General features: G+C 40.5%; 20 protein-coding genes and 1 long non-coding RNA gene across 35 annotated transcripts in view; 5 read left to right on the top strand and 16 right to left on the bottom strand.

Moving 5' to 3' along the window:
• Positions 1-4845: 4845 nt before the first annotated feature.
• LOC141758104 (sulfotransferase 1C1-like) lies at positions 4846-17557 on the bottom strand. The gene is made up of 7 exons (XM_074619204.1): positions 17006-17557; positions 12048-12176; positions 7605-7702; positions 7349-7475; positions 5932-6026; positions 5673-5853; positions 4846-5100 (listed from the first exon to the last, which is right to left on the bottom strand). The coding sequence occupies exons 1-7, from the start codon at positions 17190-17192 to the stop codon at positions 4988-4990; spliced, it is 930 nt and encodes a 309-aa protein (XP_074475305.1). The 5' UTR covers positions 17193-17557; the 3' UTR covers positions 4846-4987.
• Positions 17558-17698: 141 nt separating this feature from the next.
• Positions 17699-26436, bottom strand: LOC141758090 (sulfotransferase 1C1-like). The gene is made up of 7 exons (XM_074619191.1): positions 25679-26436; positions 25020-25148; positions 22204-22301; positions 20953-21079; positions 20455-20549; positions 20196-20376; positions 17699-18695 (listed from the first exon to the last, which is right to left on the bottom strand). The coding sequence occupies exons 1-7, from the start codon at positions 25863-25865 to the stop codon at positions 18583-18585; spliced, it is 930 nt and encodes a 309-aa protein (XP_074475292.1). The 5' UTR covers positions 25866-26436; the 3' UTR covers positions 17699-18582.
• A 5671-nt stretch (positions 26437-32107) lies between these two features.
• On the bottom strand, positions 32108-33666 carry LOC141758102 (sulfotransferase 1C1-like). The gene is made up of 3 exons (XM_074619203.1): positions 33194-33666; positions 32935-33115; positions 32108-32362 (listed from the first exon to the last, which is right to left on the bottom strand). The coding sequence occupies exons 1-3, from the start codon at positions 33305-33307 to the stop codon at positions 32250-32252; spliced, it is 408 nt and encodes a 135-aa protein (XP_074475304.1). The 5' UTR covers positions 33308-33666; the 3' UTR covers positions 32108-32249.
• A 91-nt stretch (positions 33667-33757) lies between these two features.
• On the bottom strand, positions 33758-44820 carry LOC141758100 (sulfotransferase 1C1-like). The gene is made up of 5 exons (XM_074619201.1): positions 44268-44820; positions 39310-39438; positions 34867-34964; positions 34706-34737; positions 33758-34662 (listed from the first exon to the last, which is right to left on the bottom strand). The coding sequence occupies exons 1-5, from the start codon at positions 44452-44454 to the stop codon at positions 34422-34424; spliced, it is 687 nt and encodes a 228-aa protein (XP_074475302.1). The 5' UTR covers positions 44455-44820; the 3' UTR covers positions 33758-34421.
• A 140-nt stretch (positions 44821-44960) lies between these two features.
• Positions 44961-53698, bottom strand: LOC141758089 (sulfotransferase 1C1-like). The gene is made up of 7 exons (XM_074619190.1): positions 52941-53698; positions 52282-52410; positions 49466-49563; positions 48215-48341; positions 47717-47811; positions 47458-47638; positions 44961-45957 (listed from the first exon to the last, which is right to left on the bottom strand). Exons 1-7 carry the CDS (start codon positions 53125-53127, stop codon positions 45845-45847), a joined length of 930 nt encoding a protein of 309 aa, XP_074475291.1. The 5' UTR covers positions 53128-53698; the 3' UTR covers positions 44961-45844.
• A 5665-nt stretch (positions 53699-59363) lies between these two features.
• LOC141758101 (sulfotransferase 1C1-like) lies at positions 59364-60922 on the bottom strand. Its single transcript, XM_074619202.1, has 3 exons — positions 60450-60922; positions 60191-60371; positions 59364-59618 (listed from the first exon to the last, which is right to left on the bottom strand). Exons 1-3 carry the CDS (start codon positions 60561-60563, stop codon positions 59506-59508), a joined length of 408 nt encoding a protein of 135 aa, XP_074475303.1. The 5' UTR covers positions 60564-60922; the 3' UTR covers positions 59364-59505.
• Positions 60923-61013: 91 nt separating this feature from the next.
• Positions 61014-95145, bottom strand: LOC141758099 (sulfotransferase 1C1-like). Its single transcript, XM_074619200.1, has 6 exons — positions 94912-95145; positions 71524-71953; positions 66566-66694; positions 62123-62220; positions 61962-61993; positions 61014-61918 (listed from the first exon to the last, which is right to left on the bottom strand). Exons 2-6 carry the CDS (start codon positions 71708-71710, stop codon positions 61678-61680), a joined length of 687 nt encoding a protein of 228 aa, XP_074475301.1. The 5' UTR covers positions 71711-71953; positions 94912-95145; the 3' UTR covers positions 61014-61677.
• LOC141758093 (sulfotransferase 1C1-like) lies at positions 72217-80956 on the bottom strand. Its single transcript, XM_074619193.1, has 7 exons — positions 80198-80956; positions 79539-79667; positions 76722-76819; positions 75471-75597; positions 74973-75067; positions 74714-74894; positions 72217-73213 (listed from the first exon to the last, which is right to left on the bottom strand). Exons 1-7 carry the CDS (start codon positions 80382-80384, stop codon positions 73101-73103), a joined length of 930 nt encoding a protein of 309 aa, XP_074475294.1. The 5' UTR covers positions 80385-80956; the 3' UTR covers positions 72217-73100.
• LOC141758094 (sulfotransferase 1C1-like) lies at positions 86627-95275 on the bottom strand. The gene is made up of 8 exons (XM_074619194.1): positions 95145-95275; positions 93548-94768; positions 91189-91317; positions 90456-90553; positions 89308-89434; positions 88173-88267; positions 87914-88094; positions 86627-86881 (listed from the first exon to the last, which is right to left on the bottom strand). Exons 2-8 carry the CDS (start codon positions 93732-93734, stop codon positions 86769-86771), a joined length of 930 nt encoding a protein of 309 aa, XP_074475295.1. The 5' UTR covers positions 93735-94768; positions 95145-95275; the 3' UTR covers positions 86627-86768.
• Positions 95276-97235: 1960 nt separating this feature from the next.
• LOC141758084 (tectonic-3-like) lies at positions 97236-105879 on the top strand. Its single transcript, XM_074619181.1, has 14 exons — positions 97236-97956; positions 100255-100369; positions 100455-100552; positions 100711-100823; positions 100972-101080; positions 102228-102340; positions 102450-102488; positions 103113-103187; positions 103275-103394; positions 103481-103579; positions 103673-103776; positions 103961-104108; positions 105188-105322; positions 105422-105879. The coding sequence occupies exons 1-14, from the start codon at positions 97536-97538 to the stop codon at positions 105665-105667; spliced, it is 1935 nt and encodes a 644-aa protein (XP_074475282.1). The 5' UTR covers positions 97236-97535; the 3' UTR covers positions 105668-105879.
• mto1 (mitochondrial tRNA translation optimization 1) lies at positions 105810-113071 on the bottom strand. The gene is made up of 13 exons (XM_074619180.1): positions 112852-113071; positions 111340-111542; positions 111022-111221; positions 110798-110915; positions 109503-109801; positions 109213-109325; positions 108872-109062; positions 107415-107545; positions 107035-107239; positions 106742-106913; positions 106500-106609; positions 106190-106347; positions 105810-106070 (listed from the first exon to the last, which is right to left on the bottom strand). The coding sequence occupies exons 2-13, from the start codon at positions 111527-111529 to the stop codon at positions 105900-105902; spliced, it is 2058 nt and encodes a 685-aa protein (XP_074475281.1). The 5' UTR covers positions 111530-111542; positions 112852-113071; the 3' UTR covers positions 105810-105899.
• Positions 113072-114464: 1393 nt separating this feature from the next.
• On the top strand, positions 114465-128188 carry LOC141758080 (ataxin-2-like protein). 2 transcript variants are annotated; one of them, XM_074619176.1, is made up of 23 exons: positions 114465-115228; positions 117112-117151; positions 118546-118602; positions 119365-119436; positions 119633-119795; positions 120253-120374; positions 120569-120660; positions 121269-121517; positions 121719-122170; positions 122266-122346; positions 122445-122558; positions 122755-122835; positions 123042-123103; positions 123645-123994; positions 124094-124163; positions 124297-124431; positions 125392-125455; positions 125718-125899; positions 126103-126244; positions 126462-126571; positions 126963-127142; positions 127230-127398; positions 127581-128188. In XM_074619176.1, the coding sequence occupies exons 1-23, from the start codon at positions 115095-115097 to the stop codon at positions 127616-127618; spliced, it is 3159 nt and encodes a 1052-aa protein (XP_074475277.1). In that variant the 5' UTR covers positions 114465-115094; the 3' UTR covers positions 127619-128188. The 2 variants fall into 2 exon arrangements, with proteins under 2 accessions (XP_074475277.1, XP_074475276.1); XM_074619175.1 differs by having other exon boundaries at positions 114466-115228; positions 127498-128188.
• Positions 128172-136834, bottom strand: adprh (ADP-ribosylarginine hydrolase). 2 transcript variants are annotated; one of them, XM_074619188.1, is made up of 8 exons: positions 136522-136834; positions 135570-135687; positions 135152-135260; positions 134681-134779; positions 134493-134598; positions 130636-130902; positions 129971-130185; positions 128172-128905 (listed from the first exon to the last, which is right to left on the bottom strand). In XM_074619188.1, the coding sequence occupies exons 1-8, from the start codon at positions 136527-136529 to the stop codon at positions 128757-128759; spliced, it is 1071 nt and encodes a 356-aa protein (XP_074475289.1). In that variant the 5' UTR covers positions 136530-136834; the 3' UTR covers positions 128172-128756. The 2 variants fall into 2 exon arrangements, with proteins under 2 accessions (XP_074475289.1, XP_074475290.1); XM_074619189.1 differs by having other exon boundaries at positions 135570-135678; positions 136516-136658.
• A 2712-nt stretch (positions 136835-139546) lies between these two features.
• On the top strand, positions 139547-141511 carry LOC141758105 (uncharacterized). The gene is made up of 3 exons (XR_012591818.1): positions 139547-139726; positions 140681-140728; positions 141386-141511. It is a non-coding gene; the product is annotated as an uncharacterized LOC141758105 (long non-coding RNA).
• Positions 141512-159150: 17639 nt separating this feature from the next.
• On the top strand, positions 159151-188741 carry LOC141758087 (double C2-like domain-containing protein alpha). The gene is made up of 11 exons (XM_074619187.1): positions 159151-159453; positions 164421-164773; positions 166022-166101; positions 167825-167899; positions 168137-168246; positions 172066-172192; positions 174736-174795; positions 180368-180567; positions 185806-185887; positions 186159-186255; positions 187472-188741. The coding sequence occupies exons 1-11, from the start codon at positions 159422-159424 to the stop codon at positions 187606-187608; spliced, it is 1353 nt and encodes a 450-aa protein (XP_074475288.1). The 5' UTR covers positions 159151-159421; the 3' UTR covers positions 187609-188741.
• An 8262-nt stretch (positions 188742-197003) lies between these two features.
• prrt2 (proline-rich transmembrane protein 2) lies at positions 197004-201252 on the bottom strand. Its single transcript, XM_074619199.1, has 4 exons — positions 201021-201252; positions 200522-200820; positions 200315-200444; positions 197004-198918 (listed from the first exon to the last, which is right to left on the bottom strand). Exons 1-4 carry the CDS (start codon positions 201250-201252, stop codon positions 198902-198904), a joined length of 678 nt encoding a protein of 225 aa, XP_074475300.1. The 3' UTR covers positions 197004-198901.
• A 2781-nt stretch (positions 201253-204033) lies between these two features.
• On the bottom strand, positions 204034-214268 carry kif22 (kinesin family member 22). The gene is made up of 13 exons (XM_074619182.1): positions 214115-214268; positions 213607-213822; positions 212639-212766; positions 211451-211602; positions 210411-210620; positions 209568-209964; positions 209033-209153; positions 208505-208625; positions 207505-207685; positions 206778-206872; positions 206313-206513; positions 206124-206183; positions 204034-204226 (listed from the first exon to the last, which is right to left on the bottom strand). Exons 2-13 carry the CDS (start codon positions 213792-213794, stop codon positions 204197-204199), a joined length of 1884 nt encoding a protein of 627 aa, XP_074475283.1. The 5' UTR covers positions 213795-213822; positions 214115-214268; the 3' UTR covers positions 204034-204196.
• A 1571-nt stretch (positions 214269-215839) lies between these two features.
• Positions 215840-218141, top strand: pagr1 (PAXIP1 associated glutamate-rich protein 1). Of its 2 annotated transcripts, none has more exons than XM_074619291.1 (5): positions 215840-215993; positions 216224-216424; positions 217150-217483; positions 217576-217658; positions 217750-218141. In XM_074619291.1, exons 2-5 carry the CDS (start codon positions 216256-216258, stop codon positions 217983-217985), a joined length of 822 nt encoding a protein of 273 aa, XP_074475392.1. In that variant the 5' UTR covers positions 215840-215993; positions 216224-216255; the 3' UTR covers positions 217986-218141. The 2 variants fall into 2 exon arrangements, with proteins under 2 accessions (XP_074475392.1, XP_074475393.1); XM_074619292.1 differs by having other exon boundaries at positions 215852-215993; positions 216227-216424.
• A 1257-nt stretch (positions 218142-219398) lies between these two features.
• Positions 219399-226840, bottom strand: tlcd3bb (TLC domain containing 3Bb). Its single transcript, XM_074619290.1, has 7 exons — positions 226466-226840; positions 224497-224699; positions 223695-223778; positions 223123-223348; positions 222659-222751; positions 221597-221706; positions 219399-221453 (listed from the first exon to the last, which is right to left on the bottom strand). Exons 2-7 carry the CDS (start codon positions 224619-224621, stop codon positions 221186-221188), a joined length of 906 nt encoding a protein of 301 aa, XP_074475391.1. The 5' UTR covers positions 224622-224699; positions 226466-226840; the 3' UTR covers positions 219399-221185.
• Positions 226841-230521: 3681 nt separating this feature from the next.
• Positions 230522-238103, bottom strand: mazb (MYC-associated zinc finger protein b (purine-binding transcription factor)). 3 transcript variants are annotated; one of them, XM_074619183.1, is made up of 7 exons: positions 237139-238103; positions 236769-236964; positions 235023-235447; positions 234270-234517; positions 234023-234086; positions 233370-233541; positions 230522-232832 (listed from the first exon to the last, which is right to left on the bottom strand). In XM_074619183.1, exons 1-7 carry the CDS (start codon positions 237169-237171, stop codon positions 232492-232494), a joined length of 1479 nt encoding a protein of 492 aa, XP_074475284.1. In that variant the 5' UTR covers positions 237172-238103; the 3' UTR covers positions 230522-232491. The 3 variants fall into 3 exon arrangements, with proteins under 3 accessions (XP_074475284.1, XP_074475285.1, XP_074475287.1); XM_074619184.1 differs by having other exon boundaries at positions 234056-234086; XM_074619186.1 differs by having other exon boundaries at positions 236814-236964.
• A 4208-nt stretch (positions 238104-242311) lies between these two features.
• taok2b (TAO kinase 2b) overlaps positions 242312-263852 on the bottom strand; it is a 26851-nt gene continuing 5310 nt past the window's right edge. For 2 of the 10 annotated variants that reach the window (XM_074619582.1, XM_074619583.1), the window contains 13 exons: positions 262500-262545; positions 262287-262383; positions 261764-261877; positions 260124-260215; positions 259853-259946; positions 259396-259477; positions 258676-258843; positions 256744-256950; positions 255493-255776; positions 255093-255285; positions 254789-254917; positions 254201-254419; positions 250665-253579 (listed from right to left, as the gene is read on the bottom strand). In XM_074619582.1, the coding sequence (XP_074475683.1) occupies positions 251774-253579; positions 254201-254419; positions 254789-254917; positions 255093-255285; positions 255493-255776; positions 256744-256950; positions 258676-258843; positions 259396-259477; positions 259853-259946; positions 260124-260215; positions 261764-261877; positions 262287-262383; positions 262500-262545 (3531 nt within the window). In that variant the 3' untranslated portion in view covers positions 250665-251773. Of the gene's footprint in view, positions 245319-246028; positions 246212-247838; positions 248052-250664; positions 253580-254200; positions 254420-254788; positions 254918-255092; positions 255286-255492; positions 255777-256743; positions 256951-258675; positions 258844-259395; positions 259478-259852; positions 259947-260123; positions 260216-261763; positions 261878-262286; positions 262384-262499; positions 262546-263852 lie in introns of those variants that run through there. The other 8 variants (XM_074619585.1, XM_074619586.1, XM_074619587.1 and 5 more) reach the window with 6 other exon arrangements.

Genomic DNA, 263852 nt, shown 5'->3' with positions numbered 1-263852 from the left:
CTGAAAACATTTTTTGAAAGAAATAGGCATTAAAGTAACAGAATATTGATTCATATTTGATCAGCGCTGCCTAGTGTGACCGTTTGATCGGAGTTCATGAGTGACTGACAGCTGCTCAGAGACGGCAGGCTCCAGCTCGGCTCTGATTGGTTGTTTTCCTCCAGTCTGTGTAATCTTACAGATGCCATTAGGAGCACCGGAGGACACAGAAGGACACATGATTTTTTTTCAGATGACCTGTCTCATGCACTACTGTCAGGATATAGTGACTGTTTTATAAAAATAAATTTGCTCCATTTCTACCCACTGCTGCTTTAAGTAGAAATCCTGACAATGCACACATCAAACAGCAATACAAATAAAGAAGACATATATTATAAATAGAAAATATGTATTTGCTTGACCTACAAAAACACTAAGATATTACACTTCAGATATTGCACGTTTACTGAGTTGTATTGGCTCTATATACAAGTGATAAATAAATAGTGGAATAAATATGCACAAAGGAATAAACTGCAGTTGAAATGTAAACATCTGTAGCATATATACATACAAAAGGTGCAGTTGAAATGAAAAACCCCAAAGAATACACATGAAATTCTTTTGTTTTCTGGTGAACATTTTGTTCACCTCTGGTTGGCATTTACTGCAGTCTGCAGCCTTGCAGGGTGCTGCTGAACTCCTCATGGCCACTGGAGCATGGTAAGTATCACTAAGTAAAACAGTGAGGTGAAGAAATAAAAAAAATTCTACTATCTTTTTTAAAAGCTTTGTACAAATAGTAATAACCTGTTTGATAGAAGGTAACTCAGGAATGTGATTTAATCTATTTACACTCTGCTCGCTTGAACTTGGGCATGTAGCCCAAGGCTCAGGCTGGGCCAGATTCATACAGTCTAAGTAACTCACCAGATTGTCTTTGGCATTGCGTGCCAAGTATCTTTACACACAATCAGGTGAGAGAGATGAAGACAGGATTTACACAAACAATAGAGAGAACTGGTAACCTGATGCTGGCATTGTACTGTGAAACTTGATAACTCTGCATATGGGCTGAGAAGCACAAAATACACAGAGTTTTAGCAACAGCTAGTGGACATACATTGCATTTGAAGTTGATATTCTGGAGACAAGTCGCTGGGGGAAATAAATAGGAGTGAGGTGGAAACAGCTCAACTCAGCCTTTACCTCAGATATAAATTTAAAATCCATATATTTTGGAATATTGTACAAAGTCAAATGTCAGTAAATGCAATGGCATATATGTAAGTATAATCCCATACTTCTGGGAAGACCATTGCTGAATGATTACATGAATTTAAAGGAAGACACTACAGGTGAATAGAGTAAAACATTTAATCAATAGATATCACCATGAAACTACCCCTCTTGATTACTTACATTAAGCCAATTATTTTTTGCATTAAAAGTGAGACATGATCTTATTAAATATGTGCTAATTTGCATACATTTCCAGAATAAAAATCTGAACACTTATCCAGTGTTCAGATTTTTGAAATGAGGAAGGCACTTGCAAATGGCAAGGTAGTACGCAATGTAAACCATACTTTGGTGTTTCATTTTTTTACCTCTTTGCTCAAGTTTTCATTAAATTTCTTTTTACAAAATTAACCAAAATACTGACAACGAGGAAGATCTTGGGTAGATAATAATGAGAATAAATAGCCTATGAAACCAAATTTAAATTATACCCTCTAAAACTAAAAAGAAATCAGGTTTGAATTGAAATCAAACACTATTACTAAGCCAGGTTCAAAATTCTTGTTTCATTTTGTTGACATATAAGAGTCAAAGGTTTTGCAGAAGGAATTTGTTATTTATTATCTTTCCATAAATCAGAAAATACTGTCAACAGCCATAAAAATGAAATGACAAAAAAAATTATAAATAAATAAATTTAAAAAATCAGGCCATGAATGATATATGAAAAAAACCTATGTGAAAACCATAGACTGTATGGTAAAAAACCTTCAGAATATAGATAGGAATGAAACTGGAAAGATTGGTGTATGTAAGTGCTGCTGAAGTGGAGATTTATGGCTCAGAGCAAATCATTTTGAGAAAATGTCCATTAAAGGTATTGTAAAAGTCCATACATGAGGTAAAACATTTTAACTACTAGATATCACCATCAGAATCAGAATCAGAATCAGAATCGTGTTTATTGCCAGGTGTAAGAGGTATACAATAGGAATTTGCTTTGGTTTAGTTGGTGCAAATAAGCAGTATAATAATAACAAAAGAATAGATAAAAACGTTAGAATAAAATAAGAATTAAACAATTTAATCTCTACCAATATACAATATAAGCTATAAACAAAAATAAACATGATATAAACAGATAGTGCAAATATTGCCGGGTGTGCAAACAATCAGGTACCATGAAACTTCCCCAGTTGATTACTTACTTTTTTTTTGTATAACAGGTTTTCCTACATTTTATGTTTGAATATGTAAATGAGTCATAATCTAATGTTGACTTTATGTTAATTAGGATAAATCTACAAAGTGTAGTAAAATAAACACCTGAATGTGTATTTTGGATGTTTTCTTTCCACTAGTCTGAAAGAAGACATTTTATGGAAAGCAAAATAGCCAAAAATCTAAAAATTGATCAGTGCATGAAAACAAGGTTTTTGTCTGGGGTGTCTCTGAAGAAGTTGGTAAAAATATCTTTCTTCTCTTTTACAGGTTTTACGGTAGTATTATGTTAGAAACGGAGACAACCACTCTGGACTCCACTCAGGACTCAATGGCTACCACGACGCTGACTGTGTCTGAAGCCCACACTGCAACCACCGTCCAACCTCTGGTGATATCAGAGGTTAACTTTCAGTAAGATAAGATAAGAGATAAGATAAGATAAGATATTCCTTTATTAGTCCCGCAGTGGGGAAATTTGCAGTGTACAGCAGCAAAGGGGATAGTGCAAAAAACAAGATGCATCAGCCAACACAGTAAAAAAAAAAGAGCTAAACAAAGTGTAACAAAATATGAACCATTTAAATAGAAGGAAGTATAAAAATAGGAGCAGTATATACAGTATTGACAATAAACAGACTATTTTTTAATAATATGTTTATTGGGTTTTCTTATTTTCACAAACACAATAATAAGAATAATAATAAAAAAAAAAAAAACTGGTACAGCTCAGATAAAAAAAAAAATATATATATATATAGGAGGTCATAGGAAATGGTCCATAGTGCAGTGAAGTCACAGGATATATGAGTTCATGTTCAGGAGACTCCTTGTGAGATAATGGAGGAGAGATCAGGTCCAATATAATTCAGATAGGGTGACCAAATATTGTAGAGCTGATCTACTTTGGCATATAGAATATTTGTGAGATATTCCAAAGGGACCATCTCAAATATCACTTTTCGCCAGCCTTGGACAGAGGGGTTCTTATCACTAATCCACTGTAGTGATAGATTTTTTCTTGCAGCAAATGTAAGAATGTTATATAACCTTTTGTTGGCTGCAGTAGTTTTGTGTGTATTGGATTCCTAAAATCAAGGACATTGGATTAATTTCTAAATCCTTATCAAATATCTTTTCCATTTCACATAGTATTTCAGACCAGTACTTCTGTAATTTATGACACAATAAACAGACTATTAATAAAATTACACAAGTGGAAAATGATATTGCACAGTGAGAATTAAATGAATTTCCACCTGAAAAAATCAGGTTATTGTCAGTTTTTGGTGTGTAAGTGGTCTACTGGGAGCAGTGCTGGTTGTGGAGTCTGACAGCTGCAGGAGGTGGAGGACCTGTGATAGCGCTCCTTCACACACTTTGGGCGGAGCAGCCTGTCGCTGAAGGAGCTCTCCAGTGCTGAGATGGTGTCCTGCATGAGGTGGGAGTCATTCTCCATCATGGATGACAGTTTAGCCATCATCCTCCTCTCTCCCACCACCTCAAGAGCTGGCCTTCCTGATCACTCTGTCTAGTCTCTTCCTGTCCGCAGCCGAGATGCTGCTGCCCCAGCAGACCACTCCATAAAAAACGGCTGATGCCACCACAGTGTCATACAAGTACACCTGCTTCTTGGGATTTTTCATGTTATGTTCCCACCCTGCAGCAGTCTTTTGTTTTTTAGGCCAAGTAAGCCTCTCACCCTTGTTTTGATGGTTTGATTAACAAAGGTGCTACAAACATGATCATCAAACTGCCTCTGACTCCACCACCTTAGTTTGCTTGCCGCTTTCATTACATTTAAGCAATTACTCTGAAGTTAGAGGTTATGTTATAGATTACATCATGCTTTCTTAGTGAGATTAGTTGAATTTTTGGGGAACTTTCTCACACTTTGACGTAGTAATGATCATGTGTTTGTCTGCAAACTTAGTTTAAGTGACCAAATTACGCGTCCTTTCCCACTCTGATTTATCCATTTTCTCTTTATCAGGTACAGAGAAATAGAGATGTAGAAAAAAAAGGATCTTATGGGTTGGAGAGAACGAGGTGGAGAAGAGAGAGATAGGAAGCTATAAACCAAAGAGGGGAAGCCATAGTGAGCCAACCAATAGAAGAGAGAGGAGAAAACAGGAAAATGTACAAAAAAACAATAAAAGTTGTCAAAAAAATCTACATAAATATAGCCTCTATATAAGAAAGGAGATTTAATCCAAATGAAGGGAAGTATCCCTGTCTATAAAGTATTAAAATATCCTCTACAGGCTCCATGATGTCAGCAGACTCTGTTGGAGGTCTCATGACAGAAACTGGGCGCGTCCACTCAGTCACAACACTTTTGGTCTTATATATTGTTTACGTGATAAGCTGCAATAAAGTGATGATTACAAACTCATGTACTTGTATTGTGGAGCCCATTTTTATTGATCCTTTAAACGTACATTTGGATGGTTTTCCTCCGTATCTACAAATCAAGAGGCAAAGTGATTACAGTGTTTAACATCAAGGCTCAAAAAATATTTTTGTTTTGGCATTTAGCTCGTCAAATGTTGGTCCTGAATGGTATGTTGACATCCTTCATTTGCTTTTTGTAGTCTTCATCAAACGTCTTTGTTTGCTCGGGTGTGAAATGGTTTCTCCAGTCACCTACTATACCTGTAAAGAGAGAAGATACAGGAGAGAATACAACAGTGTTAGATATATAAATCAATTACTTTATATGTTGTGATTGGCAAATAACTGAGAAGCAAGTTCTTTCCCTAAAAGCATCTATTGTTGAACAGTAGGGCAACTAATGAATATTTTCCTTATCGATTAATCTGCCAATTATTTTCCCGATTAATTGATTAATTGGTTTATGAAATGTCCCAAGCTGATGTCTACAAATAATCCAAAATTAAAGAAAATCAAATTACTCCACTACAAGATAAAGAAAAACCATAAATAGAAAATTGTTTCAGAATAATTTTCTGCCTAATCGACTAATCATTTCAGCTATATTGAGCATAAAGTTCTCATAAACTTAAAAAAAAAACAAGAGCAAATTTAGCAAATCCAGGAACCTCTAGGGGGCGCCACCACACTGTATAATGTGAAGTACAGGGAGAAGACAAAATATGACACAATACAATAACAGAGTAGTGTGTAATGTCTTTGTGAAGCTTATAATGTTGATTTAAAGGAACAGTGTGTAGCATTTCGGGGGATCTTTTAGCAGACTGATGCACCTTTTCTCATGAAGGGGGAGATGGTCTGATCAAACATAGGTACTGGCATGAAGGAGTAGTTGGTCATCGGGTTCTCCTTCATGATCTTGAAGGACGTGAGCTCCACAATCTGGCTGATGACCTCATCAGAGATCGACAAGTCCAGGTACCTCATGATGCGCTCCACTTCACGCCGAGGATTCTGGGGAAGTAAATATGAGGTAAGAGTATGTATGTACAACATGCTTTTGGTAATACTAGGTGCATACGTTCTCTGTACCTCTTTCATGTCCTCATAGAAGAGGTAAAGGATATTCTTCTTCTCTCTCTCCAGCCAGTAACCTTTCACATGATCGTACCAGGAGCCCCATGCCACTGTAGAAACAGAATTCATATATATATATTCATATTACTCCCAGTACTGTAGAAGGTTTTAAGTTGTTACAAATGTTTTAATAATATTAATAAATATATTTATCTTTATATATCAATTATAAGTCATTGGCTTTTGGGTTGCCAGGTTGTGTCATTAATAAATCTTTTTTTTTTTTTTTTTTTTTTTACAAATTTGCAACAAGGTCTGCAGCATAGGTCTACAGTTGCACATGTTAGTAAGTTGCTAATAAATAGATTTTGTTCCATGAATTAAAGATGCTAAATACAGGATTGGGAGCATTTCTATTGCCTCTCAACGGCTCTCAACATGGCGACGGCTAAGCCGGGCAGCTCGCGGCTAACGGTGCTAACAGCGCTGACAGTGCTGACAGAGATAACGGTGTTAACCTGGGGGGAACCAGAGGGTGGGAGCTACGCCTCTGCGACGATGCAGTCGGTATGGACGGCGTTATCAGCTGTAACCGCCGTATGAGAGCAGTGCAGAGCGGCGGCCGTGAGTTACGCAGTGGGGCACACCCATATGCACTAAAAGCATGTCTGGCGGGCCCGGCGATGTCAACAAAGCACGGAGAAGCTCTGATTACAACACACACAGAGGGAAGGTGACTTCATTCTCTGCTCAGGTAGGCATTACTCATCTATATCTTTACATAGCAAATAGTTGTTTGCAGCTATATTAATGCTCTGGACATCGTATTTAGCACCTTTAAAGAACTACAAAAATCAAAACAAGTGTGATGCTGCAGCAGGTTAAATACCAGTTGAAGGGATTTTTCACAATCTGGCAACCCAAAAGATGTTATTAATCTCTTTCTGATCTGCAAAGCAATAGCTAATGATTAGCCTTTAGTAAAATTGCCTCAATAGAGAGTGGATATGGTTGATATCAACCATTTGATATACTATACCTGAGCATTTGCAACAGGATTGAAATGTAAGTATAAAAGTACACCAGTTGAAATTCTTTTGTAGATCTGAAGGAACATTTTCTTCTGATTGGCATCACCTTCTCTCTGCAGCCTCGCAGGGTGCTGCTAATCCTGTCATGATCATTGAGGCATACTAAGTTTCTCACAGGGAAAAACAGTGAGGTAAGGAAACCTTCTAAGGTGTCATGGTTTGTCATCCACCTCTTTTACATGTTTAAATTTGTTAAAATACATGAGAGCTTCTGGCTGGTGGAGTGGGTGAATGTACCAGTGTGGTGGTAGTTCAGTTCTGTTAGAAGCTTTGTGCAAACAGAAATAACCAGTTTGAATGAAGGTAAGATGACACTCAGGAATGTGATTTAATCCACTTACACTCTCCCCGCATGAACTTGGGCATGTAGCCCTCCCAGGGTCCTGGCTCAGGCGCGGTCAGATTCATACGGTCAAAGTAGTAGTAGCTCACCATGTTGTCTTTGGCGTTGCGTGCCACGTAGATAGTCTGTACACACGATCAGGAGGGACATATAAAAATGATTTACAACAATGCAGACAATGGGTAACTTAATGTGGCAGTAGCAATAAAATTCACTGCAGGATTTTGCTCTCAGTTGACTCAGTTAAGTCTTACCTTGCACTTGTTTTCCCAAAATGCAGGAGGCACCAAGTGGAAAGCAAGATGTGTCTTGATAATTCTTGGAGGATCCATGGTCTTCAGAAGATCAAGACCTGAAAGAAGTTCAGGAGAGAGGATATATGAAAGAGTTGAAACACACTTTTACATACTATTTCAGATTCCATGTAATGCTTATGTGTAAGTCCCACTAATGCACAGAGATGGACTACAGCTGCTTTATGACCGTCAACTGATTAACAAGATATTAATTAACAAACATATTTCTGAAAATGTCATATTAGCTTTTTCTTAAAGTCTAAGTTGCTACCATCAACCCTCGTAGGCCGCCATTTCCAGAAAAATAACTTCCTAGCACCAGACAAAAAGACAAAGTTAGCCAACTAGCATAGTCAAGCATCTAGCAAGGTAGCCAACTCAGGAGGTGGTTTTCTTTTTGTCTTTGATAGTTTTTATTTGTTTATTGCATGTTTTAAGAATGGATGATTTTTAAACCAGGTATATATTTTAGAGCTCACTCTGCCCTTTGACTCGTGCAATCAGAAACTCCCTGCAGCTGCAGAAAGGCACGCTCACCCGTGCAAAATTAACATTCGCCTCCCGTTCACTTCCATTCTATGCGATCTAAGGGGTGAAAAAAATGTGCTTCCTGTATCGAAGCAAATTCACATCTTCGCATTCGGGTGGACTTTTTCAGTTCAAATATTGCCTCGCCTGCATTTTGCACATGGTCGTGTCTAGAAGGTAACCCTGAAATTGCAAAAAACTCTTGCAAGACTCGCTGCCCGACGCCCTATCCTAACTTTAACTATTCGATGTCAATGCCGAACCTTAACCATCTTGCGAGAGTTTCACAATTACAGAACACCTGTTACCTTCTAGACACAACCCTGGCAAGGAGTCCGGCCACAACACGGGTGGACGGCCAGTGGTTGAACATTAATTCCCCTCTTTTTAATTGGACTTTTAGATTCCCTGCTTATTGTTATTGCTGGACTTTGATTCATTTTATCATCCTGTTTTAACTGTTTGTACAGACTTGTCCTATGGTATGTTTTGGTACAGGAGGTTGCACTTCACCAATGGGACCAAAAATCCAATAAGCATCCATCAAGGAGGACAAAATACTAGCATTTCACTTGTTTAATTGGCTCACATCACAATAGACATACGCTTATGCGTTTCAGCAAGGAGCCTTCTTCAGAGCGTTGGAGTATACAGATTCAGTTCATTAGATCTTGCTCCCTAGAGGGCGCTGTTAAAAAATGTTGGTACTGAAATTTTCAGAATTGGGGTCAGAGGTCACCTACAGGGTCATTTCAAGAGTAAAGACACTTGACATTAGGTGAGAGGACTTTTAATGTTTTACATGCCAAAATGTAAATATCCAGCTCTTCTGTTTCTCTTTTAGGCTTTAACACCATGTGTTTAGCTAGAGTTTAGATTTTTTCTAGGCTACATGTGGTTGTTAGCTTAGTCGCTAGCAAAAAATCCCAGTTGGGGATGCTTGTCACGTTCTCTTTGGGGTTGGTTGTCACATGTGACTGATAGTGAGTGACTGACATAAGGATGAGTTGAGTATTATTATATAAGAATAAAAAATGCACTTAAGGGAATGATTTTTCTCTTGATGCAGGAGATTTAGGTTGTTGTATTTCAATGAAATTTCACTTTTTAAATTCATTCTTAAGATTGCCTCCATGTTTTATTTTCCCCATTAAAATAACATAGGACCAACCCTCAATGTTGTCACAAGAGCACAAGACATATTTGACAGACCATATCTTTAGAATAAGCTTAAGGAGAGTAAGGTCACTCCATTTCTGCCTGACATGTTATGCTTTTATTACACATTTAAACGGAGTCTATTAAGGATACAGTTTTTGAGGGATTCAAATGAAAGTAAAAAGGGTGACGACCAACTCTGTTCTCCCCAAATATACACAAGGGCAGAGTTCACACACAGCTGGGAGTGGGATCCAATTATTTGGAAACCAATCACTTTTCTTTCGTTTACGGTATATTTTAGAGTATAATACATTTTTACTTCAACTATTTTTCTTGTATACTTGTGTCTTGGCAGCCAACTAGACTGTTGGCAGGCTATTAAAAATCCTCCATCTAGGTCTGACTGTCAGATCTCAAATCCAATTCCTGGAGGAATGTTTTCATTACAGCTTTTTTCTATAAACTAGTAAACCATAAACATTTCACTCAGTGCCAAAATGCCTAACCTGACCAACGGACAGGCTATGTAAATGTCAAGGGGATGTAGGATTTAATAATTTACAGTAAAAGTAAGGAGTTAAAGAGTCTTGGGCTCCAGTTTGTTCAGGTTCTTTAAAATCTGGGGAAGAGCAGCACGGGTCTCCAAGACCACTGGATTCCACTGTTATCAGGCCATTAAATAGGCGTTATCAGTTGCTATAAGCCCCATAGATGTGGGTCAGCAGGGGCCTGGAGCCCAAGATTCTTTAACTTACTCCCTATTTTTACTGGGTAAATTATTAAATCCTACGTGACATTTACACAGCCTGTCCGTCGGTCAGGTTAGGCATTTTGGCACTGCGTGAAATGTTTATGGGTTACTAGTTTATTGACCCTGTTTAAGATGGTAGAAACAAACTGTAATGAAAACATGCCTCCAGGAATTGGATTTGAGTTCTGACAGTCAGACCTAGATGGATGATGTATTTGGAAAAGATAGCTTAAGTTTTAGAAAAAACTAGTGGACACAAAGTGCACTTGACGATGCACTTACAGACGTAGGCAAAGTTGTTGGTACCCTTCCGTTAAAGAGAGAAAAACCCACAATGGTCACTGAAATAACTTGAAACTGACAAAAGTAATAATAAATAAAAATTTACTGAAAATGAACTAATGAAAATCAGACATTGTTTTTGAATTGTGGTTCAACAGAATCATTTTAAAAAACAAACTAATGAAACTGACCTGGACAAAAAATGATGGTACCCCTAGAAAAGATGTAAAATAATGTGACCATAGGGACATGTTAAACTAAGGTGTGTCCTGTAAATAGCATCACAGGTATCTTCAAACTTGTAATCAGTCAGTCTGCCTATTTAAAGGGTGAAAAGTAGTCACTGTGCTGTTTGGTATCATGGTGTGTACCACACTGAACATGGACCACAGAAAGCTAAGGAGAGAGTTGTCTCAGGAGATCAGAAAGAACATTATAGACCTTCATGTTAAAGGTAAAGGCTATAAGACCATCTCCAAGCAGCTTGATGTTCCTGTGACTACAGCTGCACATATTATTCAGAAGTTTAAGGTCCATGGGACTGTAGCCAACCTCCCTGGACGTGGCCGCAAGAGGAAAATTTATGACAAATCGAAGAGACGGATAATACGAATGGTAACCAAAGAGCCCAGAACAACTTCCAAAGAGATTAGAGGTGAACTCCAAGGTCAAGGTACATCAGTGTCAGATCGCACCATCCGTCACTGTTTGAGCCAAAGTGGACTTAATGGAAGACAACCGAGGAGGACGCCAAATCATAAAAAAGCGAGACTGGAATTTGCCAAAATGCATATTGACAAGCCACAAAGCTTCTGGGAGAATGTCCTTTGGATAGATGAGACAAAACTGGAGCTTTTTGGCAAGTCACATCAGCTCTATGTTCACAGACGAAGAGATGAAGCATCCAAAGAAAAGAACACTGTACCTAATGTGAAACATGGAGGAGGCTCGGTTATGTTCTGGGGCTGCTTTGCTGCATCTGGCACAGGGTGTCTTGAATCTGTGCAGGGTACAATGAAATCTGAAGACTATCAAGGCATTCTGGAGCGAAATGTGCTGCCCAGTGTCAGAAAGCTTGGTCTCAGTTGCAGGTCATGGGTCCTCCAACAGGATAATGACCCAAAACACAGCTAAAAACACCCAAGAATGGCTAAGAACAAAACATTGGACTATTCTGAAGTGGCCTTCTATGAGCCCTGATCTAAATCCTATTGAACATCTGTGGAAGGAGCTGAAACATGCAGTCTGGAGAAGGCACCCTTCAAACCTGAGACAGCTGGAGCAGTTTGCTCACGAGGAGTGGGCCAAAATACCTGTCGACAGGTGCAGAAGTCTCATTGAGAGTTACAGAAATCACTTGATTGCAGTGATTGCCTCAAACGGTTGTGCAACAAAATATTAAGTTACGGGTACTATCATTTTTGTCCAGGCCAGTTTCATTAGTTTGTTTTTTAAAATGATTCTGCTGAACCATAATTCAAAAACAATGTCTGATTTTCATTAGTTCATTTTCAGTAAATTTTTATTTATTATTACTTTTGTCAGTTTCAAGTTATTTCAGTGACCTTTGTGGGTTTTTCTCTCTTTAACGGAAGGGTACCAACAACTTTGCCTACGTCTGTAATTAAAGATGGTCAATACAATCACACACATACAAACATAACCACCTAAATACACACCTGAGGGGATGGGTGGTGGATAGAAATTCTCCAGGAAAGGAAAGCGGATGGGCATTGGGGCTCGTCTGCAGGCCTCAGCATCTCCGTTGTGAAGGAGCAGGTCGACTATCTCCTGGGTCCATGTGGTCCCTTATGTCCCAAAAACACAAATTAACACTGAGTGGAAGGAATAGGATACTTTCCATGTATTGAATCTCACCAGTTTGAGGAGAAACCCCCCCTTACATCCTCACCAAAATAACCAACACATTAACTCCTAGAAGTGAGTTCTTTTGTGTCTTTTCCGCTTTCTGACAATTTTACTGAAATCACCACCTTGAAAGGACAAACTTGAGGATTTTGGGGAAATTCTATCCAGCTAAACACTGTGTATAAAAAAAAAGATTTAAGGGAGACATTGATGTGAATTGTAGTTTCTGTTATGGATGTCCAAAAACTGTTTTTATTTTGGAATTGCTCAATTGTGAAGATTTTCTGGCAAAAGTTGTACTTTTATAACTGAGAGTTTTGTCTTACTTTTTGTTTTGTTTGGTCTCCTGGAAAATGATACACAGAAAAACACTTGTGTACATGTTTAATCTTATTATTTTTATTATAATGGCTAAATTCCATATCCACAAATGTAAATTCCCTTGATAATATAAAATGTTGCTATCATAAGATATAAAGGAGAAAAAAAAATGTTTTCAAAGCCCGGCACTCTTCCTGGGGGCTTGTGGGCTGTCAAAGTTTACACGATAATAATGCGTTAACGCAAATTCGTTTTAACATCAATAATTAGAATACAATAATATACATTGTTCTGCATAATGAGTACTTTTATGTTTGGTACTTTAAGTATTCAGATGCTAATATTTTTGCACTTTTACTTTTGAATGCAGGACTCTTACTTGTAACAGAGTATTTCTACATGCTCTGAGGTGTAGACATAGTAATACTGGTGTTATACTGCTGTTAAGTCCTTAAGCTATTCAGACACCTGAATGTACACAAGCATGGGACTAAAGTGCTCTGAGGTGTAGAGATAGTAAACTCCAGCAAAACGCCTGCTTCAAAACTCTCTCACATTACTCAAAAGGTACAGCCACAACACATCCATTTGGGGGAAATTCTATCCAGCTAAAAATTGTGTTTAAAAAAAAAGATTTAAGGTAGACATTGATGTGAATTATAGTTTCTGTTATGGATGTCCAAAAACTGTTTTTATTTTGGAATTGCTCAATTGTGAAGATTTTCTGGCAAAAGTTATGTGCTTTTATAACTGAGAGTTTTGTCTTGCTTTGGAGGAATGTGTTGTTTGGTCTCCTGGAAAAATTATACACAGAAAAACATGTACATGATTAATCTTATTAGGGCCCGAGCACTTCGTGCCAGGACACCGTGGACCCAACGGTGTCCTGGCACGAAGTGCAAGGAACCTATTGTTTTTCTGGGGATTTTAGGGCCCGAGCACTTCGTGCCAGGACACCGTGGACCCAACGGTGTCCTGGCACGAAGTGCAAGGAACCTATTGTTTTTCTGGGGATTTTAGGGCCCGAGCACTTCGTGCCAGGACACCGTGGACCCAACGGTGTCCTGGCACGAAGTGCAAGGAACCTATTGTTTTTCTGGGGATTATTATTTTTCCACTGGGAGATCGCGTTTTTGGGACCTTAGCCATCCCCAAAAACTCACCAAAAGTGGAGTATGCGTCAGAACTGGTGGGAAATTCAATGTTCTGGAGTGACTGGACTCGGGTGTCTCCAGGGGGCTCCATAACGCCCCCTAACGTACGCAGTTTTTCAGAGAAAGTTTCTTCGATCTTCACGAAATTCAAGTATGTCATTGCTCACGCCCTCATATCTGGATTAAATGATTTTGAGATTTTTTCGGCAAACAGGAAGTCAGCGATCCTGGACTTCCTGCGTTTTTTTAAAATTTACGAACACATGTTTGAGGACTTTAGGATGCACAAAAACTCATGAAACTTTACACGCACATCCAAACTCGTAATTCCTTTGATTTAGTGGTGAAATTTTGCTTGGGCGTGGCATGTTGGCACTCTAGCGCCCCCTTATGTCTTTTAGCCTTTGAACATGCCTTTGACACCCTTGGGATACTCGAAAACTCATGAAACTTGGCAAAACGATGGACACCCGTAAACTTTACGTGAATGTAAAGCGATTGGGCTTTGCGTGTTTAGCCGGCTCCATAGCGCCCCCTAACGCGTTGAAATTGTAACTTTGTCAAAGTTGATCCGATATTCATGAAATTTGGTATGCATATCCCACTCATCATTTGAAACATATTCCTCATTGGGTTTCATTAGCTCCGCCCACCCAGAAGTCGGCCATATTGGATTTCATGTAATTTTTAGCATTTTATAGGACGCGTACTTTAACGAACTCCTCCTACAGATTTAATCAGATCGAGTTGAAATTTGGTCAGGACCATCTTAAGACCTTGAGGATGAAAAGTTATTAAAATGGTGAGTTTTCACTTAACGACCTGACCGTGGCGTGGCGGCCATTTTGAGCCATTCGCCATGAAATGGAAAAATTGATATCCGCGCTCCGGTTTCACCTACAAGTACAAAATTTGGTAGACAGATGTAAGATGTGGAGAGAAACAAAAAAGCCTCTTGGAGGTATGCCCAAAACTCAACAGGAAGTCAGCCATATTGAATTTTATGTGCGATTTTGCCCATTTTTCGCCCATTTCTGGGGGGTTTTGTAGGCCGCGTACTTTAACGAACTCCTCCTACAGATTTGATCAGATCGAGTTGAAATTTGGTCAGGACCATCTTAAGACCTTGAGGATGAAAAGTTATCAAAATGGTGAGTGTTCACTTAACGACCTGATCGTGGCGTGGCGGCCATTTTGAGCCATTCGCCATGAAACAGGCAGTTATTGTAACTCAACTGTACATAGTCCGATCTGCCCCAAATCTCTCAGGTATGATGGTGGACCACCATGATGACATGTATATGAAAAAATATACTCATAGCCCCGCCCCAAGACGTTAGCCCTGCCCCCTTTCATATCTCATGAACCGTTTATAGTAGAGTCTTGTGGGATGTGTCATATCACTCAGCAGAGAGTGGGTTAACCCTAACTCAACTGTACATAGTTCGATCTGCCCCAAATTTCTCAGGTATGATAAGGGTCCAGTCCTGATTATATGTAAATGCAAAAATATAGTCATAGCCACGCCCCCTACACATTAGCCCCGCCCCCTTTCATAACTCATGAACCGTTTGTCGTAGAGCAGGGGTCTCAAACTCGCGGCCCGCGGGCCAATTGCGGCCCGCAAGACGATATTTTGTGGCCCCCACCTTGATATGAAAGTTTAATGTTAGTGCGGCCCGCAAATTTTTTTTTTTTTTATAAAGTTTTTTATAAAGTTTTTTTTGGGGGCATTTTTTCATTTTTATTGACAGGACAGTGGATAGAGTCTTGGAAAGGGGGGAGAGAGAGAGTGGATGCGGAAAGGGCCACAGGCCGGATTCGAACCCGGGCCGCCGCGGTCAGGACCAAGTCTTGTTACATGGGCGCCCGCTCTACCAACTGAGCTAACCAGGCGCCCTCGACCCGCGAGTTTTATGTGAATGGCAGTTTGCCGTTGAAGGTCCCTTTGTTGCGCGAGCCCGAGCTGAACGAACCTACCAATCACAGTGGGGTATATGGCTCCCGGGGACGGGCAATCGGCCGGGCTTGATGCAAGCAGAGAAACATTTCACAACAACTGTGGCGGCGCCCGTGTAACATCGCATAAGCTTGATTAAAGCTTGATTTATACTTCTGCGTTGAATCGACGCCGTAGCCTGACGTGCACCTCTCCAGAAATGTAACTACACGTCGCGGCGACGCAGACCGCAACAGCTGTGATTGGTCCAGTCTCTCAGCGATGCTGAGCGGCCAGGACCCCGGACAACCACAGAAAGTTCTACTTCTCTCTGCCTCCATCTTTTCAATGTTTGTTCACACAAATCCACTCAGATATATTTTCTCTTTTCGGCGTTGCAGTAATGTCAGTAAAAGTTCTGTGGTTCAACAGTTATTAGCTCCAACTCCGCTCAGTTTCTGTTTGTAGTACAAGAAGAAGAAGGAAACTCATAGAGACGCCGCCGCCAACTAGCGGTTTGGTGGTGTAATTGCAGAGCAACACAAACACAGCAGGCACAACTTTATTGCGGAGTGACACCAAGTGGAATGAATATATATCTTGTCACACAGCCCCAATCATGTCTTTTTCAAAGCCTGCAGTGAAGAGAAAGGTTGGTGACGAGCACAGACAATTTCAGGAAAAGTGGGAGACGCGATAGAGGCCATGTTCAGAAGAACCGTTCATGTTCTTCAATGTTCCATTAATGTTCAGGACAGTTCATGTTCAGAAGAACCCATTCAAGTTAAAGAACTGTTAATAATGACGTTTGAGAAGATTGTTTTTTTTTTTAACAAAGCTTTTTTTGTGGAATACCTGATGCGACCCAGCCTCACCCAGACTCTGCCTCCAGCGGCCCCCAGGTAAATTGAGTTTGAGACCACTGTCGTAGAGTCTTGTGGGAGGTGTCATATCACTCAGTAGAGAGTGCCTGTTTCATTGGTGAAGGTTATGCCCGCCCCCTACACATTAGCCCCGCCCCCTTTCATAACTCATGATCCGTTTGTCGTAGAGTCTTGTGGGAGGTGTTATATCACTCAGCAGAGAGTGCCTGTTAAGTTGGTGTTGTTATCCCCGCCCCCTACACATTAGCCACGCCCCCCTTCATAACTCGTGAACCGCTTGTCGTAGAGCCTTGCGGCAGGCGTCATGGCGCTCGTCAGAGTTTCGGTTTCACGGTGCCCGGCCGCGTCGGTCGGCGTCCCGCCAGCAACCCCGACCCGCGAGGAGGGGCGAGGGCCCGTTCATCGCTGCTCGCAGCTTTAATTAGGGCCCGTCCAAAACTGATTACTCACGTAGACCTGAACTGAAGTACCTGCTTTGGGGTAGGTGGCGATGAGGACGTCTGAGGGGTCAGGACTGAAAGCCCAGATGTCGTCCCAGTTGTCGGCGATGTAGCTCTTTAGAGGAACCCCTTTGATGGAGATGAGAGGGAAGCGGGTGAGGGATGGGCTCGCCTTCAGAATGGCTTCGGTGAAGGACAACTGTTCTTCCTCCGACATGACTGACAAAAGTTGCGTTAGTCGAGAAAAATCAGTCAAGAATCAGGAGCCAAAATTTGATTGTAAAAGGGCTCAAGAGAAGCCGGTATGTTGGTTCTTCCTGATGTCCTGTCTTCCGCAGCTCCTCTCTCAGCTAGCTTTTGGTCCTCCTTTGTCAAATATTTACTTTTTGAGTTGCTTTTGTAGGTTACACCATTTGTTCCTCAGGGCACCAAACAGCTAGCATCGGCCCTGAGGCTCCTCCTTGATCAGTGTTTAAACATCCTTGTCACCCTTTTTCTATCTTTGTAGAATAGAGTGCAGAACCTCATTAGAATTTAAAGCAACCTGAAGCTTGAATTTTGAGCAAAGTTAGATGAAAAGTCTAAACTGTAGTTTGTTTACGTGTGAATTTACAAAAGTGAACAGAGAAATAATTATTAAAAAAACACATTATTTGCAATCAGGCCGGACAGAGCTGTAGCTTAACAGTAATGACTCGGTCTGAAAGGAATTAAACATGCAGACAGGATGTTTTTGAGAGAGTTTTGCGAGGAGATTTAAAGAGATAACATGAGGAAATAAGCAAAAGGAAATTACAAAACATACACAGATGCAGTGTGTTAAAGTTTACAGTACAAAATGCAGGTTTACAGCATGAACAGTTTACCAGCATGTACAGCCTCTGGTTGGTTGATTCAAAGTTACATTGGCAGCCAAGTAAGCAGTAAAATCAGACCTGGCACTGGACCCACTGTTGTGACTAAAGGGCATGCTGACCTCTGTTATTATTTTACAGTGTCAGTGTGACGATTGAGAGGTTACTCATTTTACAGCTAAACAGTACACTACAAGATGTTTCTGAAAACATTATATGAAAGAAATAGGCATTACAGTAACAGAATATTGATTCATATTTGATCAGCGCTGCCTAGTTTGACTGCTTGATCAGAGTTTGTGACCGACTGACAGCTGCTCAGAGATGGCAGGCTCCAGCTCGGCTCTGATTGGTTGTTTTCCTCCAGTCTGTGAAATCTTACATATACCATTAGGAGCACAGGAGGACACCGGAGGACACCGTAGGACACAGGAGGACACAGGAGGACACATGATTTTTTTCAGATTACCTGTCTCATGCACTACTGTCAGGATATGGTGACCGTTTTATAAAAATATTTTTTTTAATCGTATTTGCTCCATTTATATATATATAGTTTACGTGATAAGCTGCAATAAAGTGATGATTACAAACTCATGTACTTGTATTGTAGAGCCCATTTTTATTGATCCTTTAAACGTACATTTGGATGGTTTTCCTCCGTATCTACAAATCAAGAGGCACAGTGATTAGTGCTTAACATCAAGGCTCAAAAAATATTAGTATTATTTTTTTGTTTTGGTATTTAGCTCGTCAGATGTGGGTCCTGAATGGTATGTTGACATCCTTCATTTGCTTTTCGTAGTCTTCATCAAACGTCTTTAATTGCTCGGGTGTGAAATGGTTTCTCCAGTCACCTACTATACCTGTAAAGAGAGAAGATACAGGAGAGAATACAGCAGTGTTAGATATATAAATCAACCAATTATTTTCTCTATTAATTGATTAATTGGTGTATGAAATGTCCCAGGCTTATGTTTACAAATGGTCCAAAAATAAAAAAAAGTCAAATTACCACACTACAAAATAAAGAAACGATGAGGCAATTACCAAAATAGAGTCAGATTAATTTTCTGCCTATAAACTAATCAATTAATCGACTAATCATTTCAGCTATATTGAGCATAAAGTTCTCATAATCTATAAAAAATAACATAAGCAAGGGCAATAAATCCAGGAACCTCTAGGGGGCGCCACTACACTGTATAATGTGAAGTACAGGGAGAAGACAAAGTATGACACAATACAATAACAGTTGTGTGTAATGTCTTTGTGAAGATATAATGTTGATTTAAAGGAACAGTGTGTAACATTTCGGGGGATGTATTAGCAGAAATGGGTTGTGTCACTCATTCACTACTCCCTACTCACTAACCGGGTCATTTTCTCAGCGACATCATTGCTGTCGCACAATTAAAACGTGACAGATTAGCGTCTGCTGCTGCTGGTAGTCCATCCATAATAAATACTGATATGTATTTTTGTGTGTGATGCGCTGCTCTGCTCACATTAAATAAAAAAATTTTGCACCACAACTCATGGATTCGTCTTAATAACGCTGCTCTCTTTCCTCTCGTCCGTCTGCTATTTTCCTTCAGCGCAATGCATGATGGTATATAGTGCTCAGTTAATAACATCATTGTCTACTACTTTTCACGGTGCATTGTGGGATACATTCAGTCCACTATGTAGGATATAATAATTGTCATATATACATTCGGACAGCACTAAAAAATGGAAAACTCACTGTATAGTAATCACTTGAAACTAAGAATAATTTCAGTTTTCGTTAGCTTTGAATGAGCCCTTCATATCTACATAGGGAGCGGGTCCTCTACACAGAGTCCGCCATGTTGCTCCACCATGTTTCTAGAACGGACAAACCAAACTCTGGCTCTAGAGAGAGCCTTTCACATTTTTACGTTACCTGAAGGCCACCGTAGTTCTCCAACACGCTTGTGAAACTGCGGTAACGTGAGCAGCAGAGTGCAAAACCGTGGTACCGCCAACAGCCGTCTGACTTCCATTGGTCCTAAAGTAGTGTTATTATGGTACGGACGGCCGGCAAACAACGTTACCACGGTTTTGCACTTGGCGGCTCACGTTACCACAGTCTTAGAAAGGTAGGAGAGAGCGTAGGAATACTCAGCTGGTTGCAATCTGCAACCACACCACTAGATGTTGCCAAATCCTACACACTGTACCTTTAATAGGAGTGGGACGAGGTGTTCATGATATTGTATTCACCCACTGCAGATCAATCAACCTATTTGAAACATTGGTACATGTCTTGCCCTGCTCATTTTTTTTGTATTATTTTGATCAATATCTTGTTTCTGTATCAGACTAGGGGCAGACTGATGCACCTTTTCTCATGAAGGGGGAGATGGTCTGATCAAAAATAGGTACTGGGATGCAGGAGTAGTTGGTCATCGGGTTCTCCTTCATGTTCTTGAAGGACGTGAGCTCCACAATCCGGCTGATGACCTCATCAGAGACCGACAAGTCCAGGTACCTCATGATGCGCTCCACTTCACGCCGAGGATTCTGGGGGAGTCAATCTGAGGTAAGAGTATGTATGTACAACATGCTTTTGGTAATACTGGGTCCATACGTTCTCTGTACCTCTTTCATGTCCTCATAGAAGAGGTAAAGGATATTCTTCTTCTCTCTCTCCAGCCAGTAACCTTTCACATGATCGTACCAGGAGCCCCATGACACTGTAGAAACAATGAACAGTTAATCCACTTACTTTCTGGGACAGGGCTGCAGGGAATCTGGATAAAATGTCCATTTATTAACAACCTGCTGATATTTACAACTGCTGGCTTGATGTATTACTGCAATAGTCCTTATAAACAACATTTCTAATTGCAGACGTCCTGGGTGCAATTAGTACCAGTGAGGTAAGGAAACCTTCTTCTAAGGTGTCATGGTTTATCATCCACCTCTTTTACATGTTTAAATTTGTTAAAATACATGAGAGCTTCTGGCTGGTGGAGTGGGTGAATGTACCAGTGTGGTGGTAGTTTCTCGGTTCAGTTAGAAGCTTTGTGCAAACAGAAATAACCAGTTTTGAATGAAGGTAAGATGACACTCAGGAATGTGATTTAATCCACTTACACTCTCCCCGCATGAACTTGGGCATGTAGCCCTCCCAGGGTCCTGGCTCAGGCTGGGTCAGATTCATCTTCTCAAAGTGGTAGTAGCTCACCATGTTGTCTTTGGCGTTGCGTGCCACGTAGATAGTCTGTACACATGATCAGAGGGACATATAAAAGGGATTTACAACAATGCAGACAATGGGTAACTTAATGCGGCAGTTGTGTTTTTTTCCCATGTGACGAAGTGACAAATGGGGACAACATTGGTCCTGTGATCCAGGCGGGAAGAAATTCTTTGTAACAAAGGTCAACATGTCACAGGACTCTGTTGGCTGTGGGTACTCATGGCCGCACTTCACCCTTAAATGTTAAACTATCCACACACTCGCTGTAGAATCAAAACGGCCGCTAATCTGGTGTGTTTTCAGTGTAATGATGCCGCTAAACGGGCTTTAATGTAATCGCTCGAGTAATTACATTACAGCCCGTTTAACAGCTGCCGGCTGCAGCGTTCTCGTTCAAAACTGGACCAATTGTCCCCATTAGTTACTTATGGCACATTTCCACCAAGCAGTCCAGTTCAGTTTATTACAGATTAGAACGGTTATTTTTGCGTTTCCATTAGCAGAAGTTGTGGATGGTCTCAATAGAACTATACTCCATTCTTGATCCCAGTTCAGTCGAGGTTGCAAGCAAGCTGCGCCGATAGATGGTGGAGCTAAAACACTGCAGACCACTGATTGGTCACTAGCGTGACATGTGACATCTTGCACAAACCCAACATTTAGCCCAACTTCCGCCAATAGCGACTGCAATTTTTAATTCACTCAACACAGATTTTAAAACATGGCAGCTCGCAAAACTACACCGCTACACTTGACACATTACGTTCACTACGCCGTACAATTGACGAAGTGCAGATCCACTGTTTGTTTGCTGTTGAAATGATTCAGTGTTGAATCACTGCAGTTGAAGATGATGTCGTTGTCGCTACGGCGATCAGCTGAGAATCCCGCCTACACTGAGGGAGTACTATCTTCTGTTGAAATATAGAGAAAAGGACCTGGCACCAAAAGTGAGTCGAGTCGAGCAGAACCGTACCATGCAGGGGCTTTTTAGACACAAAAACAATAGGGTAGAAAAATACCGAAGTTACCCTTTAACCTCTCACCCCATTTACGTGCATTGTATCACGAACCTTATCCCCTATTGTTCAGTGTGAAGCAATAAAATTCACTGCAGGATTTTGCTCTCAGTTGCTCTCAGTTACCTTACACTTGTTTTCCCAAAATGCAGGAGGCACCAATTGGAAAGGGAGATGTGTCTTGATAATTCTTGGAGGATCCATGGTCTTCAGAAGATCAAGACCTGAAAGAAGTTCAGGGGAGAGGATATATGAAAGAGTTGAAACACACTTTTACATACTATCTCAGATTCCATGTTATGTTTTGTGTAAGTCCCACTAATGCACAGAGATGGACTACGGCTGCTTTATGACCGTCAACTGATTAACAAGTTATCTTTATGCTAGCTGTAGCTCCATCACTGTACAGACATAGAGTGGTATCTTCTCATCTAACTCTCAACAAGAAAGCAAATAGCCTAAACATATTTCTGAAAATGTTTTTACCTTTTTCTTAAAGTCTAAGTTGCTACCATCAACCCTCGTAGCCCGCCATTTCTAGCAAAATAACTCCACCTGCTCGCTGCCTAGCACCAGACAAAAAGACAAAGTTAGCCAACTAGCATAGTCAAGCATCTAGCAAGGTAGCCAACTCAGGAGGTGGTTTTCTTTTTGTCTTTGATAGTTTTTATTTGTTTATTGCATGTTTTAAGAATGGATGATTTTTAAACCAGGTATATATTTTAGAGCTCACTCTGCCCTTTGACTCGTGCAATCAGAAACTCCCTGCAGCTGCAGAAAGGCACGCTCGCCCGTGCAAAATTAACATTCGCCTCCCGTTCACTTCCATTCTATGCGATCTAAGGGGTGAAAAAAATGTGCTTCCTGTATCGAAGCAAATTCACATCTTCGCATTCGGGTGGACTTTTTCCGTTCAAATATTGCCTCGCCTGCATTTTGCACATGGTCGTGTCTAGAAGGTAACCCTGAAATTGCAAAAAACTCTTGCAAGACTCGCTGCCCAAACCCTATCCTAACTTTAACTATTCGATGTCAATGCCGAACCTTAACCATCTTGCGAGAGTTTCACAATTACAGAACACCTGTTACCTTCTAGACACAACCCTGGCAAGGAGTCCGGCCACAACACGGGTGGACGGCCAGTGGTTGAACATTAATTCCCCTCTTTTTAATTGGACTTTTAGATTCCCTGCTTATTGTTATTGCTGGACTTTGATTCATTTTATCATCCTGTTTTAACTGTTTGTACAGACTTGTCCTATGGTATGTTTTGGTACAGGAGGTTGCACTTCACCAATGGGACCAAAAATCCAATAAGCATACATCAAGGAGGACAAAATACTAGCATTTCACTTGTTTAATTGGCTCACATCACAATAGACATACGCTTATGCATTTCAGCAAGGAGCCTTCTTCAGAGCGTTGGAGTATACAGATTCAGTTCATTAGATCTTGCTCCCTAGAGGGCGCCGTTAAAAAATGTTGGTACTGAAATTTTTCGAATTGGGGTCAGAGGTCACCTACAGGGTCATTTCAAGAGTAAAGACACTTGATATGAGGTGAGAGGACTTTTGATGTTTTACATGCCAAAATGTAAATATCCAGCTCTTCTGTTTCTCTTTTAGGCTTTAACACCATGTGTTTAGCTAGAGTTTAGATTTTTTCTAGGCTACATGTGGTTGTTAGCTTAGTCGCTAGCAAAAAATCCCAGTTGGGCATGCTTGTCATGTTCTCTTTGGGGTTGGTTGTCACATGTGACTGATAGTGAGTGACTGACATAAGGATGAGTTGAGTATTATTATATAAGAATAAAAAATGCACCTAAGGGAATGATTTTTCTCTTGATGCAGGAGATTTAGGTTGTTGTATTTCAATGAAATTTCACTTTTTAAATTCATTCTTAAGATTGCCTGCATGTTTTATTTTCCCCATTAAAATAACATAGGACCAACCCTCGATGTTGTCACAAGAGCACAAGACATATTTGACAGACCATATCTTTAGAATAAGCTTAAGGAGAGTAAGGTCGAGGTCATTTCTGCCTGACATGTTATGCTTTTATTACACATTGAAACGGAGTCTATTAAGGATACAGTTTTTGAGGGATTCAAATGAAAGTAAAAAGGGTGATGACCAACTCTGTTCTCCCCAAATATACACAAGGGCAGAGTTCACACACAGCTGGGAGTGGGATCCAATTATTTGGAAACCAATCACTTTTCTTTCGTTTACGGTATATTTTAGAGTATAAATACATTTTTACGTCAACTGTTTTTCTTGTATATCTATGTCTTGGCAGCCGATTAGACTGTTGTCAGGCTATTAAATAGGCGTTATCAGTCGCTATAAGCCCCATAGATGTGGGTCAGTAGGGGCCTACTACACCCACTAGTAGGTTTTATCATGGCAGGCTTTTCACATGGTAGATCATCGAAAGAAGGTGTAAAAGAACACAACAGCTACCTCGGCTGTAGTAATTATGACAGGAGTGGAAGTGAGGTGCCGTAGACAGTGTGAGACTCCATTAGTGGTGGAGGTTGGAGATGGATGGAACACAAAACACAGGGTTTTCACTCAGGAGTGTTTGCATCCCATGTGAAACCTACATGTGTAGTTGTCTTTGTGTTTGTCGTTATTTTAACCCAAAATACAATGTTTTTCCCTAAACTTAACTAACTGGTTTGTTCTTGCCTAAACCTAAAGAAATATTTTTGTTTGTGTTCAAAATGTGACATTTCAGTCAGTTTTACAACATGTTAGAACATGTTGCTTTTAAGTTTCACTTTTGGATTTGAGTTCTGACAGTCAGACCTAGATGGAGGACGTATTTGGAAAAGATAACTAAAGTTTTAGGAAAAACTAGTGGACACAAAGTGCACTTGAAGATGGACTTAATTAAAGCTGGTCAATACAATCACACACATAACCACCTAAATACACACCTGAGCGAATGGGTGGTGGGGAGAATATCTCCAGGAAAGGACTGCGGACAGGTGTTGGGGCTCGTCTGCAGGCATCAGCATCTCCGTTGTGAAGGAGCAGGTCGACTATCTCCTGGGTCCATGTGGTCCCTTATGTCCCAAAAACACAAATGAACACTGAGTTGACGGAATAGGATACTTTCCATGTATTGGATCTCACCAGTTTGAGGAGAAATCCCCCCCTTACATCTTCACCAAAATAACCAACACATTAACTGCTAGAAATGAGTCCTTTTGTGTCTTTTCAGCTTTGTGAGAATTCCACTGAAATCACCACCTTGAAAGGACAACCTTGAGGATTTGGGGGGAATTCGGTTCCCCTTTATTGCTTTTCTGGAAGAAATTCATATCAATTTGAATGTTAGCCCTCACTCTTCAAGAGGATAGGTCTGAAATGGTTACTGGTTTGCTTGATCTAGTTAATTTACTTTTTCAATGTTTTTTTGTTTGTTTTTGTCAGCTTCAGGTGCTCATCATGTTCTGCAAACACATTCTCACTCCCAATTCGGCAAATACAGCAGCTTCTACACAAATACGTCATCTCTGCACCACTCTATAAAGTTAAGGAAATGTATTCATAAATTCTATCCAGCTAAAAACTTTGTTGTGAACTGAAGTACCTGCTTTTGGGTAGGTGGCGATGAGGAGGTCTGAGGGGTCAGGACGGAAAGCCCAGATGTCGTCCCAGTTGTTGGCGATGTGGTTCATGAGAGGAACCCCTTTGATGGGGATGAGAGGGAAGCGAGTGAGGGAGGGGCTCGCCTTCAGAATGGCTTCGCTGTAGGACAACTGTTCTTCCTCCGACATGACTGACAAAAGTTGAGTTAGTCGAGAAAACCACGAATCAGGAGCCAAAATTTGATTGTAAAAGGGCTCAAGAGAAGCCGGTACGGTGGTTCTTTCTGATGTCCTGTCTTCAGCAGCTCCTCTCTCAGCTGGCTTTTGGTCCTCCTTTGTCAAATATTCCCGGTTTGAGTTGCTTTTGTAGGCTACACCATAGATCCCATCAATCTGCAAATATCCTCCTCCTAGATCAGTTTTTAAACATCCTGTCACTCATTCATTATCTCTTCTATGCGACTACCAGCCAGGAATTGATTAGTTTGGTCTCCTCTTGATGTTGTCTTCTGGTTTTTCAGCCTCAATCCTCTCCAACATCTGACAAAACAATCCCCCCTTAACTCCCCGCTGAAGCCTAAGTGCTTCAGAAAATGTGTTTCTCTTCACCCTCTTTCTATCTTTGTAACCTGGCCGTCTGAGTGCTCCTTGTACCAGGTTCTTCTGTTTCTGCGATCACTGGAATTTGCACAGGCAGACCTACACTAAAGTGCCCTTATGTAACATTCCCAGTTACGTATGACTTCCACTTTTGCTCACAATACTATCTAAACTGTAATTTGAGGAAGGAACAAGGGCGGGTCTTACAACACCACAGGGAGGCAAACTACAATCACACACCAACAGTACAAAAGATTGATTGAACATTGCTCAACAAATGAGGCTTGAATCTGTGTCAATGTTTCTTATTAATAAGATCTTTTTTTGTGAGAGACAGAAAACATGTTGACACTCTCCAGCTGAAACATTTAGACCCAAACTTTTACAGTAAAAATGTCAGTAAAAGATAACTTAAAGATAGCTTTTATAAGCTTGCAAAGTATAGGAACGTTTTACATTATGTAGACGTGCAGCTAGACATGAAAGTTGAGCCAGAAGCAGTTTGTTTAAAAAATACATTCCAGGAATTCCCTCTCAATTTCCTGCTGAAGACAGAGACAATATTTTCACTGAAAATAAGCTCAGCGTGACAGTTACCTCATTAAGCTTTCTATGATTTTGAATTGGACATGCAGACAGGATGTTTTTAAGAGTTTTGCAAGGAGATTTAAAGAGATAACATGAGGAAATAAGCAAAAGGAAACAAGTTTTGAAATTACAAAACATACACAGATGCAGTGTGTTAAAGTTTACAGTACAAAAGGCAGGTTTACAGCATGAACAGTTTACCAGCATGTACAGCCTCTGGTTGGTTGATTCAAATTTACATTGGCAGCCAAGTAAGCAGTAAAAGCAGACCTGGCACTGGACCCACTGCTGTGACTAAAGGGCATGCTGACCTCTGTTAATATTTTACAGTGTCAGTGTGACGATTGAGAGGTTACTCATTTTACAGCTAAACAGTACACTACAAGATGTTTCTGAAAACATTTTTTGAAAGAAATAGGCATTAAAGTAACAGAATATTGATTCATATTTGATCAGCGCTGCCTAGTGTGACCGTTTGATCGGAGTTCATGAGTGACTGACAGCTGCTCAGAGACGGCAGGCTCCAGCTCGGCTCTGATTGGTTGTTTTCCTCCAGTCTGTGTAATCTTACAGATGCCATTAGGAGCACCGGAGGACACAGAAGGACACATGATTTTTTTTCAGATGACCTGTCTCATGCACTACTGTCAGGATATAGTGACTGTTTTATAAAAATAAATTTGCTCCATTTCTACCCACTGCTGCTTTAAGTAGAAATCCTGACAATGCACACATCAAACAGCAATACAAATAAAGAAGACATATATTATAAATAGAAAATATGTATTTGCTTGACCTACAAAAACACTAAGATATTACACTTCAGATATTGCACGTTTACTGAGTTGTATTGGCTCTATATACAAGTGATAAATAAATAGTGGAATAAATATGCACAAAGGAATAAACTGCAGTTGAAATGTAAACATCTGTAGCATATATACATACAAAAGGTGCAGTTGAAATGAAAAACCCCAAAGAATACACATGAAATTCTTTTGTTTTCTGGTGAACATTTTGTTCACCTCTGGTTGGCATTTACTGCAGTCTGCAGCCTTGCAGGGTGCTGCTGAACTCCTCATGGCCACTGGAGCATGGTAAGTATCACTAAGTAAAACAGTGAGGTGAAGAAATAAAAAAAATTCTACTATCTTTTTTAAAAGCTTTGTACAAATAGTAATAACCTGTTTGATAGAAGGTAACTCAGGAATGTGATTTAATCTATTTACACTCTGCTCGCTTGAACTTGGGCATGTAGCCCAAGGCTCAGGCTGGGCCAGATTCATACAGTCTAAGTAACTCACCAGATTGTCTTTGGCATTGCGTGCCAAGTATCTTTACACACAATCAGGTGAGAGAGATGAAGACAGGATTTACACAAACAATAGAGAGAACTGGTAACCTGATGCTGGCATTGTACTGTGAAACTTGATAACTCTGCATATGGGCTGAGAAGCACAAAATACACAGAGTTTTAGCAACAGCTAGTGGACATACATTGCATTTGAAGTTGATATTCTGGAGACAAGTCGCTGGGGGAAATAAATAGGAGTGAGGTGGAAACAGCTCAACTCAGCCTTTACCTCAGATATAAATTTAAAATCCATATATTTTGGAATATTGTACAAAGTCAAATGTCAGTAAATGCAATGGCATATATGTAAGTATAATCCCATACTTCTGGGAAGACCATTGCTGAATGATTACATGAATTTAAAGGAAGACACTACAGGTGAATAGAGTAAAACATTTAATCAATAGATATCACCATGAAACTACCCCTCTTGATTACTTACATTAAGCCAATTATTTTTTGCATTAAAAGTGAGACATGATCTTATTAAATATGTGCTAATTTGCATACATTTCCAGAATAAAAATCTGAACACTTATCCAGTGTTCAGATTTTTGAAATGAGGAAGGCACTTGCAAATGGCAAGGTAGTACGCAATGTAAACCATACTTTGGTGTTTCATTTTTTTACCTCTTTGCTCAAGTTTTCATTAAATTTCTTTTTACAAAATTAACCAAAATACTGACAACGAGGAAGATCTTGGGTAGATAATAATGAGAATAAATAGCCTATGAAACCAAATTTAAATTATACCCTCTAAAACTAAAAAGAAATCAGGTTTGAATTGAAATCAAACACTATTACTAAGCCAGGTTCAAAATTCTTGTTTCATTTTGTTGACATATAAGAGTCAAAGGTTTTGCAGAAGGAATTTGTTATTTATTATCTTTCCATAAATCAGAAAATACTGTCAACAGCCATAAAAATGAAATGACAAAAAAAATTATAAATAAATAAATTTAAAAAATCAGGCCATGAATGATATATGAAAAAAACCTATGTGAAAACCATAGACTGTATGGTAAAAAACCTTCAGAATATAGATAGGAATGAAACTGGAAAGATTGGTGTATGTAAGTGCTGCTGAAGTGGAGATTTATGGCTCAGAGCAAATCATTTTGAGAAAATGTCCATTAAAGGTATTGTAAAAGTCCATACATGAGGTAAAACATTTTAACTACTAGATATCACCATCAGAATCAGAATCAGAATCAGAATCAGAATCGTGTTTATTGCCAGGTGTAAGAGGTATACAATAGGAATTTGCTTTGGTTTAGTTGGTGCAAATAAGCAGTATAATAATAACAAAAGAATAGATAAAAACGTTAGAATAAAATAAGAATTAAACAATTTAATCTCTACCAATATACAATATAAGCTATAAACAAAAATAAACATGATATAAACAGATAGTGCAAATATTGCCGGGTGTGCAAACAATCAGGTACCATGAAACTTCCCCAGTTGATTACTTACTTTTTTTTTGTATAACAGGTTTTCCTACATTTTATGTTTGAATATGTAAATGAGTCATAATCTAATGTTGACTTTATGTTAATTAGGATAAATCTACAAAGTGTAGTAAAATAAACACCTGAATGTGTATTTTGGATGTTTTCTTTCCACTAGTCTGAAAGAAGACATTTTATGGAAAGCAAAATAGCCAAAAATCTAAAAATTGATCAGTGCATGAAAACAAGGTTTTTGTCTGGGGTGTCTCTGAAGAAGTTGGTAAAAATATCTTTCTTCTCTTTTACAGGTTTTACGGTAGTATTATGTTAGAAACGGAGACAACCACTCTGGACTCCACTCAGGACTCAATGGCTACCACGACGCTGACTGTGTCTGAAGCCCACACTGCAACCACCGTCCAACCTCTGGTGATATCAGAGGTTAACTTTCAGTAAGATAAGATAAGAGATAAGATAAGATAAGATATTCCTTTATTAGTCCCGCAGTGGGGAAATTTGCAGTGTACAGCAGCAAAGGGGATAGTGCAAAAAACAAGATGCATCAGCCAACACAGTAAAAAAAAAAGAGCTAAACAAAGTGTAACAAAATATGAACCATTTAAATAGAAGGAAGTATAAAAATAGGAGCAGTATATACAGTATTGACAATAAACAGACTATTTTTTAATAATATGTTTATTGGGTTTTCTTATTTTCACAAACACAATAATAAGAATAAGAATAAAAAAAAAAAAAACTGGTACAGCTCAGATAAAAAAAAAAATATATATATATATAGGAGGTCATAGGAAATGGTCCATAGTGCAGTGAAGTCACAGGATATATGAGTTCATGTTCAGGAGACTCCTTGTGAGATAATGGAGGAGAGATCAGGTCCAATATAATTCAGATAGGGTGACCAAATATTGTAGAGCTGATCTACTTTGGCATATAGAATATTTGTGAGATATTCCAAAGGGACCATCTCAAATATCACTTTTCGCCAGCCTTGGACAGAGGGGTTCTTATCACTAATCCACTGTAGTGATAGATTTTTTCTTGCAGCAAATGTAAGAATGTTATATAACCTTTTGTTGGCTGCAGTAGTTTTGTGTGTATTGGATTCCTAAAATCAAGGACATTGGATTCATTTCTAAATCCTTATCAAATATCTTTTCCATTTCACATAGTATTTCAGACCAGTACTTCTGTAATTTATGACACAATAAACAGACTATTAATAAAATTACACAAGTGGAAAATGATATTGCACAGTGAGAATTAAATGAATTTCCACCTGAAAAAATCAGGTTATTGTCAGTTTTTGGTGTGTAAGTGGTCTACTGGGAGCAGTGCTGGTTGTGGAGTCTGACAGCTGCAGGAGGTGGAGGACCTGTGATAGCGCTCCTTCACACACTTTGGGCGGAGCAGCCTGTCGCTGAAGGAGCTCTCCAGTGCTGAGATGGTGTCCTGCATGAGGTGGGAGTCATTCTCCATCATGGATGACAGTTTAGCCATCATCCTCCTCTCTCCCACCACCTCAAGAGCTGGCCTTCCTGATCACTCTGTCTAGTCTCTTCCTGTCCGCAGCCGAGATGCTGCTGCCCCAGCAGACCACTCCATAAAAAACGGCTGATGCCACCACAGTGTCATACAAGTACACCTGCTTCTTGGGATTTTTCATGTTATGTTCCCACCCTGCAGCAGTCTTTTGTTTTTTAGGCCAAGTAAGCCTCTCACCCTTGTTTTGATGGTTTGATTAACAAAGGTGCTACAAACATGATCATCAAACTGCCTCTGACTCCACCACCTTAGTTTGCTTGCCGCTTTCATTACATTTAAGCAATTACTCTGAAGTTAGAGGTTATGTTATAGATTACATCATGCTTTCTTAGTGAGATTAGTTGAATTTTTGGGGAACTTTCTCACACTTTGACGTAGTAATGATCATGTGTTTGTCTGCAAACTTAGTTTAAGTGACCAAATTACGCGTCCTTTCCCACTCTGATTTATCCATTTTCTCTTTATCAGGTACAGAGAAATAGAGATGTAGAAAAAAAAGGATCTTATGGGTTGGAGAGAACGAGGTGGAGAAGAGAGAGATAGGAAGCTATAAACCAAAGAGGGGAAGCCATAGTGAGCCAACCAATAGAAGAGAGAGGAGAAAACAGGAAAATGTACAAAAAAACAATAAAAGTTGTCAAAAAAATCTACATAAACATAGCCTCTATATAAGAAAGGAGATTTAATCCAAATGAAGGGAAGTATCCCTGTCTATAAAGTATTAAAATATCCTCTACAGGCTCCATGATGTCAGCAGACTCTGTTGGAGGTCTCATGACAGAAACTGGGCGCGTCCACTCAGTCACAACACTTTTGGTCTTATATATTGTTTACGTGATAAGCTGCAATAAAGTGATGATTACAAACTCATGTACTTGTATTGTGGAGCCCATTTTTATTGATCCTTTAAACGTACATTTGGATGGTTTTCCTCCGTATCTACAAATCAAGAGGCAAAGTGATTACAGTGTTTAACATCAAGGCTCAAAAAATATTTTTGTTTTGGCATTTAGCTCGTCAAATGTTGGTCCTGAATGGTATGTTGACATCCTTCATTTGCTTTTTGTAGTCTTCATCAAACGTCTTTGTTTGCTCGGGTGTGAAATGGTTTCTCCAGTCACCTACTATACCTGTAAAGGGAGAAGATACAGGAGAGAATACAACAGTGTTAGATATATAAATCAATTACTTTATATGTTGTGATTGGCAAATAACTGAGAAGCAAGTTCTTTCCCTAAAAGCATCTATTGTTGAACAGTAGGGCAACTAATGAATATTTTCCTTATCGATTAATCTGCCAATTATTTTCCCGATTAATTGATTAATTGGTTTATGAAATGTCCCAAGCTGATGTCTACAAATAATCCAAAATTAAAGAAAATCAAATTACTCCACTACAAGATAAAGAAAAACCATAAATAGAAAATTGTTTCAGAATAATTTTCTGCCTAATCGACTAATCATTTCAGCTATATTGAGCATAAAGTTCTCATAAACTTAAAAAAAAAACAAGAGCAAATTTAGCAAATCCAGGAACCTCTAGGGGGCGCCACCACACTGTATAATGTGAAGTACAGGGAGAAGACAAAATATGACACAATACAATAACAGAGTAGTGTGTAATGTCTTTGTGAAGCTTATAATGTTGATTTAAAGGAACAGTGTGTAGCATTTCGGGGGATCTTTTAGCAGACTGATGCACCTTTTCTCATGAAGGGGGAGATGGTCTGATCAAACATAGGTACTGGCATGAAGGAGTAGTTGGTCATCGGGTTCTCCTTCATGATCTTGAAGGACGTGAGCTCCACAATCTGGCTGATGACCTCATCAGAGATCGACAAGTCCAGGTACCTCATGATGCGCTCCACTTCACGCCGAGGATTCTGGGGAAGTAAATATGAGGTAAGAGTATGTATGTACAACATGCTTTTGGTAATACTAGGTGCATACGTTCTCTGTACCTCTTTCATGTCCTCATAGAAGAGGTAAAGGATATTCTTCTTCTCTCTCTCCAGCCAGTAACCTTTCACATGATCGTACCAGGAGCCCCATGCCACTGTAGAAACAGAATTCATATATATATATTCATATTACTCCCAGTACTGTAGAAGGTTTTAAGTTGTTACAAATGTTTTAATAATATTAATAAATATATTTATCTTTATATATCAATTATAAGTCATTGGCTTTTGGGTTGCCAGGTTGTGTCATTAATAAATCTTTTTTTTTTTTTTTTTTTTTTTACAAATTTGCAACAAGGTCTGCAGCATAGGTCTACAGTTGCACATGTTAGTAAGTTGCTAATAAATAGATTTTGTTCCATGAATTAAAGATGCTAAATACAGGATTGGGAGCATTTCTATTGCCTCTCAACGGCTCTCAACATGGCGACGGCTAAGCCGGGCAGCTCGCGGCTAACGGTGCTAACAGCGCTGACAGTGCTGACAGAGATAACGGTGTTAACCTGGGGGGAACCAGAGGGTGGGAGCTACGCCTCTGCGACGATGCAGTCGGTATGGACGGCGTTATCAGCTGTAACCGCCGTATGAGAGCAGTGCAGAGCGGCGGCCGTGAGTTACGCAGTGGGGCACACCCATATGCACTAAAAGCATGTCTGGCGGGCCCGGCGATGTCAACAAAGCACGGAGAAGCTCTGATTACAACACACACAGAGGGAAGGTGACTTCATTCTCTGCTCAGGTAGGCATTACTCATCTATATCTTTACATAGCAAATAGTTGTTTGCAGCTATATTAATGCTCTGGACATCGTATTTAGCACCTTTAAAGAACTACAAAAATCAAAACAAGTGTGATGCTGCAGCAGGTTAAATACCAGTTGAAGGGATTTTTCACAATCTGGCAACCCAAAAGATGTTATTAATCTCTTTCTGATCTGCAAAGCAATAGCTAATGATTAGCCTTTAGTAAAATTGCCTCAATAGAGAGTGGATATGGTTGATATCAACCATTTGATATACTATACCTGAGCATTTGCAACAGGATTGAAATGTAAGTATAAAAGTACACCAGTTGAAATTCTTTTGTAGATCTGAAGGAACATTTTCTTCTGATTGGCATCACCTTCTCTCTGCAGCCTCGCAGGGTGCTGCTAATCCTGTCATGATCATTGAGGCATACTAAGTTTCTCACAGGGAAAAACAGTGAGGTAAGGAAACCTTCTAAGGTGTCATGGTTTGTCATCCACCTCTTTTACATGTTTAAATTTGTTAAAATACATGAGAGCTTCTGGCTGGTGGAGTGGGTGAATGTACCAGTGTGGTGGTAGTTCAGTTCTGTTAGAAGCTTTGTGCAAACAGAAATAACCAGTTTGAATGAAGGTAAGATGACACTCAGGAATGTGATTTAATCCACTTACACTCTCCCCGCATGAACTTGGGCATGTAGCCCTCCCAGGGTCCTGGCTCAGGCGCGGTCAGATTCATACGGTCAAAGTAGTAGTAGCTCACCATGTTGTCTTTGGCGTTGCGTGCCACGTAGATAGTCTGTACACACGATCAGGAGGGACATATAAAAATGATTTACAACAATGCAGACAATGGGTAACTTAATGTGGCAGTAGCAATAAAATTCACTGCAGGATTTTGCTCTCAGTTGACTCAGTTAAGTCTTACCTTGCACTTGTTTTCCCAAAATGCAGGAGGCACCAAGTGGAAAGCAAGATGTGTCTTGATAATTCTTGGAGGATCCATGGTCTTCAGAAGATCAAGACCTGAAAGAAGTTCAGGAGAGAGGATATATGAAAGAGTTGAAACACACTTTTACATACTATTTCAGATTCCATGTAATGCTTATGTGTAAGTCCCACTAATGCACAGAGATGGACTACAGCTGCTTTATGACCGTCAACTGATTAACAAGATATTAATTAACAAACATATTTCTGAAAATGTCATATTAGCTTTTTCTTAAAGTCTAAGTTGCTACCATCAACCCTCGTAGGCCGCCATTTCCAGAAAAATAACTTCCTAGCACCAGACAAAAAGACAAAGTTAGCCAACTAGCATAGTCAAGCATCTAGCAAGGTAGCCAACTCAGGAGGTGGTTTTCTTTTTGTCTTTGATAGTTTTTATTTGTTTATTGCATGTTTTAAGAATGGATGATTTTTAAACCAGGTATATATTTTAGAGCTCACTCTGCCCTTTGACTCGTGCAATCAGAAACTCCCTGCAGCTGCAGAAAGGCACGCTCACCCGTGCAAAATTAACATTCGCCTCCCGTTCACTTCCATTCTATGCGATCTAAGGGGTGAAAAAAATGTGCTTCCTGTATCGAAGCAAATTCACATCTTCGCATTCGGGTGGACTTTTTCAGTTCAAATATTGCCTCGCCTGCATTTTGCACATGGTCGTGTCTAGAAGGTAACCCTGAAATTGCAAAAAACTCTTGCAAGACTCGCTGCCCGACGCCCTATCCTAACTTTAACTATTCGATGTCAATGCCGAACCTTAACCATCTTGCGAGAGTTTCACAATTACAGAACACCTGTTACCTTCTAGACACAACCCTGGCAAGGAGTCCGGCCACAACACGGGTGGACGGCCAGTGGTTGAACATTAATTCCCCTCTTTTTAATTGGACTTTTAGATTCCCTGCTTATTGTTATTGCTGGACTTTGATTCATTTTATCATCCTGTTTTAACTGTTTGTACAGACTTGTCCTATGGTATGTTTTGGTACAGGAGGTTGCACTTCACCAATGGGACCAAAAATCCAATAAGCATCCATCAAGGAGGACAAAATACTAGCATTTCACTTGTTTAATTGGCTCACATCACAATAGACATACGCTTATGCGTTTCAGCAAGGAGCCTTCTTCAGAGCGTTGGAGTATACAGATTCAGTTCATTAGATCTTGCTCCCTAGAGGGCGCTGTTAAAAAATGTTGGTACTGAAATTTTCAGAATTGGGGTCAGAGGTCACCTACAGGGTCATTTCAAGAGTAAAGACACTTGACATTAGGTGAGAGGACTTTTAATGTTTTACATGCCAAAATGTAAATATCCAGCTCTTCTGTTTCTCTTTTAGGCTTTAACACCATGTGTTTAGCTAGAGTTTAGATTTTTTCTAGGCTACATGTGGTTGTTAGCTTAGTCGCTAGCAAAAAATCCCAGTTGGGGATGCTTGTCACGTTCTCTTTGGGGTTGGTTGTCACATGTGACTGATAGTGAGTGACTGACATAAGGATGAGTTGAGTATTATTATATAAGAATAAAAAATGCACTTAAGGGAATGATTTTTCTCTTGATGCAGGAGATTTAGGTTGTTGTATTTCAATGAAATTTCACTTTTTAAATTCATTCTTAAGATTGCCTCCATGTTTTATTTTCCCCATTAAAATAACATAGGACCAACCCTCAATGTTGTCACAAGAGCACAAGACATATTTGACAGACCATATCTTTAGAATAAGCTTAAGGAGAGTAAGGTCACTCCATTTCTGCCTGACATGTTATGCTTTTATTACACATTTAAACGGAGTCTATTAAGGATACAGTTTTTGAGGGATTCAAATGAAAGTAAAAAGGGTGACGACCAACTCTGTTCTCCCCAAATATACACAAGGGCAGAGTTCACACACAGCTGGGAGTGGGATCCAATTATTTGGAAACCAATCACTTTTCTTTCGTTTACGGTATATTTTAGAGTATAATACATTTTTACTTCAACTATTTTTCTTGTATACTTGTGTCTTGGCAGCCAACTAGACTGTTGGCAGGCTATTAAAAATCCTCCATCTAGGTCTGACTGTCAGATCTCAAATCCAATTCCTGGAGGAATGTTTTCATTACAGCTTTTTTCTATAAACTAGTAAACCATAAACATTTCACTCAGTGCCAAAATGCCTAACCTGACCAACGGACAGGCTATGTAAATGTCAAGGGGATGTAGGATTTAATAATTTACAGTAAAAGTAAGGAGTTAAAGAGTCTTGGGCTCCAGTTTGTTCAGGTTCTTTAAAATCTGGGGAAGAGCAGCACGGGTCTCCAAGACCACTGGATTCCACTGTTATCAGGCCATTAAATAGGCGTTATCAGTTGCTATAAGCCCCATAGATGTGGGTCAGCAGGGGCCTGGAGCCCAAGATTCTTTAACTTACTCCCTATTTTTACTGGGTAAATTATTAAATCCTACGTGACATTTACACAGCCTGTCCGTCGGTCAGGTTAGGCATTTTGGCACTGCGTGAAATGTTTATGGGTTACTAGTTTATTGACCCTGTTTAAGATGGTAGAAACAAACTGTAATGAAAACATGCCTCCAGGAATTGGATTTGAGTTCTGACAGTCAGACCTAGATGGATGATGTATTTGGAAAAGATAGCTTAAGTTTTAGAAAAAACTAGTGGACACAAAGTGCACTTGACGATGCACTTACAGACGTAGGCAAAGTTGTTGGTACCCTTCCGTTAAAGAGAGAAAAACCCACAATGGTCACTGAAATAACTTGAAACTGACAAAAGTAATAATAAATAAAAATTTACTGAAAATGAACTAATGAAAATCAGACATTGTTTTTGAATTGTGGTTCAACAGAATCATTTTAAAAAACAAACTAATGAAACTGACCTGGACAAAAAATGATGGTACCCCTAGAAAAGATGTAAAATAATGTGACCATAGGGACATGTTAAACTAAGGTGTGTCCTGTAAATAGCATCACAGGTATCTTCAAACTTGTAATCAGTCAGTCTGCCTATTTAAAGGGTGAAAAGTAGTCACTGTGCTGTTTGGTATCATGGTGTGTACCACACTGAACATGGACCACAGAAAGCTAAGGAGAGAGTTGTCTCAGGAGATCAGAAAGAACATTATAGACCTTCATGTTAAAGGTAAAGGCTATAAGACCATCTCCAAGCAGCTTGATGTTCCTGTGACTACAGCTGCACATATTATTCAGAAGTTTAAGGTCCATGGGACTGTAGCCAACCTCCCTGGACGTGGCCGCAAGAGGAAAATTTATGACAAATCGAAGAGACGGATAATACGAATGGTAACCAAAGAGCCCAGAACAACTTCCAAAGAGATTAGAGGTGAACTCCAAGGTCAAGGTACATCAGTGTCAGATCGCACCATCCGTCACTGTTTGAGCCAAAGTGGACTTAATGGAAGACAACCGAGGAGGACGCCAAATCATAAAAAAGCGAGACTGGAATTTGCCAAAATGCATATTGACAAGCCACAAAGCTTCTGGGAGAATGTCCTTTGGATAGATGAGACAAAACTGGAGCTTTTTGGCAAGTCACATCAGCTCTATGTTCACAGACGAAGAGATGAAGCATCCAAAGAAAAGAACACTGTACCTAATGTGAAACATGGAGGAGGCTCGGTTATGTTCTGGGGCTGCTTTGCTGCATCTGGCACAGGGTGTCTTGAATCTGTGCAGGGTACAATGAAATCTGAAGACTATCAAGGCATTCTGGAGCGAAATGTGCTGCCCAGTGTCAGAAAGCTTGGTCTCAGTTGCAGGTCATGGGTCCTCCAACAGGATAATGACCCAAAACACAGCTAAAAACACCCAAGAATGGCTAAGAACAAAACATTGGACTATTCTGAAGTGGCCTTCTATGAGCCCTGATCTAAATCCTATTGAACATCTGTGGAAGGAGCTGAAACATGCAGTCTGGAGAAGGCACCCTTCAAACCTGAGACAGCTGGAGCAGTTTGCTCACGAGGAGTGGGCCAAAATACCTGTCGACAGGTGCAGAAGTCTCATTGAGAGTTACAGAAATCACTTGATTGCAGTGATTGCCTCAAACGGTTGTGCAACAAAATATTAAGTTACGGGTACTATCATTTTTGTCCAGGCCAGTTTCATTAGTTTGTTTTTTAAAATGATTCTGCTGAACCATAATTCAAAAACAATGTCTGATTTTCATTAGTTCATTTTCAGTAAATTTTTATTTATTATTACTTTTGTCAGTTTCAAGTTATTTCAGTGACCTTTGTGGGTTTTTCTCTCTTTAACGGAAGGGTACCAACAACTTTGCCTACGTCTGTAATTAAAGATGGTCAATACAATCACACACATACAAACATAACCACCTAAATACACACCTGAGGGGATGGGTGGTGGATAGAAATTCTCCAGGAAAGGAAAGCGGATGGGCATTGGGGCTCGCCTGCAGGCCTCAGCATCTCCGTTGTGAAGGAGCAGGTCGACTATCTCCTGGGTCCATGTGGTCCCTTATGTCCCAAAAACACAAATTAACACTGAGTGGAAGGAATAGGATACTTTCCATGTATTGAATCTCACCAGTTTGAGGAGAAACCCCCCCTTACATCCTCACCAAAATAACCAACACATTAACTCCTAGAAGTGAGTTCTTTTGTGTCTTTTCCGCTTTCTGACAATTTTACTGAAATCACCACCTTGAAAGGACAAACTTGAGGATTTTGGGGAAATTCTATCCAGCTAAACACTGTGTATAAAAAAAAAGATTTAAGGGAGACATTGATGTGAATTGTAGTTTCTGTTATGGATGTCCAAAAACTGTTTTTATTTTGGAATTGCTCAATTGTGAAGATTTTCTGGCAAAAGTTGTACTTTTATAACTGAGAGTTTTGTCTTACTTTTTGTTTTGTTTGGTCTCCTGGAAAATGATACACAGAAAAACACTTGTGTACATGTTTAATCTTATTATTTTTATTATAATGGCTAAATTCCATATCCACAAATGTAAATTCCCTTGATAATATAAAATGTTGCTATCATAAGATATAAAGGAGAAAAAAAAATGTTTTCAAAGCCCGGCACTCTTCCTGGGGGCTTGTGGGCTGTCAAAGTTTACACGATAATAATGCGTTAACGCAAATTCGTTTTAACATCAATAATTAGAATACAATAATATACATTGTTCTGCATAATGAGTACTTTTATGTTTGGTACTTTAAGTATTCAGATGCTAATATTTTTGCACTTTTACTTTTGAATGCAGGACTCTTACTTGTAACAGAGTATTTCTACATGCTCTGAGGTGTAGACATAGTAATACTGGTGTTATACTGCTGTTAAGTCCTTAAGCTATTCAGACACCTGAATGTACACAAGCATGGGACTAAAGTGCTCTGAGGTGTAGAGATAGTAAACTCCAGCAAAACGCCTGCTTCAAAACTCTCTCACATTACTCAAAAGGTACAGCCACAACACATCCATTTGGGGGAAATTCTATCCAGCTAAAAATTGTGTTTAAAAAAAAAGATTTAAGGTAGACATTGATGTGAATTATAGTTTCTGTTATGGATGTCCAAAAACTGTTTTTATTTTGGAATTGCTCAATTGTGAAGATTTTCTGGCAAAAGTTATGTGCTTTTATAACTGAGAGTTTTGTCTTGCTTTGGAGGAATGTGTTGTTTGGTCTCCTGGAAAAATTATACACAGAAAAACATGTACATGATTAATCTTATTAGGGCCCGAGCACTTCGTGCCAGGACACCGTGGACCCAACGGTGTCCTGGCACGAAGTGCAAGGAACCTATTGTTTTTCTGGGGATTTTAGGGCCCGAGCACTTCGTGCCAGGACACCGTGGACCCAACGGTGTCCTGGCACGAAGTGCAAGGAACCTATTGTTTTTCTGGGGATTTTAGGGCCCGAGCACTTCGTGCCAGGACACCGTGGACCCAACGGTGTCCTGGCACGAAGTGCAAGGAACCTATTGTTTTTCTGGGGATTATTATTTTTCCACTGGGAGATCGCGTTTTTGGGACCTTAGCCATCCCCAAAAACTCACCAAAAGTGGAGTATGCGTCAGAACTGGTGGGAAATTCAATGTTCTGGAGTGACTGGACTCGGGTGTCTCCAGGGGGCTCCATAACGCCCCCTAACGTACGCAGTTTTTCAGAGAAAGTTTCTTCGATCTTCACGAAATTCAAGTATGTCATTGCTCACGCCCTCATATCTGGATTAAATGATTTTGAGATTTTTTCGGCAAACAGGAAGTCAGCGATCCTGGACTTCCTGCGTTTTTTTAAAATTTACGAACACATGTTTGAGGACTTTAGGATGCACAAAAACTCATGAAACTTTACACGCACATCCAAACTCGTAATTCCTTTGATTTAGTGGTGAAATTTTGCTTGGGCGTGGCATGTTGGCACTCTAGCGCCCCCTTATGTCTTTTAGCCTTTGAACATGCCTTTGACACCCTTGGGATACTCGAAAACTCATGAAACTTGGCAAAACGATGGACACCCGTAAACTTTACGTGAATGTAAAGCGATTGGGCTTTGCGTGTTTAGCCGGCTCCATAGCGCCCCCTAACGCGTTGAAATTGTAACTTTGTCAAAGTTGATCCGATATTCATGAAATTTGGTATGCATATCCCACTCATCATTTGAAACATATTCCTCATTGGGTTTCATTAGCTCCGCCCACCCAGAAGTCGGCCATATTGGATTTCATGTCATTTTTAGCATTTTATAGGACGCGTACTTTAACGAACTCCTCCTACAGATTTAATCAGATCGAGTTGAAATTTGGTCAGGACCATCTTAAGACCTTGAGGATGAAAAGTTATTAAAATGGTGAGTTTTCACTTAACGACCTGACCGTGGCGTGGCGGCCATTTTGAGCCATTCGCCATGAAATGGAAAAATTGATATCCGCGCTCCGGTTTCACCTACAAGTACAAAATTTGGTAGACAGATGTAAGATGTGGAGAGAAACAAAAAAGCCTCTTGGAGGTATGCCCAAAACTCAACAGGAAGTCAGCCATATTGAATTTTATGTGCGATTTTGCCCATTTTTCGCCCATTTCTGGGGGGTTTTGTAGGCCGCGTACTTTAACGAACTCCTCCTACAGATTTGATCAGATCGAGTTGAAATTTGGTCAGGACCATCTTAAGACCTTGAGGATGAAAAGTTATCAAAATGGTGAGTGTTCACTTAACGACCTGATCGTGGCGTGGCGGCCATTTTGAGCCATTCGCCATGAAACAGGCAGTTATTGTAACTCAACTGTACATAGTCCGATCTGCCCCAAATCTCTCAGGTATGATGGTGGACCACCATGATGACATGTATATGAAAAAATATACTCATAGCCCCGCCCCAAGACGTTAGCCCTGCCCCCTTTCATATCTCATGAACCGTTTATAGTAGAGTCTTGTGGGATGTGTCATATCACTCAGCAGAGAGTGGGTTAACCCTAACTCAACTGTACATAGTTCGATCTGCCCCAAATTTCTCAGGTATGATAAGGGTCCAGTCCTGATTATATGTAAATGCAAAAATATAGTCATAGCCACGCCCCCTACACATTAGCCCCGCCCCCTTTCATAACTCATGAACCGTTTGTCGTAGAGCAGGGGTCTCAAACTCGCGGCCCGCGGGCCAATTGCGGCCCGCAAGACGATATTTTGTGGCCCCCACCTTGATATGAAAGTTTAATGTTAGTGCGGCCCGCAAATTTTTTTTTTTTTTATAAAGTTTTTTATAAAGTTTTTTTTGGGGGCATTTTTTCATTTTTATTGACAGGACAGTGGATAGAGTCTTGGAAAGGGGGGAGAGAGAGAGTGGATGCGGAAAGGGCCACAGGCCGGATTCGAACCCGGGCCGCCGCGGTCAGGACCAAGTCTTGTTACATGGGCGCCCGCTCTACCAACTGAGCTAACCAGGCGCCCTCGACCCGCGAGTTTTATGTGAATGGCAGTTTGCCGTTGAAGGTCCCTTTGTTGCGCGAGCCCGAGCTGAACGAACCTACCAATCACAGTGGGGTATATGGCTCCCGGGGACGGGCAATCGGCCGGGCTTGATGCAAGCAGAGAAACATTTCACAACAACTGTGGCGGCGCCCGTGTAACATCGCATAAGCTTGATTAAAGCTTGATTTATACTTCTGCGTTGAATCGACGCCGTAGCCTGACGTGCACCTCTCCAGAAATGTAACTACACGTCGCGGCGACGCAGACCGCAACAGCTGTGATTGGTCCAGTCTCTCAGCGATGCTGAGCGGCCAGGACCCCGGACAACCACAGAAAGTTCTACTTCTCTCTGCCTCCATCTTTTCAATGTTTGTTCACACAAATCCACTCAGATATATTTTCTCTTTTCGGCGTTGCAGTAATGTCAGTAAAAGTTCTGTGGTTCAACAGTTATTAGCTCCAACTCCGCTCAGTTTCTGTTTGTAGTACAAGAAGAAGAAGGAAACTCATAGAGACGCCGCCGCCAACTAGCGGTTTGGTGGTGTAATTGCAGAGCAACACAAACACAGCAGGCACAACTTTATTGCGGAGTGACACCAAGTGGAATGAATATATATCTTGTCACACAGCCCCAATCATGTCTTTTTCAAAGCCTGCAGTGAAGAGAAAGGTTGGTGACGAGCACAGACAATTTCAGGAAAAGTGGGAGACGCGATAGAGGCCATGTTCAGAAGAACCGTTCATGTTCTTCAATGTTCCATTAATGTTCAGGACAGTTCATGTTCAGAAGAACCCATTCAAGTTAAAGAACTGTTAATAATGACGTTTGAGAAGATTGTTTTTTTTTTTAACAAAGCTTTTTTTGTGGAATACCTGATGCGACCCAGCCTCACCCAGACTCTGCCTCCAGCGGCCCCCAGGTAAATTGAGTTTGAGACCACTGTCGTAGAGTCTTGTGGGAGGTGTCATATCACTCAGTAGAGAGTGCCTGTTTCATTGGTGAAGGTTATGCCCGCCCCCTACACATTAGCCCCGCCCCCTTTCATAACTCATGATCCGTTTGTCGTAGAGTCTTGTGGGAGGTGTTATATCACTCAGCAGAGAGTGCCTGTTAAGTTGGTGTTGTTATCCCCGCCCCCTACACATTAGCCACGCCCCCCTTCATAACTCGTGAACCGCTTGTCGTAGAGCCTTGCGGCAGGCGTCATGGCGCTCGTCAGAGTTTCGGTTTCACGGTGCCCGGCCGCGTCGGTCGGCGTCCCGCCAGCAACCCCGACCCGCGAGGAGGGGCGAGGGCCCGTTCATCGCTGCTCGCAGCTTTAATTAGGGCCCGTCCAAAACTGATTACTCACGTAGACCTGAACTGAAGTACCTGCTTTGGGGTAGGTGGCGATGAGGACGTCTGAGGGGTCAGGACTGAAAGCCCAGATGTCGTCCCAGTTGTCGGCGATGTAGCTCTTTAGAGGAACCCCTTTGATGGAGATGAGAGGGAAGCGGGTGAGGGATGGGCTCGCCTTCAGAATGGCTTCGGTGAAGGACAACTGTTCTTCCTCCGACATGACTGACAAAAGTTGCGTTAGTCGAGAAAAATCAGTCAAGAATCAGGAGCCAAAATTTGATTGTAAAAGGGCTCAAGAGAAGCCGGTATGTTGGTTCTTCCTGATGTCCTGTCTTCCGCAGCTCCTCTCTCAGCTAGCTTTTGGTCCTCCTTTGTCAAATATTTACTTTTTGAGTTGCTTTTGTAGGTTACACCATTTGTTCCTCAGGGCACCAAACAGCTAGCATCGGCCCTGAGGCTCCTCCTTGATCAGTGTTTAAACATCCTTGTCACCCTTTTTCTATCTTTGTAGAATAGAGTGCAGAACCTCATTAGAATTTAAAGCAACCTGAAGCTTGAATTTTGAGCAAAGTTAGATGAAAAGTCTAAACTGTAGTTTGTTTACGTGTGAATTTACAAAAGTGAACAGAGAAATAATTATTAAAAAAACACATTATTTGCAATCAGGCCGGACAGAGCTGTAGCTTAACAGTAATGACTCGGTCTGAAAGGAATTAAACATGCAGACAGGATGTTTTTGAGAGAGTTTTGCGAGGAGATTTAAAGAGATAACATGAGGAAATAAGCAAAAGGAAATTACAAAACATACACAGATGCAGTGTGTTAAAGTTTACAGTACAAAATGCAGGTTTACAGCATGAACAGTTTACCAGCATGTACAGCCTCTGGTTGGTTGATTCAAAGTTACATTGGCAGCCAAGTAAGCAGTAAAATCAGACCTGGCACTGGACCCACTGTTGTGACTAAAGGGCATGCTGACCTCTGTTATTATTTTACAGTGTCAGTGTGACGATTGAGAGGTTACTCATTTTACAGCTAAACAGTACACTACAAGATGTTTCTGAAAACATTATATGAAAGAAATAGGCATTACAGTAACAGAATATTGATTCATATTTGATCAGCGCTGCCTAGTTTGACTGCTTGATCAGAGTTTGTGACCGACTGACAGCTGCTCAGAGATGGCAGGCTCCAGCTCGGCTCTGATTGGTTGTTTTCCTCCAGTCTGTGAAATCTTACATATACCATTAGGAGCACAGGAGGACACCGGAGGACACCGTAGGACACAGGAGGACACAGGAGGACACATGATTTTTTTCAGATTACCTGTCTCATGCACTACTGTCAGGATATGGTGACCGTTTTATAAAAATATTTTTTTTAATCGTATTTGCTCCATTTATATATATATAGTTTACGTGATAAGCTGCAATAAAGTGATGATTACAAACTCATGTACTTGTATTGTAGAGCCCATTTTTATTGATCCTTTAAACGTACATTTGGATGGTTTTCCTCCGTATCTACAAATCAAGAGGCACAGTGATTAGTGCTTAACATCAAGGCTCAAAAAATATTAGTATTATTTTTTTGTTTTGGTATTTAGCTCGTCAGATGTGGGTCCTGAATGGTATGTTGACATCCTTCATTTGCTTTTCGTAGTCTTCATCAAACGTCTTTAATTGCTCGGGTGTGAAATGGTTTCTCCAGTCACCTACTATACCTGTAAAGAGAGAAGATACAGGAGAGAATACAGCAGTGTTAGATATATAAATCAACCAATTATTTTCTCTATTAATTGATTAATTGGTGTATGAAATGTCCCAGGCTTATGTTTACAAATGGTCCAAAAATAAAAAAAAGTCAAATTACCACACTACAAAATAAAGAAACGATGAGGCAATTACCAAAATAGAGTCAGATTAATTTTCTGCCTATAAACTAATCAATTAATCGACTAATCATTTCAGCTATATTGAGCATAAAGTTCTCATAATCTATAAAAAATAACATAAGCAAGGGCAATAAATCCAGGAACCTCTAGGGGGCGCCACTACACTGTATAATGTGAAGTACAGGGAGAAGACAAAGTATGACACAATACAATAACAGTTGTGTGTAATGTCTTTGTGAAGATATAATGTTGATTTAAAGGAACAGTGTGTAACATTTCGGGGGATGTATTAGCAGAAATGGGTTGTGTCACTCATTCACTACTCCCTACTCACTAACCGGGTCATTTTCTCAGCGACATCATTGCTGTCGCACAATTAAAACGTGACAGATTAGCGTCTGCTGCTGCTGGTAGTCCATCCATAATAAATACTGATATGTATTTTTGTGTGTGATGCGCTGCTCTGCTCACATTAAATAAAAAAATTTTGCACCACAACTCATGGATTCGTCTTAATAACGCTGCTCTCTTTCCTCTCGTCCGTCTGCTATTTTCCTTCAGCGCAATGCATGATGGTATATAGTGCTCAGTTAATAACATCATTGTCTACTACTTTTCACGGTGCATTGTGGGATACATTCAGTCCACTATGTAGGATATAATAATTGTCATATATACATTCGGACAGCACTAAAAAATGGAAAACTCACTGTATAGTAATCACTTGAAACTAAGAATAATTTCAGTTTTCGTTAGCTTTGAATGAGCCCTTCATATCTACATAGGGAGCGGGTCCTCTACACAGAGTCCGCCATGTTGCTCCACCATGTTTCTAGAACGGACAAACCAAACTCTGGCTCTAGAGAGAGCCTTTCACATTTTTACGTTACCTGAAGGCCACCGTAGTTCTCCAACACGCTTGTGAAACTGCGGTAACGTGAGCAGCAGAGTGCAAAACCGTGGTACCGCCAACAGCCGTCTGACTTCCATTGGTCCTAAAGTAGTGTTATTATGGTACGGACGGCCGGCAAACAACGTTACCACGGTTTTGCACTTGGCGGCTCACGTTACCACAGTCTTAGAAAGGTAGGAGAGAGCGTAGGAATACTCAGCTGGTTGCAATCTGCAACCACACCACTAGATGTTGCCAAATCCTACACACTGTACCTTTAATAGGAGTGGGACGAGGTGTTCATGATATTGTATTCACCCACTGCAGATCAATCAACCTATTTGAAACATTGGTACATGTCTTGCCCTGCTCATTTTTTTTGTATTATTTTGATCAATATCTTGTTTCTGTATCAGACTAGGGGCAGACTGATGCACCTTTTCTCATGAAGGGGGAGATGGTCTGATCAAAAATAGGTACTGGGATGCAGGAGTAGTTGGTCATCGGGTTCTCCTTCATGTTCTTGAAGGACGTGAGCTCCACAATCCGGCTGATGACCTCATCAGAGACCGACAAGTCCAGGTACCTCATGATGCGCTCCACTTCACGCCGAGGATTCTGGGGGAGTCAATCTGAGGTAAGAGTATGTATGTACAACATGCTTTTGGTAATACTGGGTCCATACGTTCTCTGTACCTCTTTCATGTCCTCATAGAAGAGGTAAAGGATATTCTTCTTCTCTCTCTCCAGCCAGTAACCTTTCACATGATCGTACCAGGAGCCCCATGACACTGTAGAAACAATGAACAGTTAATCCACTTACTTTCTGGGACAGGGCTGCAGGGAATCTGGATAAAATGTCCATTTATTAACAACCTGCTGATATTTACAACTGCTGGCTTGATGTATTACTGCAATAGTCCTTATAAACAACATTTCTAATTGCAGACGTCCTGGGTGCAATTAGTACCAGTGAGGTAAGGAAACCTTCTTCTAAGGTGTCATGGTTTATCATCCACCTCTTTTACATGTTTAAATTTGTTAAAATACATGAGAGCTTCTGGCTGGTGGAGTGGGTGAATGTACCAGTGTGGTGGTAGTTTCTCGGTTCAGTTAGAAGCTTTGTGCAAACAGAAATAACCAGTTTTGAATGAAGGTAAGATGACACTCAGGAATGTGATTTAATCCACTTACACTCTCCCCGCATGAACTTGGGCATGTAGCCCTCCCAGGGTCCTGGCTCAGGCTGGGTCAGATTCATCTTCTCAAAGTGGTAGTAGCTCACCATGTTGTCTTTGGCGTTGCGTGCCACGTAGATAGTCTGTACACATGATCAGAGGGACATATAAAAGGGATTTACAACAATGCAGACAATGGGTAACTTAATGCGGCAGTTGTGTTTTTTTCCCATGTGACGAAGTGACAAATGGGGACAACATTGGTCCTGTGATCCAGGCGGGAAGAAATTCTTTGTAACAAAGGTCAACATGTCACAGGACTCTGTTGGCTGTGGGTACTCATGGCCGCACTTCACCCTTAAATGTTAAACTATCCACACACTCGCTGTAGAATCAAAACGGCCGCTAATCTGGTGTGTTTTCAGTGTAATGATGCCGCTAAACGGGCTTTAATGTAATCGCTCGAGTAATTACATTACAGCCCGTTTAACAGCTGCCGGCTGCAGCGTTCTCGTTCAAAACTGGACCAATTGTCCCCATTAGTTACTTATGGCACATTTCCACCAAGCAGTCCAGTTCAGTTTATTACAGATTAGAACGGTTATTTTTGCGTTTCCATTAGCAGAAGTTGTGGATGGTCTCAATAGAACTATACTCCATTCTTGATCCCAGTTCAGTCGAGGTTGCAAGCAAGCTGCGCCGATAGATGGTGGAGCTAAAACACTGCAGACCACTGATTGGTCACTAGCGTGACATGTGACATCTTGCACAAACCCAACATTTAGCCCAACTTCCGCCAATAGCGACTGCAATTTTTAATTCACTCAACACAGATTTTAAAACATGGCAGCTCGCAAAACTACACCGCTACACTTGACACATTACGTTCACTACGCCGTACAATTGACGAAGTGCAGATCCACTGTTTGTTTGCTGTTGAAATGATTCAGTGTTGAATCACTGCAGTTGAAGATGATGTCGTTGTCGCTACGGCGATCAGCTGAGAATCCCGCCTACACTGAGGGAGTACTATCTTCTGTTGAAATATAGAGAAAAGGACCTGGCACCAAAAGTGAGTCGAGTCGAGCAGAACCGTACCATGCAGGGGCTTTTTAGACACAAAAACAATAGGGTAGAAAAATACCGAAGTTACCCTTTAACCTCTCACCCCATTTACGTGCATTGTATCACGAACCTTATCCCCTATTGTTCAGTGTGAAGCAATAAAATTCACTGCAGGATTTTGCTCTCAGTTGCTCTCAGTTACCTTACACTTGTTTTCCCAAAATGCAGGAGGCACCAATTGGAAAGGGAGATGTGTCTTGATAATTCTTGGAGGATCCATGGTCTTCAGAAGATCAAGACCTGAAAGAAGTTCAGGGGAGAGGATATAAGAAAGAGTTGAAACACACTTTTACATACTATCTCAGATTCCATGTTATGTTTTGTGTAAGTCCCACTAATGCACAGAGATGGACTACGGCTGCTTTATGACCGTCAACTGATTAACAAGTTATCTTTATGCTAGCTGTAGCTCCATCACTGTACAGACATAGAGTGGTATCTTCTCATCTAACTCTCAACAAGAAAGCAAATAGCCTAAACATATTTCTGAAAATGTTTTTACCTTTTTCTTAAAGTCTAAGTTGCTACCATCAACCCTCGTAGCCCGCCATTTCTAGCAAAATAACTCCACCTGCTCGCTGCCTAGCACCAGACAAAAAGACAAAGTTAGCCAACTAGCATAGTCAAGCATCTAGCAAGGTAGCCAACTCAGGAGGTGGTTTTCTTTTTGTCTTTGATAGTTTTTATTTGTTTATTGCATGTTTTAAGAATGGATGATTTTTAAACCAGGTATATATTTTAGAGCTCACTCTGCCCTTTGACTCGTGCAATCAGAAACTCCCTGCAGCTGCAGAAAGGCACGCTCGCCCGTGCAAAATTAACATTCGCCTCCCGTTCACTTCCATTCTATGCGATCTAAGGGGTGAAAAAAATGTGCTTCCTGTATCGAAGCAAATTCACATCTTCGCATTCGGGTGGACTTTTTCCGTTCAAATATTGCCTCGCCTGCATTTTGCACATGGTCGTGTCTAGAAGGTAACCCTGAAATTGCAAAAAACTCTTGCAAGACTCGCTGCCCAAACCCTATCCTAACTTTAACTATTCGATGTCAATGCCGAACCTTAACCATCTTGCGAGAGTTTCACAATTACAGAACACCTGTTACCTTCTAGACACAACCCTGGCAAGGAGTCCGGCCACAACACGGGTGGACGGCCAGTGGTTGAACATTAATTCCCCTCTTTTTAATTGGACTTTTAGATTCCCTGCTTATTGTTATTGCTGGACTTTGATTCATTTTATCATCCTGTTTTAACTGTTTGTACAGACTTGTCCTATGGTATGTTTTGGTACAGGAGGTTGCACTTCACCAATGGGACCAAAAATCCAATAAGCATACATCAAGGAGGACAAAATACTAGCATTTCACTTGTTTAATTGGCTCACATCACAATAGACATACGCTTATGCATTTCAGCAAGGAGCCTTCTTCAGAGCGTTGGAGTATACAGATTCAGTTCATTAGATCTTGCTCCCTAGAGGGCGCCGTTAAAAAATGTTGGTACTGAAATTTTTCGAATTGGGGTCAGAGGTCACCTACAGGGTCATTTCAAGAGTAAAGACACTTGATATGAGGTGAGAGGACTTTTGATGTTTTACATGCCAAAATGTAAATATCCAGCTCTTCTGTTTCTCTTTTAGGCTTTAACACCATGTGTTTAGCTAGAGTTTAGATTTTTTCTAGGCTACATGTGGTTGTTAGCTTAGTCGCTAGCAAAAAATCCCAGTTGGGCATGCTTGTCATGTTCTCTTTGGGGTTGGTTGTCACATGTGACTGATAGTGAGTGACTGACATAAGGATGAGTTGAGTATTATTATATAAGAATAAAAAATGCACCTAAGGGAATGATTTTTCTCTTGATGCAGGAGATTTAGGTTGTTGTATTTCAATGAAATTTCACTTTTTAAATTCATTCTTAAGATTGCCTGCATGTTTTATTTTCCCCATTAAAATAACATAGGACCAACCCTCGATGTTGTCACAAGAGCACAAGACATATTTGACAGACCATATCTTTAGAATAAGCTTAAGGAGAGTAAGGTCGAGGTCATTTCTGCCTGACATGTTATGCTTTTATTACACATTGAAACGGAGTCTATTAAGGATACAGTTTTTGAGGGATTCAAATGAAAGTAAAAAGGGTGATGACCAACTCTGTTCTCCCCAAATATACACAAGGGCAGAGTTCACACACAGCTGGGAGTGGGATCCAATTATTTGGAAACCAATCACTTTTCTTTCGTTTACGGTATATTTTAGAGTATAAATACATTTTTACGTCAACTGTTTTTCTTGTATATCTATGTCTTGGCAGCCGATTAGACTGTTGTCAGGCTATTAAATAGGCGTTATCAGTCGCTATAAGCCCCATAGATGTGGGTCAGTAGGGGCCTACTACACCCACTAGTAGGTTTTATCATGGCAGGCTTTTCACATGGTAGATCATCGAAAGAAGGTGTAAAAGAACACAACAGCTACCTCGGCTGTAGTAATTATGACAGGAGTGGAAGTGAGGTGCCGTAGACAGTGTGAGACTCCATTAGTGGTGGAGGTTGGAGATGGATGGAACACAAAACACAGGGTTTTCACTCAGGAGTGTTTGCATCCCATGTGAAACCTACATGTGTAGTTGTCTTTGTGTTTGTCGTTATTTTAACCCAAAATACAATGTTTTTCCCTAAACTTAACTAACTGGTTTGTTCTTGCCTAAACCTAAAGAAATATTTTTGTTTGTGTTCAAAATGTGACATTTCAGTCAGTTTTACAACATGTTAGAACATGTTGCTTTTAAGTTTCACTTTTGGATTTGAGTTCTGACAGTCAGACCTAGATGGAGGACGTATTTGGAAAAGATAACTAAAGTTTTAGGAAAAACTAGTGGACACAAAGTGCACTTGAAGATGGACTTAATTAAAGCTGGTCAATACAATCACACACATAACCACCTAAATACACACCTGAGCGAATGGGTGGTGGGGAGAATATCTCCAGGAAAGGACTGCGGACAGGTGTTGGGGCTCGTCTGCAGGCATCAGCATCTCCGTTGTGAAGGAGCAGGTCGACTATCTCCTGGGTCCATGTGGTCCCTTATGTCCCAAAAACACAAATGAACACTGAGTTGACGGAATAGGATACTTTCCATGTATTGGATCTCACCAGTTTGAGGAGAAATCCCCCCCTTACATCTTCACCAAAATAACCAACACATTAACTGCTAGAAATGAGTCCTTTTGTGTCTTTTCAGCTTTGTGAGAATTCCACTGAAATCACCACCTTGAAAGGACAACCTTGAGGATTTGGGGGGAATTCGGTTCCCCTTTATTGCTTTTCTGGAAGAAATTCATATCAATTTGAATGTTAGCCCTCACTCTTCAAGAGGATAGGTCTGAAATGGTTACTGGTTTGCTTGATCTAGTTAATTTACTTTTTCAATGTTTTTTTGTTTGTTTTTGTCAGCTTCAGGTGCTCATCATGTTCTGCAAACACATTCTCACTCCCAATTCGGCAAATACAGCAGCTTCTACACAAATACGTCATCTCTGCACCACTCTATAAAGTTAAGGAAATGTATTCATAAATTCTATCCAGCTAAAAACTTTGTTGTGAACTGAAGTACCTGCTTTTGGGTAGGTGGCGATGAGGAGGTCTGAGGGGTCAGGACGGAAAGCCCAGATGTCGTCCCAGTTGTTGGCGATGTGGTTCATGAGAGGAACCCCTTTGATGGGGATGAGAGGGAAGCGAGTGAGGGAGGGGCTCGCCTTCAGAATGGCTTCGCTGTAGGACAACTGTTCTTCCTCCGACATGACTGACAAAAGTTGAGTTAGTCGAGAAAACCACGAATCAGGAGCCAAAATTTGATTGTAAAAGGGCTCAAGAGAAGCCGGTACGGTGGTTCTTTCTGATGTCCTGTCTTCAGCAGCTCCTCTCTCAGCTGGCTTTTGGTCCTCCTTTGTCAAATATTCCCGGTTTGAGTTGCTTTTGTAGGCTACACCATAGATCCCATCAATCTGCAAATATCCTCCTCCTAGATCAGTTTTTAAACATCCTGTCACTCATTCATTATCTCTTCTATGCGACTACCAGCCAGGAATTGATTAGTTTGGTCTCCTCTTGATGTTGTCTTCTGGTTTTTCAGCCTCAATCCTCTCCAACATCTGACAAAACAATCCCCCCTTAACTCCCCGCTGAAGCCTAAGTGCTTCAGAAAATGTGTTTCTCTTCACCCTCTTTCTATCTTTGTAACCTGGCCGTCTGAGTGCTCCTTGTACCAGGTTCTTCTGTTTCTGCGATCACTGGAATTTGCACAGGCAGACCTACACTAAAGTGCCCTTATGTAACATTCCCAGTTACGTATGACTTCCACTTTTGCTCACAATACTATCTAAACTGTAATTTGAGGAAGGAACAAGGGCGGGTCTTACAACACCACAGGGAGGCAAACTACAATCACACACCAACAGTACAAAAGATTGATTGAACATTGCTCAACAAATGAGGCTTGAATCTGTGTCAATGTTTCTTATTAATAAGATCTTTTTTTGTGAGAGACAGAAAACATGTTGACACTCTCCAGCTGAAACATTTAGACCCAAACTTTTACAGTAAAAATGTCAGTAAAAGATAACTTAAAGATAGCTTTTATAAGCTTGCAAAGTATAGGAACGTTTTACATTATGTAGACGTGCAGCTAGACATGAAAGTTGAGCCAGAAGCAGTTTGTTTAAAAAATACATTCCAGGAATTCCCTCTCAATTTCCTGCTTTTACTGCTTACTTGGCTGCCAATGTAAATTTGAATCAACCAACCAGAGGCTGTACATGCTGGTAAACTGTTCATGCTGTAAACCTGCCTTTTGTACTGTAAACTTTAACACAAGGAGATTTAAAGAGATAACATGAGGAAATAAGCAAAAGGAAACAAGTTTTGAAATTACAAAACATACACAGATGCAGTGTGTTAAAGTTTACAGTACAAAAGGCAGGTTTACAGCATGAACAGTTTACCAGCATGTACAGCCTCTGGTTGGTTGATTCAAATTTACATTGGCAGCCAAGTAAGCAGTAAAAGCAGACCTGGCACTGGACCCACTGCTGTGACTAAAGGGCATGCTGACCTCTGTTAATATTTTACAGTGTCAGTGTGACGATTGAGAGGTTACTCATTTTACAGCTAAACAGTACACTACAAGATGTTTCTGAAAACATTTTTTGAAAGAAATAGGCATTAAAGTAACAGAATATTGATTCATATTTGATCAGCGCTGCCTAGTGTGACCGTTTGATCGGAGTTCATGAGTGACTGACAGCTGCTCAGAGACGGCAGGCTCCAGCTCGGCTCTGATTGGTTGTTTTCCTCCAGTCTGTGTAATCTTACAGATGCCATTAGGAGCACCGGAGGACACAGAAGGACACATGATTTTTTTTCAGATGACCTGTCTCATGCACTACTGTCAGGATATAGTGACTGTTTTATAAAAATAAATTTGCTCCATTTCTACCCACTGCTGCTTTAAGTAGAAATCCTGACAATGCACACATCAAACAGCAATACAAATAAAGAAGACATATATTATAAATAGAAAATATGTATTTGCTTGACCTACAAAAACACTAAGATATTACACTTCAGATATTGCACGTTTACTGAGTTGTATTGGCTCTATATACAAGTGATAAATAAATAGTGGAATAAATATGCACAAAGGAATAAACTGCAGTTGAAATGTAAACATCTGTAGCATATATACATACAAAAGGTGCAGTTGAAATGAAAAACCCCAAAGAATACACATGAAATTCTTTTGTTTTCTGGTGAACATTTTGTTCACCTCTGGTTGGCATTTACTGCAGTCTGCAGCCTTGCAGGGTGCTGCTGAACTCCTCATGGCCACTGGAGCATGGTAAGTATCACTAAGTAAAACAGTGAGGTGAAGAAATAAAAAAAATTCTACTATCTTTTTTAAAAGCTTTGTACAAATAGTAATAACCTGTTTGATAGAAGGTAACTCAGGAATGTGATTTAATCTATTTACACTCTGCTCGCTTGAACTTGGGCATGTAGCCCAAGGCTCAGGCTGGGCCAGATTCATACAGTCTAAGTAACTCACCAGATTGTCTTTGGCATTGCGTGCCAAGTATCTTTACACACAATCAGGTGAGAGAGATGAAGACAGGATTTACACAAACAATAGAGAGAACTGGTAACCTGATGCTGGCATTGTACTGTGAAACTTGATAACTCTGCATATGGGCTGAGAAGCACAAAATACACAGAGTTTTAGCAACAGCTAGTGGACATACATTGCATTTGAAGTTGATATTCTGGAGACAAGTCGCTGGGGGAAATAAATAGGAGTGAGGTGGAAACAGCTCAACTCAGCCTTTACCTCAGATATAAATTTAAAATCCATATATTTTGGAATATTGTACAAAGTCAAATGTCAGTAAATGCAATGGCATATATGTAAGTATAATCCCATACTTCTGGGAAGACCATTGCTGAATGATTACATGAATTTAAAGGAAGACACTACAGGTGAATAGAGTAAAACATTTAATCAATAGATATCACCATGAAACTACCCCTCTTGATTACTTACATTAAGCCAATTATTTTTTGCATTAAAAGTGAGACATGATCTTATTAAATATGTGCTAATTTGCATACATTTCCAGAATAAAAATCTGAACACTTATCCAGTGTTCAGATTTTTGAAATGAGGAAGGCACTTGCAAATGGCAAGGTAGTACGCAATGTAAACCATACTTTGGTGTTTCATTTTTTTACCTCTTTGCTCAAGTTTTCATTAAATTTCTTTTTACAAAATTAACCAAAATACTGACAACGAGGAAGATCTTGGGTAGATAATAATGAGAATAAATAGCCTATGAAACCAAATTTAAATTATACCCTCTAAAACTAAAAAGAAATCAGGTTTGAATTGAAATCAAACACTATTACTAAGCCAGGTTCAAAATTCTTGTTTCATTTTGTTGACATATAAGAGTCAAAGGTTTTGCAGAAGGAATTTGTTATTTATTATCTTTCCATAAATCAGAAAATACTGTCAACAGCCATAAAAATGAAATGACAAAAAAAATTATAAATAAATAAATTTAAAAAATCAGGCCATGAATGATATATGAAAAAAACCTATGTGAAAACCATAGACTGTATGGTAAAAAACCTTCAGAATATAGATAGGAATGAAACTGGAAAGATTGGTGTATGTAAGTGCTGCTGAAGTGGAGATTTATGGCTCAGAGCAAATCATTTTGAGAAAATGTCCATTAAAGGTATTGTAAAAGTCCATACATGAGGTAAAACATTTTAACTACTAGATATCACCATCAGAATCAGAATCAGAATCAGAATCGTGTTTATTGCCAGGTGTAAGAGGTATACAATAGGAATTTGCTTTGGTTTAGTTGGTGCAAATAAGCAGTATAATAATAACAAAAGAATAGATAAAAACGTTAGAATAAAATAAGAATTAAACAATTTAATCTCTACCAATATACAATATAAGCTATAAACAAAAATAAACATGATATAAACAGATAGTGCAAATATTGCCGGGTGTGCAAACAATCAGGTACCATGAAACTTCCCCAGTTGATTACTTACTTTTTTTTTGTATAACAGGTTTTCCTACATTTTATGTTTGAATATGTAAATGAGTCATAATCTAATGTTGACTTTATGTTAATTAGGATAAATCTACAAAGTGTAGTAAAATAAACACCTGAATGTGTATTTTGGATGTTTTCTTTCCACTAGTCTGAAAGAAGACATTTTATGGAAAGCAAAATAGCCAAAAATCTAAAAATTGATCAGTGCATGAAAACAAGGTTTTTGTCTGGGGTGTCTCTGAAGAAGTTGGTAAAAATATCTTTCTTCTCTTTTACAGGTTTTACGGTAGTATTATGTTAGAAACGGAGACAACCACTCTGGACTCCACTCAGGACTCAATGGCTACCACGACGCTGACTGTGTCTGAAGCCCACACTGCAACCACCGTCCAACCTCTGGTGATATCAGAGGTTAACTTTCAGTAAGATAAGATAAGAGATAAGATAAGATAAGATATTCCTTTATTAGTCCCGCAGTGGGGAAATTTGCAGTGTACAGCAGCAAAGGGGATAGTGCAAAAAACAAGATGCATCAGCCAACACAGTAAAAAAAAAAGAGCTAAACAAAGTGTAACAAAATATGAACCATTTAAATAGAAGGAAGTATAAAAATAGGAGCAGTATATACAGTATTGACAATAAACAGACTATTTTTTAATAATATGTTTATTGGGTTTTCTTATTTTCACAAACACAATAATAAGAATAATAATAAAAAAAAAAAAAACTGGTACAGCTCAGATAAAAAAAAAAATATATATATATATAGGAGGTCATAGGAAATGGTCCATAGTGCAGTGAAGTCACAGGATATATGAGTTCATGTTCAGGAGACTCCTTGTGAGATAATGGAGGAGAGATCAGGTCCAATATAATTCAGATAGGGTGACCAAATATTGTAGAGCTGATCTACTTTGGCATATAGAATATTTGTGAGATATTCCAAAGGGACCATCTCAAATATCACTTTTCGCCAGCCTTGGACAGAGGGGTTCTTATCACTAATCCACTGTAGTGATAGATTTTTTCTTGCAGCAAATGTAAGAATGTTATATAACCTTTTGTTGGCTGCAGTAGTTTTGTGTGTATTGGATTCCTAAAATCAAGGACATTGGATTAATTTCTAAATCCTTATCAAATATCTTTTCCATTTCACATAGTATTTCAGACCAGTACTTCTGTAATTTATGACACAATAAACAGACTATTAATAAAATTACACAAGTGGAAAATGATATTGCACAGTGAGAATTAAATGAATTTCCACCTGAAAAAATCAGGTTATTGTCAGTTTTTGGTGTGTAAGTGGTCTACTGGGAGCAGTGCTGGTTGTGGAGTCTGACAGCTGCAGGAGGTGGAGGACCTGTGATAGCGCTCCTTCACACACTTTGGGCGGAGCAGCCTGTCGCTGAAGGAGCTCTCCAGTGCTGAGATGGTGTCCTGCATGAGGTGGGAGTCATTCTCCATCATGGATGACAGTTTAGCCATCATCCTCCTCTCTCCCACCACCTCAAGAGCTGGCCTTCCTGATCACTCTGTCTAGTCTCTTCCTGTCCGCAGCCGAGATGCTGCTGCCCCAGCAGACCACTCCATAAAAAACGGCTGATGCCACCACAGTGTCATACAAGTACACCTGCTTCTTGGGATTTTTCATGTTATGTTCCCACCCTGCAGCAGTCTTTTGTTTTTTAGGCCAAGTAAGCCTCTCACCCTTGTTTTGATGGTTTGATTAACAAAGGTGCTACAAACATGATCATCAAACTGCCTCTGACTCCACCACCTTAGTTTGCTTGCCGCTTTCATTACATTTAAGCAATTACTCTGAAGTTAGAGGTTATGTTATAGATTACATCATGCTTTCTTAGTGAGATTAGTTGAATTTTTGGGGAACTTTCTCACACTTTGACGTAGTAATGATCATGTGTTTGTCTGCAAACTTAGTTTAAGTGACCAAATTACGCGTCCTTTCCCACTCTGATTTATCCATTTTCTCTTTATCAGGTACAGAGAAATAGAGATGTAGAAAAAAAAGGATCTTATGGGTTGGAGAGAACGAGGTGGAGAAGAGAGAGATAGGAAGCTATAAACCAAAGAGGGGAAGCCATAGTGAGCCAACCAATAGAAGAGAGAGGAGAAAACAGGAAAATGTACAAAAAAACAATAAAAGTTGTCAAAAAAATCTACATAAACATAGCCTCTATATAAGAAAGGAGATTTAATCCAAATGAAGGGAAGTATCCCTGTCTATAAAGTATTAAAATATCCTCTACAGGCTCCATGATGTCAGCAGACTCTGTTGGAGGTCTCATGACAGAAACTGGGCGCGTCCACTCAGTCACAACACTTTTGGTCTTATATATTGTTTACGTGATAAGCTGCAATAAAGTGATGATTACAAACTCATGTACTTGTATTGTGGAGCCCATTTTTATTGATCCTTTAAACGTACATTTGGATGGTTTTCCTCCGTATCTACAAATCAAGAGGCAAAGTGATTACAGTGTTTAACATCAAGGCTCAAAAAATATTTTTGTTTTGGCATTTAGCTCGTCAAATGTTGGTCCTGAATGGTATGTTGACATCCTTCATTTGCTTTTTGTAGTCTTCATCAAACGTCTTTGTTTGCTCGGGTGTGAAATGGTTTCTCCAGTCACCTACTATACCTGTAAAGAGAGAAGATACAGGAGAGAATACAACAGTGTTAGATATATAAATCAATTACTTTATATGTTGTGATTGGCAAATAACTGAGAAGCAAGTTCTTTCCCTAAAAGCATCTATTGTTGAACAGTAGGGCAACTAATGAATATTTTCCTTATCGATTAATCTGCCAATTATTTTCCCGATTAATTGATTAATTGGTTTATGAAATGTCCCAAGCTGATGTCTACAAATAATCCAAAATTAAAGAAAATCAAATTACTCCACTACAAGATAAAGAAAAACCATAAATAGAAAATTGTTTCAGAATAATTTTCTGCCTAATCGACTAATCATTTCAGCTATATTGAGCATAAAGTTCTCATAAACTTAAAAAAAAAACAAGAGCAAATTTAGCAAATCCAGGAACCTCTAGGGGGCGCCACCACACTGTATAATGTGAAGTACAGGGAGAAGACAAAATATGACACAATACAATAACAGAGTAGTGTGTAATGTCTTTGTGAAGCTTATAATGTTGATTTAAAGGAACAGTGTGTAGCATTTCGGGGGATCTTTTAGCAGACTGATGCACCTTTTCTCATGAAGGGGGAGATGGTCTGATCAAACATAGGTACTGGCATGAAGGAGTAGTTGGTCATCGGGTTCTCCTTCATGATCTTGAAGGACGTGAGCTCCACAATCTGGCTGATGACCTCATCAGAGATCGACAAGTCCAGGTACCTCATGATGCGCTCCACTTCACGCCGAGGATTCTGGGGAAGTAAATATGAGGTAAGAGTATGTATGTACAACATGCTTTTGGTAATACTAGGTGCATACGTTCTCTGTACCTCTTTCATGTCCTCATAGAAGAGGTAAAGGATATTCTTCTTCTCTCTCTCCAGCCAGTAACCTTTCACATGATCGTACCAGGAGCCCCATGCCACTGTAGAAACAGAATTCATATATATATATTCATATTACTCCCAGTACTGTAGAAGGTTTTAAGTTGTTACAAATGTTTTAATAATATTAATAAATATATTTATCTTTATATATCAATTATAAGTCATTGGCTTTTGGGTTGCCAGGTTGTGTCATTAATAAATCTTTTTTTTTTTTTTTTTTTTTTTACAAATTTGCAACAAGGTCTGCAGCATAGGTCTACAGTTGCACATGTTAGTAAGTTGCTAATAAATAGATTTTGTTCCATGAATTAAAGATGCTAAATACAGGATTGGGAGCATTTCTATTGCCTCTCAACGGCTCTCAACATGGCGACGGCTAAGCCGGGCAGCTCGCGGCTAACGGTGCTAACAGCGCTGACAGTGCTGACAGAGATAACGGTGTTAACCTGGGGGGAACCAGAGGGTGGGAGCTACGCCTCTGCGACGATGCAGTCGGTATGGACGGCGTTATCAGCTGTAACCGCCGTATGAGAGCAGTGCAGAGCGGCGGCCGTGAGTTACGCAGTGGGGCACACCCATATGCACTAAAAGCATGTCTGGCGGGCCCGGCGATGTCAACAAAGCACGGAGAAGCTCTGATTACAACACACACAGAGGGAAGGTGACTTCATTCTCTGCTCAGGTAGGCATTACTCATCTATATCTTTACATAGCAAATAGTTGTTTGCAGCTATATTAATGCTCTGGACATCGTATTTAGCACCTTTAAAGAACTACAAAAATCAAAACAAGTGTGATGCTGCAGCAGGTTAAATACCAGTTGAAGGGATTTTTCACAATCTGGCAACCCAAAAGATGTTATTAATCTCTTTCTGATCTGCAAAGCAATAGCTAATGATTAGCCTTTAGTAAAATTGCCTCAATAGAGAGTGGATATGGTTGATATCAACCATTTGATATACTATACCTGAGCATTTGCAACAGGATTGAAATGTAAGTATAAAAGTACACCAGTTGAAATTCTTTTGTAGATCTGAAGGAACATTTTCTTCTGATTGGCATCACCTTCTCTCTGCAGCCTCGCAGGGTGCTGCTAATCCTGTCATGATCATTGAGGCATACTAAGTTTCTCACAGGGAAAAACAGTGAGGTAAGGAAACCTTCTAAGGTGTCATGGTTTGTCATCCACCTCTTTTACATGTTTAAATTTGTTAAAATACATGAGAGCTTCTGGCTGGTGGAGTGGGTGAATGTACCAGTGTGGTGGTAGTTCAGTTCTGTTAGAAGCTTTGTGCAAACAGAAATAACCAGTTTGAATGAAGGTAAGATGACACTCAGGAATGTGATTTAATCCACTTACACTCTCCCCGCATGAACTTGGGCATGTAGCCCTCCCAGGGTCCTGGCTCAGGCGCGGTCAGATTCATACGGTCAAAGTAGTAGTAGCTCACCATGTTGTCTTTGGCGTTGCGTGCCACGTAGATAGTCTGTACACACGATCAGGAGGGACATATAAAAATGATTTACAACAATGCAGACAATGGGTAACTTAATGTGGCAGTAGCAATAAAATTCACTGCAGGATTTTGCTCTCAGTTGACTCAGTTAAGTCTTACCTTGCACTTGTTTTCCCAAAATGCAGGAGGCACCAAGTGGAAAGCAAGATGTGTCTTGATAATTCTTGGAGGATCCATGGTCTTCAGAAGATCAAGACCTGAAAGAAGTTCAGGAGAGAGGATATATGAAAGAGTTGAAACACACTTTTACATACTATTTCAGATTCCATGTAATGCTTATGTGTAAGTCCCACTAATGCACAGAGATGGACTACAGCTGCTTTATGACCGTCAACTGATTAACAAGATATTAATTAACAAACATATTTCTGAAAATGTCATATTAGCTTTTTCTTAAAGTCTAAGTTGCTACCATCAACCCTCGTAGGCCGCCATTTCCAGAAAAATAACTTCCTAGCACCAGACAAAAAGACAAAGTTAGCCAACTAGCATAGTCAAGCATCTAGCAAGGTAGCCAACTCAGGAGGTGGTTTTCTTTTTGTCTTTGATAGTTTTTATTTGTTTATTGCATGTTTTAAGAATGGATGATTTTTAAACCAGGTATATATTTTAGAGCTCACTCTGCCCTTTGACTCGTGCAATCAGAAACTCCCTGCAGCTGCAGAAAGGCACGCTCACCCGTGCAAAATTAACATTCGCCTCCCGTTCACTTCCATTCTATGCGATCTAAGGGGTGAAAAAAATGTGCTTCCTGTATCGAAGCAAATTCACATCTTCGCATTCGGGTGGACTTTTTCAGTTCAAATATTGCCTCGCCTGCATTTTGCACATGGTCGTGTCTAGAAGGTAACCCTGAAATTGCAAAAAACTCTTGCAAGACTCGCTGCCCGACGCCCTATCCTAACTTTAACTATTCGATGTCAATGCCGAACCTTAACCATCTTGCGAGAGTTTCACAATTACAGAACACCTGTTACCTTCTAGACACAACCCTGGCAAGGAGTCCGGCCACAACACGGGTGGACGGCCAGTGGTTGAACATTAATTCCCCTCTTTTTAATTGGACTTTTAGATTCCCTGCTTATTGTTATTGCTGGACTTTGATTCATTTTATCATCCTGTTTTAACTGTTTGTACAGACTTGTCCTATGGTATGTTTTGGTACAGGAGGTTGCACTTCACCAATGGGACCAAAAATCCAATAAGCATCCATCAAGGAGGACAAAATACTAGCATTTCACTTGTTTAATTGGCTCACATCACAATAGACATACGCTTATGCGTTTCAGCAAGGAGCCTTCTTCAGAGCGTTGGAGTATACAGATTCAGTTCATTAGATCTTGCTCCCTAGAGGGCGCTGTTAAAAAATGTTGGTACTGAAATTTTCAGAATTGGGGTCAGAGGTCACCTACAGGGTCATTTCAAGAGTAAAGACACTTGACATTAGGTGAGAGGACTTTTAATGTTTTACATGCCAAAATGTAAATATCCAGCTCTTCTGTTTCTCTTTTAGGCTTTAACACCATGTGTTTAGCTAGAGTTTAGATTTTTTCTAGGCTACATGTGGTTGTTAGCTTAGTCGCTAGCAAAAAATCCCAGTTGGGGATGCTTGTCACGTTCTCTTTGGGGTTGGTTGTCACATGTGACTGATAGTGAGTGACTGACATAAGGATGAGTTGAGTATTATTATATAAGAATAAAAAATGCACTTAAGGGAATGATTTTTCTCTTGATGCAGGAGATTTAGGTTGTTGTATTTCAATGAAATTTCACTTTTTAAATTCATTCTTAAGATTGCCTCCATGTTTTATTTTCCCCATTAAAATAACATAGGACCAACCCTCAATGTTGTCACAAGAGCACAAGACATATTTGACAGACCATATCTTTAGAATAAGCTTAAGGAGAGTAAGGTCACTCCATTTCTGCCTGACATGTTATGCTTTTATTACACATTTAAACGGAGTCTATTAAGGATACAGTTTTTGAGGGATTCAAATGAAAGTAAAAAGGGTGACGACCAACTCTGTTCTCCCCAAATATACACAAGGGCAGAGTTCACACACAGCTGGGAGTGGGATCCAATTATTTGGAAACCAATCACTTTTCTTTCGTTTACGGTATATTTTAGAGTATAATACATTTTTACTTCAACTATTTTTCTTGTATACTTGTGTCTTGGCAGCCAACTAGACTGTTGGCAGGCTATTAAAAATCCTCCATCTAGGTCTGACTGTCAGATCTCAAATCCAATTCCTGGAGGAATGTTTTCATTACAGCTTTTTTCTATAAACTAGTAAACCATAAACATTTCACTCAGTGCCAAAATGCCTAACCTGACCAACGGACAGGCTATGTAAATGTCAAGGGGATGTAGGATTTAATAATTTACAGTAAAAGTAAGGAGTTAAAGAGTCTTGGGCTCCAGTTTGTTCAGGTTCTTTAAAATCTGGGGAAGAGCAGCACGGGTCTCCAAGACCACTGGATTCCACTGTTATCAGGCCATTAAATAGGCGTTATCAGTTGCTATAAGCCCCATTGATGTGGGTCAGCAGGGGCCTGGAGCCCAAGATTCTTTAACTTACTCCCTATTTTTACTGGGTAAATTATTAAATCCTACGTGACATTTACACAGCCTGTCCGTCGGTCAGGTTAGGCATTTTGGCACTGCGTGAAATGTTTATGGGTTACTAGTTTATTGACCCTGTTTAAGATGGTAGAAACAAACTGTAATGAAAACATGCCTCCAGGAATTGGATTTGAGTTCTGACAGTCAGACCTAGATGGATGATGTATTTGGAAAAGATAGCTTAAGTTTTAGAAAAAACTAGTGGACACAAAGTGCACTTGACGATGCACTTACAGACGTAGGCAAAGTTGTTGGTACCCTTCCGTTAAAGAGAGAAAAACCCACAATGGTCACTGAAATAACTTGAAACTGACAAAAGTAATAATAAATAAAAATTTACTGAAAATGAACTAATGAAAATCAGACATTGTTTTTGAATTGTGGTTCAACAGAATCATTTTAAAAAACAAACTAATGAAACTGACCTGGACAAAAAATGATGGTACCCCTAGAAAAGATGTAAAATAATGTGACCATAGGGACATGTTAAACTAAGGTGTGTCCTGTAAATAGCATCACAGGTATCTTCAAACTTGTAATCAGTCAGTCTGCCTATTTAAAGGGTGAAAAGTAGTCACTGTGCTGTTTGGTATCATGGTGTGTACCACACTGAACATGGACCACAGAAAGCTAAGGAGAGAGTTGTCTCAGGAGATCAGAAAGAACATTATAGACCTTCATGTTAAAGGTAAAGGCTATAAGACCATCTCCAAGCAGCTTGATGTTCCTGTGACTACAGCTGCACATATTATTCAGAAGTTTAAGGTCCATGGGACTGTAGCCAACCTCCCTGGACGTGGCCGCAAGAGGAAAATTTATGACAAATCGAAGAGACGGATAATACGAATGGTAACCAAAGAGCCCAGAACAACTTCCAAAGAGATTAGAGGTGAACTCCAAGGTCAAGGTACATCAGTGTCAGATCGCACCATCCGTCACTGTTTGAGCCAAAGTGGACTTAATGGAAGACAACCGAGGAGGACGCCAAATCATAAAAAAGCGAGACTGGAATTTGCCAAAATGCATATTGACAAGCCACAAAGCTTCTGGGAGAATGTCCTTTGGATAGATGAGACAAAACTGGAGCTTTTTGGCAAGTCACATCAGCTCTATGTTCACAGACGAAGAGATGAAGCATCCAAAGAAAAGAACACTGTACCTAATGTGAAACATGGAGGAGGCTCGGTTATGTTCTGGGGCTGCTTTGCTGCATCTGGCACAGGGTGTCTTGAATCTGTGCAGGGTACAATGAAATCTGAAGACTATCAAGGCATTCTGGAGCGAAATGTGCTGCCCAGTGTCAGAAAGCTTGGTCTCAGTTGCAGGTCATGGGTCCTCCAACAGGATAATGACCCAAAACACAGCTAAAAACACCCAAGAATGGCTAAGAACAAAACATTGGACTATTCTGAAGTGGCCTTCTATGAGTCCTGATCTAAATCCTATTGAACATCTGTGGAAGGAGCTGAAACATGCAGTCTGGAGAAGGCACCCTTCAAACCTGAGACAGCTGGAGCAGTTTGCTCACGAGGAGTGGGCCAAAATACCTGTCGACAGGTGCAGAAGTCTCATTGAGAGTTACAGAAATCACTTGATTGCAGTGATTGCCTCAAACGGTTGTGCAACAAAATATTAAGTTACGGGTACTATCATTTTTGTCCAGGCCAGTTTCATTAGTTTGTTTTTTAAAATGATTCTGCTGAACCATAATTCAAAAACAATGTCTGATTTTCATTAGTTCATTTTCAGTAAATTTTTATTTATTATTACTTTTGTCAGTTTCAAGTTATTTCAGTGACCTTTGTGGGTTTTTCTCTCTTTAACGGAAGGGTACCAACAACTTTGCCTACGTCTGTAATTAAAGATGGTCAATACAATCACACACATACAAACATAACCACCTAAATACACACCTGAGGGGATGGGTGGTGGATAGAAATTCTCCAGGAAAGGAAAGCGGATGGGCATTGGGGCTCGCCTGCAGGCCTCAGCATCTCCGTTGTGAAGGAGCAGGTCGACTATCTCCTGGGTCCATGTGGTCCCTTATGTCCCAAAAACACAAATTAACACTGAGTGGAAGGAATAGGATACTTTCCATGTATTGAATCTCACCAGTTTGAGGAGAAACCCCCCCTTACATCCTCACCAAAATAACCAACACATTAACTCCTAGAAGTGAGTTCTTTTGTGTCTTTTCCGCTTTCTGACAATTTTACTGAAATCACCACCTTGAAAGGACAAACTTGAGGATTTTGGGGAAATTCTATCCAGCTAAACACTGTGTATAAAAAAAAAGATTTAAGGGAGACATTGATGTGAATTGTAGTTTCTGTTATGGATGTCCAAAAACTGTTTTTATTTTGGAATTGCTCAATTGTGAAGATTTTCTGGCAAAAGTTGTACTTTTATAACTGAGAGTTTTGTCTTACTTTTTGTTTTGTTTGGTCTCCTGGAAAATGATACACAGAAAAACACTTGTGTACATGTTTAATCTTATTATTTTTATTATAATGGCTAAATTCCATATCCACAAATGTAAATTCCCTTGATAATATAAAATGTTGCTATCATAAGATATAAAGGAGAAAAAAAAATGTTTTCAAAGCCCGGCACTCTTCCTGGGGGCTTGTGGGCTGTCAAAGTTTACACGATAATAATGCGTTAACGCAAATTCGTTTTAACATCAATAATTAGAATACAATAATATACATTGTTCTGCATAATGAGTACTTTTATGTTTGGTACTTTAAGTATTCAGATGCTAATATTTTTGCACTTTTACTTTTGAATGCAGGACTCTTACTTGTAACAGAGTATTTCTACATGCTCTGAGGTGTAGACATAGTAATACTGGTGTTATACTGCTGTTAAGTCCTTAAGCTATTCAGACACCTGAATGTACACAAGCATGGGACTAAAGTGCTCTGAGGTGTAGAGATAGTAAACTCCAGCAAAACGCCTGCTTCAAAACTCTCTCACATTACTCAAAAGGTACAGCCACAACACATCCATTTGGGGGAAATTCTATCCAGCTAAAAATTGTGTTTAAAAAAAAAGATTTAAGGTAGACATTGATGTGAATTATAGTTTCTGTTATGGATGTCCAAAAACTGTTTTTATTTTGGAATTGCTCAATTGTGAAGATTTTCTGGCAAAAGTTATGTGCTTTTATAACTGAGAGTTTTGTCTTGCTTTGGAGGAATGTGTTGTTTGGTCTCCTGGAAAAATTATACACAGAAAAACATGTACATGATTAATCTTATTAGGGCCCGAGCACTTCGTGCCAGGACACCGTGGACCCAACGGTGTCCTGGCACGAAGTGCAAGGAACCTATTGTTTTTCTGGGGATTTTAGGGCCCGAGCACTTCGTGCCAGGACACCGTGGACCCAACGGTGTCCTGGCACGAAGTGCAAGGAACCTATTGTTTTTCTGGGGATTTTAGGGCCCGAGCACTTCGTGCCAGGACACCGTGGACCCAACGGTGTCCTGGCACGAAGTGCAAGGAACCTATTGTTTTTCTGGGGATTATTATTTTTCCACTGGGAGATCGCGTTTTTGGGACCTTAGCCATCCCCAAAAACTCACCAAAAGTGGAGTATGCGTCAGAACTGGTGGGAAATTCAATGTTCTGGAGTGACTGGACTCGGGTGTCTCCAGGGGGCTCCATAACGCCCCCTAACGTACGCAGTTTTTCAGAGAAAGTTTCTTCGATCTTCACGAAATTCAAGTATGTCATTGCTCACGCCCTCATATCTGGATTAAATGATTTTGAGATTTTTTCGGCAAACAGGAAGTCAGCGATCCTGGACTTCCTGCGTTTTTTTAAAATTTACGAACACATGTTTGAGGACTTTAGGATGCACAAAAACTCATGAAACTTTACACGCACATCCAAACTCGTAATTCCTTTGATTTAGTGGTGAAATTTTGCTTGGGCGTGGCATGTTGGCACTCTAGCGCCCCCTTATGTCTTTTAGCCTTTGAACATGCCTTTGACACCCTTGGGATACTCGAAAACTCATGAAACTTGGCAAAACGATGGACACCCGTAAACTTTACGTGAATGTAAAGCGATTGGGCTTTGCGTGTTTAGCCGGCTCCATAGCGCCCCCTAACGCGTTGAAATTGTAACTTTGTCAAAGTTGATCCGATATTCATGAAATTTGGTATGCATATCCCACTCATCATTTGAAACATATTCCTCATTGGGTTTCATTAGCTCCGCCCACCCAGAAGTCGGCCATATTGGATTTCATGTCATTTTTAGCATTTTATAGGACGCGTACTTTAACGAACTCCTCCTACAGATTTAATCAGATCGAGTTGAAATTTGGTCAGGACCATCTTAAGACCTTGAGGATGAAAAGTTATTAAAATGGTGAGTTTTCACTTAACGACCTGACCGTGGCGTGGCGGCCATTTTGAGCCATTCGCCATGAAATGGAAAAATTGATATCCGCGCTCCGGTTTCACCTACAAGTACAAAATTTGGTAGACAGATGTAAGATGTGGAGAGAAACAAAAAAGCCTCTTGGAGGTATGCCCAAAACTCAACAGGAAGTCAGCCATATTGAATTTTATGTGCGATTTTGCCCATTTTTCGCCCATTTCTGGGGGGTTTTGTAGGCCGCGTACTTTAACGAACTCCTCCTACAGATTTGATCAGATCGAGTTGAAATTTGGTCAGGACCATCTTAAGACCTTGAGGATGAAAAGTTATCAAAATGGTGAGTGTTCACTTAACGACCTGATCGTGGCGTGGCGGCCATTTTGAGCCATTCGCCATGAAACAGGCAGTTATTGTAACTCAACTGTACATAGTCCGATCTGCCCCAAATCTCTCAGGTATGATGGTGGACCACCATGATGACATGTATATGAAAAAATATACTCATAGCCCCGCCCCAAGACGTTAGCCCTGCCCCCTTTCATATCTCATGAACCGTTTATAGTAGAGTCTTGTGGGATGTGTCATATCACTCAGCAGAGAGTGGGTTAACCCTAACTCAACTGTACATAGTTCGATCTGCCCCAAATTTCTCAGGTATGATAAGGGTCCAGTCCTGATTATATGTAAATGCAAAAATATAGTCATAGCCACGCCCCCTACACATTAGCCCCGCCCCCTTTCATAACTCATGAACCGTTTGTCGTAGAGCAGGGGTCTCAAACTCGCGGCCCGCGGGCCAATTGCGGCCCGCAAGACGATATTTTGTGGCCCCCACCTTGATATGAAAGTTTAATGTTAGTGCGGCCCGCAAATTTTTTTTTTTTTTATAAAGTTTTTTATAAAGTTTTTTTTGGGGGCATTTTTTCATTTTTATTGACAGGACAGTGGATAGAGTCTTGGAAAGGGGGGAGAGAGAGAGTGGATGCGGAAAGGGCCACAGGCCGGATTCGAACCCGGGCCGCCGCGGTCAGGACCAAGTCTTGTTACATGGGCGCCCGCTCTACCAACTGAGCTAACCAGGCGCCCTCGACCCGCGAGTTTTATGTGAATGGCAGTTTGCCGTTGAAGGTCCCTTTGTTGCGCGAGCCCGAGCTGAACGAACCTACCAATCACAGTGGGGTATATGGCTCCCGGGGACGGGCAATCGGCCGGGCTTGATGCAAGCAGAGAAACATTTCACAACAACTGTGGCGGCGCCCGTGTAACATCGCATAAGCTTGATTAAAGCTTGATTTATACTTCTGCGTTGAATCGACGCCGTAGCCTGACGTGCACCTCTCCAGAAATGTAACTACACGTCGCGGCGACGCAGACCGCAACAGCTGTGATTGGTCCAGTCTCTCAGCGATGCTGAGCGGCCAGGACCCCGGACAACCACAGAAAGTTCTACTTCTCTCTGCCTCCATCTTTTCAATGTTTGTTCACACAAATCCACTCAGATATATTTTCTCTTTTCGGCGTTGCAGTAATGTCAGTAAAAGTTCTGTGGTTCAACAGTTATTAGCTCCAACTCCGCTCAGTTTCTGTTTGTAGTACAAGAAGAAGAAGGAAACTCATAGAGACGCCGCCGCCAACTAGCGGTTTGGTGGTGTAATTGCAGAGCAACACAAACACAGCAGGCACAACTTTATTGCGGAGTGACACCAAGTGGAATGAATATATATCTTGTCACACAGCCCCAATCATGTCTTTTTCAAAGCCTGCAGTGAAGAGAAAGGTTGGTGACGAGCACAGACAATTTCAGGAAAAGTGGGAGACGCGATAGAGGCCATGTTCAGAAGAACCGTTCATGTTCTTCAATGTTCCATTAATGTTCAGGACAGTTCATGTTCAGAAGAACCCATTCAAGTTAAAGAACTGTTAATAATGACGTTTGAGAAGATTGTTTTTTTTTTTAACAAAGCTTTTTTTGTGGAATACCTGATGCGACCCAGCCTCACCCAGACTCTGCCTCCAGCGGCCCCCAGGTAAATTGAGTTTGAGACCACTGTCGTAGAGTCTTGTGGGAGGTGTCATATCACTCAGTAGAGAGTGCCTGTTTCATTGGTGAAGGTTATGCCCGCCCCCTACACATTAGCCCCGCCCCCTTTCATAACTCATGATCCGTTTGTCGTAGAGTCTTGTGGGAGGTGTTATATCACTCAGCAGAGAGTGCCTGTTAAGTTGGTGTTGTTATCCCCGCCCCCTACACATTAGCCACGCCCCCCTTCATAACTCGTGAACCGCTTGTCGTAGAGCCTTGCGGCAGGCGTCATGGCGCTCGTCAGAGTTTCGGTTTCACGGTGCCCGGCCGCGTCGGTCGGCGTCCCGCCAGCAACCCCGACCCGCGAGGAGGGGCGAGGGCCCGTTCATCGCTGCTCGCAGCTTTAATTAGGGCCCGTCCAAAACTGATTACTCACGTAGACCTGAACTGAAGTACCTGCTTTGGGGTAGGTGGCGATGAGGACGTCTGAGGGGTCAGGACTGAAAGCCCAGATGTCGTCCCAGTTGTCGGCGATGTAGCTCTTTAGAGGAACCCCTTTGATGGAGATGAGAGGGAAGCGGGTGAGGGATGGGCTCGCCTTCAGAATGGCTTCGGTGAAGGACAACTGTTCTTCCTCCGACATGACTGACAAAAGTTGCGTTAGTCGAGAAAAATCAGTCAAGAATCAGGAGCCAAAATTTGATTGTAAAAGGGCTCAAGAGAAGCCGGTATGTTGGTTCTTCCTGATGTCCTGTCTTCCGCAGCTCCTCTCTCAGCTAGCTTTTGGTCCTCCTTTGTCAAATATTTACTTTTTGAGTTGCTTTTGTAGGTTACACCATTTGTTCCTCAGGGCACCAAACAGCTAGCATCGGCCCTGAGGCTCCTCCTTGATCAGTGTTTAAACATCCTTGTCACCCTTTTTCTATCTTTGTAGAATAGAGTGCAGAACCTCATTAGAATTTAAAGCAACCTGAAGCTTGAATTTTGAGCAAAGTTAGATGAAAAGTCTAAACTGTAGTTTGTTTACGTGTGAATTTACAAAAGTGAACAGAGAAATAATTATTAAAAAAACACATTATTTGCAATCAGGCCGGACAGAGCTGTAGCTTAACAGTAATGACTCGGTCTGAAAGGAATTAAACATGCAGACAGGATGTTTTTGAGAGAGTTTTGCGAGGAGATTTAAAGAGATAACATGAGGAAATAAGCAAAAGGAAATTACAAAACATACACAGATGCAGTGTGTTAAAGTTTACAGTACAAAATGCAGGTTTACAGCATGAACAGTTTACCAGCATGTACAGCCTCTGGTTGGTTGATTCAAAGTTACATTGGCAGCCAAGTAAGCAGTAAAATCAGACCTGGCACTGGACCCACTGTTGTGACTAAAGGGCATGCTGACCTCTGTTATTATTTTACAGTGTCAGTGTGACGATTGAGAGGTTACTCATTTTACAGCTAAACAGTACACTACAAGATGTTTCTGAAAACATTATATGAAAGAAATAGGCATTACAGTAACAGAATATTGATTCATATTTGATCAGCGCTGCCTAGTTTGACTGCTTGATCAGAGTTTGTGACCGACTGACAGCTGCTCAGAGATGGCAGGCTCCAGCTCGGCTCTGATTGGTTGTTTTCCTCCAGTCTGTGAAATCTTACATATACCATTAGGAGCACAGGAGGACACCGGAGGACACCGTAGGACACAGGAGGACACAGGAGGACACATGATTTTTTTCAGATTACCTGTCTCATGCACTACTGTCAGGATATGGTGACCGTTTTATAAAAATATTTTTTTTAATCGTATTTGCTCCATTTATATATATATAGTTTACGTGATAAGCTGCAATAAAGTGATGATTACAAACTCATGTACTTGTATTGTAGAGCCCATTTTTATTGATCCTTTAAACGTACATTTGGATGGTTTTCCTCCGTATCTACAAATCAAGAGGCACAGTGATTAGTGCTTAACATCAAGGCTCAAAAAATATTAGTATTATTTTTTTGTTTTGGTATTTAGCTCGTCAGATGTGGGTCCTGAATGGTATGTTGACATCCTTCATTTGCTTTTCGTAGTCTTCATCAAACGTCTTTAATTGCTCGGGTGTGAAATGGTTTCTCCAGTCACCTACTATACCTGTAAAGAGAGAAGATACAGGAGAGAATACAGCAGTGTTAGATATATAAATCAACCAATTATTTTCTCTATTAATTGATTAATTGGTGTATGAAATGTCCCAGGCTTATGTTTACAAATGGTCCAAAAATAAAAAAAAGTCAAATTACCACACTACAAAATAAAGAAACGATGAGGCAATTACCAAAATAGAGTCAGATTAATTTTCTGCCTATAAACTAATCAATTAATCGACTAATCATTTCAGCTATATTGAGCATAAAGTTCTCATAATCTATAAAAAATAACATAAGCAAGGGCAATAAATCCAGGAACCTCTAGGGGGCGCCACTACACTGTATAATGTGAAGTACAGGGAGAAGACAAAGTATGACACAATACAATAACAGTTGTGTGTAATGTCTTTGTGAAGATATAATGTTGATTTAAAGGAACAGTGTGTAACATTTCGGGGGATGTATTAGCAGAAATGGGTTGTGTCACTCATTCACTACTCCCTACTCACTAACCGGGTCATTTTCTCAGCGACATCATTGCTGTCGCACAATTAAAACGTGACAGATTAGCGTCTGCTGCTGCTGGTAGTCCATCCATAATAAATACTGATATGTATTTTTGTGTGTGATGCGCTGCTCTGCTCACATTAAATAAAAAAATTTTGCACCACAACTCATGGATTCGTCTTAATAACGCTGCTCTCTTTCCTCTCGTCCGTCTGCTATTTTCCTTCAGCGCAATGCATGATGGTATATAGTGCTCAGTTAATAACATCATTGTCTACTACTTTTCACGGTGCATTGTGGGATACATTCAGTCCACTATGTAGGATATAATAATTGTCATATATACATTCGGACAGCACTAAAAAATGGAAAACTCACTGTATAGTAATCACTTGAAACTAAGAATAATTTCAGTTTTCGTTAGCTTTGAATGAGCCCTTCATATCTACATAGGGAGCGGGTCCTCTACACAGAGTCCGCCATGTTGCTCCACCATGTTTCTAGAACGGACAAACCAAACTCTGGCTCTAGAGAGAGCCTTTCACATTTTTACGTTACCTGAAGGCCACCGTAGTTCTCCAACACGCTTGTGAAACTGCGGTAACGTGAGCAGCAGAGTGCAAAACCGTGGTACCGCCAACAGCCGTCTGACTTCCATTGGTCCTAAAGTAGTGTTATTATGGTACGGACGGCCGGCAAACAACGTTACCACGGTTTTGCACTTGGCGGCTCACGTTACCACAGTCTTAGAAAGGTAGGAGAGAGCGTAGGAATACTCAGCTGGTTGCAATCTGCAACCACACCACTAGATGTTGCCAAATCCTACACACTGTACCTTTAATAGGAGTGGGACGAGGTGTTCATGATATTGTATTCACCCACTGCAGATCAATCAACCTATTTGAAACATTGGTACATGTCTTGCCCTGCTCATTTTTTTTGTATTATTTTGATCAATATCTTGTTTCTGTATCAGACTAGGGGCAGACTGATGCACCTTTTCTCATGAAGGGGGAGATGGTCTGATCAAAAATAGGTACTGGGATGCAGGAGTAGTTGGTCATCGGGTTCTCCTTCATGTTCTTGAAGGACGTGAGCTCCACAATCCGGCTGATGACCTCATCAGAGACCGACAAGTCCAGGTACCTCATGATGCGCTCCACTTCACGCCGAGGATTCTGGGGGAGTCAATCTGAGGTAAGAGTATGTATGTACAACATGCTTTTGGTAATACTGGGTCCATACGTTCTCTGTACCTCTTTCATGTCCTCATAGAAGAGGTAAAGGATATTCTTCTTCTCTCTCTCCAGCCAGTAACCTTTCACATGATCGTACCAGGAGCCCCATGACACTGTAGAAACAATGAACAGTTAATCCACTTACTTTCTGGGACAGGACTGCAGGGAATCTGGATAAAATGTCCATTTATTAACAACCTGCTGATATTTACAACTGCTGGCTTGATGTATTACTGCAATAGTCCTTATAAACAACATTTCTAATTGCAGACGTCCTGGGTGCAATTAGTACCAGTGAGGTAAGGAAACCTTCTTCTAAGGTGTCATGGTTTATCATCCACCTCTTTTACATGTTTAAATTTGTTAAAATACATGAGAGCTTCTGGCTGGTGGAGTGGGTGAATGTACCAGTGTGGTGGTAGTTTCTCGGTTCAGTTAGAAGCTTTGTGCAAACAGAAATAACCAGTTTTGAATGAAGGTAAGATGACACTCAGGAATGTGATTTAATCCACTTACACTCTCCCCGCATGAACTTGGGCATGTAGCCCTCCCAGGGTCCTGGCTCAGGCTGGGTCAGATTCATCTTCTCAAAGTGGTAGTAGCTCACCATGTTGTCTTTGGCGTTGCGTGCCACGTAGATAGTCTGTACACATGATCAGAGGGACATATAAAAGGGATTTACAACAATGCAGACAATGGGTAACTTAATGCGGCAGTTGTGTTTTTTTCCCATGTGACGAAGTGACAAATGGGGACAACATTGGTCCTGTGATCCAGGCGGGAAGAAATTCTTTGTAACAAAGGTCAACATGTCACAGGACTCTGTTGGCTGTGGGTACTCATGGCCGCACTTCACCCTTAAATGTTAAACTATCCACACACTCGCTGTAGAATCAAAACGGCCGCTAATCTGGTGTGTTTTCAGTGTAATGATGCCGCTAAACGGGCTTTAATGTAATCGCTCGAGTAATTACATTACAGCCCGTTTAACAGCTGCCGGCTGCAGCGTTCTCGTTCAAAACTGGACCAATTGTCCCCATTAGTTACTTATGGCACATTTCCACCAAGCAGTCCAGTTCAGTTTATTACAGATTAGAACGGTTATTTTTGCGTTTCCATTAGCAGAAGTTGTGGATGGTCTCAATAGAACTATACTCCATTCTTGATCCCAGTTCAGTCGAGGTTGCAAGCAAGCTGCGCCGATAGATGGTGGAGCTAAAACACTGCAGACCACTGATTGGTCACTAGCGTGACATGTGACATCTTGCACAAACCCAACATTTAGCCCAACTTCCGCCAATAGCGACTGCAATTTTTAATTCACTCAACACAGATTTTAAAACATGGCAGCTCGCAAAACTACACCGCTACACTTGACACATTACGTTCACTACGCCGTACAATTGACGAAGTGCAGATCCACTGTTTGTTTGCTGTTGAAATGATTCAGTGTTGAATCACTGCAGTTGAAGATGATGTCGTTGTCGCTACGGCGATCAGCTGAGAATCCCGCCTACACTGAGGGAGTACTATCTTCTGTTGAAATATAGAGAAAAGGACCTGGCACCAAAAGTGAGTCGAGTCGAGCAGAACCGTACCATGCAGGGGCTTTTTAGACACAAAAACAATAGGGTAGAAAAATACCGAAGTTACCCTTTAACCTCTCACCCCATTTACGTGCATTGTATCACGAACCTTATCCCCTATTGTTCAGTGTGAAGCAATAAAATTCACTGCAGGATTTTGCTCTCAGTTGCTCTCAGTTACCTTACACTTGTTTTCCCAAAATGCAGGAGGCACCAATTGGAAAGGGAGATGTGTCTTGATAATTCTTGGAGGATCCATGGTCTTCAGAAGATCAAGACCTGAAAGAAGTTCAGGGGAGAGGATATAAGAAAGAGTTGAAACACACTTTTACATACTATCTCAGATTCCATGTTATGTTTTGTGTAAGTCCCACTAATGCACAGAGATGGACTACGGCTGCTTTATGACCGTCAACTGATTAACAAGTTATCTTTATGCTAGCTGTAGCTCCATCACTGTACAGACATAGAGTGGTATCTTCTCATCTAACTCTCAACAAGAAAGCAAATAGCCTAAACATATTTCTGAAAATGTTTTTACCTTTTTCTTAAAGTCTAAGTTGCTACCATCAACCCTCGTAGCCCGCCATTTCTAGCAAAATAACTCCACCTGCTCGCTGCCTAGCACCAGACAAAAAGACAAAGTTAGCCAACTAGCATAGTCAAGCATCTAGCAAGGTAGCCAACTCAGGAGGTGGTTTTCTTTTTGTCTTTGATAGTTTTTATTTGTTTATTGCATGTTTTAAGAATGGATGATTTTTAAACCAGGTATATATTTTAGAGCTCACTCTGCCCTTTGACTCGTGCAATCAGAAACTCCCTGCAGCTGCAGAAAGGCACGCTCGCCCGTGCAAAATTAACATTCGCCTCCCGTTCACTTCCATTCTATGCGATCTAAGGGGTGAAAAAAATGTGCTTCCTGTATCGAAGCAAATTCACATCTTCGCATTCGGGTGGACTTTTTCCGTTCAAATATTGCCTCGCCTGCATTTTGCACATGGTCGTGTCTAGAAGGTAACCCTGAAATTGCAAAAAACTCTTGCAAGACTCGCTGCCCAACGCCCTATCCTAACTTTAACTATTCGATGTCAATGCCGAACCTTAACCATCTTGCGAGAGTTTCACAATTACAGAACACCTGTTACCTTCTAGACACAACCCTGGCAAGGAGTCCGGCCACAACACGGGTGGACGGCCAGTGGTTGAACATTAATTCCCCTCTTTTTAATTGGACTTTTAGATTCCCTGCTTATTGTTATTGCTGGACTTTGATTCATTTTATCATCCTGTTTTAACTGTTTGTACAGACTTGTCCTATGGTATGTTTTGGTACAGGAGGTTGCACTTCACCAATGGGACCAAAAATCCAATAAGCATACATCAAGGAGGACAAAATACTAGCATTTCACTTGTTTAATTGGCTCACATCACAATAGACATACGCTTATGCATTTCAGCAAGGAGCCTTCTTCAGAGCGTTGGAGTATACAGATTCAGTTCATTAGATCTTGCTCCCTAGAGGGCGCCGTTAAAAAATGTTGGTACTGAAATTTTTCGAATTGGGGTCAGAGGTCACCTACAGGGTCATTTCAAGAGTAAAGACACTTGATATGAGGTGAGAGGACTTTTGATGTTTTACATGCCAAAATGTAAATATCCAGCTCTTCTGTTTCTCTTTTAGGCTTTAACACCATGTGTTTAGCTAGAGTTTAGATTTTTTCTAGGCTACATGTGGTTGTTAGCTTAGTCGCTAGCAAAAAATCCCAGTTGGGCATGCTTGTCATGTTCTCTTTGGGGTTGGTTGTCACATGTGACTGATAGTGAGTGACTGACATAAGGATGAGTTGAGTATTATTATATAAGAATAAAAAATGCACCTAAGGGAATGATTTTTCTCTTGATGCAGGAGATTTAGGTTGTTGTATTTCAATGAAATTTCACTTTTTAAATTCATTCTTAAGATTGCCTGCATGTTTTATTTTCCCCATTAAAATAACATAGGACCAACCCTCGATGTTGTCACAAGAGCACAAGACATATTTGACAGACCATATCTTTAGAATAAGCTTAAGGAGAGTAAGGTCGAGGTCATTTCTGCCTGACATGTTATGCTTTTATTACACATTGAAACGGAGTCTATTAAGGATACAGTTTTTGAGGGATTCAAATGAAAGTAAAAAGGGTGATGACCAACTCTGTTCTCCCCAAATATACACAAGGGCAGAGTTCACACACAGCTGGGAGTGGGATCCAATTATTTGGAAACCAATCACTTTTCTTTCGTTTACGGTATATTTTAGAGTATAAATACATTTTTACGTCAACTGTTTTTCTTGTATATCTATGTCTTGGCAGCCGATTAGACTGTTGTCAGGCTATTAAATAGGCGTTATCAGTCGCTATAAGCCCCATAGATGTGGGTCAGTAGGGGCCTACTACACCCACTAGTAGGTTTTATCATGGCAGGCTTTTCACATGGTAGATCATCGAAAGAAGGTGTAAAAGAACACAACAGCTACCTCGGCTGTAGTAATTATGACAGGAGTGGAAGTGAGGTGCCGTAGACAGTGTGAGACTCCATTAGTGGTGGAGGTTGGAGATGGATGGAACACAAAACACAGGGTTTTCACTCAGGAGTGTTTGCATCCCATGTGAAACCTACATGTGTAGTTGTCTTTGTGTTTGTCGTTATTTTAACCCAAAATACAATGTTTTTCCCTAAACTTAACTAACTGGTTTGTTCTTGCCTAAACCTAAAGAAATATTTTTGTTTGTGTTCAAAATGTGACATTTCAGTCAGTTTTACAACATGTTAGAACATGTTGCTTTTAAGTTTCACTTTTGGATTTGAGTTCTGACAGTCAGACCTAGATGGAGGACGTATTTGGAAAAGATAACTAAAGTTTTAGGAAAAACTAGTGGACACAAAGTGCACTTGAAGATGGACTTAATTAAAGCTGGTCAATACAATCACACACATAACCACCTAAATACACACCTGAGCGAATGGGTGGTGGGGAGAATATCTCCAGGAAAGGACTGCGGACAGGTGTTGGGGCTCGTCTGCAGGCATCAGCATCTCCGTTGTGAAGGAGCAGGTCGACTATCTCCTGGGTCCATGTGGTCCCTTATGTCCCAAAAACACAAATGAACACTGAGTTGACGGAATAGGATACTTTCCATGTATTGGATCTCACCAGTTTGAGGAGAAATCCCCCCCTTACATCTTCACCAAAATAACCAACACATTAACTGCTAGAAATGAGTCCTTTTGTGTCTTTTCAGCTTTGTGAGAATTCCACTGAAATCACCACCTTGAAAGGACAACCTTGAGGATTTGGGGGGAATTCGGTTCCCCTTTATTGCTTTTCTGGAAGAAATTCATATCAATTTGAATGTTAGCCCTCACTCTTCAAGAGGATAGGTCTGAAATGGTTACTGGTTTGCTTGATCTAGTTAATTTACTTTTTCAATGTTTTTTTGTTTGTTTTTGTCAGCTTCAGGTGCTCATCATGTTCTGCAAACACATTCTCACTCCCAATTCGGCAAATACAGCAGCTTCTACACAAATACGTCATCTCTGCACCACTCTATAAAGTTAAGGAAATGTATTCATAAATTCTATCCAGCTAAAAACTTTGTTGTGAACTGAAGTACCTGCTTTTGGGTAGGTGGCGATGAGGAGGTCTGAGGGGTCAGGACGGAAAGCCCAGATGTCGTCCCAGTTGTTGGCGATGTGGTTCATGAGAGGAACCCCTTTGATGGGGATGAGAGGGAAGCGAGTGAGGGAGGGGCTCGCCTTCAGAATGGCTTCGCTGTAGGACAACTGTTCTTCCTCCGACATGACTGACAAAAGTTGAGTTAGTCGAGAAAACCACGAATCAGGAGCCAAAATTTGATTGTAAAAGGGCTCAAGAGAAGCCGGTACGGTGGTTCTTTCTGATGTCCTGTCTTCAGCAGCTCCTCTCTCAGCTGGCTTTTGGTCCTCCTTTGTCAAATATTCCCGGTTTGAGTTGCTTTTGTAGGCTACACCATAGATCCCATCAATCTGCAAATATCCTCCTCCTAGATCAGTTTTTAAACATCCTGTCACTCATTCATTATCTCTTCTATGCGACTACCAGCCAGGAATTGATTAGTTTGGTCTCCTCTTGATGTTGTCTTCTGGTTTTTCAGCCTCAATCCTCTCCAACATCTGACAAAACAATCCCCCCTTAACTCCCCGCTGAAGCCTAAGTGCTTCAGAAAATGTGTTTCTCTTCACCCTCTTTCTATCTTTGTAACCTGGCCGTCTGAGTGCTCCTTGTACCAGGTTCTTCTGTTTCTGCGATCACTGGAATTTGCACAGGCAGACCTACACTAAAGTGCCCTTATGTAACATTCCCAGTTACGTATGACTTCCACTTTTGCTCACAATACTATCTAAACTGTAATTTGAGGAAGGAACAAGGGCGGGTCTTACAACACCACAGGGAGGCAAACTACAATCACACACCAACAGTACAAAAGATTGATTGAACATTGCTCAACAAATGAGGCTTGAATCTGTGTCAATGTTTCTTATTAATAAGATCTTTTTTTGTGAGAGACAGAAAACATGTTGACACTCTCCAGCTGAAACATTTAGACCCAAACTTTTACAGTAAAAATGTCAGTAAAAGATAACTTAAAGATAGCTTTTATAAGCTTGCAAAGTATAGGAACGTTTTACATTATGTAGACGTGCAGCTAGACATGAAAGTTGAGCCAGAAGCAGTTTGTTTAAAAAATACATTCCAGGAATTCCCTCTCAATTTCCTGCTGAAGACAGAGACAATATTTTCACTGAAAATAAGCTCAGCGTGACAGTTACCTCATTAAGCTTTCCATGATTTTGAATTGGACATGCAGACAGGATGTTTTTAAGAGTTTTGCAAGGAGATTTAAAGAGATAACATGAGGAAATAAGCAAAAGGAAACAAGTTTTGAAATTACAAAACATACACAGATGCAGTGTGTTAAAGTTTACAGTACAAAAGGCAGGTTTACAGCATGAACAGTTTACCAGCATGTACAGCCTCTGGTTGGTTGATTCAAATTTACATTGGCAGCCAAGTAAGCAGTAAAAGCAGACCTGGCACTGGACCCACTGCTGTGACTAAAGGGCATGCTGACCTCTGTTAATATTTTACAGTGTCAGTGTGACGATTGAGAGGTTACTCATTTTACAGCTAAACAGTACACTACAAGATGTTTCTGAAAACATTTTTTGAAAGAAATAGGCATTAAAGTAACAGAATATTGATTCATATTTGATCAGCGCTGCCTAGTGTGACCGTTTGATCGGAGTTCATGAGTGACTGACAGCTGCTCAGAGACGGCAGGCTCCAGCTCGGCTCTGATTGGTTGTTTTCCTCCAGTCTGTGTAATCTTACAGATGCCATTAGGAGCACCGGAGGACACAGAAGGACACATGATTTTTTTTCAGATGACCTGTCTCATGCACTACTGTCAGGATATAGTGACTGTTTTATAAAAATAAATTTGCTCCATTTCTACCCACTGCTGCTTTAAGTAGAAATCCTGACAATGCACACATCAAACAGCAATACAAATAAAGAAGACATATATTATAAATAGAAAATATGTATTTGCTTGACCTACAAAAACACTAAGATATTACACTTCAGATATTGCACGTTTACTGAGTTGTATTGGCTCTATATACAAGTGATAAATAAATAGTGGAATAAATATGCACAAAGGAATAAACTGCAGTTGAAATGTAAACATCTGTAGCATATATACATACAAAAGGTGCAGTTGAAATGAAAAACCCCAAAGAATACACATGAAATTCTTTTGTTTTCTGGTGAACATTTTGTTCACCTCTGGTTGGCATTTACTGCAGTCTGCAGCCTTGCAGGGTGCTGCTGAACTCCTCATGGCCACTGGAGCATGGTAAGTATCACTAAGTAAAACAGTGAGGTGAAGAAATAAAAAAAATTCTACTATCTTTTTTAAAAGCTTTGTACAAATAGTAATAACCTGTTTGATAGAAGGTAACTCAGGAATGTGATTTAATCTATTTACACTCTGCTCGCTTGAACTTGGGCATGTAGCCCAAGGCTCAGGCTGGGCCAGATTCATACAGTCTAAGTAACTCACCAGATTGTCTTTGGCATTGCGTGCCAAGTATCTTTACACACAATCAGGTGAGAGAGATGAAGACAGGATTTACACAAACAATAGAGAGAACTGGTAACCTGATGCTGGCATTGTACTGTGAAACTTGATAACTCTGCATATGGGCTGAGAAGCACAAAATACACAGAGTTTTAGCAACAGCTAGTGGACATACATTGCATTTGAAGTTGATATTCTGGAGACAAGTCGCTGGGGGAAATAAATAGGAGTGAGGTGGAAACAGCTCAACTCAGCCTTTACCTCAGATATAAATTTAAAATCCATATATTTTGGAATATTGTACAAAGTCAAATGTCAGTAAATGCAATGGCATATATGTAAGTATAATCCCATACTTCTGGGAAGACCATTGCTGAATGATTACATGAATTTAAAGGAAGACACTACAGGTGAATAGAGTAAAACATTTAATCAATAGATATCACCATGAAACTACCCCTCTTGATTACTTACATTAAGCCAATTATTTTTTGCATTAAAAGTGAGACATGATCTTATTAAATATGTGCTAATTTGCATACATTTCCAGAATAAAAATCTGAACACTTATCCAGTGTTCAGATTTTTGAAATGAGGAAGGCACTTGCAAATGGCAAGGTAGTACGCAATGTAAACCATACTTTGGTGTTTCATTTTTTTACCTCTTTGCTCAAGTTTTCATTAAATTTCTTTTTACAAAATTAACCAAAATACTGACAACGAGGAAGATCTTGGGTAGATAATAATGAGAATAAATAGCCTATGAAACCAAATTTAAATTATACCCTCTAAAACTAAAAAGAAATCAGGTTTGAATTGAAATCAAACACTATTACTAAGCCAGGTTCAAAATTCTTGTTTCATTTTGTTGACATATAAGAGTCAAAGGTTTTGCAGAAGGAATTTGTTATTTATTATCTTTCCATAAATCAGAAAATACTGTCAACAGCCATAAAAATGAAATGACAAAAAAAATTATAAATAAATAAATTTAAAAAATCAGGCCATGAATGATATATGAAAAAAACCTATGTGAAAACCATAGACTGTATGGTAAAAAACCTTCAGAATATAGATAGGAATGAAACTGGAAAGATTGGTGTATGTAAGTGCTGCTGAAGTGGAGATTTATGGCTCAGAGCAAATCATTTTGAGAAAATGTCCATTAAAGGTATTGTAAAAGTCCATACATGAGGTAAAACATTTTAACTACTAGATATCACCATCAGAATCAGAATCAGAATCAGAATCAGAATCGTGTTTATTGCCAGGTGTAAGAGGTATACAATAGGAATTTGCTTTGGTTTAGTTGGTGCAAATAAGCAGTATAATAATAACAAAAGAATAGATAAAAACGTTAGAATAAAATAAGAATTAAACAATTTAATCTCTACCAATATACAATATAAGCTATAAACAAAAATAAACATGATATAAACAGATAGTGCAAATATTGCCGGGTGTGCAAACAATCAGGTACCATGAAACTTCCCCAGTTGATTACTTACTTTTTTTTTGTATAACAGGTTTTCCTACATTTTATGTTTGAATATGTAAATGAGTCATAATCTAATGTTGACTTTATGTTAATTAGGATAAATCTACAAAGTGTAGTAAAATAAACACCTGAATGTGTATTTTGGATGTTTTCTTTCCACTAGTCTGAAAGAAGACATTTTATGGAAAGCAAAATAGCCAAAAATCTAAAAATTGATCAGTGCATGAAAACAAGGTTTTTGTCTGGGGTGTCTCTGAAGAAGTTGGTAAAAATATCTTTCTTCTCTTTTACAGGTTTTACGGTAGTATTATGTTAGAAACGGAGACAACCACTCTGGACTCCACTCAGGACTCAATGGCTACCACGACGCTGACTGTGTCTGAAGCCCACACTGCAACCACCGTCCAACCTCTGGTGATATCAGAGGTTAACTTTCAGTAAGATAAGATAAGAGATAAGATAAGATAAGATATTCCTTTATTAGTCCCGCAGTGGGGAAATTTGCAGTGTACAGCAGCAAAGGGGATAGTGCAAAAAACAAGATGCATCAGCCAACACAGTAAAAAAAAAAGAGCTAAACAAAGTGTAACAAAATATGAACCATTTAAATAGAAGGAAGTATAAAAATAGGAGCAGTATATACAGTATTGACAATAAACAGACTATTTTTTAATAATATGTTTATTGGGTTTTCTTATTTTCACAAACACAATAATAAGAATAAGAATAAAAAAAAAAAAAACTGGTACAGCTCAGATAAAAAAAAAAATATATATATATATAGGAGGTCATAGGAAATGGTCCATAGTGCAGTGAAGTCACAGGATATATGAGTTCATGTTCAGGAGACTCCTTGTGAGATAATGGAGGAGAGATCAGGTCCAATATAATTCAGATAGGGTGACCAAATATTGTAGAGCTGATCTACTTTGGCATATAGAATATTTGTGAGATATTCCAAAGGGACCATCTCAAATATCACTTTTCGCCAGCCTTGGACAGAGGGGTTCTTATCACTAATCCACTGTAGTGATAGATTTTTTCTTGCAGCAAATGTAAGAATGTTATATAACCTTTTGTTGGCTGCAGTAGTTTTGTGTGTATTGGATTCCTAAAATCAAGGACATTGGATTCATTTCTAAATCCTTATCAAATATCTTTTCCATTTCACATAGTATTTCAGACCAGTACTTCTGTAATTTATGACACAATAAACAGACTATTAATAAAATTACACAAGTGGAAAATGATATTGCACAGTGAGAATTAAATGAATTTCCACCTGAAAAAATCAGGTTATTGTCAGTTTTTGGTGTGTAAGTGGTCTACTGGGAGCAGTGCTGGTTGTGGAGTCTGACAGCTGCAGGAGGTGGAGGACCTGTGATAGCGCTCCTTCACACACTTTGGGCGGAGCAGCCTGTCGCTGAAGGAGCTCTCCAGTGCTGAGATGGTGTCCTGCATGAGGTGGGAGTCATTCTCCATCATGGATGACAGTTTAGCCATCATCCTCCTCTCTCCCACCACCTCAAGAGCTGGCCTTCCTGATCACTCTGTCTAGTCTCTTCCTGTCCGCAGCCGAGATGCTGCTGCCCCAGCAGACCACTCCATAAAAAACGGCTGATGCCACCACAGTGTCATACAAGTACACCTGCTTCTTGGGATTTTTCATGTTATGTTCCCACCCTGCAGCAGTCTTTTGTTTTTTAGGCCAAGTAAGCCTCTCACCCTTGTTTTGATGGTTTGATTAACAAAGGTGCTACAAACATGATCATCAAACTGCCTCTGACTCCACCACCTTAGTTTGCTTGCCGCTTTCATTACATTTAAGCAATTACTCTGAAGTTAGAGGTTATGTTATAGATTACATCATGCTTTCTTAGTGAGATTAGTTGAATTTTTGGGGAACTTTCTCACACTTTGACGTAGTAATGATTATGTGTTTGTCTGCAAACTTAGTTTAAGTGACCAAATTACGCGTCCTTTCCCACTCTGATTTATCCATTTTCTCTTTATCAGGTACAGAGAAATAGAGATGTAGAAAAAAAAGGATCTTATGGGTTGGAGAGAACGAGGTGGAGAAGAGAGAGATAGGAAGCTATAAACCAAAGAGGGGAAGCCATAGTGAGCCAACCAATAGAAGAGAGAGGAGAAAACAGGAAAATGTACAAAAAAACAATAAAAGTTGTCAAAAAAATCTACATAAATATAGCCTCTATATAAGAAAGGAGATTTAATCCAAATGAAGGGAAGTATCCCTGTCTATAAAGTATTAAAATATCCTCTACAGGCTCCATGATGTCAGCAGACTCTGTTGGAGGTCTCATGACAGAAACTGGGCGCGTCCACTCAGTCACAACACTTTTGGTCTTATATATTGTTTACGTGATAAGCTGCAATAAAGTGATGATTACAAACTCATGTACTTGTATTGTGGAGCCCATTTTTATTGATCCTTTAAACGTACATTTGGATGGTTTTCCTCCGTATCTACAAATCAAGAGGCAAAGTGATTACAGTGTTTAACATCAAGGCTCAAAAAATATTTTTGTTTTGGCATTTAGCTCGTCAAATGTTGGTCCTGAATGGTATGTTGACATCCTTCATTTGCTTTTTGTAGTCTTCATCAAACGTCTTTAATTGCTCGGGTGTGAAATGGTTTCTCCAGTCACCTACTATACCTGTAAAAAGAGAAGATACAGGAGAGAATACAGCAGTGTTAGATATATAAATCAATCACTATATATTGTTGTGATTGGCAAATAACTGAGAAGCAAGTTCTTAAATTATTTTCCCTAAAAGCATCTATTGTTGAACAGTAGGGCAACTAATGAATATTTTCCCAAGCTGATGTCTATAAATAATCCAAAAATTAAAGAAAATCAAATCACTGCACTACAAGATAAAGAAAAACTAGAAATAGAAAATAGTTTCAGATTAATTTTTTCAGCTATATTGAGCATAAATTTCTCATAATCTTTAAAAAAAAAAAACATAAGCAAAGGCAATAAATCCAGGAACCTCTAGGGGGCGCCACTACACTGTATAATGTGAAGTACAGGGAGAAGACAAAATATGACACAATACAATAACAGTAGTGTGTAATGTCTTTGTGAAGCTTATAATGTTGATTTAAAGGAACAGTGTGTAGCATTTCAGGGGGATCCATTAGCAGAAATGGGTTGTGTCACTCATTCACTACTCCCTACTCACTATCCAGGGAGGACTATATAGTGAGCTCATCGGCATAATGAAAAAACACTTTCGGACACTACTCGGGTCATTTTCTGATCACCTGAAGGCCACCGTAGTTCTCCGACACGCTTGTGAAACTGCGGTAACGTGAGCAGCAGAGTGCAAAACCGTGGTACCGCCAGCCGCCGTTGCTCCTAAAGTAGTGTTATTATGGTAAGGATGGCCGGCAAACAGCGTTACCACGCTTTTGCACATGGCTCACGTTACCGCAGTCTTAGAAAGGGAGGAGAGAGCGTAGGGATACTCAGCTGGTTGCAATCTGCAACCACACCACTAAATGCTGCCAAATCCTACACACTGTACCTTTAATAGGAGTGGGACGAGGTGTTCATGATATTGTATTCACTCACTGCAGATCAGATTGGAATTGGTACATGTCCTGCCCTGCTCATTTTGTTTTTTGTATTATTTTGATCAATATCTTGTTTCTGTATCAGACTAGGGGCAGACTGATGCACCTTTTCTCATGAAGGGGGAGATGGTCTGATCAAAAATAGGTACTGGCATGAAGGAGTAGTTGGTCATCGGGTTCTCCTTCATGTTCTTGAAGGACGTGAGCTCCACAATACGGCTGATGACCTCATCAGAGATCGACAAGTCCAGGTACCTCATGATGCGCTCCACTTCACGCCGAGGATTCTGGGGGAGTCAATCTGAGGTAAGAGTATGTATGTACAACATGCTTTTGGGAATACTGGGTCCATACGTTCTCTGTACCTCTTTCATGTCCTCATAGAAGAGGTAAAGGATATTCTTCTTCTCTCTCTCCAGCCAGTAACCTTTCACATGATCGTACCAGGAGCCCCATGACACTGTAGAAACAGAATCCATATATTACCACAATTCATATTACTCCCTGTCCTGTAAAAGGTTTTAAGTTTTTACAAATGTTTTAATAATGTTAATAAATACATATGTATATCATTATATATATATTCATTCATCATTATATCAATTATAAGTAATAATTATAAGTATTATAAGTTCGCTGTGGGGGAGTAAAAAGGGTGTATGGGGAGGGCACTGTGGCATTTCTGCGACCTGAACTGCCTTAAGGTCTGTGGAAGTAGGTAGATTTGCTGGTTGCAGTGTATCGTGTGCATTATGGTGTTTTGCAGTATAACCTGCCCTGTTTGCTGTCACATTTAAACTCGTAGCCTAGTTATTGGGTTTGCAGTGTAACTTGCCTTGAGTATTTAAATTCCCAACGAGTGGTATCTGCAGTCAGGTGGCGAAAGGTCATAGTTTGCACCCGGCCGCCCGGTACTACCCAGTCATAGCAGTGATTCCCTATACATATTTTAAATATTTGACTGTAGTTCATGAAATAAAGATTAGTAATATTTTGTACTGAGACACTTCATTTTCAGCCTCTCACACGACTAAAACGGGTTAGCCACAGCCCGCTATTTCCAAACAAACTTAATTACAATATTAACCGTTTGATATACTATATCTGACCATTTGCAACAGGATTAAAATGTAATTTTAAAATTACACCAGTTGAAATTCTTTTGTAGATCTGAAGGAACATTTTCTTCTGATTGGCATCACCTTCTCTCTGCAGCCTCGCAGGGTGCTGCTAATCCTGTCACGATCATTGAGGCATACTAAGTTTCTCGCGGGGAAAAACAGTGAGGTAAGGAAACCTTCTAAGGTGTCATGGTTTGTCATCCACCTCTTTTACATGTTTAAATTTGTTAAAATACATGAGAGCTTCTGGCTGGTGGAGTGGGTGAATGTACTAGTGTGGTGGTAGTTTCTCGGTTCAGTTAGAAGCTTTGTGCAAACAGAAATAACCAGTTTGAATGAAGGTAAGATGACACTCAGGAATGTGATTTAATCCACTTACACTCTCCTCGCATGAACTTGGGCATGTAGCCCTCCCAGGGTCCTGGCTCAGGCTGGGCCAGATTCATCTTCTCAAAGTGGTAGTAGCTCACCATGTTGTCTTTGGCGTTGCGTGCCACGTAGATAGCCTGTACACACACGATCAGAGGGACATATAAAAGTGATTTACAACAATGCAGACAATGGGTAACTTAATGCGGCAGTTGTGTGGCATTGTATTATTAAAGGGTAACTAAGGTATATTTCAACCTGGACTTTTTTCCCATGTGTCGAAGTGACAAAATGGGCACAACATCGGTCCTGTGTTACAGGCGGGAAGAAATTCTTTGTAGCCTGTCAGTGGCAACAACAAGCACTTTTAGTGAACGTACATTGACGGTGAGGAGTTGCCCCGAGACATTACAGCCCGTTTAACAGCTGCTGGCTGAAGCGTTCTCGTTCAACACTGGATCAATTGTCCCCATTAGTTACTTATGGCACGTTTCCACCAAGCAGTCCAGTTCAGTTTGTTACACATTAGAACGGTTATTTTTGTGGATGGTCTCAATAGAACTACACTCCATTCTCGGTCCCAGTTCAGTCGAGGTTGCAAGCGAGCTGCGCTGAAAGAAGGTGGAGTTAAAACACTTCAGACCACCGATTGGTCACTAGCGTGACATGGGACATCTTGCACAAACCCAACATTTAGCCAAGCTACCGCCAATAGTGACAATAGCAATTATAATTCACTCAACACAGATTTAAAAAAAATGGCAGCTCGCAAAACTTACACATTACGTACACTACGCCGTACAATTGACAATTTGTTTGCTGTTGAAATGATTCAGTGTTGAATCACTGACGTTGAAGATGATGTCGTTGTCGCTACGGCGATCAGCTGAGAATCCCGCCTACACTGTAGCCTGCTATCTTCAGTGGAAACATAGAGAAAAGGACCTGGCACCAAAAGTGAGTCGAGTCGAGCAGAACCGTACCATGCAGGGGCTTTTTAGACACATAAACATGGGGAAATAGGGTACAAAATACCACGGTTACCCTTTAACCTCTCACCCCATTTACGTGCATTGTATCACGAACCTTATCCCCTATTGTTCAGTGTGAAGCAATAAAATTCACTGCAGGATTTTGCTCTCAGTTGCTCTCAGTTACCTTACACTTGTTTTCCCAAAATGCAGGAGGCACCAAGTGGAAAGGAAGATGTGTCTTGATAATTCTTGGAGGATCCAAGGTCTTCAGAAGATCAAGACCTGAAAGAAGTTCAGGGGAGAGGATATATGAAAGAGTTGAAACACACTTTTACATACTATCTCAGATTCCATGTTATGTTATGTGTAAGTCCCGCTAATGCACAGAGATGGACTACAGCTGCTTTATGACCGTCAACTGATTAACAAGTTATCTTTATGCTAAGCTAAGCTAGCTGTAGCTTCATTACTGTATAGAAATAGAGTGGTATCTTCTCATTTAACTCTCAACTAGAAAGCAAATAGCCTAAACATATTTATGAAAATTTCATATTAGCTTTTTCTTAAAGTCTAATTAACTTACTCCTTATTTTACTGGGAAATTATTAAATCCTACATCCCCCCGTGCCTGTCTTGTCAGTCAGGTTGGGCATTTTGGCACTGAGTGAAAGGTTTATGGGTTAATAGTTCATTGACCCTGTTTAAGGTGGTAGAAACAAGATGTAATGAAAACGTTCCTCCAGGAATTGGAATTGGATTTGAGTTCTGACAGTCAGACCTAGATGGAGGATGTATTTGGAAAAGATATTTTAAGTTTTAGGAAAAACTAGTGGACACAAAGTGCACTTGAAGATGGACTTAATTAAAGCTGGTCAGTACAATCACACATGTACAAACATAACCACCTAAATACACACCTGAGGGGATGGGGGGTGGGAAGCTTCTCTCCAGGAAAGGACTGCGGACAGGTGTTGGGGCTCGTCTGCAGGCATCAGCATCTCTGTTGTGAAGGAGCAGGTCGACTATCTCCTGGGTCCATGTGGTCCCTTATGTCCCAAAAACACAAATGAACACTGAGTTGAAGGAATAGGATACTTTCCATGTATTGAATCTCACCAGTTTGAGGAGAAATCCCCCCCCCCCCCCTTACATCTTCACCAAAATAACCAACACATTAACTCCTAGAAGTGAGTTCTTTTGTGTCTTTTCCGCTTTGTGACAATTTTACTGAAATCACCACCTTGAAAAGACAAACTTGAGGATCTGGGGGAAATTTGGTTCCCCTTTATTGCTTTTCTGGAAGAAATTCATATAAATTTGAATGTTAGCCCTCACTCTTCAAGAGCTTGCTTGAATTCATCTAGTTCATGTACATTTTTATTGATTTTCTGTTTGTTTTTGTCAGCTTCAGGTGCTCATCATGTTCTGCAAACACATTCTCACTCCCAACTCGTCAAATACAGCAGCTTCTACAAAAATATGTCATCTCTGCACCACAAAAAAATAGATTTAAGAGAGACATTGATGTGAATTGTAGTTTCTTATATGGATGTCCCAAAACTTTTTTTATTTTGGAATAACTCAATTGTGCAGATTTTCTGGCAAAAGTTATGTGCTTTTATAACCGAGTGTTTTGTCTTGCTTTGGAGGAATGTGTTGTTTGGTTTGGAAAATTATACAAAGAAAAACATGTACATGATCATTCTTATTATTAATATTATAATGGACAAATTCCATATCCACAAATGTAAATTCCCTTGATAATATAAAATGTTGCTATCATAAGATATAAAGGAGAAAAAAAAATGTTTTCAAAGCCCGGCACTCTTCCTGGGGGCTTGTGGGCTGTCAAAGTTTACACGATAATAATGCGTTAACGCAAATTTGTTTTAACATCAATAATTAGAATACAATAATATACATTGTTCTGCATAATGAGTACTTTTATGTTTGGTACTTTAAGTATTCAGATGCTAATATTTTTGCACTTTTACTTTTGAATTCAGGACTCTTACTTGTAACAGAGTATTTCTACATGGTAGTATTGCTACTTTTACTGAAGTACAAGATCTGAGTACTTCTTCCACCACTGCATGTACTATAATACAATAAACCTGTAATACAATAATAATAGAATAAAACAATATAACATGTAATAGAAAATGTTTAATTAATGTGATGCCCCTATTGACCTTGCTTTGTTTGGTAAACCAATAGTGAGGTAAAGGTCAGGGGAAGTAAACATGAATTGCAATTAGGAATACTGCTGTTAAGTCCTGAAGCTATTCAGACACCTGAATGTACATAAACATGGACTCAAGTGCTCTGAGGTGTAGACATAGTAATACTGGTGTTATACTGCTGTTATGTCCTGAAGCTATTCAGACACCTGAATGTACATAAGCATGGGACTAAAGTGCTCTGAGGTTTAGAGATAGTAAACTCCAGCAAAACGTCTGCTTCAAAACTCTCTCACATTACTTAAAAGGCACAGCCACAACACATCCACAGATATTAATACTACATAAAATAGAGTTAACAAGAACAAAACAACTAATTTACCAGTCTCAATTAAATTGTGATGCCTCCATGACCAATTTAAGAAAATGAGACTGAGGACAACTATGTACAAGAAAAGTCAATGTGGTGAGAAAGCCTGCATGTTTTTGACAGCTTATTTTTAGAGGAATGTTGCTCTTCTCTCCTTCTGAGTGGCAAACCTCTCAATGACCTTCTTATTAAAGTCAGGAATGTCTTTGACAAGTTTCTTCTACATGGAGAGCATGGCCAGAGCATTAAGAAGACAGGGTCGATGTTCCTCTTCTGCAGCTGGTTGAAAAGCATGTCCACGTGTGGCATGTAGGGATGTCACGGTACCAGAAATCTAGTAGTCGATACCAATACCAGTGAATTTCCACGATTGTCGATACCAAATTCGATACCACGGTAAAAAAAAAAAACAACAACAATAAAGTTCCGGCAGTAGGAGGAGCTCAGGGAATGATGGTGGATTGCTTTTTTTGTATTCTAACTCCCGACATGGGGGGTTGTTTCTCCTGTTTTTCCCGCTTAGGGGTGTCTATCAAAATTCCCTGGTGATGCATTCATGAAACGTCCGTAAAACGGTAAACTCTGTAAACTAATGAAAATAACCTGGGTTACAGTTACATTTCACCACTGGTGCCACACTAACAGAACTTCAACAAAAATGCAACACATGACATAAAAAATGTCCCGTCCAAAACCGATTACTCGCGTAGACCTGAACTGAAGTACCTGCTTTGGGGTAGGTGGCGATGAGGAGGTCTGAGGGGTCAGGACGGAAAGCCCAGATGTCGTCCCAGTTGTTGGCGATGAGGTTCGTGAGAGGAACTCCTTTGATGGGGATGAGAGGGAAGCGGGTGATAGAGGGGCTCGCCTTCAGAATGGCTTCGCTGTAGGACAACTGTTCTTCCTCCGACATGACTGACAAAAGTTGAGTTATTTAAGAAAACCAAGAATCAAGAGCCAAAATTTGATTGTAAAAGGGCTCAAGTGAAGCCGTTATGGTGGATCTTTCTGATGTCCTGTCTTCAGCAGCTCCTCTCTCAGCTGACTTTTGGTCCTCCTTTGACAAAAATTCATGGTTTGAGTTGCTTTTGTAGGCTACACGGGGCCGCCACTCCCATTATTTGCATCACGTACGCTGAGCGTAGGGACCAAGTGCTGGAGGGGGCACTACAATTATGATCATCATTATAATAATCCTAATGATGAATTATTTAAATTTAAGATGAAGCACAAGTGCACAACTACAATTGGCATAATTACACCATTATAGGCAATACAAAGATATACATATTTGGTCCATAATAATAAAAGGAATTATCCTCCATCATCCTGTAGTTTGTTCCATTGCACCTGACAAACTCGATCCTGACTTGTCCAGACAGCGCGTGAGCAGCGTGTGGCGGCTTCGTTATCTGTTGTTTTTTATTTCGGCGTCCATGTTAGCAGGTTAGAGCAGCCACATACTGCATGCTCAGCTGCATCTCTTCTAGAGATTCGAGGTCTCGCCTATTTTTAACGCGAGCCGCGTGGTTCACAGCAACAACAGACAGTGAAAGTGATCGTTTGACAGTCATCTTTCCAGCAAGATTATCAACACTTCCTGCTTTCATTTAAAAATAAAACCCCTCAAACGTTTTTTCTGTGGACAGAATTCCTTCATTTGTTAACACAAGGCTTTTATTCTGAAATATTTGCAGGACAGTGTTGTAGAACATGTAGTGACTTGCAGAGCTCAATGAATGAATATAGGCTCGTTCGAGATGAACTGCGCCTCGCCTGGAAAGTAGACAAGATCAGGTGGCAGCAGGAGGGGGTGGTGACAAAAAGCTGCGGTCAAGCTTTAATACATCCATGCGGTCAAGTCGGACAGTTTTCAGCCGTTTCGAGCAGCCTTCACAGCCTTCAGCGAGGCAGCTGTTCAGCGAGGTCACGCACTCCTGACGTTCCCTGTGGACAAAGCGTTATGTGTGTGACTAATTGAACAGTTCTTTTTCCTTACAAATACAAATATTTGTTTGTTTGTTTTTTTGGAGGGGGGGGCGGCACCACACAGCAATTACGCCTAGGGCACCCAAATGGCTAGCATCCACCATAGATCCCAGCTATCTGCAAATGTCCTCCTCCTTGATCAGTGTTTAAACATCCTTGTCACTCATTCATTATCTCTTCTGTGTGACTACCAGCCAGGAATTGATTAGTTTGGTCTCCTCTTGATGTTGTCTTCTGTTTTTTCAGCCTCAATCCTCTCCAACATCTGACAAAACAATCCCTCCTGAACTCCCAGCTGAAGCCTAAGTGCTTCAGAAAATGTGTTTCTCTTCACCCTCTTTCTATCTTTGTAACCTGGCCGTCTGAGTGCTCCTTGTACCAGGTTCTTCTGTTTCTGCGATCACTGGAATTTGCACAGGCAGACCTACACTAAAGTGCCCTTATGTAACATTCCCAGTTACGTATGAATTCCACTTTTGCTCACAATACTATCTAAACTGTAATTTGAGGAAGTGACAAGGGCGGGTCTTACAACACCACTACAATCACACACCAACAGTGCAAAAGATTATAACCTATATATATATGTATATATATATATATATACATATATATATACAGTATATATATATATATTATTTTTTTTTTTTTTTTTAATTTTTTTTAACCATTGTTATTATTACTATTATTAAAATGAATCAATCGGATGGTTGGATGGTGGATGGATGGGTTAATTAATTGATTTATTTACTTATTTACTGGATAATTGATTTATTTTACTTATCATTGTTATTATAATAATCACATATAAATACAGCATTGCTTGCAAAAAATAAATTGCACCAACAACACTTCACTATATCCTTCTGACATAACACCCTCCCTTCCCCCATCGCATCTTTACCCCATCAAGTATCACCACTCCGCTTCCCCCCCTTTCTTTTTCCTGGCTGGGACGGCCTGACGTGCGGTTTAAAATAAATAAAAAAATTAAAGAAATTAATTGGGAAGGAGAAAGTTTAAAGATAGGGGGGGGGGAAAATCCCTCTCCCAACACAGAACAGGCTCTCTCCTGACGTGTCTGGGGGCTGTTCAGAATGGGCAAAAGGGCGACAGTAGACACCTCTGACAGCCAGCCCCCAAGGCAGCTTAAGGAGGGTAACCTGTCTCAGGAAACAAAAAAATACAAATGCAAATACAAATAAAGACCAATATATATTAATATTATAACATAACATTGTTGGCCCATTAGATATTATAAGCCACCCCTGCCACGAAAAAAACTCATCCCCCCACCCCCTCTCTCTCTTTCCCGCCCTTTTTTATCTCCTGTTTAAATACAAACAAACAAACACCCTACAACCCCCCACACTGCATACATACAAACACTTACAACGGTACACACACACTAGAACCTTACACAACAGACTGCCCTGCACTGTCAATAACAACCCCCGCCTCCACCAACATCCGTTATTTATTTGTTTTGTTTTGTTAGAATTGCCCTGTCCCGTTAATTCTATCATGTCACCAGATGTATTTTATTTATTTATTTTTCCTCTTTTGTCTTGTCAAATTTCACCAGTTTTGTCTTGCTTCACTAAATAAATAAAACAAAGATTGATTGAACATTGCTCAACAAATGAGGCTCGCATCTGTGTCAATATTTCTTATTAATAAAATATTTTTTTGTGATAGACAGAAAACATGTTGACACTCTCCAGCTAAAACATTTAGACCCAAACTTTTAAGGTAAAAATGGCAGTAAAAGATAACTTAAAGATAGCTTTTATAAGCTTGCAAAGTATAGGAACGTTTTAAAGTGTAAAAGTGTAGTACAAAGTGTAGTAAAATCAGAATCGTGTTTATTGCCAGGTGTAAGAGGTATACAATAGGAATTTGCTTCGGTTAGTTGGTGCAAATAAGCAGTATAATAATAACAAAAGAATAGATAAAAACGTTAGAATAAAATAAGAATAAAACAATTTAAACTCTACCAATATACAATATAAGCTATAAACAAAAATAAACATGATATAAACAGATAGTGCAAATTTTGCCGGGTGTGCAAACAATCAGGTACCATGAAACTTCCCCAGTTGATTACTTACTTTTTTTTTGTATAACAGGTTTTCCTACATTTTATGTTTGAATATGTAAATGAGTCATAATCTAATGTTAACTTTATGTTAATTAGGATAAATCTACAAAGTGTAGTAAAATAAATGTTTTGGATGTTTCCTTTCCACTAGTCTGAAAGAAGACATGTTATGGAAGCAAAATAGCCAAAAATCTCAAAATTGATCAGTGCATGAAAACAATGTTTTTGTCTGGGGGGTGTCTCTGAAGAAGTTGGTAAAAATACCTTTCTTCTCTTTTACATGTTTTACGGTAGTATTATCTTAGAAACGGAAGTCGTCTGTGACAACTTCCTTGACGACAACTTCCTTAGCGACAACTTCCTTGGCAACAACAAGAAGCTTCAGTGTATTCATGTAATAGCATGTTTAACTAGCTAAATGTATCCACGGAGAACGTTTTCTGACTTGCTTCTTCAATTTAAACGTCGTTTTATTTTATTGTAATGTGTGTTAAGTTGTAACGAGCTCGTAGAATACATAATTCCAGCTAATGCTAACTGTAAAGTTATCTTGCTATCCTATAAGCTAACCTAGCTAGGACTGCTAACACATGGATTGACCAAACCACATGTCTATTTGACGAAATGAATCCCCGCCAGTGGTGTCGTTCAGTCCAGATATTTATCGTCTTGTGTGGACGTTTGGCTCACGCAGCCACAGAACCAGGCGTCACTCCCAGCCCTGTAAATGGTGAGCCTTTCAGCTCAACAACCCCTGCTGCAGGCGGTGCGGTGGCTGTGGACTCCGCCAGTGTAGGCACCACTGAGGCGGTCACCCTGGTCTCCACTCTGGTGCCCACTCAGGACTCCACTCTGAACTCCACTCTGAACTCCACTTTGAACTCCACTCTGAACTCCACTCTGAACTCCACCCTGGACTCCACCCTGAACTCCACTCTGAACTCCACTCTGAACTCCACTCTGAACTCCACCCTGTCTGAAGCTCCCTCTATGGTCACTGAAGCGCCCCCTGCAACCACCGTCCAACCTCTGGTGATATCAGAGGGTAACTTTCAGTACACCTGTCTCTTGGGGTTTTTCATGTTATGTATTCGCTCTGCAGCAGTCTTTTGTTACAGAGGTGCTACATGATCCACATCAAAGTGTCTCCCACTTTTTATGCAAGCCAGACCCAATTTAGTTTTGTAGATCTATACATAGAGACTTTATTGTCATTGTCATTGAAAACAACGAAAAACAGTTTAGCAGCTCTTGGCAGTAAGAGCAAACATTAAAAGCAAACATAAAAACATTCAAATCAAAAAGTAAACAAATAAAGGGGTCATAAAGTGCAGGTGCCTTGATCATGGTTCAGCAGCTAGTGTCCTCAGCCTTGGGGGGGGGGGGGTTTCTACACACTTGACTGCCTGTGGGTAAAAGCTATTTCGTAGTCTGTTTGTTTGTGTTTTAATTGTCCTGTATCCCCAAGGGGAGTAAACAGTCCATGTCCAGGGTGGGTGGGGTCTTTAGAAATACAGCTGGCTTTCTTGCAGAGCCGGCCAGCGTATAGGTCACTGAGGGGTGGTAATGTGGTCCCAATCACTTTTTCTGCCATCCTCACCAGCCGCTGCAGGTCCCTCCTGTCCTCTTCTGTGCAGCTAGCAAACAACACAGTGCAGCAGTAGGTCAGGAGGCTCTCAATAGAAATTAATCAGCAGGTGTTGATGATCTATGGCTGCCTACTAACTATTTTAGGTGCCCCTTCGTAGCTGCAAGCCACGGGACCCAAACTTTTTTTGTTATCAAGGGTGATAGTTTACAATATTCATTTGTGTCCTTTTTAAAAACAATTTTTAGATAGCTTTCAAGAAACATAATCAGTAAATATCTCTCTTTTTTTACAGAAAACAATCTGTAAAAAAACATTCTGTTGTCTTCCTCTGAGTTAAGCTATAATTGTGCCAAATTTACCGAAACGGATTCAATGGAAAGGCATCTATATTAGAAAGTCTTCCTCGGCATGCAGTTCAATTCCACTGAAATCAGGAGAGATCACGTGAAGCATCTGTTCACAGCGAGTCGCTTCCTGAGTTGACTGGAATTGAAGTGACCTTCACCTTAATGTTTACACTCACACATCTCTCACACACGTCTCCAGCCACCGGGACTTAGGGATGCACTGATTCGACTTTTTCGGTCCTGATCAGGGTCTGAAATTAAGTCTTTTTCCTCACCTACTACTGTGGCAGGTCACTGAACATTTCTACCGGCCACTAAATGTTTTTGTCTGCCACTTCTGAAATCTATGTTGAGTGCTTTAGAATTGTAAACACTGAATCAGTACCAGACAGTATAAATATGGAATATATCATGTAACTTTAATCCCTGACTATTTTAAACTTAGGGATTTCCTTTTAAAATGATATTTCGTAATATAAGGAAACATTTCTGCCATGGTGGCAGGTGACCTGAAATTTCTACCTGCTACAGCCAACATTTCCCCTGCATTTTCCGGGTGGCAGGTGCTAATTTCATTCCCATGTCCTGATACCGATAGCGATACCTGGGCTTTGGGTATCAGCCGATACCGAGTACTGATCCGATACCAGTGTTTAATTTATAAGCCGAATGCCGCACTGTGTGGAGGCAACTGGGATCATTCTTTTATGTGTGAGGCAACATCAGACGTGACTTAAACTGCTTTCCTAACTTTGGAAAACAAAATGTAACAATAAATACATAGATATGAATTTAGTGAATTGTTATTTATTATTAAAATAATAAATAGTACTCCAGCAACTTGGTAAAAAATCTTCAAAATTAACAGGAATTACAATTCAGGTGTTAACCTTTTTAATGCAGCAACAAATTGGTCAAAATATAAACAGGAATTATAATTCCAGTATATAATGTATATAGTATACAAACATACAATTGAATTTAATAGATTGGCTCCAATGTCACCGATATCCGATCCAGCTATTTGAGTCAGTATCGATCCGATGCGGTATCGGTATCGGTGTATCCCTACTGACAGTTGCATTCTGTAAAAGCTGCTGAACTAGAAAACTATTAATTAACGATATCTCAGATCCTAATGGGAGACTCTTAGTTAGAGCTTGTTTAATAAATATTAGTATTAATTAAAGTTTCAACTCAACATCTTGGCAGTTAGATCTAAGTCCTTTCCTTTTTTCTTTTATGTTTAAACCTTTTTTTATTGTGTTTTGCAGGATTATACAACATTTGTATCAAATAAAAAATCATCTTTTATTATGTGCCATCAAGGAACAAAGACTGGAATTTTACACAAACCTGAAGTTGTCCTGACTAACTAACACAAGTCTTTTCTGTCGTTATCCAGGTTGTCTCTGTGATTTAACCCCTGATTTCTGTGACATTGGCTGCTGTTGTGACACATTTGATTGTGGTATTGCGAACTTGAGCACTGTCTTCACCGGATGTCCACAGAAAGCCATGTAAGTCTTCTGCACATACTCTAAAGTTACAGCACATAAAGCACACATTTTTAGTATTTAAACAAGTGTATTTTTTATATTACAGATCAGGAGTTTGCATTGAGAAATGGCTGATGTTCAGAGCTAACGTGGATTTGTCTCTCGTCACTGTGACTGACTCCTTGTTTTGTGTCCGGCCTGAAGGTGAGTAGCTGTAATAAGAATACATTCATTCAAAATTAATCGGTGCTGTCACCAGAGAAATCCCTGGTTATGTTACAGCTAATGTCGTAAGAGTCTATCAGTGAGCAACATATAAGCATCCCTCACTAATACTGTTAAAAATCTGCATCTCCCAACAGATAATTCACCCCAGTTCCTCCCAGCTCTACCTCAGTATCCAGCTTTAGGGGACTCGTACCACTTCTCACCACCAGCACCTACAAGCAGCCGCCACAGCAGAGATTTCTACAGGGTAAACAGATAATGATGTTTTCCTGTTCACAATATTGTATCTAAAGTATCAAAAGTAATACACTTTTAGACAGTTCTAAAACTGAATCGGAGAGTATATCTTTAATAAACGAAATGCATAAAAGACTAAGAGTCTTTTATTTTTGTAGGTCGATGATGTCATCCAGACGTATTACTCCAACTCGGCCGTGCAGGGTCTCCTCCGTCAGCCGTCTCCAGGGGCTGCTGCTGCGTTCTGTATCGACCGCAACCCTGCAAGTAAGTTCACACCAAGTGAGAAGTATGTTAAACTGTTGTTTGTCGCAGTGTAGCATAGTTTCCCCAAAAGGTTTTCAAGTCCAGACCTGCCATCTGGGTTAAAGCAGCAATAGGTAGAAATGGAGCAAATATGATTAAAATAAGTTATTTTTATAAAACAGTCACTATATCCTGACAGTAGTGCATGAGACAAGTATTCTGAAAAAAATCATGTGCCTCTGTGTCCTCCAGTGCTCCTAACAGCATCTGCAAGATTTCACAGACCGGAGGAAAACAACCAATCAGAGCCAATCCGGAGCCTGCCGTCTCTGAGCAGCTGTCAATCACTCGCAAACTCTGATCAAACGGTCAAACTAGGCAGCGCTGAAATATGAATCAATATTCTGTTACTGTAATGCCTATTTCTTGACTCAAGTGTTTTCAGAAACAACTTGTAGTGTACTGTTTAGCTGTAAAATGAGAAAGTTTGTGACCCGGCAGCCATGTTGAGATCAATTGAGGAAATACCAAGCATCACCCACCAGCCGGCGCACACTTTCTCATTTTACAGCTAAACAGTACAGTACAAGATGTTTCTGACAACATTTGAGGGGAGAAATAGGCATTACAGTAACAGAATATTGATTCATATTTGATCAACGCTGCCTAGTTTGACCATTCGATCGGAGTACGCAAGTGATTTACAGCTGCTCCCATTGAATGAACAGCCTCTCTCTTTGAAATGACCTGTGATTGGCCAAAGTCTCCTGTCACTGGCTAGATTTTTTAAAGCCTGAAAACCATGAGGAGGTGCAGAAGTCTAGTTTTCTCTCAGAACACTTAAATTACATTATGCTGGAAGGTTATTATGGATTTTTTGCCCAATGATGCCAAAGTTTTGTGTGAAGGACTTCCTCTTTTCAGGATGAGCAGTCTTTCTCGTGTCACTCTCTCTGAGCACCAGTAACAGCAAAATTACATAAAATCATATTTTCCCAGAAGACCCCTTTATCTCCCATAAGGATTTCCAACAGTCCCTGAAGTACTCTCACTACAGTTGATAGTAATTGCCTCCCAAATGACCAAGCTCGGACTGAATCTGCAGGCATTTTCTTTTGTATATTTAACTATTTTTTTCTAAATAACTTTTGTTTTCCTCTGCTTGCAGAGTTCTTGAGGTCTTCGTCTCTATCTTGTACCCGCATGTTGACTCCTCAGTCGTGCACCACGGATCCACATTTCAACGCCCGCTCCTACTTCTCTGATCTGAGCCTGATCAAGGTCAGCAAGTCCGCATGCACTAAATGCTTTTACTGTATGTAAACAGTTACTGGTGAGAATGTCACAGGAGAATGAGCAGATAGGCTAACATCAATATTTTTTATTACAGATTCCAATAGTGGAGATGGCACACGTGTCAGACTTTCTGGTAAGTTGCTGATTGTACATACAGTTCAAAGCCATACATGGTGTCAGCAGAGACACTTTAATTTTGCACTTCACATGCTTCTGCACAAGTTTATCTACAGTCAGTCTATGAAATCAGCTGCCAACGCTAGCATTTGGGGTTTTCTTTTCTTTTATTTCAAGTCTTGGAGTGAAAAAACATCCCTTAAACTGTGTCTACAAAAAACCTGAATCTGTAGCATAAATAATTAACTTGTTAGGTGTTGTCAACTAACAAGTATGGCCTATTGAGTGTGGATTTTTTTTAAAGTAAGTTATCAGACTGTAAAGGTACAGTTTGTGCAATACAAATGATTATTTTTACACTAAGAATTAATGCAATTTAAAGGGGAATACCACAAAAATCTGAGTGTCATCTACAGTATATCATCTCTCAACATTCATTGTCTATGGAGCAGTTCCACACTTTATAGCCTATGATATCACTAGTTTGAGTTTTAGCACTCTAGTTTTTGGATTTGGTAGGGAGTTGTTCATGTTTAATAATATTTTTTGGATTGTCTTAGACCATAGGAATAACATGTATGAATTTTGAAAAGACGTGTTTTACTTCCAAAGTAAGGCACTGCACTAACTCTTGTTTCAGATCCCAGTTACTCCACTGTCTAACTGGCCTGCACCAAGTGAACAAAACAACGTCTGCGTCAATGTGGTGAAAAATGTGAGTAGATGAAAATTTGTGATTTTTTCTTTTTCCTAAATCACAAATTCGTCAAACTTAATTCTCCTTTTCCTGATTCTCCCGTAGGTGGAGTTTGTCATAGGATACACGGGCAGAGGGGAACTCGTGTATGCAACAGTGAACGTAGTCTTAGCTGATGTGGATCCAAATCAGCTGCTGTTGCAGACATACTCCGTACAGTTTCAGGTAGCCTGTTAAAGCCACAGATTTCATCACTAAATGAACTGGATTTAAACTCTAAGATTAATTGACGGTCCATTTCTCTCTTCCAGCTGGCAACACCCAGTCCCACTCCAGGAGGATCGATCCCTGCTGTCGGACTTGGAGTGGGATCTCCCGTCATTGGTCGCTTTGATGGAGAAGTGATGCCTGTATCCTCACAAACATCATAAACAAGTTATTGTTTCATTTATCCAGCTAGCTTTGGGTCAATCATGCATTATTGTTCCTTGACGCTGGGTTAGCTGACCGCACTGGGGGTGTCACAGGGTGGGGAGTGTTCCTCTGACCCCCGCAGACGAGCACCCATCCTCTTCACACACAACACCGTCACCGGCTGCACATTCAGGTGAGTACACTATTTTTGCTTCGCCTCTATCATCTAGTTTTAACTGATGTTTCTTACATGAATAATAGTGGTGGAGTTGCTGAATATGAGTCCCAGTATTATTATTATTATTATAATGATGCAATAGTGAGTTTTTTTAATTCAATATTCACGTGTCATTTCACTCTCTCTTTGTGCTGTTTAGTTCCCCATCTAGTAACTGTTCAGAGCTGAATTCCCAGATTTACGGGATCTTGCAGGGACTTGCTGCTCCTGATGTGATCGCCATGAACTCTGGCTCCCAACCGAACTGGACGAGAGTCCTCACCCAGGAGTGTCCTGTCAGCCTGGAGGTACAGCTGAATCAGGAATTCAAAGTATTTAAAACCCTCCGGCGAGCCTGACAGACTTCACTGTCTTTCAGAGGCTGTAGCAGGCTCAGTTTAAGAGCTACAGAGAAGGTTTCATATGAAACTAGAAAACCTATAAATCCACTGTTACCAACCATGTCATGTTAGCATGTCGAGAGGAGGCTAAATGACGCTCCAAAGTTGGGCTAAATTTTGGCGATGATTTTAGTCCCCATAGTAGCCATTTCATTGTAGTGAGACTATTTTTTTAAACTTGACCTCACTGTATAAAATTACCTGTGGTGACCTCTAGGATAATCACAGCCTCATGAAACTTTACAGCCACAAATTAGAGACCTAGGGCATTCAGAGGATGGATGGTTTTTCTAGGTAAACAGACAATAAAGGGGTTTCTGAGCAGTTTCCAGAACAGAAGTGCTCACCATTCAATTGCCAAAAAATGAAATTCTTGCAAAAATCTCCAAATGTCAAGAGTTTTTGATACAAAATCAGAACATGGCTTTTTCTATGATGTTCCTCAAGGTCTTGGTGTTTTAATGTGGTATTTTGGAGGATTACTGATCATTTTAATCAATTCTGGGTTTGGTAAAAAAAGGTCAAATTTAGCACCAAATCTGTGTAACAAATGGTATCAACCCATGCTGCTTAACTTATGAGACATAATAGAGCATGGGCATGACCATCATATACTTCTATCATAATGTTCTAAACCGTTATACACTTTTACAATTTATTTTAATTAATTAATGTTTATTTCTGATTTACGACAAGAACAACTTGACACACAGTGCTGAGCTGCATCTCAAATTAATCTTCAGGTTCCTAGCTTTCAGATGATGTACACCACTTCTATGTGACATCTGTTGACCTGCTATCTCCCCCTAAAGACCCACTGTACCCCCCTAAAAAAGACAAAAACGGGTCTATGTGGGTCTTTAAGCGCTAGGAAAGTGTAATAAATTTGATTGTTTTTAGATTATCTGAAACTTCACATTGTGTGCCTGTGGTTTTAGTATATAACCTTGTGTATTTACAGTCATTTGTATTTTTCTCTCTCACAGGAAACATGTGAATTAGGCTGTGTCCTTCCCTACTCTCTCTCTATCCGAGTACTGTGGGCCCGACAGGGTCTCTTAGACCTTCCCCAGAACTACATCCTGGGGGCCAAATACCTTTTCCAGTGTCAACTTTTCAAGGTAGGCACATAAACTCTCACACTGGGAGGCCAGCATCAAACAACACACAGAATCTCAATATTACAAAGTCCAAAATACTCTCCTCTCGTCTTTTTTCAGTGTCCTACGTCGTCCCCTATCGCTCTGACCACTGAGGTGACGTTTGTTGACACTACAGTTTACCCAGAACCCCCGAGGGGCTCGCCTCAGCCTAACTGGAAGTTTCCATTTGGCTTCTTCACTAGAGGCGCTGCTGAGCTGGACGGGCACATTGTCATTAACGGCGGTGTCACTGAGAAGGTCACGTGGAGTTTAATGCCGTTCACAGTAATGTTACTAACAGGATTAGAATTCTTCACTCGGTAGTCGGATAGCTAACGGCATGGCAGTTAGGAGGAAGCTTTGAGGGCTTCTTAACTTGAGTAAATAGTTGTATATGAAAGAATGTTTACTATGTAAATTTATTTTGTTATGCTTTTGTACAATGAGAAGAGATATCCATCCCAAGTGAAACATAAACAAATACCGTAATTTATTCTTTTGTACATTTTCAGGAATACATACATTTTTACAAGACATTTATTTACGAGTCATCATTTCACTGAGGTAAAGAGGCTTTCCTTGCACACAGCTCCTCGTCTCTCTCCTCCTTTTGGTCTGGTTGGTTTCTGTGCGTTCTTCTCTCCTTTCGTGCCGCTTGGCGTACGTAATTGAGGAGATGGACGATTGCAGCTGGAGTTATACCTTGCAAACGTGTAGCAGCACCCAGCTGGAGGATAAAGCATGGTATTAGTTGCATATTAATTTGTTTTTTATGTAACAGCACAAAAGTTAATTTCATTTAGATTAGAGTCGACCATTTTCTGGTCTTAAATACATTATACTCACAGTGCTGGGTCGAACTCTGTCCAAAATCTCTCTGACTTCCTGAGACAGAGACACCGGCAGAGAGAAATAGTCTATGTCCTGTGGGAGAGACATGTTCTCCTCCTTCTGAATTCTCTCAATCTCTTTCTTCTGTAGGTTACAGTGAGGCCTGTACACCGCTAAATAACAGGAGAGATGTCTTATTGAGAAGGAATGAACTATGTTATGGTTGCTTAAAAGAACACATTTGAGGCAGAGGAGAAGGATAACTGAGCCACAAAGACAAGACTCCCCTTCCCTATTGCCTCAAAATGCCAAAATCAGCGTTTACCCTCTATCTTGAGTCTTTGTGCGAATTCCATGTGAGGTGAAAGGCACTCTGGGAAGGCAGATGCCAACATTTCAAAGGACACATTGTTGTACTGCAGCACGTCATTACCGCTGAAAAAGAAGCCACAAAGTAACAGTCAGGAACAGAAGTCGACCCCTTTGACTGTATCTTGAGATGAAATGTCAGACGTATTTGGCAGATTTGGCTCATTGCACTGGTGATTCCACATATTTGTCACTCACGTCAGTACGGCGTTCTTGCCCTCACTCATTTGCATGTCGGGCAGCTTTTTTCTCCAGGTGTGGGTGGACAGAGCGAGAGCCTGAAGCGCTGCCAGTGCATCCTGCAGACTGTCCCTCACTCTCACAGCCTCCTGGTAGCGCAAAGTGGACACACATCCCACCTCCTCGAACCCTAGCAGAGGAAAATGTTTATGAGAGGAGAAAAAAAAACTAAAAGACACAAAGTAGAACAACTTGTGGGACCCCTCAGATTGTCTCACATCCTGATAATGTGTCCCAGACACTCTGCATACCTTTCAGAGTGAGGCGGAGGTCAGCGTTGTCCGGCCTTAGAGAGGTTCGATACTCGGCCCGGCTGGTGAACATCCGGTACGGCTCTGTAACGCCTCGACTCACCAGATCATCAATGAGAACTCCGATATAACTCTCTGTCCGAGACAACGCCACTGCCGGCATGGAGAGCGCCCAGCGGCCAGCGTTCACCCCCGCCCACAGGCCCTTCACAGACGACAACAAGAGTACTTGTGTGAGTATAAAGCACTGTGCATTCCTAATTAGAACACAAACTAGATCCTCTGTGCCGCCAAGCATTGTGTGACATCGCTACATGTTTTACTACCCACAATAATTGTATGGAGCCTTAATTGCTGAATATAGTGAACAGACAAACTACCTGTGCAGCAGCCTCCTCGTACCCGGTTGTTCCGTTAATCTGACCGGCCAGAAAAAGACCCTGGGTGCTTTTCACCTGCAGGGCAGGGCTCAGCTGAGTGGGACACACAAAGTCATACTGCACACCATAACCTGGAAAATATAAGGAACATTCAGGCAACACAGTAGACATGCTGTATCATAGAGTGCTCCAGGGATGACGTATTTTTATAGGCTAAGCAGGAAGTTGGCATTACACTAGTTCCCTTGACAAAAAGACAATGGGATTTTTCCATTGGGTTTTGGATTATTGCTGAAAATAAACTCTGGCTCGAACAAACGTTTATGATACTTACACATTTTGTTCAGCAAGATAATCTTCACAGATGAACACCATTTATGATTTTTGAAGTGTGAATGCAATCAGCAGAATAGTTCATGAGCCCGACCCCCAAAATTTGTCCGTCATGCAAATTTGGAGGGACCTAGTCTCATGGTGATTTTTTTTTTAAGGTCTATGTCCCTAGTGTTGGAAAACGCATGATAGCATTGCAGCAATGGTAGCTTTCTATGTGCTATCACTCCTTTTTTTTATCCCTCCATCATTCAAATATTCCATCTTTTTGTGCCATTTTACAAATACATGTACGTACATACAGTATAAAGGAGGGTAACCTACACACAATATCATGAAGTCATATATCATTGTAAAGCTTAAACTATAATCTACCTATCAGTCACATTTTCTCGACACTTAGGACAACAGAATTTGACCTTTGACCTCAAATGTTGCAATAGGGCAAATTCTGAATGCCTCTGCAAATGCCCTTATAACTAACTTCATATTGATCTGATGTGCCCATGGATAGTACAATAAAGAGCACAAAAAGAGCTTTAACATGATATATTATATGAATAACAACAATAACAACATTTCTTATCAGAACAAACTTAACTTTGTGCAGTTTGTATCTGATAGAATGTTAAGAACTTTACATTGGATTATGTTATTGGGGCAGTAAGAAATAAAAGAAGTAAAAAAGAAGAAGTAAAACGCTAACGTTAGGCTATAAACAAATTACACCACGGGTGCATGACTTCACGTCGCCACCACTAAACTAAAGGAGGACGAGTTGGCTTGATGTTTTGTAGTCTCATTCAGCCACTTGTTAGCAACTGCCTTTTACATAAAAGCTTCAACATTCACGAGTGGGATATTTACTGACATATTTTATATCGTAGAACAAAACGTTCAAATCTCTTAAGCTTGTGTTAACCACAGAACTTATTTCAGGCATCTAACTAAAAACCCATTCAAAAAACCCATAGACTTCCAGATGAGGGAACTTAAACCTAAAAAGTGCTTAAATGCGACCTCATTTCCAGGTTTTAGGACTCATTCCTGCAGCGCTCTATTGTAACTGACTTTTAGATGTACCGTAAATCAAATGTTACTGTGCAGATCAAACGGCAGCATACCAGGCGTGTGGATCTCAGCTCTGTGCAGGGGAGGGATTTCTCTGATGAGGCGGAGCTGCACGTCAGGGGGCATGGTCATGGACAGACCCTGAGGGTACAAAAGGTCAGAGGTCAGGCCCTCAGGCTCCAGCCACACCTGGTGCCGTCGGCCTGGGAAGCGAAGCACTCGCGATTCAATGGAAGGGCAGTATCTGTGAGAGAGACGAAGACGAGAGTTATCACACGCTCATTTTACACACTGTGTACAATGAGTGTGTGTGTGTGTGTGTGTGTGTGTGTGTGTGTGTGTGTGTGTGTGTGTGTGTGTGTGTGTGTGTGTGTGTGTGTGTGTGTGTGTGTACCTGGGACCCTTGGCATCTTCCTGTATGTGACAGTTGAGATGAAGACTCTCCCTCACCACTCTCTCTACACCAGGAGTAGTATGGGTCAGGTAGCAAGGCAGCTGCTCTTCAGGCTGAACAAGGGTAAGTAAAAATTAAAAAAAATACTTTTGTTGACTAAACAATATTTTATAGACAGCATTTTTTTTTTTTTAGATCTTCTACACTACTGAAATTATGAAGCCTTTCCTTTAATACCAGTGCTGAAAAAACTGTTCAATCAATTAGTTCAAACCAAATTTAAACTTTACCTTGCAGCGTGTGTTTGTATTAAGGAAGCTGAACGGAGTTGGCTGACTGTCAGGGGGGTGAATGTTGGCCAGGGAAAGGTCTACCGAATCCTTCACAATCCTGGGAGGGGTACCAGTCCTCAGTCTGCCGATCCTCAGCCCCAACCTCTCCCTTAGTGTGTGGGACAGCCCGGCACTCGATGGAGCGTCTCCAATCCGACCCCCGGGGGACGTGCTTTGGCCCAAGAAGAGGGAGCCAGACAAGAAGGTACCAGTAGTCAGAACCACTGAGCTGGCTGAGATAGGGCCGCTTCCATTCGCTGAGACGATATCAAAGAAAGTGCAAAAATCATAAACTCATAACAGACTACTTTTTTTAATGTAACTTAAAGTGGCAATCTCAAAGATTTTAATTTAAATAAATGTCTGTTAAGTCACTATCTGTAGCCAAATGAGGTAACACAATGGTGATTGAGCCTATATGGCCCACTGATGAAAGTATTGCAACATTTATATATTTGCAGTATTATGAACTGGGTGTCTGTGGTGACATTCCTGGAAAAAATGCTGTTGTATACACACAAAAAATAGAGGTATGCATATAATTCTGAAAACTTGTAGCTCATGTACATAGAAATTGAATTTTTCTATTCTATTTCTATGCTCATAGATCAACAAAAAGACTCCAGACTGCTAAATTCTAAGCACAATTTTCACTCAGATAGAAATTCTACATCAACCAGGACTGAAACCTTAAGGATTGCCACTTCAAATTAGAACATTTTGAAAGTGCATTTTACTGGTTGGTGCATTTTTTTCGAGATCAGATGTCGAAGGAACTCCAGCTTATCTCTACTAATCTACTCATGAAGAAAATTGCCCAGAAAAAAATGCAGAGTAAATAATAATAAAAAAAGAATAAATAAAAGATTATCTGGATTTGATGATACAATTTAACGAGGACAAAAATAAATGAAATATGTTGATGACACTTCAAAAAATATTACAAAAACATAATGTAGAAATTTAAATCAAAGTAAAAGTGGTTGCCAGTGTCTATTAATCACTGTTGCTTTATATTTTTGATAACCTTCTGACCACAGTGATAGTACATTCAATGTACAGTATGTGCCATCAGCTGTTTAAGTTTCCCAAGAGACCAAATAAAGTTTTTACTACTACTTATAGAGTGGTATAATTTACTACAGGTTGGTTTCCTACTAAACTGATTAATAAGTAAAGACAAACTTGCCATCATTTTTTAAGAACTGATCGTAATAGGATAAAAGTAGCTATGGTAAACATTTGCTCCTTACCCAGACGTATCCCAGTGACTCTGTGGTGTCCAGGCTCCTCTGGGTTTGGTTCTGACACCAGCAGCTCCTCCACTGAGCCCTCCACCACCGTCAGCCTGGGAGTGGACAGCAGCTCAGACTGGATGAGAAACAGCCACATAGTTAATTCATTCATTCACAGCCAAAAAAATCTGTTAGACTAAACACAGGAAATGAAACCTGTCAGAAATCTGTGTATAAGACACCTGAATAAATTCGCGGTAGCGCTGCCGGTCCAGCTGGGCCCTCGGGCCCCACACGGCGGGGCCTTTTCTACGATTCAGGATGGAGAAATGGATCCCAGCCCAGTCTCCTGCTCGACCACACAGCCCATCCAGAGCATCTACCTCCTTCACAAGGTGGCCCTTCCCTACTCCTCCCAGAGACGGGTTACAGGACAGGGCACCTGGGGAGGATGTGATGGGAGAAGGGAGTGCGTCTTAGTGAAAAATACTCAATCAAATAAAAAAATTGATAGAGGGAAATCAGCTTTTTGTAAAGAAGGAACTGGCTGTTTCTCTCACCAATGGTTTGTATTTTCTGTGTGACCAGTAGTGTCTCCGCTCCCACTCTGGCTGCTGCCGCCGCAGCCTCGGTCCCTGCGTGACCTCCACCCACAACAATGACATCATACTGCTGTCGGGCAAGGTGACTGGCACGTCTGGAAACCAGTGAGAGGAAACTCTGCAGGGGGGGAAGCTTCTTTGTCAACATGTGGGATGCAAACCTGTAGAGTGAAGGTTAGATGGTCAGAAAATGTGGACACGATTACCTTTTTTTAGTGGTACAGAGTGAGGACGAAAGGGCTTTAATCTTTAGTTACTTGATACTTAAAAAGAATATTGCTCCATATAAAATTATTTTGATATTTAAGCTGATCTAACTACTTAATATACTACTGCTAAATTTCCTTGCTAAAACTTGTCGCTATTGAAATCCCCTGTAATTGGCATGCATTTTAACCATGGTTCTCTAAGAATGACAATACTTACACCTTTCAAGCTTTTAGGGGTGACCTTTTGACATTAAAACTAAGGATGCACCAATCCAACTTTTTCAGTCCCGATACCGATACCTGGGCGTTGGGTATCGGCCGATACCGAGTACAGATCTATTACCAGTGTTTAATCAACAAGCTGTATGCCTCACTGTGCGGAAGTCACTGGGATCATCCTTTTATGTGTAAGGCAACATCAGGCTTTACTTAAATATTGCTTTCCTAACTTTGTGAAACAAAATGTGACTAATAAATACATAGATATAAATGTATTATTTAATTATTTATTATTATTATTATTATTTTTAATTATACATACATTACACACACATAACATGACGATACCAAGAAGGAAAGGAAAAATAATAATATTTTTGTGCGACTTCTGTCAGTCGATAATATAAGTTAAAATGTTTGTTGTAACCCGTGATTGCTCTGCACTCCCTGCCCCTGTTTTTCTTTTCTTTTTATTTAGTTAATTGTTTATTATTAAAATAAGAAATCGTGCACCAGCAACTTGGTAGAAAAATCTTCAAAATGAACAGGAAATAGTGTAAGTGTAAACCTTTGTAATGGAGCAACAAATTGGTCAAAACTTAAACAGGAATTAAAAATGCCAGTATATAATACTGTAGTATATAAACATAGAATTGAACTGAATAGATCGGCCCCATTGTCACTGATAAACCAGTCCAGTTATTTGAGTCAGTATCGGCCCGATATCCAATCCAGCATTGTAGTAGTAGTAGTAGTATCAGTGCATCCCTAATTAAAAACACAGATTTTCACATAAAATAAATGCTATAATAATTTACAATCCACCCAAAAGCTTTGGGCCAACCTGTAAAGTGTTGATCTATCAGATATATAAATAGCACAGCATGTACATACCCCTTAGAGACATAATTTACATTTATCTTTGACAAATAAGTTCATTATGTATGCCTACAAACACCTAACTTCTGTATTTGATTTGTAGCCTGCCTATGTATAGGTCCTATGCAACTACCAAATAACCTCGAGTATTAAAGGCACTTACAGATTCTTTGGCAGAAGATGAAGGACGTCTTTTGTTTAATATCCAAAATGATGTCGGAAGACACTAAGATTCAAGGAGAGATGAAGATCCTTGGAGAAAAGCTATGTTACACAAACGCTCTGTATGGAGGCTGCCATGCTGTCTGCAGCTTACAGTCGTAATGACTGGTGTATAGGCGCACTGACAAAGTTGTTCCACTAGTTCAAGTGGGTTTGCCCAGGCATTGGGCTGTCCTTATAAGTCATTGATTAATGCAATTAAAACACGAAGCAAGATATATAAGATCTATATGTGTGTGTATATATTTGATATATGTGTGTGTATATATTTGACCAGGAATATTTCAAACCCCTGATTTGTCTTTGTGTTCAACTCTTCGGCTTAACTCCTGTGCTTGTTTTATGCATGTAAGTGCCCTAGATGATAGGGTGTACTGTCCTAGACGCTAACAATTTATCATTATTTATGTTTATTTATTTATTTTTATTGATCTAATTTTTTATTTTATTTTTACTATGACTATTTTATTTTATTTGTATATTTGTGTGTATTTATTTATATTTATTTTTGTGAGTGCCCTCTGGGTATTGTCATGGTTGGGGCTGCGGGGTGGGATATCTATCAGTCCAAACATGTTTGTGCAGTGGATTGTCAGAGTTGTATTACACAAAATACAGAAATAAACTCTGTTTAAAAAAGGAAGAAACAGCAACATGCTCCACTGTTCAGGAAACTGAACATTCTTTCAGTTTATGACATAAATATTCATCAGATATGTGTGTTTATATATAAATATATGTTCTTGCCTTCTTCTCTACCATCATCGTTTAGCAACTTCTTTAAATCTAATTCTCAAATGTATTCACATAATACTAGACAGGTTAATCATCTTCACCTGACTTTTTACAAAACAAAACATGCTCCCACATACTCCCTCAGATATCTTGGTGTACCAATATGGAACACCAAAATACATGTAATCAAGAGCTCGTTATCCTTAGAACATTTTAAAAGGAAATTATCATCACATTTAATTCATGATGTCTATTTATCTTTTGATATGTTTAGATATATTTTCTGTATGTATTTCATTGTTTTTATTGGATTGTTTTCCACTGTTTGGTTAGGTTTCTTTGCACATTTTGTGTACTTCTTGTTGTTGTTAAAGTTAAAGTTTAGATCCTTCTTCCTTTTTTGTTATTGTTATTGGTTTTTTTTCTCCTGGGGTTGGTGGGGGGAGGTCCTTTGCATAAGCCTGTAAGGCTTCTTGACCTCTCCTGACACATTTCTTGTTTGTTTTCATTGTCTGGATTTTGTGCAGTTTTATATATATGCAAATGAATAAAGAAAGAAAGAAAGAAAAAAAGAAAAAAGAAAAGGTGGCATTAATAAATATCAAGGTGAAGCTGTGTAGATAAAAACAACATTGGTGTTTTGTTTGGTGACTGCCACGTGTACAGTAGTAAACCATCCCATTCTTGATTACATCACAGATAAAATCAGGATTAATCAAAAGTATCGATTCAATGCAAACACCCATCACTCCACGTACGCGCGCTCACTAGTAGGTCAAAGGTGCACGCGCGCGTCAACGCCCCCTCCCCCCCCTTCCTCCCCCCAGCCGGTCTCCAGTCATCAGCCGAGCGGCGCGGAGCGGATTGAGTCAAGAGAAGCTACCGAGAGGTGGTTGTTGACCGACCGCAGCAGGTTCTCACCAGGAAACCTGAACATACAGCAACTTGACAGCAACGCCAAGACCTTCTAGACATTTTTAACAGAAGGGTTAAGCGGTGCCGGAGCTTAAAGGCGACGCGACGGAGAAGAAGAAGAGAGTAAATCCTCGAAGTGAGCTGCTGGAGCATCAAAGCTAATGCTAAGCTAATAATGCTAAGCTAAATAATTACACGGAAACACGTGTCATTTCATTAGTCGCTTTGCTTTGACTTTCTGTAACTGTAACTGGGGTTACAAAGTAGATAGTCGAGGGTGTGAATTTGTTAAGTTATATGTCACATTTTAATTTAAATAGCGAGGTTTGTTTTTGCCTTTTACATTTTAGGCCACAAGCGACTTAGCTTAGCTTAGCTACAACAGCCGGGTCTCAGAGAGGTTACACCGGCTCTACTGCTGCTCTCAGGTTGCTATAGTTACTACGTTAGTTACTACGTTTAAAGCAACTTCACACATCGAGAGGTGTTGTTTATAAGTTACACTTAGAAGTATCTGAGCCTGGTGCTTTCACAATGCTGAAACAACAGCAGCAAGCCGGCTCCGGCGGGAGGAAAGCGGCTAACGGGACCTCGGGCCCCGCCGGGATGTCTTCTGCTCCGGTCAGCGGCATCAACAGCGGAAGCAACAACAGAGCGCCGGCCGGGAGGTAAGAGGGGGTGTTGGGGGAGTTCTGTTAGGACAGTCCGGGGATTGTCCTGTGACTTAGAGGCCTACCGGTTAAAGGTTGCTGTGTGTGTGTGTGCTCAGTGGGTGTGTCTCTCTGGGAAATAGAGCTTCTTCTTCTCCTGGCCAATGAGATTAAGATTGTGTTAGATTGACAAGGGATGTGGGCCAATTAGAAAGCACACATTGAATAGAAGACAAAATGTGAGGTTGATAGATAGATAGGTAAATAGGTAGATAGGTAGGTAGATATTTAGATGGATAGATGGATAGGTAGATAGATAGATAGGTAGGTAGATAGTGACTTTATTGATCCTGATGGAAATTAAAGTTTCCAGCATCACAGTTCAATAGTGCAAACCATGTTAGTAAAAAGGCAGTAGAAGTGGAAGTTGTCCTACCATATGCATCATACTGTATATACAGTGCATGGCTTTACTAAACATTAATTTTTACATAGTACCACTTCCAGTCAGGTTTTCTGCTTTTTTGAGTACAACTCTTCCCAACCTTGCCTCATCATAAAACACTGACAATAAATAAGACAATGGCTTAAGTGGCTTAAAAGGTCTGTCTAATTGAAATGTAGATTGATAGATAAGAGACTGAGGGAAAGGTGGCAGAAGCAATGGGGGGAGGAGAGGAAAGGACGGTGGTTTTACAGAGTTCAAAGGAAAGTGGGAGAAATGAGGTGTAGGAAGGAACAGGAGAGATGAGACAATCATATCAAGACTAAGCAGCACACTATTTAAACATGACACATGTTGATGTAATTACTGTGGACAAGAGGAAACGGGTATGAGGAAGAAAGACAGCATTTGAGTCAAGGCCCTTAAAGAGATTAATGTACACTTTGATTTAATAGATATTTTACAAAAGAACTCACTAAATGAGTGTTATAGAACATTATTTCAGTATCTTAAACAAATTAATATGATTGGAAAAATATGAGGTTGTTTTCTTTTTCTTTTATTTATTTTTTGGGATATAGTAATTATTAGCCAGAATGATCCACACTCCATACCAGCTGGTGGCAGTAATGCACCAAATCATTGTTTGCCAACTGCCAATAAACCTTAAAGAAGAAGAAGATAGATAGATAGATAGATAGTAACTTACAACAACATGTCTCTGCAGCTAAGAAAAGCCTGTTATAGAAGTACTATAATTAACATCGATTTTATTTTATGGCCATGCACCAGGTCAATATGTGGTCTAAATCACTGAGATGTGTGTTTACTGAGCTCTTGCCAGCTTTGTCAGTCTTTGTTTTGTGACTAGCAGTGATACCTTCCCATGTGTGCATTCTTTATTTTATCCTTTTCGAACTAATCCCTTTATTGACTGTATGAAAATGAAAAAATATTGCACTAAACCACTTTACATTTTAAAAAATGTTGATGTGATTTAAACAATGTAGGTGTTCCTTTCTTTCTTGAAAAGAGATTCTAGGTGTAATCCATTTTAATGGGATCAGTAAAAGTGCAGCATGTTTTTGAGACGTTAACCAATATTGAAGTTTTCTTTAAGATTGAAAATAATACTACACATTACCTCCTTGGAAAAAAGGCCTCTGTTCTGATGGCAGTGTTTTTGCCACAAAGGTGGGAGGTAGCACGTGGACGCCTAACACTAACACAATAAACGTTGACAGTTTCTGTAAAGTATACATTCACTGTAGATTTTCAGTGTTGATTTGGGAATTTGTCAGGCCTGTAAGTAAACTCGTCAACTTCTCCTAACCTAACTATATTTGCATATATATGTGAAATGTGGAATGTGACACTGCCCTGACAGGTTTTGAAAACAAGTTATACTCCTTTCATTACTAAGCGGACAAACGTGTTAACTGTGCTGTTTTCACAGGAATCGAACTTCTGCAAAGCCAACATTCCAGTCATCTCCGGTGAGTATCCTGAAATAATGGGCAGCAAACAAACACACAACATATTGTGTGTAATATTAAAAACTAAGGGGCGGTAGTGAAAAAGTTAAAGGTAAACTCTGGGTTTTCAGTTCCAGAAAGAGAGGTATGGTGCCTTCAAAAGGGGCGTGTTCACTAGAAAAATCCATATGAACGCCCCCCTCTTGTGGTATCCACGACCTCATAAGTGGAAAGTTTCTGAAAGCTCGGAGTTCACGACTTGTGACGTGCTAGTTGACATAAGAAATGGCGAAGGCCATGAAAGTTAATTTTTCGGGTGCATAAGTGAATATATTGTAATTTTAGTTGTCAATTGTAATTCGTAATTATACCCCCGCGACAACGTATTCGCGGGTATTTAGCGCTCTGCGTGTCCGTTCCTGTGACACACTTTTGTTTCCGGAGCAGAACTCGGAAACTATTTAACTTAGGAACTTAAAATTTGGTATGATGGCTGACAGTGTTGTCTAGTCGTGCCTTTTGAGGGTAAGAAGTCCAAAGTGCACAAAATTAAAAAAATGTTGGCCAAAATCTGATTATTATTTTTTTCGACTTCAATTTACTTTTCGGAGCAGAACTCGGAAACTATTTAACTTAGGAAGGTGAGTTAATACCAAGCTAGATTGTGCTCAATAGACTACTTCCATTTGTTCCAAAAGGGCAAAACCTTTGGCCCTACTTTAGTAGGCAGTACTTTTGCCTTGTTTTATAATAGGTCTGAGGAAAATGTTGATCGGCCTCATCTTTTTCCTCTGTCATTATGCCTTTGCATTTACTGCATTAGGTCACCCTCTCGCTAAATTGTTAGCCTCTGTGGCTTCTAGACTCCCGACAGTAACATTAATATTGCCGTTGCTTAGCAGCGTTGTACTCACCACTTAACCACTTGAACGCCAAGCATATGGTATACACGACTTCCCATGTTGTAAACACGAGCTCACGAGTTTCATTTGAAGGCACCAGTAACTTAAGCTCCGGGTCAGTTACCATGGTAACCCAGCCTGCTCGCTGGCAGGTTTTCTTCAACAAACCCCGAATTTCTCTCGGTCTCCTCCCTTTTACAGAGCCAGACACGCTGCTCTATTTTCTCATTCATTCAGTCTATATCAAAGCACGTATCGGAGGTTTACTGTATGTCATAATTCAAATCCTGGTTGGATATTAGTTTGTTACTCTAACTATTTAAAGTTACCGCTTTTATATGTTGTCAGTCATTTCTTTTAACATTCAAATAATACAGGATCAAGTCACCCACAGCTCAGAATAAAACCTCTGCATGTCCTTTTTTGGACACTGTGGCTCTGTGCACACAAGATATCTGTCAGTCTTTTTGAAACTTGGCTTGATGGATACTTTATACCTTTTCCCATCTGTAGGTGTTCGAGGGTGTGTACAACAATGCCAGAATGCTTCATTTCCTCACAGCTGTTGTGGTAAGTCATTAGGCTCGTTATCAATGTTCTTCTCAGGCCAGGATGATCATTCTAGAAAATAAATGCCTTGCATGGTTAAAGTCTTTTTTCCATATAACTGGCATATATTACTTTTTTTTGTGAAGAGGCAGGCTGTATATCCTCCAAGCTACCCCTGAAAATATGCACAGTATACAGAATACAGTGAATAAAATATGTATAATTTATTAGGGCTGTTCGATTAAGGCAAAAATAATAATCAAGATTATTTTGGTCAATATTGAGATTGTGATTATTTAATATGATTCCTCATTGACTTTTAGAAACATGCATTTAGAATGAAATTTTGTAGCCTACATTTTAAAGTAATATCCACCAATCTGGTGCACTTTGAGAGCAAAATTAAGAGGCTAGATATATCAAGTTTGTGATTTAGTAAAGAATTTAATCATAAACAAATTAGTTGTATAGATGTGAATGGTGATGACACCAAAAAAGTCACACCCAGAAAGTGTGGTTAAAGAGATGGAGTCCGTGTTTCAAGACGGGTTGGGTGGCCTAGGACGATCCGCACAATAATCGTTTTTATGTCGATTATCTTGTTTTCATAATCATTGGAAGCCCAAATCGTAATTGAAATTGAATTTTGATTAATTGCTCAGCCCTATAATTAATCCACAATTGCTGTTCCAGTTTTGGAAGTGTCTCTTATCTAAATAACAATTTGTTTTTGACTAACTTTTCTGGTTAAATAAGATTTTAAACAACATCTTTCTCTCTCAGGGTTCCACCTGTGACATTAGAGTGAAGAATGGCAGTGTATTTGAAGGCGTATTCAAGACTCTCAGTTCTCGGGTAAGAAGCTCATGTTGAGTACACGGTCATTCACTTCCCTCTGCCAATTTAGTGAAGCACTGCAAGTAATTCTGTCACCACAAAGGTAAATTTGTGTCAAGGAAAAATGTGGCCTTTTCTTTAGTTGTCTTAGTTCTCTCTGCAAGCTCACACAGTCCTCAAATTTCCTTTTTCCTTCCTAATGTTTCGTCCGTAGTGTGAGTTGGCTGTGGACGCTGTACACAAACGCAGTGAGGAGGAGGCGGCTCCAACATCACTTCTGCCACGGAGGGAGGACATCACTGACACTATGATCTTCAGCCCCTCAGACCTGGTGACTATGATCTGCAAAGACGTTGACCTCAACTTTGCCACCAGAGGTACAAACACACACACACACACACACACACACACACGCACACACATACTGGTGACCAGGGTATCGGGGGATGGGGGGGGGAGAAAGTAACAAATACAAGTTCTTCACAGACCTGCAATACATTTGAAACAAAGACATATAGTTCCTCCTGAAAAAGAGAAGAGGGCTTTGTGTGAAAGTAAACATTAGATTGTTTTCATGCTAAGAGTATCCTTTATTTATTGTAGATGGTTTTGTGAGGCTTGACTGGTTTGAATCTTATAGGGGGGAAAGGGGATAGAAAATAATTGATATTCTGCAGTGTGGTTAAAAGTAAGCAAATGATACATACAACATAATAAACAAACATATTGATACATAATTTAACATTCTTCAGACCCAAATGCAGGCTGTAGACCAATCTTGCCAAATGAAACACATTTTTATAATGTTTCGTCTTTTTCTGTCTTGGATTTTAGACACCTTCACAGACACAGCCATCAGCGCCACTCGCGTCAATGGAGAACACAAGGAGAAGGTTTTGCAGCGATGGGAGGGAGGAGACAGCAATGGAGAAAGTTACGATCTAGAAAATGATGCAGTGAGTCGCTTTGTCTCTTTAACACACACAGAAACACCAACTAATAAGGATTTCCTGATCTGAGCTTATTTGCTCCAGATCCCGGTCAGAATTTAATATTGAGTATCTGCCGATACGAGTCCTGATCTAAAAACATGTGACACACTTATTTTATTACCCCATTAATTTCCCTGTTTTTACATTTGTGTTTTCAGTCCAACGGATGGGATGCCAATGAGATGTTCCGTTTCAATGAAGTGAAATATGGAGTCACGTCAACATATGATTCCAGCCTTTCCATGTATACGTAAGTTAACATACAGATGTCATGACATTTTGGTGTAAAGAATTTACACCACGTTATTTTAAGTATTTTAACTTACTTCTAAAAAAAAAATAAAAAAAAATAATCAAATCTATTTTTGGTAAGGAGAAAAATAAGAGTTAGTGCGTCTTTTTTGTGGTAAACAAGTTAATCAAACAGGAAATCATCCGCTGTCAGAATGTGATGTGAGCAATGAGACTTGGCATGTATATCTTTCATATCCCACCTATTCACGACATGTTGTATTTAAAATTGTATAATTCCTCTTGGTGGCATCTCTAGTATAATTATAAAAACATGAGAATTTGTTCACGGTAATATGGTCTTTAAATGACCGTTATGTCATTGTTGACTAGGAGTTTTCAGGTTTCCACCCAAACCAAATACTGTACCACTACTGCTGATTTCACTAGTCAGTACAACTTAAACCAGAGAGGAATGAAATATTTGCTTTAGTCACATGATGTAATACTTGGAGGAAGTGAAAACCCGGGTTAATAAAATCATCATTATTACCTCTAAGTCTCGGTGATTATGACAATATTGTCAACAGTTTTTTTGTTTTGTCCCACCTTTCTCCATCTGTCCAGTGTGCCACTGGAAAAGGGCAACACTGAGAATTTTCGGCAGAGGGAGGCACGCGCCGCCCGCCTGGCCAATGAGATTGAGGCTAGCCCCCAGTATCGCCACCGTGTCGGCCTGGAAAATGATGAGGGCAAAAGTGAGGAGGACAAATACAGTGCTGTGGTGCGGGAGGGCAACGATCGGGAGAGGGGCCGTGAAAGCCCCCGTGACAGAGAGCGCGAACGGGGCAGAGACAGCCCTGGAGCCAGCACCAGGTGAGAGGAGCCACTCGTTTGTTGGGCATGTAGATAAGTAGCGTTTGTCATAATGTAGATTATAAATTACAATCCAACCAATTGAACTGTTGAATGAATTAGTTTTCATCATGTTTTTATGCACCAGTCAGTTTTGACAGTATTTCTTGTATCACCTGTGTTGCCCCAGTATGTGTGTGACGTATTATCTTTCTCTTACAGGGAGGGCAAGTACATTCCATTACCTCAACGTCAGAGAGAGATGAACCGGGAGCGGGAGCGAGGTGAGAGAGGTCCTGGTGGGCCTCCACCACACAACCGTCTAAGCGGAGGTTATCGCTCCAACCCTCCATCCTCCTCCTCCCCCAGACCTCCACTGCCCTCTGCTACTGGTCCCCAGTCAGGCGTCTCCCCTTCAGAGAGAAACAGCCCTCTGTCAGGCCGAGGCGGGACCTATGCTCCTCACCACCCCCAGGGAAGCCCAAGCCCAGGCCCGAACTCTGGCCCTGCGAGCTCGTATACATCTGCCTCTGCAGGAGGACCAACACCCACGCCAGCCTCTGCTTCCGCTGCCCCGTCTCCCGCCAGCCCCCCTGCTCCACATGGACACACGGTCCCTCATTCCCACTCGCTCCCACACTCCCTGTCTGAAGCTGGCAGGCCTGTTAATGGAGGTATGTGCTTGAACATGTTTCGGAAAGTGTTTTAACAGCATCTATGTGTCTTTCTAAGGCAGTATGAATTGTGAAATTTTTTTTTTGTCTTTCAGTCTCTACCAGAACATCTCCTAAAGCCCAAAGACCTCCACAGTCGAGCAGAACAGTCCGTACTTCACACTCTCAGTCCACAGGTACATTCAATCAACTGCTGTTACAAAATCCTCTTTTATGTTATTGATTGCTTTTGCCTAAAACTTAACCTTTATTCTTCACTCTCCTGTCCTTGCAGCTACTCGCTCTCCTAAATCAGGTTCTTCCCAGGACACGCCTTATTTGGACACATCGTCTGTCTCCATGCCTCCCCAGAAGACGTCTGGCCCCGCCCCTCTCTTCCCTGTCGATGGTACTGTCTGACTTCTAGCCTCCTGTTTTATAGTTTAGAGTTTGAAATCAAAGTCAAAACCATTTTTCTATAATGACGCGAGTTCTCATCTGCCTCAATGAGACCACCAACTTGTAGCAGTTAGTGACAGGTACTGAAGGTGGAATCTAATGAAGCACTGCAACTAATTTGTTTAGCGTTTGTCTCGTCTTTACAGTGAATGAGATCCTTGGCGCAGCTGCAAAAGAACGCGCCGCAGAAAGCGCCAGCAGCACAGAGGACGGCAAGAGTAGTAAAGGTATGTGTGTATAAGACTTAAGATGATTCTTGAGAAATTAGTGTTTTAATTTAACACATAAATCAGAAGATATACATCTACCTGTGTATAGATGCATTCCCTGTTTTGTTGTTTTGACATGTATGTTTTTGACAACATAGCCCTGCGATCGCCTTTTCCAAATTTTACCATTTTCACAAATGTTTATTTCCTCTCTCGTCCACCAGTTCCCTCTGTTCAGCAAAGGTCGCAGATTGAGGAGCTGCGGAAATTTGGCAAGGAATTCAGGGTAAGAGTTCAGTCGTCTTTTCCGTGAGGCATGAAATTAGAAAATCTGTGACCTATCAAGAGGCTGTGACCTGAGACCATGTATCCATCACTGATGTTGGACACGTTCTTTTTAAAAAATCACTCATGTTTTATTCACTTGGTTGACCATTAACATGTTTTACATGACATTGAAGGTATACTCACTTTTTATGCAACACGTCTTAGTGTAAAAATTAGTTTTACATTAGGGACTCTGGTTTCTATAATGACGTTATTTAATTGCAATGTGTGCCACCATTTTCTCATGTCTTGACATTTTGACTGAGATTCTGTAATAATCTGTTTAATTGGACACATGCTCTCTCATGCTATTGACTACTCACTAGACTTGGTAGCTTAAAATTGTTATTCACCAGATCAAAAGCTAAAAAAGGTCTAATTACGACTTGAATTACATTTAACTGTTTGGTAAATCTTCATTTCTCTTTTTGCCATCGCCTCCATCCCTCTTTACCTCTCTCCCATCGACTCAATCCTTATCTTCTACTCTTTTTTTCCAGCTCCAGCCGAGTGGAGGCAGCTCTAGCTCTCCCAGCTCCCCAGCAGCAGCAACCCCACCTGCCATCGGTGAGGTCACCCAACCCAGCGCATCCAAACTCTCGCCATCAGACGCTCACCCTGCTTCAGAGCCCAAAGCTCAGGCTCCAGCTTCCACTCCTTCCCAGCCCCAACCTCAGGCTTCACCAGCCCCTGCTGAGAACGCCGCCAAGGACGCCGCAACTACACCCGGTGCCACAACAAGCGCCACCACAGCACCCGTTTCAGACAGGCATTCACCAGCCACCCCGCAGCCAGCCAGGACCCCGGGAAGCGAGGACGGCAGGCCTGAATCAACGGAGGGCGTGGCAGAGTGAGTTTCAAAAAGAGATTTCTCATTTTAAACTATTTGATTTTGCTTACTTATGTCACTGTGATTGTCATTTGTCAACATATTTTTCACATCTTCTAGCCAAGTAAAGAAATCAACCTTAAACCCCAACGCTAAAGAGTTCAACCCTATCAAACCTCAAATGACTATGGTAAGCCAATTTATTCCTGCTAAATCCTTGAAACGTGAAAGAAATATTTGTCTGAAGCTACAGTAATATATAGAGAGCACTTAAGTAATGTATAAAACCGCTGTGGTTTACCTCTGGTTCTGTTGTCGTACAGGCAAAGCCCACCCCTTCGCCCACTCCACCTCGGCCAACTCCTCCAAGCCCAGTGGTCCTTCAGCACCCAGGCGGACAGGGACCACTGTACAACACCCCCTACCTCTCCTATGTATCGCAGATCCACTCTGTGCAGGTATGTGAGCTAATCAACTTTTATATATTTACTACCACAGTCAGTTTAAGACTTGGAAACTAAACATCACAACACAACAGCTGGTCTGACCAGCCACATTAGAGTATAATTCAAATTCCTGATGAGAAAGCATCCAGTTTTTTATTGAATTTATTTAGGGCTACAGCTAACAATTATTTCCATTATCGATTATTCTGATTACTTCCTCAATTAAGCATTTAGTCTATAAAAAGGTTGAGGTTTCCTCAGGGGGCAAGAGAGGGACTGTAGTGCAATGATACTTGCGGACCTGGAGATAGTGGAAAAAGTTACTTCGAGGCAGGTTATAAATGCTGGTCAGACATTAAAGGTCGGTAAATATGCCATCCAAAAACAGGTCTCTGAATGATATACCTCTGTTATTCCAAAGCGCGTAGGCAGAGTCGAGTTTAGATGGTAGAAATAGATGGTTATTGCATAACGGGTCAAAGACACTGAAGTTGAACAGCTTGAAGTGTTTGCGGAATTGGTTCCATATCTTCAGAGTTGGCAAAACAACCGTCTAAGATGTGTGAAGGAGAGCATGTCAAAGCTGCAAGTGAGGATGCGCGACAGGAGAGGGATGCCATTTTACACCAGTCCAACTCATCCTCATATGGCTAACTGACAACATTAAATTAGGCCACCCTCCCATCTTGCGGCTTGCAGAGCGTTTTTCTTAATCTTGTCAGTGGGGCGGGTGCAGTATTGCATGTCGCGGTGCTAAGGAAGGAACTGGTCTTGAAAATCCGACCCCTGCAGGACTCTGGCCCATGGTGACATATTCAAATGTCTCGTTTAAAAACCAAAGATATTCCTTTTACTATCAGAGAATACCGAAAGAAACCGGTTAATATTAACATTTGAGAAGCTGAAATCAGATTCTCACAATGCAGCAACAGTTTTTCTTGAGTTGACCTCTTGATCATTTCTGTCTTTCAGCCCCCACCAATGTACCAGTACACCATGTCTGCAATCAGCCAGGGAAAATACCCCAGGACCAAAGGTAAAAGCAGCGTTCTTATCTCCAGAGCTGCCTGTCTGTGGTTTTAATTTGTAGTTTCCATTTTAAAATTGACAAATGAATGTCCTGTCAGCTCTTGCAAAGCCAGATAGCTATGACCTGCCGCACAACAGCGCAGTGACCTCTGCTTGATAACATAACAGTTTAATAACAGCCTCTTGCTGTAAGTGTATCTGTATGTTTAAGCTTTCATTTTTTTTCCCTCCATGTTTCTGTCGTCTTGATAATTCTTTGCCTCCACCAGGCTCAGTAGTGGCTCAGCGCTCTGACCATGGTTCTGCAGCACCACCGATGCTGCAAGCTGCACAGTCAGCAGCTGGGGCCCCGCTGGTAGCGTCGCCCTACCCTCAGTCCTACCTTCAGTACAACCCACAGCAGTACAGCCAGCAGCAGGTCATCCAGGCCATGTCACCCTACCCTGGACAGGTAGGACGTCTATCCTCTAACCCCTTTTTTAATTCAGGGTTTAAATGGTTGGCAGATTGATTGCAGGATGATTAAAATAAACAAGTGGTTCTGAGAGCTTGTTATTCAACAGAGGTTAATAACAGCCACATAAAGCTCCCAGGTATATCTTGCCTCTAACATAATATATTAAAAATTGCTTATTTGTTCCTCTCCCTCTTCAGCCGATGTACTCCATGCTGCAAGGTGGAGCCAGGATGATAGGTCAAGGTGGGGGTCCCCACCCACAAGCCTTGGGACCCCCAGGAGGCCCTCAGTTCTCTACACAGGGAGACGGACCTCAGGGACCACAGCAGAACATCTACGGTGAGTGGACCCAAACCTGCAGTGATTGATGTGAAACAGAATATTTCTATGCAAGGAGTATGCGCTCCAACGTTGATAACGTTCCAATATTATTAATTGTAGGTGGTACTGCTCCCATACTTTTTGATGGCCTGATGAAGACCTGCAATGTCTTGACAGTAAAACAACAATATAAAGCATCATCTTGACACTGATCTTTTTTTTTTCTTCTGTGTAGCTCAACAGTCCTTCGCTCACCACACGGGTGCAGTTCATCAGCCCCAGCCCTCCAGCACCCCGACAGGCAACCAGCCCCCTCCCCAGCATGCTGCACCTAGCCCTGGACAGGTGAGATACAGGACTGCATGTGTTTCGGTATATTTTGGGAAATCCATTTGCTGTGTCCCGATTCAGAGGCGGGATCCTCCAAAGTCTGGATTTCGAGATGAATTACATTGTAACTGGTAGACAAGCCTGGCCCATTTCAAAAAGCCACCCCCATAATGATGATAGACTATTGAGATGTGTGGAAATGTAGACTTTATAAAGGTCAAGAGGAGTGCAAAAGCACACCACTATTTTCTCTCATTTGGGGAGGAGGTGCCTGATTAGCCCAGCCCTTCAGGTCCTCTGAAGGACTCACTTTTGTGGGCCACATCCTTCAGAGCATCCTGCCTCTGGGACACGGTTATTGTGATTACTTTATAATCTCTTTTGATGTTGTGATCTCTCCTTTCAGAACGCCCAGCCAGGCCAACAGCCCCAGTCCTTGTACCACTCAGGTCCCCTGTCAGCACCCACCCCACCCAACATGCCCCCGGGCCATACGTCTCCACAAGGCTCGTACCCCATTCAGGGCTACAGCATCCACAGCCACCAGGGCATCCCTCAAACGTATCCCCTGGGACAGTTAACACAGGTATGGGAGTATTTGTCAAATAAAACGCAAAATTTTGCATTTAGAAAGTTTGATCTTTCATGTAAACTTGGTTTGTCAATCCCTCAGGCCCACGTACAGGGAGCCATGTCGGGTCACCACGCGGGGGGCCACGGTCAGCCCCAGTTAGTGATGTTGCAGCCGCCTCCTCAGCAGGGCCCCGGCTCAGTGCCCCAGCACCCCCAGCATGGACCACAGCAAGGAGCACACCAACACTTTTACATAGGACATCCACAAGGTGCGAGACGTAACGCCTAGTAAAAACCCATCCCTTGATTCTCTGTGGTTCGAAATGTAGCATTTACAGTTTTTTTGCTGTTCTGTTTACCTCTTACAGCAATGCAGGTACAAACGCACCCTGCTCCCTTCCATCAGCCTGGAAACTAAACCCCATCCACCCTCCTCCCAACCTGTTCTTAGGAATGAGCCCCAACATCCCCACTGCCTGCTGGATGTGAGGCCCAGACTGAACGTGACTCGTAATAAACAGACAGGACCGTACAGAGGAGAGAAGAGGACAGAAAGTCTCACAGCACCTTATTCTTCTGCTGTAACGTTCTTCATCAGTACAAAACCTCGGTGTCAGCCCCAGATGCGGAGGACCTTTTTAATGGTAATGATGGTGTGTCCGACCCCTGCTGCCATCCCGCTCCTCTCTCCAACTTCTACCCATTTCAGAGACATGAGGCACCTTGCTGGGCGGACCAGTCGGAGAGGAAATAACACGGATGTAAAACAGCAGCAGACACTTTATCTTCCAGCAGTGTGTTTTCAGCTTTGTGGAGTTTTGTAAGTACCATAACACAAATGGGAAACACAGACTGCCGTGGGATTCTCATGAAAGGACGGATTTGAAGAGGAGAGGGGATTTTTAGCAAATAATTTTCCTTTTTTTAAAAACTCTATCTAGTAGTTGAAACCACCCCTTTGCTTCTTCTCTCCTGTAGGAAAATATAATTAATAAAAAATGGACAAGACAAAAAAAATATAAAAAAAACAATGACCAAAAAATAAAGTTTTCAACTCAACTTCAAAGCTTTATTTGTCTAATTGAATCCATCATTAATTGTGCTTAATTTGGACTATTGCAGTTACAGTTTTGCTCTTCACTGCATGAAGTAACAGTTAACTAAAATGAGACGCAAATGTATTTTTCATTAGACAATAACAAGAGCACATTTAATTTGAAGCTTGATAAGCATTTGCTATTATGTCAAGCTGACAAAATGAAGTAATTACCTCCTAGGGGACTTGTTTTGTTCTGTTCACATTCTCATTAGCTTGGATTTGTTCCACTCAGTGGTGCAATTCGGCATGTTAATTTAAAATGGTCACTAGGGGGAAACCTCTTTATACACCAGCCCTGTGAGGCCTTGTTGTGGCAGAAATGACTCTTTGGGTTAGTGGGGCACTCTGCTTCCCCTTCAGGCAAGTATGACACCACACTTTGTGGCTCAGTGACAGCCCTCTAGAATCGATGTACTACCGAGTGCGGCAACTAGCTTTACGTCAATATGTCAGTGTGTGGCCTAGTTCCCCCCTCAGTGCAAGATGTTGGGACACACTCGGTCAATGCAGCAGGCTGTGGTGGCCTTCTCAGTGTGACAGGGCGTAGAGTTGCTCGGCACTGTGCTCCAGTCGGTCCCGGTACTCAAGGTTCGAGTAGTTGCCTTCAGGGACCCCCTGGGTGCCGTAGAGGAGACCCCAGCAGCAGCAGGCAATCACTGCTGTGCTGTCACTGTCGCCTGGGAAGGAAGAAAAAGAGATTCACATGTTTGAGTGATTCTGTAGCTTCACAGTGCTGTTCCTTCAAATTTGAATGTTCACGTTTTGGTCAATGTTCATATGTTTTAGTGTCAAAATGCTATTTTCCCAAGCCCTTCTAAAAACCTTTCCCCACGTGACCTGACTTAGGAATCTTCTGCATGATGACGCCGCTACGTGATATAGACAGCCTTATGGTGTAGTAACACTACATACAGTGACTTAGATGGTGGTTGGCACGCTCCCAGTTTGGGGGAGCAGACAGGAGTACTGGCACGGAAGCTAAGCAATGTACCGCTGTGTGGACGCCACAAACCACGTTGGTTAGAAAGTCGCACAATAACACAAACAAACCAATACTATGACTTTTTTCTGGCGATACTATGCTATGACTTTTTAAACATACTATACTATTATGTTTTTAAATTTCGACATACTATACTATGACTTTTTTTTTTAAATTCAACATACTATGAGGTTTTATTCGACATAATATACTTTGACTTTTCTTAATTTTTCGACATATTATATGACTTATCGATATACTATGACTTTTTTTTCAACATACTATACTATTGTTTTTAATTTTCGACATAATATATGACTTTTTTCAACATGTACAATGACTTTTTTTTTTAAATACTATACTATGACTTTTTTTTCTGGCGATACTATACTATGAATTTTTTTCAACATACTATTATGTTTTTAATTTTCGACATACTATATGACTTTTTCGAAAAAGTCATTGTATAGAATGTCGAAAAATAAAAAAGTCATAGTATGTCGATAAAAGTCATAGTATAGTATGTCGAAAAAAAATAACGTCATTGTATAGAATGTCAGAAAAATAAAAAGTTACAGTATAGTATGTTGAAAAAACAAGAAGTCATAGTATATGTAAACAAAATTTAATTCTTAGTATAATATTCTGTAAAAGTCATACTATAGTATGTTGAAAAATAAAATTCTTAGTATAGTATGTCACAAAAAAGTCACGGTATAGTATCAATAAGAGCACCAAAAAAAAGACATTAATCTCTGACCTCCATGGAAGCCTGCTCTGCTCATCAGCTCCTCCCAGTCTGAACCCGCCCCCAGAAGGGCGTCCAGCGCAATCATCGGAGCATCGTGTCCGCTGCGTCCTGCCCAGCCTGACAGGCTGAGGCTCTTGTAGGCTTCGTCTCTCTCAGCTGGGCCATAGGGGGATGGCCAAATCACTGGCCCCACCCCACAAGAGATGCCCCTCGTATCCAGGTACCTGTGGACAGAGGTAAGAGGTTTTCCAGACATCCGCACTATCCTCCAATGTAATATGACTGCAGAAGTGAAATAAATAACTCAATCCAAGGTCCATAGACATCCTGACATATCATTTTTACTGCATGTATGTGTGTGTGTGTGAGATGCAAACAGCTGTTTATGTCAGTGGTAATCATATACTATAAATATATCAACACACTTACTATTTAAAACAGAAAAGTAATATATTTATGTATGGATTTTATATTGTCATCAGGAGCATTACTTTATAATAAAACTGAGCTCCTGCTGCTGAAGTGAACCCCACCAGTGACATTTTAGTACAAATCTCATGCAATCATCTATTAACCTTGAGACTGTATTAGGTAACAGAAAGTTGCTTATGTTGGAAACCTGAATGTGAATACAGCACGACAGCCTAACAAAGGCTGATTTCAGCAGCTCATACCACAGCCACTTGTCACAGAAGTAGTCCCAGTCTCTCTCCGTCTCCTCCACGGCGAAGCCTCGGCCCTTAACAAAGTTCTTTGCTATTGGACAGGCCTCGTTGATCAGGCCTAGACCCCAAGTTGTGATTGGCCTGCGCTGGACGGCGTATGCAGTAAAAAGGGCCGACGCTACGGCTCCCAGGAAACCGGTGGGGTGAGGATGGGTCATCCTGCCTGTCTCCACGGCAACCGCCACCAATGACAACAGCTGGTCAGGCTTCGGATACCTGGTGGGGACAAAGTATTAAAGCCCTTATCAGCATTTATTATGGAGGTTATTTTGCTGGTCCATCACACAGCTGAGAAATATGTTTTCTGTGTTAGTATTCTGTTTGGATGCAAATTATGTTTACAGTAATTACTTCCTTGCACGCTTTAATTGCCTCCACATTGTGTCGTTCTGGCTAAAGTTTTCACCCTGTAACTCTGTTTTTGTTATTTCCTGCTTATACACTTATTCCACCGTTGCATTTATTATAAATTACTTTGGATAAGAGCAGCAGCTACGTGCCTCAACTGTAAATGTGAGATGTCAAGTTTTCTGCGTGTCCTTGAGTGACTAAACAAAGTAGCACTGTGCATTTTTTAATAATGCTACTTCACTGACATTTTTTTAAAATGTATTATTTAAATGTATTATGCCTCATCATCCTGAGAGAAAATGACAAGAACCTGCCTTAACTTTTTTTTTTCTACAATTAAAAACTGATTATTCCCATCCAATCAATTCCTGATTAATTCCTCCCTACAACCAAATGAAATTAGAGCTGAAACGATTAGTGGATTCATCGCAATTTTGTTGACTGATTAATCATTTATAAATCACGTTTTGAGCAACAATGTTGAACACTTTCAGATTCTCCAACCTAAAGATTAAGTTGTTTTGGGGATCTGGGAAACTGATTTCCCTACGCACGGACTAACCAATGAATTGAGAAAATAATCAGAAGATCAATCGATCGAAAACAATCATCAGTTCCCTCATTGTTTCCTGAGATAAGGTTGAGCTATTTCTTGTAGAGCCCAAAAACCAGTGTGAGGAAATGCATTCTGTATTTCAGAGACAGTAATTCAGGAACCTAAGGAGTTATTTTGGACTCTGACCTTAACTTTCAAAAGTCACGTCAGTAACATAAGAAGGACAAGACATTCACACTTTAAATACACATAAAGAGTTAGAGGATTTATACATCAAGCGGATTCATTTAAGAAACTTGTTCATGTTACCAAGTGGGACGACTGTAATGCTCCCTAACCTTCCTAACCCTAACCTCAAACTGAAAACTGTAGTTACTGTCTGTATGTGTCTGAATGTCGGAGGGGTGAGTCTGGGATCCTCGCTGTCCTGTGTACATTTTATTGTAAAGCACATTGAGTTAACTTTTAAATAAATGTGATACATAAATAAAATGTCTTAGCAGATTACTGCAAACATCAGAGGCCCGTACTATGAAGCAGGATTTGGAGTTGACTTCAGGGTTAACCCTTTAAGGTTTTCCGTCCTACGTCGGTGGTTCACTTCTTACTGAGGCAGATCGCCATGGTAACTAATGCTGTACATGATGTTCCAGATAAGAGATCAACTTGTATGAAAGGACCGCCTACTGACCAATCAAAGCTCGAAAATCAAAATTATAATATTACACAAATACAAAGAAGTACAAGTCATAATCCAGATTAAAAGCAACACAGTTTAAACGGACAAATGCAGGAAGGACAGGGTGCTTACCACTTTGAATTATGTTTTTAGATTTATTTTTTTTACTTGCTCTCAAGTCAGTTTCACACCACCGGAGTTGGGGACGCAGACAGTGGACTTGTCCATGTTTGTGATTGGTCATATGCTGCAATCACCGCCCCTTTATGTGAACGTGCTCATATACAGATTGAGAAGCCCTGCGTTGATTTACCGAGTTGACAACCACCGTCGTAGGACCGCTTAGCGGGATCACGTTTGTTAGGGTTAGTTAAGCCAGATAACGAGAAGATATGCCACTCAAATCTAAATCACTTTGTAACATATTTCCTTTTCCCTCAGTTACTCATTAAGTTGCCCTCTACCTGCTCAGGAAAGCAAAGCTGCAACGTAACTGACTAAAAAATAATAAGCAAGCCCATGGAGGACTCAGGCAGAAGACAGCACATGGAAACTGCATGAGGCTTAGACTGTTATGTTTTTATTCTCAGGAGTTTTAATTATTTGGTTGAATTACTTAATAGCACATTAAAAAGACCATTAACAAAACAATATAAATATCAAAAGGATATGCAAGGGAGACCAAAAGCCTAAAAGGCTTATCACGGGTCTCCCCCGGTTTTAATTAAAACAATCAAATAATATAAACTCAACTGATTACAATTTTAAATAGAAATAATTAAAAACATAAAGTCATTATTCTGTAAAAAAAAACACAGATAAGATAAGAAAAGTAATATGAAACCAAATAGTTATAATAGAAAAAAAATAAAATAAAAAAATAACTAAGACTAAACCTTAAACTAAAAAGTGTATTTTAGATGTTTTTTAAACACTGACAGGGACTGACCTGGGAGCTGATTAACATTGGTCTACATAGGGGTGTCGCGATATACCGTGATATTACCGTTAAATATTGATATGGTGTTAATAATACACATAGGATAATATTGTGTAAATGATTCAGCGACTCTTAAATCATTTTATATATACAGTTATGGTCACAGACCCTCTCTACACCTCCCTACACTCGTATTTTGAGTGTAACTAATTTGCCAAAAAAGAGACAAAACGCACAATAAACAAAGTTAAAGATGAATTTGACTCAAAGCATTATTAATATTGTATTTTTAAAAATGTTCTCTCTCTCTTATATATATATATATATATAGATATATATATATATATATATATATATAGATACATATAGATGAAGAGATGAAGATGAAAAATGAGAAGAGCCCACTGTGTGTGCCCTCTTGACTTGGGTCACTTTCCTCATGTCCGTTTATCTTCTCATGCAATGATTTGTTTAAGCTGAACAGCCAATCAGAGTGATTTCTCTCATCGATGGGCACCGCCGCCAATTCAACATGCTCTAATCGGCCGAAAAATCTCCAACACGAGCTGACTTGAGCCGACGGCCCCAAACTGTCCGACGGCTTGATGTGTCAGGGCCTTTAAACTCACAGTCAGAGGTGCGAGCCACCTTCACCTCGGGCCTTTCTGAGCCGACTGCGCGGACCCCACCCGTTGAGAAGTGGAAAAATATTTTCGGGTCGTTATGAAACTGTAGGCTAACGGGCAGGACGTCAGAGCACTTTCATTTCATTTGAATATGTTTGGATAAAGCTCCAACATGTCAGACACCATATAGACATTATCGCCAACGTTCTACTTATTAACATAAAACCTGAAAGTGGGGGGACAAAAAGTCTTGTTGTCCCCCCTATTCCGGCGCCTATGCTGTCTGGTCTGTTAAGACTAAAGATTTGAGTTGAACTGAAAATATTTCCAGAAAAAATTAGGCAAGAATCTTCTATTGAAGCCAAAATTCACTCTAACATACCGTTTCTGAAGAAGAAAGAAAGAGTGGCTTGATGGCCATGACAGACAGCTTTTTGGCCCATAGAATATTATAATAATAAAGATTAGGCTATGATAAAGCATATGGAAACGTTTAGGGTTAATCATGGCACCCACTTTACGAATAATTACTTTTTCTTTTTATAGATATAGTCAATATTGTTGCCTCCAACTAAGCTTTTCGTCTACAAGAACACCTAAACAAAGGGTGCTAGAGACTTGAGTGATGGCTACACGATGGGACAAGCATCTTACCTGAGGCCAATGCACATGGACCTCATGGCCGCTCCACAGCCCGTCCCCTCTGGATTATAGGGCACTCTGAAGCCCCCTTCCTCTCCAGGCTTCAGCTGGGAGACTCCTAAAAGAGCAAATGAGAGTAAGTCAGATCTCTGCCATCACTACAATGTGATATGATTTTAAAAAAGAAGAGTTTATCTCACCCAGAATGCTTGAAGGCCCCGGTTTCCTCCCGTCCATGTCTTTCATACCCTCCACATATCGAGTAGCCACATCATGCAAGAGTTCCTCCCCCCCCTTCCCTACAGGGGAGACAACGCAGAGTCAACTTGTTCAAACAGCAGATGTCGTCCTTATTAACTTTTTAAAGATGTAAGGGACCTGTTAACAAGGCTGCTTGTTTGCCTCATCACAGTAAAGGTTAAGTTGAATTTCTACCATTTTCCTTCCACTTGTGCAGAGCCGTAATAGAGCAGCAAATCAAGGCAAGACTGGAAATTAGATTTGACCTTTTAGTTATGAGGAGGAGGGTGTGGTGCGTGTCCTGATGAGGCCTCATCAGCACGACACTGACTATCAGATCAATCCAATAAACTTCTCGTTTGGAAGAAATTGAGCAAAGGAGGGAGGGAAACCGGAGGGAGCGGATGGGTTCAATGTCATTTGGACCTCACCAGTTGCCAGCCCTTCAGCCGTCGCCAGATGCAGAACTGTGTCGTCGCTCACCGGCCAGTCAGGGAGCTCGACCTTGATGTTCTTCAGACCACCAAGCTCCTTCAGCTCCTGCAAGGGACAGAAAGGACGAGGGTAGACATTTAAGGTTGCATGCACCTTCGTCGCTTGTGGCCAGTTAGTTTATTCCAATTGAAAACAATGCAATCAAACTGATTTTGTCAACGACACTTACTCGCTTTGCATTCTGTTTGGAGGATGTTATATACTGTATAAGCTTCACACATCCCATTACACTAGACCTCTCTGCGTTGTACACAATACATTTGTGAACCCCTAACCTTAAAGTTCAAACTGTGCCTATATGGTTTAGCTTTATCACAAACTCAGCCCCTCCTTTCATGTTGTCCCTGCACTGACCTGATGAATAGCTGGTCCCGACTCATTGTACTCCCACAGCTGGTTCCTGTATCCCAGAGCATCACCGACACCACTCAGCAACATGGCTGCCTTATAGTGGTCCACTGTAGTAGATTTGCTGGGACGAAAAAGGGACCATTACCACTCTGTTAACTAATGTATGCCACTCTGAAGCACCTGTCTGAGCCATTAGAAAACTAAGCAACTCAAAGGGAACTCTAAAACCAGAAAAGTCCTTGTTTATGATCATTTTAGCTGTGTAATGTGTCTTTGAGTTTCTTGAAAAGCTCTAATAAAATGTATTATTATTATTATTATTAAAAGTACAAATGTAGATGCTCTTTTTACACAGTCCTATTTTCAATGTCCATAAAAAGGAAACCACACTGAGAAGCTGTTTTACCAAGATCATTTACCTTCTGTCTTAGTAATTTGTGCAATTAAAATGTTTTTTTATTATAAATATTTGATTTGGTATGAAAAAAAAAACACTAGTAGCATGACTAGTGTCATCTTTCACTAATAATGAACTTAAAAAAAACAAAAGCCTGGGTTTGAGCTTAGCACTTTCATGTGGGAACTGCAGTGAAGAAAAGTATGACATGTAATAATTTTTGGACTAAAAAAATAATTAGAATTTCACCAATATTATAAATTAAGATAATTCCAAAATATTTTGAGTAAAATAACATATTTTTGCTTTTCAGTCAATCAAAGTGGAAAGAAAAGTAATAATTTACAGAGTATGCAAACTGAGCTTAATATTCTTTAATTAAGATAATAACATTAGGCTATATTCTCAACTTGCTCTGACAGGTCATATTCAACCATAAATTCATAGATTCTATTCAAAAACATCGACATATGTAAACAAGTCGTCTTAAACATTAAGTTACTGGCTTGATTTGAGAATAATTGAGGGGAAATATCCTCCATGCAGTCGCAGCCTCACCGGGCCATTGCAGCGCGTCCTTCCCCGAAATCAGGCGTCACTAGGCGGCCACACAGAGAACTCGACACCGAGGCTGCAAGCTGAAGCGCTGGTTCACCCGCTGCTCACTGTATTCACAAGTATGAGCTCAGGCAGTCCCAGCTCAGAGGAGAAGCTCGCAAAGGCCTGCAGCAAACACCAGCGCTCATTCACTGAAGTTATTACACGCTATACTTCCACAACCCGAGCCGGCAGGAGAAACGTGGAGGCTAAAAAAAGACGCAGCTGCAGAGCAATTTAAAGAGGCTCCATTGCAGCTGGCAACATGGACACTAGACAAAACAAATGGCAAATCTTCACTGTAACACATTGACTCGTTCCTACTCAGTCACCATTTACACAGCTGCACCACTGAGGTTAAGTCACAGTGCATGCATGTAAACGACTCCCCTGACAAATTATATGTTGAAAAACTAAATTATTAAACCCTACATTAATTGATTTTTACATTAAACGACATGTATTCAGTAATGCTTGTTTCAAATTCTCAATTATTTCGAGGCATTGACAAAACAATGTAATGCCAAGCAGGTGTAATGTTCACCATGTAAGTTTAGTATGTTGCATTAAAAACACAAAGTATGGCTGAGGCTGATGGGAATGTTTAGTTGGGTTTTTTGTATTTGGTCTTAAATCATGTTTGGCATCCTTTTTGATACACTTTATTAACCCTCTGAGACCCACAATAGACCCACATAGAAGTGGTGTACATCATCTGATAGCTGGGAAACCTGAGGATTCATTTGAGATGTTGCTCAGCACTGTGTCAAGTTTGTTCTAGTCATAAATCAGAAATAAACATGAATGAATTAATTAATTATTGAATGAATGAATTCAAATAAATTGTAAAAGTGTATGAGGGTTTAGAACATTATGATTTAAGTATATGATGGTCATTCCCAGAATCAAAAAACACAGGACGTGGTGTTAAAATCTGTCCCTTGTGCCAATATGTGGTGAGCACTTCCACAAACTCTGAGAACCCCCACCCGTCAATTGTCAACCACTCTAAACAACAAGGTGAATTTCGTGGGAGGGTTGCCTGGGTTGTGACATTTCAGGACAATTGGGCACAGGACACGTCATCAGTAGTGTACCGTTGTATCATCAGATGTTTCGGCCATTTAACACTATACACCCTCCACAAAGGCGGCCAGCTTAAGGGTGATCAATACTCAGCTTGTGTACTGTGCCCGAGTGTCCCGCAATTCCTATGCTCTATTATGTCTCATAAGTTGTTGCAGCAATTTTTGGTTTGATACCATTTGTTAAACAGATTTAGTGTTAAATGTAACCATTTTGTACCTCTCGAGAATTGATAAAAAATGATCAATGATCCCTCCAGAATACCACATTAAGACACCAAGACCTTGAGGAACATCATAGAAAAAGCAATGCTGTGATTTGGTATAAAAAAAATTTGACATTTGGAGATTTCTGCAAGAATTGCATTTTTCGGCGATTGAATAGCGAGCAATTCGGTTCTGGAAACTGCTCAGAAACCCCCTTATTGTCAGTTTACCCAGGAAAGCCATCCATCCTCTGAATGCCCTAAGTCTCTAGTTTGTGGCTGTAAAGTTTCATGAGGCTGTGATTATCCTAGAGGTCACCACAGGTCATTTTATACAGTGAGGTAAAATTAACAAAAAATAGTCTCACTACAATGAAATGGCTACTATGGGGACTAACATCATCACACATGAATACAATTGGGCTCATTGGATCCACAAGAGTCTCAGCTTTACAGTGATACTCACATTTATGTAATTCCAAGACTGTTTCTAGGAGCGTTATTTAGCCTCCTTCCCGACGAGCTAGTATGACATGGTTGGTACCAATGGATTCCTTAGGTCTTTAGTTTCATATGATATCTGTATCTTCACTCTAGCTACAGCCTCTGAAAGACAGTAAAGTCGGTCAGGATCGCAGGAGAGTTGAATAAATAAATCTGTTCCTCTCCGTTTCTCTCTGTCTCTCATGCTGTCAAGGGTGAGCAACTATCTCTGTTGTCTCTCTGACCAGATGTTGAACTCTGTGTAACCCGTGGATGAATAATCACAGCCTGAGTCCCTCCTCCGCTCTCAGCACTGTCAACCTCTACACCCAGTGAGGTCAATTCACTCTTTAATCTAAACACTTCTAAATAAACTTCAACATAAAACGTTCATCCAACAGAGGATGTTCAATTTTCAAAATGTCATATTATGCACTTGTCAGCTTGAAAGGATTAACCCTGTTAAAGGAATATTATGGATTATAGGCTTATATTCACTTTCCTGTCAAGAGGAAGATGAAAAGATCGATACCACTCTCAATGTTTGTATGTTAAATTTGTAGCTGGAGATGGTTAGCTTAACATAAAAACTGAATACAAGGGAGACATAGCTAGCCTGGCACAGTCCAAAGCTGTCATGGTCATATTCAAAGGGGTTCTATGGGTTCTATGGGTACCCACGAGTCTCCCCTTTACAGACATGCCCACTTTATGATAATCACATGCAGTTTGGGGCAAGTCATAGTCAAGTCAGCACACTGACACACTGACAGCTGTTGTTGCCTGTTGGGCTGCAGTTTGCCATGTTATGATTTGAGCATATGTTTAATACTAAATGCAGTACCTGTGAGGGTCTCTGGACAATATTTGACATTGTTTTGTGTTATTAATTGATTTTCAATAATATATATATACATACATTTGCATAAAGCAATCATATTTGCCCACTCCCATGTTGATAAGAGTATTAAATACTTGACCAATCTCCCTTTAAGGTACATTTTGAACAGATAAAACAAATGTGATTAATCGCAATTAATCATGATTAAATATTTTAATTGAATGACAGTCCTAATATATATATATATATATATATATATACACATTATATATATATATATAGTCTAGTTCTTAGATTTCTTAGATAAAGAAAATAGAACCATAGAATCAATCTTAGAACTCTGATGACAAAACAATAGAATGTTGATGACAGTGAGACTCTCACTTAGTTCTGATTAACACAGATTAACACTCAAAGTCTCAAAGCACATTGTAGCAGCTGTAGTTTTTCCTTGGAGACAAACATTTTTCAGAAATACGTATTTCTGTGACATACAGCCTCGAGCTTTCAATTTTGCAACCAAAATTGCAGACCAGTTCTCTGGAAGTAAGGTAAGTCTGTAACCCTGTGCATAGGCTCATTCCTCAATAACCTAGTCTATAATTTAGGTATTACAGTTTTTCCTCAATCGCTTTGGCTCATTTTTCAAAACAGTCTTAACACTCTCTAAATTGTAAGTGCAATTGTCACAACTGTTTGCTGGGACATCACAACACTATTGTATGTTTGCAAAAGGTAGTAACTCACCCAAAACATTTCATTCATGCTTCAAAACCTAGTTATTGTGTCAGTGAATTGGCAAATGCCACCAAAATGAGAAGTTGTTTTGTCCTGGAAGTTGTGAAGAGGACCACAACTTCACTGAGAATCAACTCATCAGATTTGATCAGCAAGCCATGTGCAAGCGGTTATTGTACCGACTCTTTTGCACATGTGCCAAAACACATGCAGTTTGCTTGCATGAATGAGAAATTCAAATCTGTTGTGAACAGCAAACCAATTGTTTAGAGATTTGAACTTATTGTTTTGAAAAAAAGCAATTCTCATTCAAGAATTGAGCCAAAGCAAATGAGAAAAACTGTAACATGACTCTTCTGGTGTCTACTTAATTAGTCAGTCATAGTGTTAAATTCACAATTTTGTTTTGCAAACTTGTTCACTATTTAAGAGTTGCATTAATCTGCTGTTAGGGACTTTTGAAAATCATATTCTTGTTCACAAGAAATGACAGACTGAAAGAAAACAAGCTTATTATATTAAGTTTTATTGAATTTCAACTAAATGTTTGCACCAACGTATCAGGCTTGTACATGTACTAGACATTGTGGGGATAAATATCTGTTCACACCATCACATCATAGGGGAACACCTACTAGATGAGCTGTCAGTGTCACACGAGCTGAATGTAAAATTTGAGGGTTTCAGAATTGTAAATATTTGAGGTAGGATGGACAACATTGTAATATTGTAAGATCATTTTTGATTTCTATGTCTGATCTATTTAGTTCAAATGGATGGAAGAGGAGACGGACCCCACAACGATGAAAACGACCGTAAGTACTTGGTTCATCAGTTTACACAGACCACTCTGATGTACAGTCTTTCCAAAAGCTATGTAAAGGTGGAGTCTGTGACTCTAATCCAATACACTTTTTATCAAATTCAGTGAATATCTCCTTACGGTCCGCTAGCTGTCCGTTCTGTGTGTGCATTGAAAAAAAATCTGGTGTTCATACACAGCCCTGGCTCTGTAAATAGGAAACAAGCAAAATGGATCGGACCGAGCCACTAGGGCTGTATCGAATGTTATTTTTTTCCCATTCAAAGCTTCTATTGAGTTTTTCGAATGAAGCTTCGAATGTCTGTTAGTACAGTTGCGAGCCTCCCTTTGTGTGCCGCAAGCGGGAAAACAAACTTTGTTTTTGCCAATAAATATGGATTGAAGTAGAATATTTTGTTTGATAAAAACATGTTGTGATTTTTGGAAATGATTACATCCGTCTTTTGGAGTCACACATCACTATTCCAGCAGGGGAAAGAACATGGATGTATAAAGAGAAAGGCAGTGGGAGTGAGAGGGTTGGTGTTTATTTGGGTGTTGACTTCAAATATCAACTATCTTTCTCCAGAATAGCAAACTCCACCTTTAAGGGAGACTGATTTACAGTTCAATTCAATGGTATAACATAATTCTCTACCTGATCTTGCAGGCCCTGTGTTCCTCCACTATTTATTTCCAAGAGGAGATCAGCCAATGGGCAATCAACTTCATGGTGGATTCATTGCCTGGTTAGTATTAAACCTGAATGGTGAACCAGATGAGCCCGGCATCGCTGCGTTAGTGGAGGTGTTTCTAGGACCTGTGCACCAAGACCTTGACAACAATGGAAACAACCATGAAGTCCAGGGCAACCATGAAAACCAGGATGAGGAAAACCATGGAAACATTGTCAACAATGACATCCATGACAACCTTGACGGCATCCAACGTTGAGGTTAGAGTCCACCAGGGTGTAGAGGAAGACGACCCCCTGCCTGGAGGATTCGGGAAAAGGTCAAGAGAGGAGGATGGAGAGGTCATTGAAGAGGGAAGCAGCAAAAGATACAGATGGTGGGATGAGTTTGCTGAAACCAGCTCTGACAGTAACACTGACAGTGACACTGACAGCACAAACAGTGACGATTTCAACAGAAAAACTGAAATTAGTCCAGACAAGCAGGATGAAGCTGCTGAAGAAGACCCTCTGCCTGGTGTATCCCGGAAAACATCAAGAAAGAACGATGAAGAGGAGAGAAGCAGCAAGAAATCAAGACAGTTAAGAGTTTGCAGACAGCAACTCTGACATAGTCACCATCACAACTGGCCACGATCTTGCTCACAGTAGTGCAAATATATTGATGTGGCCAAAGTAAATCTAAGTCGTTTTGTTGCCTAAACCTAACCAAGGCAATCTTTTCCTAAACCTCATTAAGCAGTTTTGTTGCAGAAACCAAACCAAGTTGTTTCCTGTAAAGACGGAAGTTTATTTAGAAAAGACCGCAGCGGATATTGACACGTGCGTCACATGTTGCTGGACATTCATAGGAAAATGCACGAAAAATGAGGAATAACTATTTGTAAGAAATCATACAAACCGTTGTATGAGAAAACATTGAACTATGTCAATATACCCGGTTAATAAAAGTAGAATTTAAAACACTTTCCCGAGGGATTAAACAGTTTGTCCAAACATCATGTAATAATTGACCCACCAACAGGTCAGCAAGGTTGAAGAGGTTATCAAATAGCATTTATCAGAGTCCAATAGGCTTGTCACTGTGCCAGTCATTACACAGATTAGATCAGAGCCACAAGTATACTGTAGAAATAGAGTGCAGAAGGAATGTGGCCTAGTTAACTGGTCCCTATTGCAAAACAGAGGACCTGACACGTGGATGTTGTGGAGGATGGAAAAAATCCATGGTGTAAATTATAGTATCTCACTAATGTACTGTATATGTTGCTTTAGAAAATAAGCCCTTTCAAATGAGAAAATAATAAGACATTCATGAAACTTAATTCATGAAGACAACAAAACTTAAGCTCTGGATGCAGTTTGTGCAGCAGGGTGGCAATGTGAGTATGAAGACCCTTCTTCCACCAGAGAACTCTGCTCCAAGCTCCAGTGTCAGCAAGCATCCGTCCTACCAACATGTCCTTGAGCGAGACACGGCTGTTTTGTATCTGACCCAGTGCTCTGACCTAAAGGTGGAGGGAGAAAAGAGAATTCTCCTCTAGGGATCAATAAAGCATTACATCGCATTAAAATCAAGCTTTGGATCCTAGATCCAGTTAGATGTCGACTTGCAAAACCAGTGATTTGCTCATCAATCTGATGTGCTCTGAAGCTCTTCCCTCCACAGGGTGGCATGGTTTCACTACAACGCACACCAACAGGGGCTTTGAAACAGACTTGGTGATTGACGCTGGCAGCTGGTGGATCCCGATGCCAGACAGTGATTCCCCATGGCTCATGCACACGGTCAGTCTTCGCTACCAGAGGGTTATCATCAAAGAGGAAGTGCAGATTGTTGGGGTGGAGCTGAGGTATCAGGAGAGAGGCAGCCTGGAGGCTATTTGTCACATGAGTTGTCAGGGGCCATAAAGGCCGATGGCGAGCAGAGCCGCAGAGAGGCACAATGAAGAACAAATGGTCCATGTGCAGATATGCCTGGGCGATCTGTGGTGGTGCCTACAGTGTAAGACTTTGTCATTATATCACTATTGTTGTAGCTGAGGGACCTTGCTGCTCTGAGCATGTGTGCTTGAGTATGAGTGCTCCAGAGAGGGTGAGAAAACATATGACTGTATCAGTAATGGCTGTTGGCTACTGACTGAAACTCTCAGTCAAGGTTTCAAACAGCCAAATAGCTGCACATAACACTCTAATTAAAGGAATAATTTAACATTTTCAGGAAAAAAAGCTTACCTTCTTTCTTACCAAGAGTTAGATGAGAAGATCGATACTAACTAGGGATGTCACGAGAACAGATAATTCGATACCAAGGTGATGCCACAATTCTGAAAACGTGACGGGTACTTGTTTTTCTACATACCGCAGGTACTGTAGGTACCGTCAGGGCTCAAGACTAACGGCGTCCCGCCAACCCGAGGGCGATATAAAATGTGTTTGGGACGCAGTAAACTCACTGATGCATGCAGGGGACGCACCCTATATTTCCCCTGATACTGCTACATTGTGAAAAACAAATCTGTGTTGAAATCAGCAGAACAAGAGCTAGTTAATGTTAGCTGTTAGTTCCGTGCAGGACTGTGCTGCTTACGATTTATTGTTTAACTTTTGTATTTTACTGTGGGATCTAATTTTCACTGGTATTGATATCGACTAATACATTTCTAGTATTTTCTGGTAGCATAAAGACTGGATTTTCCCAAAATATCAAACTATTCTTTCAACTATTGTGTCATTTATATCACACATTGGATAATTTCTTTTGCTGCACTTGAAAGCAGCAGTGCTTTTATGGACAGTTAAGAATGAAAATCGACAAAAGACAATTTCCCTGAAACCTGCATGAATTATGAATGTATGTTTTTCCAACCTCCTGAAAGTGCTTCGGAGACAGCTGGAAACGGGATAATGAAGAAGCCCATTATTGCTGTTGCTCTGCAGCCAAACCAAACAGCATCAAAGATATCCCCCACTCGCCACTGCTAATTATCAAGCCAGAGACATTTCTCCTCATGTGATTATAATGTTTTTTAAATTGCCCCCTTTGGCATGGTTGAGCTCCAGTAAGCAGCGCTGCTTCTCCACTGGGGTGGTGAGTTTAGTTCTGCTTGGCGACAGGCGGAAGGTACAGTAAGCCTGACAAACTTGCTCCCAGGTTGCCTCTCAGGGATGAGGGATGGAGTGGTATCATGTAGTAGCACATGTGTGTTGGGGGGGGATGTGTTGGCAGCCATGTCTGCCTGAAGGGATGATGACCGATGCAGCTTTGCAACCAATTCCAACTCTCTTCTTCCAATTGGATAAGGCACTCTGTCCGTTTCCTTACACATTGACCAATTCCTAAAACATCAATTTATCAATGTGGAGGTGTTTAATTAGAAATATTGAGATCTTTTTTTTTTTTTTTTTTTTTTTTTTAGTAACATCTAACCTTTCTCCCAAGAGGTAGCAGACTGCTCAAGATAGGAATCAGTTTCTTATTATTCACCAGAGCTAAATCGATCAATCAATTTTGCTGACAATTTTGAGCCATTTTTTGATGCAAACATCCAGCTTCCAATGTGAGGATTTGATGGTTTTCTTTGTCACATAATAGGAAACTAAACTAAAGTAAAACACATTTTGGACTGTTGGTCAGATAAAACAGGAAATTTGAAGACATCACCATAAATCTGGGAAATTATATTGGGCATTTGTCTTATTTTCTGGCATTCGTAGAAAAAATTATCAATTAATTAATCAAGAAAATAATCACCAGAGAGTATTTACATTTGAGTGCTGGAGCCATCCTGCTTTTAAAGATGACTAGAATGACTAATAGGCATTAACAGGCGTACTGTAGGCACTGTGCTGCCATTACCTTTTGTTTTGATATTGATGCGGTCTTGTCTTGCTATGTTTCTGTTTATATCTGAAAAATAATAAAATATGATATAACATATATGGTTAAAAATATATAATCTTTTCAGTATCACCGATCCTTCCTCCTACCCTTACTTCTGTCAGAACATATTGGAAAAATAAATGTCCCTGCTGCTCTGCCCCTCACATCCAACATCGTGACCCCTCTTGTAGAACGGCTCTTGTCAGAAAGGGCATTAGTGTTGACTGCTGGGTCCCATGGTGGTTAAATAGATGGTTGGGTGGTCAAAAGGAGGAGCCAACAAGTCTCCATTAGTTGATCGACCGTCGTCATTCTCCCCCCAGAGGCCACCTCTTAAAAAAAAAACTCCTCACCCGGCACCCCCATCCACACCCTCACCCCCACCCGCAGCGGGCCATGATACCCGAGTGCTATTACAAGTCCCAGTGTTGCCTAGCAACTGGCTGGCGGATTACAATTGGGGCTGTACATGGTGAAGATTTAACACTGTTTATGGGGGTGTCAGCGTGTGTATACGTGTGTGTGCGTGAGTGTGCATGCATTTGTGCCTGTTTGGGGCAGAGGGAGCTAGTGTCTGAGTGTCTGAGTGAGTGAGTGAGTAGTGTGTGTGTGTGTGTGTGTGCACACATACGTAAATCTGTAATGGCTGAAATGTTGTGAGATATTCAATTACACTGCTGCTGGGGTTGCCATTTTGGGAAATTTTGGTTTCTTCCCAAGAATTAGAGGAGAAGAATAATACCATTCTCATACGTATCTGTTAAATATGAAGTTACAGCCAGGAGACAGTGAGATTAGTTTAGCATAAAAGACTGGAATCAGAGGGAAACAGCTAGCCTGGCTCTGCTCTCGCTCTTTTATCTCACGTTTTAGTCCTCTCTGTTATTACAAACATGTCTGAGCTCAGTGCGGACCATGAACTCACACCGTCGAGCAGTGACATTTATGTCATGATGGTCTTGGGCTTATTGGAAATGCTGTTTATTAAAGGCCGCTAAAAAAAACTGAAATATTGACAAACGGACCCCGGAAGTTCTGGTTTCCTTCGCTCTCTCTGTGGGGTGTTACGTGCCGGACTATTTCCTGGCTCAGAGAAGTTACTGGGTCCCCCCTGTAAATAAATGAGTTGTCGTTTTTACACTGTGTTGTTTTGTGCGAGTTAGACAAACAAGATACAATTAGTTAATTAGTGAGCTTCAGAGGTGCTGGTAGGTGGATTTTGGAAAGAGCCAGGCTAGCTGTGTCCCAGTCTCCAGTCTTTGTGCTAAGCGAAGCTAACCGAGTTCTGCTGAAGCTTTACAGGACAGATGTGAGAGTGGTATCAATGTTCTTCCTAGGGCTGTCAAAGTTAATGCGATAATAACGCGTTAATGCAAATTAGTTTTAACGCCACTAATTTCTTTAACGCATTAACGCAACTTGCGATTTTTAGGTTGTGGCGGGATCAGTTTTAAAGCTAGAGTGAAGATACTGGTATCATATGAAACTAAAAAACCTCAGGAATCCATTGGTACCAACCATGTCATACTAGCTTGAGAAAGAGGTTAAATAACGGGCAAGGAGGCAGGCCGAATTAAATGATTGGACGGGTTTATTACAGTCCTGCGACAGCCACAGATACTGGATTTTCTTATTGTTTTGTCAGAGCATTTGATTTATTGATTGATGTCGGGATGTAAAGACAATATCAACAAATATAACAAAAAAAAAGTTTTTGAAGAAGATTGCCAACTCTAGCTTTAAAAGTCTCCGGCAGCACGCAAATAAGCATATTTCCCAATATGTTGAACAATTCCCAGTCCACAAGCCCTTTTCTGTCACCAAACCAGCAAAGAACTCATTCTGACATAAATCTTAATTTATTAGAGCGCAGCTCTTTAAGTCTGCGCTCAGACATTTGTCCTATGAGCTTTGCTATGAAAGCATAAGTGCACTACTGGATAATGAAAGGTCACTCTTGAAGTTAATGTTCCCGGCATCACTTGACTTGGTTGTCATCTGACAGACGTAATTCAGTTGTTCTTGAAGAGCCATTACGCCGCAGACTGGAACATTCAGATGGGAAAGCTCTGCCGGACTAGATAATGTTTTTCTTTATGTTATTATCTTCTCATTTGTCTTTTTTCCCCACCTTTAAATTGGACACTTAAATTGTTGTTTTGCATTTGGTTAATAATAGATGAGGGTGAGGTGTAAATGGAGAGGAACGGTGATTGTGTAATGTGTAAGGTAATGGGCGGATGGAGGGTTTGCAAATGCTGTTTGTAAAGAATATATTTTTTAAATGGCTGTTTGGAATATTCATGTTATTGTCTTCAGGAAACAAAATGCTTCACAGTGGGCTACACTAAAGACGTGTCTCTCCTCAACAAAAGGCACAGCACTCTGATATTTTTTCCAATAAATCCTGAAACCCTGAGGAATTTCAAAAGCGTTATGAGAGTGAAGGAGGTGTCTCTGATATGCAAAATCAATATCTCAACAGAGCCGGAATAACTTCGGTCTCCTCTCTGATGCACTTTCTAGATGATTCGATTATTTGACTGTATTCTGATGAAGGCCTCTCTTATTCTTTTATCCAGTCTTTCAGAGATTTCACGAGATAAAAAAACAACAATTTAAACTCTAAGAAATGATCACAATGACTCTCGACTTCTGAAACGTTTATCTGACAGCTCATCTCTTCTTCCAATCCCTCCGTGTTCGTCCTTCCTCCCCACTCAGATTCTCTTTCTCTCCTTCTAGTCTCTGTTTCTGTCTCCTGCTCAAATTCATAATTAATTAACGCTGCACATTCAGACACTTCAACAGGCTTGCTGATTACAGCCGTGAGCTTACATCATGTAATAAGGCAGCAAAATGATTAAAAAAAACAACACATTTCCTGTCAAAATAACATTTTGTTAATGTTTATTAAAACAGGTTTTACATAATTAGGGCCTTGTTTCATGCGTGTTACTCTGCAGCCTGTCTGTCACCAATTAAAATTAGCATGTGTCTGATTTCTCCATATGAAATCCATCTCATCAGATGTCACCCTCTGATTAGAGCTTCAGACAGAAATCTGTTCCTCTGAGTCCTTTTGTTATCTCAATTCAGGAACTCAGGCATACGTATTTTTTAATCTGAAGATATAAACAAGTTGGCCAGATAATATACAATCACCATAGTTGCTTAAAGTTCAAACTACAGCCTCGAAACCTGCCATGTAAAAGCAATTTGAGATGTCATACTGTCAGTAGCATACATCAGGGTCAGCTAGTGTTTTTCACAGGCTTCACTTATGCTTCCTCGCATCCTATCTCCTCGCTTGACCCGGAAATTGTTCCCCCCTCCGACATCACGGAGGCTCTTTCAATCCCTTAAATGCACCTCGAGGAGACGAGGAGTGAGGATGTGATCTGATACATCTGAAAAAGTTTCATACCGGAGTGAAGACAGATAACAGATTCAAAGTTGTACGTTTATTTAGCCTATAATTTCCAGTGTTCAAAAGACACAATAATCATATTCTGGGTTATTAAATGACTAATTCACAATCAGTATATCAATAAATACACACGCTAATAATTAATAAATAATATAAAGGCATTGTGTCAGTAGAAATGGTTCGTGAGCCTCTAAGCAGGACGCAGTATGAATACAGACTGCAGGCTGTTATTCATGTGCAGGTGTTTGTTAAACAGGTAACAGACTACAAAGGGAAAACACTGCTGCTCTGCCACTGATAACTGTGTGTCTGCATTTGTAGTATTAGTGCAGTTCAGACACAAACTCCATCAAACGGACGTTGCTTCACGTGACGCTTTAGAGGAAAGGACGTCTCATTTCTCTAAAAACATGTTTCCCTGTTTCGTCTCTCCTCGCCTCCTAAGCTCGCATCTCAGGTGGGAGGGACGCGAGGAGAGGAGGCGAGGAAAGGAAACGAGGAGCACAATGAAAAGGACCCTTTGTGTTCGGTCAGGGACACGAGTTTAAGGCTTGAATCAACTTTCACTTTTCAGTTTCCTGTGAAATGGTACAGCTTGTAGTGCTGCCTCAGTTTGAGAGGCTTTTTTGAGACACCTTCTGTACAAAATATTCAATAAAAGCAATTTTTCTTATTAAGCTAAGCACTAAGCACACACAATGACTCTATGAAGACTGCAAACCAACATCAGACAAAAAAAAATCTTCATTTTCAAATGCCCTTTCAAGCTTTTTTGCATATCAATGTACTTTTAACATAATTCAGTTTTGAATGTGGCTGGCTGCACACCACCTGAGGCTGTATGTATGCACTTTTGAGAGAGAAAAAAAGAAAGTGAGTCGATGCTACGCTCCCATTTTAAGAGAACATTTCAGCACTTTACACTTTAGCTCAGATGTAGACATTGCTGACATAACAGCATGTCAGCTCGCATTTTGTAAGCGAATGTATGCAAAGCTGTGTGAGATTTAAACGAAGATGTAGATGGAAGATGAATATTTTGTGCAAAGCACCGTATAATATAACTGTAAATATTCATGTCGTAGTGTTTATAACCACCGAGACTAAATTAGATTTAAACAGAGAATGGCACAGAGACCTCCACAGCTACAGCCTGAGGCCATTCATGATTAAAACAAATAAAATCTATGCTTTGGATGACATCAGCGTCCAACATAAATGTATATTCTTTAAAATGTGTATTAACGGTTGAAGAGATGCATCATATTCTTATGTTTGCTTTTTGTCACATATTTTCTTTAAACAAGTTCAGAATGGTTTTTTTAATGAACTGCTTTTTTGCTCTCCATCACTAGAGTAAAGTTCAAAAGTGCATTTTAAACAAACTTTTAAATCACTGGTTCTCAGTCTTTTTTGGCCTGTGTTCACTCAGATTAAACTACTTCTCCGTATGACCCCTTCTCACAGGTTTAACATATCTATGAGTTGTGAGCAGTTCAACCAAAGTGATTTTCCCTCCGCAAATTGTTTTAATTAGATATTTTTTTAAGTCTTGAAAGGCAAAAACTCTCCAGTAATTCACAAGAAAAAGAACTGTAAGAGAAACACAGAAAACATTTGAGCACAAAATTAACACCGCATGGGGATCAGCGCTAACGTTAGCAAGCTAGGCTAACTAACTTCACTCTCCGAATGGGTCCTTCCAAATGTTGCCTGTTGTAATGGGATAGGCAGCTTAAATCACTAACGGGCTCAGCGAGCCGTGGCCGTTTTAATTATGTTTGGCCAAACCATTGACTGTTTATAACAAATGGACGAAGTCACCGTGACGTCACCCATTGGTTTGAGGACTGCCGTTTTGAAGCCTCAAGTTCGGCATTTTGGCCGTCACCATCTTGTTTTTTTGCAACCAGAAGTGACACGAGACGGTGGAGCTAAATACAACCAAACACTGAACACGAAATTTTTAGGCAACTAAAATGTTACAATTAACTTTCATGAACTGAAAACACACTGTGAAAGGGTTAAAGTTGTAAGACGAAAACGCAGACAACTCCCAGACCGGACAACGCCGTGGTAGCGACCTGTCAATCACAACGTAGCCCCGCCCTAAAGCATCCCCTGCTTTATGGTCTATTTGACTCTAAATGGGACCATAATTTACTAAATGAACATCATGCTGTATTGAAGAAGACTTGAAACTAGTGATTGAGACCATAAACTCATATTCACAATGTTTACTGAGGTAATAAATCAAGTGAGAAGTAGGCTCATTTTCTCATAGACTTCTATACAATCAGACTTCTTTTTGCAACCAGAGGAGTCGCCCCCTGCTGGCTGTTAGAAAGAATGCAAGTTTAAGGCACTTCCACATTGGCTTCACTTTCCAGAACCAGAGGTTGCCCGCTAGGCCAAACTAAAAGGTTGGGATAGTTTAGCAGCGAAATGTGGCCACAGTCAATAAGTCAACATATCCTGTGACTCCTGTGACATGTTGACCTATGTTACAAAACATTTCTTCATGCCTTCCGGCCGCACTTTGCTGCCGCCTGGTGTTTTCGGCGCAACGGTTGATAGCCATAGCTATGTGGAAAAAAACACCTTGTATTAACGTTCATAGGCTCCAGAGATACAGCATGATGTGCTCCGGTTGGTAGTGCAATAGAGAAGTTGACAGCGCCTCTCCTTACAATGTCAGTCAACCTTTACCATGGGAAATATGGAAGACACAAATATGTCCAAAACATGTTTTCTTCTCCTATAAAAAATGGAAAATTAAATGATTATACTTTATATTTCCTGACACAAAAGGTGTAAGAATCATCCTATATCAGTAGAAAGAAAAAACTGATTCCATATAAGCACCGGTGAAACATCCAAAATCTGGTTTCCAAGTAGTGTTTTTACACCACAGCTACAGTGATAGATAACAATTTAAATCTAAGAGTCCAACTAAGAAAAAGGTTGGAGTCACTTGTGGAGGGTGAGAAGCCATTACTGAGCGCTAAGTCTGGGAAATAATGTTGAATAGGTGCCTCTTCTCACTAATTTCCTCCTTTAGTTCAATAAGAAAATTAGAGGGCTAAAACAACCTGTCAAGTTACGTCCATTCCTGCTTTTTCCACAGTTTTCTGATGTGTCATAGCCCGCGGGTTCGTGTATATTACACATCTCCATGATATTGATTTTTGCAATACAGCACTTTATCTAATAAGTCCTTGTCTTGCACACAATATACTACTGTACATGATTGTATTAACTGTCAGCTCTAGTCCTTCACAGTTTTAGGTACAGGATTATGCAGAGGAAGCTGTTTACATACTGCACACACACACACACACACACACTATTTACATTCACATCACTTTATCACGAGCAAGTACACAGACACACAAACACGCCTGGATGTGCACATTGGGCTTCAGGGTTCATAAGCTGCTGCACACTCATCCGCGCACGTCACAGTCGGTCATGCACTCATGTAAACTTGTCTACTTGCCCTTCGTGACTGTTCCAACGGCTCGCCTCCATATGGCAACCAAGGCCGCTCGCTGAATGACTGCGCCGTCAAACATCCTTTTCAGTGTCTGTCTGCTTATCATCACACAACATGTTCCTGCTCCTTCGAAAAACAACTTTAAATGAAAAGGCTCCAAGATGGGTTTTTTTTATGTTTCCTTCCATCAGACCAATTTGCACCTGCTTGAGTGGACTAATAATATCCGCCTTGGTCGGAGGCTCTCTCGTCTCTCGATGTATAGCTCCATAGGGGATGAGTATGAAAAATAGAAAAGGTAACTGGGACAGCACCCAGGATGATATGCAGTGAGTAAAGACACATCCTATATGCAGTAATACTATATGAAGCTCGCTTAGATGTTCAGGTCAGATAGGCACACGCTTCAGGCTAAAACTTTGTGCTGTTTCCAGTTATTGTTTCACACTCTCTTGACCGGACTTATGAAGTAATATAATAAAAGCATACATATTGTTTGCCTGAAGCGTGTGCTTCCTCAGTCATTAGGAAGGAACAAAGGAACAAACCCTACAAAGACAGTTCCTTACAGTAGATAGTCAGGATTCTATTGTGAATTCTCTGCTGTCTATCCTTCATTTTCTTTCATATTGATTGTCTCAAGTGATAGAAATTGTGAGGCTTATTAATTACTTCTGCAGTTAAAGGCTCTGCAAAGAAATAAAACAAATACTGTATACCCTCACCTCCGTCTTCAGACACTCTTCTACAACTTTAATCTTTGTTATTCAGATGCAGTTTCCTCTCCTATCTGTTCCTCCCCCGGCATCACACACCGGCTCCTGTATTGCTTTACACAATGCTGCTATCAGGCTTTTCATTCCTAATATAAAGGAGCGGTGCTCGCATTTCCATTTCACACGTTTATGGGCCAGTGACTCATGCGATACATCAGGGTAGCTCATCTCAATGAGTGACAATACTGAAGGATCCGTGTTGTAGAGGGTTGTGAGAAGCTCGAGTCCTTTTCGTGCCGATCGGGTACACGGCGACCTTGCAGTCACATGGCTGAGTGTCACAGAAAAGAGGACCTTGGAGTTCTCGGATTGTTTCTTTTATTCTGCTCGCCTATGTTTTCCATTATTTCGTTATTAGAGGAGCTGCGGCTGCCAGCTTATTCCCTGTGCAAATCTATAGGAAACACATACTGAGAAAAGTTGCTCTGTATAAGAACATGTCTTTTTTTTTATTTTGTCTCACATGAATATTTGTACATGTCTATTCATTATTATGCTTGTATTATGTATTCACAAAATATCTATCAATTATTAATTTGCTAACTTGCTGTCAACTTGTCTCATGTCCTATGCCTGTTGCCAGATGGTCTGCTTTGCGTGGCGTATTTATTAGTATAATATAATAATGTGATGTTAATATTTTTACAATTGTGTCTTTTGTCTTTGTGCTGCACAGCTTATGTTTTAGTGTGTGTGCGTGATATGACCATTTTACTGACTTTCAACCTATTTCTTCTAACATTGTATCATTATTACTATTTTTTTTTTTACATTTGTCTTATTGTTGCTCTGTATGCTTTGAGCAGTAGCCTTTATTTTAATGCATTTTTTTGCTGGCTATTAATAAATGTCACGGACAAAACCTGAAAAACAACATTCACATACTGCACTCTATTTTTTGGACAATTTAAAAGGCTCATGGAAAATGCAAAACAGAAAATATGTTCTTGTTTCTTCCTCAGCTTTCTGGTCCATTTGAACTGATGAGCTAGATTGATAAATTAATCTTTAATTAAATACACTTAAATGTGTGATTTAAAAGTAGGGAGGGTTAAGAGACGAGTAGTTTCTGCGACTCTGCTAAACCAGGCTAATTATCTGGTGTTACTTTATTCTCCATTATGATTAGATTAAGCTACTACCTTGTTAATGTGGTAAGATTATTAAGATGTTGGAGCATTTAAATTGATTTTTCAATTCCAGGAAAAAGTAGCAAAGGGTAAATTAGCTTCAGCTAAAGCTATCTCACCAGATAGCAGTCACCGCGGGTTGGTTTTTATCTCTGTTTTCTTAGTTTTCATGCCGTTTCTCCACCTAAAAAAATTCCACATTCTATTGTATAAAACTGTTTATAGTAAGGTAGAACTGGATTGTCCCGGTTTCAAGCTAGGTGTCCCGAGTCCCGACAAATATCTGTAAAACACTAAAATGTCCCGATTTTCAACATTCATTACCAAATTGTGCCGGTTTTCCCCACAACTGAAATCATAATATTATAATACTTGTTTTCAGCACTTACATAGACTATTTATTATTAACTTAACCAATATAAAAATAAACAAACAAACAACGCACCATGCGTCTGAATTCAACATTTATTTGCTGGCCCCATTAGGGGTCGCCAAAGCCAAAGCTTCATGTCGCAAAAAAATTCACAAACGGTCTTTTCTAAAGAGCTCCAGGAGACGATCCTTCCTTCGTAACTTAAGCTACCAAGTATCCGGCAACGAAAATGCTGCACTTGCACACACTGCAAAAGCACACATCGGTCGCGCACGGTGGAAACGCCGATATAAAAGATCATATGAAGATGGTCAGATAGCAATATACAACAGCTGGCAGAGGATGTGTCACAGTGGGCCATTTAGCCAGCAGCCTGCACACTGATCAATACCTTGCGTTTAGTTTTAAAAAAGGTATCTGACAATCAATAATGTAAGTTATATTACACCAATGCAATCCTGGTGTTTTGTGTTTATTAGTGTTATGATACAGTTTTCAAATAGGCCTAAACTATGATCTGGTGGATTTTGTGAGACATTTTTCATCTGCTGAGGCGTTGTCCATGGTGTTGAAACGGGCGCATGCATGTGTGCATGCCTGAGCGTGCAGTATGCTTAAGGGTCCTGGTTTGGGGGTGTGAAAATATGGTCATCCTATAGGTAAGATGTCAAAACGTCTGATGTCTTAACTCAATTTTGGCCAAACATGTAGTTCCTATGTTTTGGCTTTGTATAGCAGTTTGGTTCATTTGTGCAAAACTTGGTTATAAACAGTACATGCTCATTTGTGTTCTGTTGTTTCACACACAGCTTTTCATGGCCAAATAGTGGATGTTATTGTTATATTATTGCATCAATATTTTGCTGCCTCCTGTTGTTGTTCTGTGTTGCTATTGTTGTCTTTAGTGGCTTAGCCTACTGTACGTTTGTGAAATGTTGATTAATGTGCGTTATCTTTATGAATACAGAAACGAAATACCAAATACATGTAGGGTCCTAAACCAACATATATAAAATAAATAGTGCAATAAAATGAATGTATGAATTCTGTATGCAATTGGCGATAATCATGTAAGAACAATATATAACATTGTATTGTTTAAGCAGAATGCATACGTTATCTAGTTGTGCCTCCCATTTCCTAACTGGTTAGAGAAACCAGTCCTGTCTGTGTTTGTCATCTGTGTGTAACGAGGGCCGACTGGTTCGCTGATGTCATTTGTTCTTGTCAGAGCCATTGTGGACTCTGTTGTGGTCAGCTGTTTTTCACTGAAGCACTAGCACCCGTCCCCGACATAATTGGTGTGGCGAGAGCACGTAACGACTATGCATTCGTAATGAGGGGATTTCAGTTCTCATAAACAGGAGAGGCAGGAGAGTAGAGATATGACGAGGAGGAGCGGGGGGGGAGGGAGGGAAGTGGAAGAAAGCCCAAAAAGGTGATATAAGGGTTATATATATCATATATAAATATATATATATTGAAGGGTCTTTTGACAGAATTGGCAGAGTGGTGGCTCTATATTGCAGTGTGTGGGGGATTGTGTAAACGTGTGTGGCATGAGCAGTTTGCATGAAGGAGTAGGAGTCATGCTTCTCTGGAGGCTTATGCGTTATATTGCCATGTTAATGCATTCATGCATGTCTCTGCTATGGCATCAATTTAATGGGACCAGGACATACATAAGTGTGTGTGTGTGCGTGCGTGCGTGTGTGTGTGTGTGTGTGAGAGAGACAGAAAAAGAGAGAGAGGGAACTGAAGAGGGGGCATGAGATAAGAAAGGAGAGAGACACGAAGAACACCACGGAACAAAGACATCAAGCAATTTTTGAAGATAACACAAAAAAAGCAGCAGTAAGTCTATTCAGCAGCCTGCGTTGTGTGACAGCTTCTTGGCTCCCCTTTTTGATAGACGGAGACTTTCAGAGAGTGTGGACTCTCCAAACTGAAAGAAAGGACAAGTCAGATAAAAAAAGAGAGACAGAGACCCGCAGAGAACACCAATTTTGTCCCTTCAATAGACGCACGGGGGAAATAGCATGTTTCCCCTTGTCTATCACTGACTCGAGACCCATTAGCTTAATTACACGGAGGAACTGAGACTGAAGAGACTCTGTGTGTGTTTGGGAGAGAAAGACACAGTGTATTAGTTTGGAATTAACATGGACAGAAAGATGGAGAGATCTAATTAGAGGTCTTTTTTTCCCCCTTAAAATTAATACAAAGCCTGCATTTAATAAGAGATGCTGCCTGTGTGTGTACTTGTATCACTCACATTATGGGGACTCAGGAGGTGATTAGCTTAGTTTAACATAAAAAGACTGGAAGCAGGGTTGAGACAGCTAGTCTGGCTCTGTCCAAATTTGGAAAAACAAACACTGACGCATTGCACCTTGTTTGCTTAATCCGTACATTAAGACAAATGTAAAAACGGCTGTTTTGAGGTCTCAGGGTAGCTGCCCATCTGCTAGACAAGAACATCATTATTTAATAGTAGCTGGATTATATTCAATGCCAACATTATTATATAATATTACATTATTACTTTCTACAAAATCTGCGCATGGCAACTACTGTGTGGATAAGGTTAAGGAAAGATCACGGTTATGTCAAATAAGCTATGGTTAAAGTGGCAGTAGGCAGTATATTTTTGGCATCATTGTGCAGAAATTCCATAATAACCTTTCAGTATATTGTAATTTAAGTGCTCTGAGAGAAAACTAGACTTCTGCACCTCCTCATGGCTCTGTTTTCAGGCTTTAAAAACATCTAGTCTTTGGTGGAAGACTTTGACCAATCACAGGTTATTTCAGAGAGCGTTCCTATTGAGCGTTCCTATTGAGCGTTCCTATTGAGTGTTCCTATTGAGCGTTCCTATTGAGCGTTCCTATTGAGCGTTCCTATTGGCTGTGCTCCGGCTGGTGGGCGGTGATTGGTATTTCCTAAAATGATCTCAACATGGCTGCCGGGTCACAAACTTTCTCATTTTACAGCTAAACAGTACACTACAAGATGTTTCTAAAAACATTTGAGGTGAGAAATAGGCATTACAGTAACAGAATATTGATTCATATTTGATCAGCGCTGCCTAGTCTGACCATTTCATCGGAGTTTGCGAGTGATTGACAGCTGCTCAGAGATGGCAAGGCTCCGGATCAGCTCTGATTGGTTGTTTTCCTCCGGTCTGTGAAATCTTGCAGATGCCATTAGAAGCACCGGAGGATACAGAGGAACATGATTTTTTTCAGATTACCTGTCTCATGCACTACTGCCAGGATATAGTGACCGATAAATAACTTTATTTAATCATATTTGTGCCAATTCTACCCACTGCAGCTTTAAGGTAAGATTAACGTTATAACACTTGGTCAAGGTTGGAGAAAGATTGTGGTTAATAAATAAAGGTAAAAAGCTTTATAAATAATAAAAAGGTTAAAATGAATTGCAATTCTGTGGTGGGAACGCTAACTCCAGAAATCTGACATGCTACAACCACCTACCTTTATGTTCTGCCTCGCAACCTATAGGGAGAACACTACTTCCTGCAGTGGCACTGACTAAATGTCGTCATTGGACGTAAATTGTGCGGCGTGGGTTGGTCCACTATGGACACAATTCCTAGGAACACTGGACTGAACTGGGCTCGAACTATTTCTTGACGAACAACAGTTTATTCATCCGCTCAGCACCTTTTTTTTTGCAGCTTCTCCAGCCGGTGAGCGCAGGTTTTGGTCTCTTTACAAACTGGCAGCTTTGTTGTGACAACAAGACTTCAAGTAGCTGGGCACATTCACTCGTAGCTCATAACTCCCCCTAAAAATTGGAAGAAATGGCTAATTTATGTTTTCTGAATATTCTTTTTGACAAATATCGAGGTTTAATTCTGCATCTATGCACCCCTGGCAGGATGATAGGAATAGGAAAACCTCCCTGACTTGGGAGAGTTCCAACATGTTCTCATCCCAACTCCCAACACATGCTGCCAATTTGTCAAACCCCTTGGCGCAACTTTAGGTTTTGGTCACAAAACCACTTTGTTAAAAAAACAACATTGTTGGGCTTAAAACTGCTGTGCTATGTTTGTAAAGGGAAAATGAAACTGAACATTGTGGCGCACGGGACACAAACAGCGGTCTTCTGAATGAAAGCCTTGTGTTTGTTGGACCGATCCGCCCACCCACCCGCCGGCGCCCTGTGTGTGTCTTTTCGCTCATTAAACTACGTCATCACACTTTCTCTGACTGTTGCTACGGATGGGTTAACATTGTAGTTAATGGACTGCCTGATGCGTCAGCCTTGTGTGGCGGTATCTAACGCAGACGGGCGTGACAAAGCCTCGGTATTTGACGCCCCTGGGAACGTGACCGGGCTGCGTGTTCACGTATTATCCCAACATGGTTACACCCACTGCTAGCCTCATAGTTACACCATTTAAATACCCTAATTAGGAACTGCTGTTGTTGTAAATATTGGATTTTATTTACAGAAATTAAGAGAAATGTAGAACATCATCAGCCTTATCCTTAAAGGTTAGTTTAAGCCTTCAGGAATGAAGCAATGTCCTCCTAGAGACAAAAACAAGTGTGTGTGTGTTTGTGTGTAGGGGGATGGTGGGGGGATGAAACAGTCACATGCACAACAGACTGTCAAGTAATAACTCCCCGCTGCCTCTCTCTCTCCATCTCCATCTCCATCCTCCTCCAGCATGTCGCTCTCCTCTCCCTCCTCTGCTCCTCGTTTTATATCAACTTGAACTATTCATGCATTTAATTTCTAATGATACACGTAGAGCTCTCTCTCTCTCTCTCCCTCTCTCTGTCTCTCTTCGTCTCCCCCCTCCTCTTTCTCTCTCTAGTTTCTGCTCCTCTCTTCGCCACCTGTTAGTTAGTCTCCTCCGCTCCGCACTGGAATCCCCTCTTTTTTTATGAGGAGTTTCACACTTGCGCTATCAGTGAGGTAAGTCAACATTTCTATAATTTTATTCTGAAATGCAGACAGGTTGAATCTGCTGCCAAGGTTGCAAACGTTTTTTCTGATATATATATATATGTTTTTCCCTCTTTATTTCTCTGCATGAAATACACCTTTATGTAAATTGTTCCTTCTTTCTCACCATCTACCGCTATCATTATATTTTCACTTTATTAGTCTATTTGGTTCATGCAGGTTTCTGCAAGCAAATGCAGTAAAAAACCAGACCGAGAGATTCTGCATCATTCTCACACAGCAGACAGGTGCAACATGTGGCGGTCTGTTTTTCTATCTTTTTTTACCTGCTCCTTCACTTTTCTTTCACACCTTCCAACACACGTCGGAGTTTACTCATGCCTGGCAGCCTGAAAATAACTTGGCTCTAATTGACAAGTGCTCAGTGTCACTGTGGTTAGCTGCAACTGATGTGCTTGACTGTCTGTGCTCTAATGAGTAGCTACAGCGTGCCGCACTGTACTATACCATCTGCCTGTCAGCCGCCAGCTTGTTATTTAAAGGTGAACGGAGCCCGCTGCAGGGGCCCATTGTATGTAGGACACAAGAGAAGAAGAAAAAAACAGCCAAGAGACAGAGAGAGGGAGGAGAGAGAGAGATCCTCGCATACCTACAGGTGGAATAATGGTGTCTGAGAAAGTCGGACGGTGAGATAATGACAGAGATAAAAAGGGGAGAAGAGGTGGATTATGAAAAGGTGGAGGATGGGGGTTGAGGGAGGGAGCGTACATGCCTGTGATATGACTCTAATTTAAAGTGAAGGAGCTAAAAGAGGAGGTGGGGGGGGGGGAGGTCGCATGTTGCACAAAGATATTCCTGACTGCCAGCTTCATTCCTCCCATTCCTCAAAGCTGGAAACCTATGTAACGTTAGGATTGATGTGCAAAGGGGCCATGCATCAAATACTGTATATGGTTGCATAACTAGCTGCCACAGGGTTACTGTGTGTAGCTGACAAGTTGGGCCATTCTTATATTGTAGCTTATAGGAATTATGTAAAGTAGTAAGAGTGTGTCAAACGAGCTTTAGCACATGAAAAACCTGTCAAGTGTGAGGTTCACCTTATTATTTGGAGTGTTCTCAGTAACAAGATGATGATGAAAAGAGAAGATGAGAGAGAGATTCCAGCTGGCAGCTTGAGAGCGATCAATCACGAGCTCCACGTGAGCTTCCGCTTCCCCGCGGGCTGCGAGCCACCAGGCCTCCCGGCTCTGTGTGTGCTGGTGGTGCTGCTGGTGCTCGGGCAGCTCCAGCTTACGGCCACATCTGCCAGGACTGGGAGGCGACTGACTGCGCGCATTATATCAACAGACACTCGCTCACAAGCCTGCAACAGCTGCATAGAGCGCGCGCTTGTGTGTGTGTGTGTGTGTGTAGAGAGAGAGATGAATTAATGATCTGACGGAAGTGTATCTGCGTATGTTTGATGGCATGCCTTTTTGAAAGTGTGTGTGTGCTTTGAGGGATTATACAGTTTATTACTCATAAGAACAATCATTATCTACCGATCCAAGTTAATTCATCTTTTAATCAATTCTGGCTATAATCATAATCATCACGGGGAGTTTCATTAGCTTGTTTTCACCTTCTCCGTCTTATTAATGCCGCTTAATTTGAGATTATTTTGCTATTGTGTTATTGTTGTGCCAGGCGGAAATGATTTATTGTCGCTGGTTTTATCTTCAGATTTGAAAAACTGTGCTTGTAACGAGAATCACGTCCTGAAGTGCAGGCGTCTGACGTTATCTCTGCGGCACTTAATTGAGCAGCGATGAACTCTGACCGGTTTGTTCAGCGCTCTAGAAGTCATCAATTTTTCCTATTGTGGTTCTTAATGGCACTAAAATGGCTGCAACAGGCTAAACGTCCATCATCACGTTCCACTCCGGAGCTAGAGGTCTGTTAAAGTCCTCTCGGTCAGTTGAGTGGAGGAAGTTTGCATGCTGGCACGCTGCAGCGTGTTTCAAAAGTCTGTTTCATCTCCAGCCAAGAGAGAGCTGGATGAGCTGTGGCGCGTAACGCCCACTGTTGTGCTCACAGCAGAGAGACTGGACCATACATGACAAATGACCCTCGCTGCCTGTAATTCTGCTGAAGGTCAACAGTCAGAGGCAATAATTTCAGGGCCACTTTACGCCAATGGTCATATTGACTTTATCCCGGCGACTGAAGGGTCGGAAATTAATCTGTTTACTGGTTTTGACCCCACAAACAGAAGGAAGGGGACAATGAGGAATAATTATAGTTCTGACGAGCCTTATACAGCCATTTGAGATTAACTAAAACCTGCATTCATAATAAAGTCAGCTTGGTTGCACTAAATAGAAGCGTATGATGGTGAGTCACAAGTCATTTCACATGCAATGAGAACACCGTTCTTGCTTTTGGGGTCATTTGTACGCCATGTAGTCTGTATTGATCGCAATTTAAACGCATCTGTGTAGATATGCTACGCTCAGAGCTAGTGACGTAGAATAGAAAGTGAGAAACACCGCTTATGGTGGGTGGTCCAACAAACACTGGACTTTCAACCAGGACACCGGTGTTCCAGACCGGTGTTTGTGTCCCAAAGTGGTGAGTTATTTTGAAGTTACGTTAGTGGCGTTAGTGGCGTTAGTGGCGTTAGTGGCATTTAGGGATGCACCAATACCGATGCCAGTATCGGGTATCGTGTCCGATACTGTGCTCATGTACTCGTACTCGCAAAACGGCTCCGATACAACAACAACGATACCACTTTACAGCAGCGGGTTAACCTCTCGTTACCATCTTTCGGGGCCTCACGCTCCACCTCCCCAACGGTGCGGCGAGGTCCGGGCGGGGAGCGCTGTAAAGCTGCGGCCGCGAGCCACCTTCGCCCTGAGCCTTTCCAAGCCGACCTACAGCCAGTTGCGGCGCACCACCTCGTATGCGGGACTCCCCAGCCTGCCGTGTGTCGCTCACACCCTCCAGCTGGCTGTTAACGAGGGTCTTTTGGCACAGAGAAGTACTCGTATCAGTACTCGGTATCGGCGAGTACCCAAATGTAAAAAAGTCGGTATGAAAAAAGTGGTATCGGTGCATCCCTACTTGCGTTAGTAGCATTAGTGGCGTGTGTTCCATACTTGTGTTACGTTGTCTCTGAACGTATTTTACTTATTTTACAGACTTCTTTTAAGCCCAACCATTATGTTGTTCCTAAACCTAACTAAGTGGTTTTGTTGCCTAAACCTAACTGCGATTGTTACCGTAGTTTTGTTGCGTGGCGTAGAAAATGACACGCAAAAAAGCTAAAATGCATTCTCATGACATGCGTAATGTCCTTGTAATATCGTGCTATTGAAACGCCTTCCCGTGAGATTGGGTTGATAAAGTAGTAGCTCGACATTGTGTGTGCGGTAAATATGAAGCTACAGCCAGCAGTCGGTTAGCTTAGCTTAGCATAAAGACTGGAAACAGCTAGCTTTGCTGTGTCCAAAGGTTAGAAAATCCATCTACCAACACTTTTAAATCACACTAATCAACATGGAGGTAATAACCTCTCTGTTTGTAGTTGTATCAATCTACTCATCTAACTCTCTGCAAGAAAGCAAAGTGTATGTTGAACTATTCCCTTAATATGGATGCATGGCTATGAGAATATAGTTTCTATCAGAATAAATTTGCAAACACACAAAGCACAAACATGTCCTTGTCGAACCACAACACGAGCAGACAGCTACCTGCGCTCATTGCAACATTATTTATTTACTTCCAACTCTCTGTAGAACAGACAATCCTTGATCCCCCCGTCTCCTTTGCAATGCTATCCTCCATATTATTTTCTTTTTCTCCCTCCATTTTTCACTGCAAATCATCAATTGGATCAGTAGCTACTGGTCAGAGGCCCCGGGGTAGACCCAGAACACCCTGCAGAGACAACCCTGCAGACAGACTTATCGGGAAAACCACAACAACTTCAAGATTCCCCCTTATAAGACAGCCGTGTAATGTGATCAGCACAGCAATCTGACGACTCTGAAAGTCGTGTAGTGTGTAGGTGCCGTTACAGACATCACAGAGGAAGTGCAAATACTCACAGTGCAAATATTCACTTCTCAGTTTGAATCGATTAATGCAGAGAGAGCAGAAGGTAGTCCAGGGGGGGTTTGTTCAGTATTGAGGACACAACGCCCCCTCAAGGCCTGCTGTCTTTAGAAAACTAAAGCTGTGAGATATGTTTGTAATCCACCCCCCTCTTTTTTTATTTCGGGAAGAGAGCAGACACATCAGCCTCGTGGTCAACTCCACTCCCTGCTGCCACAACTTTATATAATCACCAGGACGCTTCCCTCCATCCGAGCACACTGAAGAGCGTTCCAGCCTGCGAAGACTTCATCCTGTAATTACCTGCCTGTCTGCGGAGGGTTGTTAAGCACTTTAGATAACATGTGTGCCTCCGCGGCTCACGCATGCACACGCAAACTGCCATTTCATCGAAGATGATTAGGATTCGGGGGAGACCCCTATTGTCCGTTATCCATTATCCTCCCTGATAGGCTGGAGATTATTCAGATGTATTCAATTGAAATGCAAATTTGTGCACATCCTCTGCTCTATTTTGTCATCTTATGAGTAATGTCTTTCTTTTTAAGAGTTCTAATTATGTTGAAGGAGGTTTTAGTGCAAGAGCAGTTTGAGATAAACGCTTCCTATCTTAAGTTCTTCTTCTTGACTATATGGCAAATGTAAAATGCCAATTAAGTGTGATTATATCTCAGTGATGGCCAGACGCAGGATCTTATTTATCACCAACCATCTCACCGAGCTCACCTTGTTTCGCTTGGATTAGCAACTGAGAACAGCAGCTCATATCTGTGGATAAATGTCTTTCTTCGGCTGAATACGTAACGAAATTTCAATTATTGCATTGCTGAAAAGATTTAACTTTTCCTCCGTCTATCTCTGTGTCTCTGTAGCCCTATGACGGTGCGAAAAGGAAAACGTTTAGGCATCTCCATCCAGGAGCACATGGCCATCGACGTATGCCCGGGCCCCATCAGGCCCATCCGCCAAATCTCTGCCTACTTCCCTCGCCTGTCGCCCACTTCCTCCTTCTCCGAGCCGCTCTCGCCCAATCAGGTGGCAGCTCCCACATCGCTCAACCCCAGCAGCGCGGGCCAAGGTGGAGGGGCTGCAGGAGGAGGAGGAGGGAGCAGCAGCCTGTTGTCACCGCTGTTACCAGGGGCGGCGGGCGGAGGGGGCTCATTGTCAGCCATGAGCAGCATGGACACCTCCATCGAGATCGACAGCTGTGACAGCGACGATAACAGTGAGTCACCTGAAAGTAACGACCTGGCTTCACTGAAGCTGCTTGAGCCCGAGAATAGAAATTAACTCAACACAGAGGTGGATCTGGGACAATAAGGCCTAGAACGATTCAAAGAAATCAAAATTGACCCTTCGCTCAAGTGCTGTTTGTAACGGCCGTCGAGCTTTCTGTTCTGAGACAGCTGTTTGCAGTAACGATGGTGGCACATTCACCATTGAAATTCTTTTTGAAACAAGTCATTGATTTAACACAGAAGCAGAGACGACAGTTGACTTTGTCGATTAGCAGATTATACTTAAAGGGATAGTTCAAGTCTCTTGCATGAGGTACTTATGCATAGTCAGTGTATTAACTACAGTAGATGACGGTCGGTACGCCCCCAGCATCAAGAAACAGACAGGAGCATCGGAGCAAAGCAATGTATTGCGCCGAACTAAACGCATCTATACTGTTTTTGTCATCTGAGCCTGCTGGCTTTGAGAGAGAGCATAGATAAGTTTCACAGTTCGGTTCAGTTCCCTGTCGGAAAGGAGAAGGAAAAGGTTCCGTTACGGGCTAGATTTGTTTAAAGCCTGAAAACAGAGCCATGAGGAGGTGCAGAAGTCTAGTTATCTCTCAGAACACTTGAATTACAATATGCTGAAAGGTAATTATGGAATATTTGCCAAGAGATAGTACTGCCTACTGCCACTTTAAACGAATATTATTCTTTTTAGGTGAGCCTGTCTTTTAGGTGGATAAAAATAGGTTTTCTGCCGTCCCCGTCCACAACACTGTACTGCTTTGCTCCGGTGTCGGTGCGCTTGTCTGTTTCTCCAAACTGGGGGCGTGCCGACCTTCATCTACTGTAGGTAATACACTGACTATGGAGAAGTACCTCATACAACCCCAATTCAAAACACCCAAACTGTCCCTTTAACGAGCTGATTCAAAACACTGTGTTCAGCAGATTTGAAAGGGTTCTATTTTATTCGTTTTAAAAGGAGAACCCTGTAAAAGTGGTCTTTAAAGAACAGTTTGACATTTTGGTAATTACACTTATTCGTTTTTCTTCGAGAGTCGAGAGTTAGATGAGAAGATTGATACCACTCCCAGGTGATAATCTTCTCATCTAACTCTCAGCAAGAGATGTTTAAATGTGATTTAACGAGTGTCTACATTTCTTCCTGCCATCACGCTCTATATAAAGTAATAGAGTCATCAGCTGAAAAGCAATTACCAAAGTAACTGAAACATTTCTTCTTCCAGCCGCCTTGGGGACGTTAGAGTTTGACCTACTGTATGAGAGAGCCACCAGCTCCTTACACTGCACAGTCCTGAAAGCAAAGGTAAATAATGTTTTATGAGAGCCAACACAGGTAGTTTGTCTTGTAGCAATAGAAAGTAAATATTTAATTTAGCTTTGTATCACTCATATATGTGTGTTGTTCAACCAGTGACAAAAAAGCTGTTCAGTCATTTTTCTAGGGCTGTAGTCAACCATCGATTGGTCGATGGATTATATTAAATTGGTTTTAACCTAATTATTTTATACTTAAATGATAACAACAGAATCAAGGCCGACCAGCGCGCAGATTTCTGAACTGACTCTGCAGGGGGTCTTGTATGGGAATTCAAGGCCGAGTTTTCAAATACCATCTTCGTTGGCGCTGCCTGTGTTTTGCCCACCAGCAACTATGTGTCACTACGTGATATATAACAGTGATATTTAAAAAAATGTAGTTTTGATATCATGTTAATAAGACACATATGATAATATTGGGTAAATAATCAAGGCCTCTTAAAGCAACAGTAGGCAAGATTGAAGCAAATATGATTAAACATTTTTTTTATGAAACGGTCACTATATCCTGACAGTATAGTGCATGAGACAGGTAATCTGAAAAAAATTAATGTGCCTCAGTGTCCTCCAGTGCTCCTAATGGCATCCGCAAGATTTCACAGACCGGAGGAAAACAACCAATCAGAGCCGAGCTGGAGCCTGCCGTCTTTGAGCAGCTGTCAATCACTCGCAAACTCTGATCAAACGGTCAAACAGTGCTGATCAAATATGAATCAATATTCTGTTACTTTTTTACTGTTTAGCTGTAAAATGAGAAAGTTTGTGACCCGGCAGCCATCATCAGATCAGTTGAGGAAATACCAAGCGCCGCCCACCAGCCGGAGCACACTTTCTAATTTTACAGCTAAACAGTACACGACAAGATGTTTCTGAAAACATTTGAGGAGAGAAATAGGCATTACAGTAACAGAATATTGATTAATATTTGATCAACGCTGCTTAGTTTGACTGTTTGATCGGAGTTTGCGAGTGATTGACAGCTGCCTCCGTTGAATGAACAGCCAATAGGAACACTCTCTCTCTCTCTGAAATGACCTGTGATTGGCCAAATTCTTCTGTCACGGGCTAGATTTTCTAAAGCCTGAAAACAGAGCCATGAGGTGCAGAGGTCTAGTTTTCTCTCAGAACATCTGAATTACAATATGCTGAAAGGATATTATGGAATTTTTGCCCAATGACGCCAAAAATATTCTACCTATTGCAGGTTTAAATCATTTTATATATACAGTTATGGTTACAGACTCTCCACCTCCCTACACTCGTATTTTGAGTGTAATTAATTTTCCAAAAAAAAGAGAAAATAAAACACAATAAACAAAGTTAAAGATGAATTTGACAAATAGCATTATTTACTTTTTTTGAATTTTCCATATACAATATCGTGAATTCTTTTGGCCACGATAATCATGTAGTGAAAATCTGATATCAGGACAGCCTTATCTTCTTATTAGTGTGTAGCAGAGGATTTCAGTTTTCATCCTTAATTCTTACACAATTTAATAAAAGGGTGATAGTCTTTACGCTATGTGACTCACTGGTGAACTGAAACTATCTGTCAAATTAAAACCTGCTCTCTACCACTGCGCTTCAGATTCAGTTTGTAAATGAACTCCTCACCTCTCAGTCTGGTAATCGTTTAACATTTCATTACGTTGTCAGTTTGCACACCAATTATTTTACATCCCTTCATTATATCTTCTCTCTATTAGGGTCTGAAGCCGATGGATTTCAACGGTTTGGCTGATCCTTATGTCAAGCTGCACCTGCTGCCGGGAGCCTGCAAGGTCTGCTTTTATTATCAGGACGTGGTTTTGTCCCTTTCTACACCTGAAAAAGACCTCCAGTGACCTGCTTGAGTGCACACTTAGTCTACCTATAATTTAGAGCTACATTACGAAAGTGCATGTGCAGACCAGTAAATCTGCTCTGAAACAAAATGACCATGTAGCCGGTAAGAACTTGTTTTCCTGTTGCAGCTCTGAGATTATTGTTTTTTCTCTCCTCTCCACTGTGATGCACAGGCCAATAAGCTGAAAACCAAGACGGTTCGCAACACGCTGCACCCTGTGTGGAATGAGACGCTCACCTACTGTGGAATCACAGAAGAAGACATGTACCGCAAAACACTCCGGTAAATGTTTGCTTTATGTCTGGCTATTTCTGTCGCCTCAAATCACGTCCTGCCTCGCCGCTCTGTCTTGCCCGTCAGGAAAAAGACTCTTGCTTACAAAGGATTTCTTATCGTCTATCTGGATCCAGTCTCGTTTTTTTTAGACCTTTCTCTTCTCTTCTCCTATCTCCGCTGATCCTTTGATCCCCCCCCCGTCACCTCACCTTCGTTCCTCCCCATCCTCGCATCTCTCCTGTCCACTAGGATCAGAGAAGATCTCCCCCCACTCCTTCTAAACCATCCCTCCTTCTTTGTCTCTCTTTCCGTCTGTCTCCCTGCCTTTCTCTCTTTCCAACTTGCAGTGACAGATTGAGGTCAGACTAAGCACCACGGGGTGTTTTAATTTCATTGACCCCCTCCAGAGGTGACGAAAGCTGCGAATTGTCTCTGCCTGTGACTAAAACTTTGCCACGGCGCACATGGCAAAGTGGGACTTAAATAGGATCGACGGTTGATCTCTCGGGGGAAATTAGAGAAACTGGCCCTACAACCGGCATCCGACACTCTTAATTCTGCAGAGGCCTTTAAAGATCAGCAGACAGGAAGTTTAACCTACTGAAACACGTAAACATGTTGACGTCACCCACTGCAAGGCACTGACATTTGAAATCTTCTATGTCTACATTTTTTTTTTTACATCCACATAAATCTGGATTATGTAACAGGTGGAATTATACTGCTGTTTGCGGTTTTCCAATTACTCCACCGACAGCAGTTTCATTCGACCAGAACTCAATGTAACCACAAGATATGCCAACGTTTGAAAAAGGGGGCAGAGTTTTTTTTCTACTACTTTTTCTAAACTGTAAAAAAACTGGAGCTCCATTATTGTTCCTGCATCCAACTTTGAACCGACAGCTGCAGCAAACTGCAGCGTTTCCTCAGACAAATCTTAGAAGTACAGTAGTACTGTCTCAGAAAATACAATTCAAAAGTTGCAACTGTGTATTTATATTGTCTTATCGTGACAGGAAGTCATGCTTAAAGATTTAATTCACAGCCGTCTGTATAGCTTTTTTACAATAACGACCAGATTGTATGGAAGTTTATTCCTGCCGAGAAAAATAGAAAAAGGAAAAGTTGAGGATGATACAAATTTAAAAATACTCAGTTATGCAAAATCAAAAGTGGTTTTTTTTTTTACTTTTCTGTTAAGTTCTGAAGTTAGCTATGATAAAAAAAAAAAAATAATAAGAATCTATAGTCATATATAATCATGGTAAGTCAATATTTTGTCTTAGTAGCTCAAAATGATTTGAATTAATCATTAATCCTGACTTCCTGTCATCATAAGGCAATATTAATAAAACATTTTGACTTTTTATCTCTATTACTATATATATATATATATATATTACTACTATCTGTAGGCTGTTGGCCATTTAGCTCTATTGCACAATAACGACCAGATTTTGTGGAAATTTATTCCTGCCAAACAAAGAGGAAAACAATTATAAAAAGTTAGGAATGATACAAAAGTTTTGTTTTTTTACTTTTCTGCTAGGAATAATTGTCACGGTAGTCGGGCATACACCGATTAAATTACTTGTCCACCGCTCCCACCGTTGTTTTGCCTTTTTTTATAGAAATAAAACCCATTTAATTCATTTTTGTGTATCAGCGCCGTGTTATCAATACATAGTCGGACGACGGATGCTACAAACTGAAAGTGAAAGTGAGAGTTGATAGACAAGACGATGGCGGAGGAGTTTGTGTCACAGCAAAAAGCAAAAGCGCTTATTAGGAAATAACTTTGATATAAACCCAATGCTATAAGGGAACCATAACGTTAATGAGGTAATCGCTTTGCGGAGGACGGAGCCTGCAGAAACCTGCGGCCCCCCCGCAGCGAAAGCTGGACCGGAGAGGCCAGACACACAGCCATCCGACGTTGAAGATCAAAGTAAGCGCACTACACATATTGAGCATCATCTGTTCTTGTAATATGTCCGGTGTTTTCAAAGGTTTATAAACCAGTGGGAAATTTTCCTCACCATAACATCCCTATTAGCTATGATAAAAAATAAGAATGTACTGTCATATATAATCACTGTAAGTCAATATTTTTGTCTTACTAGCTCAAAACGATGAGATGAAAAGTCAAATATTTGACTTAGTGAGTCAAAACTACAAGATAGTAGGTCTAAATCATGAGATTCTCAGTTAACATTTTGATTTATTATCACATAATTTTGAGTCAGCAAGACTAAAGTTTGACTCACTTCATATTTTATCATCTCAAACTTTTCATCTATTTTTTGCCTGGCAGAAATGAGCTTCCATAAGAGCCAGGCTAAAAGGCGTCATTATTAATTCATAATGACTGTTCTAATATCCATCCACTGTGACACTTTATAAAGCCTTTAAATTATACGGTGTCAAACAGTATCAGTGGACATCTTCAGTTACATGCCTGACATGTAAGTTGTCGACATGTGTTGATTAGATTTATCGCCCTACTCTAACGACATTATGAAATCGTTTTGATGTAGTAATAAATGTGAGCTGTCATAGCGACAGTAAAATGTGGATGTTACTGCCGCTGAAGAAACTGCAGCCTTAAATAAGTCTCACATTATTATGACTGCGCTTCACACTTGACTTTTTGACCTATCGGACTCTCACTCGTCACTCACCATCGTCAAGCCCTTTTCATGACAGCCGTCTTTTACTCGGACATCTAACACACCACATTTCACCTCTGACTTCAACTCTCTTTATTCTTTTTTTCGCCTTCCACCCCAGACCTCCGTCTTTTTCTTTCCTCCATTTTCATTCTTCCCTATTTTTTTTGCTGCTATTTGATGCTGAAGGGCTCACGAGCTACTAGAAACACATATCTGTTGTCCCCAGGCAAGTGGCCTCTTGCACCTTCCTCATTTCTGCGATACCGTGTTTTATCACCAGGGACCTGAAGGCAGCGGGTGACTGCGATGTTTCATTCCTGTGGTCATGAATTTAGTTACACGCTGAATAAAACCGAGAGCGAAGAGGCGGCACGTTCGTATTGTATCAGACCTTCTCTGACATATTGCATTCTTAGTTTTTCTTCTTCTTGTTGCGTGTCTTTCATTCACATTTACATAAAGCACCGAAAAAGGCAATCACTCTTGAAGTCAGTGGCATACTGATTTTCCACTTCTGCCTACAGTATAGACACGCACGTATTCAGGCATAAATGAGTCCTCTCCTCACGTATACACACATACACACACAGATTTAAATAAATTCTTCTGTTGTTATCTCTCCCTCTCACCCACATCACTTCATCCCTCGCTCGGCGGCTTTTGATTTCACATACGCTCACAGCCTCCCTCCATCTCCTTCTTCACTCCTCTCAGACGCTCCCACCCAGTTATGGATTTCAGGTGACATTATGGCAGGTGTAAACGTTTGCCAGCTCCATAAATATGGATAGACTTAATGCACCCTCTCACACTTTCTAAATTCCCACGCAAGGGAAAATGGTAATTGCTTTTATTCGTACAACGTGTGTATATACAGTGTCTGGATTTAAACGTAGTTTTTTTCTTTAATTCAGGTCAGGTATATGTCAACAATTTCCCTCCCTCATTATAATGTTGCCACAGCATTAGGAATAATTAGATGAGTCATAATATGCAATGTTTAACTCCACCGCCCTCCCTCACACACTCGCACATCTGTCTTACTCTGTCTCAGTAATCCGCTTCTCTTATTCTTCTTCATGTTTCTTTTGTCTCTCGCCATTTCTCATCATCTTTACCTTCCCCTTCCCCCTCTTGTGTCTCTCACTCCCAGGGTGTCCGTGTGCGACGAGGACAAGCTGACACATAATGAGTTCATCGGGGAGTCGCGGGTGGCCCTGCGTCGCGTGAAGCCTGACCAGACTAAACACTTTAACATCTGCCTGGAGCATCCACCTCCTGTGAGAAGAAGAGTGTGGGGGGGAGGGGGATAACAGAAAGAATAACAGGAGAGATAGGAAAGAAAGACTAAAAGGAAGGAAAGAAGGAAATGAGAGTGTATGAGGGAGATAAATGACTTGAGGGTACAGTAATATTCAATATATTAAGGCTTCCTCTCTGACTCACAACCTCATCTTTCAAAGTAGAAAAAAGACAGAGGACGATGGAAATGAGGTGAAGAGAGAAGGCAGGAAATTGTTTATTTGCCAACAGAGAGGCGTTCAAATGTCGATATTTAGTAGACCGATGAAGACAGCACACCTGGGTCTCATAATAGACTGGAATTACCGCCTTGCGCCCTGTATGCCTCCGCCTCCGCAGTTTGCATCCATGTCTGTCCAAAATGTCATCACTTCATCATTTTGTGCTATTAGACGTTCGAGTAAAATTGTCAGAGTTCACATATGAATTCTTGAGTTATGGCCAAAACATGTCTTGTGAGGTCACAGTGACCTTGACCACCAAAATCTAATCAGTTCATCTTGGAGTCCAAGCGGATGTTTTTGTGTCAAATTTGAAGAAATTCACTCGAGGCGTTCCCGAGATATTGATGTACAGACGAACAGACGTATGGACGGACAGACAGACAACCTGAAAAACATAATGCCTCTGGCCACGGCGGTCACTGTCGGCATAATAAAACACCAAAACGTGTCCGTGCAATCTCTGTAGAAGAGTCGAACAAATGCTTCCCAAAAGCTGCTGGACACAAACGTCTCCAAATACCAAGTCCCCCACCTGTATTTGAGATTTAAAGAATGATTAATGCTATATTGGTATTTGAGAGTAAACAGCAAATAAATAGGTGAATAGATTTTCCTGCTACATAAACAGTCATAAATATTTAAAAGACGACGATGACACTAAAGATAGTCAGCTACAGAAAACTTCAAAGGAAGTGTAATCATTATGAATAATAGTAAATAAAAACAAAGACAAACAAATGAATAGTTCAACCTTTTTGGAAATACGCTTACGGGTCTATGCAGTTACATTACATGGCCATAAATATGTGGACACTTGAATAAAGTATGCAGACACTACAGCATGAGGTGTGGTGGTTGGATATTCTACTACTATAATAAACGTGTTCAACAGTCAGTCCACAACCCCAAAACCATTAATCTGCTGCTCTAACAGTCTCCACTCTTGTAGAAAGACTTTGCATCAGATCTTAAAACCTGGATCATGTTGAGGTCGGGGGTTGGTGCCGGCCAGCCAAGATCTTCCAAACCAAACTGGGAAAAACATTTCTTCACGTAACTGGATTTGTGCATGAGGGCATCCAGCCCGTTCTCCTTCCCATGGTGTCAAACACCGAGGCTTTGTCACGGCCATCGGCGTTCGGTATCGTCGCACAAGGCACCACTTGGCGTCGGTATGCAACGCAGCGGGCGTTCCATTAACTACAATGTAAACTCATCCGCAGCAACAGTAAATGCTCCGTGAAAGTGCGCTAGGAGGGTGGTGACGTAGTTTAAAAAAGACACACACCGGGCGGGCAGGAGGTCGAGGTGGATGGGTCCAACGAACACAAGGCTTCCATCCAGGAGACCACTGTTCATGTGTTACAATCAGCTGTTCGTTCGTGTCCCGTGTTCAGTGTCATTTTCACTGTACAAACGTACTAGTTTTAAGCCCAAACATGTATTTCTTTCCTAAACATAACTATAGTGGTTTTGTTGCTTAATCCTAAAGTCACGCCAAGGGGAACTGTAGTGGTTTTGATGCAGAAAATAAAGTGACGTGTGACAAAGCAGCGGTATTTGACGAATTGGGAATAGAGCGTGTTGAGGCATTATCATGTAGAAACAGGACTTCCACAAACTGTATGTGTAGCATAAAGATTTCCCTTCATTGGAACTAAATAGCCACAAACCAAGAAAGGACAGAGCTGTCCACATACCTTTGGCCACATTTTGCATTAAGCCGATATCAGCTGGTAACGCTGGACTTACAAATATTACGTAAACAGAGGCCAGAGTATCATATCTATTCTTATAGCTCACAAAAAGCTTTTCGTGCAGGCTAAATGTCAGCTGGGTCACGCGTGGGAAAAGGGTACATAGAGATTGGGAGAATAAAGGGAGAGGAGAAAGAGCGAGAGGAGATGGTGGGGGTGGTTGGGGGTAGGGGGAGGCGAGCGAGTGAGAGATGAGAAACAAATGGATTAAAAAATAAAAGTGGTGCAGAGCGGGGGGCATGTGTGTGAAAAGGGGCGGGAGGGTGCTGGGTTTTTGTTCTTCATGAGTTGGAAAGGGCTGTTGGTATTAGATTGGCCCTCTGGGGCCGGTGGCCACTCTACGATCAAACGCTAAGGCCCCTCTGTCATCCTGCGAACCAGACGCTGTGTCGCGGCCGTAATTTTCAAAGTGGCTTCACTCGCCTCGACTCGATACGCCTATCCCTTTCTGTTCATCTTGTGCCCCTCTAACCTGCTTGTGCAGCTTTTCTGTCAGTCATATCCCCTCATTATTTATCTCTCTCTTCTTTTTGCCTCCAGCTGCCTTCACCGACCGCGATGAGCACGGCCCTGAGAGGAATCTCCTGCTACCTGAGAGAGGTGACCACATCACTCCCCTTATTTTGCTCAACATGACCCTCCTCCTGTCTGTCCTAATGGTCCGTCTTTCCACCTGTCTTTAAGGATTACACTGAGGGGCATATTGGTCATGTCTAGAAGGTTAAGGAGTCATAAGAGTGCCATAAAAAAAAAAAATAATCTGTAAAAGAATAAGAAAAGAAATATGAAAATATAAAGAGGAATAAACAAAAGAATAAATACATGTGGAAATAACAAATTATAAAAGAATAATTATAAGCATTTTCATTTATTTCCACATGTATTTCTGTATATTTTTTGAAAAATATATATTTATTATTTTGCTTATAAAATACTATTTTTTTACTAAATATTTTTTAATTTATTAATCTTATATAATGTCACTTTTTATCAACGTTCTTTATTCTTTTCCCCATTGCTTTTACTATTCCTTTAAGGGCCAAGCTGTCAATCAACTGGCTTTGGGCGGGTCTTCCTATTTCCATTTATTTTCTTATTATTATACAGATTTATTCTTACTTATGGCACTCCCATATCTCCATAGAAGGTAACCCCCAATTTGCGAAAACGTGCAAGTTTCGCAACTTGGTTACCTTCTAGACACGACCGGGCAAATTCACAAAGAATGGATTGCGACCGCTGATAGCACCATGAATTTGCAAATGCTCTCTGCCCCGTCTCAAGGTCTGATTCAAAAAAGATATTGGGCTAATGATAAAACACGCCCATAAAGTTTTGCAGCTCAGTGCAATTTGACTTTTGGAAGAAATAATTTGTTTATTCATTTATATACTAACCTTTTCTTCATTCATTGTATTTACTCATTTTCAAAAAAGACATGTAGGGGAGCTTTATTCATTTACTTATCATGATGCAACTGTCATTACATCCCCAAAATAAATGAGTTTGCGCGTAGCATGACGATGCCTTCGCTTGGCTACAACCACTGATCACTGGAAGGTCTGGGCGTGACCCAACACGCCTCAGTTACCACCAACTCTCTGAAGACGCTAATAATTTTACCGACTCATTTAAATACGTGAAAATAGCACAGATACACCGAGACACTATTTGCTTTGCAAGAAAGTTAGAGGTGTATTTCACCCTTTGTGGGTGCTTTGAGAACAGTTTATTTTTCGCAGATTTAACGGCCACAAAAGTCGCACAATCCTTTTGTGAATTCGCCCCAGTGTTTTGTCAATAATTCAGTCAATTAATTAGCAGAGTTAATCTGTTTTAGCTCGAAGTTTTGCTGCTTTGCTCCTTTTTGTTGATGACACCTTGGGACTCTAGAAAACAAGCAGATTTTTCACTATTTTCTGACATTTTATAAGCTCAACAGTAAATTTAATTTAATGTTTAATTTGACCAATAATTGCAGGTTAAGATGCGTGCTATTAAAGTTACAGCATTTACCACAAATTAAGTATGCTTAACATCCCATTATATTCATTTCTCAGACATGAAAATCCATTAGCAGACTAACGAGAGTCATGTAATTAATTTATTGTTGTGAGGTAATCAATATGTGGTTAAACTGGATAATTAAGTTTGATTTTTGTATCATGTGGAAATGAATGAAAACGAATGGCTGCCTGTTACGAAAAAGGGAAAACGTATGCAAATATCTAAAACTGTACAGTTTACAATAAAAGTGTAGCTTCTGCTGGCAAGAAGTGACAATTACAGGATTAAAAAGTAGTCCCACAAGTACAGATGAGTCATGATAGAAAATGATCATTTCCTTTGAAAAACAGCTAACCACTTATATGCCACTTGTCAGACCGAATAAGGCGATAAGAGCAAAACCCCAGAGTATACTGAATTGAGCATGGCTGCCTATGAATTCAACCTTGAATTTGTAAGAGGAAAACTGGTGTATTTTTCTTTCACAAGTGACAAAAAATGTAAATTATACATGATTCAATTCAATTCAAATCACTGTATTTGTCCCCGAGGGGCAATTGTAGAGGCTCGTAGAGTAGTACAATTAACAACACAATACAGGAAAATTGTAAAGGAAGAAAACTCGCAGACACACTGGTCTTGTCTAATCTCAGAGCTGTTAACAAATTCTTAATGTCTCAGGTTTTTTTTTGACACAGTTTACTTTAGAGCCTCTCATCACATATCAGGTAAATTAACAAAGAGGCCAAACCAAAGGACCAGTGTAGTCTTGTAATTTAACTGGAGTAAAAAAGGTGCTTCTGTGTTTCTCTCCACATTCAAGGCTGTTTCTTGTCGTCTCTTGCCAGTTCTCTCGCCTTGCAAACCCGCCCACAAGTGTATCTGCTTCCCATTCGTCTGTCACTGTGTGTGTCGCTGGCTCCGCATTGACGCCTGTTTATTTTCACCTCCCTAATGAGTTGCTCTCTATCGATCTGTGAAGGTCTGAGCTGTTCTATTACCAGATACCTGGTGCAAATTATCCCCACTAATTGCGAGGTTTTAAAGTCTCTTGCTCAGTCACGGCAGATGGCGAGCTGGCTGTTGGCAGTGATGATGATTCCCAAAGAAGAATAAAGACAAGGAGAGGGAGAAAAAATAGGAAAGAATGATGTAGGGAAAAAAGAGAGAGGGGCAAGCTGTTGAGACAATTAAAGAAAGGGAGGGAGGAGCGTTGGGCATGTGGCATATTGATCGCCCTGGCTGTGTCCATCACTCGCCCCAAGATAAGACTTAATGAGAGATGAGGAGAGATAAAGGAGAGGAGAGATATTCAGTGATGGAACCCCGTTTCACATTAAAATTACATTATAAGCAATAAAACGGAGCCTCTTTTTTTCCATTTTCTGTGGTGAAACAGAAACTTGAAAAACATGCACCTGCAGTGATGAAGAACAGCGCGTCTTTCCTATAAATAACATACACATATTGGTGCTGTTGGCAATGAGGGGTGAGTCACGGTCCTGTGAGAACATCATCTTCACCCTCTGTTGCTGCCTCCTCGCTTTCTTTCATCTGTCACTTTGAATCTACTCTGTTGCTGCGCTTGTTGTCAATTGCTTTGGTAACAGTTTGATGTTGTCCGCGGAAAATACTCGAGCCGGGAGCGACAAAGTGCACAAATACGTCTTTAAGGGTGGCGCGTCAGTCTGTGTGAGACAGGTGATGGTTGAGGTTGTCTTTGAGCTGCGGCAGATGAAACTCTCAAATGTTAGATGAAAGTCACTGAGCTCTTTAGGTGCGTTTGCTTATGAGAGAAAGAAGAGAGATGAGCTACACCACAGGGAAAGACACAAAGTACATTTGAAAGACCGTGTGACGTTTGAAAGAAGAAATGAAGCATTTTTTCTTCTCACAAATGAAAGGTTTAACTCATAAGCAATAAAAGTCACCCTGCTCAGTTCAGTGCACTCAGGGGTTTCGCAGCTACAGCCTTACTTGATAAGTAATGGACGAAATAAAGCAAAAATGTAACCTTGAGTCGATTTGTTTTGGACCTCAAATTTGGCAGTAACAGTTGGGTTCAGTCTGGTTGAGACTTAAAGGAATAGTGCGAGTGTTTTGCAGTGGGGTTGTATGAGGTACTTCTCCATAGTGTATTACCTACAATAGATAACGGTCACGCCCCCCAGTTTGGAGAAGCAGACATGAGTTACCGCATGGAAGCAAAGCAATGAACTGCTGTGGACAGGGCTGGCAGCAAAACGTATTTTAGACACCTAAAAGAGAGGCCCACCATCAGTTTAAGTATAGCCTATGTTTAGAATATTTTATATTATATTATATACGTTTCTGACGGCGAACTGAAGCTGTTATCTATGCTCTCGCCAAAGCAACCAGACTCCATTGAAAAAAAACAGTAATTTTACCTCATAGACGACGGGGGTTGCTGGTCTGCCGCTGCCTCGATCGGTTAGTTTGTTTGTGCTATTGTGTGATGTTGGTTAGTTCGTATTCACCAGAGACACACAACAGCAGTAACAACCTCACAGATCTAGGCAGCGGTAGACCAGCAACTCCCTTGCTCTGTGAGGTAAAATTACAGTTTTTTTCAATGGAGTCTGGTGCCTTTGGTGAGAGCATAGATGGATACAACGGCTTCAGTTCCTCATCTGAAAGGGCTTTCTACCAGCGAGGTAAAGAGGGGAAAATATTCCAAATATAGCGTATACTTAAACTGATATTGAATTTTTTTAGGTGAGCCTTTCTTTTAGGTGGTTAGAATATATTTTGGTGCCGGCCCCGTCCACAGCAGTGCATTGCTTTGCCTCTGTGCGGTAACTCCTGTCTGCTTCTCTAAACTGCAGGTGGCTGACCGTCATCTACTGTAGGTAATACACCTTCTTTGGATAAGTAAGTACCTTGTATTACCCCACTTCAAAACACCCAAACGATCCCTTTAAAGACATGGTGGGTATCGGCTGGAATCGTGGTTTTTACGCAAAGGTTACATAAGCTTGCTTTGATTACAGCTCTGCTGATGCAGGAAGATCTGCACTGTACTGCCACGGTTTGTGGATTTGACTTTTGGCCTCAGTAAACACAACGCTGACATATTAATAACCTTATTACGTTGATATCTCGAGCGTGTTTGCAAAACAGCTGTGGCTTATTTATACATCTAACAGACCGAGAGAGCAACATTAGCATTCATTTGAAGTCGTGTTTGAGTCCACAAGTCCCAATAGTCACTCTCTTTTAAGCTATGATTTGCTCTTGAACACCTCCTGAGGTAAATAAATAACTCTTTAGCTGCTAAATGCTCCACTATGTCCACCAGCAAGTCGATAACTTCTGTCTGTCTGCTGTTTGGTGCTGAGCAGGTAGTATATAGTGGGTTCATCAGAGTCTTTTCACTGTAAACAGCTGCAAAACGACACTGATGAGAGCAGCGAGGGTGAACTGAAATTGCAAAGTTGTGGGCTGTGAAACAAAAACAGTAAGCTGGAAGTTACTAAAAAAGCTCCGTAGAGGTCAGGTGATAATTCTCTGAGGGTTTATCACACCAACCAGCGACCCCTTTTACATTACACATAAGTCATTTCATCCTCTGGTAATTAGCGTTGTTCCCATACCAATACCAGTATCGGAAATGCCTCCGATACTGCCCAACATTCGGTATCGGGTATCGGCGAGTATACCAGTCTATGCACCGATCAGATACCATAATTTATTAACCCAGAAAAAAATCAACATGTTTAATTAACTGGAAATCAATTCTTCTTTGACGCTCCAAAAGAGTATCCTTCACTGTACTGGATGTATCATGGCTGCCTCTGGCAACTACTGTTTTAGAGCAGCGAAGAAGAACTGACTGCAGGTATTTGTCATGTGACGATAGCAAACAACAACAGTGCTGTGCTCGCAGAGAGTGTAACGGTAGTCAGTGCAAGGAAAATGTAGTAGTGGAGTAAACAGCTGCTAAATAATAATAATTATATCTATATATTTGTTTTTAATCGTGCTGGTATCGGATTGGTACTCGGTATCGGCCAATACCACAAGTTCAGGTATCGGAATCGGTATCGGAATATCTCTAGCCTCATTTTTAACTCTGAACCTTCAGTCACTAACGGAGCAGTAAACATTTGTGTTTTCTATTTCTATCCCCTCTGTCTCTCTTCAGTGGGAGACTGAGCAGCAGAGAAGTCTAGAGGAGAGAGGCCGCTTGCTGCTCTGCCTGCAGTACTTCCCCCCGGCTAGCGATGGCGATGTGAAGGGCGAGGCCAAGGAGAGGGCTCGCGGCGGGCTGTGCGTGGGCGTCAAACGCTGCGCCCACCTGGCAGCCATGGACGTCAACGGCTACTCAGACCCCTACGTTAAAACGTAAGGATGACCACTAACTGACGGCCGTGGTGTTTTTCTGATTACATAAAATGGAGCAACGTCGATTAAATAACAAATACACAACTTAGACTGACGGATTGACATTTCACAATTCCTCATTTCAGAACAATTTCCTCATGACCTATCCGGCGCCAATCTCCCTCTCCACCTTATTACCTGCGTTTGGTCTTAACTGGCCGTTGGCTCATATTGACCCCATGAATCACCTTTTTTTCGCGGCTCATGAGTGATAGATGGCTCGAGTTAACCCCGCGCGAGGTAATAGTGACAAATGGGGGCAGCTTTCACACAAGTGGAAGCCATTGTGAAACATATCACTCACTCGCCAAGATAATGGTAACAGTTTGTGTGTGTATTGACAGCCTTCAAAATGGATTGAAAGGCGGTGACATGATCTAGTGTTATGGGCGTACAGTATCGCGGTAGGAGAGTGCTATTGTTGGTGTCATCGAGGTCCTTCGGAGTTTCATTACTCACTTGTGAAAGAAAAGCAATAGTGTGTGTGTCACTGTGTGTGTGTGTGTGTGTCTGTGCCAGAGAGGGCAGGAAGGTCCCTGGGTTGAATGATGCACCCTGACAGAAACTGGACAAATGAGCTTTAAAATCCCCCTGGTCTTCACTGGGTGTTCTCCTGAGTGTTGGTTCTGGCTTTGAGGTTGTTTCTGGAAAGAGTAAAACACTAAACAGCCTGCCATCACACACTTACACACACACACATGCCTCCACGCTCCTCGCTTCACTTCAGCACACACCGATCTCTCCTTCTCCTTTCCCATCATGCCTTACTTACACTCTCCCTCCTCCTTTACATCCAGCGAGCCTACGCATACATCCCTCACACATCCACCGTAACACGTCGTGCACCTTCTTTCATTTCGGATGCGTGCTCGCATCTTTGCCCTTTGGCGGGAGCTTTTTCCCCAGATGCTTTGTTGTGTCTGAGAGCGTGTGGGAACATACGCTCTCCGAGCTGTGGGTGGTGGGTGGAAAGCAAATGTGAATAGAGATTTCGCCACGCTCCTTCCAGCTGGCTTAAAAATATCCAGAGAATTTAATGACACCTCGCGAAGGGATGCTGAGCTTTTTTCAATCTGCGCTGCGTTTGGTGATGCAGTCCTCACACTCACATATGGTTAGTTTCACATATAATATATTAGACCTTTAAGGGAATAGTTTTGGGGAGCACACTTGTCACCGTCAGATCTGTACGGTAAATATGAAGCTACAGTTAGATTAGTTTAGCATAAAGACTGGATTCAGGGGGAAACAGCTAGACTCGCTCTGTCCAAAGGTCACAAAATCCACCTACCAACACTTGCAGTAAATATCACTAATGAAGATGTCACACCAGTGTGTTTAATACGTACAAAAACAGAGTGTAAAAATGACAAGTTGCCGAGCCAGGCTAGCTATTCTCCCTGTTTCCAGTCTTTCTGATAAACTAAGGCTGCCGGCTGTAGCTTCATATTTACTGTGCAGCCGTGGTGGAGGAAGTAAAGTGAAACTACCCCACTACAAGTAAAAGTACTGCATAATTCCTGTCAGTGTTGTACTATCATATATGATGTTTTTGGATAAATATTACTATTGCATTGATGTTTTGTTTTACTGTTGTAGATCTTGCACTAATTTTACCTCCTTTATATACAGTTTCGTAGTTTAATCTACAGCAATGCATCATATTCTATAACATCATCATATGTTTGTAGCGTCGCTGTCCTGCGAGAACCATGTATCTCAGGAAAGTCAACTTTTCATGAGCTCAGAAAAACAACAGCCCTGTTTTCAGCTTTGTGACGATGCATTTTCCAGCTCATCCAAGAGGCTTTTTAAATAGTTTATTTGGTTTAAGAAGTAGGACAATTTTTTTCAACCCGCAAAGGAATACTTAATACAAAATCACTTAGACAGATACAGGGTTTTCACTAAAAGTAGGTCAGTTAAAATGTAGCCTACTCTGAGTAAATATACTGTATGTTGTTGTTGATACATTTTTAAAAAGGGAAAACTGGGGTGGAGAGAGGGTAGAATAAAGAAAAATAGATGGAGATGTTATAAGATAGGCCTGTTAAAGTACAGACTGCATTAACCTATCAATGTATAGATCACCCCACAGAGCCCCTTTGTCCAAACCAACGATATATTCATTTTCAATAGCCTGCTTTGCAGCCTGTGCAACACAATTGATTATCAGTTATACAACAACCGCCTTCTTCAGTGTAGCCTCATGAGAATTAACCATAAAAGAGACAAAACTCAGACAATGAAACAAAATAACCAACAATAAGTCAAAAAAAAAAAGAGCTTTGGACACCACAGCGGGTGCAACAATCAATGGCGCCTTAATGCACGGGCTTAAATAAATCAATAACACAACAGTAGTAGCTACGCCATGTTTTTAACACCCCTGATGCATCTGATACAACTCAGCAGCTCTTACTGCTGGATCAGGGCTGAGCATCAGCTGGTTCAGGTGTGTGAGAAGTGGAAAATGGGCAGGTAGGGTGTTTGGAGGTCTGGAGCTGGGAACCCAGGGTCTAGTAGACTAGAACTGTAGACTACCTCTCAGCCTTGGTAACGTGTCCCACATTGTCCCACACAAACATACTCTCTGTCCCACATTGCTATACATGGTATATTATGAAGGGAGGGGAGGGCCTCCAAAATGCCAGTAGCCCCGGTGCCCGGAGTAATATTAAGGCGCCCCTGGCAACAAAAATTAAAGGTCCCATATTGTAAAAAGTTAGATTTTCATGTCTTTTATATTATAAAGCAGGTTTAAGTTCTATATAAATACCGTTAAACTATCAAAATGCTCAATATACGGAGAAACACATGAAGCCCGTATTTAGAAATTGTGCGTTTGAAACAAGCCGTTATAGGATTTCTGTCCATTTGTGATGTCACAAATATATAATATTTAGACCATGACACGGTTTTAAACGTAAACATTCTAAATGTGTCCCTGTTTATTTCCTGTTGCAGTGGATGTGAATGACATCAGCTGACAGGAAGTAAACATGGACCCAAGCTGTTGCCTAGCAACGCAATTCCGTTGCAAATTCCGTTGAAATGCACTAAAACGGAGCGTTTCAGACAGAGGGTAAATACTGGTATATTCAGGCAGACAGTATGAGGAAAATAAAGGTGTTTTTTTTTTACATTACAGCATTTAAACATGTTCTAGTAGAAACACAAAATACAAGTAAGAACCTGAAAATGAGCACGATATGGGACCTTTAAGGCGCCCCTGGCAACAATAATTAAATCATTAACCATCATTAATCAGCAACACATGAATGCAATAGCCTGACAATTCAACAGCTGAATAAAACATCACCAAGCAGACAACACAGAGATGTATTAAACAATATAAACACAGCAGCTGCAGCCACAAACACACAGCATGTCAAGGCAAAAAGAGAGATGAAGTTTTTATGTAATGTTAAGTTGCTTAGCAACGTTGATGTTCTGCTCTGTAATATAAGTGTGTTGTTGTACTTACTAGTCTGAAGTGAAGGTGATTCTGAGTCTTGAGCACCTCCATGTCCTCCAAAGTCTGCTCCAGGTTCAACTGGGAGCAGAGCTCAGTTCATTTTCAAAGCACCAGTCCTTCTCAGCTGAAGGTAAAAGTTCCTCAGGTAATAGCAGACCGCCGACAAAAAAACGAGTTAAAGTTGATATTTCTCTCTGATATCATCGAAAGACGCCATCACCGCCGGAGGAGGAGCACCATGAGCATGTTAGCCTCCAGCATGTTTAGCCAAACAGACCTGGTGGCATGTAGGCTACCTGTTGAGGTGTGTTTGATTTGTGTCACGTAGTTGCCCGCTGGGTGGTGATTAATTAAGGGTCATTAGGAGGCCTTTGACTGTCTAGTGTTGTACATTTGTGTTTTAACAGCTGTTTGTTGACTGTTTTTATTGTTTTTAATTGTTTTATGGTTTTATTGATTTTAATTTAGTTTTAATCTTGTAAAGCACTTTGTGAATTGTGTTCTATGAAAGGTACTAAATAAACTTAAATATTATTATTATTATTATTATTATTATTATTATTATTACAACAACCTTTTTTTACCTAAAAGGAGTACAAGTAGTTACAGTTATGTCCACCCATGCCTTTAAAGGTCCCATATCGTGCTAATTTTAAGGTTCATACTTGTATTTTGTGTTTCTACTAGAACATGTTTACATGCTTTAATGTTAAAAAAAAAACTTTATATTCCTCATTCTGTCTGTCTGAATATACCTATATTTACCCTCTTCCTGAAACGCTCCGTTTTTAGTGCATTTCAACGGAATTGCGTTGCTAGGCAACAGCTTGGTCCATGTTTACTTCCTGTCAGCTGATGTTATTCACATACACTGCAACAGGAAATAAACTGGGACACATTTAGAATGTTTATGTTTAAAACCGTGTAATGATCTAAATATTGTATATTTGTGACATCACAAATGGACAGAAATCCTAACGGCTTGTTATTATTAATATGAACGGCCCCAGTTGTGACTGCAAAATATCTAAATATAAAAAATTTTAAAGTAAAATTACATATTTTAAAAAATATTTCAAAACAATACACATACACAAAAACGACCGGCCTTTAAGTAAATACTTTTTTTTATTTATCATTCATCAGTGAAGAAGTAACTCTTAATGAGGTAGAAGAGTGACATGGCAGTCAAACCACTGAATCTGATCATTGATTATAATATTATTATTATTATTATTATTATTATTTTATTATTATTATTATTCATACAACTGTTTTTGACCTGCATTGTTGTACAGTGCACAAATTGATAAGCCCAGGCCCGGTTACGACTGCAAAAATATCTAAATATTTTTAAAAACACTCAAAAAAGTACAAGTACACCAAATACGACATTGTTACAGTCACAAACAGTTACACCCCTGCCTTTAAGTAAATATTTTTTTTATGAATCATTCATCAGTGAATAAGTCACTGTGAATGAGGTAGTGAGTAAGAGTGACATGACATGAAAAACCACTGACTCTGTCCATCATTGAGTCATTCCTGAGTGAACATAATGATTTTCTCTACGCATGAACTTACTCTGACCTTTACATAGTTATTACAGGTAATTTGCTGTCACCATTTTTAGCTTATTAGTCCTTTCAGCAGTACTATGATGACCTGTGAATGGTAATGACCAGACTCATATATGATGGTGTTGCATTCCTCTGTCTCAGGTACCTCAAGCCAGACGTTCAGAAGAAGTCCAAGCACAAAACAGCGGTCATAAAAAAGACTCTCAACCCAGAGTTTAATGAGGTAGACATCCATGTTTGTGTATGTGCATAACTGTGGGAGCGAGGAGCACATCTGCAGCCACTGAATGTAAAGAGACAGCTCATTTATATGTATACACTCCTCAGAGACACTACACCGCATGCAAGGTCCCTGCAGCCTTTTTTTTTTTTAAGACAGCCAATTACAGTTTGCACATTATTATCTGTTGCCTCATTAGCAAGTGTTTCAGAGGTTTATATGTGTAACCTTTGACCTCGTCCACTCACCCCCTGCCCTCTTTGTTTCCACCCAGGAGTTCTTCTATGAAATCACCTTCTCAGAGTTAGCCACCAAGACGCTGGAGGTCACGGTGTGGGACTACGACCTGGGGAAATCCAATGACTTCATAGGTGACTTCATAGGCAGCCAATAATTTCCTGCTAGTGGTTTCTGGATCATTAGCAGTCCAATAATGTACCCATGGCAGATGTTACCAAAGATATTTTAAGCTGTACTCTCTATTATTTGCTGCCGAGTGCAGCGCTGTGTGTAATTTGCAGCTTTTAGCTGCCAAAAGGGTGTTAGTGACATTTGGGCTGAAAATGAGCTTTATACTATACTTACTCTGAGTGGGACTAGATTACATTTACACCTGTTTCTCTATTTGAATACTTTTCTCTATTTCTGGGATCTTTTAAACTCAAGATTTGTGTTTCTTACAGAAGTTAAGGTCTGGTGTTTTTCTCCGTTTCTTATTTTTAACAAATCCTGTGAAAAGACCAATAACCAACGTTTATTTCTCAATACTTTCTGACTTTTTTTTCTCTTAATGTTTAGTCGACTAACACTACAATTTTGTCGACTAATCGATTAGCTGATTTAATCGACAGATCTGTAAAACTGAGTTTCTCCACAGAGAATCACACAAAAGCACAACTTTAAATCTTTTGTTTACCAGAGATGTGCTCATATGTTTCTTAAGAATAAGTTTGCAATTCAGCAGGAACTAAGCGTAAAAAAAATTACTAATCGACTAAAAAAATAGTCGACTAAAACCAAAATGACTGATTAGTTGATTAATCTACTAAGAGGGGGCAGCTCTAAAAGGAATTTATACTCCTTGGTTCTCGATTTCTTTTGAAATTGAAATGTATATCTGTCTGTAAATCATTACACAAACAATTAGGGAAAAAAATACAACAAAGTATGCAATTACTGCTGATAAAACAGTAGAAAACAAAAAACAACACAATGCAGAAGATACACATATACTATATTTTATACACATATGGTCTGAACACACCATAATAGGGTAGCCTGAGCCGTAAGAAGCTAGTAGGTGTATCTTAACCTTAAAATCTGTTTCTTGGCCATTAGCTTGCTGGTCATATAGCTAGCTGCTATTTAAAATATAACTTTGTTTTTGGATAGAAAGCCGGGCTGATAGCATCAACTTTTACTGTGTCTTTCGAAATCTACCTTATTTGACATTTAGGCCTTGCAAAAACCCAGAAATTCTTTATAGAGTCAAACATATTTAACATAATTTATCACTGTTTTGTTTATCAAATATGCCCTTTCCTCTTGAGTCACATTGACTTTCTTTTTTGTCTCTGCACCGGTTAGGCGGTGTGTCCTTGGGGTGCCACTCACAGGGAGAAACTCTGCAGCACTGGATAGACTGTCTGAAGAACAAGGGCACGAAGGTGGAGCGCTGGCACACGCTGACCAACGAGCTGCCAGGATCCACGCTGCAGGAATGAACTGATCCTCTTCCACAGACACTGGAGAGGCTGCTCAGCTGCCTGAGAGACGTTTCATCGCATGCTCTGGGGATTTTCTGCATGACTATGAGGGATTCATATCCTACTTACTTTGTGTCATAAATGAGATCATAATTCATAACAACACACTGAAAGGGGGGTCACACTCAGAGATCAATACTCTAATCTTGGATCTAAATAGACTTGATGCAAATCTGGGAAAACCGCAAAAGCATGATGAATTCTCATAATAATATTCATAGGGATCCATGTCCCTTTTGGGGATTTAATGTCAATCTGAATACTCCTCTGCGCTGCTCCAAATTGAATTTGTGCAAGAAAATATAATGAGGGAGAAAGCTGAATTATTCTCTCCTGTCAGGTTTACTTGCTCTTATTCGGCCTGACATTTTCATTAACTTCTGACCACCCGTCTCACAGCGCACATACCTCTCCCTTGCAATAATGTTTTGCCTAATGCTTCCGATGACCTCCAAGTGGTCTTAACACTGTCAGACCTTTTGTATCTATTGATCAGATCACCACTGGATCGCCTGCAGAAAACAAGAGAGACAATTGGTTCTTCCATGTCGATGGTTCGTGTCAGTTATTTGCATGTTTGGTGTTGATGGAGCAAACTAAAAGACAAGGCTCTGCTGCAGGATGTTCATCATTGTGTGGCTCCCAATTCTCCTGAGGTGCATTGATCTGATTAACTGGAGAGATATTTTTATTTAATTCAAGGTTTTTTTATGTTGTTTAATGTGCCAGCTCTAATATCACAGTTTCTTGTTGGTGACACGTTGATGTTTGCTTCACAATCCCTAGTTTGTACACAGGTGGAGAGTGATGTACAGAAAAGTTTCAGAGCAGATTAGTGTAAGGAGAGCTGTGCATGGTCATAAAATCTTCAGCCTTTGTTTAATATCTAAATCACTAATACGAACGGTGTATAGAGCACAGTGTTGTCTGATAGCTCTCCATGGCTGCTGGTTAGAGAGGCATGCTGAAAATTACCAGTGGTGTTCATATGTAAATATATATTGTGTTTCACTTGCTTTGGATGTTTGTCTTTTGGAAGTTAAAGTGTGCATGATTGTTTCTTTTTTTTTCCATAAAACATTCATATTGATTTATTGCGTGCATCCCTGAATTATTTATGACATTTGCTTCCAAAGTGGCCTCTTTGGATCTCTTAGTGTTTACATGCAGCTCAGTAAAGCCAATACTGCCACCTAGCCTTCAGGATCAGCAGCTGCAGACTCTTCTCTGACAGGAATGTGAGATGCACCACAGGTACAACAAAATCAACAGAAGCATCAGTGTTGGTTTAACACTTTACACTGCTGTGTAAAGAATGCTTATGATTGGTTAGATTAAAATAAACTCTCAGTTAAGGCTTCAAACTCTCATACGGATGCCAATAATAGCCATGAGTAATAGTTAGAATAAACTTTGAAAACCATCTATCGGAATCAACGTGGTCCCCCAATTAAACCCCCAAGTATTGCAATTTAAAAAACTGGATTAGTATGTAAGTCAGATATAAAATGTCCAAAAATATACAAAAAACGACATTAATGAATTTATATTAAATCAATTAATCAAATGCTGATCTAGTTAGAAATCAGGTTAACCCACACCCAGATTGGAATTATTTAATTCAGACATCGAAATTCAAAATAAGAAATTAAAACCTTTGGAAGGCTGAGGATTGTGGAGGATGGAACCTGACAAAATAAAAAAATGAATGAATAAATAAATAAATAAATGACTCAATATATAAATAAAAAAATATGCCATTAAATGTACCAAACATAATATTAAAAATAAATGTAGGCATTAATTAATTGATAAAAAGTGACATAAATTGGTATTTCTGTTTTAATTAGCTTCGGTATTTATTTACCTTTATATTAATTCCCCTATCTATCTACTCTTCTATCTCATTTTTCATTTTATTTATTTAATTTTTAAAATAACCTTTAAATGTATTTCTTTATTTTTTGCATTTATTTAAAATTTATTTAAAATGTATTTTTAAATGTATTTATTGCATTTTCTGATAGAACATAACATGACTGGACAGAAGTCTTGTTGAAAAACATAGAATTTTCCATTTAATATTTCACATAAAAGGAATTCTATCTCTGTCTGTCTGTCTGTCTGTCTGTCTGTCTGGCCATCCATCTATCTATATATCTATCTATCTATCTATATATCTGTCTGTCTGTCTGTCTACAGTATCTATCTATCTATCTATTTACTGCTATATTTATTCATTTGAAGGAACAAAAAAGAAACAGAATTCACTGAATATGAGTTGGATTTCTTCTTCTTCTGTTTATTCCTTTTTTCACACCATCCTGTGACATGCTATCGATCTCAGCACCATTTATTGAACTTTCTACTTGATCTACTAGTCAGGGAGGTCAGAGGTCAGCATCAGGACATTCGGATGTTTTCGATTAACACTCTTCCGCTCGGTGTCCCAGAGTATGGATTGAGCGTCATGCACCGTGAGATGAGTGTCTGAGTCAGAAGCAGAGTCATGGACGTCGGAACAGAGGCTCGGTCTACGTTTTAAATAGAAGAAGAAAACCAACGGTGCAGTTTCTGATTATTGTGCATTTTCTCATGTATCCTGAGTGGGAAAGGAGCTCTTTGTGAAATAAGAGAAGGCTGCTTCTGTTTCATCTTAGTCACTGTTTGTTCCTCCCTGCACTGCTCTCCTCGTGACTGACAAACACCACAGATGACCGTCCTCTGCAGATCCTGTCACACTGTCACAAATACAAATATAACTAATAACAAACTTTTATAGAAGTGCTTTCCAAAAAAATATTGAATCAGAAAATTCACTGAAAAATCCTCCAGCAGGTCGTTACAGAGTCAAGGTTTTACATTTTTACTAAGAAAAACCATATGGAGATATTCAGACACCAACCCTATGCAAGCCTTAAAATAAAAAGTGAAGATTTAAATCTTAACATCTATACTCTAAAATCTACAAATGTAGAAATGCTAAAACTGGGGTTCCGCGCACACTGTCTTGCTGAAACTTGTGAGAAGTCTGTTGTGTTATGAAGCAATTTTGAAAGAATTTGAGTAAACACAGATACAGAACATCGCAACAGTCCAGATGTAATAAAAACAAGAGTGAGTCTCTGTAGATAAAAAAGATGAAATCTTACATATTTTAGGAAGCTGCAGGAAAGAGGAGGACTGGAATGCTGATTTTATTCAATGATCTAAACTGAGATTACTGTAAAAAAAATAAAAATAAAAAAAAAATAAGAGCGGACAATTGAGGACAGTAAACATTCAATTTTCAAATTTCATCTGAGACAATACCCGAGATGGCTACCTAGTGATAAAGATGTTTAATTAAATTCCAAATGATTAACAGAAGCTGCATCTAAAAGAAGAATTCACTTTACAAACTATACACAAAACAACTCACTTTCTAGTGGTGCATTCAGACTCTAATATAACTTCTACTTTTTATTTATTGACTCAGCTAAACAACACCTGTCCTTTGTTCTCCAAGATACAAAATAAATCCATCACATAATACCAGTGAACAAGACGAAGCGCATGCCACAACACATCATAAATCCAAAAGCAATATTTTTATGTGAGGGGAAGGAAAAGAGAAAAAAAAGAATAAAAAGAAAAATAAATAAATAAAAAGAAAAGAGAAGAAAAAAATAAGTAAATAAATAAAATAAAATAAAAGCAAGAAGAAACAATCAACAAACAGACAAAAATATTAGTAATAATAATAAAAATAATAATAATAATAATAAATATGGTAAGTAATATAACTGTCTATTATAACTGTTAAATAATAAGAGTTTTTTTTGCTCAGGGAGGATTAATCTAATATCCAGTGGTTTAGCAGATGTCTGTGAAACCACAAACATTTATTTGAAACAAAGCCGTGTCCTCTCTGCAGGGTCATGCGCCGGCATTACTGCTGATTGGGAAAACACATAATGGATATGATGACGAGAGCAACTAGCAGCATGTTATGAAACAGAAAAGTGTATTTCAAGTCAACACAAAACATCTGGCTGTCTGACGCTCTGAAATGGATTTGATTTTAAATCAGCATTCACATTATTCTTTGGTTTGTGACGAATAGAAAATTAGAGCTATTTCAGCCCATGTTATTGACTAACAATTACTGTAAAACAGCAAATATTCACTCCAGCTGAAGTCGTCTTTGCGATAAAACTGGCAGCATAATAAACAAGTCAGTGTAAGACGAGCCACTGCTAAAGATAAAAGATAAAAAAACGAGGAATGAAGACAAACCAAGAGCCTTGATAGAAATATTATGGTGATATTTCACCACAGAGCTCTGAATTCACTCTGTGATGATAAGTGGTTTTCATTAAACGGACAATAATAAGCACATTAGTGCCTTCTAGCCAGGATTGTGATGAAAAGCTAATGGTTGAAGCGAGCAGACAAGGAGTGGTAGGAGAGCTGTACAGTAATAATGGGCCCAACATGAGCCTGAAGCTCTCACCACATTTCAATTAAGCTTCATGTAGATATCATACACAATGATAACACGGTTCACGAGTAGATTTACATGAATTACCTACTGACACCCCTTCTTCACATGCTTATAGTGTGAAATTTCTGTCACAATTACCTGCTCAGAAGGGACAATTACCTCTTTCTGAAATTGGAAAAACTGCATTTCTGTACTACACACCCTGGGCTTGAAGTTATCCCTTATCAAAAATAAGTTTATTCAAGTGTGCTAGTAGTATACTTATTTTAAACTTAAAATAAGAGAGTATACTTCCAGTTTATGGAGTTATATGTACTAGAGATATACTTAAAAGTATACATAAGTATACTTGGCTCATACTGACAAGTATACAGAAAAGTCTAAGTATATTGTCAGCATAAGCCAAGTATACTTAGACTTTTCTGTATACTTGTCAGTATGAGCCAAATATACTTAGACTTTTCTGTACTTGTCAGCATAAGCCAAGTATACTTAGACTTTTCTGTACTTGTCAGCATAAGCCAAGTATACTTAGACTTTTCTGTATACTTGTCAGTATAAGCCAAGTATACTTAGACTTTTCTGTATTCTTGTCAGCATAAGCCAAGTATACTTAAACTTTTCTGTATACTTGTCAGTATGAGCCAAGTATACTTAGACTTTTCTGTATACTTGTCAGTATGAGCCAAGTATACTTAGACTTTTCTGTATTCTTGTCAGCATAAGCCAAGTATACTTAGACTTTTCTGTACTTGTCAGCATAAGCCAAGTATACTTAGACTTTTCTGTATTCTTGTCAGCATAAGCCAAGTATACTTAAACTTTTCTGTATACTTGTCAGTATGAGCCAAGTATACTTAGACTTTTCTGTATACTTGTCAGTATGAGCCAAGTATACTTAGACTTTTCTGTATTCTTGTCAGCATAAGCCAAGTATACTTAGACTTTTCTGTATACTTGTCAGTATAAGCCAAGTATACTTAAGGATACTTTTGTTAAGTATATCTCTGATAAGTACATAAAAAGTAAACTGAAAGTATACTCTCTTATTTTAAGTTCAAAAGAAGTGTACTAATAGCACACTTGAATAAACTTAATTTTGGTAAGGGTGACCTTGAATAGTTAAGGTTAGAATAGGTCGTTTTCGCAATTTGAGGGTTACCTTCTAGACACGACCAGTTTAATCAACAGTTGACCTTTTTACTTGTCACAGTAGGAAAGACACAGATGCAACAAATACTATTGATTATGGCTCTATTCCATTTAGGTTTATTAGAAAGCTCTGCCAGTGAGCCAGCATTCAATATAGCAGGCTCCTGCAACTAAATCAGCTAAATGGAGTGTGGTTGCAATTAAAGTTATTAGTGTGCTTTTCCTGCTTTGATATGTTGAAATACATGTTCATTTATCACATTAGCTACACAGTTTTGGCAGCTTTTTGACAACAAAAACATAAAAATTATTGTGACTGAAAGATTAAAAGAAACTGGAGTTGATAATTCAGTGTGCTGACAGTAACTGACAGCCGTTACTGGATAAAGTGGAGTACAGTGGCGACTCTGTCAAAGAGAGCCTTTGATAATACAGACTCACTCTTTGATGTGGAAGCTGTGGAAACTTTCATTAGTGTGTCATTGTATTTTAAAACAGTCCGTCGAAGCATTAATTCACACTCATAATGGTTTTTGTTCAGCTCCAGTTCTCTTTGCAAATTAAGCAGGCACTAATAGAGGAGTATCGCCACCGGTCAGTATATCTCATTATGGCCTAGGCTGACTGACAGTGCGATCATGATGCATCCAAACGCTGCCAAGCTGACTCACAGCCTCAGTGTTTATGTGACCCAGCTGGATAATCCCTGACCCACTTACTGCATCTGGATGTGACTCTGTCTGCTATGCTGATCCTCTTCCGAGCCACTCTGTACTGTATATACCTACTGTCAAATTAGCTGAGTACGGAGAAAAATACCTTTTGCTGTCAAAATGTTAACATTGGCGTGAGGGAATTTGCTGTTGTCAGTGCTGTCATATTTCTGCAAATGCGGTTGATTTTTATCTCTGTGAGCAAAAGAAGAAAAATGTGACATGAATTAATTTATATACTGAATATAGTCATGTTTATTTTGTATGCACAGTATTTTTTTTATGTTCTTTATTACAACAGAGCACTCACGTCACTGGGAGCTATCTTTATCCTTTATCAAGCCCATGACTTTTATTGTCATTTCCATGTAACATATTTAAACAGTCGTAGTTTACGTCCTGATTCTCTCTCTCTCTTGATTTATCGATTAATCATTTGGTCTATAAAAACATCAGAAAACAGTAAAAGGTACCCATCACAATGTACTCCAAATATCTTCTTTTGTCCGACCAACAGTACAAAGCCCAAAGATAATACATTTTCTATAATTTAAGAGCAGGAAAAGCAGCAAATTGTCACATTTGAGAAGCTAGAACAAGGAAATGTTTGGCATCTTTTTTTTTTTTTTTTTTTAAAACATCTTCACATCAGATAGATTGCCATGAAATTTGGTGCAAGCATTCATGTCCCCGTCAGGATGAATTGTATAATGCCTGATTTTTCATGTAGTGCCATGATCGGGTCAGAGTTTGAATTCATCCAACACTTTGGTTTATGACCAAATACCTGCAAAACTAATGACATTCCCATCAGCCTTAGCTGTAGGGGAGAACGGGGTTGATTGTCACATTTTTTATACTTTTATTTGAATCCCTCAAAAACTGTTTCCTTAATAGATCCCTTTTTAATGCGTAATGGAAGCCTTAAGTGTCTGGTAGAGTTGGAGTGACCTTACACGGAGTGGGGTTGTATGAGGTACTTATCCATTGTAGCTGTATTACTTACAATAGATGACAGTTGGCTCACTCCCAGCATTGAGAAACAGACAGGAGAACCGGCACCGGAGCAAAGCAATACAGTGTTGTGGACGGGGACGGCACAAAGACGTATCTTTGCCACCTAAAAGAAAGAAAGTCAATGGGGTTGGTTGTCCCTATGTTATTTTAATAAGGAAAACTAAAACATGGAGGCAATCTTAAAATTTTATTTAACATATCTCCTGCATCGAGAGAACACACACAGGATAAATTATTCATATAACTGCATTTCTTACAATAACAGGATACTCAACTCATCCTTATGTCAGTCATTCACTATCAGTCCCATGTGACAAACAACCCCAAAGAGACTGTGACAAGCATCCCTAACTGGGATAGCTAAACTCTAGCTCTCCCTTCATACTTTTTAATGGTGATAATTGTTTTATTATAAACCCATTGTGTAAAGGACCAGAAGAGAAACACAGAAGAGCTGGATATTTACATTAAAAGTCCTCTCACCTCATGTCAAGTGTCTTTACTCCTGAAATGACCCTGTGGTGACCTTTGACCCCAATTCTGAACATTTCAGTACCAACATTTTTAACAGCGCCCTCTAGGGAGCGAGATCTAATTAATGTGACAACCAACCACTTTCTCTGCTACTTTCTGTTGCTAATTAGCACATGTTAGCATGCTAACTCCAAACTAAGATGGTGAATATGGTAAACATCAGCATTTTAACATTGTGAGCATGTTAGCATGCTGTTGTTATCATTTAGCTCCAAGCACTGCCGTGTTTAAGGTTACAGCCTCACTGAGTGGCTAGCATGGCTGTAGACTCTCAGGCTTGTTCCTTTAAAGAGGACCCATTATGCTTATTTACAGGTTCATACTTGTATTTCGGGTTTCTTCTAGAACATGTTTACATGTTTTAATGTTCAAAAAACGCTTTACTTTTCTCATACCTCTTTTCACCCTGTGTCTCTGTCCCGAAAAGCCCAGTCTGCTCTGATTGGTCAGCTGGCCCACTCTGTTGTGATTGGTCAACTGAACCAAACTCTTCAGACTCCATTCCAGCTCCGCTCTAACTAGATTTGCTTGAGGGCGTGCCAAACTAGCCGCTAGGCAGGTATTATGTAAATGTGTTACTTGCTGACATCACCCCGTTACGGAAGAAAAGGCAGGACTTCAAGCAGGGCGTTTCAGACAGTTCAGGAGAAGTGTTTCTATGGGAGAGTAACTCCCTTTGGTTTGGACTTTTTGTAACTTTGCAGACCTTTTACATGCACAAAAAACAATATAACACACTAAAGGAAAGGGGAAAAGCACAAAAGCATAATAGGAACCCTTTAAAAATTACTTTTTAAATGATTAATCGATTATCAAAATTCTTTTCCTGACTACTTGACTGACCGTTGCGACGCTAGTTTAAATAAATGTATGTGAATGATACTGTTAATGTATCAGTTGGCCATTGTGATGCAGAACATGTCACACTGTTAAATGTTCATCACTGTCAGATTGGGTCCAAAAATCTAAAACTAAATCTAAAAACAGTACTTGTTCTTTATGATTTGCCATTCACTGTTGTTATGAATGCTCATAAGTGATATAGGTCAGCGTACGCAGCCAATAGTAATAGCTCCTTTAAAGGGTTTAAAAAACCTCGAAGAAAATAAGGAGGGATGTTTTGCTTTGATTTTGTTGAAGTCATCTGAGGCTTTAGCTCTCATTACAGCCGATCACACGGTGTATTTCCTCGGCTCAGGACCTCTCCCTTCAGCATTTTTGCTCTTCCTGCTGCCTGACAACAGCATTCACTTTCAATCCCTGCAGCTTACACACTATCACAGTACGGACAACTACATTAATACTTCCTCTTTTTTTGATCTCATCTGCTCAAATGCAAAAACCCAATCTCTCCTCAGTGGCTAAGCTCTCTGGATATCGCTCACTTTTGACTCATTCTCTTTAATCTCCACCGCTGCTCTTTGTCTCGGCAAAACAACAATGAAAACAAGTCGCATGCATTGTGTCTTTATTATGAATGTGCTGCAGAAGTATAATATTCCAAGTGTCAGTTTATCTTTAGTAATTTTCAACTTTTATCATCATTATACATTAATTAAAAATCCACAACATGCCAATAACCACAAAGATTATAGAAGCCCGGTGGAAACACAATGACCTGTCAGATTCTGTGCCTATACGTTAGATCATAACTACTTAATGCTAACTCATATATCAACTAGAGAATTATCACAATATTGAGATTTAGAGCTGCAGAATACATCAACTGTTGATTACAATTAAATTTACATATTAAGTGCTAACAGAGGGAAAAAAACTGCCATATTTAATCAGCACAGAAAATTGTCTGCAGGTGTGAACCCATGACATGATTAAAACTCCAGGATGTAGTAAATAAGGAGAGTTTTAAACCCAGTTGTTTCAGATCACAGTGAGAATTGCAGGTAGATTAAGATTAGAGGTTAGTTAAGGATACACAGGAGATATAATAATAATAATAATAATGATAATAATAATAAATCAGATTTTAAAAGTAGTACTCCACAGTACTGCTATTTCTCACACCCATAAAACCATGTTTGAACCAGTGTTTTACAAATTCAAAAGACAGCATCCTACTGTGTGTGACAACAAATAATAAAGGTGTTAATTGCTGTTTTAAGGGTTTTTCAAAGGGACAAAAAAAGCCACAATCTGTTTGGTTTGAAAGTACAGGCTACCTGTGGATGCAGACTGAGGCTACAGCCACCAACTTTGACTGAGCGATTTCATTTGTTAAGCAAATAGTGATGCCCATATACACAATATCATCTGTCAACTGCGGCACAGCACTCCAAGAGCATCACACTATGAAATTCAGTTTCAAAATCTTTTACAAACATTATCAAAAGATTTAGATGATGTAGCATAATTAGCTTCACTGTAAAAGGAATGTCTTGCTACAGTGTTTTTGTTTTTGTGAACATTGTACTGTACCCCTCCCCCGGCTCACAGTGGTCAGTGGTGTCAAGTGGATAAAACAGGAAAGTTGCAGCAGAGTAAAAACATTTTTCTACAACAATTCTGTGATCAGAGTTGGGTTTTTACAAAGCAAGAAACTTTTTTTTTTTGGCACATATTTTTCCTTGCAGTGATGACTGTGCCTTCTGTGTGAGACTTTCCATAATCCCTTCCAGTTTAGCACCCGTAGCTAGTCCTTGGTAAGCCTCTTTTTCATCCTCTTTTGCCACCCGTACGCTCAAACACAAGATGTATGGGCGGGAGTCATGAGATCCACGGAGGAGAGTCGGAAACACAGAGGAGACACTGAGATTCAAAGTGTTTCTTCTCTGCAAGGGTGAATTTCTGCTCTGCGATTCCAATGCAAAAAAAAAAATCCCAGAGTCTCTCCACGTATGCGAGGGGATTTAAGGGCAAAGCTGAAACTCGGATGCGTCCTGTTGTTGGGCGGTGCTGTGATAGGATGGACTTTGGGTGGACATTTTGTTGCGCTGAAGCTGGGAGGTCAGACCTTCTCTGTTTCAAGTTCTGTGACCACCTCCACTTATAGTCCACCTCGTCTGAATCACTTCTGCGGTTGATTGATGGGATTTCTCGAGAATCGTTCTGAATGTGTTGACCGGAATACGAAGAGGCTGATTAGACTGTCTACTCCAGTCTCCATCTAACAAACAACAACACCCCCCCCCCCTCCTGACTCAGAGCAGTTTGCATATTTCCTTCCATTAGCAAAAAGGGATTTATATAGATTACAGAAATACAAGTAAGCACTGTATATCGGGTGCATTATTTGTCACACATCCAGGTAATGACTAGGCGGTAAAGACGGTGGTGCAGGTGCGGGGCCAGACGGTCAGTTGCCTTATCCAGTTTCATCCTGGGATGAAACTCAGGTTTTCACATTTACTAAAAAAAGGAGAAGGAAGCGTATTAGTTGAAGAGCTATATATTCTGCAACTTGATATGGGTGTATAAACTTTCACAGACCACAGAGAGGACAAGTTATGTAATGAAAAAAAACACGGGTTGTTGAGTCCCAGAGCCCTGAAAGCTGTGTGTACAATTGCTCTTCCAGTCATTAAGTTAATTAGGACATCTCTTGGCTTAATGAGACCCAACAGGCTGCACTCAAAAACACAAGTACAGATAAATATGTGCTTGAACTGAAGTGAAAAGGCAAAGAATCATTTAACTGACTGACCCTTCATTTATATATTTAAACAGTACTAGTCCCTTTCTTTACAAGTCTCTAATAATCACTGATCTGTTATCAGCAGTGGTGGAAGAAGTATTAAGACCAAAACAGCAATACTACAGTGAAGTCCTGTGTTCAAAGTCTTAAGTAATAGTACAAAAGTATTAGCATCAGTATCAGAAGTAAAAGTACTCATTACGCAGAATATTATTATTATTATTATTGAATTATAAATGGTGATGCATGACTTCATCACTTTAATGTCGCAGCTGGTAAATGTGGAGTGCATTTTAAGTACTTTATATACTGCTGTCTTACCTGTGATAAGACATCATAACGTATTAGTTGATTTATTTTTTTGATTTTATATCAATAATCTGAATATGCAAAGCTGTCAAATAAATGTAGTGGAGTAAAAAGTACATTATTTGCTTTTAAAAATGGAGTGGAGTAAAAGTAAAAGGTAAAATAAAATGTAAATACTTTTAGTAAAGTACAAGTACCTCATAATTGTACTTACGTACAGTACTTGAGTAAATGTACTTAGTTACATTCCACCACTGGTTATCAGAATCCCTTTATTTGGTACAATAAATGTACATTTATTTGTCTTGTGAGCATGTCAACAACTCACACACTGACATACATTATATATATATTTATGTATACATATGATACAGGGACAATAAGACTTCACATTTTGTACAAGCAAGGCATACAAGAGACTACACATATCACTCTACAGATAAACACACACACAGCAATCTGAGGCATGCAGCCGGTTACAGCTGGAGGCTGGAGGACCGTGCAAATAAAGAAAGATGTCAGAAAATGTGGATTTGAGTCTGATGTGATTAACATGCTCTGATCTTTGTGTAGTGTTGACACAGTTCCTAAAGTGCCGCAGTGTATAAAGCCTCGTTCAGGCATTGTAACTAGTGTACAAAAAACATGGGTAATAATATCAGTGATTGCAGTTAGATTGTGCTAACGGAGCTAAATATTATATTGTGGTGGGATAAACAGTGACAGTAGCAGGTGTTTGGGCCAGGAGGATCAGTGAGTGGGTAAAAAGGTGAGGTTAAAGGTCAGATTTGGGACACTCACTGGCCAGGTTGACAATGCAGGCGATGATAATGATCGTCCCTCCTACTAGTGACACCACGGAGAGCATCTTGGCCACACGTCCCAGACGCACGGCGCCGTCCAAGTTCCCCTGCTCGAGGCTGTTCTTGGACTGAATAGGAGAAACCATCTGTTAGCTCTGTGCATATTTAAAACTCAAAACATGACAAAAGATGTTGTTTTTCTCACCATGATGGAGTAGACAAATCCCACGATGTTTATGGGCCACACGGGGCAGAAGCAGGCCAGCACGGACAGGAAGAGGTAGTCTTTGACCTTGGTGCGGTCCAAGGGCGGGTTGGTGGCGATGCTGGAGTGGCGAGAGATCGACGGCCTGGGCGAGAAGGCGGTGTAGCCGATGGAGCTCGCCCGGCTCCCCTTCCTGGTCTTGGTGTGGTGGGGGTAAGAGATGGAGTGTTGTCTTCTGGGAGGAGAGCAGATGACTGAAGAGGTGCTGTCTGCGTCGGACACCGGATGGATCCCGTTACCTACACATGAAGGGCGGAAAAGGACGGGAGAACGTTTGAAACACTGGAGGAGGTTAATGTGCTCTACTAGGGAGCTCTTTCATGCACTGGATCTTTCCCCGAGTGAGCTGACTAAGCAGCTGTGTGACCCCCCCCACTCTCCCACCACCCCTCCTCCAACCACCCGCTGCCTTAACAGGAGGTCAAACTCAGTCACTTACTGTTCTGCAGCTTCTCGTTGATGACTATGACTAGCTCGTCTTTGGATTTGCTGCGGGGCGGCCGTGTGTCGACCGGGCTGCTGCTGCTGCTGTGGATGAGTGGTTCACCTATGACTGGCAGGCATGGCACAGAGACGGGGGCTTGGCTCAACAGAGAGTCCTCCTGGTCCAGCAGCGACGGTTGTTCCTCCCCTGGCCAAATGGCGGGAGCTGGCATCATGTTCACAGCCATGCTGACAGCCGAAACGAAAGCCTCTGTTTGTGGTCCAGTCCTGTGTGTGCGGCCTGTAGTTCACCTGGGGGTCAGAAAATGGTTTTAAGCATCTTTGTAAATACAGGATGTTCCCTCCCATATGCTTAGGGACTGTACAAAAATGAGTGTGGTGGGAAAGAGGGTTTGGAAAGAGAAGAAGGGAAAGGATGCTTTCAAATTTTTATCACCCAAGAGTTAGATTTTATTTCACTCTAAACAATTTATCAAATATTTACATCAAAAAGATTAAATTTGTGTGCGACAGAATATTTCAGGTGCATTTTCCATACAAGGACAACAATCATGTCTGTATCACGGTATTTTTCCTCATCAACTAGAAGTTAATAAGATCAATATGTCAGTTTTGACATTCAAAATAGATGTGAATCTTTGTCATTATTAATGATTCAACTTTATATATTTCTACACAGCGTGTTATTATTTCTAGCCTAGATCTACAGTAAAGTTAAATATATCTAATAAATAATGTTAAATGTGTTGTCGATAGCTACCGTCACAGCTCTTGGTTCACAAATAAAGAATGGTTTGAATATTCAGTAAAAAGTGCATATCATTTTGGCAATTGCTAATGTGTAAATTAAGATTCCATTAAAGGGAAACTCCACCGATTTTACACATCAAAGTCTGTTTACAGGTCTTGGGGGAATAATGCCGCATGTGTCAAAACATCTGTATGTGGTTTCAGAGGGAGCTGCGCATAATCTACATTAGCTGCTACCAGAATCTCAGACTAAACTGTTCAATGGCATTGTGGGTAATGTAGTCGCCAGGGTAAAATTAAAAAAAGATGTCATAGTTTCTGCTGGTCTCATCTATTTCGACCAGTGTTATAGAAGTGCAACGCTAAATCGGTGTAGTAGTCTACTCTTTTAAAAGGCACAATATGTAGAATTTGGCAGCATCTAGTGGTGTGGTTGCAGATTGCAACCACATGAACCACCGAGTACAAGACCGTGGTAACGCCGTTCTCTTCGCTCAGAGGCCATCCTTACCATAATAACAATGGTTTTGCGCTCTGCGGCTCACATTATCGCAGTTTCACAAGCGTGTCTGAGAACTACGGTGGCCTTCAGGTAACGTAAAAATGCGAAAGGCTCTCTCTAGAGTCAGTGTTTGGTTTGTCCGTTTTGTGCTACCGTAGAAACATGGTGGACCCTTTGAAGAGGACTCACTCCTTATGTAGATATATTCTAAGCTAACGAAAACATGATTCTTAGTTTCAGGTGATTATGCACTAATGAAAACAGTTATTATATTCCTTTTCTGCTAATAGATCCCCCTAAATGTTACACTGTTCCTTTAAGGTTTAAATTAGAATAGGTCTACAATATCTGACATCTTTTGTTATTGATGGCAAATCAATAGTTGTACCAAATGATAGTATTTAGAGATGAGTTTCAAAAATATCAATAATGCTAGGGAGTAAAATATCCCTCACAATCTAATAACTTTCATACAGTCCCTAAATACATTCTGCTTTAGCCGATTTAGAGTTTGGATCCAGGCTCAATATCAACATAAGCCTCTTTATAATCCACTTCAGATCGCATTTATCCTAATTTTCTGATCACTCCTTATGTCATGTTGAATTGTAAATAAAAGGTAAAACAGATAAAAACACACTGCATGTCCCAGTGTGTAAAAATCAGGCCTCATTAAAATAGCAGCCCATCTATCTCAGGTAACAATGAAAGCAGGTCACAGTGACACAGGGAGTACAAAGGCATGGCAGATGGAGGCAGGTTCCTTTGAAACGATAGGAGCAGCCATGGTCTTTCCGTGCAGGTGTGTACATACCATTATTATTCCATCATGTGTACACAGGCACTAAGGCATATGGTTGTTGGGCATAGAACAAAAGGTAAAAAAAGGGTAGAGCAGTAAAAAGGAAGAGGACAAAGGAGAACTAGTCGGATAAGGAGGGGGCATTAATTAGCCTGCTGCTCCATTTCAATTCAGTGGATGAGAGCTGCTGCTGCTGCTGCTAAAATTGCAATGATAGCACAACATGCATTTGGATTATTGCATTTAAAGCACATTTTATACACCAATACACGGGGAAATAATAAAAGGTGGAGATAAATCAAACTGACCTTTTTTTAATCCAGCGCCTGTCTCAACACAGCCGGAGCGTGCCTGCTTTTGTCATCCTTATTCTCAAGTGTAAAAATCATCAGACACGACCAAACATCTCCTCGGTGTATTTTGCAAAACCTATTTGTGTAAACAAAAAAACAAAAAATCCGACAATATCCTATGTGCAAGCTGGAGACGCGGTGGTGTTTACAACGCCGTGTTGCAGCGCAGTGTGCTGGGATGGATGGACGGATGGATGGGGAGTCTCCTGGATGGCTGGCAGGCAGGGTGGATCAAGCAGAGAGGAGGGGTGTGTGTGTGAAATGAAAAGTGAAATCAACCAGACTACGTGCTGTGGGAGAAGGAGGAGGAGGAGGACGAGGAAGAGGGGGAGGCTGGATTATAGCATCCTCCTCTGCTCACCCAAGAAAACAAGCTTCTCACACTGAATATTTATCCAGATGCTGCATCACATCAGTCTGAGATAAAAAAAAAAAACCTGTCTTAAAAACATGAACCCAATTAGGTTTTAAAACCAGAAATAGGAGATAACTACCCCCAGAGAGAGAGAGAGGGGTGACTGATCCGAGAGGTGATTCATTGGGTCCTATGTGAAACCATCACATCTCTTTATGTTAATTAAATAAACACTCAAACATTCAGTGACACGTGAGCCATTTATTAAAAAGCTTGAGTGCTGCCACCAGCTGGGACACAGTAGTAACTACAAAAACATCAGAAAAAAAGCATACATGATCAATAAAAGATTCTGATATACATTAAACAAGGATATAATAAAAACATTTTCAAAAAAAGAAAAAAAAAATCACTTTCCCATGGCACTCAGGATGTTTGCCTGGGAAAAAAAGATAAATAAATATTAGCACTGAGAAACAAGCAAGATCACTAAAAGCTGCATAATGTGCAAATACTGGCTATGATCTACAATTTATTAGTATGAAGTCTACAGTAACAACATAACAATAACAAGTTATTTTTATAAAACGGTCACTATATCCTGACAGTAGTGCATGTGACAGGTAATCTGAAAAAAAAATTCATGTTCCTCTGTGTCCTTCGATGCTCCTAATGGCATCTGCAAGATGTCACAGACCGGAGGAAAACAACCAATCAGAGCCGAGCTGGAGTCCGCCATCCCTGAGCTGTCAATCACTCGCAAACTCCGATCAAACTAGGCAGCGCTGATGAAATATGAATCAATATTCTGTTACTGTAATGCCTATTTCTCACCTCAAATGTTTTCAGAAACATCTTGTAGTGTACCGTTTAGCTGTAAAATGAGAAAGTTTGTGACCTTGCAGCCATGTTGAGGAAATACCAAGCACCGCCCACCAGCTGGAGCACACTTTCTCATTTTACAGCTAAACAGTACACTACAAGATGTTTCTGAAAACATTTGAGGCGAGAAATAGGCATTACAGTAACAGAATATTGATTCATTTTTGATCTGCGCTACCTAGTTTGACCAGTTGTTCAGAGTTCACCAGTGATTGACAGCTGCCTCCGTTGAATGAACAGCCAATAGGAATGCTCTCTCTGAAATCACCTGTGATTGGCCAAAGTCTCCCGTCACAGGCTAGATTTTTTTAAAGCTTGAAAACAGAGCCATGAGGAGGTGCAGAAGTCTAGTTATCTCTAAGCGCACTTACATCTAGAACTTAATTACTGAAAGGTTATTATGGATTTTTTTCCCATTGATGCCAAAAACATTCTGCCAACTGCAGGTTTAAGTACAGCTGAGGCTGATTGGAATGCCATCACTTGTTTTGCATGTATTTAGTCACAAACACCTGCTGAAGGCCCTAGATGAAAAGTCAGGACATGAATGTTCTGTACCAAATGTCATGGCAAACTATCCAGAGGTCCTTGAGGGGGTTCCAGCAAAAAGGGGTATAATTTATTTTCACTATAATTCCATCCATAAGTAACACAATGACCTAATGATTGACTATTTTGGTCATGGGTCACTTTCTGTAAAAAAACAAACATCTAAAAAGCAATAAATCCTAACAGATGGGTGACAAAATCTTATCAAATAGGGGTCCATGGTCTAATTTGCACTCTGCGGCTCATGGTACCGCAGTTTCACAAGCATGTCAGAGAACTACGGTGGCCTTCATGTAAACGTAAAAACAAGAAAAGCTCTCTCTAGAGCCAGTGTTTGGTTTGTCCGTTCTGGACTACTGTAGAAACATGGCGGACTCCGTGAAGAGGACCCGCTCTCGATGTCGATATGAAGGGCTCATTCTAAGGTAACGAAAACACAACTATTCTTATTTTCAGGTGATTATATGCTTGTTATGAATATTATATTCCATTTCTGCTCATAGATCCAATGCCGCATTTTAAGTAAATGCAAGATTAAGCTTTGCAAACTCTATTGAGTTCCATTATGTAAAGCTTGTGTTTAATCTCTTGATGTATTTTGCAGAAAGGCTGAAGAGCAAGTCCATTTAAAGTCTTACAGAGCTGCAGCAGATCCACCAGAGCAGCTTCAATTGTAATGCTCCATTCTGCCACACATCTTTTGCTCAACTAATCCTGGCTAATTCAGCAACAAATCTGTATTCATGTCTAGCCTTCAAATGTAATGTTTAAATGTCTGCTTTATTGTATCTCACTGTATCCTGTCAAAAGCTTTTTTTAACCCCACTCTTCTAATCATAATCATAATAATAATAATCATAATAAGAAAAAATCCCCCAAAATATTTCACTGAAGACTTGGCTTACCTTCATGAAGGAGGAAAATCTCTTTCCTGTCATACCCTCAACGTTTATCACATCTTCCAACTGCAAAATAATAGAGCATACATAAAGTCACCACAAGTAAATGAAAAGCTGAAGTTAGAAAAACACCTCAGATGAGGGATTGTCGTGGGGCGAGTTGCGCGCTTAAATAAGAATTTTTTCTCTACCAACCTTTACGAAATGACCGTGGATCTCCCTCCAGCCCAGGATGAGCTTTCCCTTCTTGTCGCCGATCTGCTGCAGACCCTTCAGCTCTTTGAGCGAGCCGGTATTGAGAACGTGCAGGATTTTCTGTCTGGAGTGCTCCAGCACAGATGTTTCGATTTGGGACTCCCAGGTTTTCACCATTATGTTCTCTTTACCATCTGGAAACTGAGAGATAGGAGAGATAAATACAGTATAAAGTTAGACTACATTTACATAGAGCATTTTATAGAAAACCTTTTTTAACTGTCAACATATATTTATCCATATTGGTCTGGATTAGAGGTTCATTTTTGACCTAATAAATTTGAGATCTTGCGTCTGTCGAGACAACAAATTGAACCTAATGCACTACGTCAGCTTGTATCTGATGCTTGCAACTCTGCAGATGTGTCGAGCTAAGCGCAGCACAGTCGAGGCTCGGATGCTGACCTCAACCTGGTCTGAAAGCTTTCCCTCTTTCTTCTTGACGCAGACGGACTGTTTTTTGACGACGGCAAGCTGCTGAAAAGGCTGGAGCTGGGACACTGATAGGGAGGAAACCACATAGAAATGAATGTTAAATTAGATTTAATGCTACACATGAGAACTCAATCAGTTTACAATGACAAGGTTATCACTGAGTGAAAAAAAACAGTTTTAAAACAACATTTTGCATTGAAACAGTTAAAATTTCACATTTTATTTGGAGCCAAGTGCTGTTTCAAAGCCAAATGCATGAGACATGTACCAAGGTATCTGTCTCACCCAAGCTGATGAGGGGTTTAAAAATAATTCCTCCGCATCGTCATTGGATACATTTTCTGGCTCCTATATTGTACACTGAGCTCTTGTATCACATTGCAGCTCATCAATACCGCCAGTGATTCAACATGATAGAATTAGTGAGCAACTACTCTTCAGGGAAACATGAACAGCAGAAGATTACACAACAGAAGGTCATTTTTTTTATATAGCACTTGCTCATTCAAGGGCAATTTAAAAGACAATAGTGTCCGATCGGTCTATAGTCTTAATATGGTGATTCTTTGCATTCATTCCCATAGATGAAACTATTTCTATTTGACTGTCTGCTAAATTCATACAACTTTAATTTAAATATTAATGAAAATGTGAATAAGCAAGTTACATCTGAACTCATCCATCATTTCTAGCTGACCTTGTAAGGGCTGGACCACGGCCTGCTGCCTATTGGCTTTTGTTGCAGTTGACGGTTTTCTTTGCAGAGGAGCCGCGCTGTTCTTGAAGGCCGGCTCATGTTTGCTGCTGGACTTTTCTCCAGCCAACCGATTGGAAAGCTTGGCCTTGCTCTCAAACTCCCTCTGCTTCTCTTTAAGCTCCTGCGAAAACAGAACGTGGGGGCGAGGTTGGCTATCAAATATCCATGAAGAAGAGTTGAGCGATCAGTATAAAAATGCTCCTACAGTATCAGCATCTGGTAAAAGAAGAAACAAAAGGCCCAGACACACCAAGCCGACATAAAAAAACTAGCGGCGATTAAGGCCGACTGTTGCATCGCCGCTGTCTTGGCCGACAAGTTGCATTTGAACATACTGCAAAGACTACAGCTGACGGCCAGTTAGCATGTACGTTCTGTGCCTGAGTGAGAGGAAATAAGTCTCCACACCAGCAGGTAGCAGTAGTCTGTAGTCGTCATTCAAAAGGGAATCCTGGAAGACCGACGACTGCAGATATACAAGCCGTTGTTACTGTATGATACGTACATGAAACAGGGCGGTGTTTGCCAACCATTTTCACACCACAGAAAATATGTGTATTGGAATGATCACATGAGATGAAAAATGAGGAGCCCTCAGTGTTTTTCCTTGACTTTACTCATTTGCTTGATTTCTTCCCCTTCTGTTTCTCTTCTCCTGCTCGGATTCGTTTAAGCTGAACAGCAAATCAGAGGGATTTCTCTCACCGACGGTCTCTGCCGCCGATTCAGCATGCTGAAAAACTTCCGACACGGGCAGACTAGAACCAACAGTGCGAGACACACCGCAAAAACTAGGCCGACAGACGCTCACTGACGGCCGACCGTCGGCTTGGTGCGTCAGGGTCTAAAGGTTGGACCAGGTGCAGATATAAATGACTAAAACTTATATTATGCAGGGTTACATAACACTCAGGTGGATAAAGTAAGAGTGTGTTTTCACCTGGATCTCCTTGCGTGACTGAGCCACATCTTTAAGCATGCTGAGGTTATCTTTGTCCTGGCAGTTCATCATCAGCTTCTCCAGAGCTATTAGTCTGTCCATCACTGACGGTTCTGACGGACTGAAAGAGACACAAACAAATCAAGAAATGAGAAAAGTAGGTAGACAATGAGGGGGGGAGGGGGCAGTATGGTCGGGGGCTTAAAGGTCAGTGAATATAATTTGACGAGATTCATAGCGCAGACAGATTTATACACCTGCCAGATGGCAAGAAAGCAGTGCTAGTATCGCTCTCAATAGAGATCCCAGTAGACACAGCAGCTGTAGCCAATGGGAGCACTGCACAGAGAGTTGCTTTCAGTGCAAGCTACAAAATCTACTGATTTGAGGCTACGGCTTTTTTAGGCTGCTGTCGTGTGGATTGAATTTGATGAGGTGGCTTTGGGCAGATGCATTTTCTTCACAGTCCAACATCACAGTTCCAAAGTCTGATTAGCCAAACAAACACGTCTGTGTGTGATTTTTAACCTGTGGCACTGTGCAGACGGGGAGGAAGCATCCTGTTCAGCCTTCCTCTCGTCTTTCTGCTTCTTCTTCTGTGGCTCGGTGCCAGACCCCCCTACCTCGTGGCCTTCTCTGGTCCGCTTTGCTGGAGATGAAGGCAGAAGGGAAATTAACAGCTTAGTATTCAGTGCACTCGCGCAACGCTGTTTACGGGGTCCTCTGGAGTGTAAAGCAATTCAGATGAAGATGGCACAGCATCAGTCAAGGCTGCAGTGCAGTGCCAGAACTAAAGTACTGGGAAAAACAGAATCTGAATATATTTAAGGAAATGCTCTAAGAAAAAATTCCATAAAAACAGCAAACAAATATTAAAATGACATCCATCACACCCAGTGACAGCTGGCTGTTCACTCTCAAAGTCAGCATCCTCTGGGATGTGACACGGGTGCCCCCTATTGGCCTTATATCACATTCTGTCAGAGCTTCCTCTTCTTGGCCTATTACATTTCTTTCTATACTTACAAACCATCAGAATGAAAAAAGTGAGTGCATTACTCACCTGGCAGCACAGGCACGGCCACAGTTTCACAGGTGAAGGGCTTGTTCACAATGAGCTTGGATTTGGAGGCAAAGTTGAGCGCGCTAAACGTATCAAAGTAGTATTTGTACTCTGGTGCGATATTGGTGATCATGACAGAGTGTGCCGAGCCGCCCAGAGAATCCTGTAGCAGCCGTGTCAGTTTGCTGTCTCTGTACGGCACGCGGACAGCGGTGCCCGAGTTAAGAGAGTCCACGACCTTGTTGAGAGTGAAGAGTGACAGGTTGATGGCGCCGCTCTCCTTCAGGCGGATGCCCTGGTTGCCGGTGCGACGGTTGTCCTCGGACCCTGCGAGGTCTATCAAGTACAGCTTTCCGGTCTGTTGTCTGTGGGATAGGGCGCGCTGAGTACGTACAACCTAAATCATTGAAAAAAGATTTGAGGTCAGACATGATGGAAACACAGGGGAGGGGTGACAAGAGGAAAATGCCAGGTTAAATGAGGTAAATGTAAATGATAAGTGTGACACATTATGTATTTAGTAGTACAACATAGGAAGTAAGCATGCAGAAAAAGGACAATGTTAGTAAAATGGAGAGCAGACACCAGTTTGTTTCTCTCCCAGAATAGTCCCAGAAAGCCCAAAGGTTGCTAGCGGGAGTGTTGTAAGAGAGAATTGATTATAGCACCAGCTACCAAATCCTGACCTACTGCTCAGAGGCCACGACCTGTTTAAGATGCCGTTTGAATATCCACTAGATACCCATGCACAGAACAGTTCAATGAAGAAAAACAGAGTGACTCTCTCAAAGAGAATTGTAAATGAACATCTTTTCTCAGAGTTGATCAGATTGCACATCAAACCTTGAGGAGGAGGACTGCGTGGCTGCGGCTGGAATGCAGGTTTAGTTTGGTAGAAGCTGTGGTACGATTGAGGCTGGCAGGGACAAATTGTTTGTCAAAATCTGAGAAGGAGGAGATGGTTGTGTGAGTGAGGCCGGGGATGAGGATGTTCTTGTCCTTGTCTTCTCTGATTGGTAAATCCTGGGAGCTTGGCGACAGAAGATCTTTCACCTGAGAAAGAAAGATAGATTGTGCAATGTCAAACATGAAATAGCACTTGATTAAAGAACCACCAGACTTTGAAACAGCAAATAAACTATCACTATTGGATAACTGACAAGCAACAAGGTGGATAAAAAAGGTACTAAAGTTTTTAAAAGGTGAGGACAAGTTTAGAAGGGGAGCACAGTTATGAGAAAGGTTTGATTAAATCGAGAAGTGGCGGTTTCTTAGAGTGATATGGTTTCAGGTATGGGAGTGCAAGAGCAGTCGAGTTGAGGAACTCTGTTTACTGAAGTTTTTTTAAAAGACTGCATTACTGGTTTGACAAATGAAAAGGGAGAGTTAGGTGGAGACTGGTTTTGCCTATGTAATTTACATGATGATGAGTTAACCTTTGTTTTTAAATAATAAGGGAATTTATCAGTGTTTATTTGTAATATTTAACAAGTTATTTCCCTTCCAGATCAATAAAAAAAAAATCCAGGTGATAGTCGGATTTTATTTCCATTTGCAACATAAGAACTAAATCACCCATTTCTTATCAACAGAACAGGAAATGGCTCATTTTAAGCTGAACATGCATAAAATATGTTACTACAGTATGCTGCACAGAGGCATGTTAACACTGAAGTACAGCCTTTTCTTTATTAGTAACATAAATGCCAGAAATCGGCTGCCCAATGCCAAATTAGTTGTTTACAGATAAACTGCTCCAATAGCGTTCTGTTCACATGGTACAATGTGTGCTCAACTTGGATTTTTAACTACTGGCACCAACATTGTTTCACTCTTTTACACTATTTCACTTGGACAGAAAGCATGAAACTACTGGGTCATACCTTCTCATTGTAAATTTCCAAATAAGACATGCCAATGCTGTAGTCCCATCCTTCCTCTTCATCCTTCGCTTTGACCAGCTTGAAGACCTCGCGAACGGCTCGTGGGATCACGCCTGGCTGATCTGAGCTGCCCATCATGGTGTGGGTCTTACCTATGATAGAGGAAGTGGTGAGTTAGCACACAAAAAATGCAATTTGGAAACGAAGCAATTCATACACAACAGTAGTGAACTTTAAGAGCTAATTTCCTGGGCAAACACATAAGAGGCGACAAAGAAGGCGTAACACCTTAATTCAAAGTGAAGTTCACACTATTAATATCACATACATTTATACCATTAAAGCTGCAGTGGGTAAAATTGGAGCAATCTGAAAAAAATCATGTGCCTCTGTCTCCTCAGGTGCTCCTAACGGCATCTGCAAGATTTCACAGACCGGAGGAAAACAACCAATCAGATGCGAGCTGGAGTCTGCCACCCAGCTGCCGTCTCTGAGCAGCTGTCAATCACTCGTGAACTCCAATCAAACGGTCAAACTAGGCAGAGCTGATCAAATATGTATCAATATTCTGTTACTGTAATGCCTATTTCTTATCTTAAATGTTTCCAGAAATATCTTGTAGTGTACTGTTTTGCTGTGAAATGCTGTGACCCGGCAGTCATGTTAAGATAAGTTGAGGAAATACCAAGCACCGCCCACCAGCCGGAGCAAACTTTCTAATTTTACAGCTAAACAGTACACTACAAGATGTTTCTGAAAACATGTGATGAGAGAAATAGGCATTACAGTAACAGAGTATTGATTCATATTTGATCAGCGCTGTCTAGTTTGACCGTTTGATCGGACTTTGCGAGGGATTTACAGCTTCCTCCGTTGAATGAACAGCCAATAGGAACACTCTCTCTGAAATGACCTGTGATTGACCAAAGTGTTCAGTCACAGGCTAGATTGTTTTAGAGCCTAAAAAACAGAGCCATGAGGAGGTAAATAAATCTAGTTTCCTCTCAGAACACTTGAATTACAATATGCTGAAAGGTTATTATGGAATTTTTGCCCAATGATGCCAAAAACATCCTGCCTACTGCAGGTTTAACAGAAATGTTAAGTGAAAATTGGAGACTGAAAGTGCCTTGATTAGCATCTTTAATATGCAACTAAGTAGACAAATGCAATAATGCAGTAACATACCAGCTCCTGTAGGTCCATAGGCGAAGACACTGGCATTTTGTCCATTCAGTATGTGTGGTAGAGTGGGCTTCACTGATGAGCGAAAAACTTCCTGCTGTGTCGTTTGCTCACCATGAAAAGCGTCAAAACTGTGGGACAATAATTAATTAGAGATTATTTACAAGAGATTTGCTTAGAAATGAGAGTAAGTTAAGTGCTAAGATGCAATGAGAATATTACTAAAAAGACCAAGATGTTCCAGTGCAAGTGAAATGTTTGTGTCTGCAGGCATAAATACTTTTCAAACTGTATTACGAAATCTCATGCACAAATTTATATGCCGGTTTAATCACTCTGAGAATGACATAATCTTGCGGTTGACTAACATCAGATTTAGCACTACACGGTACCAATCACAGCTGTGGAGGCACTGGTATAGTTCTTTATATCCATATGAGAACTATGAGGACTTTAAGAACTTTAAACATGCACTATCTACAACCATCTTGGACTCTAACCACTGACGCACTTTACACTTACTTTACACTATACATCCTATACACCACATATGTACAAATTACATTTATTTATTGTACATACTACATTTATTTATTGACGGACTGCACACACTATGTTCAACCATTCACTCTATCTTTTATATCTCTTATTGTTTTTATAATTGTTGTATACCTTTACCTCTCCTGTGTTTTACTGTTTGCTGATTTTGCTGCTTTGACACCTGAATTTCCCTCCGGCGATTAATAAAGGTTTATCTTATATGTAAGGATTTGAAGTATGTATATATATATTTTAATATCTTTTAATCATGCCTTTTATAGTGCTTCCTGTATTGTAATGTATTATATGTAATGTATTGTTTTTTCTTATCTGGACCTTGAGTCTACAATAAAGTTTGAATGAATAAATGAATGAATAAATGAATGAATGAATGAATGAATGAATGAATGAATGAATGAATGATCACTGACTGGTATTTGACAGTTTCTGTAGCATTTCTCCAGTTGATTATCTCCAGGTTCTGTGAGTCCAGGCCTCTCACACACGACCCCTCTCCTTTCTCGTCTTCATTGCCCATATAGGGCCTCAGACGAACCGCTACCCGAACCCTGGACGTCTTCTTGTGTGCTCCATCCGACACCAACAAACGCTGAGCCATGATAGGAACTCCTCAAAACAAGAAGGCCCTAGATAATAATAACACAAAACAAGTTAGCCAACAAAGTAACTGTGTTTTACTTGTGTAAAATGGCAGCTTATATTGTAAATTATTAACAAATGTGCTTACAGGTAGATATCAATTAGATTCCCTTCAAACAAAGCATTACAATATTAAGTTTGACTTTATCATGTTAGCTTCAGTGGGCTAACAACAAGCTAGCTACCATTAAGACACGTTGTTACTCTTGCTTCTCTAAACAAACATTACTCGGCTAATGTTTGGCTGTTTTATAGAAGTGTTGTTTCCTTAGTGCTTACCGATGTTATTTGTGGATTCCTGGTTCAAAACTTTAGTTATTCTCCTCCCAGTTTCCCTTTTGGCAACATTGCGTAGAGTGTTTTAACAATGGCGAGCAGCGAGCCTCAGATCCAACCGAAGACTTTTCAAATGAGGAGCGCTGCAACCGGAAACGACCATCAGCCAATCAGAGCTCTGCTTCTGCTTTCTTCTTCTTTGGTGTTTATTGGCGGTGTGCAAACCATTTTAGAGGTGCATTACCGCCACCAGCTGGACTACTAGAGTGTGGAACAGGAGAGTGTGTAGAAACAAAACAAAACAAAATAAAACAAAATAAAATAAAATAAAATAAAATAAAATAAAATAAAATAAAATAAAATAAAATAAAATAAAATAAAATAAAATAAAATAAAATTAAATTAAATTAAATTTAAATTAAATTAAAAAAATAAAAATAACTTAAAATAATAAAATAGAATAAAAATACAAAAATAATAAAATAAAAATAAATAATAATAATAATGAGGAAAACTCTAGATTCGTTTAACTAAATCAGTTTCTCTTAAAAACTATTGTAATTATGAATAGTAAATTGCATATATGAAAACAACCTCGAAAAAGGGAAAAAATAAAGTCTAAAAAAATAAAAAAAAATTAAATAAAAATAAAATAAAAAAAATAAAAATAAAATAAAATAAAAAATAGAATAAAAATACAAAAATAATAAAATAAAAATAAATAATAATAATAATGAGGAAAACTCTAGATTCGTTTAACTAAATCAGTTTCTCTTAAAAACTATTGTAATTATGAACAGTAAATTGCATATATGAAAACAACCTCGAAAAAAGGGAAAAAATAAAGTATAAAAAAAATAAAATAAAATAAAATAAAAATTAAATTAAATTAAACAAAATAAAAAAATAGAATAAAAATACAAAAATAATAAAATTAAAATATAAATAAATAACAATAATAATAATAATAATGAGGAAAACTCTAGATAAGTTTAACTAAATCAGTTTCTCTTAAAAACTATTGTAATTATGAACAGTATATTGCATATATGAAAACAACCTCGAAAATAGGGAAAAAATAAAGTATAAAAAAAATAAAATAAAATAAACTGTGCTACATCCCTGTTAATGTACAAATTAAAACTGCAATATTTTTTCCTGCTATATGTATTGCAACATGAAAAAATACAGGAATAATCACACTACCCCTTTTCTGACTCGGTGTAAAATGCTCAGAATTCAAGATTCAAGATTCAAGATGTCACACCGGTTGTACAGGTACAAACGTGTGAAATACTTTTTGCTGAGAAGCTCCATTAAATTATAAATTATATTACATTTACATTACAATTATAAAAGGAAATACTTTATACAAGGGCATATTAAGAACATATGTATTAAGAATATATACAGTATATACAGTATAGGATATATTTTTGTGTTTTCAATTCCAATGTACTTAGGTGCAAATGGCAAATAAAACTCTTGAATCTTGAATTTTTAAATAAACGCATTAACGTGAAAAGTGAAGCAAAAACATGTTTATTAAAATCTCGGCCCCGAGGTTCATTCAGGCATGTATGCGGGTTGCTCGCTGCGCCGGAAGTCGTAGACATAAGTAGATCTATATAAACACACAGCTCAACTGCTGTCTGTTGTTCGCGCCGTCGTTGACCAATCCGCATGCTGTTTAATCAGCGCATGCGCAGAACCGAGCAGCGCGTCACAGAGCTCTTCTAGGTCCAAAATGGCTCTGTGTTTACGTCTCTGTGTAATCGTGTATTACCTATAAGAAGTCTCATGGAAAGCTTTGGCGATTTCAGTAACACCTGGAAAAGATAATTAGACCATTTAGCTACACCTGTGATCTACGACAAATTCGGTAATGACAATTTAATATCTTATCTAGTTGTTAGTGTCTTTAGGCCTGGTGTTAGCTCGCTAGTTAAAGTAGAATAAAGATATGTTGCTTTGTTGACTGCTCACCATGCAGCAAAGTGAACTGCTGTCAATAGGCTACCAGCTATGGGCATGATACCACTCTGGGCTAACTTTTACCTCACATAACCTGTAGTTACTTTCTTCTAAAATGCATTCATGTTTGTGTTGTAGCAGATCTGTAGCTGTAAAAGTTCACCACCAGGATGCAGGCTGAGGCCACAGACTCTTCACTGAGAGAGGGCATAGGGGCTCTGGATGTGAAGGACACAGAAACACCTGCAGCAGGCAGAGAGGAAGAGACCAACACAGAGCAGCAGGACACAGAGATGACAGCTGCCACAGAGGAGGACACAACACCCAAGGATGAAAAGGGTAACTCCATTAAGACAATGACATATCTGCATATTGAAAGCACACATAGTAAGCAGGAAGTTTTAGTCTTTATTCAGTCTGAACAATGCCAGATGTGTGTTAAAGAAAGATGTTTAATAACTCTTGTTGTGACCTTTGTTTTCCTTCACCAATAGCTTTTGAATTATTTCCCAAGTTTTACCCAGTGCTAGTACTGTATATTTATATGTACAGAGTAGGGCTGCATATCTTTTATTGCACTTTCACATTAAAATAAACCCCCAGATTTTATAAAATGGAAAAGTGTAATTCAAGAAGTAAAAGTTATGGAAAAGGGAACTCACAAAATACAGAATATGGAGGATGTTTTTGAGAAGAGGTGGAGTCTAACAGAAGGAAAAATATGGTTACATGGGTTAACACGCATGCACATATACATATGCTCGGAGGTGACCTGACGTGAAGGACGATGCATATGTGTGCCCATGTAAATGATATTACTAGATTTTTTATTAATATTAGTTATTCTCAGATGGATATCGCTGTTTGTTGTGTGTAGAGGTGTGTGTGTACAGTAGTGCTGAGACAGGGGAGATGGAGACAGACAAAGCTTCAAAAACCTTCGAATATTTCTCACCGAAGCTTCGAAGCCCACAAAATAGTATTCGGGACGGCCCTAATAAAATGTAATACTGAAGTGCTACAATTATGCTTTTGTAAAACTGCCTTTCTACGCATTTTTGCAGATGGAGACACAGATGCAGTGGAGGGAGAAGTACACAAGGATGAACCTCGGGCAGACTCGGGGCTGGACGGTGAGGAGGGAAAGCAGGCTGCAGGAGCGGATGGCGAATGGGAGCTGGCGTACAGCGACGAGGAAATGGAGGACCCCAAAAACTGGATGCCCCCTACCGCTGAGATCAAAAGACTCTATGAGCTCCTCTCTAAAGGGGAGAAGCTGGAATTGAACTTTGTGCCCCTTCCCAGGAGGCCCCCTACGCCCGAACGTACACCCTCGCCGGAAAGAGACGACGAGGAAGACATGGCAAAGGACAGAGAGAGGGAGGAGAGAGACCGCAGGTACACACTACATGTATTTCTCATCATTTCATCTGGAAGACTTCTGGTTTGTGTACAGGTCATGTGAAGCCTCATGACTTTTATTTTTCCAGGCCTCTAACTCCAACTGAGTTTGACTTTGATGAAACACAAGCCACTCCGAAAAATGCCTTCGTGAACAGACGCAGAACACCAGGTAATAACCAGTGAGATTTGATGTTTAAAACCGTGAACCGCATAAGCTAAATGAATGGTGTTTTATTGACGTTTTCTCTCTTCTCTCTCAGGATCTTCAGCCCGCTCCTCTGTGAAAAGGGAAGCTCGGCTGGACAAAGTACTCTCGGACATGAAGCGCCACCGCAAAATCGAGGAGCACATCATGCGCACGGGTCGAGATCTCTTCAAGAGCGAGAAGAAGCTGGAGGAGACTTTGTCTCCAAACAGCCAGAAGGAGCGGGAAAAGGAGAGGGAGCGAGACAGCAACCCCAACACCATCTTCTCCCCGAGACAGAGGAGATACTGAAGTATTGATAAGAGATGAGGACTTGACCACAGACAAATGAGGCCAATATGAGCTTTCCAAGGCTTTTTCAAAACTTGAATTTTTTTATGTAACAAGTTTTGTATGTTTTTTATGTGTGTTTTGTATGTTGGCAATAAACATTTTAACTCTGGAGAATGTTAACTGCTGTTATCGGTGTGCAGTAAGGGTGGGTGATAAAAATCTTTTGTAACAGCGTACGATCATGATAGCAGTATACATTGTGATATACTAAAGTTTGTTAAACTTCTTGGATAAAATAATATAAAGATGTATTGTGTGAATTAAATACCTGGCAAGTGAAGGTATATGATCACATTTATACAAAAAAAATCATATACAGCCCCCACCTCAACCCATATTGCAATAAAGCTCATTAACAGACATTTCCCACAATGGCCTGGCCTAGTACACCATTTCATTCAACAGGTGGATTTCCTTTCATAAAACAGACAATTAAAAGCAGTTTTATATTGTACCGTAGTGAGAGTATCATCTAGTCCAATGTTTCCCGACCTTTTTCCTTACAGGACCCCTTTTCTATCATTGAGTAAACTGACGACCCCTGACTTAGTGACATATGGATATTTCATATTATAGTTAATGCATAACAATAATAGTACAGAACTACTGATAAATTGTGCAATTAACCCAAATAGTGAACGCAGGAAGTTTGCGTAAAACGAGCCATTTGGATGAATTTTGAGCAGATTATTTCCTGTGAATATGGCATCAGAGATGAGTTTTCCTGTTATTTTAGTAACTTTCAATACAATTCTGTCTATATAATTTTTTTTTTTAAACAATCATACATACATAATACCTTATTTATTTTAGTCAAATTCAGTGTTTTCTTCTCCCTTACGCTTGGCCGTTGTCATATTAGCTCTTTGGTTTTTCCTAACTGCGTTCTTTTCTAATGCAGGACGAGGCTGTTGAGCAGAGAAGGAAGGCTCTGTGAATGCAGCTTGTGTTCAAGTCTTCCCTGTGTCCTTATCCTGTTATCTTAAATAATAATCCAAACTTTAAAAATAACAATTCCATTTAGTTTTCTTCACAGAAATGAATGACATGCTGAGATATAGGCCAACTTGTATATTTTTTTAAAAAGCTGTCTTACACCATTAAAATCAAGAAGTCCTCGCAGCCCCCCGTGAAGCTTTGGTGACCCCTAACCAGAGATCTAGTCCACTTTCCAATGCTTAAAATGTACCCAAAGCAGTAATTTCATTTCATAAATACATAGATTCTGGCTCCCTCTAGTGGCTCACTTTTACCTTACAAAGGGGCAGTGAGGTTCAAACTAGGATTATGATTTTAAAAAATGGCATTTGATAAATTCAGATTTTCAACATTGACAAAACTTAGGGGAGAAAAAAAAGACTCGAGGCAGGCTCAGGACAGAGAAGTATATTTTAGCTAAGTTGGAGTAACAATACAGCCTTCACATAAGGCTCAGAAGCATATAGTATAATATGTATGCATAAATATGCATTCAAAAACCACAAACCAAATAAATAAATAAATAAATACTTACAAATAAATAACGAGCATTTTGTGGAATATACAGTACATCAGTTGAAATGTTTTAGTATCGTCAAGAAGCAGTACCTTACGAGTTCATGGAACGGGGGGAATGGATGCTCTGTGTTCAACATGCCCACAGTTGTCCGGATGTTTTGGCACACGCTGGCCTGTCTTGATGGTTTCTGAGCTTTGTTTTCATTTTTTCTTGACCCATTTCTAGGACAGTGAAGCTGCTTAAAACAAACATGAAATGATAAAACTAGCCAGTTTGTTCATAAGAGGTTCATAGAACCAGTGGCTCAAATAAACGGCTAAATGATTGAAGTTATTCGTACAATGTAAAAGGCTTAAAACAATTCATAGACTTAATAATGGTTAAAAAATAAATGAGGAACATCATAATAAATGTGCTGCATGTCTATCACGCGGGAACACGTCCCTGCGAGACTACTTTTCGCTTTTGTTTCCCTTCAAACTGCAAACATTGCAAATCCCCTGACAAATCTATAAATCCTCAAATTTTATGGATCCCTTACTGAAATATTCCAGCCAATCAAATGGATATTTTGAGATTTATATCAGCACCAAACTAAAAAAACACTCATTTTAAAGTGACTGCTACTGTGCGTCACTTCCTTGTATGCAAAAAAAACACTTTGTGATACCAGTTAATGGAATGAAGTCATATCTACACTGAAACGTGAAGCACTGCCGTGACGTCCGGGGGAGGTTTGCGCACACTAAGCTGTAAAACGGTGAAATGTTTTGTTGTAATGCTGAAATGTCATTGTTCAAAAACATCTTTAGAAACAAAACCTAAAAAATAAAATAAAAGTGAAAACCAACATTGACCTAATACTGACATGGAAATAAGGACAATTTTACATCGGCTATGTACACCCGTCACATTTTTCTGTTTCGTCCTTCTCCTCTGAGGATAAAAAATAAATAAAAACCTAAAGAAACTGCAAAGAATGGGGGGAAAAAGGGATAAGGCAGCAGAATACAGTCTTATGAGATTATCTCTTCTAAAAGATGAGTCAGTCTGCAGGTTGGTTACATTTTGTTAGAGTGACAGTGACTACATAGAGGATACAGATATTAAACACTAACAAGTCAAAATACTGCTTAGCCGGGATTTTTTTTTCTTCTTTGAAGGTCTTCTTTCATTACTAAACTGAATTAGGCCTTCCATCTACAGCAAATGTACTAAACATACAATATTATACATTCCTATTTTCCTGCTCTTCCTATACCGTGAGGCAGAGAGGACTGAATTTTGATCTACATGAGGGAAATAGCCACCTATGCTCGCTATACATCCAGGCAGATTCCTCTCAGGTCAGTGCATGTTCCTATCTGTCACAGTGCCCGATGACATCTTTAAAATACTGAGTGCACTAACACTCCAACTTGTTTCCTACAAACTGAGAAGCTGAAGTGTTTGAAGGCCAGCGACCAAAATCATTTTGAGTTTGACTGCTGGACACAAACACTTCAGCGCGATTTGAGGCCATCGTCTGTAGCTCTCTTCATATTGCTACTTGTTTCAAGTCTCACTCATTCTCCTCGAAGCTTTCTTTCCTTTACATACTCATTGGTACATTCGCCTTCCTTCCCTCCCCCAACCTCCCCCAACCTCCCCTCCACTCTTCTCAGTGAGTGGCCAGCTCGGGCTCTGAGGAGCGCGTGCTGTAGCCGTTGGCGGGCTGGGGCAACGCGTTGCCATCCGTCTGCCTCTCCTTGGCGGCGCCAGTGGTCGCGCGCGGTCTCTGAGAGCGGGAGGAGCCCGTGAATAGTCGCAGGGCACCCCTGCAAATTAGGGAGAACCAATAGAGCTGGGGCGCCATGAGCAGAGCAGCACCGAGGTTAGTGTGCCAGGGCACCGACAGGGGCACCATGTGGAAGGGAATGGACGCGTACCTGGATCCAAAGACATAAAAGGAGCGTAAACGCGAGTCTTACATCCTTAATATATATAGATCATGTGGCTGTGCAAGTTACCGACCCAAGCTGAGCGAGACAGCAGAAACATGAGAAAAAAAGAGATGGAAAGACAGACATACCTTCCATAGGCGTAGTAGAGGTAAGGGAAGAGGAGGACTCGACAGATGAAAAAAGTGATCAGCATAAGAGCCCCATTCACTTTGTGCAGGAGAGTGTGTTGCTGTTTGTACTGAGAGCAGAGAAAAAAACAGAGGGAGGTCGAGAAAGAGAGAGAGGGAGAAAGAAAAGCAAGCAGTAACAGTTTGGTGAAAGCTGACGGGGTTAATCTTTTTATTGTTGAAACTAACATTGTTATATTTGTTAATACTATCTGCATGGACTGAACACGTTGGCGATGGAGAGCACGGGTATGCCATGCAGCTGGTAGGAAAGTGTGTGTGTCAGTGAAGCAGTCCTTTTGTTTTTACATTCTCATTTGTTGATGAGTTCACTTTTATCATGAACATTCAACCTGCTTCAGTGAGATAACACTGAGGATACGCATTTCTCTAAAACAGGTTTTCCTCTCGCCCATTCACAAGTGCCCTACTAGGATTACATGGCATCCCATCACTAAAGACCCCATTGTTTTTTATTCTATAGGTATATAAGAGGGCGGCTCTACGAAGCCACAGCTTTTAGCCAGTTGTTTATCAAACTGCCACATGCACTGTTGTCAGGGACGGGAGGGGCGGGGTGTTGAGTGATAGAGGGTAGAAGGACAAGCTGATATTGTATCTGCTGAATATCCAGGCTAAATACTAGGGGCTATATTCAGAGGCTAACAGCTGTGGGAGCCTCAGATGGGGGTTGAGCAGAAAGCAGTGGAGGGAAAACCTTCACCCAGACACCGAAGCATTGTACACACATCCACACAAACCTAACACAGGTGGGGTGGGTGCAGCTCCTACAGTGTGTATTCAAGCAAACTGTGTTACCAGTAAATGACCGAGTGCTGCTCATGTAAGTCAACAGGAGCCTGAGATGAACGAGCTGCATGCTGGGAATGACCGGAAATATATTCTCCGTTGAATGAAAAAGGGGGAAAAAAGGAAGTGGAGAGTGCAGAAGAACTTTAGTGCGACACATGCACATGCAACAACGCACCCAAATCTTCTCTGAGGCTGAACCAAGACACTTACCTGGATGAGTATTTTTCCTAAGCAGACAGATGGAGTGCTGAGCTCAGCCATGAACATTACGCCCTGGAAATAATCTCCCTTTCTTCGCCAAAACTAGAGGGAGAGAGAGAAAGAGGTTGATTATTTGTCTGGAATGCAATTACAGCTTTGTTCCTTGGTGGACTTTTTGGTAGATTTGCAATAAATACACCTCTGGAAATAAATATATAGCTAAAGAGCTAAATATATAACAAGCAAAACATTTTACTTTCCCAGAGTCAGACCAACTTGTGGATGTATACTGTATAAAAAGTATACTGTTAAAAGAAAAAAATGGTACACTTTCCCATAACCACAAAAAAAAGATTTAAAAATGCTAAAACTACCTAAGAGTAGGTATCTGCATAGAGATAATTCAGTGCTATACTCCTCCCTCGCCTCACTGAAATCTCAGCCCAACAGAAAGAGCAACGGGTGACAGTTACCACAGAGACGGGGAAGCAGACGGTGACCATGACAACGTGGTGCAGCACCATGAGGAACTCGCGACGCAAGTAGCTGGTCATTGCTGTGCTCATGTGCTGGGGCGCTGCCGAGGCCTCCTCATGCCCTTTGACCCGTAGCTTGTACCAGTAGCACATGAACATTGCGTAGATGTCGTACACAAAGTAGGGGACAGCAAACATGATGTAAGCGCTTGTCAGCCAATGCCTGTGTAGAGAGGGAGAAAAGCAGACTTTTAAAACAGAAAGGAATGATTAGATATCAATTAAATAGGAAAAATTCCCTCAAACAGAGCAGTTTTAATGAGAAAAAACTGCTTATACACTCTTATACAGCACCTGACATTCGCAGCTATGTGTCAAGGCATCAATATTAAGTTACATTTTTGGTATACATTTGTAGCTGATGTATAACCCAAAGTGCCTTTGCATAGTGCATCTTAAAAGCCTTTTAAATTACAAAGTTGTGACAGTGGATTTGTTACATGCATTTAAAAGACAGGACAGACTGGTCGAATGGGCTGGAATATATTGGTGAGCGTTTCTTGACTTACTGGTCCTCGAGGATGTCCTCGCAGGAAGAAGCAATGATGTAGCCAGCTGAGGAGGCCATGACTGCCTGAACTGATGAAACCAACCTGGGAGCAGAGGACGGCAAGTTAACAACAAATAATGTATTTCTCATTAGCCGATGTAATGAACGGTTTTAGACTGTCTAGTCAACACATGGTAAGAGAGCAGTGCCCTTACGCTTTTATTGCAAACAATATGCAGCTGAAAGCTCTTGGTAAAAAGTGCAGCTGCAACAACCTGTCATACTTGAATAGAGCTGACCCGAATGCTTCAAAGCTTCAACCGTTGCCATGGTATTCGACCTCGAAATCAGTATTTGAATGCTTTGTTTTATTTTTTTAAGTATGTAATAATAATGCATAAATCCCCAAATAGCCCATGAAATAAGGAATAATCCTGCATTATTAATATTCAACATTAATTATTTTTAGTTATTCTCAGACAGATATTGCTGTTTGTTGTGTGTAGAGCTGCGTGTGTGTACAGTAGTGCGGCAGCTGCTCTGGCCCGGTCACTGAAATGGGGGGAGATGGAGACCGACAGATATAAGAACATGTCAGCCTGCTGTGATGCGCCGCGCCGTGAAGCTTTGAATACCTTTGAATATTTCTCATCGAAGCCCAAAAAAGGGTATTCGGGACAGCCCTATGAGTCATGCAAAAAAACTGCAAATGAGCTTAAGTCTAAAACAGCTTGGATGGTACAGCTGTAAAAGCACCACTTCAGTACTGGAATTTTGGGAGGCACACTTAAAAGAATAAACAAGTTTTTAGAAGATCTCACCTTGCAGATACAATGACAGCATCTCCTTCGCTCCACCTTAGCGCTGGAATTGACTTCAGGCATTGTTTGGACAGCAGGAAAAGACCTGGAAAGAACATAGACCCAGCAGCTAGAATGGTCAGCATGGTCCCTGGCGATCTGTCTGAGAGGCAAAAAGTTCAGCGTGCAATCTGGTCCTGGAGATCCGTCGCTCTTTCCCCTCTCTGAAACACACAAAAAAAAAAAAACATGTGAATAAACATATTGATCTCACTAGCGGCAACTCCCATGCATATACATTTGGCTGCTCTTACTAAGATAACAAACATAGCACACTATCAAAGTCCAACATATGTGGCAATACATTCTTTTTTTATTTAACCTATATTTAACCAGTTTAGTCCCATTGAGATTAAGAACCTCTTTTCCAAAGGAGACCTGGCCAAGACAGTCAGCAGCAAGAACACAAAGTTGCAGACAGACACAAATAGAGATAAAATACAATTCACAAACACTAAAAGCACTAAAATTTGCATTAAAAGAGAACTATCTAAAGACAAATGAGGGGACAAAAAGCAACTTTTCTGGGAGTCAGCTGTACAACAAGGGGGCTAAAAACATGGCATGCCATAGAGTCTGCTTCTAAAGCCTTCATTTCAGATTTAAAAATATTTAATGCTACCAGCTCCTTGATTTTTAGGTCAATTTGGAGCAAATTCCAGGCTGAGGGTGCAGAATATGCAAAAGTCCTTTCCCCAATTTTTGTCCGAGCTTTTGGGACAGAGAGCACAAAGAAGTCCTGTGAACGCAGTGAATACTGTCCACAATTTGTTTGTGTAATAAAAACACAAGTATTGTGGGAGCACATTGTTCTAGCTTCATTTGAGGCTATTATGTACAATAAAGATGAAAGTGAGGTTAACAGATGGGGTGTCATAGACAGCCCAGGCACAATGTGGAAAACAGGTTTGTTTTAAATGTTGAAAAGGACCTGGGATCCAAAGCAGCATATAAATACTGAGTACAGTGCCCTTTTGTGCATCATGCACTGCTCTCTATCCATCTGATGACATAACACTGTGCACCTTATTCACTTTATAGCAACCATGTGGTAATTTAATGCGGTTTGCTTACACTACACTATAGCTGACTCAATAAAAAGTTGAAATCCATTAGCAAAATACGCATTGCGCTTTTTTTTTTTAAATCCTGAACGTCGAAAGATATCGACATAAGAATGAGCTGCTGGAGCTCAGAGGTCCTGGAAAACAACGTGAGGTAATGTTACCTGTTTGGAAAAACGATATCCAAGCCAAGCTTTGAGACAGATATGTAACCACACAGGAGACCGGTATGTTGACATAAACTACTCTGGTATCGAAGCTGATCAACTGTTAACTTGTCTAAATCAATGTTGAGTCAGAGAGCACACAGTCTAATGTACTTTACTGTACTAAACTAACATCAAACACACCGGCTACTGAACCTCACACTAACACCAGCCAGCTTACAAGTAACACACATTAACGTTATGTATCTTAGCAAGGAGGTCAGCCAGCATGTGAGTGTGTATATGAAGTGCACAGAGACAGACACTGCTATCATCAAATGTCCTCCCTCGCTTAGGTAAGCTGAGCATGAACCAACTGTCTGCGCTGTTGAATGCTAACAATGACGCTAGCTACGTTAGCAAGGAGCGTGAGCTAGCAACGTGAGCTAGCAGCGTTAGCATCTCCCGAAATGTGGCTAACTAAGACAGTTAGTCTGTTTTCATTAAAATAACTGCAGTTAGCAAGACGGTGACACCCAATAAACAATACCTGATAATTTAATATAACATGGCACATGTTTTGTGACTCATTTATAGAAACGTCTAATTGTTTTGTTAGCTTGTTATTTGTTTGTAGCGGTTAGCAACTAAGCTAAGCTAACTAGCTAACTGATTTGTGAGTTTAGCTCCACATGTTTTAGAATAAATGAAAACATTTACACAAAGACTCCTGCAGAGTCCAGTCAGCGGCTAGTGGAGACTCGTGTTCTGCAGAAGGCGTTGTTTAGAGATGTCCCGCGGGTCTCCGCCTCGATGATCCGCATGTTTATGTGGCCACTTCAGTGTCTGGAGGCTAGCAGCAGCAGCAGCAGCAGCGGCGGCGAGCTAACGCTTACAGCCTGCAGCAGGTCGGATCTATGACATCTATGTGAGGAGGGAGGCTCAGCTGGGAGCATCTGGTGACTTGGCCTGCTTCTATAGCAAGCTTAAGCAGCAAATAGCTCAATAAAACTGACTATAAAGCACAATCTGATCCAGGTGTTCAAGGTAATGCTAGCTTATGTCATCTCGTGTGTCTCTCAGCAGCAGCAGCAGAGATGCAGCTTGTCTCTCAGTCCTCTCATATGATGCAGCTTGACTCAACGCTGTGGATTGACTGCTGCTGCGCCAGCTTGTTCCTACAGGTCCAGGCAGCAGCAGCTCATGTCATGACGAGAACATTTGCACCAGTCGCTGCACTGCATTTTTGGAAATTGGGTTTTTCTTATGCAGGGAAACGTTGAGTGGATTCCCCATAATGGAGGGCATCCATTCAAGCTGCAATCAGAATTTGCAATATTCAATCTGTCAACTTAAAAAAAACACAGTTATTCACATGCAAACAAAAGGATTCATCATTTATGTATTTTTTTTAAACAATATTTGCAATATCCAATCTGTCCACTTAAAAAACACAGTTATTCACATGCAAACAAAAGGATTCAGCATTTATGGGGTTTTTTTAAACAATATTTTTTTATTGATTTTTACATATAAACATATAAACATATATACACATACAGACAGACGAACACATATTAATAATTAAATTATACAATTAAATGTTTAGTCAGAATTTCCACAGTATAATCAAAGAAAGAGAGACATGACATTTCATGTATTTCACATATCTAACAAAGAAAACAAATAAAAGATAAGACAAAACAAATAAATACCTCAAAGAAATGAAGAAAAAAAACAACAATTTCAACAACAGCACTCAGCAACAAGCATTTATGTATTTAATCAAAAGAAGCATTGTAAGACGTTCAGATAGTTACCATTTATGTCTGTAAAGAGATCAGTCATTTGACCTTTGCTTTTTGCAAATAAACTAATCAATTATCAGCCTTTATCTGCACATTATCAGAGATGCTTTTGTAGGTTCATGGTTCAGACATTTTTGCAGCATTGCAAACCTTGATATGTTTTGGAGGCTTGCAGATTACATACCAATCAATGCAACACTGCAAAAAAAAATCTGTTAAAGAGTTCAAGAAGTACTCCGGTGTCCTGCGGTCCTCCTAATGGCATCTGCAAGATTTCACAAACCGGAAGAAAGACAACCAATCACAGCCGAGCTGGAGCCTGCCGTCTCTGAGCAGCTGTCAATCATTTGTGAACTCCGATCAAACGGTCAAACTAGGCAGCGTTGATATTCTGTTACTGTAATGCCTATTTCTCACCTCAAATGTTTCAAGAAACATATCTTGTAGTGTACTGTTTAGCTGTAAAATGAGAAAGTTTGTGACCGGACAACCATGTTGAGATCAGTTGGGGAAATACCAAGCACCGCCCACCAGCTGAAGCACAGCCAATAGGAACCCTCTCTCTCTGAAATGACCTGTGATTGGCCAAAGTCTCCCGTCACGGGCTAGATTCTTTTAAAGCCTGAAAACAGAGCCATGAGGAGGTGCACAAGTCTAGTTTTCTCTCAGAACACTTGAATTACAATATGCTGAAAGGTTATTATTGAATGTTTGCCCAATGATGCCAAAAACAATCTCCCTACTCCAGGTTTAACTACACAAACTTGTGAGATATACCCTTTGAGGTAAATAACATGATGGCAAGATTCTAGAGAGATAGAATATGGTACTCTGGGGCTGCACAATTAATCAAAATTTTATTGAGGCAATATTCAAATCGCAGGAGGAGGCACAACATTTTGTGTAAAATTACCATTCTGAATTAAATTTTGTGGTGCTGCAGTCCTGGACTACACATCATACTCTAAAGACTAAAGAAAACATCTTTGTTTGGTACAGATCCCCACAAAAATCACACCATTATCATTTTAATGTTTTTCAATGAAAATGAGAATAATGATGTAAAAATTACCATTCCCTCTAATATCGTAAATGCAATATCAGTCAAAAAAAAAATCGCAATTAGATATTTTTTCAAAATCAGCCATACTCTCTAAAATAGTAGCCTAACTGTAAGAAGCAAAGCAAAGGTTGCAAAACATTGTACCTTCAACCTCCTCCGCCGCTGGTCCGTTTACGACTGGTCAGAAATGTTGATGAAGACCTTAGAGAGCCTACAAAAAGTGTAACTTTTGCCATTTGAAAATCCAGTAAAGTGCAGTCTCCCAATTTCCCCCCAGGGATCAATAAAGTATTTCTGATTCTGTATGGAAGTGAAACCAGAAGTCAGTAGGACAAATTGAGTACAATGCTTCAGTTTTAGTCACCAGTCATACAGCTCTGAGGAATAGGAGCAGTCCTGTCTTGAATGTAAAATCAAATGAAACACTTGGTATATTTGCCATGAATTACAAGACCATGAAAAGTTCTACAACCGAAAAGTAGATATATCTCTAAAATGCCAAGAAAGAAAGTAGATGTTGAAGAAAAATCTCAGTTTTATAACTTAATTGTTGAGTTATTTTGTGTGTAAGTGTCAGAATGAACTTAGTGTACCTACTTTACTTTAAACAGTTTGTAGAGGATGTGTCTGAACATGTTGTGTTCAGCTTTACTATGCAGTGATGCTGACAGTGATAGCATTGTTATAGTGTGAGAACGCGTTTGTCAAGGTTAAGAAACACACAGCATAGCCTGTGTTTCATTCTTTTCCACTGTATTTTATGCTACTGTCAACGGAGAGAATTAGTTCCTCTTAGCATGATTTTTAAACACTGGATTAAAGTGATTTATCTAGCAAGACGTCATACAGGAAATAGGAAGTGATCTTTGCACTTTTGTATGTAAACAGGTGCCTGGGAGAATAGTATGTGCGTTCCAATACCCATACTACCATACCATTTAGTATGCCAGAAAAAGATTTAGTATGTCCAATACATAGTATGTCAAATGTAGTATGCCAAAAATACCAGGATGTTCTACTACATCCAGTCGCATGTTGCAGCATGTTTTTCTGGCTATTCTGACCCACAATCCTCTGCGCAGTAGATATGCTGTATGAGCAAGAGGGTCAAAGCTCAAGGCACAATGTTATGACAAAGTAGTATGTCCCAGTTGTATGAATACTGCTTGACACAGCACGTACTTTGTAAGGGAAGCTGCAGTGTGTACTAAAAGTAAAAAGAAAAAGTATGCAATTTGGAACGCAGCCAATAAGTATAAAAAATCTGATCCTGCACTCTGCCAACACTAAACTTATTGAATAGCTCGGTACCTTTGTCAGACATTTCTTGACAGAAACTATTGAATACATTTATCATAAGTGTTGCAAGAGCTGATCTTTGTATCTAGAAAAAAGCCTCTCTGATAATCACCATTGATTTTAAGATAACTTCTGTTGTAGCTGTGCAAGAATTATGTCGATGTGAAGTCACGTTGTCATGGAAATGTTTCCACTAACAGTGTTAAGGATTGATTTGTTTTTTCATCTATTGTCTCTTGGGTCATGCAGCAACTTGTACATGTTTGCGTCTGACTAAAACAGCTTCATATATCTATTTCTTTCAGAGAGGCTGATCAAATGCGTGGGTCGGAAATGTTCTGTGTAACTGGGTACTAATGTGGTGGCATATAAATAATATAAATTAACTGTGAGTTAATTTTCATTGATGCGTCAGCTAATAAAATACACTCAGTGACTCGATCCTTTCTGAGCAACAGGAAATCATAACACATCCTGCATTTCACACATTAAATCATCATGAGTCATGTGTTAATTATGCATCACTACAGCATGTGTTTTGTACCCTTATTCTAAAGTGTTACAGATGACGTGTAGTAGGTGAACAGATCAGCACACAAAACAAAGCCCGTTTACTCTTTTTACTTTAAATTGTCCAAATTACAAAATAATAACATGATCTCTACGTCATCTACAAAATAACATAATATTTATGACTGTATTAAGCATCGTCGATTTTTTTTTTTGCTCTAACAACCTTTTAGACATGCATACTGTTGAGAAATATAAAAATATAAATATAAATACATCCCATTAATATTCTTAATGAATCCATGACTAAGATTTGAAATATTTCATCATAAAAGAATTAAAATGCAGTTGAGTACGATAAGGCATTAAGATGTATCACAAGAGCTGTACATAATCCTAGAGTAGAGGTATTATTTTTTTCTTAGTGTGATGGAGAAAAACCTAAAATTAACCGTTTTAATAAAATCACTACTTTTCTCAACAGGAAGAACACATTTCCAAAGAAAAAAAAAAAAAAAGGAAAAGGAAGAAAGAACTACAAATTTCAAGGTAACATATTAACACAAAACTGAAAAAGCACTCCAGTACAAAACCAGGATTTGTTTTACAGCATACCAAGTGGTGTCAAACTCCCATTGTACTTGTGACTTTATAAGCCCTTTCTCGACACCACGTCACTCACAATAGAACTCAAAGCAACCAAAGATATTCGACGGACAGGTGACCATTCTTCACGTGATTAATGTAGAACGATAATGACTTGCGCTCAGAGCATTATGTGCTATACAGAGTTAAATGACTAAATCTAATGCATAAGTTTCACCCATTGGACTGGTACATAGAGAAAACAAAAAAAAAAGGACTATGGCGATGACGGTTACAATCAAATGAATGGCCGACAATGTTAAAAACGTTCTGAATAAAAATCAACACTTTTATAAATATTATTGTTAACAGCCAGCTAACTCGGTGGAACTGCTGTTTTCTTTTGTCATGACAGCTCCCTAACAATAAGCATGACTTTTCATGCAAAAAAAAGGTAGTTTTTCTGGTGCAAGAGTTGCCATGTCAGAAGCTGAAGTGTTGATTAGCATTTTTTTTCTTTTTTCTTAAATGGCCAGACCCAGAGAGGAAGACTCAGAGCAAGAAAATCCAAGAAATCTCAAACCCATTTTGATCCTCGCTGAATCAAACAATAACGATTTTAAGGTGCTCGACACTCCTGAACGCGACTCTATTCTTATCTCTGTACCTTTAGGAAACAAAATGAACAAAAGTACATCCCACAAATTCCATACGTGACCACAACGCGTATGGCCGTCTGTCCTGATCAATAAACAGCCCCTCTAGAGACTTTAATAACCTGCCGTTACAGCTTTTGCAAAATCAAATGTTGATTTTTAGTTTTGTGAAGCTAACATGCTAGCGGAGCCCTGACTCACACACACGCACACACACACACACACAACTTTCCTTTTCTACTGGTTTCTTCGTTATGTTTTTTTCTGAGAGCTATTCCCTCCCTACTGCTTCTTAACGCAAAGCCATTTGGATTCTCAATAAGTGAGCTGCAAAATGGAGGTAAGATCAGAGCTGGTGAGAGATATACAGTACTGGGTGCACTTGCAGAGAGCAGCCAATGCCAGGGGTTGAGGAGGGGGTGCAGAGAGAGAGGGCAGAGAGGGGAGAGTAATACAGTAGATGCACACAATACCACAGTTTCACTGGAGTCTTAAATGCACGAGAGCATTCAGGAATATGTGGACAACACATCCATGTTTGTCGTTAGTGTCAATGAACCTGCTGCAGCCACAAAGCCCCCGCTTTCCATGACTTCATCGCTCTATTAATACAGCTTCCTTTCCTCCGATGCTCCAGCTCTGCGGCGATACTGCCCTTCAACGCTGACTGGAGTTAATCTCCCCCACCTTTTAATCCTAACCTTACCTATAAGTGGGGACATTACAACAAACTGAAACCGGATCAGCATCTACGCGTAACTTTAACCTTCTCTAACCTTGCCCTCTGCTAAGGGACTGAGGTTGTTATTGCTGAGCTCTCTACTGCTAACTGTGGGACTGTGGCGCCGCGATGCTCGAGCAGTCCGTGACGAGCAGGTCCACCACCGTGTTGCCAGTGACATACACGGTGGGCGCCGTCACCATGTTGCTAAGGGAGACGGAGCTGCTGCCAGCCACGTTAGAGGTGATGGGGCTCGGGTTACCCTGGCTGTTGTGGGTGCCCATGTGGCCCTGGAGCTGGACGGGCGTCTTGCAATGGACGCCGCAAAGGTGGCAGACGAGTATGCCGCCAGAGGCCGTGCCGCCGAAGCCCCCCGGGCTGTCCTTCCACTCCTGGCCGTGGTGCTTCTGGGCGTGGACGCGAAGGTACGTCAGCGTGGTGAAGCCTGATGGAGGAAAGGAAAGGACCTTTAAAAGGACAATAATAAACACTGAAAATGGGGCTGTGGTGAAATAGCATCTCATCATATCATTAAACAAATAAATAACCTTGCTCTTTTACACAAAGCTACAAGAGGTTGAATTTAAAGCTGCTTTAAAGCTGCTTTAAAGCTCTATAGAACGTGGCGTCCACACAGCGGTACATTGCTTAGCTTCCGTGCCGGTACTCCTGTCTGCTGCCCACTGCCATCTACTGTATGTAATGTTAATATGCTGACTATAAGGATGTATACATGTAGCAGCGTCATCATCAAAGGGGTTTGCTGAGTAACTAGCATTTTGACACTAAAACATACAGTATGTACTTTGACCAAAATTTCAATGTTCAGATTTGAATACAAAAGGAACACCACTGTGAAGCTACAGAATGATATAAAAACCTTAAAAATAAATAATAATAATAATGGACCCGCCCTTTAATATGGAAACATTGATGATGGACGCTTTAATGTAAACTAGTAAACGAAAGCATGTGTACTCACTGCGGTTACAGAGGTGGCAAACGTGGTGCTGTGACTGGTTGTGCACCCTCATGTGATCTGTGATGTAAGCAGCAGACAGGAGCTTGCCACAGATGTGGCAGGGCACCTTCTCCTCATGGCGAATCATGTGCGCGCGCAAACGATCCTTCGTGGCAAAGCTGGACTCACAGGTCTGAGAAAAAAGATGGAAACGACGCGTGATTACAGAGAAATATATAAAAACCTACGCACATGTAGTTTGAAAAAAATGTGTGCACTAAAAGAAACAACTCTTTTATGGAAAATAACCTCATAAAATGTACAGTACGTGATGAAGTACGTTTGTCATGCTCATGTAAATATCAGGCTTTGAGCTGCTGCATGTAAATGTTATAATTACGGTGCAATTACACCTGCTTCGTATTATGCTTCAGAAAGGCATGTACTTTATATCCAGATCAGCCTCCATGGTAATATCCTCAATGTTCATTATCTCATGTCAACGGATATCAGTACGAGGCTGCTGAGGACACACAGGTTAAAGTACAGTAACGTACAAGACCTCGACCTTGAGTTAAATCTGGAATAAACAAGGTCATTGTTAACATGAATGAACTAAAAAAACTATGTTGTGTGCAGCTGCCAGGTGAGGATATGACATAAACATGACGCACCGGGCATTTGAAGGGTCGCTCTGAGGAGTGCACCTGTCTCACGTGACTGTTTAGATGGTCGGGCCTTGGGGAGAGAAAGAGAGTCGACATATTAAGACGAGTAACGCTTCATGTTTTCACATCATTTCAAAAGTAGAGGTGTAAACATTTGTGCAAAAAGCCAGAAAGAAGCACTTTGGGGTCTTCAGCTAAGCTAAAAGATGTCTTTCTCTTCTACTAACTCAACCCTGACAGTGTATGTTTTCACCTGGAGAAAGCTTTGCCACAGTGGGGGCAGACGTAGGGCTTTTCCACGCCACCCTGGTGCGAGCGCACGTGGTGGCTCATGCGGTCCTTCCTCTTGAAGCGCTGCTGGCAGATGGGACAGGAGAACGGCTTCTCGTCCGAGTGGGATAGGCGGTGGCGGTTGAGGTGGTAAACGTCGCGGAAAGCCTTCCCGCACGTCTCGCAGGCGTGGTTCTTCCTCACCGGGTTCGGGTTGGGATTCGAGGGCCGCTGAGGCAGAAACAGACAAGCAGATGAACACACTGCAGAGTTTAGATGGAAAGCAGAATTACGGTTGTATACACACCAAAAAAAAAAAATACAACTATAGTAACGTGTTTATATCTTTTTGTTAAAGCCATGCAAATGCACACAGATACTCTGACAGTTGATTGGCATGTTAGATGAACTACCTCCCACTTGATTTTAAGTCTTTATCTGCTTTCACACGGTTTGTGTTACAGAGAACATGCAGGGGAGCGTGGGGGGGCTTCTAGCACGTTGTTTCTCAAACTGGGGACCAGTGCCAAACGCTGGGATGGAATTTACTGGTCCCTGAACTGAGTACTGAACATGGACGCTTTGTAGAATTGAACACACAGGAGAGTTTCAGTCGAATACGAAGCAGGTGACACAAAAAGGTGGCGTAACCATCCCTGTGGCCAGGCAGCTTAGGAAACAACATGCTCGAAGGTTTGGGGTTGACGACAGCCATCTCCACAAGGCCCTGACCCACCTGTACTGTCGCCCCTGTGGCCATGACGACAGCAGCAGGAGGCGGAGCGTGGGGGTTAACACTAGCCATTACGTTAGCCATGGCAACCCCGTCACCATCCTGACTACCCAGGGGAGGCTGCTGGGCCCCCGCCAGCACGCCGGGAGGGGCGAGAAGGGGAGGTGCGGAGAGGTGTAGCAGGGAGAGGGGCACCGTGGTCCTCTCCACCCTCCCTCCAGCCCCCACCGCCATCGCCGACGGGGCCGCCACCGCCACCTGGCCTGCTGCTCCCTCCTTTGCCCCCTCCGCCTGCTCTCTGGCCCTGTCCTTCATGCGTACCCCGGTGTGGACCGACTGGTGCCGCCGCAGGTTGTAGTTGTTCTTGAACTGCTTGTTGCAGATGGCACAGATGTGGGGCACGCGGGCCGGCCGGGACACTTGTTTCACTGGACCACGGGGAGGCGGGAGGAAATACAGAAAGACAAAAAGTTAATTTCAAAGAAGAAGAAAGTGATTTTGTATTTTTTTTAGGTAATTTATAATAACCAGGCAAACAGTAACATCTAGCAGGAAAACAGGTTTAGAGAGTAAATGACTGATATTCAAGTTAATATCAAGTGGTTATGGGTCAGTAAACGCCACAATTAGCAAAGTGAACATCTGTAAAACATCTTCTCAGTCAACCCGGTTTTGATAATATGCAGGTGAAAACACGTTTGATCATTACTGCTCCAATAGGCAATTTGAAGATGTAAGTAACTCACTGTTTAATAGCTGCAATCATTAAAATGAATCGTCTGGTCTATAAAATTTCAGAAAATAGTGAGAAATGTTCATCACGAGAGCCCGAGGTGACATCTTCATGTTGTCTGTTTTGTCCAACCAACAGTCCAAAATCCAAAAAATATTCAGTTTACTATTATAGAAGGCAACGAAAACTAGAAAATATTCACATTTGAGACACTGAAAGGAGTGACCTTTTGTCATTTTTGCATAAAAAAAATTATTTACATGATTAATCAATTACCAAAATAGTTGTAGTTGCTTCCAACTGTGAAGCATACAATCTCTTTTTACATCCGCTTTGAACGTGTTCAATGCAAAAATCATATGGCAATTACTGTACTGTATGTGTCATCCATACTGCGCAGGATTGTCCCCTGCAATTGACATCAGATGTCAGGGTGCTGGTGTCTATTAAATCAATTTATGCTGAACCACAAGATAGTAGGGCTGTCCTCGACCAAAAAAAATCTTAGTCGACTACGACCAAAACATGTAATTAGTCGACTAAGAGGCGACAGCCCTAAATAAACTGGGAAAAAAGTCCGGAAACTTGTGTTTGTGGGATTATTTCTCTGTTGTTACAATGCTAATTGACATTGTATTTTACATCGTCGGAAAGCCTGTTTATTCACGTTCACAATGATGTCCAACTTGTAAGGATCATGCATTTGTGGGATGAGCAGCACAGCTGATTATGTGGGTAGCACCCAAGAAAAATTTGCCAAAATGCTCTGCCAATGGTGAACAATGGTGTATTCTCCTGTTGGTGTCGACTCTTGTTTTGAGTTTTTTAGTTCCCAGTTTAGTTGCCAGTTATTTTTCTGTCAATTGTTTCTGCTCTTGAAATAATATAAATTCTTTCACCTGCAAATCACCAAAATAAAAGTCAGTTTTTTTGTTTTTTTTAATCACATGACTGACTTTCAATGACACTTTAATTATGCAAATGAGAGAGTTGTTGTGTGTGTGTGGTGTATTTACTCTTGTCTGCTCCACAGGTGTAGGATGCAGTGCAGTGTCCCTCACCAGGCAGGGGTTCCTCACTGAGAGCAGCAGTGTCCACAGTGGAGGGAGGCTGTGCTATGTGCTCTGTGGGTGGGGTCTGGGGAGAACTCGTATGCACTGGCATGAGCTCTGATTGGAGGCTCCCCTCCACTTGGTTTTGGGTGGGAGTATTCTGGAGAGAAGCAAGTAGAAAAAGGCCATCACCAAATGTAAACACAAGTCACAGCATTATCTTGTGGGTGAAATACGAGATGTGTGGAAGAGGAGAGACTGCTGCTGGACACACACTGTGAGAATAAAATGTAAAGTAGAGCAGAAAAACAAAAGAGTCAACAACAAAGCCTACCTGGAAGAGAAAATTGCTCCAAGCAGCATCCATTTTGCGCCACGGCGATGGAGATTATAAAGTCAGCTCCTGATTGAGATCGAGGAGAGCAGCTCTTCGCATGGTTTATGATCGAGGCCAGCCGGTGAAAGAGGGCGCACACAGTCGCCCGGTTCTGCAGCAGGAAACCGACAGCTTCTGGATGGATTTTTGCTTGAAAAAACGTGAATAAAGTCGCCTGCAAAAATATGTTTTTCTCTCATTGAGTGTTAGCCCTCTAATGCTGTCAATTAAAATGCACGCAGCTGTTGAGTAACGCAGGCTGCAGCACACACACAGCAGCAGGCCAGCTCCAACAAAAACAAATGCTCTCTTTACACTTTGGGTTTCTAACTTTAATCCACTAAATATCTCCCTAAAAAAACGCAATAATACCAAAAAAAAACACAAAAAAAACGCATATTACATTATTAGCAAATAAACAAATTATTATAATAAATGTACGCAAGAAAAACACAATATATGTTATAATCTGGTAGCACAGCAGCTCATGCTTTTGTTTTTTAATTTATGAATTTTTTCCCCCCGATTTTTTATCTCTCCCCACTAGGCCACTCGGGTGTTTGGTCGAAGCCTCGTTGTCGGAGTCAAGCGGTGCCCGGGCCGAGCGGCGCTCTCGCCGGGCCGCAGCCTCCCGCTCCACCTCGGCCGCTCAGCTGCGAGGATGTCATCTTTCTTTTTTTATCGCCCCGCTCTCCCTCCTCCCTCCCTGTGTCTCTTTCTTCCTTTTCTTTTTTAATTCCTCTTTCTTCTCTCCCCCTCCTCTCCTTTTCTCGCACCGCTATGTCCCACTTGCTCTTAAAGGGATAGGATTTACTCTTTTTTTTTTTTGGACACCCCCTCTCATTTCCGCCTCTCTTTACGCGCAGAGACGCAGAGGACCTATCAGCCAATCCAACCTATCATCCATCAGCTCCATCAGCTCCACCTCCTTCCTGCCTTCCTGGTTTGTTTTTTGTTAGGCCGACACTAAATGCACCACAGTAAGTGTGTGTGTTTTTGGTCTTCAAGATTCAAGATTCAAGATTCTAGAGTTTTATTTGCCATTTGCAACAAAGTACATTGGAATTCTGAGCATTCGAATTCTAGAAAAGGCACAAGGTAATTACAGTACAAACTATAAGCACATTCAACTCAACACAATAAATAAATACATTATTAAAATATAAAACGCCCTCAGTGTTGTCAATAAATAAACTAAACTACCCTCTGCATAGGAACGATACCCCCAGAATACAAATATACAGTATATATATGCTCCATGACCATGTTAAAAGAACTTGTAACTCTCAAAAATATAAAAAATAAATAAATAATTAATATATTTCATACAATTACACATTGGAAGGCAGCATATTGCACAGCATTACAGTCCATTCAGTGCAGGTGTACTGTGTGTCAATAATGGTATCCATTGGATAGACATATTGGTGATCCATAAACATGGGCTTTGGGACATTTTTACTATTTTCTGACATTTTTTAGACCAAATAGAAAATAATTGGGAAGATCGACAATTAGAATATTCTAGGGCTGTAACTAATGATTTTTGTTATCAATACATTTCTCAATTACTTTCTCTATTAATCATTTGGTACATACTATTTTAGAAAATAGTAAAAAAAAATAAAAAATGTCATAATTTCCCAAAGCCCAATGTGACATAATCAAACATAAAAAAGGACGATATTTAAGTTTAATAAATAAAAAAAAACAGCAAATATTCACTATTGAGAAACTGGAGCAGAGATTTTCTGGCATTTTTATTTGTAAAAATGCTGATTACTTTTCTGACGATGGACTTATCAATTAACTGACTAATTGCAACACTTTAATAAACATCTTAATAATAAAGTACATCCAATCAAGACGAATTAATGTGTTAATATCAATTTATTATCTTTTTTAAATTACTTTTTAAAGCACCCCATTTCTTTTCCAATACATGTGTTAAGACCCTTCTTCCTTCTCCTCCTCAGGCTTGGAAAAGCTTGATTTGGAATATTTAATATTTAATATTTAATATTTAATAAGGATTTCAACCCCCCTCCCCCTTCCTCCTTCCTGGTTTGTTTTTTGTTCGGCCGACACTAAATGTACCACAGTAAGTGTGTTTTGTCTCCTTCCAGCTGGAGCAGATCTGCTGCTGCTGCTGCTGCAGAAAACAAGCAGAATGACTTTCTATTAACGGAGAGATGACAGACGCATCTTAAAGGGAGGTGCGCACACATCCTCCACCGTCGGCCTATAATAATAATGATGATGTCACAGGCAGATATAGTACACAGCTCAGGATGCACAAACAACAATAGGCTTTCTGCTTTCATGGAGAAATTAATTGACGGAAAATTTGGCTAGTTGGGGGACAAATTGTGTTATAGAGGTTTCCTTTAAAATTTTGCATCACATATATCCAGCAAAAAATACATTGGAGAGATTTAGAATTGATATTGAGTATTCTTGTGAATTAGAAGAAGAAACAATATGTCATTTGTTTTATCAATAAACCAGAATAGTTTGGGTGGATGTTAAACATTATTTAAGTAGGAAGTTTTAAAAAGTTTAATATATATATATATATATATATATATATGTATAAATATGTATATGTATATATATATATATACTGTATATGTATATGTATAAATATGTATATGTATATATATATATATATACTGTATATGTATATGTATATGTATATATATATATATATATATATATATATATACTGTATATGTATAAATATGTATATGTATATATATATATATATATACATATATATATTTATTGCAAAAATGGTGTTGAAGATGGATGTGGCCGTTAATTAATTGATAACATGTTTTTTTATTTGCTTATTTATTTATTTGTTTGTTTATTTATTTATCTTTTATCGATAATTCCTTTGTTTGTTTGCTCTTCGATTTAATTTTCCCTTTTATTTATTTATGTATTTATTTTTATTAAATTTTAGATTTATTTATTCATTTTTGCATATATTTTTATTTATTTAATAATTATTTTATAATGTATTTATTATGTTTTTATACATTTATTTATTTATGCAAGGTTTGCCCTTTGCATTTCACCCCTTATTTATTTCTGTATTCTTTCAATTTCAGGAAAAGCACATTCTTATATGTTTTGAAGGTAATGAGAAGGACAAAGATATTATGTTCTATGTGCAGTTAATTCTATTTTTTTGGAAAATTACACAATCACAAGAAGAGATGGTCGGACTCCAAACCTAATTTTGAATTTTTTTTATCAAGAATTGAGACAGTATGGCACAACGATGATTAAAAACATTAAGAATAAGAAGGCAATCAGAACTAACTATATGTTTAATAAATGCTTATGGACAGATGAGAATCTATTTTGATTTTGTATTTTTCTCTATATAGATGTATATCTTTCTATTGTTTATTGTATTTTTTTTAATGTTTTTTTACTTTTTCAATAAGCAATTTCATATGTACATATTGTTATATCTTGTAAAATAAAAAAATAAATAAATAAAAAAGGATGCACACACAATAGATGAGAACATGAATACAGATAAACTGCCTGTTTAGGAAAATATATTTACAGATACACATATTGTATATAATATATTCTTACATATACCTCCAAGTAGTGAGTATTTATAATAATTATAATAAAAGAAATGATTACAGGATTAATTGATTGACACAAAATGACAATCGATTAATTGTTTTAATCAGACTTTGAGGTTAAAATCCCCCAAATTTACTGGTTCCAGCTTCTTAAATGTGAATATTAGTTGATTATTTTTTATTGTAAACGTAAATAAAATGTAAAAAAAATGTCCTTCATAACTTCCCAAAACCCCAGTTATACATATTCAAACATCAAAAACCAGAAGGTACTTAAATTTAATATCATCGAAGACGAAGAAAACCAGCAAATATTCACAATGTATTTGGGGTTTTGACTGTTAGTCTGACAAAATAACATTTTACTATGTCATCATGTATGGAGGACCACAAGAGTCACGTAAATTGTAATAAAGCATTTAATTGATTAATAACTAATTGTACAATAAAAATAGGCATTAATAAATTTGTTTATTAAAACATTGTAAATTATTTTCATTCTTCTTCTTTTAATTGTCCATTAAAATGTCAAATAATGAATTACTTTGTAATTTAGTCAATTTATTCATAGTTAAATAAATACATTTGTAAACAAATTTATTAATGCCTATTTTTATTGTGCAATTAGTTTTTAATCAATTAAATGCTTCATTACTATTTACGTGACTCTTGGTCTTGGTGAATCCATAAACATGGGCTTTGGGACATTTTTACTATTTTCTGACATTTTATAAACCAAACAGAAAATAATTGGGAAGATCGACAATTCGAATATTCTAGGGCTGTAACTAATGATTATGTTTGTTATCAATAAATCTCTCAACTACTTTTTCTATTTATCATTTGGTTCATAAAATTTAAAAAATAGTAAAAAGATAAATGTCATAATTTCAAAAAGCCCAAGGTGACATAATCAAACATAAAAAAAGGATGATATTGAAGTTTAATAAAAAAACAGCAAATATTCACTATTGAGAAACTGGAGCAGAGATTTTCTGGCATTTTTATTTGTAAAAATGCAGATTCATTTTCTGACGATGGACTAATCAATTAACTGACTAGTTGCAACACTTTAATAAACATCTTAATAATAAAGTACATCAAATCAAGACGAGTTAATGTGTTAATATCAATTTATTATCTTTTTTAAATTACTTTTTAAAGCACCCCATTTCTTTTCCAATACATGTGTTAAGACCCTTCTTCCTTCTCCTCCTCAGGCTTGGAAAAGCTTGATTTGGAATATTTAATAAGGATTTCAACCCTCCTCCCCCCCTCCGAAAACTCTGCAAAACACAGATCTGTGTTGCTTCTTTGTCTTCATCTTTCATCCGGGCGTGACGCAGGAACGGAGACTCCCTGCTCTCAACCACGACCTCTGACACGGACAACAACCCGTCTAAAAACACTACCACACCGATTTCCCACCCGAACACGAAGGCCGTCCCGAAGCCTGCCAGTCTTAGTTTATATAAGGAGTTTATGCATGCACTGAGATTCCAACCGAGCATAAAGTAGTAGGTTATACAGGGAATTGTCTTGAGCTGGTGTTTCTGAGTCATACAAACAGCAGGGTGATTATCTTTTTCACTTTTTTTTTTTCAAATAAAAATAAAAAACAACAAAAAAAAAAAATCCAGTTATTTCTGATGTCCTTCAGAAGCATCATGTGCACCATGAAACACTGACTGGTGTCTTTATCCGTGAGGACGGGCTGCTGCGGTCACTGCTGCTGTGCCTGCACAAGAGGGTGCACGTTCACAGCAGCTCAGTCGACGCCCGTCCTCCCACTTCTTCTTCTTCACCAGCTACACGCTGCACCTTTCAGCAGTGTCAACTAGGATTGTGCACGTCTCTCTTTGTGTCCTTTGAGAGCTTCTGTGTGGAAACTTATTTCCACGCTAAATACAAATAAATAAAAAGGAAAACCAGCATTTACATTCCAGTGCCCAATTGTAAATCTTTTCTTTTTTTTCCTATGAGAGTCCAGAGGAGGAGGTCAGAGTTCACGTGAATAGCGGGGTGTTGCTGCGGCAGGAGTGTCTTTTAAAATTGTTTTGTTTAAAACAAAAAAAGTGGCAATATAACTAGACTTTACCGCTCGACACACACACATGAATCATTAACGATTATTAATAATCCCTTATTAATAATCATTAATACCTTGAACACACACCATACCTGACAACAGTTTTATTATTTTTTTACAGTCAAAAGTGGGCCCTTTTTCTTCTGCTTCGCGAGAAAAATGTGAACATGATCACAACAACAATTACATCAGGATTAGTTATGGTAATATTGACACCTATAGAAAATGCGGTTTGGAGTTTGTCGCTCTAAATCTTGAATTCAATACTCATTTGAATATATCAAAATTACTATCATTATCTTTGTTACTCTATAAAACCAATGACTTGTTTTTGTTTTTTTAATATTCCCATAAATATGTACAGCAAAGATCAAAAAATGTGGGACGAGTGATCTTCAATGCCGGTGATACTCGGACAGGTACGGTACGCTTCAGATGTGGTTTGGTCATGTTTACAAATGCTTTTTTTTGTACATCTATCTCATGCATTGAAGTGACTCCCATAGACACCTATGTTGTTTAGATACTCAATATGTCATGGATGCCAGAAAGCTTTTTTTGTTTGTTTTTTTGTATTTTTACATGTTTCTCCTCGTCCCAGCTGCATTGTTAGAGTCTCTTGCCTTTACAAACATTCTGTTTTTAAATCTCGCGGTCATCAAATAAAAATTTTGATGGCACGACATCCCTTTAAGAACCCCTTAAAGGCATTGGTGACGTTCCAAGCAACTTGTTTTTGTGTTTTTTTATACACTTAATACAAAAGAAATCAACAATAAAAGGTGTTTTCCGATCCCCCCGCAGCAGCAGGCTGGAGACTAACCCATCTTTTGTGATTCTCCCACTTTTTTCCTGTCTGGAGCCGCAGTTACGGGTGCTTGCTAGATATATCTGGACGCTACAGACTACATACAAGTACATACACAATGCAAAAAAACACCTTTTTTTTCGTCCCCCTGTCCCCTCTCTTTCTCCATTCCGGCGTAGAACATCATAGAAGAAGACATGGCTGCCGCCCCCTCTCCCTCTGCAGCTCTGGGAGAACAAAAAGGGTAAAAATATCCCTCCTTTCACACTTGCTGTCTCACCTTTATACAGGCAGTAACAAAGATAAAAACATTAAACACAAACCTCCTCTTTTTTAATCTAATATCACCTTAATCCAGTGGTATTACAGGTGGTTACATTCCTCCCTCCCTCTTTTATACCTGTGAGAATGGGAGAAAACCTCTCTACCCACCCTGAGTCTAAAGGAGCAGAGTGCAGCTCAACATTGTCAGCTTGTCCTCTCTTTGCCTCTGATGCTGACTGATCTCTTGGTCTTACTGTGCGTTAAGAGGAAAGGGTGATATCCCTAAAAATCCTCTGCATTTCTAAGAGTAGAGATCAGCCCAAGGAAGGACGCAAGGCGAGGTGGCAAGCTGAGAGTATTGAGATGCAACCTGTGATAGCTACCTTCTTAAATCAAAATCCCACCCTTCGTGCTAGCACCCCGCCGTCTAAGAGTAGGAGAGGTGGGAGCCGTTAGAGATGTGTGAGGTGACCGAGGTGCTTCGGCTCAGGACGCCGTCGCTGCCCCCGGCTCCTCCGGGCCCCCCGGACGCCGTCCTCCTCAGAGGCTGGGGGCTGTTCCTCAGGGCCATCAGGCTGGGGGCGCCGCGCACCCCCAGCCCGGCGCCGGAGTAGATCCCCCCCTGCGAGGAGGAGGAGGAAGAAGAAGAGGAGGATGGGCCGGAGATGGAGGGAGGGGCGGGCGGCGGGGGAGGTAGCATGGCCAGGGACTGAGAGGAGGAGCGCGAGGGCAGGTGATGGGAGAAGGGCAGGGGGTGTGGGTGGGCCAGGTCGCCGCCGGAGCCTCGCACTCCGGCCCACTCCCGCTCCCTCTCCTTCTCCCGCTCCCTCTCTCGATCCCGCTCCCGCTCACGGTAGAGCTGCGGCGTGCTCTGGTGGTGGTAGTGCTGGGGCAGGTGGTGGCGCTGGTGGTGGGAGGAAGAGGAGGACGAGGAAGAGGAAGAGGAGGCGGAGGACCGGGACGAGTGGTGCACCTCCCTCCCGTCTCGCCCCAGCCCCAGGGCCAATCCCAGGGCGTGGGAGGAGGAGGACGAGGACTCGCTCCGGCGATCCCCTGCTCCGCTGCCGCTACCGATGCCGCTGCTGCTGCTGCTGTTGTGGCTGCGGCGGGAGTGCTGCTGCGGGGGCACGTTCTGCGGGTGCATGCCGTGGCTCCAGTGGCTGGCGGAGCGGGAGCCGGGGGGCGGGACGTTGGAGTAGCCCTGCATGGGGTAGGCCTCGCTGGGGATGCCCGTCAGCGCCATGTTACTGAAGCCCAGACGCAAGCTCTCGGAGTCGAAGGACTCGATCTCGCTGGCCTGCCGCTCCAGGAGGGTGCGGATGCGTTCCGAGCGCTCGTTCTGCAGCGACAGCATCTCTTCCTCGATCTAGCAAAAGAGCAAGAAAATACACAAGAAAACACGTCATTCTTGGAAAGTGAGGAGTGAGCGGAGGGGTACTCAGTTGGTTGCAATCTGCAACCACACCACTAGATGCCACCTAATCCTACACACTGCACCTTTAAATTGTAGCAGTTTTAAAAAGTATAAAATATTTTCCTAATCCAAGATTCAAGATTTTGCATTTCCAAAAGTGAAACTCTTTGGGAACTCATTTTAATTACTGCAAATCATGAGATTGAAAGTTCAGTCTTGACAAAAACAATCTCACCACAAGTTAGGGGCTGTTTTGGATCTTTCTTAGCAGATGAAGATACCCTGTTGTCATGTTGGAAATGTAGATGTTAAAACTTCTTTCTGAAGAAGATATGCGATATGATGAAAAGCTCCAGGGCATCTTCTAGGTAGATCTGGAGGTGGGATTGTTTTTTGCGAGCTGCTGTTTAAGAATTAACTTTCGATTTCAGTTTTTAAGGTAACATGGACGGAAAGTGTAACTCCAAGATCTTGTGATATGACTGAAAGCTCCAGAACAGTTCCTGAAAGGTGAAAACAATGTTATAGCTAACATCAGCAGTTACCTTTCAGTTTGCAATCTTCTCTGCGAGCCCAACTGGATTCCTAAAACTCACCAGAGGCTTTTACTACATTTTATGGAGCTTTGCTCTCATAGAAGGCGATTGCCAAAGGCCTCTCACCCTCTGCTCCAGAAGGGCGCGGCGGATGGACACCCTCTGTTCCAGGTCTTTGACCTCTCTGTCGTGCTGCGTGTCGGTGTGGATCTTGATCTTGCTCTGGTAGGCGTTGAGCAGCTCCAGCTCCTGCTGCAGCTGCATCCGCAGCACTTTGTACTCCGCTTCCTGGGTCTCATCCAATCGCAGCTAAAGAGACAAACAATAGTGAGTGTCATGAAAAAATGGATTTGGCACGATTGTACGGGCCACAGATTGTTCTTTAGTGTTGAGGAGAGTTTGACGAAGGTAAAGAAAAGAGCGGGAGATGCACAGAGAGAGGAGAGTGAGCTGCAGAGTTGTGTTAAATACCTGTTTTTTCTGGGTAGCTCAAGGATATGAAGCATTATCTTGACTATTCAGATATTTATCTAAATAAATCAGTATGATATTACAAAATGTTGCACAGCTACTTTGATCTGTGTGTGGAATGCCCGGCTCAAGGAAACAGATTACATCTTCATTAAAAAAAAAAAAAATCCAGTGTTTGTTTGACCTCAGGATTGAGTTTAATCAGTGAAACCTTCCCAAAGAGACTTTAACCACAGCAGGAGTAGATGCGCGGACAAACAAGGGCAGCAGGGATTTGGCTTACCGGGCTTACATGGCGCGCTGCCATGTGAGGTAATTAAAGAGGCACAGGGCGTTATGTGGCGGGAACGAGACATTTCGTTACGTCCCATCCTCTTCCTACTGGGTTTCATTCATTTAAAAGCCTGGGATTTGTGTGTGTGTGTGTGTGTGAGTCCCATGCTGACAGGGCAGTGGATGAGTTCAGAGTTTAGTGGAATGGGGAGGGGCTGAATCTTATATATGGGCATGTAACTGTACCGTACTTCGGTTATGATGCAGAATAAAGTAAAGCTCTCTTTAAAGAGATAATGTTTAATCCCTACGAACTATAAAGATCCACATAAACTATTTCTAAAAACTGGCATAACGGTCCTACTAGCTATAGTTAATAATAAACCTCAATACAGAGACATGATTGTTGTGCAAAATGAACCTTTATGGTCCACGATGCACAAAGGGCATTTTTTTGGAGTTAATTATTTTGATTTAACTGTTCAGTCTTCTTTTCTGTTAGTCTCACAAGAAAATACAAAATAGTTAACTCTCCAAAAAAGTTAAATACGTAACACTCCCCCTTTTCCGACAGCCCCAAATAACTTCCATACAGGTTGCTGCCATCTTCATGTCAAAGTAGTGTGACGCTAATATATATTGTAGGTCATGTAAAATGGCAACAAAGATAATCAAGGGGCTATTTAAAGGGGAACTCCACATCAAAGTTGGTTTAAAGGTCACTTGAATGTGTGGAATAATAATAATCGATTTTGATCCTTTTCTTTTAAACTGTCCATCTTCGATCCGACAATGTTACAGGAGAGCAATGCCAAATTGGTGGAGCAGTCTTTTAAAGATAAAATGGACTGTATGTAGACTTATTATGTGGCTGAATATCAGAGTCCTCAAGTTAAACACATTTTCTTTACAGTATTCTAACATTTATCCTCAAAACTAAGATTCATCAAAACTGAATTGAAATTGAGGGAAGAGGATGTTTTGGAAGAGGACTAGCACAGAACGGTTTAACCGTAGGGGAAACAGGATCATGTGGTATAAAACTGGGAAAAGTGGGTTTAGAGGATTAACACTGAGGTACCAGGAGGAGGCTTGTTGGCGGGCAGGCAGGCAGGGCGGCCCCCCGGGCCAGGCACAGCAGTGGTGGTGTGGTGCGAGTGTGAAATGAACGACGTCTCCTTGCCTTACTCACAGCCTGTGTGGACAGCATGTCATTGATGGAGTGGTCATACTGCTCGGCCAGGATGGCCAGCTTACGGGTCTGCTCGTCCTTCAGCCGCTTCAGCACGGCCTTGTGGTCCGACTTGGGCGTGTTCTCCAGCAGGTGGTTGCGCAGGGCCTTGTACTGGCGGGTTTGGATCTTACAGGTGTCCTGGAACTGACGCTTAATCTGCAGCTCTTTGGACTGGAGGAGAGAGAAGAGAGAAGAGAGAAGGAAGCAGCTGGGCTAAAGAGCTCCTGCGGTTTTATAAATGGACATGGAGATGGAGGTTAAACACAAAAAAAAACACAGCAAAAAATATAAATAAAATTGTGTATTTTTTTTTTAAAGAAATGTAACGACTTGCTATGAATTTTGTTAGCAGAATGACTGAAAAATGCTTAAAAGTATAAATACCTGTCAAATGTTGAATCTTTCACAGTGACGCCATCATGGCCAAAATGACACTCCGGCACACTAATTTTGTACACAAGTGTACATTGTTTTATGAAGGTCTGACAAATTAAATACATTCAAATATTAACGTTCTTTAAGGTTACGTCTCGCTGCTTAATTTGTATTATTAAAATAAACATTTTCAGTTATGGAATTTTGTAAATGCCGTAATGTAGCGCAGCACAATCTCCGATTGTCAGCAGCAACTCAGGAAATATACAGTAAACATTCACAAAATACTTTATATCTAGTTCTTTGCTAAAATCATAGGAGTCTACCGATATTTAATTCTTATAGAGGACCTATTACGCTCTTTTGCTTTTCCCCTTTCCTTTAGTTATGTAATTAAAAGGTCTGCAAAGTTACAAAGTCCACGCCAAACAAACCTTCTACAGTTTCAGAAAACATTAATACCTTTAGAACTAAAATATTAACAGACATGAGTACATTTGGATTGCAAATTGTTCCTTTTACAGAAATGTGATTAATCTAAAGTGAAAAAACGTTACTAAAAATAGATTTACAATGTTATGCAACCTTTTTCTTTTGCAAGTTATAATCCTTAAGAATTAATTCTTATAACATATCTTAACATATTCAGACACCTCTGTTTGATGACTCACATTTGAACATTTTGACTGCGAAAACAAAAGCGGGATGATTTTAAATAATTAATTTGTTCATTTCATGCATTTAAAATAAAATAACACAGCCTACTTGTGAGGCCTATGAATGATTATATACCCATCAGTTAACGTCCTTAAACATATTTCAACGTTAGATTAGAAATAGTCCTAAACAAAGTCACAGAACCTGTTGGCGTTTATGTTTGGTGTCTGTTTGACAAAGGGAAGGGGCACCACAGACGACAGCGGAGATAAAACGTGTGATGATACAGGAGGAGTGATGATAAACAAAAAGACGACGGGATCTTTCAATACAAAAAGACTGGCTGATAAATCAGGGGGAAAAAGTAAAGGAAATGAAGACGACGTGGTAATAATGGAAAACAAAAATCATAAAACAAACAAGACAATGATTTTCACACAAAAGAATTTATTTTTTTGTGTAAAGAAAAAAAAAAAAAATCTGAAAAGTATGACAAAATATTTCTCTATGCTTTTTGAGCACACAGCCAACATACAGTACGACCAACACTCATGCAGCTAAAATGAGAATAAAAGGACAACAAAATGGCTTTCCAAACAGGATGCAGTACTTATAAATTATAAATACTGCATAAATAAAATATATATAAAAAAAACTCAAGGTGATACAACTCTGTGGAAACACAACAAAACAGAATACAAACATGTAAACATACACAGAGGAACAGGAGATAACTGATAAATCAATGGCAAATAAGTTACATTCAAATAAAACAATGTTTGTTGTGAAACGTCTTTTTTTTTTTTTTTAAAGCTACACTTCTCAAATGCAGGTCACCCCAAAAGAAGTGCCCGACTTTTTTCTTCCCTCTGGGTCAAATACAGTTAAGATTGAGTTTTCCTACTCAGCAATATTCCTCCATGTAAATGGCTCAAATGTCGTCCTTCTGTGGTATAGTACAGTACACGGCTTTTTCCTACATTAAAAGCATTTATAGGCACTAATGCATTTTACTCATCTTAACCAGACTTCCCCTGCAAATATGCACATTTTAAAATTCTTATACTCTCAGGTCTAGGCATATTTTCTCCTAAAATTGGTTATTTTGACTTCATTAAATTAAATATACATATCAGAGCATTTTGGTGTTTCGGTCCTCAAAATTGCAAGAGCATGACATCAAAAACGGCGCTATTAACTGTCGAGTTTCTTTTTGGTCCGACTGAAGTAGAGCTGAAGTGATTAATCGATCGACAGATTAATTGTTTTTAAGCAAAAATAGTGAAAAAAATGCCAAATATTCTCTGGTTCCATCTTCTCAATTCAATTTGTTCCCTTTCATATATCAATGTAAACTGAATATCTTTGGGTTTTGGACTTTTGGTCAAACAAGACAAGATATTGGAAGGCATCACCTAGGTCCATACTGGCATTTTTTCATAATTTTTTTATGTTTCATAGGTTAAACCTTTAATATTGGCAGATTAATCATTAATGAAAATAACTGCCCTGAACTAAAGTGATCCGTTATCCCACATCTAGAATTTTCTTTAAATGGTCTTTGGGACAGTGCAAATTCAAAAGATGTCTGTTATTACTGGATATCTTCTTTTTCATATGATGGTGAACTTTCACATTCAGTAGTTGCATCAACCTTCGGACTTATTTTATGATTGCGTGTCGCAAAAGATTGTCTATATGGCTTCATAAAAATTAAGCATCATTGAAATCTTAAATATGTTTTTTAATTATATTATATTATACTTTCACTACTCCAAAGTATATCCTGCTTTCTTATGTTTCCATCCGTAAATTTAGGATATGTCACTTCACAAGAGACTTTAACATTTGTACAAACAGTTGTAACTAACTAGGCACTCAACTGCTGCACATTTATAGGATTATTAAGGGGGAAAATAACTAAATGTTTACATGGTAAATCATAAGAAGATTATTGCATAAAGCGCAATATCAATAGTATATCTAACTAGAATCTGAAAGATAATGAAAAATAATAACCAATGATGTGTTTCAATGATGAAACACTGAGCTGGATATGCTTATTGTTCCAGCTAAATGGCCCAAAAGTTTATTATTTTGAGTCCTGTAACGTCAGACCTTCCACTAACTATTTTCCACTTTGACTTCTAAACAGAGGAACTTCAAAATGATATCAAATGTCCTACAGTGGTCCCAGATATTTCTGTTCAGCTGTTTATTGCACTTTTATACCGACTGAGGGATAGTGTTCAGGTTTAGTGAATTCATTAGGCTTGTTTATTTCACAGTATTCAGCTTTGGGGAGTGAAATTATAGCCGTGACGCTACGCAACACTGTAATCTTTGTTCTAAGCACTGAGATAATAGTGCTCCCAATGAAATAAGACCACTATAAAGAAAAACAAATGATTGCACAAAACCGGTCTTAAAAATAACCATAAAAATCTTTGTCTTACAAATTAAGAGCAAAATAATAATAAAATTAAAAAAAAAACTTTTACAAAAAGCACAATAATGAAATCGTCACTGGGTTTGGTACAGTAGCCGTGGGTTCAGCTGCACGTTTACGTCTGCAGGGCCCGCTGGTTCAACAGTACGGCATGTTTGGATAAGCTTCAACAGCCAAAATCACTTTCAGCCAGTGCACACAGGTGTATGTGTGCAGGCTAAAATAGGTCTCATCTTTAAGAAATGTGACCAAAAACCAGTTTGGGAGTAACAAGAGAGACGTGTGGGCTCAAATCAAAAAGACACACAAATGATGGTTGAACAATAAAACAAAGAGCATGGTCATGATCACACTCACACACATACCACCAGCACGTTTCCCACTCTTTCCTTCAACTTGTCTCACACTCTTGCTATCTCCACGGACGGGCTTTCCCCCTGACAAACCTCCCAGATGAAGTTCGTCTCAACCCGCACTCCCACCTCGCCACCTCGTCACGAAACAACCTCTCTTCCCTCCTCTTTCTCTCCCTCTCCCTCCCCTCCCTCTCCCTCTGCCTCTTCTCTCTGACCTCCCAGGGCAGCAGCCGGGGCAGCCTGCTCGGGTACTCCTTCTTCAGGAGGCCCACAGTTTGGAGTTTGATCCGGACGCTGGGCGGCAGCTTTTTGAGGAGCTGCCCAGCAAGTTTTAGCACTATGGAGTTAGCGAGGTCTGCCAGGACGCCGAGGGGGCGTCTGCCAAAACGCTTCACCCAGAGAAGGCCCTTTGCCAAGGGAGAGGTGTTGCTGCAGCGAGCCTGATACTCTAGAGGCAAGCTCTTTAGGGGGACTGGGATTTTGGACTGGCGCCCGCCCCAGTTGCGCCCTGCTTTGGGGAACATTTCATAGAGGTTACGCTCGGCCATACCGCCGAGGACTGACTGGCACATGGCAAACAGGGGTCGAGGCAGGCGGAAAAGGACGCGCATGCAGAGGCGGTTGACTTTGCGGGGTGCGTGCTGGAAGAACTCGCGGGCCGGCCTGACAATTAGCACCACCACCAAATAGAGAGAGAGGAAGAGGGACGGAGAGCTGAGGAAGGAGGCTGAAATCAAAATCATGGGGATGTAATAAATCCCCAAACTGAGGGAGAGTCCTAAACTGAAGAGGCTGCTGGCCCAGAGGCTGAGCGACAGGTAGGTGGAGAGAGACAGAGAGCAGCACGAGCGGAGGAAGAGGTACGAGAAGAAGAGCGCCAAGAGGGCGAGCTCAGCGGAGAGGAGAACGGAGGCCACCGAGGGCAGAGGAGGCGAGCGGCGGAGGGAGAGGAGGAAGATGGAGAGGAGCAGCAAAGTGAGGTTGGAGGGCTGGGCGGCGGCGGAGAGGGAGAGGAGGAGGCAGATGGCGTGAGAGAAGAGTGAAGGGAAAGAAGTCTGGGCGGGGGGAGAAGGAGGGGGAGCGTTGGGGACGGGCTCCAGCTCCCCTGAAGCATTAGGGAAGTAAAACTCAGACAGCTCATCGATCACTCGCTCACGGAGTCGTCTCTTCTCTGGGGACAGGGATGCGATGAACTCTGATGGACAGCCATCGGCAACGCCCCTGCCCTCTTCCTCCTCTTCATCAGTGTCTACATGTGCAGTTTTACTGTCATCGTCCTCGTCCTCCCACTGCACTCCTTCAACTTCCCTCACATCTGTCCCCTCTTCACTGACCTTCCACTCCTCCTCATCAATTCCCTTCGTTTTATTCTCCTCATCTAACTCATCTATCCTGTCAACCACAGGGACACTCACACCTTCCATTCCTGTATAAGTTTCATCATCTTCAAATATTGCTCCATCGAGCTCATCCTCAACATCATACATCTCCTTAGCCACCACCTCGCCATCCCTCTCGTCCTCCCCCTCTACTCCTCCTGCCACCCCCGCCTCACTGTCCCAGACGCCGCTCGGCCCCTCTCCCTCCTCAGGAGACCACAGGCTCTGGGTGCTCTCACTCACTTTGAGGCTCTTGGGCTGCTGGCGGACCTCCACGGCGTGCTTCTGACGCAGCTCCTGCTCACGCCTCTTGTTGTACTCCATCTGGTTGGTGAGCTCCGTCTGGTGCTGTGTGCGGATCAGGTCGGCCCGCGTGCGCTGCACCAAACCCAACTGGCGGAACTCCAGCTCCTGGGTAGACTCGTGGTGACGGAGAAGCATTGCGCACTCCAAGTCCTTCAGAGTCTGCTTCTTGTTCAGCTCCTAGAGAAGAAAAGAAGATGATGAGGAGGCAGGAAGGATTCTGTAATATTATGAGGAGAGAAAATATTCTTCTCACAGATGTGAGGAGAATCCAAAAATATTTTACGATAAGTACATTTCTTATATATTTAATTTTAAAGATATTTTAAATTGTTAGTATCAATAATATATATATCATAACACACAATGGTGATTGAGCCTATGACCCACTGATGGAAGCCCTTGCATCTGCAGTATTACAAACTGGTTATCTGTGGCAACATTCCCAGGAAAAGACGACACTGTTTGGTTACCTTGCACGGCAGCTAGATTCTCACGATGTCACAAGATTGCACAAGAATTGTCTTTATATTCCCTTTGTCTTTGAAAGTTTGATCCAACTTGATGCAGGCTTTACTGTGTTGTAAAAGCCCAATAAAAGGTATATATTTGTTTAAATTCACTACCCGAAGATGATTTTGCTACCTGATAATGTAATTTACTGTTGAGTATGTCCACCTCCACGTCACTCAAAGAAAGCAAAGACCAGGGGACATCAAGACTGAGCTGTTTGAATCCTACAGGCTGCTAACAATAGGTTTTAGTAGAGTTGAATTGTTGATCCATTGAACATTGACACACCAATAAACCCGGTACCTCTCGGAGCAGGTCCTGCTCCAGATTGTGGCGTGCCAGCAGCATCTTCCTCTTGTACTGACGACACTGCAGCTCATAATACTGCCTCTGCCGCCGCAGCAGGCCGGACTCTTCCTCCGCCTGCAGCTGCTGCAGACACTCCTTCTGATGCACCAACCACTCTTGCTTCTCCCGCTTTGGTGTCGACTGGTTCTCGTTCAGTTCCTGGAGTGGAAACGAATTAAAGGCAATGAACAGAAAGTACAGTAGTAGTGGTGGTGGTAGTGGTGGTAGTAGTAGTAGTAGTAGTAGTAGTAGTAGTAGTGGCTGAATAGGCTGAAAGATCAATGCTGTTTGTATAGAGGTTCATTTTAGTTGCAGGGTAGTGGTGAAAATAAGATGGAAGTTACATTCTTTGTGCGTCTGTGAGACGTTGCATTAAAGTGGATAGTGACATTAGCAGCATCAGTAGTATGGTAGAGCTGATTAACAGCGGCCAATTTACAGGCAAAACAGGAGATGTCTTTCTATCCATAATTCTCACACAAATACTTTTGTGGTTGTCAGCTGACTGGTGACAAAACCTAGAAGCACCTCTTTGAGCTGCTCCTTGCGTTGTCGATACTGCCGTTTCTGGGACTCCAGCAGACCCGTCAACTCCTTCTTCTGCTGGGCCAGTATGTGCTGCTGGAACTTCTTCTCCTCAGTCAGGACTGCCTTTGTCTGGAAAAAAACAACTATAAATCAGGAAAATCTGTCTCAAATCTCCCCCTTTAATTTCTATGACTGTTGTGATGGTTTTTCTCTTCCCATTCATCCCACACCTCTGTTCAAGCCGTGTGCTTCTCGACATGTCTAGTTTTCCCATCTCGTTCTCCTCTCACTATCATTTACTCACCCTCCACCAGCTCACCTCCTTCTCAAGGATCGCTTGGTGCTTCTTTGAGAGCTTCTCTCCCTCCATTGAGAAGCTGTTCCTCTGATTCTCCAGCTCTTTGTCCAGTCTCAGCTGGTGTTCGTCCATCTCCGCCTTCAGCTTGTTCTCCAGGCCCATCAGCTGCTTCTGGTGCTGCCGCCGCATTCGCTTGTACCTGTGAGTAGACACGGGGCATGTTAGCTAGAAGGAAGCGCTCTGATTGACTTTATATTTCTTTCTTTGTTCTCTGATGACATTCAAAAGTTAGGGGTGTCCATTTTATTTCCAGGTTTAAAAAGTGTGGACTGTGAAGCCCTTTCAAACTGTAAGTATGATTAAGAGCTTTATACATACTGTATATGGCATGTATGCGTCATCTTACCCAGACATCTGCTCTCTCAGGGCCGAGCCCTGCTCATGTTCCTGGATCTGACGAGTGACGAGTGAGGCCGTCCTGATGGTGGCAAAATGATCTCTGTTTCGACGACGCCTCCCCCCTCCCCCTCCTCCTCCTCCACCTCCTCCTCCTCCTCCTCCCCCGCCCCCTCCCCCTCCTCCTCCTCCACCTCCTCCGACTCCGACGACGACGCCGCCACCGGCAGACGAAGCTTCTCGTAGTGGATCAACCTCTGGCTGATAGGGATCATCGTAGATGTTGTCATGGCTCTACATAGCGGAAACGGAGCAAAGGAGGAAACAGAAGAGAGGCAACGGATTTGTTTGTTGTAGTTCAAGGACTGGCTAGTCTTTTAACCAAATGTCATCCTAGTACTAAACATTAAATACAGGGGACATTTAACTACATTTGTGAAGATTCACTCAGTCCAGTCAGTCTGGTGAACTTGCTGTTGCGCTACGTGGTGATTTACTGCTTCTACTCTGTAGGTGGCAACACGGACACATCTACAGTGCATCTGCAGGTCTAAACTGGTGCTGCTATTACCCTCCATTTCCTGTAGGTGGTGCAAGTTTGCATGTGTAAAACTGGTCTGACAAGAATAGCTTGTCCGACTCCAGTATTTAAGTAAGACGGAGTGCTAAAAATTTGTGAAAATAAAGTTAAAGTGCTGTGAATCACAGGACAAAAACATAATAGAAAAATGTATGCTACCAATATCTTTACATAATTTACTCACTGATTTGATGCATCTTAACAAAATCTTTATTTTTATTATAATATTATTATTATTAGGGCTGTCCTTGTCCAAGGAAATTCTTAGTCGACTAATCGATCAGGTGATTTAATTGACAGATCTGTAAAAGTGAGTTTCTCCACAAAGAATCTCAAAATCTTGTTTTTAGCAGAGATGTGCTCAGAAGTTTCTTTGAAATAAGTCATTCAGCATAAAAAAAGCAAAAAAAAACGACTAATCGACTACAGAAATCTTAGCCGAATAAGACCAAACTACCGATTAGTCCACTAATCGACTACGAGGGGAGAGCCCTAATTATTATTATGATACAAGTCTTAGGAAAAGATATCCGGTTGGTTCCATCTTTTAAGATACAACCAACTCTGTGTGAAACTGATGGATATGGTGCCGAATGTGTCAAAGAGAGGTTTGGGAGGGACAGGAATATCACGCTCCTCCCCGACATACCCGCCCACAGACAGTAAACCATTTGGACTGACCAGGGGTTTGTGTAGGACGGAGCTGTTGGAGGTGACAGTGTGCTCTCCCTCCTGCATCATGGCCATCTCCCCGCTGTCGTCAGAGCCGTCTGCCAGGCTGTTGACGGAGCTGCTCTGGGAGCTGGCGCTGATCGACATGGACGGCAGAGAGTGGGAGCTCTCCATGCTGTTGACAGTGCCGGTGCGCAGCATATACTGCTCCACATCCTGGTGGAAAAAGAAAGAGAGGACGTTTTGTCAAAAAACAGTTAAAAGGTTCTGGGGAAAGACGAAACCTTTAGGATGGTTTCTTTACTTTAGAGTAGATTGAGCAGTTTATAGAGTACATAGACATATATATAAATAGACATACAGTATAATATGAAACCAACAGTAAGACACAGACCTACACTCTAGAAAAGTGCAGCCCCACATTCTCAAAATTCCTTCATTTCCTTTTCGGGGGAACAACCGACTGGAATTAAATGGTGATGGAGACAAAGGCCTTTGTATGGAGAGGAAGGGGCCCTAAGGTCACAATATATATTGAGAAAGTACAATACAAAGGCAGGATGTATGCTAAAACCAGCTGTTTTCTCATACAGACTCTGATACATGCTTCTTTCTCTTTAAAAATAAAACGGGTTTTGAAGGTTCGACTTCAAACAGGAACTCAGTTATGAAATGAGTTTGTGAAGGTTTGGAGTGGCATTTCCAATTTTACATGGACCACAACAAAATGTGAAGTAATGAACAAAAGTCTTTTCAAGTGTGTTTCAAGAGTCCTCGTTTCACGCTTGTGGTTAGCAGGAAATGTGACACAAGGCAACACAATGCACTACTTTGAGGCAACTTCACCGAAAATCAGACCATTCAAAACAATCCACTCTCAATGTTCCAATCTATATTGGTGCTGATCTGAGCATATTGGATCGGTATTGAAATAAAGCTGAACAAATGCGACCCTTTCATTACTGTACTCTACTGTGTTGCAGCACTGCTCTCATTTATGACAGCCAGGATTCTACTGTGCGTGCATTTCGCTCATATATGTGAGGGAAAACCAGGACTGTGATCAGGTTAGGGCAGTCAAAATTGGCCAAAAATTATGTTTGATTACTCCACATTATGTCCATGACACCGTGTCCTAACAGCGTGTGACCCGAGCAAGCGTCAAACAAGTTTGACTGCATTGTTTTCTAATGGATCGTCCAAACGGGCGCAGCGCATTTTGTGCTGAACTTTTGTCGGACGTCTCTATTCATTCCTTTTGTTCGCTTTGAAAACGCTCTAATGGACGAGGAACGGCTGATTCGTGAAGTTGAAATGAGGAATTATCTATACGATACTTCCTCATTTCACTACAAAAACCTAAATAAGGTGGCAGCTGGCTCAAGGAAGATCGCTTGAAAGTTTCCCTCTTGCTGTTGGCGATATTGTATGTCATTTCCAGTACATGTCACAATATAAAACGTGTGTTTCTTCTGTTCAATACAGTTGTCGGGTGTAGTTCGGTAGAAAGAAAATAGTTCCTTCATGAAACTGCTCACAACAAGGTCTGTGGATTATCTTGAGTAACCGGGTCATGATATCTGTAAAGAGACATTGCTGTTAAGTTTTTCAAATGTATTTTTTTTTTTGGTGCTTTGAGCTCCACAAGCCGAGTCCAACATTCTGCAACTCACACAAAAAACAATCGAGATTGATAAATAGCACTACAGAGGAAAACTATGTATTTTTGATTTTGGGGTAAACTGTACCTTTAAGGTAAATATAAATATCAAATCGGACTCGGTATCGGCAGACCAGACGTCCCTAGTTAGTAAATTAAAAGCTGACAGCCAATAGCAGCCAGTATTTATCCATCAGTCACTGCGTCTCTAACTTCACAACTTCCCTTTTTTTTAACGTCACTTCTCCCTACAGCTTCTTCCTCCTCTGTCCCATTATTACCTCTTCCTCATCGCCTCCTTCTGGTGCGGGACCGTTGTGTGCCTCGTGGAAGAGGATTTTCTTCATTTTCCGGTACTGAAGGTTGTCCAGCTCGCGCACAGCATCCTTGGTGCGGGCGATCAGGTCCATCACAGCCGTCATGGGGCGCTCTCTGCATAGGAAATGGTGCTGGGAGGATAGAAGAGTTACGAGAGCTGGTGAAAAATGTAATATTCACAGGATCTTTAGTGTACATTAGTATTAACCAACGTGAAACCTACATGGGGGTTGGGGTGCTAGTTTTGGGGCGATTATTGTTAAGATTTTGTTTTATTCTGGGATTCATTTTATCAACCAGAATAAATTGCACATCCCTTTTTCCCCTGATATTTTCCTTTGAAGTTAAGGGAAAATTAGGCAAAGGCAAATTATTTGATTCCCCAACAGCAACAAGCTGATCTGCTTGTTATGCCAGCGCAGGTTTGAGCCAACTGGAAAAGAGACTACCATAGTATTTATTAACACTGAACAGCTGGTTGTAACTGAAAAGAAAGGGGAGCAATTTAATCTTAATTTACTAATTCAATTTGAACACCTGGTGTACAAAAACAATTAGTCCCTTGGCTAAAAGCTCTTCTTATTCAGATTTCCTCTTGCTTGATCATAAAGACAACCCCTAACAAAGAGATGATCACACGTCTCCGCCTCCCTTCATGTACAACATCAAACAGCACTTTGTACCTTGAGCAGCACATCAGAGGTAGGTCTGTCCTGGGCGATCTTCTGCAAACAGGAGTCCACAAAATTGCGGAAATAATCTGACCTGAAAATGATAAAATTGTCATTATAAAACCAGCATTCACATTGTGATGTTATGATAAATGAAAGCAGCTTGTAAATGTTGTTCTAACTGCAATACAGATCCATGAAGTTAATTTAATTTCTAAATGTTTAATTCCTTCATCGGTACTTTGTCAGCCATGTTATTTCTTCCCCCCCACCCCTTGTAGACTTCCTGGCAATGTGTGTAAAATTATAAATTCAATCAATCCTCCATCCTTTGAAAAACATTACGTTGAGAGAAGCTATTTTATAAAAGCAACATGTATAATATAATCTCAAGCAACATAAGAAAATGCTCCTCTTTGCACATTTAAATCAACAACAAAAGTCTTATTTGACTTTCACCGACTCTCACCAGTGATTAGACTGCAGCACAGGGCTCTCATTCTGGGCGATGTGGTATAAGGCACTCATCGCATTCATGTTGAACAGAGGAGGCTTCCTTTCCGCTAGAGAGGGACAAAGCACGACATTGCGTGACAGAGAGTGGCAGATAAAGAGCAAGAACAAAAAAACAAAAAAAAAAGAAGAGAGGAGAAAGCAAAGAAAAGGGTTAGATGCTTTCAGCTTTGTGAACACATAAAAGAAAAAACACACTTGTGGACCATTTTACGGCCATCTCTTACCCAGCTCTATGCAGGTAATGCCAAGTGACCACACATCCACTTTCCCGTCGTACTGACCCTCGTCCATGGCCAGGATCACCTCGGGGGCCATCCTGCATGGAGGATACAATAAAGCAATTCAGCCATTTCCATCTCTTTTCCTTTTGATCCTGGACCAACAGAGAACACCACCTCAGGGCTCACCGTCATCCCCACGTCTACGCCACATGAATAGACACGAGGTTAGGCTGCTTCATGTACAATAACAACAACCTGTAGCTGATCAACAGTCGAGTCTGATGTCCTTATTCAGGAAATATGCAGGTAGTGCCGAAAGGATTAGTTAACTGACAGTAAAATACTTAACACTTGTTCAAATATATAAATATAAATAATGGGTAAATAAACTTCAGTGTTTCAATGAAAAAAAAACACTTTGGGTTCTCCTGACTCTAAACTAAAGGCTCAGTTACCAGTTGTTCAAGTTTCAACTGCTTTCAATGAATTTGAATCTGACTTTCAGGCAGACACACCTTGTTGGAAGCTGTGACAATAAAATAAGCAGTCAGCCGGAGGCGAGTAGTCGGCTATTTGGTGTATTGCAAATAAAACTGAAGCTACCCGCAGGCCTAGATACCATCAGGGCTGAGAGGAGAAAGGTGTTTCTTTTTGTGATTGAGCTAAAGGTAATCATTAAAGAAGTAAAGAAAAACTAATGAGATTTTAATATCAGAATACATTTTTCATTTCACTTTGACTTAAACGTTAACGAGAGGGTGGAGCTAAGTACAACCGAATGCTAACATTTATAAGCAACAAAAACACAACTCCCAGACCGGACAACGCCGTGGTAGCGACCTGTCGATCGCAAGGTAGCCACACCTTAAAGCATCCCCTGCTTTATGGTCTATTTGACTATAAATGGGACCATAATTTACTAAATGAACATCATGCTGTATTGAAGACTTGAAACTAGCGATTGAGACCATAAACTCATGTTTATAATGTTTACTGAGGTAATAAATCAAGTGAGAAGTAGGCTCATTTTCTCATAAAACAAAATCAGACCAAGAGGTTGCCCACTGGTCTCTCTAAACAATGTCAGATCTGAACTAAGTTACTGCTAAGGAGAACAAAACATTTCCAACTGCTGCTGCTTCACATTAAAAGCAATCAACTGTCGAAACATGGGGAGGCTTTTATTGTGTCACAGAAAGCGCAATGTATTTGTCTTTGCGGTTAACGCTTACTGCGATTGTTCCTCAAAAATGTATTCATAAAACAAGACAGCGGTCAGTTCAAAGTAGCTGCTCAACGAACGTTTGCTGCTAAGAATTCTAGGATCTGTGGTATTAAACCGTGCTGTTGCCACAGTAACTAGGTCTGTCTCCAAATCAACCAGGACGTGACTCTTGAGGATTACAACTTTAAAACCGGCTTTCAGGAATATTAGGGTACAGGGACATACTTATAGGAGCTTAAGAAGATCAGGGGGGTTGATGACAATGTCTGTTTGGGAAAGCTGGTGAATACAGACGTGAGCAAGGTGCGAGCTTTGCTGGATCATAATTTGGGGCAATTCTTATGAATTCACAAGGAGTAGCTGTCATCATCTCATGACGAGGATGACACTGTTATTATTAATATCTCAGATGTCTTACCAGTAAGGTGTTCCCACGAAGGAGTTGGCTGGGGCAACGATGGAAGCAGAGCCAAAGTCTCCCAGTTTGACCTGGCCTGGCTCTGTTAGCAAGATGTTTCCTGCCTTCACATCCCTGAGAGAGAGAGAGAGAGAGAGAGAGAGAGAGAGAGAGAGAGAGAGAGAGAGAGAGAGAGAGAGAGAGAGAGAGAGAGAGAGAGAGAGAGAGAGAGAGAGAGAGAGAGAGAGAGAGAGAGAGAGAGAGAGAGAGAGAGAGAGAGAGAGAGAGAGAGAGAGAGAGATGATCACATAACAGAAAATGACTGGTCAGGAAAATCATGAGGAAAACAAAATAAAGACATATGAGAGAGAAAATGTATTATGTGTTGCTGCACAGTGTGTGAGCACAAACACCGTTGCATAAGCTCCTCTTCGGCAGCACAGTTTGTGCTTTCTCTCCTGTATTTGTTTTGTCTCTTGTCAGAAGAAGTGTGGAGGAGGAGAGCAGAATAAGTACAGATAGTGAGAAAAGGAACAGGGGTTACCTGTGAATCATGTTGTGAGAGTGAAGATACACCAATCCCTGCAATGCACCATGGGTTATGGCAGCTATTTCTACTTCCTGGAGGGGTTTCTTGTGGACTGGGAGAAGAGAGGTATTAGGAGATATCAGGCTTTGTTTATGTGAATGACTGAAGTATAATTAACTCATTAGTGTTAATCTTAATTAATTAATGTCTCTATTATTTCCTACTTACCTTCTAAGAGGTCAGAAGCTGAGCCCAAGCAGTACTCCATCACCAGCTAGGAGACACACAGAGGGTGGTGTTAAACTGCATGCTTCTATTTTAGGGAGCCTAACCCAGGAGCACACTTCATGTTAAGGACTTTTTCACACTTGACCCGAATGGAAAAGTGTTTTTATGGACCGGAGGCAGTTTTCCCTGAGAGTTCAGTACAGTACAGTTATTTAAGTGCGAGAGCTGTTGTTGGACGAAGGTACAGCCTAGAATAGTGTTTTAACACCACCACTAACACCTCAAAATGGAGGTAGAGACATCGGATGTAAAAGCTACCTCCTCCACATAGCAGAAGTTGATTATGGTCACTAGCTAAATTTGTCCTATTAGCGTTATCTGTCATTATGTAGGCTATAGTAAGAATACAGTACCATATTATAGTTCTTAGAAAGAAAGTAAATCTGAATCGGCAGGTCAGACTTAAAAAAGATCTGAATCGGCCACCGCAGCAAGTTTCCCACTTTTTAAGGAACTCTGGAACTAAACCTGCATTTCAGCCGGAGGAACCAGGGACTAGATCTGGTTCCTGTACAATAGTTCCAGGTTCTGTTGGTTCTGAAAGATTCGGGGCGGAGTGTCCAGGACTGACCGTCCCTGCAGTAGGCTTGTCGTGGTTGTCAGTGTTACCGGTGTTACACAGTGGTCGGGCACACACCGATTACATTACATACCCACTGCTCCCACCGTCGTTTTGCTTGTTTTTATAGAAATAAAACCCATTTAGTTCATTTTGGCGTATCAGCGCTGTGTTATCAATACAAAGTCGGACGACAGATGCTACAAACTGACAGTGAATGCATCCATACAGAGTCTCAGCACAGAGTGGCAAGTGTCATATTTCATACACACGGGACAAGAGAGAGGATAAGACCATGCGAAGCAAAAACCAAAAGCGCCTATTTGGCAATATTTCAGATTTAAACCCAATGCTATAAGAGAACCATAACGTTAACAAGGCAATCGCCGCGCGGAGGACGGAGCGGTGGGAACCTGCTGCTCCGCAGCGAAAGCTGGACCGGAGAGGCCAGACACACAGCCACCCGACGTTAAAGATCAAATTCAACGCGCTACATATATTGACCGTCATCTTTTCTTGTAAAATGTCCGGTGTAATCGGTAACACCAGTGTTGTCACGAGTTTATTAACCAGTGGGAAAATGTCCTCACCGTCACATCCCTACCCTGCAGACATGGCAACAGACTGTGGCAACTACAACTTGCATACCACTTCATAGACAAAAATAGGAAGTAGTAGGCGGCACTAGTATTGATATGACGAGGGGCCGACGTTGTTTATTACTGTTAGAATCA

The sequence above is a fragment of the Sebastes fasciatus genome, chromosome 20 (assembly GCF_043250625.1).
Source record: "Sebastes fasciatus isolate fSebFas1 chromosome 20, fSebFas1.pri, whole genome shotgun sequence".
Taxonomy (NCBI): domain Eukaryota; kingdom Metazoa; phylum Chordata; class Actinopteri; order Perciformes; family Sebastidae; genus Sebastes; species Sebastes fasciatus.
This window is presented reverse-complemented; position numbering and strand designations above follow the sequence as displayed.

Bases quoted from the DNA above. Each gene is read 5' to 3' on its own strand.
- LOC141758104 (XM_074619204.1), bottom strand. From the start codon at position 17,192: ATGTCGGAGGAAGAACAGTTGTCCTTCACCGAAGCCATTCTGAAGGCG. The intron at 6,027-7,348 runs GTAAGTGGATTA...CTGTTTCTACAG, and splicing joins CAAGTTCATGCGGGGAGAGT to TGGCATGGGGCTCCTGGTAC. The intron at 5,101-5,672 runs GTGCATCAGTCT...CTCTCTTTACAG, and splicing joins CTCCCCCTTCATGAGAAAAG to GTATAGTAGGTGACTGGAGA.
- LOC141758090 (XM_074619191.1), bottom strand. From the start codon at position 25,865: ATGTCGGAGGAAGAACAGTTGTCCTACAGCGAAGCCATTCTGAAGGCG. The intron at 21,080-22,203 runs GTAACTGAGAGC...TCATGTGTACAG, and splicing joins TTTGGGAAAACAAGTGTAAG to ACTATCTACGTGGCACGCAA. The intron at 20,377-20,454 runs GTACAGAGAACG...TGACTCCCCCAG, and splicing joins TCTATGAGGACATGAAAGAG to AATCCTCGGCGTGAAGTGGA.
- LOC141758102 (XM_074619203.1), bottom strand. From the start codon at position 33,307: ATGAATTCTGTTTCTACAGTGGCATGGGGCTCCTGGTACGATCATGTG. The intron at 33,116-33,193 runs GTACAGAGAACG...TTACTTCCCCAG, and splicing joins TCTATGAGGACATGAAAGAG to AATCCTCGGCGTGAAGTGGA. The intron at 32,363-32,934 runs GTGCATCAGTCT...CTCCCTTTACAG, and splicing joins CTCCCCCTTCATGAGAAAAG to GTATAGTAGGTGACTGGAGA.
- LOC141758100 (XM_074619201.1), bottom strand. From the start codon at position 44,454: ATGTCGGAGGAAGAACAGTTGTCCTTCACCGAAGCCATTCTGAAGGCG. The intron at 39,439-44,267 runs GTACTTCAGTTC...TTGGGACATAAG, and splicing joins CGCCACCTACCCCAAAGCAG to GGACCACATGGACCCAGGAG. The intron at 34,663-34,705 runs CATGGTGAGCTA...AATCTGACCGCG, and splicing joins GCACGCAACGCCAAAGACAA to CCTGAGCCAGGACCCTGGGA.
- LOC141758089 (XM_074619190.1), bottom strand. From the start codon at position 53,127: ATGTCGGAGGAAGAACAGTTGTCCTACAGCGAAGCCATTCTGAAGGCG. The intron at 52,411-52,940 runs GTACTTCAGTTC...TTGGGACATAAG, and splicing joins CGCCACCTACCCAAAAGCAG to GGACCACATGGACCCAGGAG. The intron at 47,812-48,214 runs GTAAGTGGATTA...TTGTTTCTACAG, and splicing joins CAAGTTCATGCGGGGAGAGT to TGTCATGGGGCTCCTGGTAC.
- LOC141758101 (XM_074619202.1), bottom strand. From the start codon at position 60,563: ATGAATTCTGTTTCTACAGTGGCATGGGGCTCCTGGTACGATCATGTG. The intron at 60,372-60,449 runs GTACAGAGAACG...TTACTTCCCCAG, and splicing joins TCTATGAGGACATGAAAGAG to AATCCTCGGCGTGAAGTGGA. The intron at 59,619-60,190 runs GTGCATCAGTCT...CTCTCTTTACAG, and splicing joins CTCCCCCTTCATGAGAAAAG to GTATAGTAGGTGACTGGAGA.
- LOC141758099 (XM_074619200.1), bottom strand. From the start codon at position 71,710: ATGTCGGAGGAAGAACAGTTGTCCTTCACCGAAGCCATTCTGAAGGCG. The intron at 66,695-71,523 runs GTACTTCAGTTC...TTGGGACATAAG, and splicing joins CGCCACCTACCCCAAAGCAG to GGACCACATGGACCCAGGAG. The intron at 62,221-66,565 runs GTGTGTATTTAG...AACTTCTTTCAG, and splicing joins TCCACCACCCATCCCCTCAG to GTCTTGATCTTCTGAAGACC.
- LOC141758093 (XM_074619193.1), bottom strand. From the start codon at position 80,384: ATGTCGGAGGAAGAACAGTTGTCCTACAGCGAAGCCATTCTGAAGGCG. The intron at 75,598-76,721 runs GTAACTGAGAGC...TCATGTGTACAG, and splicing joins TTTGGGAAAACAAGTGTAAG to ACTATCTACGTGGCACGCAA. The intron at 75,068-75,470 runs GTAAGTGGATTA...TTGTTTCTACAG, and splicing joins CAAGTTCATGCGGGGAGAGT to TGTCATGGGGCTCCTGGTAC.
- LOC141758094 (XM_074619194.1), bottom strand. From the start codon at position 93,734: ATGTCGGAGGAAGAACAGTTGTCCTACAGCGAAGCCATTCTGAAGGCG. The intron at 88,095-88,172 runs GTACAGAGAACG...TGACTCCCCCAG, and splicing joins TCTATGAGGACATGAAAGAG to AATCCTCGGCGTGAAGTGGA. The intron at 86,882-87,913 runs GTGCATCAGTCT...CTCTTTTTACAG, and splicing joins CTCCCCCTTCATGAGAAAAG to GTATAGTAGGTGACTGGAGA.
- LOC141758084 (XM_074619181.1), top strand. From the start codon at position 97,536: ATGAATCCCCGCCAGTGGTGTCGTTCAGTCCAGATATTTATCGTCTTG. The intron at 103,580-103,672 runs GTATCCTCACAA...ACGCTGGGTTAG, and splicing joins TTGATGGAGAAGTGATGCCT to CTGACCGCACTGGGGGTGTC. The intron at 104,109-105,187 runs GTACAGCTGAAT...TCTCTCTCACAG, and splicing joins AGTGTCCTGTCAGCCTGGAG to GAAACATGTGAATTAGGCTG.
- mto1 (XM_074619180.1), bottom strand. From the start codon at position 111,529: ATGTTGACAAAGAAGCTTCCCCCCCTGCAGAGTTTCCTCTCACTGGTT. The intron at 109,326-109,502 runs GTAAAGTTTAAA...ACCCTTGTTCAG, and splicing joins ATACAAACACACGCTGCAAG to CCTGAAGAGCAGCTGCCTTG. The intron at 109,063-109,212 runs GTACACACACAC...TCTCTCTCACAG, and splicing joins GAAGATGCCAAGGGTCCCAG to ATACTGCCCTTCCATTGAAT.
- LOC141758080 (XM_074619175.1), top strand. From the start codon at position 115,095: ATGCTGAAACAACAGCAGCAAGCCGGCTCCGGCGGGAGGAAAGCGGCT. The intron at 124,432-125,391 runs GTATGTGAGCTA...TCTGTCTTTCAG, and splicing joins CGCAGATCCACTCTGTGCAG to CCCCCACCAATGTACCAGTA. The intron at 127,399-127,497 runs GTGCGAGACGTA...TACCTCTTACAG, and splicing joins TTACATAGGACATCCACAAG to CAATGCAGGTACAAACGCAC.
- adprh (XM_074619188.1), bottom strand. The intron at 135,261-135,569 runs GTCAGTGCAGGG...TGTCCCTTGCAG, and splicing joins CGGGACCAGCTATTCATCAG to GAGCTGAAGGAGCTTGGTGG. The intron at 130,903-134,492 runs GTAAGATGCTTG...TGTCCCCACCAG, and splicing joins TCCATGTGCATTGGCCTCAG to GTATCCGAAGCCTGACCAGC.
- LOC141758087 (XM_074619187.1), top strand. From the start codon at position 159,422: ATGAGGAGTTTCACACTTGCGCTATCAGTGAG. The intron at 164,774-166,021 runs GTGAGTCACCTG...TTCTTCTTCCAG, and splicing joins CTGTGACAGCGACGATAACA to CCGCCTTGGGGACGTTAGAG. The intron at 167,900-168,136 runs GTCTGCTTTTAT...TGTGATGCACAG, and splicing joins TGCTGCCGGGAGCCTGCAAG to GCCAATAAGCTGAAAACCAA.
- prrt2 (XM_074619199.1), bottom strand. From the start codon at position 201,252: ATGGCTGTGAACATGATGCCAGCTCCCGCCATTTGGCCAGGGGAGGAA. The intron at 200,821-201,020 runs GTAAGTGACTGA...CTTCATGTGTAG, and splicing joins CAACGAGAAGCTGCAGAACA to GTAACGGGATCCATCCGGTG. The intron at 200,445-200,521 runs GTGAGAAAAACA...TCTCCTATTCAG, and splicing joins GATTTGTCTACTCCATCATG to TCCAAGAACAGCCTCGAGCA.
- kif22 (XM_074619182.1), bottom strand. From the start codon at position 213,794: ATGGCTCAGCGTTTGTTGGTGTCGGATGGAGCACACAAGAAGACGTCC. The intron at 210,621-211,450 runs GTATGACCCAGT...TTTCTTTCTCAG, and splicing joins TGGAAATTTACAATGAGAAG to GTGAAAGATCTTCTGTCGCC. The intron at 209,154-209,567 runs GTGAGTAATGCA...CTTCATCTCCAG, and splicing joins GGCCGTGCCTGTGCTGCCAG to CAAAGCGGACCAGAGAAGGC.
- pagr1 (XM_074619291.1), top strand. From the start codon at position 216,256: ATGCAGGCTGAGGCCACAGACTCTTCACTGAGAGAGGGCATAGGGGCT. The intron at 216,425-217,149 runs GTAACTCCATTA...GCATTTTTGCAG, and splicing joins AACACCCAAGGATGAAAAGG to ATGGAGACACAGATGCAGTG. The intron at 217,659-217,749 runs GTAATAACCAGT...CTTCTCTCTCAG, and splicing joins GAACAGACGCAGAACACCAG to GATCTTCAGCCCGCTCCTCT.
- tlcd3bb (XM_074619290.1), bottom strand. From the start codon at position 224,621: ATGCTGACCATTCTAGCTGCTGGGTCTATGTTCTTTCCAGGTCTTTTC. The intron at 223,779-224,496 runs GTGAGATCTTCT...CTCTGCTCCCAG, and splicing joins GCTGTCATTGTATCTGCAAG to GTTGGTTTCATCAGTTCAGG. The intron at 223,349-223,694 runs GTAAGTCAAGAA...CTCTCTACACAG, and splicing joins GAGGACATCCTCGAGGACCA to GCATTGGCTGACAAGCGCTT.
- mazb (XM_074619183.1), bottom strand. From the start codon at position 237,171: ATGGATGCTGCTTGGAGCAATTTTCTCTTCCAG. The intron at 234,518-235,022 runs GTGGGTCAGGGC...TTTCTGCCTCAG, and splicing joins CCACAGGGGCGACAGTACAG to CGGCCCTCGAATCCCAACCC. The intron at 234,087-234,269 runs GTGAAAACATAC...TCTCTCCCCAAG, and splicing joins TGTGGCAAAGCTTTCTCCAG to GCCCGACCATCTAAACAGTC.